Source organism: Oryctolagus cuniculus, chromosome 10 (assembly GCF_051225735.1).
Source record: "Oryctolagus cuniculus isolate XC-2025 breed Fujian yellow rabbit chromosome 10, ASM5122573v1, whole genome shotgun sequence".
Lineage (NCBI taxonomy): Eukaryota > Metazoa > Chordata > Mammalia > Lagomorpha > Leporidae > Oryctolagus > Oryctolagus cuniculus.
In genome coordinates, this window is record NC_142876.1 from 78,977,682 (window position 1) to 79,264,472 (window position 286,791).

Here is a 286,791-nt window from a genome sequence, read left to right on the forward strand (position 1 = left end):
TTTTTTTTTTTGATGGGCAGAGTGGACAGTGAGAGAGAGAGAAAGACAGAGAAAAAGGTCTTCCTTTTGCCGTTGGTTCACCCTCCAATGGCCGCTGCGGCTGGCGCATCACGCTGATCCGAAGGCAGGAGCCAGGTGCTTCTCCTGGTCTCCCATGTGGGTGCAGGGCCCAAGCACTTGGGCCATCCTCCACTGCACTCCCTGGCCATAGCAGAGAGCTGGCCTGGAAGAGGGGCAACCAGGACAGAATCTGCTGCCCCGACCGGGACAAGAACCCGGTGTGCCGGCACCGCAAGGCGGAGGATTAGCCTAGTGAGCCACGGCGCTGGCCACCTAATTGGTCTTTAAAACAGCAACAGCAGGCCGGGCTGTAAACATTGCTCAGAAGTCTTAGAGAGAGCGGGTAAGTTAGTATTGAGAAGGGGGTCTTGGTGAGAGAGGCTGACCCCTGTGTGGGATGACTCTCTCTGTCAGCTCTGGTGCTTCCTGTACCGGGCATGCAAAGGCCCTGGACCTCCCAGAAGAAAGGGAGCTTTACTGAGAACACCGAGATGCAATTTCTGCCTAATTGAAGTCCCACACATCCCTGTGAGATGCAATACCCTCAAGTGATGGTTCCATTCTTTGCCACCCTCTTCACTGTGCTTTGTTTTGAGGCCGATGACACTTCTGACCTTGTGTATGGAGTCCCGGGCTTCTAATAGAGTCTGCTTAATCATGACGGAACAAGCTGTGTCAGACTGAGAATGGGCTGGTGGCCACAGACCGAGCTCTGGGACCCGGCCTCAGGCCATCTTCAAGTCACAGAGAGTCTCGTCTTAGGCCACTCTGTTTTGGAAAGGAAATAGTTTGGTTTCTCAGTTGCAGAGAGAAATGAGACTGGTTTCTGATCTGACTGGTGGCAGGGAGGGGAGTGTTGGGGACCTCCGGGGACTTCTAGGGCAGTAGTTCTTGCCTGAGATCAGGTTTGGCCCACCTAGGGGACATTTCGTAAGATCTGGAGATGGTTTTGGTTGTCATGTCTTGGGACAGTTGTCACAACTCTAATGCCTAATGCCCAGCAATGCATGGGACAACCCCCAAAACGCTTACCTAGCCCAGCAGGTCAAATAATGCCACAGCTGAAAGTCTCATCTGGAGGAGCCTGCTTGGCTGCACAGAAGGCCCTGCCTTGGAAGGTGATTCTGCCTCCACTGTTTTCCACTTCTGACTTTATAAAAGTACAGTTGGCCCTTGGAATCCATGGCATCTATGTTCAGAGAGTCAGACCACCGTAGGTAGAAAATACCTGGGGTGGGGGGCATGTAGAGACCTGTTCTGCTTGTCATTGCTCCCTGTACAATGCAACATAACAGCTACTTGCGTAGTGTTTGTGTTAGGTGTGATAAGTAATTGCGCGATGATTTAGAGCACACAGGAGATATACAGAGGTTATATGCAAATACGAAGCCATTTTGTAGGAGGGGCTTGAGCATCTGAGGATTGTTTGTACCCTCAGGGGCCCTGGAGGATGCTGGAGGACAATTGTATCTCATCTGTTCTTGCATCAACAGTTGAACAGTACAGTGTCTCTCTGTGCCTGGCTACTTTCAATTCATATAATGCCCTTTAGGTTCATCCAGGTCATTGCAAACAACAGAATTTCCTGAGATGTTAAGGCTGAATAATATTACACTGTGTATGCCTCATTTTCAATCTGTTCATCCGCTGATGGACACAGGCTTTGTTCCATATCCATGCTGAAATGAAAATAGGAGTGCTGACATCTCAGCACATGGATTTGTGTTCCTTTGGATGTGTGCCTAATCAGAAGATTGCTGCATCACGTGATGACTCTAGTTTCGTGAGGAACCGCCATACCATGGTTTGACTTACATGTGGAATCTAAAAAATGTTGAACTCATTAAGGTGGAAAGAAAAATGGTGATTGCCAGGAGCTTTGTGTGTGTGTGTGTGTGTGTGTGTGTGGCGGGGGCCCTCCAGAGAGAGAGATGTTGGTCAACAAGGTATCATTTGAGGCCAGCACTGTGGCGTAGAAGGTTAAGCCTCCACCTGCAGTGCCAGCATCCCATATGGACGCTGGTTTGAGTCCTGGCTGCTCCACTTCTGATTCAGCTCCCTGCTAATGTGCCTGGGAAAGCAGCAGAGGATGGACCAAGTGTTTGGGCCACTGCATTCACATGGAAGATCCAGAAGAAGCTCCTGGCTCCAGCTTGGCCCAGCTCTGGTGGTTGTAGCCATCTGGGGAGTGAACCAGCAGATGGGAGATCTCTCTCTTTCTCTCTCTCTCTTTCAAATAAACAAATAAATCTTTTAAAAACTAAGTTATCATCTGATAGAGGAATAAATTCTGGTAGTTTACTGCACAGCAGGTTGACTACATAACTATAGCTCATAATGTAAGGGGGCCTCAAAAAGTTCATGGAAAATTCATATTATCTTTTTAAAAAGTATTAGGATTATTTAAGAGGCAGAGACCATGAAATTGAGTGAGAGAGAGAGAGAGAGATCTTTCATCCACTGGTTTACTCCCTAAATGCTTGCAACAGTTGGAACTGGGCTAGACTGAAGCCAAGAACTCAGAAACTCCACCCTGGTCTTCCCATGCAAGTGGCAGGAGTGGTACATGAGCTGTTATTTGCTGCCTCCCAGGGTGTACATTAGCAGGGAAGTGGAGTAGCCTGGACTTGAACCAAGCATTCTGATATAGGAGGTAGGTGTCTTAAGCTGTGCTTTTACTGCTGCACCAATGCCTGTCCCTCCATGAACTTTTTCAGAGCACTCATAATTTATCGTATTTCAAAAATAGCCAAAAGAGAGAACTTTGTATGTTCTCATTACAAAGAAATGATGACTAGCTGAGGTGCTGGATATGCTAATTATGCGGACCTAACTATTCTGCAAAGTAGACATGTATCCAAGCATCACGCTATAACCCATACATATTATTTGTCAATTAGAAAGAAAATTTAACCCCAACCTTCCTGCCCTTGGTGAGGCAAATGAATTAGCAGATGGGGGGCAGCCCTAATTCAGAAGCTGGTGGAGCTGGCAGCCTAAATGGAATTATTTGGATGGCACTGAGAGGATCGGATGTCAAAGCCTTCCCTCTGCATCTGGACTCCCAGGCCTAGGATCCCTTCAGCTGAAACCTGAGAAGCTCTTAACTGAGAGTCAGGATTCCTGTGTGTGTGTGTTTTTAATAAGATTTATTTTATTATTTTAAAGGCAGAGTGCCAAAGACAAGAGGGAGAGAGAGAGAGAAAGAGAGAGAGAGAGAGAGAGAGAGAGAGAGAGAGAGAGAGAGAATCTGCCACCTGCTGGCTTTACTCCTCAATACCTGCAACAGCTGGGGCTGGGCCACGCCAAAGCCGTGGACCCCAGAACTCCATCCGGGTCTCCCAAGTGAGTGGCAGGAGCTGAGCTACTGGAACCATCACCTCCCAGAGTACACACTAGCAGGAAGCTAGATGGGAAGCAGAGCCAGGACTGGAACCTAGGTACTCTGTTATGGGATGCAGGTGCCTGTTCCAAGTGGCATCTTAACTGCTGAGCCAAATGCCTGCTCCTATTTCTTGATTTTTATAAACTTCGCTTGTAAAGTGGAGACAGTCCCATGGTGGGTAGCAATTGGAAGGATTGCAAACCTCGTTGCCTATTATGGCCTGCTGGTGAGCTTTGTAAAAATGCCTATCTCCATGACCCCTCCCTAGCACTCTGGTGGAGTAGATTTGAAACAGGCCTCTTCCATCTAGGGGGTTCTAACCTGCAGGATCTTAAGGCCACACTGAAGAATACGTCTCCACCTCCTTCTGGGGAATCCATTTCACTGGTTGGTCCTTTCGAGGGAAGTATGGCGGCCACCGTTGAGGGATAGAGGGTTTGGGGTACGTTGGGGCCCCCAGGGGCCTCCCCTTAGCCCAGGGGACTGTTCCCTGCTGTCTTCAGACTCACCCACGGCAGCAGTTCCCTAACTTTGTGCATAGTTCTGTCAGCCAGGAAGCTCTGTGAGGTCCTGATGCTGTGGTCATGTTCTAGGTGGATGAACTCCGCATGGCTGGGCCTGGGAGCTGAGCCTGGTAAACACCTTCACCAGGCTCACCCCTGTCAGTGGGAATCACAGGGAGTGGCAGATTCCACTTGGTTGCTGTGGCTGTTTTCACTTGTAAGGCTCTGGTGCTGTCCTAGCTCTGCGTGCCGGGACGCATCCACAAGGACTCTCGGCTCCACCGTCTTGCCAGATGGCCCCCTCTCCCATGTGGCTGCTCATCCTTTAAAGTGTTCACTGCATGACCTTGCTGTGCTTCTAGCCCACCTTATAGCTAGACAGCAAGCTCCTCTCCAGAGCAGGGACTTGAACATATATGGCCCTGTGCCGATTTGAGCAGCAACAGCAGGCAATGGGGTGGGTGGGGAGACACAGAAGAGATAAGCCCAAGATGAACTGGACTCTTCCATGGCTCTCTCTAGATGCAGAATGACAGCCATGGTTGCAGGGGTTGGCCCTGGCACTAGGCTCCTCGAATGAACTATCCCAGTAGAACACTTGAATTCACTCTTCTGGGGAAGAACGAAAAGTTATTCTAAATATCAGCATCTCCTCAATATCAGCATCTCCTAGATGATGCTATTTGGGCCGCTTGTGGTTTTTGAGAAAGCAACTCTTTGCTGACATGATTCAGAGCGCAGACCAGTCTTCCTCACCAGCATGTGTGGGGCGACTTCTTCATACTTGGGAAGGAATTACAAGTGCACATACCCTCCATGCTTCTCTTCTTCTGGTTGTTTTCACCTTGCTCACTTAAGAAACAAATCCTATCAGGCCCAACTAATACCGTGACTTTGTTTCCCCAAAGTTAGCAGTCACAGATGGATAGCTTGTGGCTTTGATACACCCTTCAGCTCTGTTTGACCCATTTAGAATTTGGTTTTTTAAAATTTTTTCTAGAATTTTATTTTATTTTAAAGATTTATATTATTTATTTGAAAAGCAGAGTTAGAGAGAGAGAGAGAGATTAATCTTCCATCTGCTTGCTCATTTCCCTGATGGCTGCAACAACCAGGGCTGGGCCAAGTGGAACCCTGGAGCTTGGAACTCCATCCAGGTCTTCCATGTGGGTCCCTGCAGACCCAAACACTTGGGCCATCTTCCGTTGTTTTTCCCAGGCACATTAGCAGGGAGCTGGATTGAAAGTGGAGTAGCTGGGACTTGAACTGCTGCTCATATGGCATGCTGGTGTCACAAGTAGCAACTTAACCTGCTGTACCACAATGCCAGTCCCTGTAGAATTTTTTTAAAAGATTTTATTCATTTAGTTGAGAGGTAGAGTTACAGACAGAGAGAGGGAGAGACAGGGAGAAAGGTCTTCCATGCGCTGGTTTACTCCCCAAGTGGCTGCATTGGCCACAGCTGGGCAGATCCCAAGCCAGGAGCCAGGAGTTTCTTCCGGGTCTATCACATGGGTGCAGGGGCCCAAGCACTTGGACCATCTTCTACTGCTATCTCAGGCCATAGCAGAGAGCTGGATCGGAAGAGGAGCAGCTGGGACTCGAACCAGTGCTCATATGGGATGCTGGCGCTGCAGGCAGAGGCTTAGCCCACTATGCCACAGTGCCGGCAATGCCTCTGTAGAATTTTAAAAATGAGGAATATTTGGATAAAAATCTGTAGGATTTTTTCCCCCTCCCTTGAAAATTGAAAAGCTCCTCTTGCCCAGGGCTTGCTTGCTTTCTTGGTGACAGCAGTCAGCATCTCTTCCCTTTGGTTGAAGAAATGTGCTCAGATTTCCACTGCCTCTACTCTTCCCTACTACTCACATGCAAGCCCCTTCAACAGTTCCCATCACCTGATTCAGTTCTGTAGCCATGGCATCAGGATCATCTGTTCCAACTAGGAAAACACAGAGTGCTGGGCCCACTGGCTTTCTGTAAGGAGGAGGTGTCACTTCTCCATTTATTTCTGTATATGTGTGTATATAAGGGTACTTCAAAAACTTAGTGGGAAGTGGAATTCAAAGAGAGGTTTATTGTAGGGCAAAAAAAAAAATTGAAGTTCATGCATAGCTTTTTTTATGAACATTGTCCATGAACATGCTGAAGATCCTTCATATTCAAGGATTTCTATTTTTTTTTTGTACCAAGACAAGCTTATCTTTTAACTCCATTTTCCACTAGCTCTTTTAAGTACACTTTTATATACTAAATGCTCTTGTTATTTCTTCTCTCACTCAAAATGTCTCGACTTTGGGTTATTTCAGGCCGGCTCCTGTGCCCTTTCAGACCCTCGCTCCTCCTTTGTTTCTACTGCTTTCTTTAAGCACTTTCTGCCACCGTAAGATGCTGCAAACATATTTCCCTACTCCACACCTGAACGAATTAGTTCTCCAAGCAGCTCTTACTTCTCTTGTTGGAGAAAGGTCTTTAGAAACCAAAATCTGAGAGCTCAGTGTGTTCATCACTATTGGGGTGCTACTGCTTGTAGCCTCTCTCAGTGGACACAGCTAGGAAATATATATTTGCATGCTAGCTCACACATACATACACATACAGATGCATTTCTCTATCTTGTGAATGTATAGATAGATAGACAGATACATATATCATTAAAACTGTCCATATGGAAAACTTCAACTTCATTCTACCACCACAGAATCATACCAGAGTTTCAATCTTTGTATAGTTTAACATAATTGTTAGCGGTAGCTCAAGAACACTTGGATGTCTATTTTATAGTTATTACTAAAAACAAAAAACAAAGAAAAACAACAACAAATCTCAAACCAGTGCTCCTAAGGGATGCCGGTGTCACAGGTGGTGGCTTAACTCGCTGCACTCTGATGCCGGGCAAAACAACAAATCTCAACCTTATGCTGTGTCCCCATTGACAAAACTGTTGGCATACCACCATGCTCAGTCTCCTTCACTGCCTCCTCCAGGCTTCTCAGTTTGGAGCACACAGCCCCACTGTTCCTGAAGGTGGGCACACCTGCTCTGTCTCCCTTCTCACACAAACACGACTTGTCTCAGGCCCTCCAGAACAATGCCTATTGTAATGCTGAGCTGGCACTTGTGCCTTCTAAATATAAGCCAAGGCACTTCTCAGAGATTGCAATCAGAACTTTGCTTTACATGTGAAATCTTATTTTGAATTCAGGTACACAATTACTCACTCATAGACTTAATTGCACTGCCTTAGGATAGCGTTAAAACAATGGTTTTAATTATTTTGGGGGGTGGCTTATGAAAGTAACCTGTTGTCTTTTTCAGGAAGGTGAAGGGAAACCTGTAGTCTCTTGGGGAAACTTTAGGAATACACATTAACCATCAGTTGTGAGGCTTCCTTGGGGTTCCTTTGTATTTGATCCGGAAGGAACCATACTTGGTAGTGGATGGGGTCCCCCCCATATCCTCAATGTAAATCTAGTAGTGCTTGATTGTGACTTTGCAAACTGTTTCGAGAACTGCAAAGAGAATCTAACCAGGATGGCTCCTGGGCTGCTGGAGGTGTGGCCCCTCCGTGGTTTGGAAAACACTCTGGGTTTTAAACAGCAACACCTATAATTATGGAGGCGTCATCCCTTCCATAAAAAAGAAAACAAAACAAAGAAAGCAAAGCCCTTCTACTAACAAGGTGTAGTCATAGCATGCGTTCAGCTTTCCCAAAACCTGTCTGGCATTTGTTCCTGGCCCAGTGGGGGGGTGGGGGGGGAATATCTTCCATCTTTCTCTGAGCTCTCATAAAACAATACAAAGGTAAACAATTGGAGGGCAATTAGCAGTCTCTTTGGGGTAACAGCAGAGAGAAGTCACCCTGTTATTAATGTCAAAGGAATTAATCACGGTTTACATAGGTGATTGAGTGGCTTAACTTTGCAAGTGGCTGAAAAACAAGGAACCAACAAAGTTTACAAAAGATGCCAGTTTGGAGAAACAGGTACAGCTGAGGACTTGCAGGGCTACCTGACAGGCTGATGCTGCTGCTGCCTGCTAAGGGGCTGCAGGCGGTGCTTCTGAAATTTGAATGTGTGTGACACATGGCTGGGCGGGTTTTCAAATGCTGGTTTTGACTCTGCAAGTCTAGGGTAGGCCTGAGATTCTGCTTTTTTTTTTTTTTTTAAAGGTCTTCCTTCTGTTGGTTCACCCCTCACATGGCCACCACAGCCAGTGCGCTGCGCTGATCCAAAGCCAGGAGCCAGGTGCCTCCTCCTGGTCTCCCATGTGGGTGCAGGGCCCAAGCACTTGGGCCATCCTCCACTGCACTCCCAGGCCACAGCAGAGAGCTGGCCTGGAAGAGGAGCAACCGGGACAGAATCCGTCGCCCCGGACCGGGACTAGAACCCGGTGTGCCGGCGCCGCTAGGCGGAGGATTAGCCTAGTGAGCCACGGCGCCGGCCAAGTTTTTGCATTTTTAACACACTGTCAGATGGTGCCCAGCTGAGGGCCAAGCGTATCTCATGTTATGTAGCCAGACGAGATTATTCCAGCACCTGCAGTGGGTGAGGTGGAGTCACCTATACTCTTCGTGACTCCAAGGTACCAACGTGTTGCACTGTGATTGCTTAGGGTGTAGGGGTTAAGAGTGAAGGTATTTGAGCAACCAGTTGGTTGTGTGTGCAGCTCACAAGGATTGTCACACATTGGGACCCAGAAGCACTGTATCATGCGGTTACCAGCAACCTGTTTTCACAAGGACCACTTTAGAAAAACACAGAAATATTGGCAGACCATGTCCAGTTTATTTATTTATTTTTAAAAGATTTATTTATTTATTTGAAAGGCAGAAATATATATATATATATATATATATATAGAGAGAGAGAGAGAGAGAGAGAGAGAGAGAGAGACGGAAATCTTCCATTTGCTGGTTCACTCCTCAAATGGCTAAAACAGCCAGGGCAGGGTCAGGCCAAAGCCAGGAGCCAGGAGCCAGGAGCCAGGAGCCAGGAGCTGCTTCTTGGTTTCCCCTATGGGTGCAGGGGTCCACTGCTTTTCCCAGGCCATTAGCAGGGAGCTTGATGGGAAGTGGAACAGCCTTGCTGGTACTGCAGGTGGTGGCTTTATCAGCTACACCACAGCATCAGTTATCTTTACAGAACTGTGTCCTTGATAGAAAAAACAAAATGCAGGAAATGCAATCTTGGTAGCTAAGTCCCCACTCAATCATTTTTAAAAAGATTTATTTATTTATTTTGAAAGAGTTACACACAGAGAGGGGCAGACACAGAGAGAAATCTTCCATCCACTGGTTCACTCCCCAGATGGCCGTAACCGCCAGCACCGGGCCAGGCAGGCGCCAGGAGCCAGGAACTTTTAAAGTCTCCCATGTGAGTGCGGGGGCCCAAGCACTTGGGCCATCTTCTGCTACTTTCTCCAGTCCATTAGCAGAGAGCTGGATGGGGAAGTGGAGCAGCCAGGATGTGAAACAGCACCCATTTGGGATTCCAGCATTGCAGGTGGCGGCCCCCTACTCTCTGATCAGAACATGGGAAAATCTGCTGTCTCTAGATTTAAGGTTGAGCCTCTTAATGTTTTGTTCCGTTGTTCCTTAACTCTCAGTTACCACACGTGGTTGGTCTCTGAGTGCCTGTTACTAGGGTACCCTGTAAAACAACAGATCCCCGGCTGGTGTCCGAGGGGAACACACAGGGACCTGAGAACACAGACGGATGGGCTCTTGCCTGGTGTTCCGATGCCTGTGATCCTCATGAGCCATTTTCATCTTCTCCAAAGGAAACTAACTCAGCAGTGCAAGCTTTCCTCTGTGGGCCGCCCCTCCTCGGACTCCACTGCCCTCCTCCCCACAACCCAAGCCCTTCTACTGGGTTCACCCTAGCCAGGATATCTGCTACACCTGGGCAAGAGAAGCCGGTGAGGGAGGAGTTGAACTCGACCTTGACCCTGTGGCCTCAAGTCATACATAGGCTGGCTGTTTCTGAGAAGCCAGGCAAGCTGCATGGTCACCTTTGATGGAGAGGGCACCTGGATTTCCAACCTTGCCCAACCATCAGCCAATTATGTGGCCTGGGGGCTGGGGCGGGGGGCAACTGAAATCTGGGGCCTCAACTTCCTCGTGGGTAATTTGATCTACCCAATTATGCTCATGTTCCCGAAGACATAGAGACCGTGCTAGATAACACTGATTCACATTTTCAATCACTTTGGAATCTTCTGGATCAAAAAAAAAAAATTTTCCATTGATGCTCATGTCAATAACTTTTTTTTTTAAGTCACTTTTGAAAAAAATTATTTATTTATTTGAAAGTCAGAGTTACACAGAGAGAGAAGGAGAGGCAGAGAGAGAGAGAGAGAGAGAGAGAGATCTTCCATCCGAAGGTTCACTCCCCAATTGGCCGCAAAGGCCAGAGCTGCGCCAATCCAAAGCCAGGAGCCAGGAGCTTCTTCCGGGTCTCCCATGTGGGTGCAGGGCCCCAAGGACCTGGGCCATCTTCTACTGCTTTCCCAGGCCATAGCAGAGAGCTGCATCAGAAGTGGAGCAGCCGGGTCTATATGGGATGCCGATGCTTCAGGCCAGGGCGTTAACCCTCTGTGCCACAGCGCCAGCCCCAGTAACTCTTCTCAACACGTACCCCTCCCCCTCTGCAAAAAGTCATTTCTGATGTCAGTTTTGCCAGTGTCTATTCTCACTGTGCTTGTTTCTAATTTAGGGAGGGTGACACTGGTCTTGCATTTGAAGTAAAAATAGAAAAAGAAGTAAGTAGGTTCATTCAAATGAAAACATTTAGGACAAGCACCTTAACATGTACACTCTAATGAACACGGTATATTAATTCTTTAGGAATTACTGTGCCACAAAGAGCAGCAAGAATCTGGATGGTGAGGACTGTGGTTCAGGAAACACCGATTTGGTGCTGACCCTGTCTGTTCAGCTCTCAGTTCTCAAGGGCACTCAGGTATCTGGCTGGGTGGCACCCATCCACTCTGGCTTCCTGTCCCCCATAGAGTCACTGACACAGCACCTGGAGGATGAAGTCCAAGTGTGACATAGTTCACAGTATGGCACGGGGCACCAGCCCATTCTCACTGCTCAGGCCGAACTGTGGCTGCAGCTACCCGCAGTTTTCTAACCATGATTTATGCTGGTTCCCCTGCTCCCCTACAACCTGTTTCTTAAAATATAAGGAAATGGGGACAAGCACCTTTGCCTTGGTATAATTAAAAATAAGATTAGGTTGGGAACATCTGCTTTAAAAAAAAAAAAAAAAAAGAGATTTCTATTTAGTTTTGTCGCCAAAAGGTGGCGTCCTACCCCCATGCCCTTTATATTTCAAAACCCTTCTTGCTTTAATTTAACAAAAAGAAACTTCCAGTTGATTACTGATAAAGAAATTAAAATCTGCTCCCTACGAATGCGACGTGACAGTGTTGAAAATGAGCAATATGTTAAGCCACAGTTAAGTTTCCTTGTAACGTAAACCAAATGGACATGAAGTTCTTTAATAAGGCAGCACATGAGACACAAAAATCTGTACGAAATTGAGTACGCTGTATCATGGGATCCACAACCAGGATTCCCTTTTGTCTGCAAAACTTGTTGCCAACCTGCCTTTAGTCCCCACTTGCAAGTGGATGTAGAATTTCAGGCAGTTGTTAAAATGCAGAATAAGGTCAGCAGCCACGTAAAGCCCGTTTTGGTATGACCGCAAGAATAATTTTTAAAAAGCACACTGCTCAATCTGAAAAACAAGATCAGAACATGAATTATTCTTTAGAGACTGTGAATACATTTGTCACATTTAAATAAATTGCTATTCCTCTGTGTTATAATTCTACAACCGGGCACATACCATAAACATGTTGTATTTGGCATAAACATTTTAGAAATTAAAAACAATCCCCCCCCATAAACTGGCTACTTTATAGATTTCCACGGAAATCCATGTGAATTTGGCACATGGAACTCTCGGTGATGTCAAAGGGTTGTTGGGAGCATTAGCTGAGCAGACATACAGATTTTAGGTCGGTGCCTAGGTAAGCATTGGATAAATATCAGCTGTAGAGAGGGATTTTAGTTTTGCATTGCTCGGTGCCCCCCCCCCCGCCCCAGTGGTGTCATTTTAGTATCTTAGACTCTTAATGAAGACATTAACTAAAATGCACTGTATTTACTTAGCGTCTAGCCGAAAAGATCTGACGGTTGGTCTGGCTTGGAGAGCGTGGAACCCTGCACAGGAGGCGCATTCTTACTTGAAGCCAACTAGGCTGCAATTACCTTAGCCCAGCGTCTCTTTCTCGGGCTTTATCTTCTGCAGCAACCGTGAATGGCTGTGTTGTTTATTTATTTATCTTTGACTTGCAACGCAGGTGCAATGTTCAGGTGGCAATTTTATACTATCACTGAAATTGAGATCTAAGGTCGTCTGTTAATGTTTAACGATGTTTGTAAAAAGACATTATACACAAGAATCGTATACTCCCCTTTCCAGGAAATTTATTATCTACCACCGTGCTGGTCTCCAAACCAACGGGACAGTAAGCCTCCCCTGTGCCCACTCAGGGGCAGGCAGCGCTGTGCGGGAATCCAGGAGGGTGGCTTTTAATATACTGTGATAAATAACTGGCCTGCTGTACCGGCCAGTCGGTGGCTGGGAACGCTGGTTCCGGAGTTTGGTAGCATCTGGGATTGATGTATCTGGAAAAAAAAAATAATAATAATTTGTGTTAACAACAACAACAACAACACGCTGCAGAGATCCTCTAAGTCAGGTTTTGAATAACACAAAGTAGGCTTCGAAAAAAGTGGGAGAAACTGGAGTGTCTCCTTGCTTCTCGAACGCTGGATTTCCAAACATTTCAGTGAGGCTCCTGCTGGAGTTCTCTAACATTCCAAATTCAACCCAACTTCCAAACAGCAAAAAGGAGGGGGTGGGGGGGAGAAAAAAAAAAAAAACTCACCTTTTCAAAGACTCGGACAAAGCTTTCTGCACGTGACCGGTCTCCGGGCGAGCAGGTAATTTGTGTTAAACAACCGACCGACACGCCAGCCCCGGGCGCTTTCCTAAGCGGCGCCACACGCTTCCCCCGCAGCGGGTCCCGCCGCGCATTCCGGCAGCGACTCCGGCCCGGCCCGGCCCGACACCGCGGGCCAGGAAGCCCCTCGCCCGCGGGCTGTGTGCGCGCTCGGGGAGCGGGGGTTTGTCCTTCGGCTGAACTTTCACCTCGCGAACTCGCCTCCTTTCATTGGACGGAGCGCGGAGAGCGAGCGCCGGGCGGCGAGGGAGGGCCGCGGGCGCGGCGCGAGGGGGCCGCGGGCGCCCGGGCCGCCCCCGCCACTGTCACCGCGGCCAGCACTTTCACTTTTAACCCGAGGGGCCGCGCCTCCGCGCCGCGGCCGCCGGCGTGCGGAGCGCCGAGCCCGGCCCGCAGCTCCCGCGGCTCCGGCCCCGCCGCGCGTCCCTGGGGGTGGGGGGAGCCGAGTGCGCCCCCCGAGCCCCGTCTTCTCGGGAATCCCCCCCGCCCCCGGACCCCCTCTTTTTCCAGGTCTTTCCTGCCGGACTGCCCCGGCGGTCCCTTTCCTCTCGGGGCCCGGGGCTCCACCGCGCGCGGGCGCCCCCTGCTCCCCACCCAGCTCGGACCCCCGCCCCCACTCCCCACCCCCCCAGCTTTGGCAGTTGCTTTTTTTTTTTTTTGCTGCGAGCCCTGTTGTTTACCCAGCAGGTGGATGTGACGTCAGGGACGCACAACAGCAAAAAATAACAACATCTCCCTCCGCGACGTGTTGGCCTCTCGCGCGCGCCTTATTTATTTATTTGTTCCGGGATGCCGGGGGCGGGGGGTGGGGAGCTGGGGGCGGCCGCCAGCGCCCCGGGGTGGGGGGCCGGGAGCCGGGGTGCGGGCTCGCGCGCGGGACGCGGGGCGGAGCGGGGTCGGGTGGGGGGCGACACCCGGCGGCGAGCTGGCGGGGGGCGCCCCAGGCCCGGCGCTGGGCGCGCCGCAGCCGGCGCCGGCGCTGGCCGGGCTCCGGGAAGCTAGTCCGGAGCGGAGGAATCTATTGTTATTTATTGTGTGGCGGCCGCACGCTGTACTCGCGGCGGCCGCACGCTGTACTCGGCCCTCGCCCGGGAGTGCGTGTGTGTGTGTGTGCGCGCGGTGAGTGTGTGCGCGGGGCGCGCGCGCGGGCGGGAGTGGGCGCGCGCGGGGAAAAGGCCCGAAAACACCTTAGTTTGCACCGAGAGACCATTTGCAGCGGGTGAGTTTGTATTTTTCCATTTCTGCTCCACTTTTTCCCAAGCCGCCTTCTGCCTTGTTTCCGGCACTTTAAACAACAACAACAATCAGCACAAAAAAAAAAAAAAAAGGAAAATGAAAAAAAAAAAAAGAAAAAAACTACTTTTCACCTCCAGGCTCCACGTGTGTTTCCCCCAGTCCTCCCCTCTCTACCCGTCTCCCCCGGGTCCAGGCCCTGGCTCCGGAGTGGGTGGGGGCCTCGGGCCGGCCGGAGGGTGGAGGGAGCCCCGGCGGCGCCCGCACCCTGGGCCTATTTGCATAAGTCAACCGGGGGGGCGGGGGCGGCTGCGGGGAGGCGACATCGCTGCGCCCTCGGCCCCTCCACGCCTCTCTCCCTGCGCTCCCCCCACGAGCGCCCGGGGAGGCAGGAATCGGGCAGCCCAGGCCGCCTGTCGCAACTTTCAGTACCCAGCTTCGGGGTCCGGTGGCGGCCCGGGCGCGGGGCGAATGCGGGAGCCGGGGTCGCGGCCGCGGCGGGAGGGGGCGCGCGCCGGGTGCCTCCGGAGCCTCAAGTTGGAACTTGGAGCAAACTTTTGCCCTTGCTTCTCCGCGGGTGTGTGCCCCTTGGTTTGCCCCGCGGGTCCCGGCGGACGGAGTGGGGACGCTTGCGCCGTGGGCCCCGTGCGCCTAGGAACGTCCCCGGTGCCACGCGCGACTTGCTGCGTACCCCGCGGCGGGGGCATTTCTCGCACCCGGTACCCCAACCCTCGACAACACACACGCGCGCGCGCACCCCCCAGCCACACGCGCACCCCGCCGCGCACTTGCCCCCCGCGGCCTCGGCTTCCCCGAGAGACGCGCCCGCGACAGCCGTGGCCAGTTCTGCGGGTGGGCGCGGGAACCGGGTGCGCTGCGGGCGGTCTCCGCGCCCCCCACCCGTCTTCCCCCACCCCCAGCACGCACACACTTTCTGGTTTTACCCCCCTCTTCAGCTCGGGGGACCAGGAGGGGGGGATTTCCTAAGTCCTCCTGCTGCCCAGCGACGCGCGCGTGTCGCCGCGTCCCGGCGGCCGATGGCTCTCGGTCCCTTGCCTGCGCGCAGCCTTCCTCCCGGGCTCCCAGCTCCGCATCCCCGTCCCGCAGAGACGACTCTCCGGAGCCGGCGTGCGCTTCGGGTGGGGACCGCGGCGGTGCCGGCGGCGGCGGCGGGAGCCGAGGAGTCTGCCAGCTGCCGCGGGGTCGCGGTCATTTGCTGCCTCCGCCTCCCCTCGCCCCCGCCTCCCGCCCCCCTCCTCCCCAGACACCGCCGCGCTCGGAAACTTTGATTCTTTCTCCTTTTTGGCCCTCGGAGAGCCCCCCTCCCCACCTGTTGTGAGCTCCGCCCTGGTCCCCGGAGACTGGCGGTGACACACACACACACACACTCACGGGCGCCGGGGAGCTCCGCGCCCAGAAACAAAGTCGCATGCCCCCTCCCGAGTGTTTGCTTCGGAATCGCTGCCGGCGGCACCCCCCACCCCCCGTTCCCGCGCAGCTCCCGCCCCCCGTGAGAATAAAGACTAAATAAACAGTTGTAACTCCAAACCTCGCGCCTGCGATCGTGTCCCTATCCCACCCCCTTCCCCCGTTCCTCCCCCTCCTTTTTTGTTGTTGCAACTTTGTAAGATCCCGGGGAAGGTGCGGGCCGATTTCCCGGTCTCGGGCTCTGTGCCGGGATTCCCTTCCCTCCACGCGCACTGGCGGGTCCCGGGAGCCCGCCGCCCTCCCGGCCTCGGCCCCTGAGGCTACTCCTCCCGTCCCGTCCCCTTCAGTTCCCCTCCCCCGGCCCCCGCCCCCCAACCTGCGCGGGGAAGACTTGCTGAGGGTCGCCCCGGTTTCTTGTCGACCACAGAACCCGAAAGTTTGCAAGAGGAAGCGAGCGCGCGGCGAGCGAGCGGGCAAGGGGCAGCGGCAGCGGCGCCGGGGACCATGGTGCTGCCGGCGCCTCCTCCGCGGGCGTGAAGGCGGCGCCCCCTCTGCCTCCCCGGACTCGGCGGGTAAGTCGAGGCGGCTGCGGGCGCCGGGGCGCGTGGGCAAGGGACAGCCCAGGGCCCCGGGCGGCGCCGGGGGCTTCTCCGCGCCCCCCGAGAGCCAGCCTGGGCGGCGGGAGCGCAGCGGAAAGACGGGCGGAGCGAGGACCATGCCCATCCTCAAGCTGGTAGGTGCTTCGAAAGGCTGGGCTTACTCCCCCTTTCCCCCCGTTTTTCTTCCGTAAATCCGAAAATGTGGAGATCAAAGTTTAGCGTGGAGTAGAAAGTGTTTGGATAAAATATGGTGACATCCCTCGCTCGCCTTCTCACCCCACTCCCCCTTGGATCTATTAATTATTTCCAAGTCATTGTGTCCAAATACCCTAGCTGGGCTGATTAGAAAGGGTATTGATTTTACTCTGGGCTCATCCCACTTTCTCGTCTTAATTCATTTTCTTTTTGCTCGACCAGAAGACCCGAAATGAAACTTGCTTCTTCCTCTTCCCTCCGTCCCCAGCCGCCCCCCCACCCCAGCCCTCCTCGGCGAGGCTTGGGCAGAATTATGAAATTAATGCGGACCTTGCATTTGGTTGCTTTTGAGCTTCTCCAGGGCAGGGCTCAGGGCCTGGGGTAGCCCTCCTGGACAGGCGCAGGTATTCTCCAAGTTGGGATCGCCTTTTTGGCAAGAACGCCGGAGGAGCCCTCTGGATTCCCAGTGGAAGGAGTGCGTTCACCCCATCCACCTTCCCATCCGGCTTTCGGAGACCAACACCAGAGGGGCTTAGGACCGGCACAATAGCTGGGCTCAGGAAACCTCAAGGATGTTTAAGGAATTTTCCTACTACTGCAAACATTGGAGAATCTTTGCACAATTTGTGCCTTGCATCTCCTTCCCTCCCCCTACCCACCCACCCCAGTCCCGTTTTTTCCACAATGAGAATCCGTTGTGGGGGGAGGTGGGATGTCTTAGCCAGGATTTGAAGTGGAATAGTAGGACCTCAGGTGTTTTCCCCTCAGGGTAGCCTGCCTAACTGTGGAGTTCCTGCTATTTTCTGACCCAGAGAGAAATGTGGCCAGTCTTCTTTAGAATTCCACTAGAGTTTTGACTCTGAAAATGGAAATACTCATCTCTTTGAGTCCAGAAAAAGAAGACTGGGTTCAGGCTTTAACCATTGGGGAAATGGATTGTTTTTTCTTCTTCTTCGTGTCTCTATTTGGGAGAGGTCTCATAATTAAAAAGCATTCAAAATATAGAAAAGAACTCCACTAGTTACCATTCAAAAGGTGTCAGCTAGAATCTCCCTGCAAAGGGGAAAAAAAAGTCTAACTTCTTGCCACTGGCTGCATCCCTCTCCCACCCCCCTTAGCCTCTGGATTAGTCATTGTATGAGAAAGAGAGAGAGAAAAAAAAATCACTTTTTTTGGGGAGGGGGGAAAAGTAAAGTAAACAGCCTCCAACTGCTGAACCTTGACAACCCAAATTAAGGAAGCAGGAGAGATCAAACAGAACTGCTGCTGGGTGGTTGTCAGGAGCTGCCGCACAGAGAACCCTGGACTATTCGATCACGCAGCAAGGCTATATGTTCACTTATGCAGAAATGGACCATTGCAAATGCTGATCTTTGTTGTGCAAGGGAAGGCTCACTTGGAAGGAAATACTCAGCCCCTCTCCGGGCAGCATTTGAGTTCCTGATGGATGCTGAGTTGCTAAACAAGTTATTATTATTTTTTTAAATGCATCGTTTTTCACAAGGGGAATGCACCCAAAAAGGCATTAAAAGAATATTAAGCCATCCGGAGGCAGCCTTGCTACCCAGAACGGTGCAGTGGAATTCTTTTTACCAACATTAGACTCCTACACTAGAGTTAGATAACGTTTTCTCACATCCAGTTTAGAAGATCTGCCTTGTCAGAGAAGCCAAGGTTTTGTATGTGCGGGTTTTAAATCTGATGTGAAGCTCAAAAAAAAAAAAAAAAAAAAGTCCCTGGTGATGAAGTTTTGTGTCAGCCCACTCTTGGAATTTAAAAATGAGAGAGAGAGAGAGAGAGAGAGAGAGAGAAATTCTCCAGATTAGACATAACCCCTTTTTTCAGATTGACATTCAACATGACCAGGTTGCTTGCTTTTATTCAAGTTCTTTGTAACTTGTCCTTGCTTGTTGTCTAGGAAAATTTAACTGCTTTACATTTTTAAAGGCAGTAGTAACAGTAATTACTTTAGCATTTTGTTTTCACAGGTTTATCAAAGTATAATGAAAGAAACATCAGCTATTCAAATTAACTCTCTCAAATTAAGGGGTGTATATTGCTGTAGATGTCTGTAAGATTTTATGTTTATATTTAAATCCTGGAGTATAAATTGTGTAGCACTTTTTTTTTTTTTTGCTCTAAAGCTATCCCCCAAATTAAATGTTATTTTTAATTAAGTAAAACAAAGTAGGACCAGGACAAGTAAATACGTACAGCAGAACTGTCATTCGAAAATTGTATTTTTAATTAGCAAGTGTTGATCACATAGTAAGCACTTCATGTTTTTTTATAAGCCAGTTTCATAACCACAGTGCACGACGTGTTTCAGAGTCTGTAGGTTTTATTGAATATACCTTTATTGTATAATTATGCAATGTGAGTTAAACATACACAAGGATGCTGTTGGGCAATTTTCTGCAATCTGTAATGTTTTTAAAAAGCTATAAATATTTTCTAGTTAAATCATTTGAACCAACAATAGCAAAAGTTAACTGAGTTAATATTGAGCCCAGCCATGTTTTTTTTTTTTTTTTTCCTTCCCCTTGTTACTAAGTTTTTCCTTGGTTCTCTTAAGAATATAGCTTCGGCCTTGTGAATTGCCTGCCTAGGCGCTACCAAAGGGTATTTCGTTTTCAGCAGTAGTTTAAATTAACAGAAGAATTGTGATATTTCCCCAACAAATATATTTATACCACAGCATGGCCAATGCCAAAATTCAGAAAGGGAAAGGAGAATATAGCAGATGTGACAACTTCTTTTGAACTCAGCTTCCTCTTTGCAGCCAATCTTACTGGGCAAATTTATTTGGTTTTCATGTTTTTTCTTAAGGCTCCAACTCAGTCTGGAGACGTTATCTTGTAAGGTTCTGCATCACAAAAAAACGCACGTGTGTTCAGACAAGGTTAGGTGTTACAGTACCGATCACATTTCAGTGGCTATGCCAAGAATATTTGCAGGGCATACAAAGAGTTTTGTCTTTTAAAAATAATTTTAGGCACACGTTAATAAAATTTAAATAGATTGCAGGCTGTCAGAAAATAGTATAAATCTTGTTTATGATTCAGTTACTTTAAGGTACTTACATTAAAGCAACTCATTTAACCCCTGACTGAAGGGCGCTAAGTGGGGAGGGAGGCCCTCCCGAGAGCTCCCGCTGCCCTTTGCTCTCGCGATCATCTTAAATTACTACAATTTAATTGCAACTTCAAGACACTGGGTGCGAGCAGTTCCTGTACCACCAAGAAAAGCTTTCCAGAACATAGCCAGGTTTGCACAGGTGGTATTTCTGGTCTTTTTTTTTTTTTTTTTTTTTAAATTTTGCTAAGGGCTTTTTCCTTTCTTATCCTATTAGATGTCATACCTCTTTTCTAGATCTCAGTGATAGTAAATGTCATTTTTGCTAAGCCAGCAGTATTGGCCATTTTTATTTAAAGTGTGTTTTTTGAGCCTACAGTAGATAAAGTCCTCAAGCAGGTAGGGGTTTGTTTGCTAAAGAAAATAACCTCAAGAAAAGCATTTGTTGAATAGACAGGTGGACTTTATGCAAGAGCCAACATATACGTTTACTGTTTACAGGGTCTTTTTTTTTTCTTCTTTTAAGTTGATGCTGGTAAGTCCCCGCAGGTGATCAAACACTGAGTTTTTGAGAGAGGCCAGCAAGGCAGCTAAGTGTGCACGTGGGCCCGTGTGTTCTCCAAGTGATCTTTCTTGTGACTTGTTAACCCTAGATCAAGGCCACTTTGCTATACATGTGTTATCCAAAGAGCCATCTTAAACTGATTTTTAAAAGCATTTCTTTCCTGTGGGACTTGGATGAATTAAGTAAGAGGTGCTAAGAGCAGGAACAGCAGCAGGCCATAGAGGAGGTGAGTTCCTGAAACAGGGGTGAACCTGGCCAAATTTGGGGTGTCTTATGCATAATAGTTGTGTGTGTATGTGTGTGTGTGTGTTTTATATTTCTGGGACATGTTTAGTTTATTTCAGTGTGCATGTGACCATGTGGTTAATGGAAATTAAGCAGGTTTGGCTTGTGTCCCCAACCTCAAAATAAATGCTGTAAGGAACGTTTGATTTGAAGAAGTGCTTTGGTTTTTGCATCCCATAGATAATGCTTTTGCAATTAGGGCTACAAGGCTGGTATTCTGCAAAGAGGAAGTAAGCAGGGGTCAAGTGCGTGGCGGTCAGGAAAGACAGTTAGACAGCTTTCTTTGTTTCTTTAATAAATTATTCTTATTAATTACAGTCCGTTTGTGTGAAGGCATTTTTCAAGCCTTGTTTAGAAGTCAGCTCCCATTCAGGAGAAGGTGCTGCCAGAAGCCGGGTGCTTGTCTCTGCACTGGTGTTCTCCCCAGCCCTGAAATCTCTGGACCAGACTGGCTCGTGGATGTCTCTGCAAGGCTTGTTTTTCTTTCTGCAATCCCCTGACGCCAGTTTGTAATGTGCGCCCTGCCCTGTGCACAACAGGTGTTTGTTTGGCAGTTATTTTATGGGACTTAAAGCGAGACAAATGTTTCCGACCTTGCCAGCCACTGGGAGAGCGAGCTGCCTTGGAAGGAAGAATCTAGTACCTGAACAGGTGTAATTTTTTTTTTCTCATGACCCTCTCCAGGCCCCCCCCCCCGCACCCCCCCCCCCCACTCTGGCAAGGAAAAAGCGGAGCTCAATTTAGTGCCTTGAAATTCACAGTTAGGCTGTAATCATTTAAGATTATTGGGAAAATGCAAAGGGTAGTGGGGGCTTTTTAGAGGCTGGGTCTTGGTGTTTGAAGCCGGTCAGCAGTGGGGTTAACCTAGTTTCTTCAGTTAAAGTAACTAAATCGTAAACAAAATTTATATTAGATCCTGACAACTAATAATCTATTTAAATTACATTAAAGTATCTGGGCAAAAATTTAATTAAAGACAGACGTGCCGGGGAGCCCTGTAAATATCTTGACAGGTCTACTCAAATGGAACTGATATCACGAAATATTTACATATGTCTCGTGTGCTGGGGACCATCTCGCCAGTGCTGTGCAGGGCTAATTGCTCTTTCTTCCCAAATCACATTATTAATAAGAGTGTTGTTTTTGCACACGCACAGAAAGGATATGAATGCACACAGGGTCGTGTCCCCGGGTCCTGTTGACCGTGTTGTTCCTTAGACCCAGGGTCGTTCTGTGATAGGTTTATTCCCTCAAACAGCCGAAAGTGGGGATATCACGGAGCTGAAGTCGCATTCCCGTCACTCTGTTTGAGAGATAGGGAGGCTCGCATATCTGAGAGTGGCCTTGTTGGGTCCCTGTTTGTGTTTACGGAATAGGTTCTGTTGGGGTAGGGGAAAGTCTGTCCTGAATGATATAATTGGTTACCTATGTATTACTAGCTAGTCAGGCACCTTTTGCCAGGATCTCTGCTCATAGTTAATTTTGTGGTCTGCTTTATTGACTGGGACAATGATGAATATTTCTAACATCCAATTCAAAAGCTGGGTTTCCAAGGTGTCTTTGTTTGCTTCCCAGCTGTGTGGTGGAGTCATAATGTGACTTTCTCTGCTGCGGCGTCCCTGCCTGGGAACTGGGGCTAACATTTGAAGGCAAGTTCTTTAAGCTTAGTGATGCGACGATCCAGGGCTGTGCTGCTGTTACTCAAGTGTGTATGGCACTGCTGCTGCTCACAGGGCAGTGAGTCTGTGATGTGAGCTCTGCTGGAGTTTCTCCAAACCCAGTGCCTGCTCCCTGAGTGAGTGGTACCCGTGACTGCCGATCCTAGGGGCGCCGAGGGCGCCGAGCACAGAGATGGACGTGGGTGCTCATGCCTGTGGCAGAAGGAGCCCAAGTTCAATGTGTTTCAAATCAGGGCCCCTTGCTTATCTGCATGCAGACCGGGGAGTGAGTATGGGTGTGGTAGGGGCTGAGATGAAAATACAGGCTCTTAAATCCGAGTTTCTGCCGATGTTGAAATTGCATGTATGATGCACACCAAGTAGAGACCCGTGGACCAAGTGATTTATGCCGCTGGGGAGTCTAGGAACGAAACTTCTGTCTCCATTCAGATTTTACTGTTTTTAGTTTTGCTTCATTTTGTTTCACTTTGAGGGCTACCCTGTTATTTTTCATGTATCTGAATTTCTTTTAAGAATAAAAGCTGGATGCACGTGAGTGTAAGAATCACAGTGGAGCTCTCTGCTCCCAGCCATGCCGCATCGGGGGTGGGGCCAGCATTTGTGCTGTTTTGGTTTTTAAAGATGTATTGATTTTATTTGAACGGCAGAGTTAACAGAAGGAGAGACAGAGGTTGGGACCTTCGAGCCTGGAAGTCCATCTGGGTCTCCCGCATGGATGCAGGGAGCCAAGCACGTGGCTATCTCCCATTGCTTTTCTCAGGCGCCTTAGCAGGGAGCTGGATTGGAAGTGGAGCAGCTGGGACTTGAAGAGGGGGCCAGTATGAGATGCCAGTGTGACTGAGCCATAACATGGTCCCGCGTTGATTTTTTGTTTTTAAATTAGAGAGAGTGAGCGAGCTTACGAGAATGCTTCCACCTACTGCTTTACTCCCTGAATGCCCTCAATAGCTGGGGCCGGGCTGGGCCAAAGTTGGAAGCCAGGAACTCAATCTAGGTTTCCCACATGGGCTGCAGGCACCAGATTACTTGAGCCATCCCCACTGCCTCCCAAGGTGTGCATTAGCAGGAGGCTGTTAGGAGCCCAGTACTGAGCGCAAGTACTCCAGTGCGGGATGCAAAAGTCTTATTGTCTAAGCCAGCTGCCCTCCCTGCCCCCCACCCCCAGCATTTAAAAAAAATGCCCCACAGATGCTGATGCCCACCGAAGTGGCAAAGCTGGGCTCCCCAGTTACCATGGTTGTAGAAAAGCTGAGAGTCTTCAGGGTTTCGTTGTACTGCCGTATTGAAGCCCGAGACAGGAATTTGGGTTTCTCTTCAGAGTGAAGCACAGAAAAACATCAGATACTTAAGAGAAAGAGGCGAGACCAGAGCTGCGCCGTTCACAGGAGTGATCAGAGCTACCTGGAACAACAGTGGTTTGCATCCATGTTTGCCAAGGGGTGTTGTCATGTTGCTGCTACCAGTTAGGGGCCAGTGGCTTTCTGGAACATTTTCCTCTGAGATTTCCATCTTCAATGTAAAATCTGAACTGTTTGCTCACTGGATTAACCCTGCTGGCTTAAATTTTTCACTTTCCCTAAGCATCTTGGGAAATTCTCGATGGAAATTGCCCAGCAAGCCACACCAATAAGTACAGCAGAATCCTGAAAAGAAGGCATCCTGCAAGATTCTGAGATAAAGGAAGATAAAATGCTAAGGAGGCATGTTTAAATATTCAGGGCTTCAGCTAAGATCTAACCACTAAGATCAAAAGAGTTATTTAAATAAAAGTTGTACAGACATTTTCAGCCTGCGTAAGTAACTTGTCTTTTGAAGTTACCCTGCAGTAAACTGTTTGTCTAAAATGCTCTCACCTGAATTAAAAACAAAAACAAAAACAAAAAACATTTGTTTATTTTTACCTACTTGAGAAAGAGAGAGAGAGAGAGAGAAAGATAGAAAGATTGATCCGTCTTCCATCTGCTGGTTCACTCCCCAAAAGCCTGCAACAACCAGGACTGGGCCAGGCCAAAACCAGGAGCCCAGAACTCCATCTGGGTTTCCCACATGGGTGACAGGCCCAGTCCTCTCAGGATGCATCAGCAGGAAGCAGGGTCGGAAGTGGAGTACCTGGCCTTGAACCAGCACTCCTATATGGGATGTGGTTGTCCCGAGTGGCAGGAGCTTAATCCCCAGTGCTGCAACACCTGCCCATAACTTTTTTTTTTTTTAATTCTCATTTTGAATTTAGGTGTGGTTTGCTTTAATAGCTACCCCAAAGGCGGCACTTAGTTTTAGGGTTAGAAGTTCAGGTGGGTTTGGAATATTCCTGTAATACAAAGTTCTTTTAATTCTGTTCAGACCCTGAAGCTCTTTGTAAAAAACAAATAAACAGAATCTCTGATGGGCCACATTTTCAAACTAGAATGTCTCCCACTGCATAAAAGGTTTCTGTGAAAGGTGAAAGGTGGAAGTTATTGAAGAGATAGAAGGTGCGATGGTAGAAACACGCAGTGTGACTATTGTCTCTGTTTCATGGCATCTGCAGGTGGGCGCTAAGTCATTCCACCTTGTTTGTTAGTATGTTAATCATTTCATTAAGAGAGGCCAAATAATTAACTGATTCTTCGTTAGGGAATCAGTGACGGACTGTTCTTGGTGATGTCTTATAGACATTTCCCACTAGAAAGTTTGCCGTCACGTTTAGTTTTTTGGGGAGAGGTGCGTCGGACCCTGAGAGGGGACACTGGAGAGCATCCGTGTCCCCCGCCGGGGCAGACGATGTTGGAGAGAACCTGTCTGTCAGAAGAGACACTTGTCAGTCCTGGGTCTGCTTCTGTGGGCTTCTGTCAGGCGTGTCCTTGCAGACCTGGTGTCTTCGGGCACGCCGCCCCTGGGCTTAAGGAGGGTTCAGCTGCTTCAACGTGTTCTTCTCTTTTTCTAAATAATGGCTTTTGTTGCAGCGTGATGCTTGTTGACAGTAAACGCGCAGCCGTGACTGCGGTAAGTGCACAGCAAATTCTTACACTTGTGGAAGCAAGTCATCGTCCTGGCCAGCACTGGGGTGCCTCGCTCCTGTCTCCCGATGGCGGCCGCAGCACGCAGTTTTCAGTCTGCTGAATGGGGCTAGGGTGTATGTGTGTGTTGGGGTGGGCTCCCCACTGGGCAGAGGGTCACCTTTCTCTGACACCCCTTCGTCCTGAAGTCACACACAAGATACGCGTCCAGCCTGCTCTCCCTTGAACGCGCATTCAGATCTGCTCAAAATTGAAAAGATACTTATAGGCAGTTCTCATTTCTGTGTTTGTTTTTGTTTTGTTTCACTTAGGAAGCAGGACAGTCACTTTTTACTAAATATAGAGAGTATCCCTGTGTTAGAGACGATTTTCCCATAGCACAGTACTGAGGCTAAAGAATTCTTTAAGTATGAGGTAATAATACAGCAGTTTTGAAGACAGCGGAAATGGATTTTGTGTTGGGATGCAGGGCTCCAGTATCTGTAGCCAGTGGCCCAGTTGTAGAACAAAATGCGGTGCCTTGGCCTCCATCACTTTGATCTGTTAGAGCCGAGAAGAACTTTTGAGGAAAGAAGTCAGGTAGAGATTTACGAAGCTGCTGATCCTAAAACTGTGTGCTTGTACCTTTCAGTTTTCATTGTGAAATATTTAAGACACTAAAAAGGGACACAGAGTAATTCTGTGAGCAACCATGTACCTGTTGCGGAGCTTTGAAGAAGGAACACGTTGCTGGCCCTGGTTGAAGAGGCCTGGGTGTCCCTTCCTCCTCTGACCCCATCTGTCCCCCTGCAGGTGACCTAACCTCTTCTCACTGGCTGCATTTCGTCCCCTGAATTCTTTATGCTTCTGATACGGATGTATGTATTCTCCCAAATGCAGGATTTGTTGTACATGCACAAGATTTGCGTTCATAGTATCCTACTGTATGCATTCTTTTTAATAGCTTGCTTTTTTGTTGTTGTTGTTCAGTGGTATACTTTGTAAAATTCATCCCTCTGGCTACATGTAGCTGCAGCTTACTGAGTTTACATGTGAACCTTTTCAAACTCTATTAATTCAAACTCGTTACATTTGAGCCTAAACCACAGCCATATTCTGCATACCACAGGACGCACATGAAACCAATAGTCCTGACTTGCACCTCGTGATGTTTTTATTTGTAGGGAAAAATTAAAAAAAAATCAGGGAGTGATTAAAAAAATAATCATCAAATGGCTGATCTCTTAACATTGAAGGAAAAAAAAAAACCATGCAAAGCATTCATTTGAAGGAGCCTAGCCATTTTCTCATTCTTATTTAAAGACTTGGCTTAGAACTTAACCGTTACATATGCAGGGTAGCGAGTTAAAGAGGGATGTTTAATTAACAGGCGCTTTGTACTTCTGTATCCTTGTTATGATATAGCACCTTGTTCTTCAGTGTGGAAAGTGATTTCTGCATATCTTAAAGGGCTGGCATCTTTATGGTAAGAAAGCCATATAAATAAAGATATACTTAGATGAAAATCAGAACATGTTTTTAAAATAGTGTGTATCTACTTTCGTCTGTGTTATCAAACTTGCTGCCTAAGCCGGAGTGGCTGCACTGTGATTATGCTAATGACCAGGAGAATCGATGATGCGAGACTGGATGAAATCAGTAGTATAATCAGAGAAAGTTATCAGTTTTTTTTTTGTCATTAAGTATTAGAGATAAATAATACACTGTTCATTTTGAGTAGATGGAACATATTTAATTCTGATGTACAGAGTTTCAATTTAGCCAGGCTCATTGCTGAGTAAAATGATAATCTTTTGTAATTTAAGAGGAAAGAGAAAAGGCATTTGTGTCAGAGTGGCTGACTCCAGTCGTCTAGATGTGTTTACCTTGACTAGCTGGGGAAGGTTGGGAAAAATCTTTAGGATTTTTTTTTTTCTCCTGGACAACTCGGTTATTTGTACTGACATTTTATTAGGAATATCAGATACTCGGTAAACAACATAAATGACCAGGGATGTTAAACAAAATGAGTCTAAAGGTAGATAGTATTTCCCTGAAGAATGGAGAAAAATATAACAAAGGAAGGAGTGTTTGGACAATGCTCTTTTTAAATGACTAGTGTGGGTTCAACAGGACCCATTAGAGTCGTGTTACCCATTAAACAACGGTTTTAACTTAAAAAAAAAAAAAGTCAGGTTTCTTGTATGAAATATGGTCCTTCTTGGTAATGGTTTATTTAAAGAGAAATAATACTTGTAACTTAGTGTCTTTTTCTAGGTCGGTAAAACCTTATGGGACAACTCTGGCCCTACCTTGTTTGTCGTGAGCGCTTTCCTTTCTAATGCAGTTCCCTGTGGCACGCATTTCTCCGTGGACAGAGCTTGGCAGTTTTTACTGTTACACGGCAGCCCAAAGTGACAAGAGAAAGAAGAAAAGAATAATTAGCCATGTTTTATAGGACATAAAGAGTGATTGAAGTCTATAAAGAAGAGAATCAGATTGAAGTTTGCTGGGGTATTTATTTAGAAAAAATACATGATAAAAATGACTGTCTTCAAAGCAGAGACTCCCTCCTTGGCCGGGGCCAGTGTTCTGCCATCCTGCTGCTGCCGTCCGTCCATGCTGGCCAGGCCGGCGGGACCATCCGCTGGTCAGCAGTGCCCTTCTCTGCGGTGAGGCCGGCCAATTGGGTCAAATTTTGTGATCTGGCAGATGTCCACGGGGAGCTAAGATCAGGCCAGGCTCATTCCTATGTGTGTCCAAAGCCAAGGTTTCGACTTGGTGAAAGGCTATGGAATTTATTTCCCAAAGCATTGCCCAAACTCTGGTCTTCTTTTCTGCAACTGCCTCCTTGTGCTGGGATGATTGCTTAATGCTCTTAATGATGCTGGATCCCTCTGTATTTTCGAACACCTGTGCGTAATTCAGATCCTGGGTGGTCACAGAGCCTGGCTCGCCAAACAGCTTCTCTTTCAGAGTGGGAAAATCCCAAGCAGCCCCACCATACACCGCAGGAGGCAGGCTGAGTGGAGGCTGAGAGAGGATGGCATGTTTCCCTCGAACTTGAACGTCCATGGTCCCTGTGTCCTTAGCCCTTGGGTTGGGGAGAGCCTCTGCAATGAATAATTCAGAAATCATGTTTTTAAAATATTACTAGGTTGTACTATATCTATGTACATATGTTTAAGATAGTTGATTCCACTTTATCCCTGCCAACTGAGCATTAGGCTTGCTGTCGGAAGGAGGAGGCAGGTGGAGGCCAATTTGCTTTTGGGATTTGGAGTATTGATGGAGGAACTTCTTGGGCTGTACTGACCCCCAACAGTGGGGACCTGGCAGAGCTCCAGAGGACCCTAGCGATGGTCTGATGCAAGCCACGCCTTCGCTAGAAAGGAGACTCTGGTCTGCAGCAGGGATGTGGTTTTCGCTGTGTCCTGTAGCCATTGGGATCCCAGTGATAGGCACACCTACGTCTGTGGTTAGGTACGTGTGTGGATGTTGGTATTTACATTGGCAAATATGAGTCTGTACTTACTAAGTCTGTGTGGGATACACTCGTATGTATGCTGTACACGTATGGATGGGTGTACTATTTAAAAAAATACACAGATCATGTTCCATATGTTTTACATTTCTTTTTATCCCTCTTTCATTTCCTTATTTATTTGAGAGAGAGTGCCCCTACCTGCTGGTCCACTCCCTGAATGGCCACAGTGGTGAGCGTGAGCAGGGGCTGAAGCCAGGAGCTAGGAACTCAACCCAGGCCTCCCCCATGGGTGGCTGGGACCCGAGTACTTGAATCAACCTGCTACCGCCTCCCAGGATGTGCAGTAGCAGGAGACTGGCGTCAGGAGCTGGAGGTGGGACGTGAACCCAGGCACTCCTTTGTGAGACGCTGCATCTTAACCACCAGGCTACACACCTCCCTCCCTCCCACTACGTATACTTGCTGTCAGATGTTTTTTTCTTTACGATGTTAATGTATAGTCCTGTATTATGAAGCAGTAGTCTCCTATATAACTGTTAACAACTACTTGTTTTTCCATTATATATATATGTATTTGATTTTCTTCCTTTTCTGAGGCCAGCAGCAGAAGGAACAAAATAACCACTGACATGTATACTGTTTTGGGGACTGAGAATCTATTCATTTATTTATTTTTAAATATTTATTTATTTGAAAGTGAGAGTTACACAGAGAGGAGAGGCAGAGAGAGAGAGAGAGGTCTTCCATTCCCTGGTTCACTCCCAATTGGCTACAACGGCTGGAGCTGTGCCAATCCGAAGCCAGGAGCAGGAACTTCTTCTGAGTCTCCCACACGGGTGCAGGGCCCAAGAACTTGGGCCATCTTCTGCTACTTTTGCGGGCCATAGCAGAGAACTGGATCAGGAGTGGAGCAGCCGGGACTCGAACTGGCGCCCATACAGGATGCCAGCGCTTCAGGCCAGGGTGTTAACCTACTGCGTCACAGTGCTGGCCCCAGGGACTGAGAACTTAACAACCTTGGAGCTGTGAGTGTCTCCTGTCGGCTTGTTTGTTCCAGGTGAGTGTGCTTGGGCCTTTCTGCACACATGCACATGTGCATATGTGGGAGGAGTTTGCCTGTCTGTGGATAAGCAGCAGGTTGTTGGGTCCTGGCCACCCTGTGGGAGAGCTGGATCGAGCTCCAGGCTCCTGGCTTTGGACTGACGCAGCCCTGACTATTTGGGGAGTCAACCAGCGGATGGAAGATCTTTCTCTGTCGCCCAATCTCTGAGTGTGTGTCTTTATTTCCTTGGCTTTGGAATAAATGAGTACAGATAAATACAATTTAAAAGACAAAATAGGATGAGTTTGAAACCGAAAAACTGATTTTTAATGAGTAGTTCAGATTCTCGTAGCCCCTTGAGGTGAAAAATGCATCCTGCCCCACCAGCCCCTTTGCAGCCCGTTAGCGATGTCTGAGGCTTGCTCTTCCTTGGGCTCTGACAGTCATACCAGGCACATTTTGCTTGGCAGGTCGGAGCATGTATGAAGGGTGAGGTGAACAAACTGCTTGCTTCCTGCACTAAATATCAATTTTTGAGACTCTAGGACAGGCAAGCCAGGTTTCATAGAGTGTAAATAGCCCATGAAACAAGTTGTCTTGAAATGTAGAAGAAAAATCCAGGTCTTACGAGGCTTTTGAAAACTCAAGGAACAAACACAAAGCAGCGAGGACCAGCCGTGTTATCTGCTGACCCCATGCAGAATCAAAATGCAAGCCTGTTAAAAATTCCTAAAATTTCAAGATGGTGAACAAGGCCCAGGCCCTCTCAGTGTGGAGGTTTTCTGAGCAAGGGGGCTCTGAGTGACTGCTCAGGTCACATGCCCATGAAGTTGGCCTTGTCTGGAGTTCTTTCTTTGTGTGGTGGAAAGACAGACAGAGGTCCCCTCCGTGGTTCAGTCAGGAGCAGAGCTGAGATTCGAACCTGGGCACTCTGGTATGGGATGCAGTCATCCCAACTGCTAGGCCAAATGCCTGTTCCTTGCTTGGGTTCTTAAACTGTCTTGAAGGGCTTTGCTTTTCTGCCCCAGGGTTTCTTCCTCTGTAGAACGGGAGGACCTGGTTGGGACAGGCGTAACAAGTTGAGTTCCTATGTCACTCTCGTTATGGATCACAGCTCCGTCTCTTTTACTGAATCCAGATTGCCTGTAAAGCCCATACCTCCTCCTGAATTGCAAGTTGTGCGTTGAGTGCAGTGTCGTGGCCCTCTCCTGGACCCGGTATTATCTGCAGGCCTTTGGCAGGGTCCTGCGAGGGAGGCTAATCTGCTGCCAGATCTCACCACCCTGTACCTTCTGCCCCTGTTACCTGTATTGCCTTTCACTATCACCTGCCCTTGGCTTCATTCTTGAGAAGGCCTGGGACCTAAAACCCAAGAACACCCCTAGAAAAGCGTTTCCGCTCTCTTCTTTCTGTTATCCCAAAGTGCTGAGTATTCGACCTTCCCCTTCCTTCTGCGAGGACACCGCTTGTTTCATGTCCTGCAGGGGCTGCCAGCCAGCCAGGCCTCCTGTCATGGAGACTCATGCCATACAAAACACAGGAGTCATGCTATGGCCTTGTTGGACGGCTGCATTGGATCGGGGTGGCGGGAGGCACCCTCATTGACAAACAGCGAGCCTCCCTAAGATGGTTCAAGTCCAGCTGCGTTTGAAGTCAGGAGTGTTGAATTTTCAAATTCTGGAACCTCTCCCCTTGGGCCAGGTAGTCTTTGCCCTTGCCTGTTTGAGGTGCTCTTAGGAATGCCGCTTCATGGCTTTGGCGTTCTGAGCCAAGTGCCTGAGTCTTTGAGGTCCTGGTTATTGCGGTGCCTGGCGTTAGGGCTGACGGGAGGCATCTGAGAGCAGATGCATGGAAAGCCGTTAACAGAGCATCGGCCCCTGGCAAACGCTTGCTTTTTGGTGGCTGTTTATTGACAAGAAGGATGACTCCTGTCACTCGAGTGTGTGTTTTCGGAGAACAAGGTGTTGGCGAGCCACCCTCCCCTTTGTCTTCTTGAGTGCCGAGCCAGGGAGGGTAAAATCACTTCTCTCTCCTGCCTCCTTGCTTCCTTCCAGGTTCGCAGCTGCTTTTCCTCTCCTTCCCTTTTGGCACACGGCTCTGCTCCACATGGTGGTGTGTGATGGCATTGAGAGGACCTGGGGTGCTTTCTGAGGGGAGGGAGGGGCCGCCTCTGAGAGCCCAGGGAGAGAGGACGCGTGTGGGTTTTCCTGGGGAAGGGGTATGATGAGTATTTGAGGAGCACCCAGTAACCATACTGGAGGAGACACTTTTTGGGTATCCATGGCTTTTTTATTTTTCCTTTAATAGTCATTTTTTTAAAAAATTTATTTGACAGAGTTACAGACAGAAAGAGGGAAAGAGAAGGAGAGAGAGACAGAGAGAGAGATAGAGAGGTTTTCCATCTACTGGTTCACTCCCCCAATGGCTGTAGTGGCCATTTCCAGGCCGATCTGAAGCCAGGAGCTTCTTCTGGGTCTCCCACGCGGGTGCAGGGGCCCAAGGACCTGGGCCATCTTCTTCTGCTTTCCCAAACCATAGCAGAGAGCTGGATCGGAAGAGGAGCATCCAGGACTCGAACCAGCACTCATATGGGATGCCGGCACCACGGGCAGAACGTAACCTGCTGTATCACAGCATTGGTCCTATCCTTGAACAAATAATTTTTATTTGTTTCTTTTACTTACTTGAGAAGCTGAGACAGAAAGACAGAGGTCCCATCTGTTGGTTCACTGCCCCAGATGCTTGCAATGGTTAGGGCTGGGCCAGGCCAGAGCTGGGATCCTGGAACTCTGCCCGGGTCTCCCACATGGGTGGAGGAGACCCTGCTTCCCTAGCCATCACCGTTGCCTCCCAGGGAGGCAGGACTGGAATGAGGGCACTCTGACGTGGGATGTGGGCATCCTGAGCCACGACCCCTTCTGTGGCCTCTTGGGGACAGCAAGGATTGCCCCAGCAGGTTGGTGTCCCTGCCTGCTCCCCCTGCCTCCCCCCTCCCCCCAAGAGGAATCTTTTTCTGAGTCAGCTGAGGGCGTGGAGCTTTCTTGGCAGAACTAAGCACCGACTTCCCTGCCCTGGACCCGCTTGGTGATGAGCAGAAGAAGGGCAAGGGAGCTCAGCGAGCCGTCTGCCCTCAGCCGGCAGTGGACTTGGCCATCACAGCTGTGCACAAGATTGCCCATTGAGTTGCCTTTTTCACAATAGCATTCATTTTCTCACTACAGGCACCGGGAATGATACTGGGTCAGCCGTTAGACTGAACAGGGGTTTTATAGTCAGGTTTGGGGTTTGAATAAGTTTGCATAGTCTGTCTGTATTCTCCTTCCCTGGCAAGATGTCTGCTGTTCAGTTCCTAGGGGAAGAAGGGAGACTTGCTCAGGACAGCTTGTCATTTGCAAACCAGTTCTTAACTTGTAGTCTGTGTACGGTTTTCCCACCTCTGGGCAGTTGGGGGGTGGGCTCGCTAGGCTGTTCCCTGCAGCGACCCCCACCCACCGTAGGTGAGCTCTGTGGTCAGAATTTTTAGCTCTTCTTCTCGTGGTCAGTGAGAGTTGTGGAGTTTATAGATCGGTGCATTTCTTCCTGATCACGTGAAATAAGAGTTAGGTTATTTCATTGGCTGTGAAAGTAACACACGAATGTGCATTGATTTGTTCTTCACACGTTTCATCTGTTCATTGTTCATCTCTTCACTGATCTGCTTATTTATTGGCCTTACATTGCTCTTGGACCAGGAAGTGTTAGTTCCTAATTACCTGACATTCCGCCTGTCCAGCCCCAGCTTATTTTGGACATTCGCAGTTAGGCATTCTGATATAAACATCATTTAGACATCCAAATCCAATATTGCTCTTTGTAGGCATCTTTGTCAGCAGGCTTATGAGACTGATCTCCCTCAGTGCTTATTTGCTGAGTATATGATTGCCCAGAAGCAGATGAGTCATCTTGATGCAAAGTTACCATTTATGTAACAGATATGACTTTCAGAGTGACAGTGAGAGCCCACTTCCATCTACGGGTTCAGTCCCTGAATGACTGCAACAGCTGGGATTGGGCCAGGCTGAAGCCGGGAGCCTGGAACTCCATCCCAGTTTCCCACGTGGCTGGCAGAGACTCAGGTATTTGAGCCACATCCGCTGCCCTCCCCACGTGCATTAACAGGAAGCTGCTTCAGAAGTGGAGCAGCTGGGACTCGCTCCAGTATGGGGTGCAGGCATCCCTAACAGCGGCTTAACCTGCCCTGATGGAACGCCCACCTCAACTTGCAGTTGCATTTTGACTACGGGAAACATACAAGGTCCTGTATCAAGTATCAGCTGCTGCTTTTCCTTTCTAGCCTGAGCACTTAATTAAGACCTGACAGATTGGTTTTTTCATTAGGCCAGAAGGCAGGTGTCGTCTTGAGTAATTCTTGATTTGAATTTCTTATTAACAGTCTGTTTCAGCCCTCCCCCTCCCCCTGCCTGCCACCAAATAAGTGTATTTAGCAAAGACTCTCTGACACAGTGAATTTTGCACAGCAAATGGATGAACACCAAAATGCAATGTCCTAACGCTTCGTTGCCGCTTAAAAGGCACTGATAAGAAATTGCTGTCATGCCGCCCATGTTCCTGGCTGCCCAGAGTAACGCTGGCTGGTGCTGGGCACTCCATGGAGCTGTCCTTTCCCATCTCTTGACCTGTCGCCCTCCATCAGAGATAGAGTGCCAGAGGACATTTCTAACTCCTTGCTAGGTGATTTGATTTTTTTCTGTTCCCCTGTTCAGTGATCACCCTCCAAAGATGGCAAGAAATAACCTCGCACCAGTTCCAATCATGGACATACAAACTCCCCCTAATACATAACTTCCAGAAAAACAAAAGTCTGCAAAGGGAGACAGAAGACACCTTGTGAGCCCGTGGCATTGCTTCTGGGTGTAACCGGATCCTGACAGCAGAGTGGGAGGTGTCATTCATGCTGCAGAGTAGTAGTCAGTGGCCAGGACTCAAGTTCAATGAACATTGATCTAAGGAGGCTATTTTAGCACTTGTTGAGTGACTTAAAGCCTATTAACCGCTCTCATTTACCTTCATCTTCCATAAGTGCACGTGTGTGTACGTGTGTGTGTGTGTGTTTAAAAGTATGGAAAGAATAGCCCTTACCCCGTCAGTTTGTTCTGTGGATTAAATGAGCTAATCCGTGTGGAAAATGACGCATGCGGCCTGGTGTACGTAGGACCGGTATCCATTATACTCTTTCTGTCTTTATTGGCCAAAAGTCATGTTGAATAGCCAGGCCTGATACAGGATGAGGAGCTTTAAAGGAAGCATACCGCAGAGCCCTCGTGCGAGAACTGGAACCCCAGGCTTGTGGCCGTGTGTTCTTGTTGTTGTTGTTGTTGTTGTGTTTGGGGGTCTATGTTGCTTGGCTTTGGTTTCGCCTCTTCGCTTTTGAATAAGCTCTGAAAACATGGCCTTGTTGGGTGTTTTTATTTGCTTCGGAAATTGGTGCAGGTGCAGATAACAGGAAGCGAAACGAAACCTTAGGTGGCCCACGGGAACCTCATTCAAATGGTGCCAAGCAGGTATCACACACAGGCCTTATCACCTTACTGATAATCTGGCATGCTGTGGGTATTCACACGTGCCGTGCGGATTACACAGGGTGAAGTCATACGGCCGCTTGGCAGCGACTCGCCCTGCTTCTTAGGGTGTGAGAGAGGGAAGCCTGGGTTCTTCCAGCCGGTGTCAAAGCACACGCATCTCCACCTGTCACGAGGCCCAGGACGGCAGCTGCCGCTGAGCCCGTTGGCGTCTCTCAACGTCGCCTCCGAGCCTCTCTTTCCTGGTGCAAGGAAGGCGGCTTTCACCAGGAGTTCCCGTTGTGTGTCTGGGAGGAAGAAGGCCACTCTGAGTTGGAGTGTTTCCCCCATACCCTGAACTGTAGAAAAAATTTGAACGTTGAAGACCCATGGCTAGAATATCAAGATTTTCAAATGTTCAGATATTTGCATAGGGTAATGACTGTGTCCAAATAAAGGCCTTTGGCCTATAAGTTTAGGGCCTTGGCCATGGCTGCTTTGCCTGTGTGCCAGGTAAGGCCTCTCTCAGTCAGTGTTTGACCACGTGCTGATTTTTGTACATAAAGAACTCTCACACGTGCCCAGCTTGGCCTACCTTCTGGGAGGGGCCTTTTCCTCCGTACTTCTCTGTGGCACCCACAGGTGGGCTGTGAACACACAGCTGTAAGATGCCCCTCAGTTCCCTGCCTTTGGGAAGAAAGCGTCACAGACCCCTCACTGGCTCTGTCCCGAGCCAGATCCTCTCTGTCTCTCCCCCAGTTCGCCACTCGGCCTGGGCTGCCTCTCTCTACTTTCGCCCGCTTCTCGCCGGCCGCTCCCTGGCCACTCTTGTGCACGTGGCCCCGCCAGGGTTTGTTCCCACCTTGCCTCACACGGCCAGCCTGGCTCCTTCGTTCATCCCCTCACCTTAGGAGCTCACACTGCCACGTGCACAGTTCTCTTCCCATTGCTCCTAAAGGAAGGGATGGAGGCGGGGCAGGGTTGTCTGAGCAGGAGGAAACAGCAAATGAAATCAAGACAGTGGAACGGGCCCAGGAAGACCAAATCACTGACCTATGGGGCCCATAAGTCATCGCTCAGTTTCCTGTTTGAGGAAGACCCAAGAAAGATCCAATTCCACCAACAGAAAACCTGAATTATCTATTGCTGATACACGTGATCTCTGAACCAAACAGAACAGAATCTAGTATTTGTGTAACGCTGGGTAGATTTCTTTAGCCTCAGTCTGCTCATCTGTAAAATGGTTTGGTAACAATAATAATATGAACCTATTAGGGATGTTGTAAGGATAATTCACAAAATGCTCAGAATCTGGCACATCCTAAGCCTGCCATAAAAGCAAGATAATGTTGGCCCCTATGAGTCTAACGCCTAGAGGTGGTAGTTGCATTGTGTGCTAACATGCCTCTCTGATCTAGCTGTCTGTTGATGCATACCCTGGGAGGCAGTGATGATCACTCAAGTAGTTGGGTCCCTGCCACCCACCTGGGAGACCTACATTGAATTCCAGGCCTCCTGGTTCTGGCCTGGCCCAGCCCTGGCTATTGCAGGAATCTAGGGAGTGAGCCAGAAGATGGAAGACATCTTTCTCTCTCTCTCTCGCTCTCACTCTACCCTTCAGAGTAAATGAAAAAATAAGTAAAAATTAAAAGAATCCAGCCCAGTGCAAATCGTACAGGGTCTGGTTCAGAACCCCAGCCTTGGCCGCTTGCAAGCCTCATGACCTTGGACACATTACCAAACATTGCCCTGTGTCTGTTTTCTCATCTGCAGAACACCCTGAGAGCACCCACTGCGTAAGGCCAGTGGCGAGGCCCGGGGAAGTTCATGCATGTAATTGTGTTCGAGCAGGGCAGAAGGCCTAGAACACAGTGAGCCCTCCATAAATCCCAGGAGCGCCTGTGGTTGCCCTGGTCATGCCCATAGTGATTACCGTTACCCTCTCCCTATCCAAGCAGAAACAACCCTTGAGAGGAATTCTGTAGAACACTTTCAAATCCTTCCATTTCTTGACAGCTTGGGGGGCAGAAGCCCAAGACTGAGAGTCGGTTGGAGAGTCTTGGTTTCCAACCCAAACTCCTATCATCAGGCCTGAACACTTGGCCCCTTTCCCTCTCCGCCTAGGATGGAGACACATGGAAGTAGTTTGTAGCAGTCGGGTATCAGGCCTTGGCTTTGCAAGCAGAAGATGAAAAACGTTTACTTGCTAGTTGTCATAACTTATTTGCATTTTCTTTCTTTCTTCCCCCATCTCCCAGAAGAAAGGAAAACAAGAAACCAAAGTGGAAATGCATCTTTGTGATGTCCTGAGCTAGCGGGTTAGTGAAAGAAAGGACTGTAGGAGGGGACAGACTGGTGCTGGAGGCTGAAGATTTGCATGGAAGGGAATTTGATTGGCAGTGAGCGTGTCCTGGGCCACACAGCAGGGTCGAGGCAGTGGATTGCAGTTCAACAGCCGCAGCTTTCAGAAGGCTGCGTGTGTGCAGGCGTGGTTGTCGTTGTCTACATAGAATTCATTCTGTCCTCACAACCACCTTAGGAGGAAGATGCTTTCGTCTTCATTTTTAGAGATTAAAGAACTTGCCCAGCGACGCTGGCTACATGTTGCCAGTTTCATCTAAAATATCATAGAGGGTCATAGCAGGGCCTGGTGGCAAGGGACTGCAGCTTCCATCTGTTCCACTGGCACATGCGTCTTGCACCAGCTTTATTGAGATACAATTCCTATATGTAAATTGACCCCATTTAATGTGTACAGTTCAATACTTGTTTTTATTCTGCTTGCACAGTTGTATAGCTATCACCACAATTGGTTTTGGACGATTTTCATGTCCTGCAAAAGAAACCCCATACCTTAGCAGTTACTTCTCCCCAACCCACCCCCGCTCCCTCCCAAATCGCTCAGCTCTTGGCAACCAGCGATCTATGTTGTGTTTCTATAGATTTGCCTGTTCTGGACATTTCATATGAATAGAGTTATATAATATGTGGCTTTTTGTGTCTGGCTTCTTTCACTCAGCATAATGTTTTCAAGGTTCGTCTGTATTGTAGCGTGAATCGGTAATTCATTCTTTTTTTTAATGACTGAATAGTATTCCATTGTGTAGATACACCTCATTTTGCTCAGCCATTCACCTGTTGACGGACACTTGGCTGATTTCCACTTTTGGCTTTTGTGACTAAGGCTACTATGAACATTCATATGCAAGGTTTTGTGTTGACATATGTTTTCAGTTCTCTTGGATATATACCTAGAAGTGGAGTTGCTGGGCCATATGGTACCTTCTATGTTTAACCTTTTGAGGAACTGCCAAACTGTTTTCCAAAGCGGCTGAACTATTTTACATCCCCACCAGTGATACATGAGGGTTCCAATTTCTCCACATCCTCTTGTTATTATCTATCTTTGTGATTAACCATCTTGTTTTTAAAATTAGGAAGCTGAGCCTGGGAGAGGTTCAGCAGTTTGCTTCAATGACCACAGCTGGCCCAAGGAGCCAGGATTCTTTTCTAGGCAAGGAAGATAGAAGATGAAAAACATGGTATTTGTTGCAGGAGCTCACTGTCCATGGAGGAGTCAGACACACACTCTATGTTTAGGTGGTTGAGGCTATAATGTGGACAAGGTGTCATGGGAACCCTGGTGGCCGAAACCCATCTCACATCTTATGACATAGAAAATTATACACTGGCTCATGTCACTGAGAAGTATGGTGATGGTTAGTTTCAGGTACAGATGGATCCAGCTACCAAAACAGTTTTGTCAGGAGGTGGCTTTCTCTTCTATCTGGCCCTGCCTTCTTATTGTTTCCTGCATTTTTAAAAGAAAGATTTATTAATTTGAAAGATTTACAGAGAGGGGAGGAGGGGGGGAGAGGGTGAGGGAGAAAGAGAGAGAGAGAGGGAGAGAGAGAGGGAGGGAGGGAGGGAAGGAGGGAGGGAAAGGGAGAGAGATCAACCATCTGCTGCTTCACTCCCCTAATGGTCACAATGGCTGGGGCTCGGCCAGGTCTCAGCCAGGAGCCAGGAGCTAGGAGCTTCTTCCCAGTCTCCCACATCGGTGGCAGTGGCTCACACACTTGGCCATCCTCCATCGCTTTCCCAGGCCATAGCAGAGAGCTGGATCAGAAGAGGAGCAGCCAGGACTAGAACCAGCGCCCACGTGGGATGCTGGAGTTGGCAGGTGGTGGCTTTACCTGCTGCACTACCATGCTGGCCCCTGTTTCCCTCATTCTTAAATTCCCATTTCTTTTTGTGGGACATGGTTACAAGCAGGTTTTTTTTTTTTTTCCTACAGAAACATTTTTTTAGCAAAAGATGGGTTTTTCCTTCTTTCCCTAGAGCTCTAGTAGGAGGCTTACATGGGGCCTGATTGGCTTAGTAGGTTAAGGTTGCAGGCATCAAAGCAGTTCGAGCCGGGGTCCCAACGGGCCGTTCTTGCTTCTCTGGCTGGTCTGAAGTCTAGACTGCGGTGTCACTTACACCTTACGAGGGCAGCTGAGAATGCGTGAGGGCTGTGGTCTCTGGAGACCACAGTTCAGTCCTAAGAGGAATAGGATGGTGTTCATTCTTCTAGTGAGAAGACTTTGATGGTCACGTTACAGAAATGACTACTAAAACTTGCCGAGAGCGTAGCTCATTTCGCTGGAGTTGGAGGTGCGAAGGCCTTTCGGCACCCCAGAGTCCGTGGACTCAGTTCTCCCACCGCCACAGGATGCAGAGGAAGAGGCCGCCCAGTCCAGTTGCTTTGTTTTCAGAGCAAGAAACTTCCAGTAAATGTTACGTGTTTTCAGCTGGAATTGCTCCGCCCCCTCACTAGGTAGGTGCTGTTCTCTGATTGGCTTAGCCTCCATGACTGGGTGGGTGCTGTTCTCTGATTGGCGACATCTGTGTTTAGTAGCCAATGGTGTCAGACAGCCAGGCCCGCCTCTGGGGTGGGGTGGGGTGGGGCCGGTTGTCGTAGGAAGGGGCGGCTCTGAGTGAGCAGGAGGCAGGCTGCAGTGGAAGATGGAGGAGGAGGAGGCTGAGGGCAGGCCAGGGCCAGTCGTGAGGAGCACAGGACACACAGATTTCCAAGGAGACATGGGGGCTGCGGAAGCACACGGCTCAAGCCAGGGCAGCGGGATGGGGAGACGGTGTCTCACTGTGCTTGGCTCAGGCTAACAACCATCAGGGCAGTGAATGTTTTTTTTTTTTTTTTCTTTTTTTAAGATTTATTTTATTTATTTGAAAGGTAGAGTTAAAGCAGGGGAGGGTGTGTGTGTGTGTGTGTGTGGGGTCTTTCATCTTCTGGTTCCCTTCCCAAATGGCTGCAACAGCCAGGGCTGGGCCAGGCTGAAGCCAGGAGCCAGGAGGTTCACCCAGGTCTTCCCCGTGGGTGCAGGGATGCAAGCACTTAGACCATCTTCCACTGCTTTCCCAGGGCATAGCAGAGAGCTGCCAGGACTCGAACCAGCACCCATATGGGATGCTGGTGGTGCACACGGCAGCTTTACTCGCTATGCCACAGCGCTGGCCCCAGGGCAGTGAGTTTTTAAGGACACTCTCTCAGGTGGTCAGTAGTTTTTTGCTGCATGTCACAATTTAGGGACACAGTGGGCTTCTTTTTAAAACAAGCTGGTTTTTTTTTTCATGGAAAATTATTAATTGACCATTTGAGATGTAGAAGATAATCTGATAATATGCAAACTTAACTTTCCTCCAAAAGTACATTTTACTCTGAGGCCACCAGCTCTGTGGCATAGTGGGTAAAGCCGCTGCCTACAGTGCTGGCATCCCATATGGGCGCTGGTTCGAGTCCTGGCTGTGCCTCTGCCCATCCGGCTCTGCTATGGCCTGGGAAAGCAGAAGATGGCCCAAGTCCTTGGGCCCCTGCACCCATGTTGGAGACCCTGAGGGGGCTCCTGGCTCCTGGCTTCCAATCGGCGCAGCTCCGACTGTTGCGGCCATTTGGGAAATGAACCAGCAGACGGAAGACCTCTCTGTCTCTCTCTGCCTCTCCTCTCTCTGTGTAACTCTGATTTTCAAATAAAATAAAGAAATCTTTTTTAAAAAATCATTTTACTAATTTTAATATTTTCCCTGTCTCATCCATTTAGTGAGCTAATAACTTCCCAGTTATTTGATGAGAAAGATTTCTTTGCTGTCAGCCCGACTTTTAGAATTGTGATTCTGTTTCCTAGTCGAAATAAAATAGCTAGCTGTATGAATGTTTTTGTATATTTAAATCTAATTTTGAAGAAAACCTATTATGAACAAACACATATAAGTAAAAAACAATTTTTGTTTTTCTGTTTATTTTCAAATAACATTATAGTATGACCTTTTTTGTATTATTATTCTCTGTAAGCATGGTTTTTACAGATTGCTATAATCTGTTTACTATCTCCCATAATTTAACCCATCTCTTTTTGTTGGATGTTTACATTGTTTCTAATCTTTTGCTGATACAAGTAATGCTATGATGAACATTCTGATACATATTTTTCTGTGTATCTCCAGTTACCTCCTTAGGATGATTTATTTCTTTATAAAAAAAAATATGCATTAGAAAGGCAGAGTGACAGAGAGAAATAGAGAGAGAGAAAGAGAGAGAGAGATCTTTGCTGCTGGTTTACTCCCCAGTTGACTGCGGTGGCTGGGCTGGGCCAGGTGGAGCCAGGAGCCAGGAATTCCATCTTGGTCTCCTGTGTTGGTGGCAGGGGCCCGAGGACTTGGGCCATCCTCTGCTGCTTTCCCAGATGCGTTAGCAGGGAACAGGATTGGAAGTGGAGCAGCTGGGATTTGAACCAGTGCCCATATGGATGCCGGCATTATAGGCAGCAGCTTAACCTGTGCCAAAACGTCGGCCCCTAAGACAGACTTTTAATGAGCACATTTGTTTTCTTAGAATTGTATTATGGTGTTTTTCTTTCTTCTGTCTTTTCTGTCTTCTTCCATTCCTCCTTTTTCATTTCTTACTTTTTTAAGTATTTAACTCTCAATCTATCTTAATTTTTTAAAACTTTTTTTTTTTTTTTTAATTTCAAAGGCAGAGCTACAAAGAGAGAGGGAGAGACAGTTTCCATCTGCAGCTTTATGCCCCAAATGACCTCAACAGGTGGGTCTGGACCAGGCTGAAACCAACAGCCTGGAACCCCATGCATGTCTTCCACATGGGAGGCAGGGGCATCTTCCACTGCCGTCCCAGGTGCATTAACAGGAAGCTCCATCAGAAGTGGGGCTGTCGGGACTTGAACCAGCACTCTGACATATGATTCTGGCATCGGAAGCAGTGGCTTAACCTGCTGTGCCACAGTGCTGGCCGTCCCATCTCAATTTTATTTTGTGTATGTTGTGAGGCAAGGATTTGACCTGTTTGTGAAATAATTTCTAGTTATTCAGTTATTCAGTGAATAATACTTTTTCAAAATTTTAACATAAAATGGGGTTCACGTCTGTGCTGTCAGGTTTCTCAGAAAAAGCAATATCACACGGTGGCTACGTGCATATACTCTAGAGTTAGGTTCCACTCAGATAGGCCTTGTGGCCCTCAACAAGTTACCATACAGCCCTGAGCTAACAATTTTTTTATGGAAATAGGGATGATATAGGGCCGGTGTGCAGTGAGTTAAGACACCATTTGACTGGCGCCGCAGCTCACTAGGATAATCCTCTGCCTAGCGGCGCCGGCACACCAGGTTCTAGTCCGGGTCGGGGCACCGGATTCTTTCCCGGTTGCCCCTCTTCCAGGCCAGCTCTCTGCTGTGGCCAGGGAGTGCAGTGGAGGATGGCCCAAGTGCTTGGGCCCTGCACCCCATGGGAGACCAAGAGAAGCACCTGGCTCCTGCCATCGGATCAGCGCGGTGCGCTGGCCGCAGCACGCCAGCCACGGGGGCCATTGGAGGGTGAACCAATGGCAAAGGAAGACCTTTCTCTCTCTCTCTCTCTCTCTCACTGTCCACTCTGCCTGTCCAAAAAAAAAAAAAAAAAAAAACACCATTTACAGTGCTGGTGTCCCATATGGGCATTGGTTCATGTCCTGGCTGTTCCACTTCGTATCCAACACTCAACTAATGCACCTGGGAAGGCAGTGGAGGATGGCCCAAGTCCCTGGACCCCTGCACCCACATGGGAGATCAGGAAGAAGCTCCTAGCTCTCGGCTTTGGTCCGGCTCAACCCTAGTCATTGCAGCCATTTGGGAAATGAACCAGCAGATGGCAGGTCTCTCTGTCTCCTTCTCTCTCTGTAACTCTGCCTTTCAAATAGAAAATAATAGTAAAATAAAATTATATATAAAAAAGAAAATGGGGATGGTAAGGGTCCGCCTCACAGGAATGGAGCAGGAGTGTGAGGAGTGACTCTGTATGTCAGTTTGCCTGGGAAATCCTGGTTTTATAGACGTTGCCCAAGAATCCTGTCTGGTTTAACACTTGCCTCACTTACTTCGTTTTATACTATTATTTTATATTATTATAAGAGAACTGTTACTTTCTGTGTTACTCCCACGTCTGGCCTGTGGAGTGTGAGGTGCTCATTCAGAGACCTCTGAGAGATGAACAGCAGTGAACCCTTTGTCTCTTTGCCCAGCCTGGGGGTGCATTGGTAGCGCCTGTTTCTTCCTGTGCTCTCTGGCTGGGGGGGCCCTGGGCTGGGTTCCTGTGAAACGGGTGGGGAAAGGGCCCCAGGAGCCGCGCAGGCTCAGTGGGCCCACTGCAGTGAGGATGCGTTGCTCATTTTTGAATGCTGTAAACTTATAAATGTTTATTTCATCATTTGTGAAACTTTTCAAAAGTGCATTTTGTGATGAATCCTTTTGACAAACAACACAAGCTTTTAGAAGCCAGAGCTTATTTGATGAACTATTACCTGATTTTCTCCAGGGCATGGAGATACTGATTTCTATATGACGTTTTCCACATTTTTTCACTAATTTGGGGACATAGTGAAAGCACAGAACAAGTACAGGTCAGGAGGCCTGCACCATGTCTTTTCCAAATTAGTACTCACTTTAGGAAGATGAGACCCATAGGCAGTGGCAGAAAGTGTATTTATATTTCACTCTATGGAGCGTGACTTTTCATTTAGATCATATCATTGTTTTTGTAAATTTCACTCATGTTGGACTCCAAGATTTCTTTTTTTTTTTTTTTTAAGGTTTATTTTAGTTACTTGGTAAGGAGAGAGAGAGCGAGCGAGCAAGTGTGAGGTCTTCCCTCCACTGATTCCCTCCCCAAATGGCTGCAATAGCCGGGGCTTATTTCATCCAGGTCTTCCGCGTGAGTGCAGGGGCCCAAGCACTTGGGCCATCTCTGCTTCTTTCCCAGGCACGTCAGGAAGGAGTTGGTAGGAGGTGGAGCAGCCAGGACTGGCACCAGCACTCCTATGGATGCTGGGGTCACAGGTGGTGACCTCACCTGCTGCGCCATGATGTTGGCCCCAGACTCCAGGATCTCTGAAACACATTCCAAAAGTGAATTAAAAACAGTTACTGTGCTGCACTACTTATGGCACTTCTTTATAAACAGTGACGCCAGTGCCACAATGATGTCACAGGACACTTCAAACAGAAACTTAGTCCCAAAACAAGTTTGATTTTTTTCCCCACCCGAGATGGGATCAGATGAAAGCTCTTGGCATTCCAGTCTGTTGAAGATGAAATACCTGAGGTTACTGTGACTGATTATAAATTCTGTTAATAGGCTTAGCATTGCAAAGACATTTGTTGGTTTTGAATTATTTTGGAGATCGTATCTTGGTAAAAACCATTTTTATTAGATTAAGAAACCTGTGCAGTAACTATGCAATTGGAAGTGACTATAGTGACCATATATTTCACAAGTGCGTTGAAGTTGCCCTGTATTTCACTCGAATAGGAGCTGTCGTTAACTAGCAACATACATATAACCAAACTACCAGATTTCCCAGCTGACACCAAGGTGGAATCCAGTAAATCCTCCTGTTTGACTACCAGTAGAAGTGTTTGAGAGTTCTAGAGACTGTTTTGAAAATCAAAGTAGGTGTTCCCTGATGGTATTAAACTCTTGTGAGTACTGTAAATTTCGGTTGTATTTTTGTACAAAATTCTTGGAAATTTTAACAGCTTTGGGGGTGCATGCACACTGTGCCTTCTGAAACTGTCAGCAGATTGCACCTATTAGAAAAAATGGTCACCAAGAGAACAGTATTGGAGGTGTTGTCCTTGGGAAGACAAGGGAAGAGCTGTACAAGTTTAACAGTGAAATGAATTGTGACAGTCTGTAAGTGCTTGGAAGGCTCTCACCAGTGGGAGGAATCTATGATGGAGCTCCTGCCTTCAATCATGATGTGAATTCTGTGCAGAAATGAAGTGAAGGGAAGAAGGCCTGCGGTGCTGCGTGTCCAGGTTTGGGCAAACATCCTAAGGGTTCATAGAGCAAGTTCATTTGCTTAATGAGTTCCGTCTTGTAAAAAGATTCGTCAACTTAAAGAACTGAAAGTGAAGTTTAGAATATGAGCTGTAAAAATATTTAAGCAAAAATATTTATGTATTTCAACACAAAATAGTAAAATTGAGAATATTGCCAACATGGAGAAATTTGTGATTGCTCTCAGATATTTAGCACCTGAGGGCTAATATTATGGTTCAGGGAGGCTGACATTTGAAGGTGTCAGAAATTCATATTTATTAACCATCACATACAACTTGGAAGGCAGTTTTATTGAATAATGAAAATAATAAAAGCAATGCTTTACCCAAGATTTTTCACAAATGTTATTGGTAAAAGGGTAAAAGAGGCAGGTACAGCCAAAACAAGTAATGAAAGTGTAGCAGTGTATACTCAGAAAATTACTCTGCTTATGTTATTGTTATTTAAGTTAAAATAACCAACTTCAAAGGAATTTGAGTTACGGTCATAACTTATTTGGTAGCTGAATACAGAGCACCTGTCATATAGTAAGCGCTCAGATATATGCTATCATTGTGAAAGCTGTCAATATTATTTTTGCATTTTCACTGATTTGTTTACCTAGTTCTTTGTCAATTCCATCCTATTGGAATTATTGTGCTTATAATATGTTTAAGAGAAGATCTTTCATTAATGCCTCTTCTACTTTAAAAATTTTTGTTTTTATTGCTTTTTAGTTTTTCTAAACCACCTTCTGATTTTTTTTTTTGTGAAAATAATTTGCTTTTTCACTTTGATTAACACTTGAAATAGTGAGTTAACCTCAGAAGAATTTGATATTCTTCTGTACTCTGTCTTCTGATCTAGGAATATAGTTTAATTATCTTTTGATTCAGATATGTCTCTGTTTCTCCTGGTAATTTTGTACCTAGAAAAGAGTAGCTCATTGATATTTTTGGTATGTATAAAACTCTGTGTCTCTTGTATTTTATATTCCATCATCTTGTTGAATTCTCATGATAGCTTATGTTTTTATTTTTCTTACATTTCAAAGAAACCAGGAAACTTGACATCACATAGACAGCAGTTTTGTCTCCTCTTCTTTCACATTTGTTTTCCTGCTTTATTGCTTTGGTTCTGCCTAACAGAGCAGTTAGTTGTCAACAGTAGTGACTGTCATTATTTTTTTTTTAAGATCCATTTATTTATTTGAAAGGCAAAGCCACAGAGAGGTAGAGGCAGAGAGAGAGACAGATCTTCCATCCGCTGGTTCACTCCCCAAATAACCAGGATGGCTAGAGCCAGGCTGATCGGAAGCCAGGAGCCAGGATCTTCCTCCATGTTTCCCACGTGGGTGCAGGGGCCCAAGGACTTGGGCCATCTTCTGCTGCTCTCCCAGGCCATAGCAGAGAGCTGGATCGGACGGAAGTGCAGCAGCTGGGACTTGAGCTGGTATCCCTATGGGATTCCAGCACTGCAGACAGTGGCTTTACCTGCTGTGCCATAGCACCGTCTCCATCATTGGTTCTTTATATTACTATCTTTCAAGCAGACTTAATTTGGGGAAGATTTTGTCTTCCTTGTCTCAGTTTCTCCATAAATACACAAAGGTAGGTGATTACTAAATGTTGAATTACATGCATGTTAGAATATTGTTGCAGAAAGTTTGGATAAAATTAAGGTAATAATTGGTGAATATTTAAGCACTGCTTGGAGGGAATGGTTTGGAGATGGTTGATTTATTGGATGAAATTAAATGGGAAAACCTTAGGGGATTTGCTTTCATAGTACATCCACCCTTGGAATGCTCCTTGAGTTGCCATGGAAGCCCACTCACAGTGGGTGGGGATCAAAAGTTTCAGGCAGGTTCTGGCCATCACAGTATATAAGTCTGATCAGCCCCACATACGCAGCAGTGGTTCCTTCTCTACTTTGGCATATTTGCCTCCCAAAACAATTAAAATCAGCTTTTGAATGGAAATAGAAAATGCCCTTTAACCATCTAACTAAAGATTGAATGTTTCTTTTGTATGTTAGAAAATTAACTAAAGTGTAATTTGAGGGACCTGGAAACTCAATGCATGTGAATTGTAGCAAAAGAGCGTCTTCTGTCCAGGCCATTACTATGTTGATTACTTTTTTTTTTCCAAACTGCTCTGCTGGGAAGAGAACAGTTGTTGTTGTTTGTAATGTTGATTTATGTTCCTTTACTTCAGAGACAGAGTGAGTGTCACAGAGAGACAGAGAGAGAGAGATGGATCTTCCATTGGCTGACTTGCTCCCCAAATGCCTGCAACAGCCTGCGGGAGCGGGGGTGGGGGGTGAAGGTGGGGCGCGCACAAGCCCTAGCCTGCAGCCCAGAACTCCCTCTATTGCACAGGGTGGTCATCTGCTTCCTCCCAGGATGCATCAGCAGGGAGTTGGATCAGAAGTGGAGCAACCAGGACTTGAACTGGCGCTCCTATATGGGAAGTGGGCATCCCAGGTGACAGCCCAGACTGCTGCACCACCGTGCCTGCTCCGTTGCACTGGTTTTTGTTAGGCTTCCAAGGTTTCCATGTGACCAAGGAAATGCCACTCTCGAAAGAGCAAAACGGTTCTCCGTGGCTTGCCGTTGGATTTGAGGGATCCCCAGAGTATAGTGGGGGAAAGACAGTTCCATGTTGTTGTGTTCAGAATCAACAAATAGAAACGTCTTGTAATTTATGTCATTGTGTTTTATAGCGCACTTTACTCTTATAAATGTCTTGACATTTTATAGAACGCTTTTGTGGAGCCTTGATAGTTTTATGCTGTAGGAATTGTTTCCTGTGGAAAAATTTATGTTTACTCCTCTGGGAGTTGAAAGTAGAGCGAGCATACCCCATGCAAGGCTCAGGCTGCCCGTGTCCGACATGCTTCTCCCCAGAGCCTCCTTCTAAAGAGTGTAAATACTCAAGAACACGAGTTTCTGTGTCTCTTAGCTGTATAACCTGGCTCCCTGGGGTCCGGGGGTGGCTTCACTGTGGCCTGGCAGGAGCCTCCTCCTGTGTGCTGGGTCTTGCTACCGTGAGAGCCGAGCACCTTGGCTGCCTTTGACCTCCATTAGGTGCTGCAGGGTGAGACCAAGTAGACAAACCCAGACAGTTAGAAGAATTCACTTCTTCATGTGACACATTAGCAGGTACAGGGACTGGTCCCAGCTGTCCTGCTTTGGGTGCAGCTTCCTGGTAGTACGCCTGGGAAGCGGTGGGTGATGGTGCAATACCTGGGTTCCTGCCATCTATGTGGTCTGAGACCCAGATGGAGTTTCTGTCTCCTGGCCTTGGCCTGGCCCAGTCCTGGCTGTTGTGGGCATCTGGGGAGTGAACCAGCAGATGGAGGATCTGTCTTTTCTCTCTTTGCTTCTTTCTCTGTGTCACTCTGCCTTTCAAATAAATAAATAAATCTTTGAAAACTTAAACAAATAAAAATGAGTCTTTGTTCGCACAGTGGGATATGCGTACGTTTATAGAAATGGAATCTCTTTTCTTCTTCTCCTAGCTTCCTTTTTTCCACAAACGGAGCTCTCCATGCAGTTTCAAGTACATGCGTTCATGGTTTTGCTGTATTTCCACTGGATGTGAACTATTTAACAGACGCCTAAATAGAGCTTCAGTTGCTGGAATTCTAATGAGTTTCTGAGTATCACCTTGTAGACCTTAGCCGACCCTCAGTGTGACTGCGTTGGTACTGCTGTTGCTTTTACAGATGTAGAAACGGAGGCACCAAGAGGTGAAGTAACTGACTGGCTCAGGGTCGGTGAGCTAGTACTCCTGAGTTGAGTAGACAGGATTCAACCCTTGTCAAGGGTTTGTGCCCTGAACGACCTTTGCTGCATGATCTGTGTGTGTGGAGGGGGAGGGTGATGTTGAAGTCTACGGGGAGCTGAGGGACCGCAGCCCTGCCCCCCGCCATGCACCATCATTGCCTCCAGTGATATGGCTGCTTATTTATTATTATTATTATTATCACTTGAAGGACACAGAGAGAGAGACACATACAGAGAACGAAATCTCCCATTCACTGGTCCATTTCCCAAATGCCCGCAGTAGCTGGGACTGGGTCAGGCCAAAGCCAGGAGCCAGGAGCTCCATTCAGGGCTCCCAGATGGGTGTCAGGCCATCACCTGCTGCCTCTGAGGGCGCACATGAACAGGAATCTGCACTCAGGAGTGGAGCCGGACTGAAACCCAGGCCCCTGATGGTGGGGTGCAGGTGATTCAAGGGGCATCTCAACCACTACGCCAAACACCTGCGCCTGATGTGGCCGCTTCTCAGTAAGCTGTGTTAGGGCCGGGGCTGGTGGGTGCGCTCTTGCTTTTGATTTATTTATGCTATACTCTTTATAAAAGTTCCATACAATGAACATGTATTACATTTATAGTCACAGTTTTAAAAATAAAAATTGTCAGAAAAATGTTTTTGACATATGTTTAGCTTCAAATTTTAGAAAGACATTTCTCTAAATATAAAGAAATCTAAAAAAATGACAAATTTACCAGAGAGCATTTTTTTTCTAGGAGCAGCTTCTAGAATTGGTGTATTCTTTAATAAAGCTTACCATTTCTTCTCTCTTCAAGGATTTTCAACCAGGCTTACTTCAGATGAAGATCACAAGTTACAGTCCAAACTGAGCAATCACTATTCCCAGTTATTATATCTTATCTCTGAAATAAGCTACTGAAGGTATGCATTATTAAAATGCACTTGTTTTGTAACCTACCGAAGGAAAAAAATAAAAAGGATTTTTAGAGGCATGTGGTTTGGGAGGGGGAAAACCCTAGTGACTGAGTTGTCGCCATGGAAGAAACAATAGGTTGGAGAGAAGGACAGTGAATGTGTGACCGTTTCAGGTATGAGTTGTAAGTGCCTAGTGTGTTGCTAAGAGTTGAGTTGCATCATATATGAAATCAGTGCATGAATCTCATGAAGTTAAAATTAACCTCGAAAATCCAATATATCACCAACCTGTGGACCCTTAGCAGCTCAGAAGTCAAAAATTAACTTGTTTGGTTCATATCTTTGAGGTGGTACAGCCATCCCTTAGGATCTGAGCGGGCTTTGGTTGCAGGGTGCTCGTGGATACCCAAATCCATAGGTCAGGTGCCTTCTATAACACGGCATGGTATTGGCATAGACCCTGTGGTCCTTCCGCAGACTTTAAATCATGTCTAGATGACTTACAATGCTTAATACAATAGAAACGTTACATAAATCGATGTTTTACAGTATTGGGGTAGGGAACCTTTTTTCTTTGGAGGGCCATTTGGATACTTACGACATCATTCACAGCCACATCAGTTTACAAATCAGCCTGCTATAGATGTGTTGAATTTCAGGTCCCACCTGTAGTTGTTTCGGCGCATTCCCTACCCCTGCTTGAGAGTAATAATAAGAGGAAAAGCCTGTCCATGTTCGGTACTGATGCCGGTTTTCTGTCTGAAGTTGGTTGAGTCTGTGGATGTGGAACCTGTCAATCCAGAGGCCCGCCGTGTGGTGGGGTGGGGGGTTTGCAGAGGGTGTTACTAGCTGTGTGACCTAGGATACACGACTTAGACAGTCTGCCGCAGCTCTTCAGTAGGTAACATCGCAGCATCTGCCTCACTGTGTTCTCGCTTTGATTCGAGGAGTAAATACAGCAAAACCAAAATGCTTAGGACTTTGTACATAGCTAGTGCTCACTAAATGTTAGCAACCATCGTTAGTACTTGCTTCTTTTTGTTTTGACCTCGTCTCGTTTCCTGTGGGCAGTAAAGGCCCAGTAGAGTTTGAGGCGGGGAAGCATAGAGGCAGGAATAACCGAATTGGGAAGGAAGAAGCTTGCGGAGTGATGGATCCCAGCCTGCTATTTTGTGATGCGGTTGGAAGAGCAATGATTTTGTTTTCACAGTGAAAACTTAGGCTATACTTCCCAGAGTTCATGGAAAAATGTAATTAAAGGGAATTTGAAATCCGTACATAGGTTTCTTTAAAATATAGGGAGCTTTTTCAAGAAATTTTTGAAGATCTCTCATGGACGTGGCTTTTAATCTTTTTTTTCTTGCACCAAAATAAGCTTATCTTCTTTCTTCATTTATCCATCTGCCTGAGAGAGACAGAGGGAAAGCTCCTGGCTACTGGTTCACTCCCCGGATGTGCAGCACCACAGCGAAGGCTGGGCCAGATCTGGGCCAGGCCGAAACAGGGAGCCCAGAGCTCAGGCTCGGTCTCCTGTGTCAGTGGAAGAACCCAGTTTCTCGAACGATCAGTGCTGCCTTCCAGGGTCTACATTAGCAGAAAGGTGTAGTCAGGAGCCAGGGGTGGGCAGGGGTGGCCAGGCGTGTTTGATGTGAGGCGCAGGTGTCTTAACCAGCATTTTAACTGCTATGCTAAATGCTCTCTCCCAAATAAGCTTATCTTTTAATTTCGTTTTCCTTGCACCCTCATGTGACTGTGTGTGTATTTAGATTTAAACTAGGGGTGGCATCTTGTTCTCATGACTTTCTCAACTTCCATTCATCGCAACAACTTTTGAGAACGTCCGCACTGATGGCCATCTGTGGTTTTGAACAGCCGGCACGTCCCCCACGTTTTCAAACGTGGGCTTACACATGGGCGTGCCTTCCTTGCTGGGGTTTCTCCCTTCCAAAGAAAGAAGGAACAGGGCGCTTGCAGAGGCCCCAGCGAAGGGAAACTGCTGATTGCCTCATCCTGTCTCCACGCTCTCTTCTTTTCCACGCTGTCCTTTGGCCTCTTACGAAATTGAAATTGACTGTTTGTCCTGGCCCCACCCCTGGGACAGGGTAAGTCAGTTTGGTTTAAGGATCTTCTTCCAGTTTGAGGAAGATACCTTAGATCTTTCCATCTAATCAGTATGGATGTACACAACCAGGATTCTCACCTGTGCTGCCAGGGGCCACTCCAGTGGGGAGGGGGGGTGATGCTCCCCACAGCTGCAGAGAAGCCCACAGCTATCCTCTCCAGACCTAGCTGGAATGTTCTGGAAGACCAGAAGGGTTGCTGCTGATAAGCCAACCAGGTATTTGGTTGAAAAGGGTGTCAGGTCATTGTGTTGGAAGGACATTCCCGCAGTGACTTCTTGTGTCTTTAAATTATTCATTTTTATCTGAGGGGCAGAGAGCCAGCACGCTTTCCTGTCTGCTGGTTCACACCCTAACTGCTCATAACAACTGGGACTGGGCCAGACCCAGGAGCGAGGGAATTCAATCCAGATCTCCCGTGTGAGTGACGGAAACCAAGCCACTTGAGCCATCACCGCTGCCTCCCTGGGTCTGCGGTGGCAAAAGCTGGAGCCGGGAGCTGGGGCTGAGCGTCAGACCCCAGTGCTGGGGTGTGGGGAGTGGGTGTCCTGACTGCTAGGCCAGGTGCTCCTCCCTTCCGGGTCTTCAGTTCATAGTCACCTGTGCTCTCTGAGCCCCAGAAGCAGAGCTTTTTGCTCTGTGATGCCACAGAAGAAAGGAAACCCACGAGCTGTCCCTGAAGCATGGCTCAGGGCGTCCCTGGTTGGTAGCGTGAGTTCCTGGGTGGCATTCAGAGCCATGTGAAAAGATGTGACTTGGGACGCCAGGAACACAGCAGCCCAAGGAGGACGGCTGGGCCCTACCGCAGCTGTGCCCTGGAGGAGGCCCGGAGAGATTATCTGCCTGCCAAGCTCTGCTCCCTCCATGAAGAGTATCCACAAACCTGCGGCCTCCCCCTGCTGTCTGTTCCCTGACCTGGTGATCAGGGGCTGCTCCAGAGGGACTCCTCCCAGTGTCAGCCCGAGGTGGGGAGGGGTCACCTGCCCGGCTGCCCGAGAGGAGAGTGTGGCCTAATCCTCACTGTTTTAGAAACCTGTAATCTTTACTTTATGTAAAGCTCAGATAGATTGAATTCCCCTTGAACCTTTTTTTGTGTTTCATCAGTTTTATTTCCTAAAACTGACAGCAGTGACAGTTGTTGGAATTCAGCCCTGAGTATTTATTTCTAGATTTCGCAATTTGTTTTGTCTTAGCAGCAAGCAGTTTCCTTCCTTTCTCTTCCCCTCCCCTCTCCTCCCCTCCCCTCCCATCCTCTCCCCTCCCCTCCCCTTCCCTTCCTTTCCCTTCCCTTCCTTTTCTTCCTGTCCTCTCCCCTCCCCTCCTCTCCCCTCCCTTCCCCTCCCCCTTCCCCTCCCCTCCCCTCCCTTCCCCTCCCCTCCCGTCCCTTCCCCTCCCCTCTTCTCCCCTTCCCTCCCCTTCCCCTTCCATTCCTTCTTTTCTTGAGCACCTAATGAAAATGGGCCCTTACATTTTATTTTCAGCCCAGAAACTAAAGGAACAAACCCATGCTTGGTGCCATCAGTAACTGGGTGTTCCTTGTGGAATAAATTCCTATCTCACCATTGAATCATTGCCTTAAAAAAAAAAAAAAGAAAACTATTTATTGAGTTAGATGTAGCATCTCCCCTCCCAACCTAGTGGGGAGAGTTGCTGTGGAGCCCCCAAACCTGGGTGGGAAAGCCAATCCCTGATGTGGTGGTAGGAGAAAAAGTAGCTATTTATTTGCAAAGCACCAAGCAAGGAGCCCACAGCAGTTGCTTAATTCCCAGGCTCCCTGAGGGGTTAGGCGTAAAAGTTCTATAGATTGAAGTTGGGGTTGAGATATGCCTGTTCATCTCCTGTGCAGGTTCCTGGTTGGTCAGTGGCTCTCGTGATCTTCCTGTGATTGGTCAATGGTGCTGTGCTCTTCAGGGAATTTTTTTGATGGCCGAGTGGGCTTTCCCCCTGCCCAGACCTGGAATTCCCCTAAACAAAACCCCTTGAGATAATACAGGCCATGAAGGTATCATCTATTGGAGAAGCAAATGACTTCATGTGTCTCGTGATGAGAAATCTTGTGGGGCTGGCTGTGCCACTCCCTCAAGTCGCTGAGTTCATGTCGGTGCTGTCAAAACGCAGGGTGAGGACACCAGGAGCTAAGGGAGGGGAGTGGAGGAGACGGGCCTGATGGTATCTTGTGTTGGCATTCAAGGCACAGTTCAGGGCTCGGTTTCAATTTATTTAGTGAGGAGAGAGCGCACACTAGCACGCGTTGGTTCTCACCCCAAATGCCTTCAGTGGCTGGAAGAGACAGGGCCAGGCCTAAGCCAGGAGCCCCTAATCCAGTCCACATCTTCCCACATTGATGGCAGTAAACCCCAGGACTTGAGTCATTGCTGCCTCTGCCCCTTGGGGTCTGCTGTGAACTGGAAGCTGGAGTCAGGAGCCGGAGCTGGGTGTAAGAGCTACAGCCCTTTACAGAGTGGGCTGCAGAGGCTTGGCAGCTCCCTGGCTCCCTGGAAATGAGCAGGGAGAGTCGTTGGTGCCAGTGCCATTCCATGCAGACTTGGAGATGCACCTCACCTGATCAGCCGGTGAGCGGTCAGGAACCTAGCACCGAGACTAGAAGGTTCACTTCTGTTAGGCTTCATTTAGCACGTCATGAAGGTGGGGTGTGTGTGTGTAAGTGTAAGTGCTATGGCCAGAGGCCCAACTGTCCAGAATTGGAAAGTGCTAGAGACCTGATGATGAACCACGTGGAAATTCATAACTTGATCACAACGTTTGTACCATTAAGGACCTGAAAACAGCCTTCAAGTTTGTGGGTCACACCTTTCTAAGCTCAGTTAATGAGCAAATCTGTATTCTTTACAAGGTTAGCCAGGTGTGTTTGGCTAATGTTAACCTTAGTCTTGGCTGCCTACCCTGCTGCTAATGAGGCCAGCGTGGGAATTCCTGCCTGTAGTGGACCAGTTGCCTTCACTCTCTTTCCTGGCCGTCGACCACCAGCTCTTGCCAGCTGGCTTGGGAATGTCTGCAATGGGATGTTGGAGTGGGGGGAGGTGTTATGCAAGGTGCCTGTGTGGATTATAACAAGTCGGTGAGCCCCTTCTGGGGAAAACCCTCAGGCTCATACTCCACTGGGCAAAGGTCAAGTGCATTGTCCCTACTCAAAGACAATGGGGTAAGGTTAACTTGGAATCACTGATGGTAGCTCCACGTTTGGACTTTTGCCAGGACATATTTAATATTTAAAGCAATTTAGGGAAAACCAAGCCATGGTTCACTGGTAGAAGAGCTGAGGGTGCCTGAGACAGTGAAAACCAGTAAGGAGAAATGTGATTTCTTTTAAATAGGCAGCAGTGAGAAGAGATGTGGCAACAGCTTCAAAGTGTTTTCTAGGAATGCAGCCTTTGTCCAGAGTCTTAGGGTGAACTAAGCCATAATTGGATTGTAGGTTCTTTAACCTTTTAATTTTTAGTCCCTACTTATTGACAAAATGGGCTATACTCATATAAATTTTGTGTTTTAGTCAATTAATAAGAAATCTGATAAATGGGGCTAGCATTGTGGCGTAGTGGGTTAAGCCACTGCCTACAACACAGGCATCCCGTATGGGTGCCAGTTAGAGTCCCTGCTGTTCCACTTCCAATCCAGTTCCATGCTGATGTGCCTGGGAAGGCAGTGGAGGATGGCCCAAGTACTTGGGCCCCTGCACCCATATGAGATTCCTGGATAAAGCTCCTGGCTCCTGGCTTAAGCCTGGCCCAGCCTGGCCTTTGTAGCCATTTGGGGAGTGAACCAGCAGATGGAAGATCAACCTCTCTGCCTTTCTCTAACTCTGCCTTTCAAATAAAATAAATGAATCTTTTAAAAAGTAAAATGAAAATAATTTTGAAATCCTGAGTTAATTCTGATTCATTTATTTTCACAGTATGTGTTCACATTTTGTAATGATAAGTGTGCAGTAGTTACCAGGAAAATCATTATTTCACTCACATTTGGGAAATTCTAGTACTACCTTGTTATACACATTGCTGTTTCCCAGAGAGAGGAAGATGAGAGCTAGAGAAATTGTGACTTACTCAAGATCACTTGGCTTTCGTGGCAGGGTTTTGGTGAAAACCAGTTCTGCCCATTGGTCCGATGATTCTTCCCTGACAGCAGGCTTGTTTTATCAGGCACATGCAACGTGTGTGCGTGTGTGCATGTGTGTGCATGCTGGTGTGTGTGTGCGTGTGTGGTGTGAATAAAACACCAATTTTACTTCCTTTTAACCAACTGATTATAAGCTTGGCAATTAGGAAATACTATTCTTTTTTATCCTTGCAAGGAGCAAATTCAGCCCATGACTTTCTCGTCCTAGTATCTTTTGATATCTCTAGATAGAGAATTGACTTTTCCTTCTCTTTGCCTTGTAAGCTGTTTAGAGCAAGGTAAGATTACAATCGTAAGCTGAATCTGAAAAAAAGAACCCCGTTATCTTTCTTGAGCACTGACTTTGGCCTTGAAAATGACTCCCGGCTGAGTCTCAGTCCAACGGCCCTGCCGCCTTTTCCTCCCTTCCCTCTTCTGACTGTTTTAATGTGTGAACGGCTGACCGAGGTGTCTACACTTATCAGATGGGGTCTGTTTGGGGTGTGGAAAGGTCGTTCAGCCTTTGCTCTTCAAACGCAGAAGTAAGAAGAGCTCCGGGTTTGGATTTATGAACATAGAGTTTGCTGCCGTTACCATCACTGCACACACTCTCGTCTTCCCCTGTTACAAATGTGATCAAAGTTTGTTCTCTTGTAGTACTTTGCTGATCAATGCAGTGTCTTTCTTTGCTTTTTTCCTCGTTTTGAATTTTCCTTTTGTTTCTATTCACATTCCTTTGGTAAGACTGTAATATGTGTAACCGACTACAGCTATAGTATTTTTAAAAAGGTGATTATTAAGAGATATATAAAGGACATTGTATTATGTAAGAAGATCTATATCATATAAAATAATGTTTATATCTTATATGAAAAGATTTACATAAAAAGATTTTATGTGTTTATATATATCTTTTAATTACTTACAGCTTTTTAAAACTGCTATAACATTGATCACTTCTACATATCTCAGCCCTGATTTTTCTAAGAGATACAGAAAAGGAAAGTAATGTATGTGCATATGTATGTATGTGCATATGTAGACACATATACACAGTGGTATATAATAAATAAGAGAACTTGGTATCTTCACAAATATGCCCAAAAGAGAACTGTTTCACACACGGGGGTTTACTGAAGATCGCTTCAGCCCTCACGTGGGGGTCTGAGCTTTCTGTCACTGTCTTTGTTACTTTGGGCTGCTCTAGGCGCAGAGTTCGGGAGGCCGAGGCTGGGGGTGGTCAGATTTCTTGGTGCTCACCCAGCACTGGATGCTGAAGTGGAAGCTGGGCCATGTCAACCTCAGGACAAGCCTTGCTTGGGCACAGCTGCCTGTCCGACCAGCTGAGAGCTGCATTGATGTCGCTTGTCACTGCGCACCTTTAAGAGCCGAGCTGTAGTGGGGGCACTATAACCCAGCACTGCTTGGTGCTACGGCTTCTCGTGGTCAGGCAGCAAACCACAGGGCCTGGTGGCGACCACGCTGGGGTAGAAGGGGACGTGTGGAGGATTCAGAGCCACCATGCCGCTGGAGTCTCCGCTGTTCCCAGCCAGAGAGTGGGGTGCCCGTGTCGCCCGATCTTCCTCGGTCCCTTTTCAAGTGGAAATTTTGCAAGTCGACTTCTGCAGCGTGCGTAGTACAATTTGGCTGACAGCAGTTTCTGGCAAAAGAAATAACCAAATTATTATTCAGTCATGGGTTTTTAACAGCCGCAAAGCAAGTGGATGTTAACTAAATGATGCAATTTATTCCCTTCCCTCTTATTGCCAGCTTGCCTATTACAGAGCGACTGCCAGTTTTCAATAAGTGGTACCCAGATGGTATTCGCAGCCGCCCACTTGGTTACAGAGCCGAAGCGGGGAGTAACTCGGCAGACACTACAAGCTGTGGGTCAATTGAGGGGGAATGCCTGTTGCTTCACAGTTTTGCATATGTAAATCTGTTAATGTTATGTCAGTATTGTGCGGGCTAAACACAAGCATTGCCTTTCTCTGGGGGCCCAGCTGAACTTGGACCACAGCCCAGTTATGCCGAGGCTCGGAGAGCGAAGCTGTAGTTTGAGGATGCTGCACCGCCTGCTTCCCTCCACTCCTGCCTCCGTGCTCCTGCGCGCTCCCCGGCAGCCCGGCTCGGACGCAGGACGCAGGACGCAGGACACGGCTGCCATAGGCTGCCTCCATAATAGGACAGGCAGGCCCGCTTTTATGAGCTGGCTGAGGAGGGCGGGAGGAGGAGTTGCGAGTGGGTGTCTATTTTTAGGCCAGCCTTCAAGACAGTTCCTTTGGCCCAGCCTGCGCCTGCCTGCCTCGCTCGCACTCTCCTCTGTGTGTCTGCCACACTTCTGCTCTCCATTTCATCAACTGCAGATGTGGCACACAGCCGTCTTGGAGAAGTCATGAACTGTGTCGTCTGCGCGCCTTAACAGCCAACATCTGCTGCAGCAAGCTGAAGGGAGAGGCAGGGAAGTGATTTTCGGGAACGCGTTCAAGTACCTCAACTTCGCCTCGACTTTGGCCTGCGCGGACAATTATGTTACACTAATTGCATCAAGATAGCAGCCATAAAAACAGGATTCGAGTGGCCCGGGCCCCCACCCCTCTTGGGAAAGTTGCAGTCACAAAGGGTAGTCTTTTTTTTTTTTTGCCTTTTTTTATTGTGGTTTGTTTCTTGTTCTCAAAAGCTTATTACACCGGGTGCAAACAACAACAAAAATGCCATAAAAAGGCAAGACTCGTAATATGCTTAAGAGCTAAAAAGACCTATGGTGTTGCTTTGACCAATGAAAATATTCCTGCAGGTATTGTAAAATTTATGTGCCATGTGAAAATCATTAGGGGTGTTGTTTTTTCATGGAGGAAAATGTTCATTGTTGAGCCATTTTGTCAATTATTTTAATGCTGCGTTTCTGCTTGAACCTCATGATTTTGCTATATAAACCAGTTTAATGTCTTCTGCACAGAGCCTGGCTTTCTTAAATCTTACATGTTGGAAAGCTCGTGTTCTGTATCAGATCTGCTGGGTTCTTTCAGATTGAAAAATCTGTCTTGTGTGGCAAAGTGCCACGCGGCCTAGGAGCAGTCTGACCAGAGGCCAGCCTCCAGCATTGACTTTGGAGTCCTCAAAAGGCCAGGCAAGGTTGCATTAATAAACGGCTACAGGATTATTATTACCGTTCCTTGGGTTTTCACACCGGACTCACTGGACAGTGATCACAGGCGCGTTTCTCCCGCATGGAGTTTCTAGTCCGTTGCTCTGTTCTGAGCTCGTCACCCACTTGTGGCAGAAGCGACATTGTGTTCCGCGTCTGGGTCTGGACTCGAATTGTTCTGAGGGCTCGCAGGGCCCACTTTGGTCACTTACGCATTGCTGCCTCGCGGCTCCTCCGGAGAGGGAGAGGGTGGTTTCCGCTGCCATGCAGCCTGGGTAGCATGCTTCTGCTCACATTTCAAGTCTCTAGACTTTGTTCTGAGGAGCCAGATGGAAGCTTGCGGATTGTTTTTATCTTTTGTCCTTCACACGGTAACCTGATCTCCGGCATATCTAGACATCTAGCAGAAAATTTACTATGTGAACGCAAGGAAATGATTTAGAATAGGGACCTGCCAGGGCCGAGAGGGCTCAAGATGTACTTTATCAGCACAGATATTTCCACCCGTTCCCATGCCCCCACCTCTTTTTTTTTTTTTTTTTCCTCTTCTTTTCTTTTTTTGGTCTTTGTAAGAAATGGCTTGGTGATCAAGGGCATTTCCAAATATGCCCAAATACTCTTCTCTTTTAACCTGAGGTGAGCCGTGTAGTCGAGTAGGATGGATAAAGGTGTTAATCTGCACCCTGGGAAAGTTGATTGCCTATCATTCGGAAGCTTAGAAGAAGAGCGATTTGGTAGAACCACAGCCCTGACGAAGGCCTCACAACCTCACCTGTTAGAGCAGTGCGATTGGCTACAACGAGGACCTTGCCTGAAGCTACACATCAGGTGTGAGGCAGGCAGATGTGAGCCTGGATGCCAGCGCAGCCCCCAGCGACTTCCTGCTTTGTGGGCTTTTGGTGGCAACATATTTGCAAGTGTTTTGTTGTTGTGAAATGTCTATCCCCTTTAAGTCCTTCTAAAAGAGGGTAAGGACAGTTTCTTCCAAACTTTGATTTGTTTAGGATCAAGTTAGTAACTAAGTAGCATGTTCACTAGTATTGGATATTTGCTATGCTTGGGAGCAAGTGAGCTTGTATTTGTATTTCTATCTAGCATGGTATGCGCTTGGAGTCAGTGCCCTGGGTTTAAAGATAGTGGTGGCAATGGGGAGAGGTCTCTGCTGTCTGCTCTAGAACTGGGACAGCCACGGTAATTCTTGCTTTAGCGTTATTGTTAGTGAGGTTATGTACCTGACACACTGAGTGTGAACGTCTCTCATTTTAATTGATTGCTGGTTATCCTTGACAACAAAGGAAAGCGGTAGCAGTGACAAGGGCCATGTTTCACCTGAGTTTCTGCTTGTCTCTTCTGCAGAGTGGGTGGGTCTAGCTTCCAGCCCTCCTCCCCTCGCCCCGCTGTACTTGTCCAGCACCGTTTGCAGCATTTCTTGCTTTACCTTTGGGTGTGTATCTGCATTGTTTTCAAGAGGACCATGCTGTTTGCAAAATGCCCTAAATTCTTTCCTCTCCTGCTTGCCCTGATTCTCCTTGTGACATTTTCTTGAAGTTTTTAGCTGGAAAATCCAGCTTATCACCTGGTGGTGGGATTCTCTTCACACTTATTTTCCTTTATGACAATATTCTGTCTCATTATAGTCAAGAATATCTGCAGTCCACACCATTTGAACCAACCTCTGGCTTACAGAAATCAGTATTTAGGGGCATACTTCAATATTTTTTTTAGTGCCTAAAACAGAGAAATGCAGGTGAAACATTTTCTGCTAGGCATTTCATTGAAGAGGTGTTTCCTGAGCGACAGCTGCATGCTAGGTATTGGGATGAGCAGGACCCACACTATGCCTGCCCTCAGGAAGCTTAAAGTCTGACATTGTGTCTCCTTGAAATTCAGGCTCAGTTAAACCTTTAGTTTCTATTAGACTTCAGTTCTTGTTATTGCAAACCTACCTATTGACTTTTGACAATTCCAGGTTAAAATGTATACTGATGAAAAAGGTTTGAAGCAATTTCATTTACACTAGCATCAAACCTACGTGGGGATCCATATAATAAAAAGTATAAAACGTCTGTACTGAAAACTACAAATCATACCTGGAGAAAGTTAAAGAAAACCCAGTACATGGGAAGATAGCTTTAGTTCAGGGAGTGGAAGACACGCTGTTGTTACTACAGAGTTCTTCCCAAACTGGCCTACAGATTTAGTAAAGTCTCTATCAGAACTCCAGGTGTCTTTTTTTTTTTTTTCTTTTTTGCAGAGATTGACAGGGCATTCCTAAAATCATATGGAAATGATGCAAGAAATCCAGAATACCCAAAATACTTTGAAAAAGAACAAAGTGGAAAGACTCAATTGTATTTATTTATTTATTTATTTATGTGTGTATGTATGTATTTATGGCAGAAATACGGAGAAAGAAGGAGGGAGAAAAAGAAATCTTACATCCACTGGTTCACTCTCCAAGTGGCTGCAGCTGCCTGGGCTGGGCCAGGCTGAAGCCAGGAGCCAGGAGCTTCTTCTAGGGCTCCCACATAGGTGTAGGTACTCAAGGACTTGGGCCCTCTTCTTTCCCAAGTGCATTAGCAGGGAGCTGGATCAGAAGTGGAGCAGCTGGGACTAGAACCGGTGCCGATATGGGATGCTGGCACTGCAGGCAGAGTCTTAAGAATTTGGCGGCCGGCGCCGTGGCTCAATAGGCTAATCCTCCGCCTAGCGGCGCTGGCACACCGGGTTCTAGTCCCGGTCAGGGCGCCGGATTCTGTCCCGGTTGCCCCTCTTCCAGGCCAGCTCTCTGCTGTGGCCAGGCAGTGCAGTGGAGGATGGCCCAAGTGCTTGGGCCCTGTACCTGCATGGGAGACCAGGAAAAGCACCTGGCTCCTGGCTTAGGATCAGTGTGGTGCGCCAGCCGCGGCGGCCATTGGAGGGTGAACCAACGGCAAAGGAAGACCTTTCTCTCTGTCTCTCTCTCTCACTGTCCACTCTGCCTGTCAAAAAAAAAAAAAAAAAAAAAAAAAAAGAATACATACAAATGGCAAATAAGCACATGAAAAGTTGCTCATCAGTTAGTCATTAGGCAAATACAAACCAAATCCACCATGAGATGCCACTTTTCACCCACTTGGACAGCTGTGTTCAAAATGACAACAGCAAGTGTCAGTGAAAACGTGGAAAACTTGAGACTCTTTTACATTGCTGGTGGCAATGTAAAATGGTTCACCTGTTTTGCAGCTTCTCCAGTGGTTAAAGTTACCATGTGATCCAGCAATTCTCCTCCCAGATATGTACCCAAGAGACATGAAATTACACATTTACACAAAAACTTTCACATGAATGTTCAGAATTATTCATAATAGCCAAAAAAATAGTGACAACTCACATGTCCATCTGCTAATGAATAAACAAAAAGGTGACTTCCTACAAAAGACAGAAGTATGGATTCATGGTACTGCATGGAGGGATCTTCAAATGCTGTGCTCACAGAAAGAGGCCAGACACAAAAGGCCACGTATTAGATAAAGTTCCATGAGTATGGATTATCCAGAATTCATAAGTCTGTTGAGACAAAGTAGATCAGTGGTTGCTTGGAACTGTGGACAGGAGGGCACAGGGACCCAACGGTGAGTTGAGTGACTGCTGTTGGGTACAGGGTTCCTTTTGGGCATGGCGAAAATATCCTGGTATTTAGATTGTGGTCATGGTTTCACAATTCTTGAATATGCTAAAAACCATTCAACGATGCAGTTTCAACAGTTGGATTTTGCAGTATGTGAATTATATCTCAATAAAAAAAGATTTTGGTATCTGAATTTCTTGTAAAGTGAGGCACAGCTAGTTACGCTTGTTGTCAGCTTAGGCAGGGTGCAGCAGATGTTTCTGTCAAGGGCCAGACAGGAAGTATTTTAGGCATTTCAGGCTGTACCGTCTCTCTGCTCTCTCGATGTTGCTGCTGTAGTTTGCAGGCAGCTGTAGATGATCTGTAAATGAATCTGTGTGGCTGCATTCCTATAGCACCTTATTTACAGGCAGTGGAGTTTCAATTTCATATAATATTCATACATCACTGAAAAGCAGTGTTATTTTCCTTCCACCCCCCCCATGGAAGACTATAAAAATCAGTTTGCCAACCCCTGTGTTATCGAAAGCTTTTTAAAAAATGTACTTGATCGACAGAGAGATAATGAGAGATGGAAAGAGAGAGACAGAGATCTCTCACCCATTGGTGCACAGTGCCTAGGATGGCCAGGACTAGATTGGGGCTGGAGCCGAGAGGAGCCAGGAGTTCAGTCCATGTCTCCCATATCAGTGGCAGGGACCCAGCTACTCAAGCCAGCATCACTGCCTTCCAGTGTTTGCTTTAGCAGGAAACTGAAATCCAGAGCCAAGGGTGGACATCAGACCCAGGAAGTGTGATGTGGGATGTGGGCGTCACAACCACCTGCCCCCAGACACTGAAGGCTTAGATACATTTTACAGCCACAGGAGGGAGGGATTGTTCTTTTCCATGTTTCATAGATGAGGCTGTTGAGAATTCCAGAGGCTGAGCCAATCACCCCAATAGTAGTGGGCAGCACTGGGCGCTGACTCTGGTTCCAGAACCCATGCATCTGACCCAGCCATCTTCCTCTCATTCCATCAGGGTCAGGCCAGGCAGCCTGGACCCCTGTAGCTGTGCTGTGACCTCCTCCTTCTCTGCCTTAGACCTCTGTCCTCACCTGGACCTGTCACGGCTGTCTTGCCTCCCCCAGTCGCTCTGGAATGACCTCCTTTACCCTCTTGCACTCGCTCCATATTGCTAAGCCAACATGAAGCCACAGAGCCTGGGAGAAACAAATCCACCACCTTGCCTCCCTGTTCCGACTTTCCTCGTGACTCACTCCTGCTGGGAAGGCGATGCTTCAGCCACCTTTTGACCCTAAATCCAGCTGGAACCCGGGCCGCCTTGCTGGCCGTGGGACTCTCCTGCTCTTCGCTATCCGTCTTGGGGCTGGCGGGTTGGCTGGGCACCATTCAGCCCTCTGCAGGGAGTGGTTGTTAGAACCTCTTTGTTTCATTCAGTGCTCAGAACTTGGGTAGGGCCTTCGGGGAAGTTCAAACACCATTAGCGCCTTCCACCGAGAGATCTCTTGCCCGCTCAGCCTCTGCCTCTGTGCTGCTCCATTTCATATCCTTGGATGCCTGCCCGGCCTCCCTCCATGGCTCAAGGGGCAGGAGGCCAAGGCAGCAGGAGGGGTAAGTCTGTTTTGTGTCTCTGCACGACCAGTAGGGCTACTAGTCAGAACAGGGGCCGCTGCTGGGGACAGAGGGGCAGGGTGTAGAGGGTGCTTCCTCCCACCCTATTCTGTCCCATGTCACCGAGGCCTTGCATCACGGCCTGCATCAAGAATGGGTTCACTGGCACCGTTGAACCTTTCCCGGGGAGTGGCTGGACGCTTCGTGAGGCCTCTGCTGGAGTGCAGTTCGATCCTCCGCAGGCAATGGAATTTCAGTTTCATATAATATTCATTCATCACTGAAAAGCAGTGTCCCCCCCCCCCCATGAAGAATATAAATGGTGAGCACCGTTCATATGTGAGGCCCTTCCTCTGGAAGCTGGGTTTTATGTGTTCTTCTATGACAAAGCAACAGCTACTCCCCCACCCAAAAAAAAAAAAAAAAAAAAAAAAAAGGAAGAAGAACTTTAGAAGTGCTTAAGTGATTAATGTAAGCTCTTTATTTATGACTCATAGTGTGGTCGAGAAAAGAATCCTCTGACTTTTAGTACTGTTTTCATTCCATGTCGTTCGGACTGTGTTAAGGACTGAAGTGTGGAGTTCCTCCAAGATGGCCCCGCCAGTAGCCACCTAGCATGATTGACTGGTGCAGGGCAGGGGACACTGCCCACCTCTGCAGGTAGGGACGGCTGGGCGGGGTCGGGGAGTTGCTCTCTTCTGCAGTTCCTGGGTCACACATGAATTACTGAGAGTCCGGAAACTTTCCTTCTTAGACCTTAAAATAGTTTTTAAAATAATCCGTGGAGGGATTACTTGGTTGGAAGGGACAGAGGGAATTTGTTGGAATGATTTAGAGTTGTGTCCTGGAATATATGGGAAATTGAGAACTGGAATTCTAAAGGAAACAGGACACCTTCTCTGCCTGCATCACTCTTCTTGAATCTCGTTGTGTCTTCGTTGGGTTTTATTTTTCCTGCATCCCTGCAGACGGCCTTGACGATGAGTCCGCCCATGGTTCCTCATGACTGCCCCCAAAGGTTGCCCTTGGTCCTTGAGACTTTGAGGATGGGAATTCTGTCTTGGATGAGTATGACTGTGTGTGCTTCGAGTTCTTGCTGGAAGTCCAGGTATTGTAGGTGGCTCACAGCCATGCCAAGGAGGGGGCTGGGCAAGTAAGCCTGGTGGTTGTTTGAAAGCTTCTGGGCTGTCTTCAGTGCCCTGGCCTGAGCAGTCCCAGACGGGAGCTGGAATGGAAGCAGGAAGTGGAAAGACCAGGAACTGGGCAGAGTCCTCTTCATGCCTCAGTGTGGTTTCGCTGTGCCTTCCCCCCTGCACTGCTCGCTGCAGACTCACTCTTCTGCATTGCAGGCCACAACCTGCTGGCTTTGAATTCCCAGGGGACCTCTTAACCTCTCCAGTGAAATTGCTTTGTACCTGGAGGTGAGATGCTGGAGGCCGCATGTCAGGTGGAAATTGTTTATTGTTAAAGTGTCTTTGAACACCATGGAAAGCACCAGTAAGTGAAAGGAGGCCCTCACGGTCAGGGGGGGACATGGGAACAGAGACCCAGCCCCCCCAAGGGAGCATCACTTTTGCAGCTCTGTTTGCTCCAAGACATTTGCTTATAATTTGTGCTGTTAATAACCATGCCTGCCTTTGCTCCTGCCCCAAGCACAGGTAGGTGCCCTTGTATTAGTTAAGCCTGAAGAACAGTCTGCGATTGCATCAGATCTTATTCCCACTTCCAAGTTCATGGAAGAGTTTAAAGGCTCTGGTTGGCCCAGCTTGGGCCATGTGGGTGTGTCCTTCGTCCAGTCAGTTTTGGCTCCCAAGTTGTCAGCTACATTCAGGAACTGTCCAGGCTTTTAATTTAGAATTGGGATGAGGAGAGAGGTAGAGACAGACAGACAGACAAACTTGGAATACATACTGTGAATGAGACAAATAAAACCACATTGTAGAAAAGTTACGGCTGGGATAAGACCCTTGGCTCTGGTGGGACCGAAATACAGTGTCTTCCAGGGTCTGCGTGAGAATCACTTGTGTCAGGTTATTAACATGCAGGGTCTCTGACCCCAGCACCTGCTCTTGTTCTTGAGTGCTACAGCAAGGACCTGTTTTTTTTTTTTTTTTTTTAATCTGTCCACATTAAGTTTTTGAGAATCATTTCTTCTAAGGGAAAGATATTGGGCTGCTTTAACTACCTTTACAGTAAGCCTTTCTGGGCCGGCGTTGTGGAGTTGTGGGCAGAGCCACCCTCTGCAACATCAGCATCCCATTCCCATCCAGCTGCCTGCCATTGGCCTGGGAGAAGCAGCAGCTGAAGGCCCAAGTATGGGAGAAGCCGATGAAGCTGTGGCTCCTGGCTGCCTCCTGGCCATTGCAGGCATCTGGCATGGAAGATCAATCTCTCTCTCTCTCTCTTTCTCTAACTCTTTAAAAAAATATAAGCCATTCTAATCCCGGAGATAAATAGGATATTTCAAAAAAAAATTCATGGAAAATGGAATTTAAAAGGTTTGTTTTGGTGCAAAAAATCTTGAAATCCATGCATAGGAAAGTGTATTCAGAAAAGGTCATGGAAATGAATATGATGAAAAACTGCATTGGTTTTGGAATTTTTTTTGCACCAAAGAAACTTAGCTTCATTTTCCATGATCTTTCAGGAGTCTCTTTTTTTTTTTTTTTTTTTTTTTTGACAGGCAGAGTGGACAGTGAGAGAGAGAGACAGAGAGAAAGGTCTTCCTTTGCCGTTGGTTCACCCTCCAATGGCCGCCGCGGCCGGCGCATTGCGGCCGGCGCACCGCGCTGATCCGATGGCAGGAGCCAGGAGCCAGGTGCTTTTCCTGGTCTCCCATGGGGTGCAGGGCCCAAGCACCTGGGCCATCCTCCACTGCACTCCCTGGCCACAGCAGAGGGCTGGCCTGGAAGAGGGGCAACCGGGACAGAATCCGGCGCCCCGACCGGGACTAGAACCCGGTGTGCCGGATTAGCCTAGTGAGCCGCGGCGCCGGCCTTCAGGAGTCTCTTTTGAGCAGTTGGGCTTCCTGTGATAACGAGGGTTGCAACTTTTTCTGTTCCTTTTGTGTGATCATCACCCTCAGCCCATTGCTGAGAAAGCTGGGTTTAAACCAAAAGAAACTCCCCAGAGTATCCCTTATCAGCTGGAGACCTGCGTAAAGAGAGAGCGAGACAAAGTCTGGAGTTCGTCAGGAAGGAGTTTTGTGTATTTTCTCAATCTGTGCCTTTTGCCCCTGAAAAAACAGTACCCCCCCCCCAAAAAAAAAAAAAAAAACCATTCTGCAGAGTGAAAGAGTTGAGGGGAGGGTTTGAAATTGCTCGTCAGGTCCGGTGCCGCGGCTCACTAGGTTAATCCTCCGCCTTGCGGTGCCGGCACACCGGGTTCTAGTCCCGGTCGGGGCGCCGGATTCTGTCCCGGTTGCCCCTCTTCCAGGCCAGCTCTCTGCTGTGGCCAGGGAGTGCAGTGGAGGATGGCCCAGGTGCTTGGGCCCTGCACCCCATGGGAGACCCGGATAGGTACCTGGCTCCTGCCACCGGATCAGCGTGGTGCACCGGCCGCGGCGGCCATTGGAGGGTGAACCAACGGCAAAGGAAGAGCTTTCTCTCTGTCTCTCTCTCACTGTCCACTCTGCCTGTCAAAAAAAAAAAAAATTGCTCGTCAGTTGTACGTATCTGTTGCATAATTATCAGTTGTGAAATAATGAAGCTATGTTGTTTTTTAATGTCATTTTATAAACGGAACTTTTTTTTAAAAAAGATTTTATTTACTTAAGAGGTAGAATTATAAACAGAGAGAGGGAAAAACAGAGATTCTGAAAGGTCTTCATCTGTTGGTTCAGCCACAACAGCCAGAGCTGGGCTGATCCAAAGCCAGGAGCCAGGAGCTTCTTCTGGGTCTCCCACGTGGGTGCTAGAGCCCAAGCATTTGGGCCACCTTCTACTGCTATCCCAGGTCATAATAGAGAGCTGGATGGGAAGTGGAGCAGCCGGGACCTGAACTGGCACCCATATGGGATGCAGGTGCTGCAGGCGGAGGTATAGCCTACTACATCACAGCCCTGGCCCCAAAAGGTACTGTGTTTTTTTTTTTGTTTTGTTTTGTTTTGTTTTGTTTTGTTTTGTTTTGTTTTAATAGCAATCGAGTTCTCACTGGTTGCTGCTAACATGTTTGTTAAAACTGGTGTGGTGATTGTAACTTGCAGTCTGCTCCCTCCCTCTCTCTCTCTCAGGTTACAGGAGGAGACAGCCAGGCAGGGTCTCAGGCTTTGGTTTGAATTGTTTCACTGTGCCTCATGTTTGCGTCCTTTAGGAATGGAGTGTGTACACCACAGTAGCGCCTGCCCCACCCACCCCTCGCAGCCCGTCGAGAAGTTATTGCCAGACATGTACAATTGGAGTGGCCAGTGTAAACCTCTCTGTTGCTTAAGGCACTTTCTGTTCTCTGTGTGCAAGAGAAGGGTGGGGTGGGGCGAGTAGGAGAGCTGCTTCCCTTTGCTTTTTCTGCCAAATTCAAGAAAAAGAAAAAAAAAAAGTACTCTCCTTCTCCTCTCTCCTCCCTGCACGGGGAGGCTTGAGTTGGGAGGGGACTTTGGCAACACTGAGCATTTTCATAAGCAAGTTATTTTAAAAATTTCCTACTTTAAGGAAACTCAAACTGACACCAAATTAATTTTTTTTAATAAAATCGTTCAACGAGGCCCTGTCTTGCCAACAGTTTTGGGTGAACAGGGTGAAGGGAAGAAGCCAGCCATGCAGTGGGTAGATTTGGTTAAGTGAGACCATCTACTTTTTGGCATTGGATGCATGGTTTCTGTACTGTGCTGGGTGGAGGAAGAACTTTTGCAAGAGGGGAGGGTAAGAAAGCTGCCAGCAGGCCCTATGGAATCCTGTAGAACTTGAGACTTAATAAAAAAAAAAAAGCAAATGGAAGGGAAAGTAGGATTTCTTTTTTTTTTTTTTTTTTGAGTTATTTATTTATTTGAAAGAGTTACACACACACAGAGGGAGAGAGAGAGAGAGAGAGAGGTCTTCTATCCACTGGTTCACTCCCCAATTGGCTGCAATGGCTGGAGCTGCACCAATCCGAAGCCAGGAGCCGGGAGACTCTTCCAGGTCTCCCATGCGAGTGCAGGGGCCCAAAGACTTGGGCCATCCTCCACTGCTTTCCCAGGCCGCAGCAGAGAGCTGGTTCAGAAGCGGAGCAGCTGGGACTTGAACTGACGTCCCTATGGGATGCTGGCACTGCAGGTGGCAGCTTAACCCGCTGTTCCACAGTGCCAGCCCTGGAAAGTAGGATTTCTTTATGGTATTATGAAACACTAGAGCCTACAAAGCATGCAGTTGGGCTGTCAGTGTCAGCTGTATAAAACAGTGGGTCTGGGGGATGCTGAGCCACATCGGCCTTCCTGGTCAGGCCCTTCCCGTGCGGTTTTCAACTTGCTGGCCCTTGAAGATTGTTACCATTCCCCACTCATGGGTGATTGGTAATTTCTATCCTAGGTGGTCATGCCGGAGGTGATCCTGCAGGCAGAAAGGGGCCAGTGAAAGCTAAATGATAGTCCTGTTCTCCTGTCTGTCCTTACAAGGAAGGACTTTGTATTTCTTTATGTGTGTGTGTGTGTGTGTGTGTCTTGCTCTATCTTTTTTTTTTCTCCTTTTGACCTAGGTGTTCCCAAGCAGACCACCTCTGTTTAAACCAAGCTGAGGAGCTGGCACTGTGGTGTAGTAGGCTAAGCCGCCACCTGCAGTGCCGGCATCTCAAATGGGCGCGGATTCATGTCCCAACTGCTCCACTTCCAATCTAGCTCTCTGCAGATGGCCCAGGAAGCAGTAGAAGATGGCCCAAGTCCTTGGGCTGCTCTGCTGCACCCACGTGGGAGACCTGGAAGAAGCTTCTGGCTCCTGATCACCCCAGCTCCAGACGTTGCAGCCATTTGGGGAGTGAACCAGCATATGGAAGACCTCTGTCCCTGTTTCTCCTTCTTTCTGTCTGTAACTCTGCCTCTCCAATAAAAACAAACAAACAAATCAGGCTGGACTAAAAATGTCTGTAAGGTCTTCAGAAAGTTCATGCCAAGTGCATTTATGAGAAAAATAGCATGCATGGATTTCAGTAAGTTTTGCACCAAAATAAATTGATCTTCAAAAATGTATTTATTTTTATTGGAAAGACTAAGAGAGAAACAGACAGAGGTCTTCCAGTCTACTGGTTCTTTCCCCCAAGTGTTGCAACAGCTAGAGCTTGGCCTGCTTCAAGCCAAGGGCCAGGAACTCAATCTGCTGGTCTCCCACATAGCTGGTAGGTAGCTAAGTACTGGAGCCATCATCTCCTGCCTCCCAGGATGTGTGTTAGCAGGCAGCTGTATCAGAAGTGGAGTGGGTGCTTGAGCCCAGGCACTCCATTAGGGGATGCGGGCGTCCCACACAGCATCTTAACCACTTTGCCTAATGTAAGCCCCGGATGTATCTTCAGCTTCCGTTTTTCCATGAACACTTTGAAGTCCCTTTGTATTGCTCTGAGGTTTTTGTCCTATTGGGGGTTTCAGTAGTTTGTATCCAGGACCATGGCCAAGCTGCTAGCTGAGCGACTTCTGAGAGCTGCTCTCCAGGCCCAGCCTGGGCTCTGGAAGTGGCGGTGCCCTCCCAGGTGACCTTGGGCTGTGATACCTCTGTAAGACCCATCGCATCAGGGCTCAGGAACTGAGTCCTAAGCCATGATTGGCACTGATCTCTCCTACTTTGCCTGAGCATTGCACTGAGGTTTATTTACGTGTCTCCTCCTCAGAGGTGCAGAGTGGAAATAAGCAACAAAGACTTCATTCACATCTAAACCCGGATTTAAACCTCAGGAGGTGGGGAATACATTTAGCTGTGCTGTTCGGATGGTGCCCTAGGAAAACCCCCGGTGACAAAGTGGTGATTTCATTTCTACAGCGGGGGCCGGTTGGGGAGCAGGATGGGAAACCTTGTGCATGTGTGTGCTCAGCCCTTCTCCCCTTCCCCCATCCTGGCTGGTGGGGCTTTGTTGGGGGCTTCACGCACCCTTGTGTACAGCAGGGCCTAGGGCTGAATCCTGGTTCTGCTCATGTAATATTGGATTAACTAAACTCCTTGTCAGGTTGTCAGGATGTTAAATGAGATAGTGCCTACAAAGGGTTTAGCACCAAGTACTGATGGTGTGAGAAATTGCCCTCCAAGCAGTGCCGCTGGAGTGACTGTTCCCTTCAGAAAGGGCTGCATCACAGGAAAACTGGTTTCTCCTACCCTCTCCAACACCCAGCTTGCCAGGACATGCGGGATTGTTTCCCACAACAGCACCCAGCACCCACTGAGCGTCCCATGCAGGTAACTCTGCCTGGAGTCGGCGTCAGACCTCAGAGGTTCATGGCTCAGTCCTACCAAACACCAGTTATAGGACCTGTGCTAGTGATTCCCACGACCCCTCCTCGGGTTTGACCGTTAACTGGGATGGCTCACAGAACTCAGGGAAACGCTGGCTGATGCTTCCTGGTTTCCTATAATAGATATTAACAAGGACACAGCTGAGCAGCTGGATGAAGAGGTGCAGAGGGCCAGGAATGGGGAAGGGGCGTGGAGCTTCCATTCGCTCTCTGGGCCCACCGTCCTCTGGGTGCCTGCACGTGTTCAGCGCCCTGCAGCTGCCTGGATGCTGTCCTTTGGGTTTTATGGAGCCTTCATTACACAGGTGCGGTTGGTTAAATCATTGGACGTCATTGATGGATTCAGCCCTCAGCCCCTCTCCCTTCCCTGGGAGTCAGGGGTTAGGAGATGAGCTGAAAGATCTAATGTTGGGTGGTTTCCCCAGTGATGAGGCGGCGCAGCAGCCCGGGGTACTAGCACAAGGAAAGACGCTTAGCACTTCAGAGCATCCCTAGGGCTGTGTGCTAGTAGAAAACAGGCCCAGCCCTGGCTTCTGCAGGCGTTTAGGGAGTGAATCAGCTGATGGGAGATCTCTGTTTTTCTCTGTGTGTATCTTTTTACCATTAAAGTAAAGTAAAAATTGGAAAGAGGTTAAAAGAAAAAAGAAACCAAGACATTGCTCCCCATGTCACGATACCTTTGATGTGGTTTTTCTTTTTTTAATATTTTATTTATTTATTTGAGAGGCAGAGTTACAGACAGTGAGAGGAAGAGACAGAGAGAAAGGCCTTCCTTCCGTTGGTTCACTCCCCAGATGGCCACCACTGCCAAAGCTGGGCCGATCCAGAGCCAGGAGCCAGGAGCTTCCTTTGGGTCTCCCATGTGGGTGCAGGGGCCCAAGCACCTGGGCCATCCTCTCCTGCTTTCCCAGAGAGCAGAGAGCTGGATTGGAAGAGGAGCAGCCAGGACTAGAACTGGCATCCATATGGGATGCCAGCACTGCAGGTGGAGGATTAACCTGCTGCGCCATGGCACCAGCCCCAATGCAGTTTTTCTAAAGAGGGGAAGGGAGTGTTGGGTAGGACAGCAGCCGCCTTAGTACAGGTTGAAGATTCCCAAGTCAGAATCGGCATCGGAAGTGGTGCTGCATCCTTAATCCAGAAATCCCAAACCCGGCATGGTCCAGGATCTGAAACCTTCGATAGCCATGTCCGTACTCAAGAGATTTCGGATTTCAGAACATTTTGATTTCAGATTTTTGGATCAGGAATGCTCAACGTGGACTTTTTCCCAGACTTTGATTCCTTTAATACGAATGTGAAGAGAATATTCTCCCAGCTAAGGTGGAATGAATGGCACGTGCTAACAGACTGCAGTGGGTTCAAGATGAGACCCACCCTTTGATTCTCAGACTGTGGACTTTTTGGAAAGTCAGGTCAGCACACAGCCCAGATCACTGGGTCGACGGGCGGGTTTGTGTGGGTGTGGGTGTGAGTAGGTGATTCTTCACCCTGCCTGAGTCGCAGGATCTGAGGTTGGCGGGGTTCATTTCTGGTTTTCTTTCCATCTATCACAGGTGGACCTCCTATGTTGAAATCCAAATTACATCTTCCAGACACGGTGTGCCACTTGGGGCAGAGTTTCACCGTGTACGGCACTCCTTTTCACATCCAGAAACACTTACTGTAGGTAAGCGTTTCACAGCCTCTATTCATTGAAGGTAGTTAAGACTTTGAAAATAACAAAGAACAGCACTTTCTTTCCCATTTCCATACCTCATCCCCACTTCCAAGCTAAAGTTATGACTTTCTTTTTTACTTTTTTAAAGATTTTTTTTATTTATTTGAAGGAGAGAGAGAGAGAGAGGTGTCTTCCATCCCTTGGTTCACTCCCCAAATTGTCACAACAGCTGGCGGATCCACTGCCAGGAACCAGGAGCTTCTTCCAGGTCTCCCACACAGGTGCAGGGGCCCAAGCACATGGGCCATCTCCTGCTCTCCCAGGCCATCAGCAGGGAGCTGGATCAGAAGTGGAGCAGCCAAGACTTGAACCAGTGCCCAGATGGGATGCCGGCACTTCAGGCAGTGGCTTTACCTGCTATGCCACACTGCCGGCCCCTATAGTTGTGACTTTGTAAATTCTGTAAATTCGCCACTTCTGTTTCTTTTGGGTAATCCCTGCGAATACTATACCTGTCTTGTTCTGCTGCTTGCCATGTTGCTGTTTTTTTTTTTTTCCTTTCTTTTCCCCATGAATCAGGTCCTCAAACCCCGTTATTAACTGTCTGTCCAACTTCATCTTCATTGTTTCCCCAAATTGTATCCTACATAAAAATCAGGGCATATGCGCCAGAATCACTAACTATGAATGGATCTGTGGCCCTTGGGTTCCCTGGCAGTACTGGAGTGGCATGCCTGAGGTCGGCATGCTCGGGGCTCGTGAATAGCTTTTGAGGACATTGGAAGGTCACACAGTATTTCTCCAAGCTTGCTTGTTGGTGATCACAGCCCTGTAGAAGTCAATCAGAAGCCTCTTAATAATTCTGTTTAGGCAGGATATAATTAGGTGTTTAAAATTAGTGGAGTGCCTGGTTTGCTATGCGTTTCGCATTCTCATTGGGAAGGCGTGTTTACCAGGTGACTCTGGGGACATCTCACGCCTCGGTTTTTTCTTTTCCCCCTGAGCTGAGAGTTTGAAAGTCAGGGAATTCTTTCTACCTGTATTACCTGTTTGTCAGCAATTTACCGGAGTTGTTTTGATTTAACACTGAACCAGTGCCGGCAGGTGTTAGCACAAACATGTTTTTGTAAAAAGAACAAAAGGGAAGCCACGGTATCGTTGGGGACCAGCAGGTTTTGGCGTGTGAGTGTTTTACAAATAACGATGACCACAGCAAACTCTGCGCATGGACTCCCTTGGCTGCCTGGTTTCTCTGCATCCTGAAGACACCATGGGAGACACCCAGAGTTTGTATCCTTATTGCCAAATTGTCCTGCCAGTCGAACCATGGATACTCAGCACATACATATGGTGCGTGGTGATCCCCAAAGGAATTCATTTATTTGACATCAAAGTGTAGACACATGAATTGTTCAAAAGTCAAGGTGGTTTCTGTCTTTTTAAATTTTTTTGAAAGATTTATTTATTTGAAAGGCAGAACTACAGAAAGGCAGAGGTAGAAAGAGAAAGTGAAAGTCTTCCATCCGCTGGTTCACTCCACAAATGCAGCCACAGCCAGAGATGGGCTGATCCGAAGCCAGGAGCCAGGAGCCAGGAGCCAGGAGCCTCTTCTGGGTCTCCCACACGGGTGCAGGGGCCGAAGGACTTGCAGGTGGCAACTTTACCCACTACACCACAGTGCTGGCCCCGGTTGCTGAGTCTTGAGCAGGCTTTCTGTGGCATTCCATTTAGTAGCCTGGCTGGCAGTGTGGCATAGTGGTTAAGCTGCCCTCAGGCGCCGGAATCCCATATGGGTGTCAGTTTGAGTCCTGGCTCCCCCACTTCCGATCTAGCTCCCAGCTAAAGTGCCTGGGAAGGTAGTGGAGGATGGCCTGAATTCTTCAACCCCTGCACCCATGTAGGAGACCTGGAGGAAGCTCCTGGATCCTGGCTTTGGCCTGGCCCAGCCCTGGCTGTTGCAACCATTTGGGAAGTGAACCAACCAGCATATGGAAGATTCTCTCTCTCTCTCTTTCTCTCTCTCCCTCCCCTCCTTTCCCCTCCCTCTCCTCTCTTCTCCTCCCCCCCAACTCTCTCCCTCCTTCCCTCCCTCTCTGTAATTCTGACTTTCAAGTAAGTAAATCTTCAAGTACCCTTTGTTAAAGAGTGCCCTCTCTGGGGCCGGCATTGTGGTGTAGTAGGTAAAGCCTCCTCCTGCAGCACCAGCATTCCGCGTGGGCACCGATTTGTGTCAGGGCTGCTCCAATTCTGATCCAGCTCCCTGCTGGTATGCTTGGGAACGCAGTGGGTGGTGGCCCAAGTACTTAGGCCCCTGCACCCATGGGGCATATGGGGAAGAAGCTCCTGTCTTTGGCCTGGCCCAGCTCTGACTGTTGTGGCCATTACATCTCTGTAATTCAGACTTTCATATAAGCAAATAAGTCTTTTAAAAAAAATGTATTGAAGGAATGACCTCACCCAACACAAGTGTTTATATTTTGTTTGTTGTTGCAGACATTGTCTTCTCCGTGAAAATAAAGTCTTTATATTTAATTTTATTGAAGGACTTTTTTCCTCTCACCCACAAAGTGGATAAAAGTGAGTGACCTGATTCTGGTTACCCTGTGCCACTTTCCCTTTAGTCACAAATGGCGGTTGATGGGGTTGGACCGGAACCCAGCTCCTGTGCTGGGTAACTTGAGCTCTTGTACCTTTCTCCTGACCTGGGCATCTCAGTGCGAGATCATCTAGTCCAACCTCCAGCCTGGATGTAGACGCTGGAGTTTTCAGGGCATAAGGACTGGATGGCAGTCACGCAGTGTGGGGGCGGGGCTTCGCCCAGGGCTCCCTGAAGCCTGTTGGGTGACAGTGAACTCTTGGAGGTCAGGGCTGCATCTTCCTTAACTCCAGCCTGGTTGGAGCTGCTGGTGATGCTGGAGAGAATCATCTTGCCATGGTGAGCTGAGTAACTCTGCTGCTTCCTGCCTTAGAGCTGCCCAGTGCTTGTGAATCACCTGTTGCTGTTTCCAACCGGTGGCTCTGGTGTGAAAGTGGACTAGATCACTGCCCGAGGGTGAGGGAGGAGCTGAGGGCCTGGGCGCTGCCTGCACAAGTCTGGAGGCAGAGGAGCCTTTGGGAAAATGGCGCCAATAGTGCCTTCTGCTCACTGAGTGTTTTTGGTCAGCTCTCGCCAGAGGGGAGCTTTTTAGTACTCTACACAAATATGAGAGAAGTTCAGAATGTTTGTGGGAAATGGAATTGAAAGGCAAGTTAGGCCTAGCCTTTGAGGTGCCCGTGTCCTACATCAGCGTGCCTGGGTTTGATGCTTCACTCTGGCTCCTGGACTGCAGCTAATGTGGACCCTGGGAGACCCTGGGAGGCAGGAGTGATGCTCAGGTAGTCGGGTCCCTCCCACCCTGTGGAAGAGCTGGTTTGAGTTCCCAGCTCATGGCTTTAGCTGCTGTCCCTTGGCCATTTTGGGCATTTGGAGGTAAACCACAGGAAGGGAAGTCCGTCTTCATCCCTGTGATGCAGCGATTGAACTTTTTCTTTTTTTTTTAAGATACATGATAAATTTCAAAAAAGTTTTTGAAATTTGTGCATGCCAGGGTCTTCAGAAAGTTCATGGAATATGTGAATTATGAGAAAAACAGATGTGGAGTTCAAACTTTTTTTTTTTTTTTTGCACCACAATAAACTTACCTTTAATTCTATTTTCCATGAACTTTCTGAAGTTCTGTCGTGCTCGAGCGGGATGGCTGAGGCTTCACGGGAGACGCAGGACACTGCCACAGTGCCTGATTGAAAGAAGATTTGGGATACATACCGATGGAAACCGTCTGTGCGTTGCAGAGAATTCGTGTAGCATGTGCATGTCCGCTGCGGTTTCTCTTCCTTGCAGGTTTATGTGAGATGGGTCGTTTGTGTTGCGTGTCACTGCTGCCTCCAGCGGGGTGGCTTCTCTGTGTTGAAGTAGCTTCAGGATTTCCTGGCAGGGAATGTCCGTCCACCGCGTCAGCTGAGGGTCCCACGTGGGCCCCAGCTCTCTCTTTCTTCTTTCACGTGGGTCCTCCTGGGACTTCTGTGTGACCCGGAAGGAAGAGGTTGGCCCTGGAGTTCCTAGGTCATCCCTCATCAGCGTTGCCACAGTTCTGGTTATCTTGCTGACCTACCCCAAGTAGGTAAGTGAGTACTGACTGCGTTGTTAATGAATGGTTTCTTTATATTACCTGCTTTCCAAAAGCCTGAATCACGTTGCATCAAAAAGAAACTTTGCTTTGGTTATTGTAATTAGAAAATGAATCACTTACCGGAAGTAGATGGTGATGATAAAAATAAACACAGGGGCCTCAGCGAGATCACGGAATTGGGGGGACCAAGAAGAATGGAGACGATGAGGCCTTCCTCGCTCCCCTGCCCTTTCGTGCTTTGTGGGGCCTTGGTCCAGGGGTGCCCTGGAGCTCTCGAAGGCGAGGCCATTTGACATTCAACTTGGGGCTTTTAAAACAACTGGGCTTCCTAGGCCTCAAGTTCAGCTGATGTTCAAGGAGGATCTGAAACCTATTATGTACATTTTGAAGTTCCCTCAGTGACTGGATAGGTGGTAGAGCCGCTGCCTTTTTTGTTTTTATCTGACATTATTGAAAATTAGGGAATTAAAAAGAAAAATAGGCCACCATTGTTTTGTAGCATCCCATAGTGTGTTGCAGTGTCTGGTCCTGGAGGAGCTGGTGTCTCCTTCGACACCGATGTTTTCCTTTTATTCCTAAAGCTAATTTTTTTTTCCACCCCAGTTTTGGCGAAATTATGTATCACTTGCGATAATTCATTTTAAAAATTCCTGAGCTGTGTGGTGCACTTTCATGAAAATTCATTTAGATAAAATTAGATATTATTGTTTAATGAGGTGGCATTTCAATTTAGACCTTGCATCAGGCATATACCAAGAGTTTTTTATGGAAGAGTTAGGTTCATTTGAGTAATAAAGGCTGAATCATGGGGGCTTTCATTCTTAATCGCTGTGAGGATTGTTATCTGTGGGATGTGAGCTGTCTTAGTGGTATTCAATCAAGTGTCCACTTAGCCATGACTGGAAGTAATTGCTCCCAAGTGGGCCGCACGGTGACCTGTTCATACTCGTTCTGACCCTGTGACCTTGTCTGCCCCATTGTTTAGGATTTTATAGCAAGCGAGTCTGCATTTCTGTGGGGTCAAGTAGATATCTTGAGGTCAAACATTTTCTGATTACTGCCTGGTCCACACTGTAAGGCGACCAGGAGCCGTTGTGTTGTTAAATAGTCATTGCTTTGTGGCGTAGTGGGACACGAAGCGGTTTGGAAATTGCCTTCTGAGGCTGCATGTAAACAGTTTAATATTTTGCAGAAAGAAGTTCATCTTGTAAATTAGGTATGAATAATACATTTGTAATTACTCCTTGTGTCTTTAAACACTTGTGTCTTAATTGGCTTGCTTTTTTTTTCCTTTTTTGTTTTTAATGTATTTACATTTGCTCACAAGTTAAAAATAAGTCCCGTAGAAGCTTGGCAAAGTTGAGACAGGCATCTCCGGTTCTGTTGAGACCTAGAACTTGATTGAGATTTTGGGAGGTGCGTTCAATCTTTCTTTGAAATGTTTGCCTGCAGTTGGAGAGTGGGACCCTGGGTCTGCTGTGGCTTCCAGAAAACCTTCTATGCAGTCCCTCAGGGAGTTGTGGTTATTTCCTGTTCTGGGCGTTTTGCACTGTCTCGTTACTGCAAGTTGTGTGCTGCCGCCTGTTGATTGGTAACAGTCCATCTTTTCCAAAGGCAGCGTGGACACATCGCCCGTTATCCCTTATCGATGAGGAGTTAAACGTTCCAAGTCAGCTACATCTCCCTCTCGGCTTTGCGGGCCGCCCCTGCTCCCGTGCCCTTCCGTGAATGTAGCAGAATCGTGAGGGGGATGTTAAAGCTGAGAGGTGATCTTGTGCCGCCTGGACTCAGAGTCAGTCACATCTGAGTCATCTCAGGGCCTTCCGTCCCCGAATCCATGCCTTATCCCTTCATCTCGCTCTTGAGCCATTCATGCGATGAATTTGCTACAAATGCTGCGCGGAAAAATACAGCTAGAACAAACCAAAACAAAGCATAAGAAAATATGCAGAGGGGAGCGCTGGCCAATAGTGAATTCAGTATGTCGCCTGGAGTGGCTCGGGATATCAACCCCCCAGTGTAATGTGGCTCTTCCCACTGCTTTGAATACAATCCTCACAGCAATTTTTGGCATCTTGATTGCTCTTTTTTTAAAAAAGATTTTATTTATTTATTTGAAAGTCAGAGTTACACAGAGAGAGGAGAGAGAGAGAGAGAGAGAGAGAGGGAGGGAGGGGTCTTCCATCCACTGTGTACTCCTCAGTTGGCTGCAGTGGCTGGAGCTGCACTGATCTGAAGCCAGGAGCCAGGAGCTCCGTCCAGGTCTCCCACGCAGGTTCAGGGGCCCAAAGACTTGGGCCATCTTCTACTGCTTTCCCAGGCCACAGCAGAGAGCTGAATGGGAAGTAGAGCAGCCGGGTCTCGAACTGGCGCCCATATGGAATGCCGGCGCTTCAGGCCAGGGTGTTAACCCACCAAGCCACTGTGCCAGCCTCTTGATTGCTCTTTCTTAATCTAAGGGTCAAGCATTTATGCACAGTTTGTCTCAAGACATAAAGATTTAATAGACTAAAAACTTTAAAAGTTGTTATTTGTCTTAAAGGTAAGTCAACTGCTTGTCCCTGGCTTGTAGTCATCTTTCCTTCTGTGTTTAAACTTTCTTTTTAGGCCAGTTCTTTCCTAAAGTGAGGATCATGTCATCAGACTCCAGGTGGATAGGGTGGGTAGTATGTTCAAAAACATTGTGCCTTCCTTGGCTTGAGGTGAAAGCATTCATTTTGCTGACATGGAAAGGCCTAGTGAAAACCTAGCGATAGGTACACAGCCATTGAAGTGTGCAGAGAGGCAGTTGCCCGACTCTGAGGTGAGAAGCACAAGGTCTGCAACCTCACGGGGCTTGTTGAAGGCAAGTCCAGTACTGTGCAGCGTCTGTTGGACACTGCAGGCTACTAGATTATTCATAGATTTATTGCTAGATTGTGTTATCTTCCTATTGATAGTTTGACAATTTTGCTAAGCTGGGATTTTTGAAAAATCATGGAACAGAAAACAAGGATGACATTGTCCAGTCTGATTCAGAATTTGAGAAGTTGTGCAGTACACAACAGGTACATATGTCCCATCAGTGAGTATTGTGTTATTGTTTAACAATGAATAAAAGTAATTTTTTCTTTCCACCCCCCCCCCCCCCAAATAGCGACAAGTTGTTAGGACTCAATCCTTATTAACTTGCTTAGACATAATAAACAGGATTACTAGACATTTCTTTGGCAGGAGTAGGGGGAGGAATGTGTGAAAAAATTGCAAAAACAGTAGGAGTGGTATAAACTGAGAAGGTTTGGGAACTTCTGGTGTAGATTCAAGAAATATATCTGTGTTAAAAAACCGGGGGCTGGCACTGTGGTGTAGTAGGTTAAGCCTCTGTCTGTGGTGCTAGCGTCCCATATGGGTGCTGGTTCGAGTCCTGGCTGCCCCACTTCCTGTCCAGCTCCCTGTTAATGGCCCGGGAAAGCAGTGAAAGATGACTTGCCCACTTGGGAGACATGGAAGAAGCTCCTGGCTCCTGACTTTGGATCAGTGAATCAGCTCAGCTCAGGCTGTTGGCGGCCATTTGGGGAGCGAACCAGTGGATGGAAGACCTCTCTGTCTCTCCTCTCTGTAACTCTGCCTCTCAGATAAATAAATAAATAAATCTTTAAAAATAAAATAAGATCTAGGCATCATAGGCAATTTAGAAAATGTAAATAAGTCAAATGGAAAAAGTAAAAACTGTCCTGGAGCTATGTTTGTATTTTGGTGTTGTATGTGTGTGTTTTCATACAACATACATTATATTTTATAAAATATTTTATATGTTTATACCTGTATGTATGCATATATCTGTTTGCAAGTAATTTTTTGCAAGCCAATTTAAGAAAAAAGAGAGCATTTATTTGAAGAATAAAGGGTGTCTCATGGCACCCAACTACAGAATGGGATGAGAGCCCAGGTCTAGAACACCTTGCTCACTGCAGTTCCTCTTCCTTCCTGTGGAAATCAGTTAATTTTTATTTATTTATTTGAGTTAGAGAGCAAGATAGAGAGAGAGAGAGAGAATACTCCTATCCCCCATCTGCTTGTTCACTCGCCAAGGGCTCTCCGTGGCTGGGGCTGGGCTGGGCTGGGCTGAAACTGGGAGCTAGGAACTCAGTCTGGGGCTTCCATGTGTGTGGCAGGGACCCAGTTACTTGAGCCTTCACCTGCTGCCTCCCAGGTCCTGCGTTAGCAGGAAGCCAGAGTTGGGACCAAAATCCAGGCTCTGCTCTGTGTGCCACCTGTCCTGTTTGAGTCCCTTTATGTCATCCCAAGTGGCAGACGAAATGCTTGCCGCAGTAGTCGTTGTTTGTTCTGAGTTACACGTGCTCGGTGGAAAGCAGAACTGAGCTTGAGATGTTACCCTGAGCTCCTCTCTGGCATCTCAATTGCAGGACTTCTCTTGGTCTGGCTTCCCCATTCCCCATGCTGTTCAGGCCATGTGATGCCTTAGCAGGAACACCTGTGATCCCCATGCCCTGCCCACCTAAGGGCAGCTGGCTCCGGTCTTATGCCCTGGAGCGGAGACAGAGGATGGAGGATGCTCACTGATGTCTTCACAGGCCTCTCTTCTCCCTGGCCATGGCTGGGAGAGGGACGTGCATGGTCAGTGATGGGCTCATTCCATAGGGGAGAAAGCATTGCTCACCACACAGATTGTTTAAGTGATTAGCCTCCCCTCATATCTGGCTTAACCCCAGATGTTTACTGAAAGGTAGAAGTCGAAGGTCAAGGTCGTGGCAGGGGGTGGTCCTTTGCAGGGCTGTGAGGAAGGATCCGTCTCCTGCCTTTCTGGCTTTCGGAGGTTTGCTGCCCATCTCTGGTGTTCCTTGGCTTGTGCAAGTGCCGTCCAGTCTCTGCATCTTCAAGTGGTGCTCTGTTTGTGTGCGTGTGTCCATGCAGCTCTCTTTATGGGGACACCAGCCACCGTGGGTGAAGGCCCTGCCCGACTTCATGATGGCCTCATCTTAACTGATTCCATCTCAGTGGTCGTAGGCTGAGGACGGTCACGTCTGGACCCACCTTGTCTTTGTGCTCGGGTCACGAAAATGATACCTGTGAGTGCTCAGAATTCTGTGGAGCAGAATGCAGAGTCCATGGGACTCGGGAGGAAAACCAAAGGTCAGAGACCTGCCAGAGAGTCTGTGCACTTTGGGGTCGGCCCGTCCCCCCCCATGAGTCCCCCACAGCAAGCACCAGACACAGTGTCAGGTCAGGGTCTCCTTTCTTCCTTTCTGTGTGTGTGATTGGCAGAGGCTACCATTGGCCCATAGAGATTCTGGGTTGGGGTTATAGTCTTTTTTTTTAAAAGACTTATTTGTTTGAAAGGCAGAGTTACAGAGAGGTAGATGTAGAGAGAGAGAGGTCTTCCATCCAATGGTTCACTCCCGAGATGGCCACAACAGCTGGAGCTGCACTGATGTGAAGCCAGGAGCTTCTTCTGGGTCTCCTATGTGGGTGCATCTTCTGCTGCTTTCCCAGGCCATAGCAGAGAGCAGGATCAGAAGTGGAGCAGCTGGGACTCAAACCAGCACCCATAGGGGATGCCAGCACTGCAGGCGGCAGCTTTACCCGCTAAGCTACATCATGGGGTTACAGTCTTAAAGATGTCTAGTGCCACCTGTCCTGTTTGGGTCCCTTTATGTCAAAGTTGTTTAACCCTTACAAGCAGAGTAGGAGCCGGTGGGTGCTTCTCCCACCTTAGAGAATCAGGAAAGTCCCCTCCCTTGCTTAGGGGCACATAGATAATGGAGGCTGGAAACTCAAGCCTGCCGGAATCCAGAACCTGTTTTCTTTCTCTCTCTGTCTCTGACTTGCTAAGTACCCTTATTTCCTAGCTTCCAGTAGAAAACACCGTCACCGGAAAAGGAGTCTGGTGGTATTTCCTGTCTTTGGATCAGTCTGTCTCTTTTTTTGGGCAGAGCTGAGCTTACCCTGAGAAATATGAACAGTATGAAAAAATAAGCTTCCCTGGGTCGGGTGTGCCGGCACGGACAGACGAGCCCGGAGACCCTTGTTGGGCGTGCCCCTGGTGCCAGCGTCTCGTGGGCACGCTTGCCAGGTCCGGGGCTTGCTCACAGCTGCTGGTGCGTGGTGTTTGGGCTGTTTGTGGGCTGTTTTGTATTTTGCTCTTGTTGCCTACCCTCTCTAGCAGTCACTCTGGCGTCATTTCTTGCTGCTCATGCGTTCTGAGGCTTTCAAGCAAAGAGATTTGAAAATGTACCAAGTCAGAGGGCTTTATAGAGTTTGGAGTGTTGGAGCCAGGGCTGAGCTGCCCTGGGCCATGGGTGATGGGTTAAAGCATCCCCGGGAACTTTGCATGTGCAGCTCCTCCTTCCTAGAGCGGGAGATACACACTCGGAAGCCCGCAGGGGCAGGCAGACAGCCTAGTCCAGTGATCGTCGTGGGCGAAAGGTTAGTTTGATATGGCCAGCTCACCTTTCCTTTTATCTTCCAAAGAAATTAGAAAACTGAAATGAACAAAGTGTTCAGGCTTGATTCTCAAGTGTCGGAAACTGAAGAAAAACAGTGCTATCTAGTCTGGCCCAAGCAAAGCACATGCTAGGCCCTCGGGTTGCCCCGCCTTCTCCCACCTTCTTTCTGTCAGATGACTGTAAGTATCACGTATCCAGAGGTCCCCTTCCAGAACCTTCCTCCACTGCTGGCACGTCCCTGACAGTACTGTCCTAGCATGCTTTCCTGTGTTTTGATTCCGTACGTCTCTGTCCACTCCACACGACCCCCATGCCCTCTGCGGCCCCACCCTGGCACCGAGTGATTGCTGAGTGGGCGGGTGTTCAGTGGGGGTCGGGGCAGGGAATGGTCCTCATTTCTCTGCTGGCGTGTTTTGCTTTCTTCTCTTATTTGCGTATGTGCTGCTTAGCATGGATGCCAAAGAGTCAGGTCATCCCTTTGTTCTCAGATGGCAACTGTCACTGTTGATTATGACTTGCGACTTTACCTGAGTTGCTTTAGAGAAAAAAATGGCATAGAGATTTCCATTGAGCTGTCAGTGCCGAGGTGTTTTGGCCCCGGAGGCCGAGTGTGGAGACGGGAGCTCCAGGCTTCTGCCGCACACTGTGTCAGCATGGAGGAGTGCTGTCTTCCTCGCGGCCTCGCGAGAACATTGCGGGTCAGAGGCCATTTTCTCCAGGGCGGTTTCACACTGACACTTTTAGGGTTACTGGAATAGCCGTAGGCTGCTGTTTTGGGAAATGTGGGGGAAAGGCCCCCTTCTGTCCTTGTGAAGATGACCTCAGATGCAGCCCTAGTGACAGACGGGGACTCGTTCCGAGCCGCCAAGTGCCTCTCATCCGATACAGTTCTGCGAGGATTCCTGTGGTGTTACACGCCACGGGCTTCCCCGCTTAGCTGGAATGAGAACATTGAAAGGGGTCAGCCAGTTTCATGCTGGGAAGTCGTTCTGCACATATGCTGAGAAATGGATATATGTTTTTTAAAAATCTCCACTCTTTTCCATCATTGGAAAGGAATGTAAAATGATCTATTTTTCAAAAAGGTGTAGAAATTGATGAGGCAAACAGAAGGCTACGAGTGGTTCATTTGCCGGTTAGCAGAGAACATGTTCTGTGTTTCAGACACTTGTAATAAGATGAAGAAATGTCCCCAGGTAATTGGGGGCGATGTATGGAGTTAATAAGGAATGGGGCGTGTGTGCTGTGCCCTTTCTTTTCTTCTCCCCTCTGTTCACCCGTCTGCTTCCTTCTGCTGGTTTCCTGTACTTGACGATAGAAGTTCATCAGACTTTAGTGTGAAATCAAAGGGCTGTCCAGTCACTTCACTGTTTCTTTCTTAGAGAACTCTCTCAGGAGTGTGCTGACACGTGTCTGTCTCGTTAACCAAAGCCCTTGACCGAGGGCGTGGCAGTCACCAGGGTCTGGATGCCATACTGAGGACGGCCCATTTTGCACTCTGGAGAGAACAAAGTGTTTGCCTGCATCCCGCAGAGCTGGTGTGGGCCTTTTGGGGCAGTAAATAAGCACTTTTTAGTTTGTAGCATTTACTCCACAGCTTCGTTTTTGACTGCATAAGCTGGGGAGGAATTGAACTTTGGGTGGGTTCGTTGGTTTGAGGCATCCTAAAGACTTGGGTCTTCGATTTTTTTTTTTTAAGCCAAAGAGTAGAATTAAAGTTACTCCAGTTTAGATGAATAGATAGTACAGAGGTTTGTTGCATGGAGAAACCATGGGAAAGTGAGGGCAGGAGGGAAGATGAGTAGAGATGGAGCCTTCTGCGGAGGTCCACGACTTCCCAAGAATTCCGATTGTAGACAACTGGCACACACTTGGGTGGCCCTGTGCTTTGGTGTCTAGCACAGGAGGAGATTTAAAAAGATTGGATGCAGTTGATCTGCATGGCAGAGAATAAGGCCTCAAACATAACCTCCAAGCTGCAAGACGCTTGTGATGCTGTACTGTGGGAAGTCCCTTCGAGGAGCGAGTTTTACATCACACGGCGTCCTGGGGCTTCTAAGCAGTTCATGCATCTGTTGATCCTGTTATCCCACATACACAAACAACTTCACCTTCACATGGGCAGAAACCCTGCCAATTCTTGCTCCTCTTTGTGTCCTTTGATGCATTAGGAGAGTTTGGCACTGGGTAGAAGTTCATTAAATGTTTATAGAATTGAAGATAAGGCCACAGAAAGTGGAGCTATGGTAACGCTAGCTGCAGTAACAAATGAACCCATAAATGTTAAAAGCTCGCACTCGATAGATGTTGCTCTCCTAACTGATGGGGTCTCTCTTGCAAGCCTTGATTCAGGTACTTTCTCCTTCCATCTTCTCCAGGTGGCTCCCATGCCCACCAGCTTGCAAAAAGAGCAAGGAGGATCACATAAATGAAGTGGTGTGGACCATTCCCAGGAGTGGTGTGTTGTACTTCCACAAATGCTCCATTAAAAGTCTACAAAACAGGAAGCAAAGGGCCCTAGAGTCATTTTTCGGATTTATGTGTTCTTAAGAAACTAAATTAGCGTTTCTGAGAAGGCAGATGTAGTTCGTCCTTCCTTCCTTCCTTCCTTCCTTCCTTCCTTCCTTCCTTCCTTCCTTCCTTCCTTCCTTCCTTCCTTTCTTTCTTTCTTTCTTTTTTTTGCAAGCTTTCATGGCATTTCTTACTTTTTTGATAGGTTTATTTATTTATCTGAAGTGGGGGGTGGGGGGGAGAGAGAGAGAGATCTTCCCTCAGCTGGCTCACTCTCCAGATTGCTGCAACTGCTGGAGCTGGGCCCATTTGGAGCCAGGATCCGGGAGCATCATCTGAGTCTCCCATGTGGGTGGCAGGGCCCCAAGTACTTGGTTTGTCTTCCACTACTTTCCTAGGCACATTAGCAGGGAGCTAGCTCAGAATTGGAACAGCTAGGACACGAGTCGGTACCCCTAGGGGATGCCTGCATTGTAGCAGCAGGCAGTGGCCCAACCTGCTAGGCCAAAATGCTGGCCCCACATTTCTCACCTTAACAAGAGCAGAGAGGTTTCTAGTTGACCCTGAGCTTGAATTTTCCCAACTGTAGGAGAACCCTGTTTGCCTAAGAAGGGTAGAAATTCAGAATTGGGGGATCTTATTGCTGCTTACAATCTGATGAGATTATCTGGTCCAGCTAGCTGTTTATGTTAACTGCATTCCTTAGCATTCTTAGAAAGGTGTGTGTGTGCTCAGATAAAATACAAAAACCAAACCAAACAAAACCCCACTATCAAAGACCCAGCAGATTTCTCCAAATGGGTGTCCATTGAGAGGATAAGCTAAGAGTTTTTCCCTGGGGAGGGCTTAGTACTCTGCGGTACCATGACACCTTCATTGCTACTTACAGAGTGGACTTGAGAATTCGAGGTTCTATGCAGCATACCTGATGGCTGTCTTGGGGAGAGCTAATGCTGACAGGTGTATGTGAGAGGAGTGAGATTTAGGTAAGGTGCCTATGACATGCCGTGTCAGCAGTCTGGACACATTACCTAATTGTTTTTTCTTGGCAATAACCCAATGAATTTGTTTTCCCATCTTACAGTTGAGGAAGCTGAGGCCTTGAGAAGCTAAGTGGCTTGGTCAGTAGGGGAGCTGTAGGTTGAACCAGGCGACCTGCTGAGCCCGTGCTCCATCAGAGAGCTGCCTGCTCTTCTCTCTGTTGTGAATGTTATACTTAAGGTAGAGGAGACTTGATAGTGTCGGCTCGGTGTTCATGGAGTGCCAGCCATTCTCCGGGAACGATTGGACGAAACATCTTGATTTGATTGGCTACAGTGCTGTGGTGGTAGTAGCATTACCATCTTTTCCCCCTGACTATTATTATACTAGGCATTTCCCTGACAGTTAATAAAGTGGTATACTATGCTACTTGATAATGTAATCCCTGGTGCCAGTTTGGCTGCTCAACCCAAGAAACCCCTGGGCAATGGCAGACAAATACATTCTTGCATTGTTACTTATTTAACTCATGTCACACATGACTAGACAGCGTTTCCATCATTTGAAAGCATTTGGTTATAGCCTTCCATGGATGCTGTGAACATATATGGACTTGGACTTGAAGCTTTTCTTGTGATTGTTACCTGTTTTGCAGACTCGTGTCTCCTTTGGGTGGGGCGTGGTTGGAGGGAGCAAATCACCTTCACTGGAGCTTAATATTTTTAGCCAAAGTAAGACATAATATTTGGATCTTCCTTCCTGATTACCAAACACTGTATATTAAAGAATGGGTTGTTTTCTCTGGGCCAGCTAGCCTGGCTGACTTCATTTCCAAATTGGGAAGTCATGTTTTTCTTGTACCAATCCTGTGGCTCTTTAGCATTCACAGGGGAGCGAGACAGAAGCACACACAGTCAGCTCTGGCAGGCGAGATGGGCTTGGTACTGGATAGGTGCTGCAGATGGCTTTGCTGGGTGACTGCATGACTGCATGACCAGAAGAATGCATCTGTTTCGGGTTGGTTTATTTCATTTTCTAGAAAATGACCAAGACAGTAATACAGTTTAGGAGTGGGATTAGCAGGCCGTTTTTCAAATTCGCACACAAGTTGCAAGAATGTTGCGAGGAATTCCCTGTACCTTTTCTCCAGACTCTCCGGTTGTTTAGACTTGACCTCACTTGTTGATCATTCTCCCTAGCTCTCTGAGAGGTATTCTCAGATGTGTACACACAGACATGCCCACCCTCCTGTATGTTTGCATATCATTTTCATGAACCCTTGGAGAATAAGTCTGAAATCTCAGACACCCTTTCCGTGAGACATTTCAGCGTTCCCTAACAGGGCCATTTTGCTGCATGAATGCAGTACGGTGATCACATTGGGGGTGAGGGGTGGGGTGGGGGTAATGGGAGTGGGGTTATGGTGATCACATTGGGGGTGGGGGTGGGGTGAGAGTAATGGGGGTGGGGTATGGGGTGGAGGTAATGGGGGTGGGGTTATGGTAATCAAATTGGGGGTGGGAGTGGGATGGGGGTAATGGGGGTAGAGTTATGGTGATCACATTGGGGGTGAGGGGTGGAGTGGGGGTAATGGGAGTGGGGTTAAGGTGATCACATTGGGGGTGAGGGGTGGGGTGGGGTAATGGGGGTGGGGTTAAGGTGATCACATTGTGGGGGTGGGGTGGGGGTAATGGAGGTGGGGTTATGGTGATCACATGGGGGGGTGGAGTGGGGGTAATGGCGATGGGATTATGGTGATCACATTGGGGGTGGAGGTGGGATTTAAGTGTCTATACAAGACTGTCCTCTAATTTTCCCAATGGCTAGGTGAAGTCTTTTATAGCTGTTACTTTTGCCCATTCCTGAATTTGAGGCATTGCTTTCAGTTACCATATCCATTTTATAAATTTTTATTTAACAAACATTTGATTCAACAAAATCTTCTGTGGAAGCTCAGATGAACGACACTAGCCATTGTAATCCATTCTCCAGACAAAATAGTCTCTGCATATTAGAGACAGCGGGTATGGTCAACCCCCTTGTCACTTCTTTTAAAAGGTGAGAGTTTTTGGTTTCACTTTACTTTTGCAATTTTCCTTATTTATCTGTCCCTGGGACTCGCTGCCCTAGCAGCAGAAGTGTTTTTCTTCCTGTGGAACCCAGGAAGGTGAGCTCGATGAAACCTACGCTAAGTGCTGCTCCCTGCGCGGGGTTACATACTTGGGTGACTTTTTTTCTCTCTGTAGCCACACAGCACAACAGTCTGCCTCTCTCCTGCTCTCCTCCTCCTCCTCCCTCCCTGGACCTCTTTAATTTCACAATGGGACTTTGCAGAAATGTTAGATTGGCTCTGGCAAAGGCATTTTGATGACCCCTGTCTCCGATCATTATAGTAACTAATAAAAGCTTGAAAATGACTGTTACCCTGCAAGCATGATTCCAATGACTCGCGGCGAGCTCAGCTGTATAAATAGGCAGTTTTTTTTTTTTTCTGTGTAAATTTTGATCAAAGGGAAATGTGTACCATTTAGTTGGACATTTCTTTTAAATTTAATCACGTCTGAGTGTAAAACAACAAGCAGAAGTAACATGGCATTGGAAATGCGAGCTTACGATTCAGAAAGAACAGAGGGGTGCAGGTCCCCATGGACACTTCCCGTAGACGTTTCTGAGAGCGTTTTGGTTGGATGCAGGAGGTGTGTGGTCGATGGCATGCACGCTAACCACAAAGGCAGGACTCACAGGCTGATAGGATTACCAGAGGGTCTTGAGATGCCAGAATGGTACTGGGTCCCAAAATTCACAAACTAAACTTTCAGAGTTAAAATAAAACTTGAAAGCAGATAGCGTGATTATCTCCATGCTGTTGAATTAAAATTTTGACTTTTAAAAAATAGAGTAATCTGAAAATTTTCTTTTGAAGATGCCTGCCTGCTGTGAGTCTAATTAATTTTAATTCGCGAGCAGTTTTACACATTTGAACTGTGTTTTTCTCGTCTTTGGCCTGGTTATCTTTTTGGCAGGTGGAAAGGAATGTTGAATGAGGATGTCTCAGTCCCGTTTGTGCTGCTGTAACAAAGTGCCACACACTGGGCAACATGTAAACAGTAGAAATGTGTTCCTCGCTGTCTGGAAGCTAGGAACTCCAGGATCAAGGTGCTGGCAGGTTGGTTGTCTGGTCCCTGCTGTTGAGATGGTGCTGTGAGCATTGCATTGCTCAGAGGAGAGGCATGTGGGGTGTTCCCATGGCACAAGGTGGAGGACCCCTTTGTAAGGGCACCAGATCCCATTCATACAGGGAGAGCTCTCGGGGCCCAACCCCTTCTTCAGTGCCCCACCTCTTAACTGTCACATGGGCAATACCTGAGTTTTATCTTATTATGTTTTTTTAAAAAGATTTATTTATTTGAAACAGTTACACAGAGAGAGAAGGAGAGGCAGAGAGAAAGAGAAAGAGAGAGGTGTCTTCCATCTGCTGGTTCACTCCCCAATTGGCTGCAATGGCTGGAGCTGTGCCGATCTGAAGCCAGGAGCCAGAAGCTTCTTTTAGCTCTCCTATGTGGGTGCAGGAGCCCAAGAACTTGGGCCTTCTGCTGCTTTCCCAGGCCATAGCAGAGAGCTGGATTGGAAGTGGAGCAGCCGGGACTTGAACTGGTGCCCATATGGGATGCCAGCCTTGGAGGTGGCAGCTTCACCCACCACGCCACAGTGCCGGTCCCATTAACCTGATTTTTAGAGGGGACACATTGAAGTTGCACCAGAAGGTGGCATGGGGTGTTTCAGTTCCTTTCGTGCAGTTGTGAGGCTGTGACTGGGCCCAGTGTTCAAGAGTGTTGGAGCTGTGGTGTCTGTGCTGGGTATTTGGAAAGTATAGACTCTTCTTTTCTTCCTTGTGTCCAGGGAGGCTCAGATAACACAGAGGGCCTTCTCAGAAGGCACACATGTCTGGACGCATTCATCTGTTCAGTTGCTCACTCAGCAGCCACCTGCCCCATGTCTACTCTGTGCAAGGCACTGTGGGGTAATGCAGTGAACAAAACAGAGATGGGGCCTTCCACGCGATCCTGTGTGGAGAGAGAGAGCGGACAGAGAGAGGCATATAAGCAGGTTGTTTTGTAGATGTTCATAGTTGGTGTAGACAAGATGTGTTCAGGAGAAGAAGCAGCAGGGGGATGAGGCTGGCAGTGCTGTGGCATCAGAGCGGTCTCCTTCAACCTGCTGTTGGAGCAAAGCCATGAAGGGCGTGCGTCCTGTGTATCCCAGGCAGAGGGAACGGCTGATTCACAGCCCTTTGGGGGACAACGTGGCCTGCGCGATGTGAGAGGGTCATCAGGAAGCCACTGTGGCTGCGGGCAGTCAAGCGGAGGAGCGCGGTGGGAGAGGGATCGGGGCTCACCGGGGCTGTGCTGTTCAAGGGCCTGCCTTGCTCGGGCTTGCGGGTCCTGCTGCTGCTGAAGGCATCGGTCTGATTGGCATTGTGTCATGCTTCCTCTTCCGGCTACTTTGGGAACAGACCGGAGTAAGAGGAGAAACAGGGAGACCTGTTTGGAAGTGTCCTAGCCCATTTCTCTGTGGCCAAAATAAAAGGCCAGAGGCTGGGTGATTTGTGGAGTTCATTTGGCTGATGGCTGTGGGTGTGGTGGGGGGCTTACTGTGTCATAACTTGGGGGAGGGTATCATGCAGAAGGCAATAAGGCGTTAGCTTGGGTCTCATGTCCCTTTACTATAAAGCCAGCCAGTTCCATTGGGGAGTGCCACCCCCATGACCTCATCTAAGCCTGATTACCTCCCAAATCCCCACCTCCAAATACTACTAACATACGAATTTGGAGATTATGTTTCCGACACCTGAACTTCTGGAGGACACATTCAAACCACTGCAGAAAGCACACACAGTCCGGGAGGGAGGAGATAGTGGCATTGGTAATGACGGTGAGGACGACTGGTTATGTTTGAGATCTGTTTTGGAGGCAGATTCTATGGGATTTCCTAATGGGATTTCCTAATGGAATGGAAATAGGATTTGAGAGAGATGCTAGTCAGTATCCTCAAAGATTGCTGACCTGGGCTTGACCAGAAGGACGTAACTGACCTGGGCTAGGAGAGGGAAGGCTCCGGGGGAGCCTGACTTAGGGGAAGATCAAGTCCCCTGACTGGAGCTGAAGAAAGAGGCATGGACCAGTCTGGGGGCCTGAGGAGTTGAGGTTGCCTGGTAACTGTTGCCAGGCCCAATTGGTTGCACGTTGCTCTAGAACTGACCTCCTGGTTACTCCAGGATGCCCCTGTGCTACCCACCCCCAATGTGCCCTGCCAAGGAAATGCCCAGGGTAGCACTCGCAGGTGAGGCCTGCCTGGGGTGAGGCCTTAGCTCTGGAGCTTTGCAGGGCTGTGGGGCTGCTTCTGTACACTCCAAGGAGACTGGCAGAGTCAACACATGGTTTTGTGTCAACGCAGGTGTGGAGATTGGCCCCTCAGGATGGGGGCAGAAGACTGAGCACTGGGATCCGAGTCTGCCCCCGCTGGGTAGGAACCAGCTGCTGTTCGCAGAGGCCTTTGAAGTGGGTCATGCAAGGCCTGTGCTCTTTTATCCCTTCACCCATCTTTGTATCGCCCAGGAAAGGTTGGAGTGTCTTCCAGAAAGGAGCGACTCCCTTGCCTTTTCTGTCTTAAACATGTGCTCCTTGAGCGTGTGTCAGCAGAGGCAAATGACACTTCAGGAACATTCGTTCTTGGGGTGCTTTTGGTAGGAAAGCCATGAGGGAATAGTTGGGGAAGCCTGGGTGGGGATTTCTTCCCCTCTTTGGCAGGCACCCTGCTTCCAGGGTGTGTCTACTCTTGGGCCTTCTCCTGACCTGGGACCTAGGCTGTTCCGTCTCTTCCCTAAGCCAAAAGATGGGGCCGTGTAGGGACTGAGCATACGACCCAACCCTGAACTAGGCCCTGTATTTCACTTCTAAGACGCCACTGGGAGGCAATATAGCACAGTGTGAATTAGACTCAACTTGTGGTTCCTCCGCTCACTGGCTACATGACCTTGAACAGGTGAACTCACATTTCTGAGTCAGTTCCCTCGTTTGAATGAGATTTGCTCCTCTATCAGAACTTGGTGTGAGGAGCCAAATGAGAAATTGCATGTCAAAGGCTGAGCCCTGCACTTGGCACATAGTAAATGTTGAAAAAATGGCCGCTATTACTATCATCATTGTCGCTGGCAGTTCCTCTAACTCATACCTGAGGCTTGGGCCAGTTTTGTTAGGATTAATTTAGTTTCCAAAAAAGATGTGCTAATTGGATCATTACATTTTCATGTGTTTACATCTATATATACATGCATGGCTTTGAAATCTACACATGTATATATTTATCCATTTAAGTTCCTCTTAAAAAATCTGTAAGAATTATATTTTTGAGTCATTGAAACCACGATGAAATTGTTTTTCAAAAAAAGATTTGCTATAAGTGATCATTATGTAGGACATGAAAATGGAGAATAATGTAGAGATGGAAGTTAAAGGGAAAAAAAAAGAAAAAAAAAAAGGAACCCAATGTCAATACAAAGCCACCGATAGAGTTCCTATTTCTGTAGCCTGAGTATTCCAACATATTGGCACATTGTTTGGGGTTGGATGGCGCTGACCTAACTGTTTGGGAGTTGGGAGGAATGTATTTTTGGTTAACGCTACAAAGTGTGTACTTGTACCCAGGGGTGCTTATCAGCAGAATCTGACATTGCACGCAGAACGCCCCAGTGGAGGAAGCCGCGCGCTCGGAGAGTGCTTTTACAGTTGAATTCCACACACATGAATTATGACAAGTGAGGCTGACTACACTGTGGTTTGTTGTGTCTGGTCTGGTTCCTACTTTTAAAGTTGCAGTTGCATTTGGTCATTTGAAGCTTATTTTCACAGTCTGGCCAAGCCAGCAGGGGCTCGGGGCTCTGCAGGGGACATAAACCGCCTGCCTTTAAGTTGGAGTGCTCAGCAGATAAGCATTTCAAGACTTCGTTGCATCATACAAAAAGACTTATGGGCTTATTTAACATACACTATTTGACTTAATTTAGATATTTAATGGAAAGAAAAGCCTTTTATTATCACCGAAGGAAAGAACTGCCAAACATTGTGAAGCTCAGCTGAAATTCGGTAACGGATGTGCGGAGTGCAAATCCATTTCACTGCCTTACATAATGGGGTGTTTAATAATACTTGTTTCTTTAAATTTAGCACATGCATCTCAGACATTTGCACTTTGTAAATTATACGCTGTGGTTCAAGAAACTCCATTTTTAAGAAATTTGTTTTAATGAAGTATGTACTGATTTTTAAAAATGACCTTCAACTTTGATTTATGTTGATCTCAAGAGTGCAGATCAGGAAGCCTATGCCAGGAATGAACCTTTCCATCCTGGCTCTGGAAGACATAAACGTGAACACTAGCTGGGGCTGCTGGCCTGGTTGGTCAGACCTTCCTCAGACTCGTCACTTGGCAGACCTCGGCCCCTGCCGCTCTGTGGGTCTGGGGGCTGGGAGGACTAGGCGGGTCGCCTGCAGCTCTGGGGTTGAACAGCACGTGGTGTCCAGGAGGAGGCCCCTCTGTCCTGATGCTCCCAGGGGCCTCCATCTTCCACAGGAACTAGATAGGCTCAGGTCACCAAAGGCCAGCATCTCCTGACTCTTCTTTGTTTGTCGAGAGGCAGAGAGAGTGCATGCGCTTGAGTGAGCAAGAGACCTCCCATCCGCTGGTTCCCTCTCCAAATGCCTGTAATGGTGAGGCTGGCTAATGCTGGGAGCTAGGAACTCAGTTGTGTGGCAGGAAACCAACTGCTTGAGCTGTCACTGCCATCATCCCAGGGTGAATATTAGCAGGAAGCTAGAGTCAGGAGCCAGGGCCAGGGCTTGAACCCTGGCACTCCCATATGAGATACAGGAGTCCTAACTGGTGGGCCAAATGCCTGCCCCTCTAAGAGTCTTAATGACAGAGGGCCATTGCAAGCCTCAGGGAGCGTCCTCAGGCTGTTGACACCTTGATCTTGGGCTTGGGGCATCTAGAATCTTGAGAAAAAGTGCTTTCGGTTGTTGAAGCCATCCGGTTGGCAGTAGTTAGTTGGGGCAGTCCAAACACCCTCCCATAGGAGCAAATCAGAATCAATACAAGGGCGTGTCTGGTTTGGAAAAGTCTGTTCCGTATTATCATATGATGCTTACGTAGGGGAGAGGATGAGGACGAGAAAACCCAGACAGGGAAGGCAGCCTACGAAGACGGCAGGATCCGCATGGAGAGCCCAGCTGCTTGAGCAGGTGCCGAGAAAGTCATCACAGCCACGTTTGTTGAGAACTCACGGTGGGCTGGAGGCAGTGCCCAGGGGCTGGAGCTCATGTCCTCTCTTGCTCCTTGCCACAGTTCTTGAGGTTGGAACTCTTGGTATCTCCATCTTGCAAGTGAGGAGGCTGAGGCAAGGAGGTTGAGTGACACCCGTGTGACTTCAGGGTTGACTAGGGTAACAGGTGTCAGTACCAGCTCTGTGTTGTCAGCCCCCGGAGCTCAGGAGCCAGGGAGGGAGTGGAGGGTGGCCAGGCCTGTCATGATCGTTGGTTACAGGTATCAGGTCGTGTCCTCTGGGCACCACAGTTTGACGCATTTCCAGAGAGAGACTAGAAAGGGTACTCAGTATGGTAAAGACGGCGCTAGTAATAATAATAACCAACATGAGGTGTCTTCAAAAAGTTTATGAAAATGTGTATAACAAAGAATCTACACATGTGTTCAGAATTGTTTGACACCAAATATCTTCAGTTCGTTTTTTGATGAACTAATGGAAGTCCTCTCCTACCACAGAGAATCTGGGATGTGTGTGTCCTGATTGAAGCATTGCATATACCTGCCCAGTTATCTCTATAGCAACCCTGCACAGCCTCCCCGGAGCTCTGACTCCTGCACCGGGACCCCTCACCGCTGGGCAGCACACCCAGCACTCTCACAGGGCGGTGTGGGCGGGGAAAGGTGGGTGGTGTGTTTGGGTGTTTGTTTTAAGTGCTTATGTATTCATTTTTATTTATTTGAAAGAGTAACAGGGAGGGAGAGAGAGAGAGGGAGGGAGAAGGGGAGGAGAGGGGATTGAGAGAGAGAGAGAGAGAGAGAGAACTTTCATTTTTAGGTTCACTCCCCAGATGCCTCCAGCAGCAGCTGGGCATAGGGCAGGCCAAAACCAAGAGTCAGGAACTCCCATCCAGGGCTCTCATGTGGGTGGCAGGGACTCAGGTACTTGAGCCATCATCTCCTACCTCCTAGGCACTTCCACAGGAAGCTGGCTGGGAAGCAGAGGCAGAGGCGGGTCTTCATTCTAGGCATGGGAATGGGAGGCAGACATCTGAGACAGCAGCGTAACCCGTGTGCCGCATGATAGCCCTGTGATGTTTGAGTTTTTAAAATGAGACAGAACTTTGTCTTTTCCTCCCATGCTTAACAAAAGTAATTTCTTATAAATGTAAAGAATTTAAAAAACCAAAGTAAAAATTGCGTGAAGTTCCACCCCTTAGGAAAAATTTACTGCCAGGGTTTTTTTTTCTGTCTGCTTTTCTAGTCTTTTTTTTTTCTCTATAGAAATATACTTTCTGTAGCTATAAATATACTAATATGTTTATGAGCAGCAGCTTTGGTTGGAAAAAGTGCAGAGTCTTGGAACAAGGCTGGGATTTAAACCCCAGTTCTCCCTTTACTAGCTCTGTGACTTTGGACACGTTACTTCATTTCTCACTGTTGCCATTTTCTGCCTTTAAAATGGGGATAATAAAACTTACTTCATTGGATTTCGCAATCGGCCAGTGTATAGAATGTGCTCATTTGTAGCAGCTGGCATACAGTGAATACTCAGATCACGACTTTAGAAAGAATCAGTTTTTGTAAGACATTCCTGTTACTTAGCAACATACCACTCAACAAACATTTGGTGAACCGTTCTGATTTGGGGGTCATGTTTCCTTCTAGGTCCCCTTTTTTCTTGAAGCACTTGTTAATGGCCGCGTAGTATTTCACGGTCAGTATGAATCATGTATATAGTTGTTAATGGACATTTAGTTTTCTTAGTTTTTGTAGACTACAGCTAATACAGTGGAATATTTCTTTGCAAACTTGTAGCCAAATTTTCCCCAGTGACTGATTAGGATCCATTCCAAAGAGTGAGGGACCAACAGGATTATGAGGTTTTAAGTCTGATGAGGAAGTGCCAAATCATCCCCCAGAAAGGCCACGTTGGTGTGTCCGGGCCACGTAGGAGAGTGCCCGTGCCTATTTGTGCAACTTTGATGTAACATTAGATCAGCGGGCAGAAAAGCAAAATGGAGGCATGATTCACTGGGTGCTTAGGGGTTGTGAACTCAAATCTGATGCCAGGGCAGACAAACAGTCTGAGATTTAGGAGAGGAGAGAGCAGGCAGGGACTGTGAGGCTCTACTGGCTGTGTGGAGCAGAGAGGAGAGCAGCACCGTCAGATGTGGAGCCCTTGCTGTGGGTCAGGCTCTGTACCAGTGCAGTTTCACCTGCTCCGGACGCCGCAGGTGGCGGCTCTCACTAGCCCCATCTCCCGGATGCGGGCACGGAGGTGCAGAGACGCTGTGTTACCTGCTGCAGCCTGGCAGAGTTGGGAGCTGAAGCCAGGCATTCTGTCCTTGTCCCAGAGTGTTGGAAATGGAGACCTGGGTATAGGAGCAGCTGGGAGCAAAAGTCGCAGGTGCACGTGGTGGCTGGCTGGGATTGGAGGAAGGGCAGGGTGGAACCCCTGACAATTTCGTTTTTGCTCCCAGCTTCTTGGGAAAGAAGTCCTGGGGACTTTGGCAGATACAGGAAGGGGAGGAGGAGGAGCTGGTGTAGGGAGAGTAGAGGACTGGGGTGGTGGACGGGCCCATGGACACTGGGAAGGCAAAAACACCACTTAGAATGCCTGTTACCCGCGTCATCTTCATATCACTCATCATGCAGGAAGTTTTATTGCCCCCATTTTGCAGCTGAGAGAGCTGAGGCCAAGAGACCCTTAACATCTTGTCCCAGGAGTAGCATAGCCAGGATTGCACCCCAGGCAGCCAAACTCCAATGCCCTGTGCAGAAACAGCCAAGAAGTAGACTCAGAGGAGAGCTGGCAGTGTGGGATACACGTGTGGGAGGTGATGGCCCCCTCCAGTGTCGTCTGTAGAACTCACCTGGCAGCTGATCACCAGCTCCCCGAGATGTGTGACACGGCCCTCCTTGTTGTCTTCAAGCGCTTGTGTGGAGCATCGTCATTAAACTTCTGGAACTGCAAAGCTGGCTGTGCCAACGTGGGCCCCACCCTACCGCTCTCTGTGTGCCACAGTGGATCAGAGGGGGACTTCCCACATTGGGTGGGGAATGCCTGGCCTGTGGGCCATATAAGAACAGTGAAATCATCAGGTCTGGTCCTGCCAAGGCAACCATAGGTGGGACTCCATAAATTCAATACCAAGCTAATTTTTTTAAGGTTTATTTATTTATTAGAAAGACAGAATTATAGAGAGAGAGAGAGAGAGATCTTCTATCCACCAGGTGACTCCTCAAATGGCCGCAACAGACCAGAGCTGGGCCAATTTGAAGCCAGGGGCCAGGAGCTTCTTCTGGTTCTCCCACATGTGTGGCAGGGGCCCAAGGACCGGGCCTGCTTTCCCAGGTGCATTAGCGGTGAGCTGGCTTGGAAGTGGAGCAGCTAGGATTCGAACCGGCGCTCCTATGGTATTCCGGCATTGCAGGTGGCAGCTTTACCCACTATGCCACAGTGCTGGCCCTATTGTGATACTTCTAAATGACCTGTGAATGATGCTATAAATACCCAAACGGGCCTTGGCAGAAGCAAGGTCCCCCACCGCCGCCCTACGTGTTTGATTTCATTTCATTTGAGAAGCTTCCAGGTGGAAGCAGCAATCTTGCACTTCAGACTTTGGACAGGTGGCACTTGTGGAGGGGAGGGGGCAGCGCCCATGGAAAGGAGGGGGCTGAGAGGCTGGAAAGCGTCCTACTTGGAGAAGCTGATGGGAAGACAGGGCACCCCCTCTGCCGCGGTGAGCCCTGCGTCCGTCCCATGGCACTGTGGTGCTGCCTTGGCTCCCTCCTTTCCTGCTTCCTAGGATCTGCCTGACTTCATGCAAGGAGCCAAGGGATTTAGACTGTGGGAGGCAGCGTGGAGCTCCAAATAGAATTATAATCCTTGGGTTCCCAGTTTGGTTTTCTCCCGGGAGTCTTTCCAGACGTCCTCGCGTTTCCTGTGTGAGTGCTGGGAAAGCGCTCGTGTAGTACTCCTGTGGAGTACCGGGTGAGAGGGGGCTGCAGAGCGCTGTGGCTTCTGTCGCCCACTGCTACCCATGGCCTTGCCCGAGGGCCTGCCTCCCTCCAGCCTGCAAGACTCGAGCCACGGCTGAAAGGCTGAGCAGGAGGCCGGATGCACGTGCTGTGTGCAGAGCGCCCGGCAAGCTGGAGGCGGGCAGGCAGGGCTCTCCCACGTTAGGAGTTCCAGCATGAGCTGCCCTCGGGGCAGCGTGCACCAGAGGGCAAGGCCAGGGTCATCTTCCGTTTCTCCTACTCCCAGCAGCCATCTGACCCTTGACTCTCCGACACTTTGCACTCACGATGGTGTCGCCATCCTCACTCCTGTCTCTGCCTCCCGAGACGTTTCTGAACCCGACTGCTGTCATTCCACACCCTGCCGTGTGCATTCTTCCTTTCTCGGAAGGAAATGTGACTCCAAGACGTTGGGCAACACTGGCCTGGTTGTTTTCCTATCTACTGACTCCTGTGCTGCTTTTGTTGTTTTTTAGAATTGCCTGAAAGTTCTTCTTCAGTCATTTCATTAGTCATGTCCTTCTTGGGTTTTATGGATTGAAGAAACATGACTTTGGGGCCCTGGATCAGATAAGCGTAGCTGGTGGGTAACCCTTTGCCTGCTGAGTCACCTGTCTGCTCAGACAGCTACCGGCTGCAGAGTATGCTTCGTGACTAGACACTGGCCAACGTCACACAGCCCTGAGATCTTGTTTCTACCTCTTCTAAGTTGTGGGAACTTGGATTCCTTCATGGGCCACTCAGCAGCACTCTGAGCGTCGTATCGATGGAGGCTGGAATTCTCAGCCCCCCCCCCCAAGTGCTTTGGCTATAAGGCATGAAATTGTAGCATCGTAGTGCTTGAAGAGATGGCATTCGGTGCTGTCACTTCATAACAGAGGAAACCCAGGCTCCGAGAAGGGCACTGTTTTGCAGAATGTCTCAAAATGTTGTTGGAGGAACAGATGGGACAAAGCTGATCTTCCTGCTGATTGGTCGTGCGTGGCCACCTCCCTAGGCCTTGTTGCTGGACTGCTCTGGAGAGGCAGGTATTGACGGTACAGCTACTTAAGCTGCAGCCTGCAATGCCCACCTCTCATGTCCCAGTGCCTCGGATTGAGTCCTGCCTCTGCTTCCAATCCAGCTTCCTGTTAATGTGCCTGGGGAGTAGCAGATGGTGGCCCAAATACTTGCGTTCCTTTCACTCATGTACAAGTCCTGGTTGGAGTTCCTGGCTTGTGGCTTCTGCCTGGCCTAGCCCAAGTGTTCTAAGCATTTGGGGAGTGAAGTCATAGATGGAACATATCTCTCTCTGTCACTCTGCTTTTCAAGTAAATAAGTATGTATAGAGGGATACTGTTTATTTTGCTTTCCCTTCTTGATTGGATGGTGGCTGCTTCCAAGTGCCCTTGGCTCTTTCTCCTGATCCTACTGTCCCGTGTGTCCCTGAAGCATGTTATAACCTTGGAGAATGAGTCTGTTTGGTTTGTTTGTACTCTGATATCTGTGTGGTCTGTAATCTTTCCAGTTTGAATAATGGGTAGGACACCTGACAGGGTCACTGCGCCTTAGAATGTCATCCCCTTCTGCCAGGACCATACCACATCCGCTAATCGTGTTTGGTAACTGGTGATGTTTGTCACACAGTGGTACCGCAGCCTTAGTTTTATTTTTCATACGTGTGGTTTTGTTTTTGTTTTATTTTGGGGGCGTGAGCTCAGAAGACCATTTGGTGTTCAAGGCTGTTGGGGCTCTTCAAAAAGTTCATGGAAAATGCATATGATTTAGAAAACCTTTGACGTGAATCTCAATGTTTTCTACCCAAATTATCTTTGGATCCCATTTTCAATGGAATTTTTGAAGTATTAATGTGTTTTGACACAGATTTTGGTCTGTGCAGATACGCTTGACTTAGAGTAGTTGGACATATAACTTTGCCTTTATAATGGTGCGTAGGACAAACGCCTTCAGGTTGGCCTTTGCCAGGCTGGCCATGTTGGAACAGATCTCCCTTTTCTCTGGGCTGGGCAGCAGCTGTAGCCACAGCTTCCACTCAGTCCTGCAGGCATGCGGGGAAGCAGCTGACGTCTTACAGTGCCCTGTGTGTCTTACATTATGGTGTGTGTTAGGTGAGGTGGAGTGAATGCACGTTTTATTTGCAATAGTTTCAACTTATGATAGGTTTATCAGGATATATAGTCCATTCATAAGTCGAGAAGCAATGAAGTAACGGTGTTTTTTTTTGTTGTTGTTGTTGTTGTTGTTCCTTTAAGTCACTTGTAGTTAACTTCAGAGGCCAAGGTGGTAAGGTAGCTTTTGTTTCTAGTTGGAGTATTGGGACGCAGAGAACTTTCTAGAAGAGAGATTTGGTCCAGCTCCAATGGGACTTCTTGCTCCACAAGTAACTGTTCTGATGGCTTTCTATAAATAGCACATTTAAATCCTACTTCAAGGACCACGGATTATCTCCAAAGATAATGAAACAGTCAGCTTTTACTTAAGTAAAATACTTGAGAGAAGCTCCTTAGGAAGGAAGGTTTTTTTAAGCTTATGGTTTGGAGGTTCACAGTCCAAGATCAGTGGTCCTGTTAGCGTGGCATTTGATGAGGGTGGTGGGCAGTGAGCAGGTGTGGACAGACGGTCACATGGCCAGCCAGGCAGCAGGGTGACAGGAGCATGCTCTTCTTATGTAACCAACTGTCTGAAGAGGGCAAACACCCAGTGACCTAAAGACCTCTCACTGGGCCCACCTTCCATAATTAGATGCCATAATTAGAGCAAGTCTCCACCCTTAATCCACCAGCCATTAGCGTTAATCCATTAACTGCTAACATGAGACTTCGGAGTTCAACGTGTATACAAACTTGGGGAGCAAAATTGTGTTCAAACCATAACAGGTATTTTCCTTTTTCCCATTCCTTCTCTTAATTTCTAATTGTTCCCATTTTCCAGCGATGGAGGGGAGGGCTCTTTGGTTTTATGTTTGGGACGGCCACCTTTTTTCTAATTGAAAAGCTGGCAAAAATCTTCACAGAAAACAGGTCTCAAAGGAATTGCCATTAATGCTGGGTCCTACCTGGTTTCTGGAGTCTCTGAAACCTTGTTTTATTCTCCTCCCCCCCGTGTCAGCTCATGTGTGTGCTGGTTATGTAACCCTAAGTTTTTGCAGAAAAGGTAGACCCCATCAGCTAACAGGAGTACCTCTGGTGTCTTTGGGCCTGGCTTCTCACAGGATCCTCCCGCCGGGGAACCTGGGGTGTAGGTGTGATGTCACTTCCTGCAGGACCTGCCATTGCCATGTCAACCTCTTAGTATCATTGTCACTGAGTGTGGTTCTTGGTCTCATCCAGGAGTGCGCCTCGCTTCCCGCAGCCCAGCTCGAGCCTTGGAGCAGGTACACAGGGATCAGCTCTCCTGTGTGAAGATGAGACAATATAATTTGTTTATCACCTTGAGTTGTTTACCACAGGCAGTGAAAAATATGTTTTGAATTTAGGAGTGTGAAAAACAAGTGTGCTAGCTATCAAAAAAGCTCTCCCCTCAAAGTAAACATGTTTACAGAGCAACACTCAAAACAAAATACTTGATCCTGATAAACCCGGCCAATCCAAAGAAAGTAAACATGTTTACCACGAAAGCCTTGTAGAGAACCCAGATGGCAGCCAGCTATCTGTGCACTTGCCTGTCCTTTCAGGGAGCTATTGGGGCTCCCCTGGGTCTCAGGGACACAGCCACCACCTTCCCTGCCAGCGGGAGGCCAGCCTTGCTCAAGCCCTGTGTGATTAGCTCAGCCAGTTCTCTTAAGGGGAATGGCGGGTTCGCTTCTTGTGCCATTGAACCGCACCACGAGCGGAAGGCATTTGTGAAACAGAGCCCCGAGTCCCCATGATGCTTGAATAGCAGCTTATCGGAGCCCGGGTGTCAAGTAGGCTTATGGGAACCATTCCCGGTCCCAGAAGGGCCCTAACTTAGCGTCACACATAAAGACCTCCTGTGTCCCAGGCGCTGTAGTGTTGGTGTCTAGGAGATGCAATCCAACTCTCGCCCAGCCCCCGCCTCCCCAGTCCCAACTCTCGGGAAGGAGCTGGATGGATGTCTTAAAGGAGACATCAGAAGGGAAGGCAGGGGCATCCTGGGTGAAGTGGGGGTTCTCGGAGAAGTGAGACTCAGGTGACTCAAGGAGATGGAGTTCATGAATCACGGACTCTGGGTGGTGGTGAGGGGCTCTGTGTTGTTGCAGTCCAGGGCCAAATTCCCAGGAAGACCCAGCGAGAGGTGGCTGTGTGAGGACCATTATGAAATTCCAGGTCTTACACATGGGGCAGTTCTCAGAGGAAGGGAGACCATGTTTTGGCTGCGCCCACAGGTGTGGAGGCAGTAGTAGTAGTAGTAGTGATAAATTAGCAGGTAATAGGCCCTTAGCTATAAAAATAGCAAATATTTTCCCACTTCTCCTGGACACAGACACTTGGTCAAGGTCACAGCTAAGGCCATGCTCTCAGTGATGAGGCTGTGTTGCTACTTGAATAGAGGAGCTTTTTAAGATTAAGGAGTTAATGCCGGTGCCACGGCTCACTATGCTAATCCTCCACCTAGCGGCGCCGGCACACCGGGTTCTAGTCCCGGTCGGCGCGCCGGATTCTGTCCCGGTTGCCCCTCTTCCAGGCCAGCTCTCTGCTGTGGCCCGGGAGTGCAGTGGAGGATGGCCCAAATGCTTGGGCCCTGCACCCTATAGGAGACCAGGATAAGTGCCTGGCTCCTGCCTTTGGATCAGCGCAGTGCGCCGGCCGCGGCGGCCATTGGAGGGTGAACCAACAGCAAAGGAAGACCTTTCTCTCTGTCTCTCTGTCTCTCACTGTCCACTCTGCCTGTCAAAAAAAACAAAACAAAACAAAACAAGATTAAGGAGTTAAGGTAACCAGGCAGGTATTCAGTCCTTCAACAGATAGATTTTGTTGAGTGCCTTCTCCCTGCCAGGCCCTGCCCTGCCATAAACCTTGGCCAGGCTGTTGGAAGGACCTTGTTGGTGGCTACTGAGGTTGATAGAAGTGGCCACACTGAAAGAATCTGGACAGAAACTGAACCAGTTACCACAAAGCCTGGGAAAATGTCAAAGAGCCTCCTGTGGTTAGAAGGCTGGGAGGCTGGATTGGGAACACTCCTTCCCTCCTGGGTGCTCATGAGAAGTGTGGCTTTTTTTTTTTCTTCAAAATTTTGTATTTATTTATTTATTTATTTAAGATGTAGAGTCACAGACAATGAGAGGGAGAGACAGAGAGAGAGGTCTTCCATCTGCTGGTTCACTCCCCAACTGGCCGCAATGGCCAGAGCTGAGCCGATCTGAAACCAGGAGCCAGGAGCTTCTTCCATGTCTCCCACATGGGTGCAGGAGCCCCAAGGACTTGGGCCATCTTCTACTGCTTTCCCAGGCCATGGCAGAGAGCTGGATCAGAAGTGGAGCAGCTGAGACTAGAACCAGCAACCATATGGGATGCTGGTGCCTCAGGCGGAGGATTAACCTACTGTGCCATGGAGCTGGCCCCGAGGAGTGGGGTTTTGAAGGGTCTGGGGATGGCAGTGACTGAGCGCCATGGTGATTCCTGTGAGGGCAGGTGACAGCCGGGGGCGGGGGGAGGGCCCCAGGTGGGGCACTAACGGGGCTCTAACAGGAATTCAAGGGAGGTCAGTGCTTCCCTGATGACGCCCCTGAAGTTGCAGGTGGTTTCTGGGAGAGGGGCTTGGGGTATCTCTGAGGAAGGAGGAGGTCGTCTGATTGGTCAAGAAGTTGGTGATGGACAGAGGGCGCCAGGGAGAAGTGGTGTTGGTGGCAAGGTGAAGGAGCAGTGGCATTTCCTCAACACAGAAGAGGGAGTCTGCGATGTCCAGAAGGGGCCGGAAGGTAGAAGGCACAGTCCATCGTTGTCCATAACAGGGTTTGAACGTGGGTGGGCAGATAGATGCCACTGAGAAGGCTCTCTGGCCCTCATGTTTCAAGTGAAATGTTCTGAAGACTTTTTCTTTCTTTCTAAGATTTATTTATTTATTTATTTGAGAGAAGCAGAGTTAGAAACAGAGAGGGGGAGGGACAGAAGAGAGGTCTTCCATCTTCTGGTTCCCTCCCCAGATGGCCACAACAGCCAGAGCTGGGCCTATCAAAGCCAGGAGCCAGGAGCTTCTTCTGGGTCACCCACGAGGGTGCAGGGGCCTAAGGACTTGGGCCATCTTCTGCTGCTTTCCCAGGCCATAGCAGAGAGCTGGATTGGAAGTGGAGCAGCCAGGTCTCTAACCGGTTCCTGTATGGGATGCCGGCACTGCAGGCAGAGGCTTAACATACTAGCCACAGTGCCGGTTCCTGAAGATTTTTCGTGAAAGTGAGAATAATAAACAAACAAGCAGTGAGGGTTCTGGTTGAGCGTTAGTGAACTAGAAAAGTGATTACATGGGAGCCATATTCCCTTTACAATACTTGGTTTTGACCTTTGCTACCAGGAAGTCGCCTGTTGGGTTGAACGGTATGTTTCTGATGTAAGCTCAGTAAAAGTCGTGGTGATCAGCTCCAGGGGACTCAGCTGAAACCCAGCCCAGCGAGTTTGCCACAGCCACGGACCCCAGTGGCGAGACCCATTGGGATAAATCTGGCAGTAGTTTTTCCAGAACTTTAGAACTTGACTGTTTAGACAGATGCCTTTTTAGGGTGCATTTGGGGTTATTATTATTATTTTTAAAACAGAGATATTATTTGTTTTTCTCTTATTAATCGAGGCAGCTGACAACACACACTTTTTTTCTAACAGCCGAGGTGCTTTTCAGACCAGGTTCAGCGTTGTCAGAAAGTTATTCACAGGAGGTGGTGATGGAGCCTGCTCCGCCCACTTCTGTTCCCTGTCTATTTTGGTGCCATTTGCAACAAAAGAAACTAAGTTGGTAAATGAGAGAAGGATTGAAGCTCTCACCAATGCACTCCTTCCTATTAGCTTGTGTAACTGCTGAGACAAAGGCCCACTCTTCTGTGAAAGTCTGTGCACCCTGTGTGATCCGTGACCTTGGCCCTGAAGCTCCCAGGACTTGTGAGCAATCTAATTCAGCTGGACACTTGTATGCAGACTTCCGTGTATCTGTCTGCATGTTCATATGGACACATATATGTGCATGTATGGTGTGTTTATATTACGTGTGAATTTAGAATTGCAGCTTCAACATCCTCAATCCAAGACAGATCCACACTGAATCTGACTTCAGTGTCGGGGTCCCTGAGGGAAAGTAACGGGTAGCTTTACCTCCCTGATCCCTACGGGGACAGGGCAGTGGGTAGTGGTGACCGGAAGGAACCTGGGGAGAGAAGGGCTGGATGGAGATGGCCGCCCTGCTCCTGGCAAAGAGGGACTTGATTAACCTGCAGTGCTCCTTGGAGAGGGGAGCGAGGAGAATGGATGCCCCCAGTTCTCGGGCCTCTGACACATGGCACCCTCCGTTGGTTGAACCTAACCAGAAGCCGGAGGGCAGCCTTCCAGGACCCAGAGCAGGATAGGGGATGGAGGGAGCAGCAGGTGGAACCCTGCCCCCTGCATTTTGTTCTGGGAAGGCTCTGCACAATATACAGACATCCTCAGCCTGGTGAATCCTGGTAGAGGTCAGTTGGGACCTGCGAGGTGGTGAGCAGGCAGGCAGCTTTTTTTTTTTTTTTTAAGGTTTATTTATTTATTTGAGTTACACAGAGAGAGGAGAGGCAGAGAGAGAGAGAGAGAGAGAGAGAGAGGTCTTCCACTGGTTCACTCCCCATTTGGCCGCAATGGCTGGCTGGAGCTGTGCCGATCCGAAGCCAGGAGCCAGGAGCTTCTTCTGCTCTCCAATGCAGGTGCAAGGGCCATCTTCTACTGCTTTCCCAGGCCATAGTAGAGAGCTGGATCGGAAGTGGAGCAGCCAGGACTCGAACCAGCGCCCATATTGGATGCCGGCGCTTCAGGCCATCGCATTAACCCACTGCGCCACAGTGCCGGCCCCAGGCAGGCAGCTTTGATTCCCACGGTGTGGTACCTGGACCAGTAGCACCTGCATCCTGCTGGAAGTTCTCAGCTCCCCCAGGTCCTTTGCCCTTGGGCCTCCTGAAATTGGAAGGAGGGAGCCAGCCATCTGTTTCGTATGAAGCCCCTTGGAGACGCTGGTGCCCGCTCAAGATTGAGGACCACTGCTGAGTGTCTGCTGGGGACCAAGCAGATGATGTCATTTGCTCAGATGGCCCTGGTGAGCATGCTCGGAAGGGCCCCTCCGCAGCAGCCCGCCTGACAGTCTGCAGACCCCGAGCCTGCCTTCCTGGGCCAGGCATTCTGCCGCAGAAGTGGAAAAATGGCTCACGTTGAGGCGGAGGGGGCCCATCCTCTGTGCAGCTCATTCCTTTCATTTTCGAGTTCTTCTCAGCCACACAGGGCAGTTCCAGGGCAGGCAACACTTTTGGAGGCTGCTTTTGAAAAATAGATGCAAATACTGCCTGTGCTGTTGTTGTTTTCCCGGTGCCTGGCAGTGTTTGGTAAACAACTTGATTGCTAGGTCCTGGCCTCAGGGAACCACAGCTGCTCTTTCCAGCTCCCTGCAGACTTTTGTACCGAGCAGGGATTGCTTCAGGGAAAAATAAACAGGGGAGAACAAAACAAGAAAACATCGCTGTTGTGTTATTGCTGCCTCTACCTGTTTTCCCAGAGCTGTTTTGCAACCACAGGCCCTGGGCTTTTGGTTCCGTTGCTTACAAAACAAAGCAGGCCCCTGTGGCACCCAGACTTCTTTCTCCCGTGGCCAGACTGTGGCATTTGGAGCGGCTACAGGCCTTGGAAGGCCTTGGAAAGGACTTAGTAGCCACTGCCAGAATGTATGCATTTTTAAATATGTAAATTGAAAAAAGGAGAAAGGCTAATTCTTTCTAATGACCCCCAAGATGGTAATCTGGCTTTTCAGATCTCTAGGAAAACAGATTGAATATGGCACAATTAATGTTTGAGCACTTCTAGGCTTTTCTCTCAGATATTTTAATGGGCTTTTAATTTATTGCAGTTCCTGATTAGCAGGCTTGAGGCAGGGCTACTGCTGGCCTTCTGGGCCAAGGGGTTCTTGGGGCTATAGTGCAGTAGAAAAGAACAAAGGTTTGCCCGGGTTCTCTGCCAGATCTTCTCGGCGCTGGGCCCCCAGGGGCCTCATGGAATTCCTGGTCCTGAAGGGGTCTCCTCCTCAGGTCCTCGCCTGAGTGACCTGGGATCCTGGGTAGAGATGCACGTGTGAGGGCTCTGAAGACCTCCCAGCTATGGAGGGCAGGATTCTGCAGGAGGAGCTGGTGCCCAACTGGCACACTCAAGCGTGCAGTCCCAGCCTGGATGAGTGACGCTGCTCAGAGCGAGCAAGTGAGCTGGGGCAGGACGCCAGGGACGGTGCTTTTTAAAATTTCGAGACCTGTACTTTGTTTTGTTGTGTTTATGCATTTGTTTTCCATTTACTCACAAATTCTCTGTTACTTTGGCCCTGCCTCCCCAACTCTCTTAAATCAGAGAACTTTCTCTCTGAAATCATTTTCTTTGGGTCTGAAATAAATCTTTAGGAACACCCTTATTGAGAGGTGATAAACTTTTGGGGGGGGGTCTGGAAAGCTCTTATTTCACCCTCAATTTTGCAAGATAGTGTTTCTGGGTATACTATTTTTTTTAGGTAGACAGTTTCTGCCTCTGGGCTGTATTCTGGATAATTTATTTGGATGTCAGTCTTCTCATATGTTTCTTTACTTCAGTTGCTGGATTTTTCATTTCTAAAGCTCAGAGCAGTTAAATATTTCCGTTAGTTACAGAACTCCATGAAGGTGGAATTGGGTCTTGCATCTGTGGCTGCAAACCAAAATACTCCACAAACCACAGTGTTGGTTCTTCCCTGGTTTTTGGATGCACCTGATTATTCGAATGTACTGGAAGCCAAGCAAGGCAGCACTAATGATCCTGCTGTCAGGGCATTGTTTGGCCAGCTGATGTCTTAGCCAGACTCCCAAACAGAATGGAAATTGAGTTCCTGCATGACATCTCCCAGCTCTCTATCCTCACTGGCTTTTTTTTTTTTCTTTAAATTTATTTGAGAGGCAGGGACAGAGCATGCACGAGAGTGCGCACTCCTCCAAGCCTCTGGTTCACTCCCCAGATGCCTTCTTCAGTGGCTGGGGGCTGGGCTGAGACCAAAGCTGGGAGCCTGGAACCCTATCCAGCTCTCCCACGGAGGTGGCAGGGACCCAACTGCTTGAGCCGTCACTGCTACCTAGGATCTTCTGTGGGACCTCACAGCCAGAACTCACTTCCCAGCAAGGCTGAGTCACAAAGGTTCTGTCACAAGATAGCCACTCAACGTTTTTGAATTACTGCACCGGCTGGAAAAAAATGTAGGATTCTCACGGGTGTAAGCTTTGTAGAATCAGGCTACTAAAACTCTGTGTGTGTCAGTTTTTTATCTGCATATTGAGCTTATAATAGTAGTATCCACCGGGAACTTTGTTGTAAGAATATAATTAAATGAAATAACTTGTAAAGTACCTAAAACAATATCTATCACAAAATAGTGAGATTTTAATAAATGGCAATCACATTTTTACAAGATGCTGAAGAATTCTTTCGATTATTGATTCCATTTGTTGACTCAAAAGAATTTGTATGAGCTGCCTGGTATGTGCCAGGCATATTTCTGAAGTACTTTAGAATACTGTGATGGACAAAACAGTTCCGTTCTTTCATAGAGCTTATAACCTTGAGGGGAAGACAGGTGAATAGATGAAAAGTTCAGATTATAACTTAAACAAAACACAGATTATAACAAAATGGAATAAGCACATGGGATGATACAGTTGAGGGTAAGTGGGGCCCTAGCTTAAGTAGATGGGCAAGTTCTTAAAGGGGCTTATGTCTCTAAGACCCAAGGATAAGAAGCCACTAAGGAGTAGGCTCACAGGTTCTCGGTAGCTGGAATAGCAAAGGGGCTAACCCTGAGCCTGGACAAGCCCTGGCTTACTTGAAATAGAAAGGAGGGCGCTGCATCTGCATTGCCTGTAGTGAGTGAGTGGGTTGGTGGTTGGAGGTTCGCGTCAGAGTGACAGAATTACGTGCGCCTCTTCCCGTTTGCACTCAAACATCGACTCAACAGCTTTGGGAGCCTCTCGGAGCCTTGGGAATGCTGCTTGTGGACCTGGAGAATGGGGCTTTGTCATTTGTGCTCGAAGTGCAGTCCGTGATGGACAGTGTCACCATCCCCTGGCAGCTTGTCGCAAATACGGAATCTCAGGCCCCCTTCTGTCCTACTGCATCAGTGTCTCTGGGGTAGGCCCAGGAATCTGTGTTTGGAAAAGCTCTGCACGTGGTGCCCAGGCACATTAAAGTTTGAGAAGCATTGTTGTTGGATGCATTTGGACAGGTTATCCTCACGAGTTAAAACTGTGGCCCCTGCAGAGGAACGGAAGCCGGCTGTGGGGCGCCAAGGGGTGCCATCAGCCGCTGGGGGTGCCAGCTCGCCAGAGTTGGGTACTGGTATCCAGGTGAGACTTCCTCCAGGCACTTGGACAGTTCTGGGCCACAACACATCTTTTTCAAACAAATGTTTATTTACTTACTTGAGAAGCAGAGAAAGACAGACAGATCTCTCATTCACTGGTTCATTCCCCAAATGCCCACAGAAGCCAGGGCTGGGCCAGACTGAAACCTGGAGTTAGGAATTTAATCCAGGTCCCCCAGGGTCTAGGTCAGTAGGAGCTGAAATTGGGAGCAGAGCTGGGACTTGACAGGCATTTGAAACACAGGTGTCATAACTACTAGAACCAACACCTACCCTCACAACACATCTTGGATGGTAGTTGGCATGAGAGTGATTTGTGATAAAAATCCCTTCTTACACAAGAAGCTTGAAAGAAAATTCAATAGTCTAGGTTATGTAGAAGGCATATGGTTTCTCAAAAGACAGAGGAACTTCAAGGCAGAAGGGACTTGGCCTTGTACATGAAGAGCCTGGAATCCCGAGATGTTCATTGCATGGCTGATTGACCACGATGTGGAGTCCAGGGTTCAGGCCTCTTAGTCTTGAATCCTGGTGACTCCACCGGATATTCAATGTTGAGGCAAGTATCTCTTTGAGTGTTTCTCCTTGTGTCATTCACAACCATTTGTAGAATAACAGAATTATTTTGGAGAAAAAAAATAAATAATGATGGTTACCTCTTTCATTAGTTGTGTTCATCATCATCATCAATATTTTAAAATAGTTTTAATATAATTATTTAATATTTTCATCTGCTACAGAAGATCATTACTTCCTAGGAGTGTGCATATGTCTAAGTAAGATTGGAGTTAAGGGACCAGTGTTGTGGCGTAGCTGGTAAAGCTGCCACCTGTGATGCTGGCATCCCATATGGGCTCCAGTTCATGTCCTGGTGGCTCCACTTCTGATCCAACTCCCTACTAATGCACCTGGGAAAGCAGCAGCAGATGACCCCAGTGCTGTTTGAAACTGGGAAGAAGCTCCTGGCTCCTGGCTCAGCCCAGCCCCAGTCTCTGCAGCCGTTTGAGGAGTGAACCAGCAGAGAGAAGACCTTTCTGTCTTTCACGGTCTCTTTGTAACTCTGCCTTTCAAACAAATAAATAAAAAAAGGTTTGAGTTAAAACAGCTTGATGTTAACCTGAACACTTTCTAACAGGGCATAGTGTTTTTGTCATGCTAAAGTATTTAAAAAACTTGCTGCAAAGTCCATAAGAAATACAGAGCCTTTCCAGCGTAGAAGGTGAAGCAGTTGACAAGTGCATCTTTCAAAACACCGTTTCCGGTTTGTATCCGACAGCCTTGGGCTCGAGGCATCGGTATACCCTCGGCAGAGTGGTGATTTCCCCCACCTCCAGCGTGTGTGTGTGCCTTGCTGTTTTCAAGTGTAAGGAAGTGGTGGTTTTAGAAGTTACGTCTTAGTTATGTGTAAAAAATATTTTTGTGTTGTAGTGTCCCAGGAGCTTTGGCTGCCAATTCCAGTTTCCCAGCGCCGCGTTTCGGCAGTGGCGAGGGCTTCGGTCCCTTCCCTGATCTGCTGTCAACCATGAGTGGACGGTTGTGATGCCTGCTAGCTGGAAGGGTGAGTGCGTGTTTGTGACTATTCACCTTATTACTCACAAGACAAAAAGACCCGCAGGGCAGCTGCCCACTAAGAATGAGAGGTTCTCGTTTTGGAAGAAGAGACAAATTCTGCCATTGTTTTCCAGTGAGATCTACCTAGGTAATTCCTACAACAAGCTAAGGATGTACCAATGGCAGAGTGGGCTCAGGAGGGCCTTTGTGATTTGCTTATTTGTTTTGAACGGAGTCCGAGGCGTGGGCTATTGAAATTAGCACCACATGCACAACTGGATGAGTCCCAACTTTTGGTCCCATTACAACTTAGTGATCACATGAACTGCTGGAAGACCATAATTATTCCATCTTTGGGGAAATTTAAATCTGATTCGTGCAGTGAGTGAGTCCCATCCTGAGCTTTCCACGTGATAGTGCTCTTGAGAAAGCATTGGATACTTGGGGTTCTCAAAGAACTTCTGGGCATTTTTTAAAATCATAGTTTATTCATTGAATTTGTAGGGGTGGGCTAGCGGGAACTTGATATTTTTCTGTTCCGTGAGTTTTCCACGTTGGCTAGCATCCATCATTTTCCCCAGAAGTTGATGGTTTCCTTGTGGTAAAGCACAGTTGTGATTTGCCATTATCAGAGAGGATAATTGGTGGAGGCCATATGTTTTGGGTGAACACTGACAGCACTCAATAGTAGCTCTGTCATAGGATGAGGTCAATTTTATGAGGAATTATTTGGTTTCAGGTTTTGTATTGACTGGCATTTAGTGGTCAGAGGCATTGTTAGAAACTCACCTTGTTTGTCTTGGTAGAGTTGTGTTTGAAACAGATTTTATTTAACAGAGAGAAGTGTAGGGGGAAAACCCACTATTTTAGAATTTGAGAAACCTAATAGTTGCCTGATGTGTGAGAGATCACTCTGTCTCTTCTACGATTTCCTATGTTTACAACAAAGCAAGCAGGTTAGAGGAGCCCTGGAAATTGTCTGTTAAATCTCCTCCATCTACACATGGGACAGCTGAAGTCCATGTAATATCACCGGGGTGTCTTGAGTCCCTGAGTTTGGTCAGGAATGGATGCTAGTTATTTGTTCCCCAGTTAAGGCTCCTTTGCCCTTATCTCAGTTACATAGAGAGGTTAGCACAGCCCGTTGAGCTTAGTAAACCTCCTCTGGTAAGTGTCTGTTGACACATTGTTATACATTTAGCTATTTGGGCCAGATTTTCAAGGATTTTGTAGCCAGAGGTCATTTTGAAAAAAATTCCTCTGATTTTATAGATTTTTTTAAAGGCTTTATTGAAGCAACTGGCCCAAATATTAGAGACCAGATTATTCTCAGACAGCCTGTTGGCTTGTTTCTTGCCCGACTACTGGTGCTTTGCTTTCTATTTTCCTGAAGCCAGAGACAGAGAGAGAGAAAAAAAAAATTAAGTCTTCTATCTCCTTCACCCTTGTTACACTTTCAATACATTAGGTTGGATAGTAAAGAAATGGCTAAGGAAGTTGTGGAATTCGAGGGCGTTAGAGATCTTGGATCATTTTAATGGGTGGCCTTAGGCAAGCCCTCGGGTTCTCTGAGTTCTTCAGTTCTGCACAGTTCTGCAGCTGTGATAGACTTTCGTGAGCGCCTGTACGGTAGTGAGCCGGTGGCATATGTTTAGGAAAGCTTTGGAGGATCCAGGTAGAGTTAAGAGCAAAGTCTAAGGTCTGAGATACACGTGAGAACGCATACAGGGGTCCTGGGAATCAGCAGGTTCAGGTCTTAGGTTACCTGTCATCTCTGTCTTCAGCATTGAGAGTCTAACTCAACCTCACTAGCATAAAATTGATGTATGAAATTAACAAAACCACATGAATGGAATTATTGAGGATGAGGCTCATTTTATTCATTAATTTCAGTTGGGTAAGTCCCACTATCTGAAAAGTCAATCTGAAGAACTGTAATGAAAACGATCTCTTGTTGGAAAAAAACTGTATTGTTAGATTCAGTTGAATACTTTTTCTTTCTAAATGTGGAAGTGGTTTGTAACTTATTAGATGGTAATAAACTTCCTTTCGTTGTATTCTCAGTAGGAAGTAGAGGTATGCCAGCCCCCGTATCTGGAGCATGTGTTCTGACTTTTACCCTCCTCCCAGTTCCCCTCAAGGCACACTTCCAAGGTGTGCCCTAGGACTGCTTCTCACCCTCCATGATGCCGTAGCCTGTTCTTCCATGCATTGTGCATCTGATAGTTAGCGCCTCCATCGTCAAAAATTTATTCACAGTCCTATGCCTCTGAGAACTTTAGAGTTTATTGAGTGACCAGAAGAAACACCAGTTAATCATGACAGCTGATAATCTGATGCATTTGGGCTCAAAATAAACTCTTGGTTCTGAGTGAAACATTGATTTCTTGGTTAAGTGTTCTCGCGGTGGACTAGGTGAGAGCCACAGGTTTAGGCAGCAAGGACAACAGATTCCCTCACTCAAATGCAAGAAAATGAAACTATGAGAGACATGGCACACACACATAGATCCTGGTGGCAAAGTGTTTAAGGTCAAGCAGTAGGTATAGTCCTTGATTTATTGGTGATAGCTGTGCTGGTATCGTACATTAATTTAGGAGGCAGGAACAGAAAGAAGGCCTGCACAATTTGGGGCCCTTGGAGTGGGGTTCTTTAATGCCACTGAGTACCAGGAGGGCATCGCAATGGACTCCTGTTTCATGAGACTGAAGCTGTACCCTAGAGCTATCTCATGCACATCCCGGACCCCAGGAGTGAGCAGTGGCGGAGCCTGCTGCAGGTTTAACAGGCAGCTGGCCGCGGGGTTATTAATAAATGGGATGAGAGAAGTCTGCATTTGCACCGAGTTAGAAGAGTTGAGGAGACAGAGTGAAAATGCCGGCTGGTTTGTCAGCCTCTGCTGTGGCATCGCACTGCACTGTCCCTTCCAAGGCGTTCTTGCTCGTGGATGGGGTGTGAGAGTGTGAGCGTCACGTGATGTGCTTCCATCTTATTTGCCCACTGTTGTTTTCCCTTATTCGCCTGTAGTTCCTATTTTGATCTCTCTCATGATCAAGTTCCTAGTGTTCGACTTCCCAAGAGGAGGTAAAAACACGGGAAATTGCATCCTTCTCACTCCTGACTTGGTGAGGGGCTGCTGTGTGACCAGGAGTGCCTTGCACTTCTACATAAAACTGGAAGACATGGATTTTTTTTTTTTTTTTTTTTGTCATTGGTTTTGGGGTGGGGTGGTGGCTTTGTAGCTTCCGGGAGAAGGTGGGTGCAGCTGGCAGGTGCTTTGGGACAGGAAAGCCGGCTGGTGGGCCCCTCTGCGCTGCAGCCTGTCAGTGGCGAAGCTACTTTGTTGTGCTTAAATTTCCAGTCCCTGAAATTTTGACTCTGAAAAGTAATTTTAACAATTTAATAAACTATATAATAGGTTTTATAAGCCGGAGCGAATGATCTTAAGTATTTTGGTCTCTTTCATAACACAATGAACCTAATATTGGTAAAAAATACAGATCTTCGCTCGTGCCATAAAGAGAGGCTAGATTTAATAAGCTGTTATGAGTGCTGGCAGCTGCCTATCAGATTGTATAACGTGGGCCCCAGCGTGTGGAGACAGTGTCAACTTACATTTTATCTCTGAAGTATTTTCGAGGCGTTTATTTGGCCTTTCTCCCCAGTCCCTAACCTAATACAAGTAATGTAATTGGCTGAATATTTTCCACAAGGCTAATTGGCTCGGGGCCAGTGGTGGAAACCATTGTCTGGCTTGATGAAGATCAGAAATTAACGTGACATTCACATGAAGGTAATGGAATCGGTTGGGAAGGTAGTAATTCAGAGTGGTGAGAGGAAGTCCATCCTTTCCTGCCCATCAGCGGCCGTGCTGGTTCTGGAAGGTGGTGGAAGAGCTGCCACCCTCCTCACGAGCCCCCTGCTTCCTCCGAGCATGGCCAGCCCGTCACTGCCCTCCCCCGCCCCCCATGTCAAATGCACTTTTAAATTCTTCAGACAGGACTGTAAGACAAACTAATGAATTATTCCGTTTGTCAATTAAAAAAGAAAATCCACCAACTACTATTGTAAGATTAAATTCCAATTAGAAGATTGCATTTAATTCAGAAGCTATAACATTGTTTTAATGAATTCTGTTGGAGGTGGCAGTTTATGTGAGATAAATTTATATGGTGCAGGTAGATATAAATTCATTGGATAATGTTAAACATGTTACTTCATATATATTAGCTGCGAAATTTATTTCTTCTCTAGTTATATCCCCGAGGAGGGAGAGTCAGAGGGAAAAACATATCTTCAAAGAAAGAACCCTTTCTGTCCTGTCACATACTTGCTCTAAAACAGCCTTTTCTCACTTTTATTTTAAAAAATCTGCTAAATTTCTGCATTAGCTGAATTTATGATTCTTGGTGTATGCTATTTATAAAATTGAATATAGGTTTTATGATATAGGAAATTAGTTTAGGATTGAGAATATGATCCAAGTTTGTAATAAAGGTAATCTGCATTTATATTACAGATATTTCCCATTCCTCTCTAAACCCCTTATGGGATTATATACACATTTTTCTGGACATACGGATTCACTGTAGAGTAAATGCTTAATGTACCGGACAGACTTTTGTTCATGTAACAAGTACACAAAACATTGAACCTTTTGCCTAAACCAAGGGAGGCCAACACTCTTGACACACTACCTTTGTCCATTACTGTGCCTCAGGCAGACATCATTAATTGATCATATCCTCTTGGAATGTGGATGTAGTCTTAGAATTCTTTCACCTAAGTTCTTTCAGGAAAGCCTACACATTCACGATTTGTACAAGTAGAAGTAACGTCAGATGAGGCAAATGGCTGCTGAGCAGTCTGTGTCCTCTTGTGCCCAGCGCTAATGTAGCGCACAGTGGACAGGTAGCCTGTTTGCTATGTGCGTGCAAGACTCTTACCCACAAACAGTTTTGGCAGTGATGGGCTTGTGTAGTGATTACATTTTTGACACATGCATGTGCCGAATTTGTCTGATTCACTACATAGTTTATTTTCTGCCCTTCGTCTGGTTTTGGTATGGTGTGTGTGAAACATTATAGTTTTACAGTTTCTTTTATTTTTTAAGTTCTGTAACTTTGGAAGGGACAAAAAAGGGACTGTGCTTGTCCCCTTCACACATGTGCATCAAGTGAGGCTTCCTCGCATAGCAAGGAAGTGTGGTGTGAAAAACAGACCCCAACTTTCACTCTCTGAGTGCAGGTTGTTTTTTTTTTTTTTTTTTCTCAGAGGGAGGGGCACAGATGTGTGCCAGGTGCTGACGTGGGCAGGGCAAGTTCCTTGCAATCCCTTTTTGCATGTTAATCTTGGTGTTTATCAATACGCCGAAGCAAGATGTACTAGGGAAGGAAGGCACTTAGCTATTCCGTTTCACAGGATATCTTCCGTGATGTAAAATTCTAGGAACTTAGACTAGATTGCAAGAAGTTGTTGAAGATACTCGGTCTTCTCCTAACTTGGTTCGAGTAAAGACAGAGGCCAAGAAATGGAGATTTCCAGTCAGTGTATGTGTGAGCTGTTGAGAATTGCCATCATTTAAATTCCGTCTTGAAGCAGAACGAGCGATTAGCACATTTAATTAATGTACATTTTAATTTCACATCCCCGTGGTGTTTATTATTTGTCCTGGTCCTGGCAGCCTGAGTTTTGGAAAACAATTGGAGGTGAACGTGTGGGTTGTTGGCCTCTTAGTCCCTATCCCTAGGATGCTGCGATTGACCTTGTTCAAGAATGACCAGATGGGTCGGCCCTGGTCGTGGCCTGTTTAGGTGGTGGCTCTCAGGTTTGCCTCAGCATGGCCTTCTGTGTGGCTGCAAACAGTTGATTGATACAGGTTCATGAGAGAGGAGATGGAATCTTTTTATTTTTTTTTTTATCTTCCTAAGTCCTTTTAATAAAATTTTAACAAACGGTCATGGGCGGCCCTTCACAGGGCAATCGCTGGGCCAGTCCCTGGTTTGGCGATCACAGAGCTGTCTCGTTAAATTCTGACAGCGACTCTGTGTTCCGGGGGTTACTGTTCTGGGTTCCTTGTTGAAAAGACAGAAACTCAGTGCTTAAGTCACATGCTCAGGACCACAGAGCAAGAAGCAGAAGCAGAATGTACCCCAAGTTGGGCCAGCTTCAAAGTCTTCGACTTAACCACAAGGGCATCCTACCTCCTCGTCGTTGTCTTTTGAGTTGATACCATGTTTAGTTTTGTTCTGTTTTGTTTTTTTTTCCCCTAAAGATTTATTGTATTTATTTGAAAGGCAGAGTGATAGGGAGAGAGAAAAAGAAAGAGATCGTCTATCCACTGGTTCCCTCCCCAAATGGCCACAACAGCTGGGGATCAGCCAGGCCAAAGCCTGGAGCAGGAGCCAGGAGCCAAGAACTCCATCCAGGTCTCCCACCTGGGTAGTAGGGACCATCACCTGCTGCTTCCTAGGCTCATTAGCAGGGAGCTTGGTGGTAAGTGGAGCCAGGACTTGAACCGGCACTCCACCATGGGAATGCTGGTGTTGCAACAGGTGGCTTCACTATAGCCCTGGCTGCAGAGTATGTGGTCCTTTAAGGGCTCATCACGTGATGCCGGCAGGGCCGGGGTTGTAGTTTCTACTCATCTTGTCGAAAGAGATGGAATCCAGCTCTCTGAAAGCAGGCTTTATCTAGAGACAAGACGTTTACAGAGTCAGTGATACAGTCAGCGTCCCCCCCAGATCTTCCTCACCTGCTGGCCTCTTCCTCCCGTCTGAACGCCTCCCCAGAGTTGTGACGTCGGGCTCGGCAGTGCGTGCTTTCTTCAGTTCCCTTCTGAAACGCAGCCGCTCTGGCCGCTGGCAGCTCCCGGAGTCCCTCACCCCCGAGCAGGTGACCTGATCTCAGGACTTCTCTCTCCCAGTTTTTAAAAGTCGCATATTAAATTACTTTAGGAGGAAGCGACACGTCATTTGATATTTCCTTTGCAAATAGAAGGAAAGAAAAAGTGGGGCAGAGCCTTGATACTTGGAGAATCTGTGTAGTGGGTTTAAGTGTGCTCCTTGTACTCTACACTCTACCTTTTAATATTTTTGACCTCTTGTATCATGAAAAAGGTGCTTGCAGGTGTGTGTATGTGGGGGTGAGATAAGGGCCCCATCTAGCTTTCTGTCCAGTCTCTGGCTTAACACATCAGTCACAGGGTAGGACTGGCTCTGTATCCCTGTCCTTGTCCCCACACCAGCCAGCCCTGAGCTGCTGGGGTGGTGCAATTGAGCGGTACTGAGGGTGGGGAGAAGCTCCCCTCCTTAGGCCAGGAGTGGAAGTGGAAGGAAGGCTGAGGACACGGAGCAGATAGCTTCGCCTGACAGCAGAACATTCCCTGACCAACCCGTAGGATGATGGGAGTTTGGGAGCTTGTCACAGGCAAGCCTGTGTGATGTGGCAGGGGCTGTCATGTATGTGCCCTAACTTTGCTCAGGGCTCCTCCCCTGGGCGGTGTTTGCCGGGGAGCAGAGAAGACTTGAACCCAAGCCAGTGTGATTTTCTTCTCCTCTCCTGCCAAGGCTCTGATCCCAGGACTGCCTGGGCAAGCGTGTGAAAGCCAGGTTCCCAGGCCCCCAGCCTGCGTAGGGAGAGCTTGAGCTCTGATGCTTGAGCGGATAACTTCATCTCCTGGCTCCAGGTCCATTCACGGTGAAACCTCGGCTGCGCGTCATCTCTCTCCAAGTCTCCCTCTCCTCCTCCGCCGAGCAGGGGCATGGAGAGCGGGGCTGGCTGTGAAAAGTCCTGCAGGCGGCACGTGGCACCTTGCAAGGCACCAGACCAGACACATGCTCCGCGCATCTGCCTTTCAGCCTTGTGCAGACGTCTGTACACACCTCCACGTGACCGAGAAGACTCAGGCTGCAACGGCGAATGCTGCAGGTGGCACTATGTGGTGGATCAGACTTAAACCTTATCCTTGTATAGTGGAGAAGCATGTCTTTTGTCATAAAAACATTTTAAAAATCAGTATTAGGTTTTATCCATGGATGTTTGAAAAGGAATTCTGTCTTCAGCGTGTACGAAAGTTGACAAGTGTAAATATGCAGTTAGACAGTTTCGAGAAACGTGTATTATTTACTGATCAATGTAGTGTCTCCTTTGGAGCCATTACACTCAGTCATTTCCTGTCAATCTCGCCACACTGTTATAATCAGACTATGGATATGCATATTAAAATATAAGAAAGTTATTGTGCATGTGGAATGGCAACTGCTTTTTAATTGTTAATAATGTTGCTGCTTTAAAAAGGTATCAGGATAGTTTACCCTTATGATGGTGAGCAGTCTGCAGCACTGCATGAGAAATCAGGGGAGCCACAACCTGGGCTGGCAGAAGCAGAGGCCTGGCTGGCACCAGTCGCTGGGTGTCGATGCTTCCAGTCAGTGCTCAGTTACCAAAATAGAGCTTTTTACCTGGCTCTGGTGCCGAGTACCTGGGGGCTACCTACCGATACCCTTTTTTTTTCGACTACTGAGTTTTTGGGAAAACTTTTGTAATTTAAAAAAAGAGAGGCAGGCACTTGACAAAGTGGTGAAGATGCTGCTTCTAGGCCCAAATCCTGTGCTGGACTGACTGGACTTCCGACTCCAGCTTCTTGCTGGTGCATATCCTGGGGATGACTCAAGTCATTGGGTTTCTTTTTATTAAGATTTATTTATTTATTTGAGAGGTAGTTACAGAGAGAGGGAGAGACAGAGAGAGAAAGTTCTTCCACCCACTGGGTCTACCCTAAATGACTGCAACAGCCGGAGCTGAGCTGATCTGAAGCCAGAAGCCAGGAGCTTCTTCCAGGTCCCCCATGTGGGTGCCCGGGCCCAAGCGCCTGGGCCATCCTCTACTGCTTTCCCAGGCCAACAGCAGAGAGCTGGATCAGAAGTACAACAGCTGGGACATGCACCAGCGCCCATATGGGGTGCTGGCGTCACAGGTGGAGGCTTAGCCCACTACACCACAGTGCTGGCCCCGAGAAGCTGGGTCCTAACACCTGTGGACTGGGTTCCCGGCTCCCGGCTTCAGCCTGATCCAATCCCAGCCATTGTTGCGGGTGTTTGGGGAGTGAACCAGCACATGGGAAATTTCTCTCTGTCTCTCTGAATCCCTCTTTGTACCTTTCAAAATAAATAAATAAATATTTTTTTTAGAGTTTGTGTATGTCTGAGTATTATAACTTCTCTGTCTGTATCTGAGCCCAGCAAAGCTTTTCTGTAAAGAAGCTAATAGCAAATATTTTAGGCTTTGTGAGCTGCCTGGTCCCCTGCGTCGTGTTAATGCGCCGTGCAGAACGCATGGCAGCCATGGGCGATATGTAAATGAATGGGCATGGCTATGTTCCAGTAAAATTTATTTACAGACACTGAAATTTGAATTTCACATACTTTTCACTTGTCACTAAGTAGTAGTATTATTTTCATTTCCACCCAATCCTTTAGGAGTGAAGACTATTCTTAGCTCAATGGTTGCAAATTGGATGTGGCCCACGGGCCCGCAGTTTGCCAGACTGTAGTCTCGAAGCCGTCAGAGCCTGAAGCGATGGAGAGGGCTCGGCTCTCTGCGCTCAGTCACGGGCATCCAGCGTCAGTCTTTGTCTTCCGTTTCGGATGAAATAAGAACGTCATCAGCTCTTCGAGATGGGCTGTCCCATTTGTCCTGTTTGTTGGATCACTCTGCAGTTGCCGGCAACAGCTGGGGCCAGGCCGGGGTGGAAGCCAGACGCCCGGAGCTGGGGGATTCAGTTTGGTATCCGGCCTCTGGGGGTGGCAGGAACCCAATTAACTGAGTAATCGCCTGCTGCCTCCTGGGGTCTGCGTTAGCAGGAGACTCGAGTCAGGAGCCAGAGGTGGAGCTCGAATCCAGGTTCTCCGATGTGGGCATCTTAATCACAAGGCCAGATGCCTGCTTCCGCAGCCCCCCTATTCAGTATAAGAAAAATAGAGAACTAGAAGTAAAAGTGAGGCTGGTGAGAGATGAAGTGAAAGGCAGGATGAGTCCCCGAGTCAGAGTGGGCTTCAAAAAGAGACTCAGGATCTACATTCCCTGCATACCCTGTGTTTCCTAAAATGTGTTGCACTCTTATGTCTTACCAGTTGAAATCAAGGTGAATTTTCTAGAAGACACATATCAACATTTTTTAAAAAACATTTAAGACTGGTTTTAAGAATATATGTGTGTGTATATATATATATATATATATATATATTTTTTTTTTTTTTTGACAGGCAGAGTTAGTGAGAAAGAGAGAGAAAGAAAGGTCTTCCTTCCATTGGTTCACTCCCCTAATGGCCACCACGGCCGGTGCTGCGCCGATCCGAAGCTAGGAGCCGGGTGCTTCCTCCTGGTCTCCCATGCGGGTGCAGGGACCCAAGCACTTGGGCCATCCTCCACTGCCCTCCCGGGTCACAGCTGAGAGCTGGACTGGAAGAGGAGCAACTGGGACTAGAACCCGGCACCCCAACCGGGACTAGAACCCAGGGTGCTGGTGCCGCAGGCGGAGGATTAGCCAAGTGAGCCATGGTGCCAGCCCCAAGAATATATGTTATATATTAAATAGTGCAAAAATCTAATGAGCACACGAAGGCAATATTAATAACCACTTGAGAAGTTTAAGGAAACAGAGAAGCATTTTCATAAAGCAGAGACCAAGGTAGGAAAGAGCACGGGAGAGAAAAGGTGTGTGGAGGAGGTGTGGTTCACAGTTCTCTGTAGTTAGGGATGGGGGGAGGCTGGCCAAGGAAGAGACATGAAAGGGAGGCTTTCCAAGAAATCTTCCTGGGAAAATGACCTAGAGGGACATGTCTTTATCTGGCATACTGGTGAAAGGGACTTGGATGACCCAGGGCATGAACATCCAGGAAAGGTGAGCCCCTCATATCACAAGTCCATTGTGATGAAACAGGTAGGAGAATATGACAAAGGTACAGTTAGGGTGAAAGCTTTGCAAATTCCTTTTTAAGTTGCTAAGTGAAAAATAAATGCATTGCAGGATCTGGGGCTAAGAAACAGACCCTTTAGCATGCAGTTGACATCCTGGGGATGGCAGTGAAGGGCAGGATGCTGGCCAGACACCTTGGGTGTGCATCCTGGCTCTGCCACCTGTCAGCAGACAGTCCTGGGCAAGCCACACCTCCTCGTTTCTTAGTTTCCTCCCATTTGAAATGGAAATAATAACAAGGCCTAACTCACAGGTGATTGTGGGATGTCATGAATTAATACACATAGAGCATTAGCAAAGAGATGGCGTGTAGTCAGATTTCAGTAAATAATAGCTAGTTGTTAGCCCTGAAGCTCGCTGTCAATAAAGAAATGTGGTTTGTGATCATTAGGGTGAGTGTGCCTGTCTCAGGCGTGTGGGATGTGAATGTGGTGTGGACAGGTGGCTGTGTATCTGTGTCTCTCGGTCTTGTGTATCATGGACATTCATAAGGCTCCTAGATGTGAACCAGGAGCTTATGCTTGGCCCTCCATGAACCCTGCGCCCCAGAGGAGGAGAGTGAATTGCTTCTTTGTGAGCATCCAGACTGTATTTGAGTAACTCTGGGGATGGCGATAGTCTTGCCCTTGAGGAAGCTGATTATCTATTTGACCAACCCCGAGGGCTAGGGAGCTCCTTCTCAAGTTGGACTCAGATTTGCTGCTCCCGGGCTTTCTACCTAATAACTGGGTTTGACCCCTTGGGATTCTGCAAGCCCATCTCTTCTACAAGACAACCTGGTAAAGATGTGAGGACAGTTCCAGATCCTTCCTGAGTCTTCTCCAGGCTCTAGAAACCTTGCTTCTCTAGCTCTCGTCTTCCTCTCTTAGTTCTGAGTGACTTGTGGCCAGCGTGGTGGTTTTGCCCAGCACCAGGAGCCACAAGAGGCATCCTTTGTGTAGGTGTCTGCATTAACATAGAGTTCTCTTTTCCACAAAATCCTCCTTATCATTCGGAAGTGAAAATGTTTTGACTTTTCTTAACCTACTTCCTAAATTGCAGATTTGGGAAGCTGGCACTTAAGGCAGCTGTCGGGGAAGAGATGGTTCACCCTGCCCTGAAACTCCGTGTGCTGGAATGGGCTTCTCTTTCTCCCCAGCCAGGTGACCGTAGGAGCAGTGTTCTCCCCGTGGGTCCGGGACCTGCAGCAGCAGGCACTGTGTACCCGGGACTCTGCTCATCGTTCAGTCCTCACCACTGTGAGTCTGCTGCTGTTTTCATTCTGCTTTTCAGATCCTGAGAGCAGTGCAGGGGGAAAGGTGAGGCTTCAGGTTAGAAAGCCTAAGAAGGTGATTTTTTTTTTTTTTTTGGTCAGCTTATCCAAGATGGTTCATTCGTATGTCCTTAATCCATATCAGTTTCCTGTTCTGCCTAAGAAACCGTGTAGCTGATGGTCTCATTTGCTTTCCTCTTTGTTTTACCGCACAGGAATTCTACAAGTCACGTAAACATCACTCCTTCTACTTTTCGCATAGTCTACTTTTGTTCCATTGGAACGAATCGGAAGCGATTGCCATCCGCTCTGAATGCTGGAGCCCGCGTGCCTAGACACTGGGGCTGGTAGACTTCATTTTTCTCTAGGCTTTCGCCAAGTGACTTTCTTCCCCACCCCCGCCGTTCTCCTTAACAAGCTTCTCAGAGATGAAGCCAATCACAATGTTATCGGCAGTAGAAAGATTTCAAGATACGTTCATGGGCATGGGGATCTTGAGGGATGGCTGGGTGCCTTCTATGAGACTTAACACATTTCCTGAACATGGAGCCTCACCATGGCAACAGCCATGCCACATGACACACTGGTGACACATGCAAGGTGCTGCCACAACTCATCCCAGGTTGAACGTCTGTGACTCATTGTTTCCACTGACACCGTGACTACTGTAACTTGCAGTTGGAAGGTTTTCTGGTTTTCAGTGCCATTAATGCATGCTGCCGCCCATGGCGCATGGAGGGCTCAGGGAAGGGAAGCGTAAATAAATAAGTGTGCGCCGTAAACATTGCCTTCATTAGCTTTGCAGAGAAATATTTGTTCATCAGTCAACCTCCTTGCCACTTGCATTCTTTTTTTTTTTTTAAGCATATTTTGTTGGTAACACCTTGGAAGCTTGAAAGTGATTTTTATTTTTAATCATCGTTGTACCCATTTCCACTTGGCAAACCGCTCGAGAGAGAGTTCACGGTGGCCCCTTTTTAGTATTTGTTTATATTCTTTACAAGTAGCAGATTTCCTGATGAAGGCATGGTTCTGGGAATATTATTTTTTATCTCATTGTGAAATGCAGTGAGTACTTTCTACAAATCGGAAGGCGGTACTATGGGCCCGTTGCTCATTTAGGGGCCTGAAGGTTGTATTTTATCAGACGACTTTTCCAGAAGTCCAAGATGGGTAGTATTTTTAACATATTTTAATTTCTGAGTGATTCAGTGAGTAATTAAAAAAGTAGATGTGGAATCTGGAAGGCATTAAAGAGATGTCAAGGACAGAAGGATTTTGATTTGTAGCCTAATGAAATGTTTTGCCAACTTTTAAAGATTTTTTTGAGAGTAGAACTTTAATCATTTGCTTGTGTTTCTGGCATGGTGAGGTTACTCCTGTTTCTGTTACATGATGAATCCAAAGTGAAAATGGGATAATTTTTAATTAGCAAAATTATAAAACCATTTGCAGCCAAATGTTTCTTGTCTTGTATAAACTGTGAGGTTTCACATTTTTACTTTAATCATCGTAGGAAATTTCATTCTGGAGATCTATTTTCAGTTGGTTCTTTATGTATGGATACAAATTCTCAATATTAGGAATTATCCAGTAATATTCTTTTCCAGTGTCACTTGAACAGTTTGATGCATTGTGCATTGCTGGTGCCTATTCTAGAGGTGTCACGTTTACCTCAGTTGGATGTAGCACTAAATAATCTCTCCCACATTATGAATGCAAGGCTAAATATGCAAGAGGAATAGTTATTAGGGAGTTAGAAATGTTTCCTTAACTTTGTGTTTCGTATGATTTTGTGCAGTTCAAAGTTGCTTTTGTTGAGGCTACCTATTTAGTGATTTGAAAGAAAATGTTCTGTATTTCCTTTAAGTACATGAATGGAGAGTTATTGTAAAATATGTTTTATTAAGGAAATGAGAACAGTGAGCCAAGTCATGGCAGCCTCCACACAACTCTCAGACTTCAGTTGGTGCTGCTTCCATTGCATTTGATTAGGGGACTTCTGCGTTTTCTGGGCGCTCAGAACCGTACGTGGAAATGAAAGAATTCTGTAGAAATGAGAAGGGGGCTCAGCGTGCGGAGTTTGAGGATCTGCCTTGACTGGGGCGCTTTTCAAATACTTGCTGGGATGGAGGTGTTGGGAGGAGTGCTGTTTCCGTTGGGCCCTCTGGAGGGCGCTGCGCCACACCCCCACAGTGCACCCAGTGCTGCCAGATGAGGAAGCAGTTTCTGCAGCACGTGTTCAAGGCTCTGGAGATGCAGGGACGCCTCATCTGTAGACATGCGTCTTTGAAAACCGTAGGTGTCTCTCGCCGAGAGCAGGAGGGAAAATGAGATAAGTGTCAATAAATTTCTTTCAGACAGAGCAATTTCTTAATGAAACAGATTCTTAAGGCTCAGGATTCCTGGGGCATGTCAGAGACCTAATCATTTATTACAAAAGGTGAAGAAGACCAAACCTCAATTTAAATAGATAGGAACCTTAATTTAAAAACAAATACATAAAATAACCCAATTAATGAGAGCTCATTTTTTTCCCTGTGCTCTAAGGAGGTCATTGCAGTTCTGGAGGTGCAAGGCATGAAGTTACCCAGGCGTTCCTTAGAGGCTCTGTCTAGGTCCGGTGGAGATCTTGCTGGTGGAAATAGAGCCAGTCCGGAGAGTTCCGCTAGGTTTCTAAAGCAGCATCACAGGACAGTCTCTTCAGGAATTTTCTGCAGGGCATGGCTGTGTGATCTTCCAGAACTGGACTTCCAGGGCTCACTGCCTTCCATGTGTGCTGTCATGGCGAGGGAGTGTGCCTGTGGCCAGTAGGGGTGAGAAGGGCTGCGTGTAAAACACACACTACTTCTCAAAGACTTGGAGTACATGCTGAAGTGATAAGAGTCCTGATATCTTGGGTTAAATGAAACATATCCTTCAGTTTAGTTTTATTTCTTTTTCATTTGACGACTAGAAGTTTTAAATTACCTATGTGGCTCACTTTCTATTATTGTTGATGGCCCTGTTAATAGAACATTTATCTCCCGGGTTTCTAAAATCAGGAATTCTCTTCCTTCAAACAAGCGTTCACATGTTGCTCGCACTGAGCAACCACTTGATGAATTTATTTGAAACCAAAGACAGAACATTTTCTGAATTAATTCATTTCATGTGCTGTATGTGCAGTGCAACAATGAACACTCCATCTCGGCTTATGGTCCGATTGGGAGAAGACCCCATTGAGTTGTCTCAGTACTTCACCCGACACATAAGTCAAGCACTTAATACCCTAGCGATGCTGGACGTCCACTGCTCTCGCTTATCTACTTTTTGCAGACATTGTCTTCTGTTTTGTCGTGTCACCCTGTGACTCCTGACCTGGGATGCCACTCCATTAGGTCTTCCTTGGGGTACCTCCAGGAAGAATTTCACTTCGGTACCTCCATAAAGGAGAAGTTTCTTCCTGGAAGATTTTGCAAGGAAAAGACATCATTTTTTAAAAAATATTTGTTTATTTATTTGAAAGTCAGAGTTACACACTGAGAGAAGAAGAGGCAGAGAGAGGTCTTCTGTCCGATGGTTCACTCCCCAGTTGGCCGCAGTGGCTGGAGCTGCACTGATCTGAAGCCAGGAGCCAGGAGCTTCTTCCAGGTCTGCCACGTAGGTGCAGGGTGCTTTCCCAGGCCATAGCAGAGAGCTGGATGGGAAATGGAGCAGCCAGGACTTGAACCAGCTCCCATGTGGGATGCTGACACTGCAGGTGGTGACTTTACCTGCTACGCCATAGCCTCCGCACCAAGACATCATTTTTATGTACAAATGGCCAAACATAGGCTGCAACAAAATGCACGGGCTTGAATGTTTACGCTGTGCTTCTGGCTTCCTTAGTTCCTCTTTGATTTGTGCTTCCAGCCTCTTCCTTCCCTGTCAGTTGGCACGGGCTGCGCTTTCCTTCCTCCTATTGCCGTTAAGGTATATATCGGTAGAAGTGTTTAAGACAAAAGTTGATATTCATACTAGTCACCTTTAGGGAGATCATAGCTGTTCCTTCTGTTGGAAATTGTAGTGCGGTTTCATCACCACAGCCAGTTTCATAAGAATGCTGGGCGTTCCTTACCCATGGTGGGCAGCTGCGCGGTGGGCAGGTGGAAGGCAGCTTCAGGAGAGGGGCAGGTCAGCACAGGAGGCGGCGCTGGGAAGGGGTGTGGGGGAGGTTGCAGCAAAGGCTTGGGAGAGTGTGGGCAGTGTCTGCAGGTGGGAGGTGTGGGGTGGAGAAGGGAAAAGACTGGCCTCACAAACCGAGCTTGTATGACTCCCAGGGCCAGCTGCTGAGTGCTTACCAGAGATGGGAGCCTCGGTGCTGAAGACTGTGGAAGGCAGGGGCTGTCCACTGTTGACCTTTGTTTGGAGCGCTCTGAAATTAAAGGTGACAGTGAGAGATCTATTTACAGATATCCAGATAACAGTCATCATTTAATGTATCTCGCTTTTGGCTAATTAAGTAAGATTTAGGGGTTTTTTTTTTTTTTTTGGTTGCACAATAAATGCTATCATAATTTAGAAATAGAAAAATCGCTACCTTACTCACTGTTGTGAAGCAATGAAAGTGAAATTTTAGTGTATTTCCTGTTAGCCATTTCTGAATTCAGAATATATAGTTGAAATGATCTTGGGCTCACAGCTTTGTAATCCAGTTTCTTTCCCTAATGTAGCTGTTTTAAGGCTATCACATTGCCTGTGTAATAGAGCATCCAGTGTTCGCACAGGTATTGATTAGGAGCCTACTGTGTGCATGACCTGTTCAGTGACTTTGAGGTGACGTTTCCTGCTGTTGTAAGGCTTACTGATTAGTTAGTGTTTTTTTTCAATGAGGGCATCAGTACTGCTGGAGACGTAACAGTTCTTTTTGTATACACCACATTCCTCTCCTAGGGTAATGGCATTCTTGGTTGTACCCAGTCCTGGTGACAAGCAGAGGCACACTCCTCCCCTAACCCAGGTCCTAGTATCAAGCAGCTCCCCAGTGGTGATCACTGGTTTAAACCATAATGTGGTTAACTGCTTCTCTTCTGCTGGGTAGTGAGGTTGTTTCCCTTTGTTCCTTCTCATTCATTCATTTGGAGGTAAGGGAGACGTGGGGGGCCAATTATACGTCAGTTGTATTGGCGACTGCCATTTAATCATAGGATGAGTCTTTGGGTTTTTAGTGACACTCCATGCTGCTGTGTTACTTTGAGAGATTCGTACTCATGGTGTGGGGACAGTATTTTTTTTTAAAAGATTTACTTTTTATTTATTTGAAAAACAGAGTTACAGAGAGGTAGAGACAGAAAGAGAGGTCTTCCATCTGCTGGTTCACTCCCCAGATGGCTGCAATGGCCAGAGCTGCGCCAATCTGAAGCAGGAGCCAGGAGCTTCCTCTGGGTCTCCCATGTGGGTGCAGGGACCCAAGGACTTGGGCCATCTTCCACTGCTTTCCTGTGGGGAGCAACCCGGACTAGACTAAGTTACTGGAATTAAGACTTATTCTATGCATCTGCTCTCCCACAATATGGCGCTGAGAAGGGAGAAACAGCTTCTACACAGCTGCCTCCAGTTCAACCAATAAACTGTAGGACCTACTCCTGATTGGAGGAGAGCAGCGTACTCGGCGTGTGGGTAGCAGAGTTGGGATTGGTGGAAGGGGACTATAAAGGAGGAGAGAGACAACATGCACCAGGAACATCTATCTGAAGGAACACCTGTGCAGCCCCCGAGAGAGCCGGCCGGCGGTGTGCCGCTCCCCCGCGGAAGTGGGGAAAGTGGCCAGGGGGAACCGCCCTTCCACGGAGGTGGAAGGGACGGCAGCCAACCCGGGAAGAACCAGCAGCAAACCCGGGAGGGCTGAGCAGACAAAAGAACAGTGCAGGGTCCTGTGTCGTTCCTCCACAAAGACGGGGAGCGACACTTTCCCAGGCCGTAGCAGAGAGCTGGATGGGAAGAGGAGCAGCTGGACTAGAACCGGTGCCTAGACGGGATGCTGGTGCTTCAGGCCAGGGCGTTAACCCACTGCACCACAGCACTGGCCCTGGGGACAGTATTTGGCAATTGTTTCATTCAGTTGCATTTCTTCTTCTTTTTCTATTACATAGCTCAGAAAGATCTTGTGAGATTGAATGAGCTGTGCATATGAAGTTGCTTTGTTCCCTCAGATGGAGACCAACATTTATGTGATGCTGTACCAGGCTCCATGTTCATATCTGGACTCATTTATTAGCTGCCCAACCCCCTTTAAAAAAAAGATTTATTTATAACAGGTAGAGAGAGAGGTCTTCCACCCAGTGGCTTACTCCCCAGATGGCCGCAGCAGCCAGAGCTGCGCCGATCCAGAGCCAGGAGCCAGGAGCCAGGAGCCAGGAGCCAGGAGCTTCCTCCAAGTCTCCCATGTGGGTGCAGGGGCCCAAGCACTTGAGCCATCCTCCACTGCTTTCCCAGGCCGTAGCAGAGAGCTGGATGGGAAGAGAAACAGCTGGGACTCCAACCGGCACCCATATGGAATGCTGGCACTGCAGGCGGCAGCTTTTACCCGCTATGCCACAATGCTGGCCCCTGCTCAACCCTTTTGTAAGTTATTTTGCTACCCTGAACCTAGATTTCCCCATCTGAGAAGTACAATAAAAAGCAAAGTCTATTTATTTATTTATTTGCATAGCAAAGAGATCGAGATAGGAGACCCAGAGAGTGAGTGAGTGAGTGAGTGAGAGTGCTCTCATCCACTGGTTCACTCACCAAGTGAGTATATGGTCACATGCATACACAAGCAGGGCTGGGCCAGGCCAGAGCCAGAAGCCTGGGTCTCCTATGTGGGTGACAGGAGTCCGATTGTGTGAGCCATCGTCACTGCCACCCATGGTGTAAGCAGGAAACTTGAGCCAGAGCTGGGACTTGACCTCAGACACTCCAACACGGCATGCCAGTGTCCCAACTGGCACTCCTAACTGCTAGGCCAAATCCCACCCAGACAGGCTTTTAAGGAATCTTCCTGACTGTGTCATTAGGGGGACTGGCTGAAGGTGCCCTATAGTACGATGCCTATGAGGGGAGTACTCCCTAAATGGCCGCTGTGGAGATGGGCCTGGCGTGGAGAGTTAGATTAAATGGGGTTATGTTAACTGGACCTCTCTTTTCTCTTCTCACTTTCAGGGTAAAGAAAATAAGTAGAATTTCTGCCTACAGATCTTTCTAACACATTTTTTATCTACTAAAATAATTAATACTGTGTCTTATGATGAGTGGAAGAGTGAACCCTTGTGCCTTTCTTGTTTGTCCTTTAGATTTGGGCTTTTTACTGAAGTTCTAGGCCCCTTTCAAGTGCTACAGACAACAGGAAGATGCTTGGGCCCAAGTTTGGCATCTTTTACTTCCAAAGATAGAAATAGTGTATATTAAAGCAGGTGGAGCCAACACCCGAGCTCCCACTGGAGAATATGACTTAAAACAAGGCAGGGAGCAGGTGTTGGGCCTAGTGGTTAACATGCCTGCATCCCGCATGAGAGTTCCTGGGCCTCACTCCTGGCTGCAGCTCCCGACTTCTGTTTCCTGCTGGTACTTGGGGTGCATGGATTCAGTATCCTGATTCTGCCCCTGGCTCTTTGGGGCATTTGAGGGAGCGAACCAGTGGATGAGAGTTGTTTTTTCTTCTGTTCCTCTCTTTCTCAAATTAATTTTAAAACATAATAAATGAGGCATATATAAATGGGAAAACACTTAATTTCAGATGTTTTTCAAACTCTCCTAAGTCCTCTTAGACCACCTGGATTTTTCATTTATTTCCTCAGTCACCTTTGTGTGGTTTGTATCAGGTATCAGTTGATGATGAGTAGTTCTGCACCTACTCTCTCAAAAGTCCAAATCTTTACTCCTTATCAAGAATAAGGCACCCCTCTTACGTGATGGGGTTCAGATAATCCAGTGTGAGAGTTATCGTGTTGCGATAAACACCAAAACCCTGTCCAAAAAGTATGTTGTCCACCGAAATAAGTATTCCATACTTGTACCTCCTCCCCCAGCAAAAATACAGCCCTAAAGGCAACGAAGCACATAATACATAATGAAAAACAATAAAATGTACTCACTAGCATGGACTTCCAGTGACTCACTGACTTCATAATAAAATGTAAATGTAATTACATTTGTGCATCTTCTACCATTAGGCAAGCTGTAGGAAGAAGTAAAGGGAAACTCTCTTAATAGGGTTGCAGAACAGATTCAGATAAATCTTTGCACTTGGGAGTCGCCCGGGGTTGTGCTGGGGTGCCGCTCTTGGCCTGGTCAGATGGAACCACTTTGAGTCATCTGAGTGTGGTTCCTTTTATTTTGTTCACCCGGCAGTTTTGTGGAGCTGCAGCTGTGGGCTGTGCTTTTAGGATTCTTGTGATGTTGATGATTCATAACGTGGCCCAGGAGCAAAGCGTGTTGGGGTCTTTGAAGGCATGGCTGCCAGTGTAGACGTTCTCATTTTTACCTTTTTTCTTCTCTTATCACTGGAATATTTCAACTTGTATGTCTGCTGTAACCATACACTTAGCCTGCTTTTCATCTGGGTTTAAAAGAAGGAATCGTATTTCTGTAGCTCTTGCTAAATGCAGTGCCTTGCAGTAGTGTTGAACCCCACATGGAAAAGGCTTGAAGTTGTATCCTTAAAACTTCCATAAATCTGCTCTGTTTATTGGCGGGATATGACGTTTCTGTGTTATATTGGGTACAGGAGAAAAACCTTAAAGATGGGAGTTAATATTGTCTTTGATAAACCTCAAGCATTCCCTCCTGTCTCTTCCTTCAGAATGCTTGTCAAGGTTTGTAACTATCTATATATTTTTGTGTATGTTCATTCAATGGAAGCACTCCCCTTTGGGCTGTAAACTCCATCAGAGCACAAACATGTCAATTTCTTTAAACCACACTTCACCTGGTGCCCAGTTGTATGCAGTTTAGTTGTGGATTCTGTTTTGTCTGAACAAATAAATCTAATTAAAATAATGGCTGACAGTTTTACTATTTAAATGTACCAGATTCTTCATGAGATGAATTTTCCTCTTGTCCTGGAGACCATGCTTCAGTTGGTCACTCTGAACTGCTCCCCTTGCAGGCGTTAGAAGAAACGTTCAGCCGTGTGCCAGGTTCAGGCTCACCTGGTGGTACGTACCTTTCAATCCCCGAAACAGAACCCCTGAAGCTTATGGCATTCAGGACCGGCTGGTGTGCTGAGCAGTGGTGGGTTTGACAATGGAACTGTCCTGAAATATTTCTTCAGTATCTCTCTCTGCAATATTGTTGAGTTGCTTCCTAAGGAAACCCTGTCAGAATTCGAGTATATGCTCTAAGAAAGAATTATAAATAATAATAGTAGTAGTCGTACCATCCATTCTTTTTGTTGTGTTCTGCTAAGCCCTGTGTGTGCATTGTTTTATCTTTGTATGAACTCCATAGATACTGTTATTAGTTCTGCTTTACAGTTGAGGAAACTGACACTGAAGAAGGTTAGAGGGCAGTTAGATAGCCCACCCAAGGCCCCAGGGCTAGAAGATGGGAGAGAGGGCAGATTACTAGGTAACTTTGGAACTTCTTTCTAAGGGGGAGTAGGAGCCAAGGACTCAAAATAACCTCCTTTGCCTTGTAGGAGTATTTCTTGTTCTTGACCTCTCACATTGTGAAGTTGTGGGGGGGAAAGCAGGAAAGAGAGAGCGAGGCTACTTGCCAGGCCTGTGAGTTCACAGAGCTCCCCTCGCGCTGCCCGACCCACTTCTGGCCTGCACACGACCCTGCCCCAAGGTGTTGCTTTAGGATTTTGTCTGCAGGCAGAAGACCCCAGAACTTTCAGGGATGTGGAGAAGACTACCACACCCGGGCCACGTGCAGGATCCGCTTGGGGGAATGGAGACGGGAGCAAGTTCTAGTGAAAAGCCTGGCTCTGAGTAGATGCTGCTGGGCGGCTTTTATGGTTGTTGGCTCTCTGGCTCTCAGGTTTGGCTTTCGCTTCTCTTCCCTCCTCATTACAGTCAGCCAGAGAATAGCTACTCTGACATGATACGCAGCGCCGAGTTAAGAGTTCATAATTACCAGCTGATAATTAATCTGACTTTCAGTGTGTGCTAAATTGTGTAGTAGATGGTTATTTTCTTCATCCTACTCCCATTTGAATCCCAGGAATGACTCAAGAAATTTGCCCGGTTCCTCAATTAAAAGGGAAGCAATTTTGCAGTTGTTTCTTGAGAGAGGGCCTGCTTTCCTAGAAGGTGGTGCAGAGTGAGTCGTTTTCTGGGAAGGAGATTAGACTATAGGATGGTCCTGACTGCGTGTTTTAAGGAATGCTGACATGTTTTGTTGATGCTGGCTGTTTTATTTGATTGCTATCCGTTCTGAAGTCTTCCCTTCCTTTTTCCTTCTTTGAAATCTGTTGGTTACTATGGAAACAGTGTTGTTTTGGGTTTGGGTGGAGCTGGATCCACAAATGCAGTATAAAGTCATTTATAAAAATGGGTTAATATTTATTCTGGCTGGGCATATATGGAACTTGATGTAATGATAATCATGATCACACATGCAGAATAAATTTGCACTTTTATTGTTATTTTCTTAGTCTGTCTAAATGTGTGCAGTTTTGCTTGGAATGCACTGTCATTTCCTCTCTGATTTGGATATTGCCATTTAAAAGCCAACACCCAACACTGGTGGAATTGCAAGCATTGCACGGGCCTCAGATAGCCCTGTGACCAAACTGGCCTTCTGGGGAGAGTGATTCCTGGGAGATCTTTCTGCTTCCTGTTCAAGTACTTGCCTGCTGGCTTGGTCCTGCTCCCCACTGGTCTTCAGCTCTCTGGTGATGTGGGATGATCTGGCACTTCCCCTTCCACTCTTACGCTTGTGTCAGCAGCAAAGTGCTGGCATTAAAACCTCACATGCAGGGTGGAAGATGAAGGACCCCTGACTTCTGGGCCCCAGGTGGAGGAGGACAAGGACAAGGTTGGGGTCTGGAAAGGCACCGGAAGTGATCCCTGGAAACAAGGAGAGAGAGAGCCATCTTTGTAGGAAGGGCCCAGGGATCAGAACTATTTAATACTCAGAGAAGTCCAGGATGTGTGTGTGTGTGTGTGTGCGCGTGTGCGTGCATGTATGTGTGTGTGCGCGTGTGTGCCTGCGTGTGTGTGTTTTTAGGGAGAGTTTGTAAGTTTTTGTGATTTTAAAGAGACTGTTCTCACCTTCGGTGCTCTATAACGACCCATCACTAGGAAGGCATCAACTATGGAAGAGCAGGTGGGGCCCTTGTGTGATGTGAGGATAAGAGCCTGTCACGGTGGCCGGCCTCTGGAAGAGGATGGTCCCTCCCGAGAGACAGGTGGGGCCCTCACCTGCGTCACATCAGTTAGGCTTCTGTAACTCACGCATCTAGTGGCCAGTGTGCACATCCTGTTTGAAAATGAACAAAAGAATTTAAATAATTGTTCCTACGGGCTCAGAAATCTGACCTCATGAGGACTTGGCATGTTCCAGCCTCACCACAGGGCCCCTTGCAATGCAGTCCCCCGTTATGGGGCCTCGAGTGGTGTTGGGACTTCAGAGGAGTTTGGGTAGCTCAGGAATAGACTTACAGCCTGTTAGAGTCCAAGGAAACCTAGCGATGATCAGGACTGTGGTTCTCGAAGCATGGTCCATGTTTCCCGCATCACCTTGAAATTGGTAGAAAAGTGAATTCTTGGCTCCTGCCCCAGACCTACTGAATCAGAAACTTTGAGGTCCGGCAGTCCTATTTGAACAGTTTTCTCAGTGTGGGGATCACTGGTCTTTACCGTCCCTCGTTTACATGAACTAGAGCATGGTGATGTGAAGTTTGAGGACACTGGCAGTCTGTGTCACCATTGCCATGCTGACCAGTCAACCTGGTACAGGAAAAACAGACTGCCCCCAAGGCTCAGAAGAAACCTTGACCAAGAGTGAGAAAGGTCTCTGTGAAAATAGGCAACCGTTTCTCAGGATAATACATTAAAATCACTTTTATCAGTCATTCCTTTTTTTGGGGGGGGGTTTCCATGTACTCAAATATCCTCTTCACCTATTTATCCATCTACCCTCCCACCCCATCCATCCATCTGTCCATCTACCCACTCATCCCACTCTCCATCTGTCTGTCCATCCATCCACCGGTCTATCTATCTATCCATCCATCCAACCAAGCAGCCAGCAGTTCTTTGTTGACGTCCCACTGTGTTCTAGGGTTTGTGTAGTGAAAGTAGAGGAAAGATGAGCATGGTCATCACCCTCTATAAACATGCTCTTCTCCCCTTTTCCTCAAACTCACACCATCTGTGGTGCCTAAAGCCCAGGTACCCACACTCCTCTTTACCCTTTTTTCCTTTTGATGTTTTTGGCCTTGGGCCTCCTATCTCTCCAACCCATTAAACTCTCCTGCAGTAACAAGGTTTTCTTATTGAAGGTAATTGTTCATTAAATTATGAAGATAAACAAAAATGTGTCCGAGGAGAAGTATCACTTGGGAAACACAGATGTCTTCGTTCCTTGCATGTGAGTTGCTACCTGTCTCTCCTGTGGCGTGTGCTGTCACATGGCGAGGAAGGGGAAGACACGGCCCGAGCCCAGCAGTGCCCCTAACGACTCTCCAGATGGTCGGCTGTATCCTTTTGCTTTCTCCCAGTAGACGCGGGAGGGTGGGGCTCAGGCACTACACTCAGCGCTGACTCAGCAGCGGGCTCCACCTCCATTGTCTCTTGTTGCTTTCTGCCTGCACACTCCTCCCCCCCCCCCCCAAGCTATTTTCTCAATGGAAGAGGAAGGGGGAAAAATTCTCACTGAAAACAATCCAATCCTGATCAGATTCGCATTGCATAATAAATGCTTGTTTGGACATTGCTTGGACTGTCATTTTAGCAAAAATCTTCTGTTTGATTAAATAGCTTCTCTGTTATGTATTGAACAAAATGAAATGTATGTCATAACAGATATAACTAGATGATGACAACTTTTCCTGACTGTGAATTTCATTAAAGATATACATTTGTGTTGTATCCTTTGAATGACAGAAGTTGACAAATAGCTGGGGAAAGTTGTTTGCTAGAGAAAAGTTAGCAGCTCGCCTCAGTTCACATTTTCCCAACCCCAAGACAAAAACACAGAGGCCAGCAAAGCAGGAGAGCTTGAGGGCTGTGTAGTGGGTGTCAGGAGTGGAGAGAACGCAGCGTCACCGCTCATCAAAGGTCTAGGGCAGGTTTAGGATGAGCTGGCCTCTGTTTTCGACAGGTGACTGTGCAAACTTGTCCACAGCTGTCAGCTTCCTAAATGTGTAGTTTTACCTGCTCAGCATGCTGCCAAGATGGGTGAAGGGCAGGCTTGGGGTGTTTGTTCATTCACGCCTTTAGCACCATAGTGGGTGAAAAACCAGACGAAGCCAGGGTACAGCCCCTGCCCTCCCGAAATGCTATGTACATGAACACAGGAGTCCCATGCCTGATGGCATCACATGGGTTTGTGGGAGCCGCATGGGGGAGCATGGCTTAGTTTCAGGGAGCAGGCTGTGCAGTTGGACCACTTACCAGCTGTCCTATGTTGCACAAATTCCTTAATCATGCTAGGCCTCAGTTTTCTCATCTGCCAAGTGGATGTGTTAGAAGCCTGCATGTCACACCACTATCAGGAGGAAGATAATTCTAGCCAGGCCTTCTTTCCCATTCATCCGATCCTGCAACAGCACGAAACCCTGTGAGGCTGGCACTGTTATTCCCACTTTGCAGAGGAGGAAGCTAAGGTTTAGAGGTGGAGTTAGCCCTACAGGGTTTGGTAAGGAAGGGTGGAGAGGTGGGAGGGTGGAGATGGGGCCTGAGGCTGTCTGGCTCTCACAGCCCCTGCCTGGCTGGCGGTCAGCTCTCTGTAAGTGCAGGCAGCGGGCAGGCTTCCTGCAAAGTGAGTGCTGAGCAGAGGTCAGCCTTATTCATCCCCGACCTGGGTGGAAAGGCTGGAGCAGAAGCACGCGTGATCTCTGGCCCTGCCCTCGGAGAAGGGCGTTTTAGGTGGCGGCAGCTGGCGGCGGCGGGGAGGGTGTGTGTGTAGCATTGTCTGGCGTCTCATTTGCCCAGCTCTTGGGAGCCAAAGGCACCCTGGTTCTGTTCAGTTCGCTGAAGAGGGCAGGCACAGAGTGGTTGTACCTTGGCCTCCCATCCATCTTTCCCAGCCCAGAACACCTGCCTTGCGAGGGCTCTTGCGGGAGGCATCGCAACAGCCCACTCTGTGGAGGTGGCTGACTTCGGCAGTCAGCTACGTGCCCCTTGCTGGGGTGAGCAGGGATACTGACCACCTGCTCCCAGCTCTTAGAGCTGTGGGCAATCCTCTTTCTTGAATAATGCATCCCCTTTGCAGGTTGGTTATTGGGCATCTCTGTCTTTGGAGAAAAGTGCGCATGATGCCACCTCTAAATACCACCCAGGCTAGTTTCCCTGTTGCCAGTGCCTTCGATGTTTCAAAATCTGTGCCTCTGTTGGTCCTCGCTGTGGTTCTAGACTTTTCTCCACCCCTCTCAGGCACAGCCAGACAGAGCCTCAAGAAGATGATTAATTGAGCAGAGTTGTGTTCAGGGGTCGAGACGCAGTAAATACAGTAATAACAGTCACCCTCGTGACTGTCTCCAAGCCTTCATCCAGCAGTGCCTTTCATCCAGGGATCACAAAGCATTTTACAGGCATTAATTGAAAGTACAACACCCCCGTGAGGTACAGGTTATTATCCTCGTTTCTCATGGGGAGAGAGCCCAGCCCAGAGAAGCTCCATGTCACTGCTGGTGTCTTGCCATTGGAAAGAGGCTCCTGGGGGTGGCATATGTTCCTGGCCCCAGCCTGGCTGAGCAGGGCCCTGCAAGGTTCTAAACCTGCAGCATGTGTTAGGTGTGAGCTGGCTCTTCTCACTCTCTTTTCTAAAGATTTATTTCATTTATTTGAAAGGCAGAATGACACACAGGGAAAAGGAAAGACAGAGAGAGAGAGACCTTTTATCTACTGGTTCACTCCCTAAATGTCCACAGTACCTGGGGCTGGGCCAGGCTGAAGTCAGGAGCCTGGAACTCCATCCAGATCTCCCACATGGGTGCCAGGGTCCTAAGCACCCTACTTTCTCCAGGTGTATTAGCAGTGAGCTGGAGCGGAATCAGAGCAGCAAGGACTTGAACCATTGCTCTGATATGAGATACTGATGTTGCAGGGGGCAGCTTAACTCACTGTACTACAATGCTGGACCCTGGTTCTTTGGTTAAAAGGAGAACTGTTGGTAGCTCCCCCCCCCACCACCACCCATGGTGGATTTTGAGATCTGAAAGTGGCCAAGGCGCAGAGAGAGGACACACGGGCCATTGGAAGCCACTGGGGGTTAAGTCAGGTGCTGGCGTTCAAAGGCAGGCATGCTTCGAAGGAAAATGCACAATGAGCCACTTTATTTGGGAAATGGAAACAGAGCTAGAAGCACAGCCCTGCAGTTGGAGAGGAAGAGACCATCAGTGATGGTTGGTGGAGCCAGCTGGTACACATCTGAAGCTCCCTCACTGGGGGCAGGTGTAGCGGTGTCACAGGCACGTGGCAAACGCATGGCAGGTGGTGGCTGCCTTGTCTGCCTTTGGTGGATGCCTATGGGATACCCTGGACTTGAACACAGGACCTATCTTGAGTGCAGTGCAGATCCCAACACAGGTGAAGTGATTTCCCACCCTAACTGAAGCTTAAATCCTTTGGAGAACTTGGCCCAAGACCCTGTAGCTGTGTGTGCACTGGTTTTCGCCTCCGTACTGCATTTCAGAGTGTGAGGTGGAGACAGGTGCTCAGCGGGCGGAGAACCGGAGCCTTGCGGTGGGCCTCTGTGGTGATGACGTGACTCCAGGAGGCCGGTGCCCCTCTGAGAAGCTGCGCGCCCTGGCAGGCAGGTGGAAGGTGTTGTTTGAAGTGAACCATATTTTATTTCTCTCAAGAAATTCTTGAGCTGACTCCGTGACATGAACCTCTACACAGAGTAACCAGATTCCGACTCTGCGCCTGAAGGAGGTTTATGCATTCTTCTCCTTTCAAACAAGAGTGCATCATTTCATCGCCAGGCCAATAGCATCCCCATTTTTCACCCCTATGAGTTGCCTTTTAATGAGCAGTCTGCGAAGTGTTGGCTGATTTTCCGCAGTGTTACCTTTCATCCTGCAGGGTCTCCGCCGTGGCTGTCTCCCCTCTCCCAGTGGACCACGGAAGGCAGACATTGTAAGCTGCAGGTGGACACGGTCCAGTTTGCTGGGATGGCCTCGGTGGCATTCAGGCAGGCTTGCTGACACCCTCTGCCTGAAGTGGGGGTCAGTCACTTTAAGGAGCTGGATGAGCTCAGCTAAAGCCGCTGTCTGTGAGAATGGCACGCCCTGCCACGCTCCCGTGGATGGGACGGCTTTGACGTTGTGGTGCCGGAGACCTGTGGGCCCCTGTTTTCAAGATCGGTGTCCTAACCCCACAGAATCTACCATGTGTGCACTGCGTTGCATGTGCTGTCCGCAAGCCCTTGGTGCTGTGTAATTCGTTGACTTAATGTTTTCAGATGTGCTGTTAGTTTGACTTTTTACACGGAATGAAAATAAGATCATCAACCCACTTTATTCTAATATGAAACAAAAGCCATTGTGACTGAAATAGAGAGTTCTGTGTGACTCACACCACCATAAACTATGCTTTGTACACAGAGTTCCAAAGAGATTTATAACTTTGCGGCACCATCTTATTATAGCTAGTACTGATTCAACTCAAGAGTGGACAAAGTCATTGTAGCCTTCACCAGATAAAAGTAGCAGTGACCCCCCCCTCCCAATGCAGACCACGTCCAAGCGTTTAAAGTCCCAAGTTCTTAGATGAAGCTGTTTTGTCCATCTCTTTCTGGTGGACGTGCCAGCTGTTGCTGCCCACCCTGACTCAGCCTGTTAGAGGGGCTCCCCCACCGTTCCAGGTGCCGGCATGAAACTATTGCTGGGCGAGAATGTGATTTAATTCTCTATAGCGTCTTTTAATGAGAGACGGTATCAAATCGAATTTGGCAAAGCATACTTGGGTGCCATTTAGAATGATGGATTCTCCCAAATGCCGGCGAGCAGTGTAGAACTTGTGGTTTCCTTTTCCGTATTCCAGGTTACACATGTCTACTGGAATGACTGTACTGTTGCCTGCATGTGTTTCAGCGCAGGCTAGCGTTCCCTCCGCTGTGATAGAACCTTCCAAAAAGAAGCTGTACTTCAGCTTTCAAGATATTATTTATGACCTCCAAGCCTTTACTCGTCTAGACTAGCTAGATGGTTTGCTACCATTAAGCAGATTGGGCCCGATTTATTAATTAATGTAGGATCCAGTAGCACGTTACCTTGCTTCTTAAGTTCTAATGGCCTGTTTAAAAAAAAAAAAAAAGAAGAAAGAAAAGAAAAGCAAATCAACTTTCATTGCTTAGGAAAATTGAAATCAGTTTAACATAGAGATTAATTATCTTATTCCTCTGAAATCATCTGAATCTGTGGTCTTTGTGTGTGTGTGTGTGTGTGTGTGTGTGTGTTCTTAAAAACATTGGAAAGCAGCTGTTTTCTTTTCAGCAGTGCCTGCATTTGGGGGCTCACATTTAAAATTCCATTTTGAATGGAGTATTTATTTGCAAATATATATGAGGGACACAGGATGAAGAGGTATGTTGCCGTTTGACATTCGGTTTGTGACAATTACACAATTCTTTATTAGCTGGGACTAAGAGAAAGCTGTGTTAAGGGGAAGAACTAGTGGGAGCCCTTCAGTCTGTTCCTGTAATAGGTAATTGTCACACCTTGTGCAGTATTTAAATACTTTGTAACTGCTAGATGTCCATCTGCATACCCCGCCTCGGGTCTCTAAACTAGTGGGTGAAGCATGACCTTGTAACTTCTTTGTTTATACATCTGTCAGGACAGTATGTTATCTTCCCTTAAAAATGCAAATGTGCTCCTTGCAATACAGAGCTCTTCAGTCAATAAATAAATTGAGGTAAAGACTGTACCTAATACCCATTTAATTTAAATTCATTTTATAAACATAAAGACGCCTTTTAAGAGAAGCTTTAATTCCTACTAGCACCTTGATTTGTGGTTGCCATGGAGAATCAAATCTGTCATTTGACAAGAAAAGTCACCCATTTATGACAGCACTTTATCTTGTCTCTCCAGGGGAAGAAAATGTCAAAAGTGAGAGCAGAAAAAAAATAAAGCCTTGAAACACCAGAATTTCTTGATTTCATTTTTATTATTCAGCTATCATATCCTTTCTGATAATAGCAACTTGGTGAAAATAAATAATGTTCCTACAGTAAAATCAAATATTTCCTATTGGAATGGACAAGGTTCTTTGTGACTGTCAGTGCTGTGAAGTCTGGCAAGAAATAGTGTTATTAGATAAACCTACGGTGCCCAAATCCCATTTTCTTTTCATTATAGTGTCAAAATAATTATACCTGTGTAATTTGGGTAAGAAATTGCAGAATAAGTAAAATGGTCCATTGCAAGAGATTGCTTTCCGCTTGTGTTCCTTGCAGGGTGGGGTTCCTACCAGCTAAAGAAATAAATGCTGGGGGAAAGTATTTTCATTTGAATAAAGATGTGGAGCAGGTCTTCCATATTATTTGCTAAATGGCTAGGTAAATGCTATATTCTGTTACTTTCTCCACATAACCTATTTTGCAAATCAGAGTAAAAAGGCAGACTATTTCACCTTGGCATGAACTGGGATATTACATTTTCCTGAAGATTTTTTGAAAAATACCTTCATTTGATATGATGTTTGTTCAGGCTTTTGAAAATGGGGTTTACACCTTGAGAGACCGAAATAAAAGTTCTGATCCAGGCTGGTTCGTTTAGAACTCGACGTGTGTCATGAGGCTGCCGCGTTTGTGGATATGTCCATGGTGGACATGTATCCGCCTGGCTGCTGCCTTCATGGTTCAGCTCTCTCTGTGAGATTTGCCTTGCGTTAAACAAAAATGTTGGTGCTCTGCTTCGATCAGCACGTTGAGGGGCGACGCTTGTGAGTGTTGGAGTATTATATAGCTTGGTGTGGGTCAGGCGTGCAGTCATCCTGTACCGATGAGATAGCAGGGTAATAGCAAGCCCTTTAGTAAAGATTCAGTGTAAATATCTGACTGGTAGGGGAGCTGGTTTCTAGAACACTTGTGCCTCCACGTGATTACAAAAAATGGGGAGGAAAAAAGGGGCTGAGCTCTCATTTTCCTGAAATTGGCGCACAGTGCCAGAGTCCTAGCCAATACTGGTCAGGCTGTACTGTGAGGAAGCCTGCAGCACACAAATCCCTGTCCTGTGTGCCCATGGCCGGAGCTGGGAAGCAGGGTGTGTTTTGGGAGAAGGAACAGATAAGACTGTGGCAAACAGACCTGCCAATAAATCCCAACAGAAACATATTTCACGGGCATATCTTTGGCTTGCCTCAACTGTGCATGTCAGACAAACTGCATGTGTTTTTACCCAGTGGTTGAGCCATTTCCCCTACTATTTGTGTGCATGGGAGCTCTCAATTGCTGAAATATGAGACAGAGTACACAAAAATATGCTTTAAAGGGGTGTGGCAGAAGCACTGTAACTCTGAAGGCACATTCCCTTGTGATTCAACTCGTGGCACTCTGCTTGGTCTTCCTGGGTCAAGTTGCTTTGATTTCCTGGGTGTGGAAGTGGAGGTGTGGGTCCCTCCCCGCTCAGGACTTGGGTCTCTTTTGTGATCCCAGAGGATATTTGATGTATGTACTTGGCAGAAGGGGAGGGCAGGTGTGACTTTGGGTGAAGAATGGGAACACTATTGGATAATAGAGTTGCATTGTGGCACAATAATCATAATTTTCATGGAGTTCCGGGATCGATTGTGTGTAGCGCTCATGTGGATTTGCCTGAACCCAATGTGTATAAAAAATAGTAGCTCGGCTTTTTTGGCCTTTATTGGACTTTCAGATATTAAAATTGAGTCAATATACAAATATATGTTAATGCTCAATATAATGGTTGTTAACACATTCGCTCTGATTTCTGTGGATTTCTGGATTTTTTTTTCCTTTTCCTTTGTTTCCTTGTTCTGAAGTTTTGTGGGGAGGATGAGCAAAGGCATTTCAGAACACAGCAGAGATGTGCGAATGAGTCCGCTGTGCCTTCAGCAGCCCCGTGTCCTGTCAGTGTGTGCAAGTACCCATCTTTCTGTCCTAGTGCGGGAACCCATGTGCATGTGTTGTGCCTTCCTTGAGGGTAATTGGCACAGCTCTGAGATAAATTGCCAGGGCAAATCCCATTTATTTGGAGCATTTTCTCTAGCAATAACCTGCAAACACTCTCTCTTTAAAGATAAAGCCACTGGTGCTAGCTGACACGGATTTATCCCAGGAAAGAAAAACACCAAGAACGGCCTCTTTCTTATTCCATGGGTTGATTTGGAGAAGATGACGATGACCCTGTCACCATTAATAAAACTCCCTCGCCTATTCAGCCCTGACTGCACAGCAGTCACTGTGTGATCTGGACTCCCCAGCATCTCCATGAAGGAGGAGAAGTCCCCAGTCCCACATTTCTGGGTAGAAAGTGCTGAGTCTCAGGAGGTGCACGTGGAGGACTCCAGCTGCCTCCTTCTGAGTCCCCTGGTGAAAAACAGGGGGGGTGTGTGCTTCTGAGGGTCAAGGGGTAACCCATCCAAGAAAGTGTGGGTCAGGCCATTGATGTGAGCAGCCTGGATGTACAATTCCTACCTGGGCATTGCCAGCCCACTTGGCACGACTCACAGGTGCTGAGAGCAGAGTTGTCTACAAGGAACACCTCTCACCTCGAAGGGACTGCAGCTTCTTTGCCTTGGCAATAATGAAAGTAACAGCAAAACCATATTTACATTTCAAAAATAGTTATCTTAAATTTCCTGTTTCACCAGACTTCGGTGTGTTCGTCTCCCCACCCTGCCCCATCTGTCTGGTGCCTGCTGCCCACGGGGCCTGAGCTCCTGGAACAGGGCGGACTCCCGTGGGGGTCAGTGGCAAGGGGCGGGCCTCATGCTTCTGCTGGGGGAGGACCATTGCTGCCCCCTCCCCCCAACACCCCCATCATCAAAGCCAGGGCGACTGTTGCACTTCCCACAGACGTTAACTCCTTTCCCTCTGCTTGGCAGGACTTTTTGGCCATGCTTTTGGGAAACCCTTTTGTCCGCCTTGAGTTACTTTACCCAAAGGCTTACTTCATTGTGTTATTAATGTAGTCAAATTATAGTCATGTTTTAATAACTTAATTGAATGGAAAAGAACACTTTGAACTGGAAACTGAAATGGTGGTGTTTATTATATTAACGGTTCTTGCATAGCCCTGCAGATCTGTAGACGCAGATAAAGAACGTCCCCACGTGCGACCCTTACAAGTTGCCCTTTGTAGGGAACCTGTGTCAGCAAATATGGGAAATGTTGGAAGTGTTGTCCTCCGAAGTATTTTGATCCTTTGTATGTGGGAAGCCACGTGGGTCCTTACTGCAAACTTTTCGCCAAGCCAGAGGCACCCAGGAGCACATGTGTCTTGTTTTTGTCTCACCTTGCAATTAGTTCATTCTTTGAAGCACCGCCCTGTCCAGCATTTAAGCATTTTCATCATTCGTTTTATCCAGATTGCATCAAACACAGAGTTTTCTTAAACTTAATTTAAGTGAGATTTTACTTGGGACCCCTTTGAGAGCTGGTTTTCTTTCTTTCTTTTTTTTAAAGGAGAACACACAAGCAACACTGCACTTTTGAGGGCTCTTTTTTTCTTTTTTTAAAGATTTATTTTATTTGAAAGTCAGAGTTACACAAAGAGAGAAACAGAGAGAGAGAGAGAGAGAGAGAGAGAGAGATTCCACCCTATGGTTCACTCCCCACTTGGCCACAATGGCCGGAGCTGCACCAATCTGAAGCCAGGAACCAGGAGCTTCTTCCAGGTCTCCCACCAGGGTGCAGGGGCCCAAAGACTTGGGCCATCTTACACTGCTTTCCCAGGCCATAGCAGAGAGCTAGATCAGAAGTGGAGCAGCCAGGTCTCGAACCGCCACCCAAATGGGATGTTGGCGCTTCAGGCTAGGGCTTTTACCCGCTGAGCTACAGCACAGGCCTGAGAGCTGGTTTTCAGCTTGTCTTTGATTAACAGGGAGAGGTGTTTAAGGACTGAAAGCTAACCTGTGACGGGTTGTTGACTGCTGCCTGTTGAAGTCCTTGATTTGGTCCTAGACAAAGGGAATGTTGGAGTTGAGGAGGGTGTTTTCCTACTTTTGTGTGCTGGGGTCCTGGCATGGGGGACACACTCTGGGGTGTGTGCCTGCATGTCTCACATGAGGGAGTGGGAGCGAGGTGTGTCCGTGCACTTATCCATGTCTGCCTGTCATTTTCTACTGAGCGCTTTTAGCACTGAGACACACACACATGCGCCTATGTCATGGAAAACATGCACAGTTCCTCCAGACATGATGACTGTGAAGAGATGTGTATCCCTTTAAGAATTCCAGAAGCACCCCTGCCCCGTGCTCCTTGGGACATACACAAAGCCAGGTCCTGCTTTTTGAAGACTTGTGAATGATGGAGTCCTAGTGTGTTGCTCAGGTTAGCAGTGTGCTGATTCTAGCCCCCAAACACAGCATGGAGGACATGCACATTTGAAGCTGTCAGCGGTTCTTAAACAACCTCTTCTGATGATTCGACCCATGTTCCGTGGACTTTCCCATATGCACTAGATGTTAGGGAATGGTCCTTGTCATCCACTCTGAGAAGCAGGGCATCAAAACTGTTGAAGAGCAGAACTCCTCAAACTTGGTGTGCACAGGGTCCCACTTTTGGATCTTGTTAGAATATAGATTCTCATCCAGGGAGCCCTCGGTGGTGGCTTTAACAAACTCCCCATAATGTCAAGGGTGTTTACTGAGGGCCACACTCTCAACATCGAAGTTCGGGGCTGGCACTGTGGCATAGTGGGTAAAGCTGCTGCCTGCAGTGCCGGCATCCCATATGGGCACTGGCTGGAGTCCTGGCTGCTCCACTTCCAATCCAGCTCTCTGCTGTGGCCTCGGGAAACAGTACAGGATGGCCCAAATGCTTGGACACCTTCACCCATGAGAGACCCAGAAGAAACTCCTGGCTTCTGGCTTCGGAACCAGCAGATGGAAGACACCCCCCCCCCCGCCTCTGTAACTCCACCTCTTTGTAACTCCACCTTTCAAATAAATAAATAAATTTTTTTTTTTAAAATCAAGGTTCAATCATTTATGTGGCAGGGATTTTTGAAAATAAAGGAAAAATTTAAAGCAGTTCTCGGAGAGTTTTTTCTGACTCTCTGCCTTAGCTCCTGCTTCAGCATAGACCCACACCTGTGAACGTGAGCGTGTGTCATCCCAGAGGTGAGCCTGCACCTGGCACCCACGCCCCTCGTGTGGCAGTCGCAGTTGCCCCGGCACCCAACCCTGTGAGAGTATAGCTGTCTCACCTTTCAGGCTTTACACACCAGCTCTCTCCTCTTTGATTGCTGCTGTTCCGCCCCCAGCGAGAGCACGTGTGCTCATAAGGTCCCGGGACACTGGGAGAGGGTGGGAGCAGTGACAGTGTAGCCAAAAAGCACATGGTTGCTTTGCACAGCACCCAATAGCAGCAGGTGGTTTGGTAGGAATCCCTGCAGTTAGGCAGCTGTGGCCCGGAGCCGCAGCCCCTGGGAGCCTGCTCTGTTCATTGTCTTAAGCAGCTGCCTGGGTCATAGTGAGTGTTTAGCACGTTATCTCCTTGCATAAAAAGGAGTAGGGAGACGCTTTCTTTGAAGACTTCACGTTTTCTTCCACAGAAGACAGAGGCTATTAGGATTTTGGTTTCTGAACGTGATACATAAAAGGGTACTTCAAAGCGGCAGTGGAAAATGCACCTTATCTTTTAATTCCACTTTCCCATGAACTTTTGGAAGTACCCCGGCATTTGTGAACTCCCTGTATGCTTGGGGCTCTTTGGAAGCACACTGTATGACCAGTGCACTCCACCGTCGAGGGGAGGATGTTTCTTTCTTCAGCAACAAGAATAGGATTTGAGGTCCTGAAGATGACACTGGTCATCTCAGTGATTTTTGGACCAGACCTTGGGTGCAGGGTGCAGGTTGGCTTCATTCATTAAGAAGCAGGAATTAAACTCAGATGAGCGTGGTGAGCCCGCCAGCGCAGACCTCTTTGCTCCCGGCTTGAAATCCTGTTACAGCCTAGCCTTTGATTCAGCCGGTCGGGCTGGCTGACTCACACTGTGAATCTGCTCTGGCTGCGAGGATAACCAAGGTAACCAGGTTTCAGAATCTCCACATGCGTGTGCCATTCAGCTGAGAGAGTGAAGCTTATGATCCCTGTTGTGGACCACTCACTCCTTCGCCTGGTGGATGTTGTGAGATGGGTTTGCTAGGAATAGTGTTTGGGGAAGGGGCCCTGTCTTATTCTGGGTGTCTGTTTTGTTCACTAGGCTGGATGTTTGTTATGAAGGCTCTTTACCCCTCTGCCCCCTTTCTTAGGAAGTAGGCAGTGTGGGAACATTCGCTGATGCTAGACCAAGCACCACTGAGTGCAATAGGATTGTGGAATTTCAGCCATAGAGGTAAGTTGAGGTGGCCTGTATTCCAGGGGGCTGAAACTCAAATTGTTATTTAAAGGGAATTGGCACAGGGCCTGCCATTGTGGCACAGCAGGTTAAGCCGCTGCCTGAAATGCTGAAATCCCTCTTTGGAGTGCTGGTTTGAGTCCTGGCTGCTCTGCCTCTGATCCAGCTCCCTGCTACTGGTGCCTGGGACAGCAGTGGAAGATGGCCCAAGTGCTTGGGCTCCTGCTACCCGTGCAGGAGACAAGGATGGAGGTTCTTGCTCCTGACTTTGACCTGGCCTTGCCCCAGATATTGCAAGCATTTGGGGAGTGAACCAGCGGATGGGAGATCTTTTTCTGTCTTTCCTTCTCTTCTCTCTCTCTGCATTTCAAATAAATAAATTAATTAAATCTTTTTTTTTTTTTAAAGGAATATGCCAGTTGGGTGGGGAGGAGAAAGAATTAGACAGCAGACAGCTACAGGGAGCTTCTACTGTTCTCCGCTAGATGGTGGTTGTCAGGACTTTGGACCAGATTGTCAAATTTTCTCGTTTTTCCAGAGGGGCTGAAAAGCAGAGTGGGCTCGGAGGTTTGATCACTATCCATTGGGACTCCAGTGAGTGAAAGGGGAACGGAGGGAGGGAGGCCGGTACGTGGAATTCATTTTCATTTCCAGCTGATTTTCTCAGCAATTGGAAGGCTAACAAATAATCACATTGCACTGCAGTTGACTTGGGAGGGAGGCAGGCAGGCCCTCCTGCTCTGTGACAGCTCTTGACCAAAGCAGTGTCCACCTGCCGAACTGTGTGCCTTGTCCCTCTGAGTTCAGCCCTCTCCGATATTAAATTAGAACGGGAGCTTCCTGGGGATAGCCAACCCGAACCTCATAATTTAGCCCAGAGAATTCCATCTGATCTGGAAATTTAGAGACTACCGGGCCGACTCCACACTGTTCCTCTCTTGCCTCACTGGGTTCTTCGGACCCGCCATGGCAGTCAAAACCAACGTGTCCTTGCAGGGTACTCCCCTGGCTTTCTGAGTTGTTACCTGTGAATGTAGCTACACTGGAATAAATACCTTGACATCAGCTCCCTCTGCTTATGAGTTAGCTCAGCACTTAGGCCTTGCCACTTTTAGTCTTGAGACTAATTTCTGTGGTGCATAAGGGGTATCTGTCCCATAGGAGAGCTTTTCATGTTCCCTGGAGAGTTCCTTTTGATGACATTGTTTCAAAAGATGCAGGGTGGCAGATACTAGGTATTAGAAATGGATATCAATTCACTTCTCAGGGGCTCCAGGGGCGTCTAATTTGAGGGACTTCACAGGTAAACCTTTCGCAAAAGCACGCACGTCTTACCCTCTAGGCAGTGACTTTCGCCACAGAGAGGCGCGCGGCCACCCGCACAGGGGATGCACGCCTTCATAAATGCATGCCTTCGTTCCTTTTCGTTGGAACACGGGGCCCTAGGAGGCCATTGTTTTACCTGTAGAATTGCCAAGCCAAAGGTGGCCTGGGGTTAGCACACACATTTTTATTTGGGGTTTTGACAATTCTTCTGTAGTGAGATCTTTTGTCGCCTTGTTTTACAGCGACCGGGTAATTTCAACAGCTACACAGCTAAAGCCTACTTTGCCTGTCTTTGTGGTTCCAGCATGCTCTTCTCATTTTTAAAAAATAGTGGACCAGCACTCAATGTGTTGGCCCTAGCGTGGAAAAAAATGCGCTGAGCTCCCAGTGCGTTTCATCACCACCCCACCTGCAACCCCAGCTTATCAGGAGCATTTCGAAACTACTGGTGTGTTAATTACTGCATTGTTCATCAGGTTAAATTGTATTTAATTGGCTTTGTGTTTTATCTTTTTGTTTCCATGAAAGGATTATTGGGGGTATTTAAAAAAAAAAGCCGTTTAAAGGAAGCTTCATCATCTAAAACACATATAAAAATTCTTTAAGATGGCTTTTATTCCAGATGCCTTTATCTTCCTTCACAAGCTTTCTGAGAATAAGTCGTGCATGTTGAGGTTTATCTTTGCTTTCATGTGCTCTAGCCAATGCTTAACTTGGAGCACATTTGAGTTGCATTTCATTGGGCTTTCACAATCCTTTTATAAAGGGACTGATCTGTTAACATCACCCTCTTTAGATCCAGCAGACAGGATGTTCTTCCATACAAAGAAGCGCTCACGGTCTTTCTGGCCGGCCAGTAAGTGAATGATTTCAGGCCTGGTGGGCAATACTTGTGTCCATGCGTAACACAGCCCGACCACAGTAGTAGGCAGCTGCATGTAATTTTGAACTCCACTCATTGAACTGTAATAAAACAATATAAGCACTGCTTGGGGGGAAGATTGGATGCAGTTATCCTTACACAAGGCTCAGGCATATGAAAGCAGTGCTGGCTGACAAGAGGATTTTGAGATTTGATTTTGATTGAATTGCAGAATTGAACAGGCCAGGAATGTCAGTGGAAGGCTAAACGCCTGTAGTGCCGTAAAGTTTTATTCATGTGAGGCTTTCCAATATCAAGTAGATGGATTATTGGAAAAGGTGTCAAGGGACATGAAATGGAAGTGCCCAAAACATAAAATGTAGGCAGGAGGGAAAAATTACTTCTTGCTTAGTATATAATTAGGTCTTCAAAAAATAATATTCCATAAAATTGTTTATTCTTCTCTCTCTTTAAAGAAAAAAAAAAGATGACCAACTCATCATATCACTCACTGTCTTCCTTCAGGAGAAATTGAATTTCGCAGTATTTAGACAGGGGCTTCTCTTAAGCCATTCTTCGGTTCTGTTGGAAATTAACATGGGGCGGTAGGCTTTTCTCTAGAGAGAGAGGAGGCTGAAACAGGAGTGTCAGAGCCCGTAACACTAAGCACCGTTACGTTCAGAGAGGAGAGCGAGCCGCGTGTTCACGCGTCCCAACACCCTGACTTGTTTCAGACTCGCTTAATGCAGACAAGAGTCTTTGGCGAATTTGCATTGGACGGCTGATAGCAGAATTCCGGTGGCCCTTGTTGGCTGTGAGTTAGTAGTTCCATAGTACAGTCAGGCAGAAGGCCGAGCCAGGAGGGCAACTGTGTTTCTCACGTTGTCTGCCCTGGCTCTTAATCCACCCGCAAGTGTTTCTGCTTGGGTCGTCAGCGAGGCCCATCTAAACACAGCCCGCGTGGAGGCCAAGAAACACCTGTAATTTTGCAGTTTTGGGTCTATTTGTTTAGCATGTCTAACCAGAGTGGTTTCGGTTAAATAATCAAAATTAGGAACCAGTACACACTGACTGCAAAGTGCAGGTGTGGTTTTTCTTTATCCACCACCTACCTCTTGTTCTAATGTATTATGCATTTAGTAACTTGTTTATTTGTAAATGGTGCTTTGTGATGTTAAAGCAGAACCCTTCACAAAGGACTTTCCAAACATGGCAGGGCTCAGGTCTGAAAACCCCCTTTCCTTTTTTTTAAGTTTATTTATTTATTTGAAAAGCAGAGGCAGAGAGAGAGGTCTTCCATCCACTGCTTCACTCCCCAGATGGCCATATGGCCGGAGCTGCACTGATCAGAAGCCAGGCTCGAACTGGAGTCCATATGGGATGCCGGCACTGCAGGAGGCGCCGGCCCCACCTCCTTTTCTTTTAATGCTCAACTTGTAGACGTGTTGGGAGAGATGTGCCATGCTCCGAGGTGGAAGTGATGCGAGATTTGTTGAGCTCTCATTCCCGTCATATTTTATAGATCTCCGTTAGAGTGTATTGAGGTCAGCTTTATTATGGTGTCATTTTCTTTTTCTAAAAATAAAACCTCTATGAATATTTACTGGTCAAACAATGATTCCTTTACAAACAGCCCTTGGAAAAGTGTGACAGAAGTGACCCCTCTTTATGGTCTCATTGCGTCCCACTCTCTTGTAGGGTTTAGGCCACAAAAATGATATCTGAGAATGGAATTTTCTGCTGCTTGTGGAATTAATCCTAATTTGTGTGGGAGAGGACGGGGTGAGGGGTGGGGTGGTTGTTGAGAACTGATGAAAGAAAAGGCTGGCAAAGTTACCAAGTGCTGCCTGGGATATCCTGTCTCCCCTGGGGAGGAATGCCAGTCTTTAAGGGAGAGGCTTGTCCTGTGTTACCTATCAGTATACATCTTGCAGGATCTTTGCAAGTTACTGCCTCAGCACCCAAATGTGTGATAATTACATTTCTCTATCTCCCTGTAACACTGGATTAAGATAGAGTGTGCAAGATACGCAGGAAGGAAAATTTAAGGAGATCCTGGCTCTGAGGTGCTGACTTTTGAATCCGGATGCCCCATGCGAGTGAGTACCTCCTTAAATTTTGCATCCACCCCCAGTTTGGACCTTGCTACATTCTTACTGTGGGCCCAAGTGCAGCACCTTTGCCATTCTGCTCTTCTGTGTGCCCTGTTTTTCTTACCAAGATTTAAAGATGTCACTGGATGTGATCGCACAGTGTTGTTGGCTGACTGTCTCCATGCAGCTCCCCTGAATTGGCAGGCATTTGCATTCTCTTTCTGCACTGGAAAACCATTTTGCGTTCGGTCTGGTCACAACATGCACTGTGTTCTTTGATCCCACTGGAGCTGGGGCTCGATATTAGCTAACAAACTTTGCGTGCCACATACCTTATTAAGTTGTAAGATGCAAAGCGCCCTCTGTGAGAAGGACATGTGCCGGCATCACAGGCTGCAGTTGGCTAAGCAGGTTTCGAAGGATTAATACTTGGCAATGATTCGGCCCTGAAATTATGGCGATGGTAATTTGGTGTTCAAAGCAGGGAGGTTTGTAAAAGGCATCCCAGCTCCGGATGGAGCAGCAGTCGATAAGGACCATCTCAGTGGCTGACAACGCAGCCGTCATCTGCTAGTTGGTTTGAGGTGCCTTATGGGGTGCTCGCCTTAAGTTCCTCCTGTCTCATCCACAGGAAAACTGGCTTTATCAGGTACCCTTATATTATCCACTGGCTTTAATATGAAGGAATCACTGCTTGGAGAAATTAAATCATTTGCCCAAGTTCACAGGTCAAAAGCAAGCAAGCCTAACCCTTGAACCAATGGTCTTGATAGCAGAACTCCTAACACTGCCTACCCCTGGCTGGGTTCCGTCCGTTGTGCAGGGATCGCCTAGGTACAGTGTGCTTTTTGGGAGAGGGACAGGAATTTTCTTCGTAAGCATCGCTTAGACCTTACAAGCCAGTAACCTTTCTTTGCAGAATCACTAAAGCATAACATGCCCCTACTAAGCTTTTGCCGACCTACTTAGGCAGCATTCTGTATGTTTTTTGGTGGAGGTCTTGCAAGAGGAGTGTGAAAGCAGAAGGGAGGCAGCGGGAATCACTAACTCTGATCAGGAGGTAAACATCACTTGCTAGACTGAGAGCACCTGTTCATCACTAAGATTGACGTCTTAGAAGGAGCCTGTTTCTGTGCCTGGGGTTCCCTCCCCGGGGCTGGCACCATTCCCACACCTCAGCGGGGAAGCGTTGTTTGGAGCCATCCACCCATGAAGGTTCCATGAGGTCTGGCACTGTCTGATGTGCGGTGCGTATGAATGGAGCCTCTTTCCTAAAAGCTGAGATCACTTTGGGAAAACTGGAAGAATGAGTCGTGGGAGGTTCTTCTCTCAGAGCGTGTCTGCACTTGTCTCTGGCGCACTCCAAAGTGTTGAAATCTCTCTGTGATCTTGAGTGGGACGAAAGGGGAGAGAAATGGTATCCGGGTCCTTCCCCCTTGGGTGAGTATGCAAGTTTACTAAAAAGATGTTAGAAAGACTGGATTTTTTTTTTTTAGAAGGGCTCTGCTTCTATCTGCTGGAATCTTCGTCTTAACAGGCAAAACACGTTGAGCACGGGCAAGCTTCCTTTGAATGCTGTTGCTGTCAGCACGGGGCCTTGTCCGCACTCTCCTGGAGTCAGTTCTCCCAGTCCTTTGTGGCAGCTGGATTCAGGCCTTGTTGAGCCCCGGAAGTGACCATGAGTGGTGGAACAGGGCAGGTTGGCCTCGGGACATGGAGGACCCAGGCCATCATGCACCTGTCTTTTATCAGCCACAGTGATTCCCACACGGATCCAAGTATAACCAATGTGGCATCTGCTTGACAGTCACCACCCTGGTGAGCGGGTGGCTCGCTGACTCAGGTTACTCATCTGTTGAATGGGTATTGCCCTGTTTGTAGGCTTGGGGTACCTCATGTACTGACTTGGAGAGGGCCCGGTCAGACAGCGGCTCAACAGAAGCTCTCATTGTTGGTGTCTGCGTAGATGGAGCCGTTCAGGCCACAGGTAGGTTTTGACTCGTGGTGTTCTAAGTCAAAATATTGGAATATCACTGATATTCACTGAGATCTGCTATGTACAAACTAGATTTCTGGCTGCTTGTCCCAAATCCAAAGATGTGGTTGCCACCAGCTGGGGCCAAGGTGCCCACTTGGATGGCGCTTGTCTCAGCTGTCCTGCTGGGCATGCGTGTTAGCTTCGTGTGTGTAAACGACTGCCTGGCACCCGTGGGCATTTGAATTCGCTGCTGGGATGGAAAGTGTGTCCAGCAGGACGTAGTCAGGATCGACGGTCGCTCCTGTGCAGGAATGTGCAGCCGGGTTTCTGGAAAGTGTCAGCCTCTTAATCCCGTCAGTGATTTGAACTCTCTGGGAGCTGGGCATCCCATCTAAACAATGGGACGCGCAGGAAAAATAGACTCCCTGGAGAATTACGAGGCATGTAATTTTGTCTTTAAATTCTTACGAGTGAATTGTAAGAACATGACTTCATAGGAACCTCTGAGACATTACAGCGTTTTAATAACACTTTGCTGCTACATGTAATGCTTCATTTTTACTTTTATTAATTTAATTTTTTTTCCCCTGTATGTGGCAGCGGCTGCCCTGGGCACCTCAGCCCTGTCTCCAGCCTGGCTCTCCTCTGCCTGAGGGAAGCCGCCTGGCTCCCTCCCTGCTCTGGGCAGAGGCTCAGGGGCACGTCCTGTCCGCACGGAGGTTACGAGGCTTCACCCACCCCTTCGTTCTCCAACATGCTTTTCCCCTGCTCATTACTCTTCCTGCTTCCTCCTGGGCTGCCAGCAACGCATTCTATTACCTCCATCTGCAGCTAGAGCTACTACCACTGCTTCACCAGAACCTCCGATTTCCACAGTGATTCTCAAAAGAGAAAAACGAAATCAAGGGTGTTCCCAGTGACAGCAGCTCTTATGGAAGCCAGGGTGGGCAGGAGTGGGAGAGTCCCCGTTTCCCTACCAGGCCCAGGCTTCTCAGAGACAGGCGGAGCTTACTGTCTACTCTGCTCCCTGTCGTAGGTATTGCACCTGGACTACCCGAGTCATTCATTCATTCATTCATTCACCCCCTCTTTGCAATAGAGATTTGTCACGTGCTCATGATGTGTCAGGCACTGGGCTTTCGAAAGACCATGCTGGGGCTTAACTTCATAATGCAGAGAAAAATGGGAAACTAGCACTACAGGGAAGCCAGGAAGGCCCTAACAGAAGTATCTTAGAGCCTTAGGAATTCTTGAGAAGCTGTTAGATGGTGCCTATTTTTACTTTTTGGAAACTTTGGAGGCAGCGTGCTCCGTAGTTTAGACATGGGCTTCTGCACCAGCCCTGTTCCGGCTCCAAGCAAGATACCAGGGGCTGCCACTGCCAGTGTGTGTGATTGTGCGGCACCTCCTGGAATTGTGCAGTGCTCAGCCTTCCCAGCTGTTCGTTCGCAGCAGCCCTGGTGCAGGCAAAGCTTTGAATGTCTGCCGCTTCCTTTTTGTGAACCAGCACTGTCCCAGACTTGGTTTCCTTATCTGTCAGGTGGGGCTCCAGGTCCCAGAGGAGGGGAGAGGAGGGGAGGAGGCACCAGGCACGTTCAGGTTCTTTGTGTCCCGCCTGCTGCAGGGGCCCGGCCTGCGCTGGAGGAATTGTCGCCATGGCCGCCGCGGAGGCGAAAGCCCTGCCTTGCTTCTCTTTCCCCACCCAGCCGCATTGTGCACTCTGAAAAGGATATCCTTCACAGTCGTTTTCCAGAAAATTGAGGTCACCGGCTTATTTCCTTCTGGAGCCCTCCACCCTGCAGCGCCTCCAGCCAGCCCCCGTCCCCGGGGCTCGGTCACCCCTCTCTCTGCTGACGCCCTTGCCCGTTCTGCCTGCGAGGGGCCTGTTTGCTCTGGGCTGCTTATCTGATCCGGGAAGAAGCCACACTCCTCTGAGCCCTGGGCAGGCCCGTTGCAGGTCAGCCTGTAATAATACAATTATGAAGGTTAACAGGAAAAAGTGGGGTCCCGCAGCCGTTCCAGGCAGCTGGCAGGCCTGTTGAATTGGAAGCGCCCCACCAATGAAAACTGCAGCAAGCAGCAAATTAAACCTCCTATCTGCCATCTCACTCTCTTTTCTCCCCTTTCCTGTTTGGACTTGAAAGGCGATTGGAGCCAGGGCCCTGACAGTTGACGGAAGTGCTGCAAGGAGAGAGTATTTATTTACAGTGAGTCGTGGTGATGCTTGTTCAGGATGCGGTTTCTTGCAGGAAGTTCTGTCCCCACCCCCGGGTTTGATCATTTCTCCAAAAAAAAAAAAAAAAAAAAAAAAAAGCCTTGATTGTTTGAGGCCTGCGCTCTGGCTTGGAGCAACATTGAGTAACCTGTCTGTACTTGGAGGGAGTGCTGAGTGCGCCCTTGGAGGAGGGCCTGCAGGGGGGCGAGCGGCGGGCCCAGCTCTTTCCAGATGTGTTCGGGCGCAGCAATAATCATTAGGCACTTAAAAGAGGGAAGTAGGCCGAGGACACGTGCTGTAAGCTGTGGTTGGCGCGGGCCATTCTGTTCGTTAACAGAAACTAGTGCCAATTGAAGTTGTTGTACTGGGTGTTTGCAAGAGCAACCACTTTGGGGCCGAGTCGGGAACAGCGGTGCTTAGGTGGCCAGGATTTAGTTAGAAGCCAGTTGGCCTGGCACCGGCTGGGGAAGGCCCTCTCTGAAGCAGGTGGAGAGCCGGGTTGTGGTCCAAAATTGGGAAGGGCCTCTAGCCTTCGGGAGCCCTGTGGGATGGGAGGGTAGGAGGGCCAAAGGAAGCCAGTGTCCCACTGAAGAAGTCGTGTTGGTACTTTCTGGAGTCATCCTAAGACCATGCAGTGCCAGAGAATTGTCTCATTCATTGCGAGACAGTTGCCATTCTTTATTTAAAAATATGCACAGAAGGTAAAAAAAAAAAAAAACCCACAAAAGTATATAAAATGAAACCTAAAATCTTCTACCCGCAGGTTCTCAGCTGTCTTCTCCGATCTCTCAAATCCCCAGGCCAGCACCATCAGCCTCACCTGGCACCTTGTTAGAGATGCACATTGAGGCCGCCGTACCCCCCAACCCCGACCCCTCAGCTCAGGGTCCGACTGAATCACAAAAGCTGGTGGAGGGGTCCTGGCAGTCTGTGAACAGGTCCTACAGGTGATTGATTGATTGATTGATTAAAACAATCAATCATTAAGACAAGAGACAGAGAGTTAGCTCACATCTCCTGGCTTCCCTTCTCAAACGCCCACAATAGCTGGGGCTGGGCTGCTTGCATCTAGGTGCTGGGAACTCAGTCCTGGTCTCCCACATGAATGGCAGGCACCCAGTTCCTTGAGCCTTTGCCACAGTCTCCCAGGGTCTGCATTATGACGAAGCTGGAACCGGGAGTAGAGTTGGGGCTCAGCTCAGACCTGATGTGGAATGTGGGCATCCTAACTGGTATCCTCACCGCCAGGCAAACACCTGCCCCGTCCTGATGATCCACTCCAGACTCCAGACTTCAGGCAGTGAATTTCCAAGCAGAGTATGCATCAGGGCCCCAGGAGGGCTGGTTAAATCTATGGGTGGGGCTGGCGTTTGTGTCCCATACTGGGTTCGAGGCCTGCCTGCTCCTTATTCTAGTTTCTTGCTGATGCACACACCCTGGGAAGCAGCAGTGGTGGCGCTAGCATTTAGGTCCCTGCTTCCCACGGGGGAAACCGAGGTTGAATTGAGCTTCTGGCACCTGAGCGTTTGTGGAGTGAACTGGTAAATAGAAGCTTGTGTCCCTCTCTGCTCCCCACTCCCACCTCTCAAGTAAAACTGGGAACATATCCACAGGTGTAGGAACCCCGCTTCCAGAGATTCTGATTCGCCAGGTCGTAAGCGGAGCCCCACGATTACATTGTTTCATTTTTTTAGCCAAGCATCTCCAACCCCCTCCTTGCAGTGATTTGGAAGCAGTGACCTTGGATCTGTAATCAGTCCAGGCTTCAGGAACAGCTCTGCTTGTTTTTTGTTTTTTGGTTTTTTTTTTAAGCAAAAGCGAAACAAACCCAAACCATGCAGTGGGGGAAGCATCTGTGTTGTGTAGTTTCTTGAGGCCACAGCTAATTTGGTGTGTGATGATAGTGTTGATAAAAAAGGAACTTGATTGCTATGGGGTCCTCTCCAGATGCCCCAGTGCCCAGCCTACTGCAAGGGGCCATGTGGGTCACGCCTGCCACTGCGGAATTCATCCCACTTTTGCAGAGTTCTGTAAGTGTGCCAGAAACAAGGGGACATCCTCTCTGTTTTCAGTTTATTTTTTAGTCTTTTTTGTTGGAGAGAGAAAGAGAGATCTTCCAACCACTGGTGCACTCCTCAGATGTCCCTACAATTGCCAGACCTGGGAGAAGCCGGGAGCCAGGAACTCAGTCCCTGTCTACCACATTAGACTGCAAGAACCCAAGTACAGAGGGAACTGCCAGTGCCTTCTTTATTATCTTTAAAGGATTTTATTTATTTATTTGACAGGTAGAGTTACAGACAGTGAGAGGGAGAGACAGAGAGAAAGGTCTTCCATCCACTGGTTCACTCCTCTTCTGGTTCTCCCATGCGGGTGCACGTGCCCAAGCACTTGGCTATCTTCCACTGCTTTCCCAGGCCATCAGCAGAGAGCTGGATCAGAAGAGGAGCAGCCAGGACTAGAACCAGCGCCCATATGGGATGCCGGCACTGCAGGCCGAGGATTAACCTACTGCACCACAGCGCTGGCACCTGCCAATGCCTTCTTAGCACGTCTCCTCCAGTGTTTGGCTTGGTCTTTTTTGTTTTGTTTGTTCCTGTTTTTGGCTTCTAAAGGCCGTGAGCCACTTGTGAAAGGTGCTAACGGCTGGGTCTGGTTCTCAGCTGGTGGATTTCATTTGCAGACTATGGCTCACAAAGGTGACAGGCTTCACTTCACGTCCCTTTGGCTGTCTGTTGTAACACGCAAAGTGTATAAAGAGATGTGTAACGTGTATACTGTTCCTGTGTTGAACAGCTCTCAGGTGCTGGGTATGTTAATATGGAGAAGTATCGGGAATCCTCAAAAAGGTCATAGAAAATGGAATTAAAAGTATGCAGGGTGTTGTGGAACAGTGGGTTAAGCCACCGCTCGGGACTCTGGCATCCCATATTGGACTGCTGGTTCTAGTCCTGGGTGCTCCACTTCCATCCAGCTTCCTGCTACTGAGCCTGGGAAGGAAGGGAAAGATGGTCCAGGTAGTTGGGCCCCTGCCCCCATGTAGGAGATGCAGATCTATTTCCTATTCCCTGACTTCAGTCTGTTGCAGCCCTGGCTGTTGCATGCATTTGGGGAATGAGCCAGTGGATGGAAGATCTCTGTCTCATTTTCTTTGTCCCTGTCACTCTGCTTTTCAAATAAACAAATCATTTTTTAAAAAGAAGATAAGTTTATTTTGGCACTTAAAATTTTGAAAATCATGCACATTTTTTTCATAAAGTACATTTCGATATACTTTTTGAAGATCCCTCATTGGCATGGAGTTCAAATTTTTTTTTGTACCAAAATAACCATATCTTAATCCCTTTTTCTGTGAACTTTGTGAAGTTCATTCATGTGTAGAATAGAAGAATGTTATAGTGTGAAACTGGTGCAGAAGGAATGACAAACTGGGGGACATGTGACATCTATGGGAAGGCTTCACAGAAGTGGGGCACCAAGCCTGAGTAGGGTTCTAAAGCATGAGTATGAGTTCTCTGCATGGTTCAAGGGGAGCAGTAGAACTATAGGCACAGTGAGCAGCTAGAGATTTTCCCAGCTTCCCAAATTCCTTGATTCTTGGGACTTATTCCGGGTAGGTTAGGCATAATTTTTTTTTTCCTTGAACAAAATGAGATTTAAAAAATTTTTTTTTAGTTTAAATTATAGTGTATTTGAGGAGCAGCAGGAGAGAGACCTCCACCTGTGATGCCGGCATCCCATATAGATGCTGGTTCATGTCCTGGCTGCTCCTCTTATGATCCAGCTCTCTGCTATGGCCTGGGAAAGCAGTGGAAGATGGCCCAAGTGCTTGGTCCCCTGCACCCACGTGGGAGACCCAGAAGAAGCTCCAAGGAGCTCCTGGCTCCTCGTTTCAGATTGGCCCAGCTCCGGCCATTGCAGCCATTGGTGAGTGAACAGCAGATGGAAGACCTTTCTCTCTCTGTAACTCTGCCTCTTAAATAAATAAAATCTTTATGAGAGAGAGAGAGAGAGAGAGAGAGAGAGAGAGAGAGAGAGGGAGGACACACCCCCACCTGCTGCTTCACTTCCCAAATGCCCACAATGTCTGGGAGACCAAAACCAGGAGCCAGGACCTCAATTCATGCCTCGTTTGTGGGTGACTGGGACCCAAGTACTTGAGCCATCACTGTGGCCTCCCAGGGATGCCCATTAGCAGGGAGCTGAAGTCTGGAGTCAGGAGCTGGAGCGGGTATCGAACCCAGCTACTCTGAGCCCTAACTGGCCTCTTAGCTGCGTGGCCAAACACCTGCCCCAGGCAGCCCTTATGCACTGGAAGCTTCTGGTGACGAGATCAGTAGGAACTTAGTTGTTGAGGTCTCCTTCATGCAAATAACATGGGTCAGAATAGGAGAGTTTCATTATTACGGGAGACTGAGCCTTAATAAAATTCAGAAAATGATCTGTCCCCCCAGTTTCCTCCCTGAACCCAGAAATTCCTCCCTGATCCGAGTGGAATTGATGGGCTGCCAAGGGACTTCATGTGGTAAGGGGTTGGCTGATGGGTCGCGGTGCCCCTGGTCTGCTTGCCATGCCTTGGGGACCACTAGCCCAGTGGCTCATTTCTCACCAGCCATGCACAAGGCATGGGTTTGAGATGTTGAGGTGGGAACGCTGCCCTGCAGTTCTGCAGAGTTGATTTTAATTTTTATAGAAATTATTTGAGAGACCCAAGAGTGAGCTCCCATCCACCAGGTTACTTGCTGCATGCCCATAATGGCCATGGCAGGGCTGAGACCAAACCTGGGAATTGGGACCTCCATCCAGTTCTTCCACGTGGCGAGTGGCAGGCCCCATCACCACTGCCTGCCAGGATCTGGATTAGCAGTAAGCTTGAGTCAGGATCTGCAACTGGGTCTTGAACCCAGGGGGACAGCAGTGTCTGAACTGTTGGCCAGATGCTCACCCCAACCAATGACACTTTGGACACATTTCTTAACTTCTCCAGATGTGGTTCCCTAACAGTTACCCCAGGGTCATAGTAAGAGAAGTGAGTGATGAAATACACACAGAGTGTTTAAACAGCACAGGGTCTATTAGTGATTGCTCACTCTCCTGGTTGCTCAAAGGCGTACATGAAAAGAACAAAGCAGAACCTTGGTCTCTGAACTCCTAGGCCAATCTAGGACAAAGCGTGTTAACCTGGGTACTCTTTACAGTTAGGGCCAGGAAGTTCTTGGTTGTAGGGTCTCGTACTCTATGCCTCATGCAATGTGGTGCAGCTTTCCTGGCCTCTAGACCCTAGATGCTGCCACCATGCCCTCTCTTTTTCTCCCAGTTGACAACCAAAATTGTCTCCACACAGTTCCACCTGTCCCCGGGCAGGGAAAGCCACCTTGGTGGGAGTGACTGAGCTGGATCTCAGTCCACAGGGAGTTGTGCCATGACTGGCCAAGTGACTTACCTTGGCTAAGGCACAGCCAGCCAAGGTCTCTGGTTTGGAACATGGAGCGAGAAGCACACAACAGGCATCTGAACAGAGTTTTATGCTGTTGACAGCAGGAAGGCAGTTACCGTTCCTATTACATCTCCTGGGATATGCTTTTCAGTTAATAAGTTTCACTTTCATATGGGAGGACCACGGTCTTGACTCTGCGTCTTTTTCCATTTTTTTTCTTCTTTTAAGTATATTTTTCATTGTAAAAATGCATTCAGTTCAATGGTTTAGGTGCATTCACACTGCTGTAGAACCAGTCTCTGTAGCATTTCCATTTGGCATAACTGAAACTATGCACCTGTCCTATCACAGCTCTCTAGAGTCCCTGGCCCTCATCATTCTACTTTCTGTCCCATGAGCTTGGCTCCTGTAGTCCCTCATTGTGTTTGTCTTTTTGTGACTGGATTATTTTTTTTTTAAGATTTATTTTTTATTTATTTGAAAGTCTGAGTTACACAGAGAGTGAAGGAGAGGCAGAGAGAGAAAGAGAGAGAGAGAGGTCTTCCATCCGCTGGTTCACTCCCCCATTAGCCGCAATGGCTGGAGCTGCACCAATCTGAAGCCAGGAGCCAGGAGCCAGGAGCTTCTTCAGGGTCCTCCCATATGAGTGCAGGGGCCCAAGGGCTTAGGCCATCTTCTGCTGCTTTCCCAGGCCATAGTAGAGAGCTGGATCAGAAGTGGAGCAGCTGGGTCTCAAACTGGCGCCCATATGGGATGCTGGCACTGCAGGCAGTGGCTTTACCTGCTATGCCACAGTGCCAGCCCCTGAATTATTTCACTTAACCTGATGTCCTGGAGATTCATCCATGGCATAGCATGATGTATAATTTTGTTCTTTTTTGAGGCTGACTTAACAAATACTCTGGGGTGTGTGTGTGTGTGTGTGTGTGTGTGTGTTTTGCCTGTCCATTCATCAGTGGACACCTGGGTTACTGCCACCTTTTGACTCTTGTGAACCATGTTGCTATGTACATGGGTGTAACAATACCTCCTTGGGTCCTTGGTTTCAGTTCTTTGGGCTATGATATAGAAGGGGAATTCTATTTCTGTTCTCTTTCTTCATCTTTTAAAATCTTCTCCCTGGGGCCCAGTGCTGTGGTGTAGTGGGTAAAGTTGCTGCCTGCAATGGTGGCATCTCATATGGGCAACGGTTCCAGTCCTGGCTGCTCCACTTCTGACCCAGCTTCCTGCTAATGTGCCTTGGAAAGCAGATGATAGCCCAGATGCTTGGGCCCCTGACTGATGTGAGAGACCTAGAAGAAGCTCCTGGATCCTGGCTTCTGCATGGCCCAGCCCCAGCTGTTGTGGCTATTTGGGGAGTGAACCAGCAGTTGGAAGATCTTGCTCTCTGTCTCTGTAGAACTATACCTTTCGAATAAATAAATAAGTAAATAAATCTCTAAAAATCAAATCAAATCCTCTCTCCCTTTCTTAACTGAGGGAAACAGATTTGGCGGCCCCTCAGACCCCACTGTACCCTTTCTTGAAGGTTTCTAGGACACAGTTGATGCCCCAGAGTCCCTGTTTCCCTCCCCTTCTTTATGACACAAGACAGTGGCGTCAGCAGGTGGTCATTGGCGTCCGTGGTCCCAGGAGTTCTGAGCAGTGTTCAGGCAGCCATAGCCACACTTGCCCTCATTGTCACTGGAACCCACGCTGCTGTGGCCTGGAGAAGTTTGCCCAAGCTCTGCGTCTATAGAAACGAGAGGCCCGGCCCCCTCTTGGCTTCTGTGCCACCCGCACACACAGTCCCTCCTTACACAATGTCATGCGGCTGCTGTGAGCATGAAGTTTTGTGAGATGTAAGCTGGTGCCTTCCTTCCACCGGCGCTCTGGGTAGCCAGTGGTAGCCTCAGCCTCCAGGCTCCATCACACACCTCAGAGGGCCCCAGTATTTCTGCTCCACCCTCCTGCCCCAGGGACTTGAACAGTGGGGGTGTGGAAGGGGTAGGTGGGGCGCTTGGTTGTCCAGTCTGTGTAATTTACTTAGAAATTTTCCAGCTCTGCATTGACATTCTCAGTGTAAGAAAACAGGCGAGCAGAAAAGCAATATGTTGTCAAGCTTGTATCTATGGAGACTGCTTTTTTCCCTTTTCCAAATTAGACTGAAACCTCCTGAAATCCATGTAGTTCTGTTTGCATCGTGGGCCTCCCAAGCCTTGTGATCAGGACTAGATCTTGACCACAGACATCCAGGGTGTGCAAGTGAGGTGCACGAGACCCAGGGAAGCGAGTGTCTCAATATTCGGAGCTGAGCATTGTGGGAGTGGAGGGGAACGTGGTGTCCAAGTCCCTACTGTGCTCGGAGGCTTAATCCTTTTCTGAGCCAGAGGCTCCTCGGCTGTCAGCCTGGACCATGGAGAGTCGACTGAGATAATGGAATGCACAGGGACTGATGCCACAGCAGGTCACTCGCAAAGGTGGAGAAATAAGTGGAAATAGGACTGGTCTTGCTGTTTCACATTTTAAAAGTAATCCAAAGACACCAGTTTGTTCAGCCAGTGTAGCTCATATTAAACGAGCTTGTCGGAAAATGAAGATGGGACAACCATTCATTCATTCATTCATTCACACTTAGATTTTTTTTTTTCTTGAGACCTGAGAATGCAATGCTTAGCAACACCAGGCAGACTATCCTTGAGGTGTCTACCTGTTCCTACATTTTCCTCTCCTTCCTCCGCATAGCAAAACATGTTGGATGCCTGCATTTTCCTGGAGGTAGTACACTGTTCTATTGTTTCAGTTGCCTTTATCCCACCGTTTTCATAGATTCCCTGAGTTGGGTTCACACAGAATCACATCTTTTCTGAAAAGAAGGCCCTGCCATTGTTTTCATTCATCTTTGTTTTCTGTTCCTTCCATCAAAGGATCACAGGGCTTCTCCTCGTATTCTCTTTCACTCTGTCTCCTCTGGGTGGCCTTTCACCTCTTGGGACCAAGGATCTTTCTTTTCTTAAAAATTTTTTGTTTGTTTATTTGAGAGAGAGGCGGAGACAGAGACAAGAGCTCCAAACCACTGATCTACTCCCCAAATGCCCATGACAGCTGGGGCCAGGCCGAAGCCCAGAGCCATCACATCTGCCATGAGAGTGATAGGGACCCAAGTACTGGACCGGTGACCTGCTGCCCGCTGGGGTGTGCATTAGTAGGAAGCTGGAGTTAGGAACTGGAGGAGGTGTCCAAGCCAGGCATTTCAGTGAGGGGCACAGGTGCCCTAACCACCACCTTAACTGCTGGGCCAGACTCCTGCCCCCAAGCATGATGTCTGCAGGGATGTCCTTCCCTCTTGAACTTCGTTACTTCTTTGGTTTGGGTCTCCAGTGCCCCCGGCAGAGGAACAGACTCTGATTCCAGCAGCATTTCTTCTTCTTCCCAGCCGCGTCACAGAGATGCTGCTGTGAGTGGATGATGATCCCAGATGGAGGTTCCTGCTCCTCCACTCTTTGGGCTTGAGCGCTCTGTGTGTGTGTGTGTGTGTGTGTGTGTGTTTAGGAAAAGGTGGAGGAACCATTGCTGAGGGTCCTTTGGGGAACCCTCCAAGGTCCTGGCTTCCCGACTCCGCCCTGACCCCATGACTCTGCTTGCCTGTGAGTTGGGCAAGCCCAGTGGAGAATTGCTCTTGGCTTCTGCTACCCCCAAACTCTGTGCGTGTTCACAGCCTGTGTTCCTTTTCGTACATCAGAAATGGGATTGTTTGGTCACAGACACTGAGAAATTTTAATGCCAGCATTTTGTTTTTCAAAATGGTGATACTGCGTGTGTGCTCTATCAGCTTTGTACATGAAAGTCATTTCCCTAAACTCCAGTGACCTAGGGTATTATGGGTGAAGACAGTCCCTAATTTGATAGGTGGGAAAATGGTATTGCCTTAATTTGCATTGCTTTGGTTGGCAGTGGGGCTTAAATTTTTGTTTCCTGTGTTTCGGGTAGATGTCCAAGTTCTGTAAAATGAGGTTATTAGAAGAGACATTTTGCAGATTTCCCCTTGGACTGGTCATGACTCTGAAGCAGAATTTGATTTCCTGGGTGTTTTGGTGTAGTCTTGCCATCGCCATTTGAGAATGCGTTCTAGACTTGGTTTACAAATTCACTTGGCTCAACCCTACTGGGTTGATGAAGGGAGTGCATGAAAATTTTCTCTTCTTAGCATTGGAAGGGGTTGTGCGAGTCAGTTCATAAGGGGTTTGTGGAAATACATGACATTATAATAGAGACCATATTTTATGAATCTAAAACTAGGATTTCTGATTTTACGAGGATGAGTCATGTTTATGGGGACAATGGGAGAGGACTGTTGGAATGTGGACAGCAGTGTGAAATGCAGAGGTATTACCCTCACAAAGCCAGCATGTCTCACACTGTGTTCCTCAGACCACAAGTTCCTCAACATATTAATTTGCTCCACCCCGAAACTGTTCTAGGGGTAAAATGACTTTGGAGATATTGGCTTCTACAAAGCCAGATCTTGGTTTTGTTTTCATTTTAACTGTGGGGATTCCAAGACTTTACTATTGCAATGTACATTTTCGCTCTTAGAGGAAACTTCTTTATTGAAAGAAGGAATTTCTGAAAGGCAGTGCAGTAGATGTGAGCACAACCAGATGTCACCAGTGTTTCTTCCTGGAATCAGGAAAATGGACAGTTGTTTTGTACACACCAGTGCACATGTACACACTCAGAGAAGGACTAAGATTTTTCAGATTTGCTAGGATGCCCATGACCTCCAAACAGTACAAAACCCTTAATGTATATGTCCTTCTCTGTTTCTTGACCTAGATACAGATGTTAGGTGACCAGTGCACAGGCTGTCCTGCCCACTTTTATGATATTCTTTCAATTGGTAATTAAACCAATCAATTTTATGTTTTTCACTATTTTTCCTCTCTCCTCACCAACTCAAGGATACATTTTTTTGAACCCAGGAAACCTAACTTCTATTTATCCTTCCTCAGTTCCCCAAAACTGTCAACAAACCAGTGCCATTAAGCTGTAAGGAAGACGAAGAAAATGGGTCTGGTGCTGTGGTGCAGTAGACTAAGCCTCCATCCACGGCGCCAGCATCCATATATATGGGTGCCAGTTTGAGTCCTGGCTGCTCCTCTTCTGATCCAGCTCTCTGCTATAGCCTGGGAAAGCAGTAGAAGATGGCCTGAGTGCTTGGGCCCCTGCACCTACATGGGGGACCCAGAAGAAGCTCCTGGCTCCTGGCTTCAGATCGGCCCAACTCTGGCCATCTGGCCTTTTGGGCAATGAACCACCAGATGGAAGACCCCTTTCTCTGTCTATAACTCTGCTGCTCAAATAAATTAATAAAAGAGAAAAAAAAAGAAAAATGTAAGCTAAAATGGAGCATGGAGATTGGCCTGGCTGGTTTTCATCCTGGGAAAGAGCTCCTGTTGAAAGCAGTAGCCACTCTCTTCCCCAGCAAGGGTTACCCCCAGTGTGCATGTGTGGAAGTCACCCCGAGTGTGCATGTGCAGGATGTACCCTGAAATTACATTGCAAGAGATATCCCAAGTGTGCGTGTGTGCAAGTCACCCTGAGTGTGTGTGTGCAAGAGATACCCCGAGTGTGCGTGTGTGCAAGTCACCCTGAGTGTGTGTGCAAGAGATATCCCAAGTGTGCACGTGTGCAAGTCACCTTGAGTGTGCATGCATAAGAGATACACCAAGTGTGTGTGTGAAAGTCACCATGAGTGCCCGTGTGTAGAAGGCACCCAAGTGTGTGTGCATACAAATCACTCCAAGTGTAAGTGCACAAGTCACCCTGAGTGTGTGCGTGCAGGAGGTACCCCAAGTGTGTATGCATAAGTCACCCTGAGTGTGTGCAAATCACCTTGAGTGTGTGTGTGCAAGAGGTACCCCGAGTGTGTGGATACAAATCACCCTGAGTGTGTGTGTGCAGGAGGTATTCCAAGTGTGTGTGTAAAAGTCACCCTGAGTGCGTGTGTATAAGAGACAGACCTTTTGGGTATATCACTTTCCTTAAGAGCTTAAAGTAATTGACTTTATAATCACTGTGAATCCCACCCCTCCCAACCTGCCAAAAAAGAAGGAAACTTTTTATATTTATTTATTTTCCTTTATTCTACAATTTAGAAACCATCTCTGTATCTTCATCCCAGGGATATGGGTTCATGCCATATAAAGCTTCAATGTTATTCAGAGAAACCATTCCCGGATGGCATTCCTGGTATGGGTTCCTCATAAGTCAAAAGGCATTGTCTCTCTCTCCCAACAACCCCACTCCCAGTGAAGAAAATTTTATCTGGAAGGCTCTGCATAGGGTTCAGAGGTCTATACAAGTCTAACCTTTTCCAAGCCCCCTACCCCAGACACAAAGCATCTCTCTCATGTGGTTCATCCATATGCTAGTTCTGGTTTTCCTATTTGATTTATATACATGAATGTCCACCAACGAAACAGAGTGCTTTTGTGTATACTTCTTTAATTTGCATAAATGCTGTCATCCGTGCATGTGCACAGAAAATGTAAAAGGTAGGGCCTCTGGCACTTCCTGGACCCTGCAGGCCATTTCTAGATTCCTGGTTTGGGGAAGTTGGGACTTGAGCCAGGAAGGTTCTAGAAAGGCACATTGCGAGGTGTGGCATGCAGGTGGCACCCCAGGAACACGGAGGAGTCCTCTGAAGGTGTTTCCCTGCTGGTGCACAGAGTTCTCTGGCATCTGCTTCCCGTCATCACCACTGCTCCATTCGGCAGGTAGCACACACTTCAGAGCCACTTGCCTGTGCAGAGGCCACTGTCCTGGGTCATCAACTGGGCTGTAAGGGGGGCAGCACTGTGGCGTAGAAGGTTCAGCCTCTGCATACAGTGCCGGCATCCCATGTGTGCCACGGTTCAAGTCCTGGCTGCTCCAGTTCTGATCCAGCTCCCTGTGGGATGGGCCTGGAAATCAGTAGAAGATGACCTAAGTCCTTGGGCCCCTGCATCCATGTTGGAGACATGGAAGAGGCTCCTGGCTCCTGGCTCCTGGCTTCAGCCTGGCCCAGTCCCAGCTATTGCTACCATTTGGGGAGTGAACCAGTGGATGGAAGATCTCTCTCCTTCTCTCTCTGTATCTCTGCCTTTCCAATAAATAAATAAATAAATAAATAACTTTTAAAAAAAATAAAAAAGCAAGGACTGGAAACTCCTTACAAGTCCTGACTGATTCTGGTTTTCTTTGCCATCTCTTGGTGGTGCCTTACCTAAAAATATTTTGTGATTTTTTTTTTTAAGTACTGTATAGTAGAAGCATTCATGATGCTTGGTCTTTAAATAGTCCTCAAAATTTAAGGCATATGAAGATAAACCAGGGCAGTGTAAGCCAGCCAGGAAGCCGTAACATGTGCTTGGGTTTTCATTTGGCTTGGGTCTTGCCATTGATGGTAGCCAAGTTTCCATGTGACGTCAAGGGGAGCAGACAGTACAGGTGAGTGCTCACACACCTTTGCTTACCTGCGTGGCCCACGCAGCCACACACATCCAGCCAGCCAGTCAGGGAAGAGCAAACTCAGAGAGGCTTGGATGGGCTTGGCTCTGTTCTTCCCACACAGAAAAAGGCTAGCAGAGTTCAGAACACACAGTGAGCCTGGGAGAACTTATCTCACCCAGGAGAAAAACAGAACCCCTGTTAACCTGTTTTATATTCTATTTGTACAGCATGCCTGCTTTTAATGTGTGCTTTTATTTTAGTTGACAGACCTTTCCCTTGCACGATCAGAGATTATTCAGAGTCTCCCCTGCTTGGCCCCTCTGTGATGTGGGGTGTCGGATACCAAATGTGTTGGAAGGCTTCGAATGTTTGTATTTCTCGTGGTTGAGCCCATAAAATTGTTTCCCTGATTGACTGTGTGTGTATTAAGGAACAAACACAAGCCCTTGCTCCATCCTGATGGACGCATGGAGTGTTTGTATAGCTGGAGAAAAAAGGATCTATCAAAAGTCTGGCACCAACTATTTGATTTTATAGTTTTACAAACAATGCCTAAAGTGGCTGGGCTAATTTAGGTTGACTTGCTATATTTTCTTCAGGGTCCTTGTGTGTCACCAGTTTAGGACTTCACTTGCACCCTTTGACGGCTGACGTCTTAGATATAAACCTGCTGTCAGTGCTGATTGGCTGTGTTTTCATAGAGGGAGGAAGAGGGGAGAAGGACTCAGCAACTCATTGATGTCACCCAAGTTTTCTTTAAAGACCTGGAGACCCCAGAAGAGTCCAGCAGGTAGAAGGTGATCGGGGCCTGTTTACCCTTAAAATCCTTGTGTCACGGCTGGTGCCACGGCTCAATAGGCTAATCCTCCGCCTGAGGCACCGGCACATCGGGTTCTAGTCCCGGTCAGGGCGCCGGATTCTGTCCCGGTTGCTCCTCTTCCAGGCCAGCTCTCTGCTGTGGCCAGGGAGTGCAGTGGAGAATGGCCCAAGTCCTTGGGCCCCTGCACCTGCATGGGAGACCAGGAGAGGCACCTGGCTCCTGCCATCGGATCAGCGTGGTGCGCCGGCCGCGGTAGCCATTGGGGGGTGAACCAACGGAAAAGGAAGACCTTTCTCCTTGTCTCTCTCTCTCTCTCACTGTCCACTCTGCCTGTCCAAAAAAAAAAAAATCCTTGTCTCATGGTGATTTTACCCATCTTAAAGCTCAGACTGTGGTCGTCCTTGGAAACATTGCACAGAATGGCTCCTCAGCCACATCATGTTGGTGTGCATGTATGCGTGTGTGTGTGTGTGTGGTTTTTTTTTTTTTTTTACATGTTCACATTTCCTGTCAGAGTAAATTGTCACGCTGCTTTGAGGGGTAGAGTTAGGAGCACTGCACACATCAATGTTGAGAGCTCCGATTTGGGGAGGGGTGCTTGAGGCTGGGTGCGGCTGCCATGCTAGGTTCTGTGCTGCTGGGTACAGCTTTCTGATGTGGCACGGCCCATTTGTATCCGGCCCAAACCACCAGGAACTACAGCTGAGATGCCAGCAGGCCCTGCCCTGTGAGGTGGGGAGTCAGCCCAGGGGACCCCATGGAATCCACAGAGCAGATTATTAGACTGGGAGGGACAGGAAAAGGAAGCTTCCGAAGGGAGAGAAGAATGGGGGTCATTGGGCCCCTGCCCGGGAGGGGCGCGTTGATTGTGCTTTGAATGCAGGGAGGGGTCCAAGGTCAATGGCTGGTTCAGGGGTGGCCGGGCAGGGCAAAGGAAGGGAAAAGGCTCTGTGCCGGGCTTGGGAGGAGATGGAAAAATCTACGGGAGAGATGCAGGGACGTGGCAAAAGGGAAAATTCTGAATCTGAACTGGGCCACGCCGAGGCCTGCGCCCACCCGGAGGTCTGTGCACATGGGGTTGGCGGAGGTGGATCTCCTGCAGACCCCAGTTCGGTCCTGTTTTGCTTAGTGCTCGGTGGTAATCAGAGGTCCCTGTGGACAGCGGTGTCAGCGCCAGCTCTTCCTGGGGCGTCCCCTGGTACACGGGCTGGAACTAAGGAGATACCCGCTGCGGGTCTCAGAAAACCAGAGGTCCAAGGCCGGCGCCGTGGCTCACTAGGCTAATCCTGCACCTAGCGGCGCCGGCACACTGGGTTCTAGTCCCGGTCGGGGCGCCGGATTCTGTCCCGGTTGCCCCTCTTCCAGGCCAGCCCTCTGCTGTGGCCAGAGAGTGCAGTGGAGGATGGCCCAGGTGCTTGGGCCCTGCACCCCATGGGAGACCAGGAAAAGCACCTGGCTCCTGGCTCCTGCCATCGGATCAGCACGGTGTGCCGGCCGCGGCGGCCATTGGAGGGTGAACCAACGGCAAAGGAAGACCTTTCTCTCTGTCTCTCTCTCTCTCACTGTCCACTCTGCCTGTCAAAAAAAATAAAAAAGAAAAGAAAAGAAAACCAGAGGTCCTGTGAGTGTGTCCCGGGCTTTCTGCACTTCTTGGTGGGCTCAAGGTATGGACAGAGAGCAAGAATTGCTTCTCCAGTGCTGAACTGCGGCCTTTTTGCTTGTTGGTCTATTTATTTAGTGGCGCATTCAGCCTTTGACCATAATGTAATATGAAAAATATATTATATCAAAAATAGAAAAAAAAATGAGAAAAAAAAGAATTGCTAGGGCAGGCATTGTGGCATGGTGGGTTAATCTGCCTGCCATGTGACACCAGCACCCTATATAGGCACTGGTTCAAGTCCTGGCTGATCCACTTTCCACCCAGCTCCCTGGTAATGGCCTAGAAAAGGAGCAGAAGATGGCCCAAGTGCTTGGGACCCTAGCACTCAGATGAAGCTCCTGGCTTCTGCCTGGCCTAGCCTCACCCATTGTGGCCATTTGGGGAGTGAACCAGCAGATAGAACATTGTCTGTTCCTTTCTGTCTTTAACTTAATCATTTTTTTGTTTGTTTAAAGATTTATCCATCCAAAAGTCAAGCTACACAGAGAAAGAGAGAGTGAGAGAGAGAGAGGGAGAGAGAGGTCTTCCATCCACTGGCTCACTCCCCAATTGGCTGCAAAGGCTGGAGCCATGCTGATCCAAAGCCAGGAGCCAGGAGGCTCCTCCAGGTCAAAGGCACTGCAGGCGGCAGCACCACCCGCTATGTATGCCACAGCACTGTCCCCCCCTTTTTTTTTCTTAAAAGAGAGAATTGCCTGCATGGTGGGGTTTATGTATAGTCTTTATTTTTCACTGAATAGCTTTGGTTTCCCATATAACATACACAAGGAAGTCAGTGTAAACACCTAGAACGGAAAACACAGGGAAAGTCCAGAAAGTTTGGGTTCTGAATTTGACCCATGGTGCTAGGCTAGCTTGGTGGGAAAGTTGATCTCCATTCCTCTTTGGATATGATTGTAACCTTGAAAATTAGGAGTTTGCAATTAGGATCTCCCAAATTTCTATTCACTTTAGCAAAGAACTCTGAAAAATGTGTTTTGTTGACATAACCACTCCAACAGTGTGGGATCAGTTGCACCAGGCTTCAAATCCCTACCTCTCAACTCACCTAGCTTAGCGTGGTGACCCCAGCAAGTTGCCTAATCTCTCACTAGTTTGGTTTTTCTTTCTGTAAAATGGGCAGGAGTCGTGGCAGTGTTTGAGTATAGGAAGCCCGTAGCGTAGCTTGGCGGCTAACGTGGTGTGAGCAGAGTCACACATCGTCAGCGAGGAGTGCTCACTGGCATAAATGTGAGTCCCAGAGAACAGTAACCATGCAGGTACTTCCTGGGCGGGCCTCTCCTAGCACTTTAGTTCCTCCTCTTCACGGCAGCCTTTTTTGTGAAGCCCGCCAGCCAGGAGGTTTGTTACGTTTCTCCAGAGCTGGTTTCCATCTGCCTGCTGTTGCCTTTGTGTGGCTCACTTGCACGTCCGCTTTCCTCCCTGGTTAACCTGAGCCCCTTGCAGGCCCGGGCTGTGTCCACTGGAGTCTCCTCTAGCACTGGGTCTCTTTTCCCTGCGTGGTTCTCTCCCAGGCACTTCTCAGAGGTTGTGTCGAAGCTGAGGTGAATGTTCCAGGGAGAATGTCTAGGAAAAGGTTTCAGATGGCAGGAGGGACCCATTGGCACAAGTACCTATGCCAGGCAGTTCTGGCCACTCCGTTGCTCCAAAGGCAGCTGAGCCAGTGACCTGTAAGGCATTCCCCAGCATGGCTACTCTTGCCCTGGGAACATGTGGCTCCCTCCCCCGCAGCCCCAGAGCGTGGTGACAGACAGACACCATACGGCACAGTTCTGAGCCTCTCTTCCAAGGTGACAGAATGCAGGGCTTTCTGTTTACTTCCCTGGAATCTGAGCAGGTAGGTTCATCATTGGGAGAGAAGGCTGGGGGCTTGAACAAGGGTGGAATTTTAAACTTTAATGTTGTTTTAAATAAAGGTGGATCAAAAAAGGAACGGAACAATTTCTGGGATAAATGGCATAGGATAGACCCTGCTGTAAGTGAAGTAGCATGCAGATGACTTCTGTGTGTGTGTGTGTTTTTTTTTTTTCTCCTTGAACTTGGGATCCCTGCATATCTCAGACAAGCATCAAAGCCCAAGATTCAAATCTGTTACTGAATCCATTCCAGAAAAGCGGGGAAAAGCTACCAATTTGTCATCTGTTATGAAATTTCATAACCTTTCCTTTTCTGATATTTTTGTACTATTATTCACTCGGCTTGCAATACTGCACCAGATTTGCGCCTGCTCATTTTACTACGTGTGCATGGCTGTGGTCTGTATTTTACGAGTAAGGACTGTCGGGTTGAGTTAGCAATGCCAAAACCGCTCACGTTGCAAAGTCCTGGAGTCAGGCTTTCCACAGCGTGGGCTGGCTATTCTGGGGTATGGTCAGAGGGAGCAGGCAGGAGACCCAAGTTGCCTTATTCCCAGGGTGGTCTTTCCCTGCCCGATTGTGGTCAGTGTCGCCGGGCAATCTGAGCAAACCTTTCGTGTCACTTCCTGTGTGAGCGTGGAGGGAGGAGAAAGAGGAATCTTGGTTTCCCTGACTTGCCAGTTTTTATAGCTTCCCAGTAGAGCAGAAGTAGCTTGGAAAGATTGTGAATTTTGTTTTTCACTGGATATGCAAATATGTTTGAGGAATGCTGGTAATGGGCTCCTCTCGGGGTTTTGGAGTGCGGCATTCAGTGCATAGGATTTCTGACTATTTAATAAAGCGAAAGGAAAGGCCATCAGCCAGGTGAGGGAGCGGAGACACCTGGGGCATCGGAGCTCTCTCTCCCTGATGATGATTTCTTGAAGACGACGCCTTCCTTGGGAAGTCGTATTTTGAGGGTTTCACCAAATTTCAGCTCAATATTTAGTGAACACAGACGAATCATTATGGAACATGTTAATTCTGTTTTTCCATTTTTATACAGTCAGTCTAACATTTCCTTTTCAAATACAATACTCTTTCAGGTTTTTGCTCCTAAGCATTTTTCTAACTTTCTATTTCTATTTCAATATTTTCTGCCGCCCAGACACCAACAGATGGACAGGGACGTTTCGGTACCCCCCCTCCCTCCTCCCGCCCCCCACCCCCACCCCCAAGTTCTCACGAGCAACGCACACAAGTGTCGAGTTCCGCCTCGCTGCCTGCTTTTGGCACGGGCCTTTGATTCCTGAAATGCTCAGAGCAGACCAGAAAAAAAAGTCTTTCTCAGGTAGGCCTGTCCAAGATTTTTTTTTTTCCTTAAAAAGTAGTTTCCTCCTGCTCCTTTTCCCCTCCTCCCCCACTGAAAACGGGGGCCCAAAGCAGATAAAATTCAGACTCCCCCAGGTTTGTCCTGGAGGTCCCCTAAGAAATGATGACACCTTGGTTTTGTGGCCGCCACCCGTGGGTGCGGTTGGCAGTTCCTGGGTGGGTGATAGAAAGCCCTGGGCTGCCCATGGAAAGCCAAACCTCGGTTACTTTCTTCCTAGTGTGCGCTGTCTTCTCCCCCTTTTGCCGGCTGTCATAACGGAAACAGTCCAAAATGTGAGCCGACTACTGTGTGCGTGTCGGCACTAGTCCAGGGAGTTTCAAAGGGATGTTTTATTGATTCTGTAATTGCACGGTGGAAGGGACAGGCAGAGAGCAACCTCAGGGCCAGGAAAGCCCCTGCTCCAGCTGCAGCTCCTGCAGGAGCCAAGGGGCTGCGCAGGCCCATGGAGCAGCTGCAGCCCCAGGTGAAGTGTGCGTTGCACTCCTTCTCCAAAGGTGCCCCTCGGAGTTCCTGGCCTGAGTCTGTGGGGCTGGGCCACCTCACGCCGGGGAGGTCTCGGATGGGTCGTTGCCTTTGGATCTCACGACGTGCCGTAACTCTTCTGGTTTTGTGACTCTGCCTGTTGAGGGGGGCTCTGCTTCAAAGCCGGGGCATGAAAGACGTTTCGGCTGGGAGCCTCTTCAGAGCGGGGCTCCCAGTAGGAGCTTCTCGTGACACGAGGATCGGGAAGCCGGCCTGGAGCAAGACGCGTGCAGAGACAGCAGCCCGTTCTCTGCTAATAAGCTGACTGCTTTCCAAACCCGAAGGGGTGGACCAAGCTGTTTTGCCAAAACAATTGAAAATTAGCTCTGTCAACTTTTACTGCTGCCATATTTTGCACTGGCATGCGTATCTGTACTGTTCGATGGATTTGGTTAGAGCAGGAAGTGGTTGGGACATGGACATTTTTAAAACCGACAACCAGAGGGCCTGACGGAGTGTCCCAGTCGGAGAGTAGGCCGGCAGGAGGCACCTGGCAACTTGCAGAATTGCTTGTAAGCTGTCCCTGAGAGCCACAGTCCTATTAGGTGGAATGGGGCCAGCCAGTCTGTTCACCAAAAGCAGGAGAGAGGCTGTATCCCCATCGCGGTCTCTGCCAGTTTGATCAAAAGCTGTGATTCTGATGCCTGAGAGTGGGCGTTCTTCTGACTTGACTTGCCCTTTCTGCACTCTCCTCTTCCTCCTTCTACTGTAAAGCTCATCTCCAGGACTCTGGGACATCCCTGCTTCACACCGGTCTCTCGTGCTTCCAGGCTTGCGTTCAGCCTCCTGGAAGGTATCTTCACAAAGAATCCCCCTTGCCCTCGGATGTCTGCATAGGCATATCTGGGGTAGAATCTGCCATCCCTTCTCCTGTATCTGCTCGTCTTCCGTATTGCCTGCTTCTGTTCATTCCATCACCACTGTCTCATCAGTCATTCCTGGAACCTGGAGGTCTTCTTTCTTACCCTTCCACCCCTCGCTCCTCATGCACCTGCAGTTGCTAAAGTCTGTGACGTCTGTCTCCCCTATGCTTGCCTTCTCCTTGCTGGGCTCCTCACATCCAGGCCGTTGTTGTGCTTTGTCTCTATTACAGCGGTAGCCTGTGGCTGGCAACTCTGTTCTCACGTGCTCCTGCTGGGGCAACCCAAATCACATTACACATGTTTGCTCAGAACCTTCAAGAGCTCCTTTTGTTTAACAGAGAGTCCAGGCTCCTTCACTTGGCTGGCATTCATTCCGGGCCTTCTGTGAGCTCCCGCCTGCTTCCTCTGCAGCGTGGTTTCTGGTTCTCGCTGATCTTACTCCTGTTGTTCCCTTTGCTCCCACCAGATCCTCTCCGTCACCTCCTTCCACCATCACCAGCACTTCCCTGGCCACGTGTCTGTCTGTGCGATGCTTCCTCCTCCTGCTCCGTGTTCTTCCCGTTTATGAATTCATGTATCCCACATCCATGGATTCCACAGGAGATATATGGCGGTGACCCAAACAGCTGTGGTTTCTGCCTTTATGACGATTAAGGGAAGAGTCATAATAAGTAAGCCAAGAAACACATAAGCAGAAATGGGGGTGATTACATAAAAATGCATCTGATGTTTTACCAGACACAGAAAGAAGGAAGGCTATTTTAGAATGTGTAGTCAGAGAAGGACTTCTGAGGCCTTGCAAGGGAGGCCTTGTAAGAGGAGGAGGAGAACACCATGCATAGAACTGTGAAAGAGCATTTTAGAGCAAAGAGATAGCATGTGCAAAGGGCCTGCAGTGGGATGAGCGTGTCTTGGAGGAACGGAAAGATTCTGACACTCGACCCGAAGTTTTCACTTTTCTTTCCTATATACACACAATTTCTCTTCTCAGCAGAACCGTCCTTAGTTGGCTCAGCCGGTCTGCATTTACCCTGTGGATGGATTTTACTTTGGTCCTCCCAGATAACGCTTTCCCACTTTGCCTCATACAGAATTTATCAAATGCATCTCTGAATTCTTGGAGGATAATGACTATACGCCTCGCCATTTCCACTTTCCTTCCTGACGTCTCCCGCGGGAGAGAGGCTGCCGTCTGACGAAGCCGTGGAGATTAGTTAGTGAGTTACGTATTGATGCGGCAAACCTAAGTAGGAAAACAGCTTACCTGCAGTCGAGAGTTGAGCTTGCGTTGGGAACTCCCTCCCACGACCCCTCGCAGGAGTCCTCAGTGTTTGTAGAAGCTTTTCAGTCTTCAGACCTTCCTTCCCCGTTTCCTAGCTCTCGGGTCAAGAGGCGCTGATGTTAGTCTCCCATGGGATCAGCGAGCTGGCGTGATCCGAGGCTTAGGTGTCGAGTTCAGCCCTGGGCAGAGACCTGGACAAGCCAGGTGTGGGTCATACCCAGCTGGCCTCTGGCTATGGTCATGAGCGGGCCACACTACTGACTGATGTGGCCGAGCACTACGTGGATGGTTGTATGTGGTTGGGATCCTGGAACTTGGCTAGGGTTTGAGCAGGACTGGTTTAATGCCTCTCATGTTGGATGGATGTCATGGTAGAGGAAGAAATGAGGGAAAATGTAGAGATATTCATAAATCTGATGTTCTTTTTTTGGTTCTTTTTTTCTTAAGTGGTTTTGCTGCCTTGCCCAAATGAAACCTTACTTAGAGCCCCCCCACGTTTAAAATAAACAACAGCTGAGTTCTTGTGGTTGCCTAAGGACGTGAGTTGAAGGCTGCTGCTCCCTGTTTTCTCATTCAGCAGATACTTATTAAGCACTTATTTTGCCAGAGCCCCTGCTCGGAGCCCAGGACGCGGCTTGCTGTCAGGTGACTTCCAGCTCAGCACGGTTGGCCTCTCCTCCCCACCTCCCACACCGCAGTGGCCCCTTGGAATGAAGTTTGAAAACCGCAATCTGTGCTCAGCACGGTAAAATGAGGACACCTTGTAAGTCATTATCTGACATTTGCAAGTTAGGATATTCCTAGTGTATTAATAAAAATTCAGAATAGTGCTTTTTATCTTTTGCTCCGTAAACACTTGGAGCCTAGCAGCTGCCATATGCATTTCCCTCTGCCTAGAAAAACTTTTCCCTTTCTTCTCAGCCACTCCTCACCTCTTAGGCTGGGCTTGCAACCTCTTCCCACACCAGGTGGGGGTTGTGTGCTGGCAGTGTTTGGTTTCTCCCATTGGTGAGTTGAAGGCAAGGGCTGTGTCCTCTGCCTCTGTCTGCCAGTAGCCAGCTCCGTGAAGGTGGGGTGCTGGAACCCCCCGGGACCAGTTCTCCAGCACAGTGGTGACACCAGCTGCCTTGGTCGGCCCTTGGAATGTGGCCGCTGTTTATGGTGCGTAGGCATAATGGCCTTCGCTACTGTTGTAGAAGCGTTCGCTACCTGTGTGTGGTGTGGTGTGGTGTGTGGTGTGGTGGAAATATACTGGATTTGGGGTCAAGGGAACCAGACACGAATCCTCTTCTGCTGGGGTGTGTGTGTGTGTGTGTGTGTGTGTGCGCGCGCGCTCTGGGCCTGTATATACTGTGAACGCTGCTGGGTTGTGATGAGTACTGTGCCACCCAGCACCTGCCACATACCCGGAGCATGCAAAAGGTGGCTGTAACCCTACTTAGAACTGGAGAGGCCAAGTGGGACTTGGGTTCCACTGCTGAGGAGGTGGCCGTGCTTCCAGCCGCTAGCTTCCAAGACCGGCGTCTTCAGCCCTGAATACTGCTACCCCTGGAAAAAAAGGTCGTGTCCTGGCCGAAATGATAGCAACAGAAATCCGTCTCTGCAGTGCGACTATAGAGACGGGTGGATATCTTTTGGGCCACAGAGTGGAATCGTAGATTTCGCAGTTCAGCAGGACTGAAGATGTCTGGGGCTCAGTTCAGCGGCAGGTAGAAGGGGGCAGGGTAGCTCTTTCTTGCCAGGGTTGCAAGAGGGCTCCGTGAGGTAAGAGACAGGGCACTAGCACCTGTGTACTACACACACGCAGGCCAGCCGGGGCTGCCCCGCGTTGGCCGGGTTCCGTTGTGGCTGCTGCCTCGGCTTTGGGCTCTTCCTCAGGCCTGCTTTGTGCCTGTTCTAGAAGCATGCGGTAGCACGCACCTGGCAGGAGGCTGCTGTTGGTGTTAGCAGACGCTGGCTTAGTCCCGGATGTGTGTTGCGTGGAGCTGCTCGTGAGGGGAGACACAGGGCACAGCTTTAGGGCTGATGTGTTTGTGCTTGGCAGGCGTCCAGGCTGAGGATCCCAGGGGCCGCATCCGTCCCGGGAGTGGGAGCCTGCAGACTCCTCCTCACCGCTGGGTGCGCGCCTGAACTTGCACCATGATGAGTTCGGCAAAGCTGCCAAATCTCTTTGCTTCCTCATCTGTAAAATGGGCTTAATAACACCTGGGGAAGGAAGCGCTCACAGGTGTTGTGTGGATTCAGAAGTTCACCCTGGGAAAGAGCTTTGAAGATGTGACAGTGTCTCTCCCGGCTTGGAAGTGTTGCAGACACTGGATCAGAGGCGCTGACATCTGACCTGGCTGGCTCGCTCACCTGCAGCCCCAGGGGAGGCAGCCGCCTCAGCTTCCGGGGCTGGCTCCTGGGCCTGGGGTGGCTCCTTTCTCAATCCTGAACAACTTTTAGTTTTCTCCGAGGAAATTATGAGTTTGTGACTTAACCTAGACACTGTGATTTTACTGGGTTTCTGGTTTACTTTTTCCTCTTTTCTGAAAGGAGAGAGAGAGAGAGAGAGTGTGTGTGTGTGTGTGTGTGTGTGAGAACCGGCCCTAATTTGTAAGTGACTCCTACTCCAAGAGGCATGAAAGCATTTCCAACAGTTGCACGGCCCAGGGAGAGGGCAGTCGCCTGCTCTTCCTGCTAATGGTTTTGTTTGGCCAGTAGATCCGTCCCAGAGGCGTGGGAGCTCAACAGCAATATCAATTAGTGACTTCCATGTTTAATTGGAAGGACTTGTTGCAACTTGGATGATGGTTCTTCTTGGCTTTCTTTTCCATTATTTTTCCATGCTTCGCATTCATGTGAAACAGGTCGTGAGCCTTGCTCACGTGGAAACCTGTTGGCAACTGTGGGGTCTCCTGACCTCTCCCGCAGGGTGAGAAGGGCAGTGAATGGGTTGGTGGGGGAGGGACCCCAACCTGTGCTCTACCCAAAGCATGGCTGCCCCTCCCTGCCATCCCTGCCATCCCTGCCAGCAGAGCCACATCCGGCAAGCGCTTGTTGAAATGCAGACGCCGGGGCCCTCACCAGAGCCACTGAATCAGGTCCGTCTGGCCTGCAGCCACCAGGTGATTCTCATACGTGAAGGTTTGAGGAGAACGAGAACATTTTAGATGGGCTGTGTTTTGCTAGAAGCAAAAAGGGAGGTGGGGTAGAGTGGCCGCTGGTCGAGAAGTTCAGCTTTAGGCCAATGCTACTCCGTGCTTCTCTGTGCCAGGGCCCTTACATCTTCCCCTCCCCCCAACACCTCGACTGCTCTGATTTCCTTTTTGCGTCGTCTTTGACTTGTGTTAGAAAGCTGTGGAGCGTGACCGAAATGAGCAGGTTTCCTGTGCCCACATGGCGCCCGGAGATGTGCAAACGTGTGAGCGCAGAAGTCGCTCGGGGTCCAGGTCATGGCTCAGAGGCCGCAGGCTGCCTTCCAAAGTGGGCCTGAGTTACTTGCACATTGCAAAAGGGAGCATTGCATGTGGTGATGAAATAGGAAACCAGGGCGCCCCAGTGAAGACTCTTCTCCGTCTCCGGGGCTTCTGGCAGGATGAGCCGGGCCCTGGCTCTGTTTCAGAGAAGCAGCACAGGTGGTGATGGTTTGAAGACTAAGTCTGTCGTTCTGAGAGTGGGCTCTGGGCAGTGGCTAGGTGACATCATACCACTCGGATGCAGGATGAGTGGAGCTCGCCTCTCTAAGGGCAGGAGGTCCTGAGACCAGCAGCCTCTATTTCTAGTGTGAACCCTTCATTCTGCAGGTGTCTCTGTCCTGAGTTGGCTGGCGACCGCCGTTTGCATATTGCGGTTCTCTTAAAATAGGACAGACTGCAGTTTATTGTCCTGCCTTGGAGAGATGGCCCTCTCACTACTTATGCTTCTTTGAAAAACTGTCAGATTGTATCAATTCCAGAGTCGTTGGGAAACACATGCAATTTTGGTTGCCTTATTGAATAAAAAGATAACTACATTGCCCTAGCCCAGAAAAAATATTGAAACTATGTGGAGCTTTGTTCTGTTTCCTGAAATTATGAGCAGGACGTAAATTTACCTGAGGGTAGAGGATGGTCTCGCCTAGCTAAATTCACCTTGAATTTGTTTAAAAAAATTTTTTTTTATCCTGATGTCAGAATTCAGGGAGGAGATTCTTTCTGCTGCTGCTCCATTCTCCCTTTGCTTGTTCTCAGTGGGTTTTTCCCAAAGGTTGCATTGCTCAGGTCTCTGCTAATGTTGAGAGTGACGGTGACAAGTTTTCCTCTGGTGTATCTGACCTTTGCACACCGGTAGCATCCTTTGAGACATAGGTGTCCCCAGTCTCCTCTGGAGGAGGCTTCGTGGGAAAGTAACGTCGTTGTACTCCAGGGGGAATAAAGGAACTCAAAGACCTGTGAGTTCACCTGCTGATGCTGGTCAGGATGGCAGGTGGAGGCTCAGGGGTCTGGGGGCAGCTGCTTTATTCCCGGTAGCTCTTGCTCATTTTCCTTTTCAACCCACCACCATCCTGGGTGCATTCTGGTTCTGCCCACTACATATATGAAAAATACCTGTGCATGTGCATGCGTGTGTGTACTTATGTTTTGACAGTGTTTACACGTATGCATATGTATATATATTTATCATTTTAAGGAGTTCTATGGTAGACGTGATTCAGCCACTCCCAAAGAGGAGCGCTGTGCAGCTCAGAGCGGTGACATGGCCCCTGCAGCCTCCTGGAGGAATTAGCGCCAGGATTTGCTCTGACAGTAGCTTCATCGTCTTCCACATCACCTCTTTAAACACCTAAACAATTGCTTGTCAGACTCCACACCTTCATTTTTGCCACATCTTGATAAAAGATTTGGGATGCTTAATGTTTGTTCTTTGAATTTCTTTTTAAGTTTCTGTTTATTTTTATTTAGCAGCATTCTTCATAAAAGGAAACTTTAAAATTTTGGCCATTAAATAGTATACTAGTATCAATGGAAAGAACACTGTAAAAATAAATGCCTAGTTATTGACAGTGTGTGTGTGTGTGCATGTGTGTGTATGTGTGTATGTGTGTTCGTGTTCTCATCCATTTGCCAGCTAAAGCCATCACACACACCATCCAGGGTATTTGCAGCGCACTTTGGTAAATGCTGACTTAGACCAAAAACCTCTGAGTCAGTTTGCAAATGATGTGGCAAATTAAGAGACCGGTCTCTAAAGGTCATTGCCCTTATCTCACTGCTGGTTGAGACTAAAAATGTTCTTGGAGAACCAGTTTCTGTCCTACCTGTCAAGGGCAGGTGTTAGATCACCTTAAGGAAGACCAGCCTGGTTTTACAGGGCCTGCAACCTCCGTGAGCATCTCTGGGTTATTTTCTTTACGCTTCTGTCTCCGAGGCCAGAAGCTGTAGCGCTGATGCTGGTTCCCTTTCACTGTCCTTTCCCTTTGAATGGATTTTTACATTCTTAAGCCACATAATGTTTTGGAAAATATATAAGTTATTGAGTAGATGCTTTATTTAAATTTTATTTTTTATTCATGCAAGAGGGAGGGAGGGAAGGAGGGCAGAGAGAGAGAGAGAGAGAGAGAGAGAGAGATAACTTTCATCCATTTTATTCACCCCCCTCCATGCCCACAACACTGGGGCTGTGCCAGGCTGATGCCAGGAGCCTGGGATTCTTTCTGTGTATCCCACATGGGTTTCAGAGACCTGAGTACTTGGATAGCATCTGTTGCCCCTCAGGATGCACATTAGCAGGAAGTTGGGGTCTGAAGCTGAGCCAGGACTTGAACAAGGTGCTCCAGGATAGGCTGCAGGTATCTTCATCACTGCACCCGGGTAGATGTTTTCTTAACTCTTCACAATGAGCTGACACTTACTACCAGCGAACCTCTTGCTTCAGAGTTTATATATCCTACATTGGGGTTTTTAGTAGTGAACAGTAGTGTTTGGATCTGAGGTGGCCATAAGAAAATACGCTAATGTCTTCCTCTCTTAGCTCTTTTGACCGGATGATAAAATCCACTACTAAACAATAATGGAAAAAGAACCAGCCTTGAATTAGTATATTCTAGAAAGTTCAAAAAGAAAACCGGTTGACATTTTTTCTTTTTTCTTTTTTCTTTTTTCTTTTTTTTTTTTTTTTGACAGGCAGAGTGGACAGTGAGAGAGAGAGTCAGAGAGAGAAAGGTCTTCCTTTTTGCCGCTGGTTCACCCTCCAATGGCCGCCGCTGCAGCCGGCGCACCGCGCTGATCCTGGCAGGAGCCAGGAGCCAGGTGCTTTTCCTGGTCTCCCATGGGGTGCAGGGCCCAAGCACCTGGGCCATCCTCCACTGCACTCCCTGGCTATAGCAGAGAGCTGGCCTGGAAGAGGGGCAACCGGGACAGAATCCGGCGCCCCAACCGGGACTAGAACCCGGTTTGCCGGCGCCGCAAGGTGGAGGATTAGCCTATTGAGCCACGGCGCCGGCTCGACATTTTTTCTTTGCCCTTGCTTTCTGACCCCAGCTCTCATAAATGAAGGTATATTTATGTTATAAAGCCCATGAGGAAGAATTCCAGAAAATTCTGCCGGACCTCTTGTCCTGTTTTCCTGTGCAGGAGAGTGTACAAATGGCCTTTCTGTGGCTGCACTGACACACCCTCACAAAGCTGCTGTGGGCACCCGCACGCACGCCTTGCTGAGTGGAACCTTGTGCCAGCTCAGAGGGTTTGATTATTTTTGCTAATAGAGACAGATTTTGTCATTGGAGATACCCAAGTCATTGGAGATGTCCAAGTGTGATACTGCCCACATTCTTCTCGTGTCTGTGGTCATAGAAATCTCTCTGGCTGCAGGTGCAATTCAGTAGAAATGCATCCGCACATACATGCATGCATGCCCGTACACACACACACACACACACACACACACCACCAGCACACAGAATTTGACTGTGGAATTGGCAAGGAATGAGTGAGCCAAATTTGGCCTGTAGAAATTAACACTGGCAACTTCGTGAGTAAAAATTACATGAAAAGCGCTCATGAGGGAAGGAAGAAGGGGGAAAAAAATGAGGATAACAGTGCAACAGACCACATTTCCTATCCACAGTCTGCCTTCTCGGGGCTGTTTGTCTAAACAGCATTGCCAGTTTTTCTAAACAGTACTGCTGGTGTCCTCAATCTGCAAGAGGAAGAGAATCGGCTCTGCCGACCAAATGCTCACTGGGTTGAGAGTTCCTTTATTTGGCCAAATTAAACCCAACAGCCTCAGCTCTGTCCAAACTTGCGCTAGTCCAGGGCCAGCCGAGATGCCCGGCCCCATTTGTAGATCTGCAGAGAGAAATGAAATGATGCCTTAACCATTTCCTGTCCTTTGAAGGAAAAGAATTGAGCTCCATAAGAAATGCAGTCAATTTTTTGTCTCCTGAAAGCTGGGAACGTAATACTTCAAGATTGTCTCAGATGTGAAAAAAAAAAAAAAAAATCACAGGAGCTCCATGTGGTCTTTAGAAAGCTCCGTAGTGGTATTAAAATCTTGTGTGGATGGTCTATTATTTCTCTCTGCCATCCTTAGCATCTGTTGAAGAAGATAGTCCAGAAGCACTGTGCTCATTTTTAGGAGGACAACTTGGAATGGTTTCCGGTTTGGGTTTTGGTGCCGGGTCTTACACGTCTTAGCCCACAAGCTCAAATACAGAGATAATTGGGAGTCTGAAATCAATAACGGTGGCACAGTGCCAACAAGAAACAGATGCCGGAATAAACCATCTGTAAATTCCATGGTGGGTGAGGTTGGGGCTCCCACTGTTGATTTGCATCCTGTGGACCACAGAGCTGAGCCCCAAGGCTGCTGCAGTCTGTGCCACTTGACTCGCGAGCACGCTCTCCCCCGCCTCGGCTCCACCTGTTGTCTGACGTGGGTTTGCAGAGCTGCTCCAAGCAGTCTGCCAGGGCCTCCTTTCATTTTATGCATGTACCAGGGATCCAGTGAATACGGTTGGACTGACTGATCTTACTCATATCTGCTCTCCATTCATCAGCCTGAGTGATGTTTTCAACATGCAAATGAGATCGTGTCCTACTTATTTGTTCACAGGTGCAAGTCCCTTCGCTGGCCTCCCACTACCCTTATGATAGCGAGAGTTCTGTGACGGGATTGGCACATCCTTCATGGTGGGAATTCTATCTCTTCTTCTTTGCCACCCTCTCCTTCTATGCCACCCATATCTCTGCTGTAGCCATCCCGTTATATCTTACTCTGCTTTCTGGTGGTGCCACGGGGTCTTGGCACATGCCGTTCCTTCTGCCTTTCCTGTCCTTCAGTTTGTAACTCAACCATTCCATCCTTAGGGAAGTCTTCCCTGGCCTGCCTGCCTGTGTCAGCATCCCTCTTACATTTTCCTCCTGGTGCCTTTGAATTCACTTTTGTGGCATCCTTGTTTTACTGGTATCTTTGTTTCTATTTTAATTGATGCCTGTCTGCTCCCAGGCTCTGAAAGGCAAGAATGTAACTCTCTCAGTGCAGGTGTTTTCTGGTTTCCAAGCACAAAGTAGACACTTTGTAAATACTTCTTCAGCAAGTAGCCATGGTAGTTGCTCTCTAGCTCCTGTGATGAAAGATGCTGAAGTCTTCCCTTTCTATTATTGAGAGCCTTTGAAGTCCTATTTTAAAACCAAAGCAAATGGTTTAGTTACCAACCAAGTGGTTACTCTTTAAGTGGTTTGCTTTATCAGTTTTTTAAAGTCCTCTTTATGCTACAGTACTGAGGCTCTCTTTGAGGGGATGATGATGTGTTTTGTGGTGTTAAGGGCAGTTTGTGGTCATGTCTGTTTTATAGCCAAAGACCCAAACACCAGATCCTAAAGGCTGTAATAGGAAAAAAAAAAAAAACTCAGTTTTTCAGTTCTGTTCTGCTTATACATAGACTTCCTAATAATATGTCTGTCAGTCCGTCTGTCTGTGTTTCTCTGTTCTGTTTGCATGTGTTACAGGGCCATTCCTGCCCCTATGATTGTGTAAGAGGTACTTAAATCTCTCAGCTTCAGTGTCCTCTGTGAAACAAGAGAGCTGGATTTCTTGGTATCTAAGTTCATTCTGGGTCTGACATTCTAGTTTTATTCGTATAAATATTGGCTCTCACATCAAAGACCTGAGTTCAAAAACATGTTTATATGTCTGCATCTTATAAAGCTTACATGGCTTTATGGGTACTTGAAACATCTTTTGTTATCAATAGGAGTGAAAGTTCTAATTTATAAATTATTTTGTATTGAAAGATATTGAGCATGCTTTATTCTTTCAGATCACTGAGATCATAATTTCCCAGTTTTTCCCCCCACCATGGAACTTTAAAGAGATAATCAATCTGTGAAAAAAATCAAAGATTCTCTGGGCAAACCTGTTTGGGCTGTTTTTTTTTAATTATTATTGAGACCATCTCACAGCCTCTGATACAGACATGTGGCTTGTGAATTTCCAAGAGGTGGTCTATGGTACATGTATTTAGGCCAATATTGACCCCTTTGGACCCATGTGGGGGGGTAGGAGGGACAGCTCTGAAAGAGGTAACTTCTAAGGTACCTGCATTTCTCATGGAGTGTGATTATAATCTACTTTGAGTGTACCTTTTGATTGATACTTTAAACAAACAACAGTAACAAACTGCCTGGAAAACATAGTGTTTCGAGTGAGAACATGGCTGTGGATTATTAAAGGGAAGTCAGGCGCAAGATTTGAAAACCAACCTTTGGAGCTATGAGATTCCACTGATGTATTTAAATGCTATTTTAAAATGTTGGGGCCTGACCAAAGTTAGCATTTTTATTTAGCTTGCTCTGTACCCCCGACATTATCAGTGCACCCAGTCTTTCTAGGCAAAGCTTGAAACAGGTGCCTAAGAGTCTCTGGGCTGCAGGTCCTCTAGCTTGCTCTGTCAGCTTCCTGCCCTCCAACAAGGGCTGGGGCTTGTCCACAGGGTTCTGAGGACTGCTGTCAGAGTATTCCTGGCAACAGAGGCAGTTTCTCCCATTGATTCCCCATTTTTTACTCTAAATCGTACCCAGCTAGTCCTCAATTGGGCAGACAAGTGTGCTGATGGGAAGAGAGAAGACTAGGGACCACGTCAACGAAGTGTGGGCTGCGGAAAGTGCTCCCCACCTGGGCAGCCCATCCATGGCTAGGGTTTCCTTGCATTCCCACGCCGGAGGCTGGGGCCCAGGTGGACGCTGACCAAGTGCATTGTGATGAGAAGGCGCTGAGCTGGGTGTGGAGGCAAAGGACTGTGGCCCTGTCGAACTTGTGCATTGGAAACCTGACGTGGTGGATTGTTTATGACAGCTGGCCAAAATAGAGCGTCTGGAAACAGGAAACCCCCGGCACGTTTGGCCGACAGTCTCCGGGAGGCGATTGGAAATTGTTTTCCAACTCCATCTGAAAAGTAGTTAATCTGACGCTAAATGACTTGGATGGCTGCAGGACAGGCCGCCAGCCATCCCATAGGTGCCTTTAACCTGCAGCTGAGTTCGCACAGCCTAGGCCAGGGGTGGCCCAGGGGTCTTCGGGAAGTTCACGGAAAAACAATGCATGGGTTTCAAAATGTTTGGCACCAAAATAAACTTGTCCTTTAATTTCATTTTTGCACACTTTTAAAAAGTCCCATCGTTTCGATGGCTATGGCTATTTCCTTTTGTGTCCTGTACCCACCCCCACCCCCAGCCCCGACCTGGCGTCACTCCTGGTACCCTTGTCTGCTTCCCTTAATTCCATTTCTGTTGATTTCACAAGGAATAGATGCCGATTGCCCAAAAAGATGACAGAGAGAAGAAATATACATATATGTATCATATGTATATTGAATGAGGAAAAAAGATGTAAAAGTGGTTTCTAGTAACATTTTGTGGTATTTCCTTCCATTGTTTGGTCTAGGCATGTGAGCGTACCCACCCATCTATATTTTTATAAGTGAGGTCATACTGTACATGCTGTTTGGTAGCTGGTCTTTTTCCTTTACAATATACTGTGGAACTTCCTCTGATATTTGTCAAAAACCAAAATAGATGCAGAGAGGTAAGGCACGGGAATCAATGTTGAATGGTAACAACTCTTGAGAGTTTGCCGCGTGAACATTCCCCCTGTAGTCTTTTCAGTTTGTCTCATCGTCTTGATATTTTTGTTGTAAAGTGTTGTGGGGGGGACCCATAGGAGGACCCAAAGATGGAAATCAAACAAGCAGTGAAAGTCCAATGTGTGTGTGTGTGTGTGTGTGTGTGGGCGCGGTGCCTGGGAGTTTGTATCTATGTGTGCCTGCACACATACTTACAACATCTTGCTATATTGTTTCCTTTAAAACATTGATATTTGAAAAGCAGAGTGACAAAGAAAGAGATCTCCCGTCGTCTGGTTCACTCCCCAGAAGGCCACAGTGGCCAGGTCTGGGCCAGGCTGAAACCAGGAACCTGGAACTCCGTCTGGGTCTCCCATATGGGTGGCAGGGACCCAAACACTTGAGCCATATTCTGTTGCTTTCCTAGGTGCATGAGCAGGAAGATGGATCAGAATTGGGAGAGCCAGGGCTTGAACTGGTGCTCATGTGGGATGCTGGCATTGCAGGTGGAGGTGTAACCCACTGCACCACAATACAGGGCCTTATCTTGCTGTATGGTTGTATATGTACATACACTAACAGCAGCACAGCATGTGTCATATGGGTGTACTGTCAGATCATTGTTGGTTGAGTATTGTTTGTATGTGTCGAAGTAGCTAATTGGTTGGTTTGTTTGATTGACTCTTCCCTCTGTCTCCACGTGTTTTCAAAGAAATGGAGTCCTGTGTATGAATTTGGACAGTTGTTCCTATACATCACAAGACAAAGCACCTACTGAAAATCCTACCTTCATTTCCTACCCTTACTAAGTGTGTGCACAGGTGGCGCATTATCCTATATGAAGCAGGTTATCCTATATGAAGCAGGACAATATTCTTAATTAGATCAACATAATCAACCTCAAATATGTTTATTTTACCTTGTCCTTTTTTTTTTTAAATTTATGCAGACTTTTGAGTTGTGGTGGTGCCTGGGCACCCAGTGGGCAGGGACGCAGAAATGGGGGTTGGTCCCATGGAGTTCACTGGAGGTAAAGGATGGGCCCCATCTTGCTTGGGGTATGAAGGACCATTCTTTTTCCTGGTGCCTTTTGTTTCTGCTTGTGCAAAGAGAGCATGCAGTTGCATCATTTTGAAGTTTTCAGCATGCTGTAGCCCTCTTGGTCAACATTCACTTCAAAGGGTAGCTGGGCTTGCTTGTGCCCTGTTTGTGGTTGTCTTTGGCTTTATGTTCCAGTCCTTGGTCCAGCCCACCTTGGCCAGAATACTGTGTTGTTTTTACCTCCTTAACAGACTCATAGCATCAAGATCAAGGCAGAAAAGGCCTGGGGGCCCACTTTGATCAGGAAGTGCCCCTGAATACAAAAGGCTCTTCAGTCCCATAAACCTGTCTTAGCCCCACCCTAGGGCAGAAGGCGGTTTGAGAGAGAGTTCTCTGGAGCCCTGGTGGCATTCCCAGCAAGGCTGCTGAGACACGAGGGACAGTGAATGACTTGCTGCAGGTGCAAGGCCAGGTCTAGGTGCTCCAGGTCCCCTGCTTTGTGCAGCCTACCCCTTGGGAATGAAGATCCCATGGAGTTTGAATAGACTGCCAGACAGAAGAAGCAATGATTTGTCCAGAAGACAGGTCGTTACAAAGACTGTAGGAGGGAGACAAGTGCCACAGAGCAAGGCAGTAACTGCTCTACTTGGCAATAGTGAGAAAATTAGCCCGTAATTTTCTGCAACTTTGGGGCATTTACATACAAGGGCACTTCAGAAAGTTCATGGAAAAATGGAATTAAAAGAGAAGTTTATTTTCATGCAGAAAAGCCCACTTTGAAATCCATCTGCAGCTTCTTCATAGTGCCCATTTTCCATGCAGACCCTGTGTATCAGTCACAGTGTTGGGCATTTCAGTGTTTGTTTTCTCACTTACTCTGTCTGTAAATTGGTGGGATGGAAAGCGCTATTTCCTGCTGCCAGAACCTCAGGTTTTTGACGAAGAAATTAAGGCTGTTAGAGATTCAGTAACTTTGCTAGGATCACAGCTCAAAGTGACAGAGGCAGAATGGGCACTGAGGGTCCCCTCATTCAAAAGTTGGTTCTCTCTGCCACACAGGAGGAGGACTTCATTGCTGCTGCTTCTGGGGGGCCAGTCCCTGTCACAGGCTCTGCCTGCCGCCTGACAGCGTCTCGTGGGCCTGAGAAAACAGGGCAGAGATCAGGCCTCTGCTGCAAATCCTCAACAGCTTGGTCTCTTCTGGAGGGGGAGATGGAACAAAAGCATGAAAAAGAAACGGTGGAGCAAGGGGCTACAAATTTGCAGATGTCTCATGTACAAAGTATAATCATGGATGCTTTGTGTGTATCTTGTTGAACCCCTCAAAGTGGGTTAATTGTCTTGTCTTTGAACACGGTCTACTGCAAGCGCTGATCAGCTGCGTCCTTGCAATAAGTGGCTGGCCTGTTTGTGTGCCGCGTGCGTGTGAAGCCGCACGTGATGAGGCATTCGGCGCTGAGTGGTAGGTGAGAAAATAGACAAACACCAGCCTTTCTTAAGAAAAGCCCTATAAAAATGTTTATTCTGGGGAAGAAGACATTTGTTGCTTTCTTCACGCAAAGGACAAAAATGGGACGGTTCTTTCCACTTTGACAAGTGAAAGGGTCACTGCACAAAGCGTGTTCCAGTTGCATTGCTGATGCTCCCACCGGAGATCCTACCTCAGCGCGGCGTCAGACACACAGAGATCTCCGAGGACCGTCGTGGCTATGTGTGTCAGCAGTGACGTTTGGTTCATAATTTCTTTGGGAGGACACACAAGACAGTGGGTAGATGGGGGCAGGCCATTTTAAGAACCTATGGCTGCCTCTTTGGCTACGCAGGCACAAGGATGCACCACTTGGCAAGGAAAGTGAATACAATTGCATCAGAAAGTGCCTGTTCCAGCCAGAGCGTCTCTGGGCTTCCCATCTAGCTGGTCCCACCATGCCTGGGAAGCAGCATGAGATGGTCCAAGTACTCGAGCCCCTGCCACCCATGCGGGAGACCTGGCTACTCGAGTCCATTGGGGAGTGACTCAGTAGACAGAAGATTGCCCTTTGCCTCTTTTCATTCTGCCTTTCAAATACATAAATCTTAGAGAAATGAAGATAAGCTGCAACTTGAAGTACACCATAATTTCTTGGAGTTGAACAAAATCGAAATTTAAAGAATAACCCACTGGCAATTTACAAATATTGTAAATGGCTGAGATATTGAAACAAACTTTCTCATTTAAAAAAATGTGCACAATTGATTCAGAGAAAATATCTAAAGATCAACAGTGACTTAAAATCCTCTTTCAGGCTCTTAGCTGTTTGCTTTTCTGTAATGGGAAATAACTTGCAAGCCCAATAGTGAGCATCATGTTGTGCCAGGCACTGCGCTTATTTTAAGGGCCTCTGTGTGCCCTCCCCATGACTCGGAGGAGTAAGTTGTGTTGTGGGCTGGGTTTTAAAGGCAAGGGCACTGGGCTGAGAGATGAAGTAACCTGCCAGGCCACGTGGCTTTTCAGGAGAGGAAGTGAGACTCAACCAGGTGGTCTGACCCCAGAGTTAATATATAACTACTGGGCCATATTGCTTTTCCTTCAAAAGCTTTTGTTTGAACTTCTCATTGTTAGCCTCAAAATAGCCTGAGGTCTCTTGATTTTCATGCATGGTTCTTTGATAATAGGCATCTTTGAACTTTTTGGCAACCCCTCATATGCGTGGATTTCAAAATTCTTTGCACCAAAGTAAACTTACTTTATCTTGGTAGTTTAGACTAAGACTTCTGTCTTCATTGAAAAGATTTGGTGAGGCTCAGTGTAGTTGTACAGCAATGAGCAGATTAACTTCTTCTGGCCTGCTGCTTGCCGAGGAGGACCCAAAGCTGTGATAGGAAAGCACTCACTGCTCACTCACCAAGTATCTCAGTGCTGGTTACTTCCCAGACACCATTTCTTACATTGGGCACCCAGCAGGGGGACACAGTCACTTCCCGATCTTACGGTGCTCACCTCCTAGAAGGAGCTAGGAAATCAGCATACATATGATGTGTCTCAGGATGGCAAATGGTATGGAGAAAAGAGATCAGAGTGCAAGTGAGAAGTGGGCTGCCTCTAACTAGAAAGGCTAAGGAAGAAGAGGAGAGTATGTCCCCAGGGGCCATGTGGGTTCCTGAGACAAAGAGCGAGTTCTGGGAGGGGAGGGGCACAGCAGGTGCAGAGGCCCTGCCTTGAGAGTCTGCAGGTCGCCTAGAGGCCCCACTGCCCATATTACTGTGCAGTAGCAGGTCCCCTCCGGATTGGCCCATCACAGGTTTCTCTGGGGAATGTCACTGTTCACCTGTATTAGGGATGAGTGCCAGATAACCCAGTGATGGCATTTCTGGCTCAAAAGATGTAGTAAACACAGTGCCTCTCCCCTTACCCACCCACCCACCCAGTTGTTCTGCAATTCTGCCTCTAAGTTAAATATTTTTCTAGCCAACTTGGTGATTTATTTTTAATGGACCACACAGTCTCAGTCCTGGGAATGGGTGGGGGGACCACAGTCTAAGCCCAGGGAATGGGTAGGGTAGGCTGAGACTCTGACTCTCTGCACCTGCACCCAGCCCCCTTCCGCCCACCTCTAGTTACCCATCTACAGCAATGGGAAGAATTGCCTTTAGGATCTGAAGATGAGTGACTCTGGTCTCATGCCACCCCAAAACATCCTTGAACTGCTTTACTATCTCATCTAAAAGCTCCCACTTTGGTCAATAAAGTGGTATCAGATGCTTTTTTTTATTTAAAGATTTATTCATTTATTTGAAAGGCTGGGTTACAGAGAGTCATAGGCAGAAAGAGGGAGGGAGGGAGAGAGGGAGAGATAAATCTTGCATCTGCTGGTTCACTCCCCAGATGGTTGCAATGGCTGGAGCTGGGCCAATCTGAAGCCAGGAACCAGGCCCGCATGGGAAACCCAGATGCTCTGTTCTTAAAATTTGCTTTGCAGCACCCTGGCAAATTGTTGGTACTGACCCATGGGGAGCTCTATTTTCTTGTGAAAAATTGTCTGCAGTGCATGATTTCCCGCTGGACAGCCACAGCACAAGGTGTATTTAAGAAGCCTCTGACCTTGTGCTCGTGGTGACGGCCCTGTGCAAGCCTGATTAGCTGGTTTTCAACCTGTTCGCTCTTAATGACTTTAAATGCACCCCTTCGAGCTAAGGGGAGCATGAAGGCATCGGCACACACTCACACGCTCCATTTCTGATACCCCTGAATGCGCAATAAACAATTAGACCGGTTCGAGTTTGAATTGTCTCTGAACTAGTTCCTTTATGCTTGGCAGCGCCATGCGCACATTTCCGCCTGTGGTGGATTAAACGTCTTCAAGTTGCAAACACTCCTTGAAGAAAGGTTTCGATGACAGGGACGCTGTCAGCCCCTTCACTGCTGGGAACTTGCAGAGTACCTGGCACCACAGTGGCTGCCTGACCGCTCTCTTCTGAGTGGGAGGAGGAGGCCAGGGACTGGCAGGAGCATCTCAAAGGAGGTCCTACCCACTGGGCCCCACCAAGAGTGAGTGGCATGTCCACGGCTGTCCGGGCAGCCGGCACAGGGCTCCTGAGTGACAGTCCTTGTGGGAACACCCGGATAGTTGCAAGCTTGTCCATCGGGATTAACAGGACCCAAGTGCACTAAGCTAATAGGAAATGGAGAATTTTTTTTTTTGGATCCCTATTTTTGTGCTGTTTATCATCTGCCAACAGGAATATTTCATGGCATCGGAGATATGGCCAGAAAGCAAAAAGATGTACACACACACACACACACACATGCACCTCCTGTATCTCACAACCCTGATACCGCATATGGCCTTTCCGAAGGGAGTATTGTGTGTTGTTTAGTCTTGGAACTTCTTTTAAAGATAGGGTGTCATTTACAATCCTCAGGCCATATGTTTACTCAGACTTAAGAAACATGGGCTAATCTTTTTCTATTTTGAGGAGTAATAAATTGAAAAGATAATTACATAATATGGTGCATAATGTAACTCTGGCTTGAGCCATATGTGTTTAATTTTAGAGAAACATGCGTGATGACAGGTTATGAAAGGATGAAACTATTTTAGTCTTTTTGAGGATTAGAAGCTTGATTTTTTTTTTTAAATAAGTGCCCCCTCCCAAAGAACAACCCAGTGCACGAACCCAGTGAAGCACAGCCTGCTGAAAGCAGTTTGCTTGTGCAGTGGCCACTGGCAATGACAGTGGAAGCTAAGGACATGCTCCTTCCAAGCCCTTGTGGAATTAGAGGCAGGCTTCTGTGTGCTAGGGAAGTGGGGTGCCTTGTCGCTCCCCATGTGAGAGCAGAGCGAGTCCTCTCACGTGACAATCCAATTAGAAGCAACACTGGCTGTGTCTTCCCTTATTGAACATGATAGCATTTCCAGTGTGAAATGTTGTGCAGGGACAAGGGCAAGTTTGTTTCCCTCCCTCCCTCAATCTCTCCTTCCTTCCTCCCTCCCTGCCTGTCTCCCTCTCTCCCTCCCTGCCTCCCTTCCTTCCTTCCTTCCTTCCCGAACACCTATGGGGCACCTTCCGGGTTTCAAGCACTGCACTTGGTACCTAAATACAGGGTGGAATGGAATACTCCCTGTAAGACTTTGAAGCAAGCAGGAGGCTTGTACGCGGAGACGCACACTTTCAGGTCACCCCCGGAACGTGTCACCTCAGCCTTGATCCGGAGCTGAAGGCCGGATAGTCAGGTGTGGGAGACAGAACAGTGCCCCTCAACAAAGTCGCCGTCTGAGTTCCTGGAAGCCGGGAGTCTGAGAAGTGGCACAGCACAGGAGAAGGCTTGCGATGAGGAGATTGGCCTGGACCGTGGTGGGGTGGGGAGAGAGGGAGCCAATGGAACCGTAAGGGATTGAAGGAGGAGAGCCCGGAGAAGGACTGAGCTCAACACTGCAGACGTTGGGAGTGGAGGAAGTGCTGTGGGTGGAGGACACACGTGGCCTCTAGGAGCTGGGAAAGTGCGGGAAGCAGATCTTGCCCTAGAAGGAATGCAGGCCTGGGGACACGAGGGCTTCCGCCCCCTCGCACCCACTGCAGACTTAGGAGCCCCGGACGTGTACAGTAACGCACCTGTGTGTTTTGAAACTGTTAGGTAATTAGTTACAACAACGAGACACAAAACACAATACATCAGGGAAGGGCTGCCTGCCTGGTGGTGTATGGATGGTGACTGCGGCAGCTGCAGGTCGGAATGCTTTAAAAAATGATGTGCTGTTGGCCTGTCAATGCAGACATCAGCTGGGACGCCTGCGTGCTGCCCCGGGGTGCCTGGGGTTCAGTCTCTGCTGTGCTGCTGATTCCAGCTTCCCGCCAGTGCACACCCCGGGAGGCAGCAGTGATGGCTGAAGGGGTTGGGTTCCTGGCTTCAGCCCTGGCCCAGTCCCAGCCACTGTGGGCATTTGGAGAGTGGACCAGCAGATGGCAGCTCGCTCTGGTTCTCTGTTAGTCACATGAATGCATGAATAAGTACATGAATGAATGATTGTTAAAAATGACGTACGGACCCCCAACCCCCAGAAATGACAGTTTAATTGGCCTGGAATATATCCTGGACTAGGACAGTCCCCCACGTGACTGTGGTAGCCGCTGGGGATGTGGGACAGTGGCTTAGAGTCTAAACTTTGACATCAGATAAACCCGGCCTCCTATCCATCTTCTGCCTCATGTCAGCTCCTGATAGTAGGCAAGGTGTTCTTTTAGCCTCAGTTTTCCTGTCTGTAAAATGGGGATGCTGTGAACATCTACATAAGGCTTTACCATCCCAGATCATGAAAGGGCATGTGTGTGTTTCACACGGTAATTGCTCGGTAAGTGGCAGTTACTGCTTTTACTCTTCTTCCAAAGATGATTGGATACACAGATCGCAGGATGAGATATGAGAAGCAGAGAGCCTCGCTGGTGTATAGACTTTGTATATGCCTTGAGCTGGCTTCTCTCATCATAAGTGTTCCATGGTGGAAGGTGGCACGCACGCATCAGCCACGTTCAGTCAGTCATCCACCATTGCCCAGGCAGTCGGCACCAGAGCCTGGACTTGAACCTGCATCTCACTCTGAGGTTGGGACCACAGCTGGTTGCCCGCTGTGCTGGGCTGTGTGTGTGTGTGGTGGGGAGGGCAGCCTCCCCCTAGGGCTGGCAAAGCAGATGTGTGGGAATGCAGCTTTTGGAGGTAGTTCACAGACTGTTCCCCGCATCAGTCCCGGGCCTGGGGGTGGCATTTCCTCCCGGATTCAGTCTCTGCACGATAAGCCATATTGCCCTGTTGCCTGCCGTCAGGGAAAAGGAGGTTGAAAGCCATAGGAATGATGGTTCTTAACAGTTATAGGCTGTGGGCCTCTGTCTGCCATTTAATCTAATCTCAGGTTCAGTTGATACTATTGATTAGCTTCTTTTCAAAACCCTATGCAGTCTATGGGGCGTCCCCGCGTGGGGCAAAATGTTATTCTTCTCATACATGAGTTGAGAAGAGAAGGTGAAAGTATACAATTAATTTGCCTGCACTTTCGCACAAATTGTATGCTGGATTTCTGTGAAATGCTGTATGGAACAATATTCCAAGCAAATTATTGTTATTTACTGTGACTTTTGCCTGCATATTTAAAGTCAACAATTATGTTTCTTTTTTATACTTAATGGCCTTTGTACAACATTTTTAGAAGCCTGGTCAAGTGTCACTAAGAAAACCTGCGCCTTCGCCCTGCCGCTCTTGGGAAACAAGTTAACAGTGTCAGAAGTCACCACCAAGTCTTGTTTCCAGCAGAAAGAACCTGGGACCTGGGCGTCCTCCCTTCCCCCGCCCCTCCTTTAAGATACTTGTCTGTAGACCATTGCTTTAAGGCTCCTTAGTTTTAGAAATACATTTTTTTTTTTTTTGTCATCACGGGTGTTACTATTATTGAAAGCAAATAATATAATTAAATTAGTATTAGAAATACTTTTCACACAGCATCTATCATCTTTGGAATTATACCTTTTGAGGGCCTATCCCTTTAGCAAAGTGAGAATAAACTCATGCCATGAAGATGGGGCATATATAAGGAAAAGTCTTATAAAGTTCATGGCAAATGCATACTACAAAAAAAAAAAAAAACACCTGCATGCATCCTGAAAATGTTTGCACCAAGATAAACATATCTTTTTATTCTGCTTTGCATGTACTTGTTGAAGGCCTCTCACCAGTGACCTCAATAGGAGCCTTCGGTGACACCAGACCCAGTCTCATATTCTGTGGCCCTGATTGCCGTAGCAGTTTAGCAGTCAGCAACCCGAGGGTTTTCAAGGAGGAGCCACAGTGGTTGAGAGCACCGTCTCCAGCTCTCAGGGCCTGTCCAGTGTTTGGTTGTGCATCAGGGGCTGGTCCTCCGCTTCCCAGCTGGTACTGAGAACAGCTTGTGGTCATTTTGTCAGGCAGGGAGACGTGCACGGGCCACATGTGAACATGCTGGGGTTTTGTGAATTGGAAGGGTTCCAACTTGGGCTATTTCAACCAGAAACAAAAACAAAAACTAAACTTCCTCTTTGGAGAAACTAATTTGGCTTTGTTGATAGCATCTCTTATCTAATGAAGAGGATGCATGGCTAAGTGTATGTTGAAGACAACCTAATTTAAAAAAAAAAAAAGGCAACCCAATTGAGCGGGTTTTCTTTTTTGAAGTTTATATTCGTTTATTTATTTATTTATTTCAGAGGTGGAGAGAGGGTGAGCACGCCCATCTTCTGGTGTACTCCCTAAATGCCTGCGATGGCTGGGACTAGGCTGGGCCAAAACTGGGAGGCCAGAACTTAGTCCAGGTCTCCCACATGGGTGCTGGGGACCACACTACTTGGGCCGTCGCCTCCACCTTCAGGATCTGCATTAGCAACTAGATTCAGGAGCTGCAGCCAGGCCTCTGCCCCTAGTGCTCTGATGTGGGGCGTAGGCGTCTTAACTGACATCTTAATCACAGGGCTAAGTGCCTGCCTTTGAGTGGTTTTCAAGCCATCTTCAGGAGGAAAATCGGCAGGGAAGAGGGTGGGTGGGGAGCCCAAGGCGTGTGTAAGTTAAAGGAGAGTACAAGGATGAGCTGTCATCATCTGTATCCCCTGCACCCCCAATGAGCAGGGGTGAACATGTTGTCCTGTTTTGTTTCCAGGTGTATTTAGGAGAAGTCAAATGTGGCAACTACTGCTGAGATCTCCTTTACCTTTTCATCTTCCGATATCTCAGAAGCGTGGTCCATTAGGAATCCGGGGTGCCTCATTGCATCGCATTTTTACACATCCCTTTATGTGGACAGCGTTCTTTGCAAGTCAGTTTACAAGTTTAGGATGAACGTGGATTGTTTCCTAACTCCTTCATGCTCTCCTTTGTTCAGCCGTGACTTTGAAAAGGGCGTCGTGTTGACACGCACAGATCTGGCTCACCCTCCTACAAGTCTGCACAGCGCAAGTCTGTCATCCGACAGTGATTTGTGCTTATTCATTCCCCTGTTGATGGACATTTTTAATTTTATTTTTTTAACCACAGTAAACATCTTTGGCATGCAAAAGAATTTCTTTAGAATAAACACCATGAAAATGAGTTGTTAGGACAGAGCGGCCCTTGGGAAGGTTCTCTGAGCCCCAGTTCAGGGGCCGCTGCCACGCCAGGTGAGAAAGGTGTGTCCGTGTCCCTTCTTCCCTTAAGGAGTTTACAGCTGCTAAGGAGGTGGGAGTGAGGGAGCTGCCTGTGCCACCTGGCCTGCAGCATGCCGGCGGGGGGGAAGTAATGGTCTGTTAGGTCCTGGGTTCATCCAACGGACAGGTTCACGTTTGTGTCCTGTGCACTCGGTCATTCATCTGACTCGAGGTGTCCCTCTGTGTGGATTGGCAAGAGCCTTGTGTGTTGTCGCACCTGGCAAGAAATTAAGAGAGGGGAGGCTTCAGCCCGTTAGGCTGCGTGCGAGCAGACACCCCAGAGCCCCAGCCAAGGGTGTCCCGCGCGCAGGCTTGTTTTTGTACTCTTACTGCCCACTTTCAAGAAGCTAAGTGAAACTCGGAGAGGAGCGTTCAGAGCAACAGCAAATATAAATAGAATAAGAGACGAGAAAAATATGAGAAGAAACGGGAGGAAGGGCTTCTGGGTGAACGAGCCTCTGAGCTTCTGCGCCTCTTCCTCCCGAGGTGTGACATGTGCGTCTCCCAGGCGCAGACCTGACAGCTGCCGGGGACACCAGGGTTTCTCAGGCAGTGGGAGAAAGGCCGTCCCCACTGACTGATCCTCTCCCCCTGCTGCTGCTGCTGCTGCTGCACACCCCACCTTTTATCATCCCTCTTGATCCATCGTCTGGAGAATGCTGGGAGGCACGAGAGTGTAAGTTCCAAACAGGAATCGGTGCCTGTTTTCTTTCTTGGTTTATTTTCAAAAACCTTTTTGAACTTTTGAACTGTAAGTACCCAAGGGGCAGTGTGCAGCAGGGGAGTTGATAACTAAAGATAATGTGGATGTGAGTGGAGCTTCTTTTATGTGTAACCAGAGAAGCATGTGAGGTCTAGGTAAGCTTTTCTAAGAAAAAGTAAAATTCTAAATGTCAGAGTTTTTTGAGTAAGGGAGACTCCAGGACCAAAGGGCACATCCTTACACCTGAGACGGGCAGAGACCCCAGCTGATGACCTGTAGGTAAAATTGCTACAGACCCTTCTGTGTTTATGCCATTTGCACTTCTCTCGTCCCCTTCTTTTTGCTGCTGTAGCCTCTGGTCATTATTGTGACTTTCTAGTTTTATCTGTAATAACCATAGTCTGATTCCTTCCCAAATGTATTGGAAAACAGGAGTGTTTGTGTGTCTATGTTGAACACAAGGTGTATCACTGATATGGGAGAGTTTGTTCTCTTTTTAATATTTAAAAACAGATAGAAATTGAGAGACTGATCTTCCATCTGCTGGTTTTACTCCCCAAGTGGCTGCAACAGCCAGGGCTGGGCCAGGTCGAAGCCAGGATCCCAGGAGCTTCTTACAGGTCTCCCTTGCGGGTGCAGGGGCCCAAAGACTTGGGCCAACTTCCACTGCTTTCCTAGGCTAGAAGCAGGGAGCTGAATAGGAAGTGGAGCAGCCAGTTCTCGAAGCAGCGCCCATATGGGATGCCAGCATTACAAGTGGATGCTTAACCTACTATGCCACCTTGCTGGCTCCTGTTTTCATTTGAAACAAAACTTCTGGGAAAGAAGATTTAGCTTCTTTTACTTCCCAAGCCTCTTTTGAGAATCTGAGATTTTAGGTTCATATTAAAAATAAACATGAAGCAATAATTATCCATTAAATAATAAAACAGAGATGTGTGCTTTTGTAAACTCCAGATCGAGTTAACTACTTGGTTTTTAAATGAAGTTCATGAAAAATTTGGAGTAAATGGCCTCATTGTCTTCATGGCAGCCCCAGATTGAATGGAACACGTAATGATGTCAATCAAGATTTGCCTCAATATTAGTGACATAAGCATGATACTTCACTTATTACTTGCAAATAATTAAAAAAAAAATTCAGCTCCAGAATTTTTCAGGAAAACATTCATTGTCACGTGCCAGGTGAAAAACAGAAGTTCATCCCATAGAGAAAAAGCTTCTATGTCTGAACATAACAACCTTCCGGTTAGCCTTGCATTGATTAGACTTGGCATCAGTGTTCCCAGTTTCAACTTGTGGTCACTGCGTTTGCATGTTAATTATCTTCAGGCAAACACATCAGTATGGGACATAACTGGCATTTGCTAGACATTGTCAGATTCACAAACGGAAAAAGTTTGAAATGACTTGGAGAGGCATGGGCGGCATCTCCCGTGGAGATTTCACAGGGAAGTGAAGGTTTGTGGCAAGTGCCGAAGCTGACCTGGCCCACTGGAGCCACGCAGAGAATGACGCTGCCCTCGGCCGAGGTGGCCCACGGTGCCCTCTGAGTCACTCTGCTTCTCTAGGTTAGGAGTGTGCGTTTCAAAGGCAGAGATGTGGTCAGCAGAAATGTCAGCCCATGCATCTCAGAAGGTCGTGGGCTCTCAGACCGTTTCAGTCCCTTTCCTTCCTCCTGGTTGCCGTGGTCTGATGGAGCGAGGCATTTGACGTGTGTTGACTTTGGAGAAACGTATAGGCTTGTAGGACTTCAGCAACACGCCGTTTCTTATTTTAAGCCGCCCTGCTTGTGATTCTGATTTCGAAACTGCCTGTTAGGAAGGGAGGGGATCGAGCATATTTTACCCTTTCCTTAGACACCCTCGTATTTCTTAGATCTCTTGTTTTGTAGTGTTTTTTTCTGCCTCACTTGATCCATAGAGGAAAATATCATATTGTGAAGTTTCTTGAATCCTTTTGGGATATGTAGGTGTGTGTGTGTACGCGTGCAGTTACATACGCCCACGTGCACCCACATGTGTCACGTGTGCATTTGTGTGTGTGCACTCACACACACATACCCAAATAACTCAAGTTTCTTGCCTTACACAGAAACTCACTTCTCCGACCAGTTGAAAAATAAATATTGTAATCAGCGAGGCATCACAAATAACTTTTATGTCTAAATCAAGCTATTAAATGCTTTTTTATTTTTAAGTAGATAGGGGAATAAAATAGCTGTATAGTTCATAAAGTGGTGTGCCATTACTGCCTGCTGGGCCTGAGAATTATGCCAGCTTTTTACACTCATGAAGTAAAAGCGGATTAGAACTGTGATCAATGTATTATCCTATATTTCTTATTGTGCATTCTGTTTCCTTTCTGAGCACCTTTGTAGACTAAATGGCTACTAATGACATAATTACAATTGTTTGTCACCACCATAATGCGTGATTTCCTATCTCATCATGAAGATGTAAGTTAGATAAAGGAGGAGTTTTGGCAGGAAGACAAAGTGCGGTGATTTATCAGAGGCCAGATGTGGTTGTTAAAAGCTTTCCTAGAGAAGGCTCAATTGAGTGATGTGAAATGGGAGCGAAATCGCTCCGCACACCCAGCCCGGGGTTCTTGGTGTGAGTGACATAGCTGCTCGTGGAAGCATGACAAATGAGCCACATGTTTTATTGTTGTGTACAAATTTTATGTTGGAATTTAAACAGGGTGAGAAGGGTTCACATTAGCTTATACCAGCAAAGTAGGTGTTTAAAGGAAACTAATGAGACTAAAGTGCTGGCAGTATTTTCAATTTGCTTCGTGCTTCATAGCAAGAACTGAAATATCTTATGTTTCTGTCTAGTTTCAAAGAGGGAAAATCCCAGCATGATTTTTTTCAAAAAATGAGAGAGGTTAATATGAGAATTCGAAGAAATCAGAAGCAAGTGGAGACAGATATCACTTAAGTGCTGTTGACACACACACTGCACATACAGACTTGACATATATACAATCAGATTAGAGAGATGCTTCTAAGGAAAGAGGCGCAGTTTCTGGTTTTAGTATTATTTGTGCACACAAAGCGCTGTTAAAATAATATTAAGATCCTGGAGCGGAGGGAAGATTTGAGTGGTTCGAAGAGCGTTTTGAGCTTTTGCAGAAGGAGGAAAAAAATAAGAAAAAAGAGTTCTATGTTAAGCTTCCTCCGTGCTCTGAAGGTAGTGAGCTCTCTGCTTCTCTTCTTTCTTTCTGCCTTGTTCTCTCGCCCCCTTTCTTCTTCCTTCCCCCGTTTTCTAGCTCCCTGCTCCCCATACAATTTTACATGGAGGAGAGTTCCGCCGAAGGATCAAATCTGTGTAGTATGGGACCTGATACTGGACTAGACATAGGGACTTTCCCGTCTCTGCCAGTGTGAATAGAAAATGATTTTAAATAGTCGAAGTCAAAGACATGGAATTCTTTAGGTTCACTCTGTGAGCCACTGAAAGCTCTGGCAGGGCCACCACACTGGGACGTTCCTGTCCTCTTAGCAGAAAGCACAAGGCCCTCCTGTTTGCTCATGCAGGCTTGGTAGCTTCTGTTTGATTTACCCTACTTTCTGATTGTGTCTTTGTGATGTTCCTTGTTTGTTGTTGATCTCCCTGTCTCCAATCTGCAAGTTCTGTAGACACAGAGAAAGAAAGAGAGATCTTCCGTCTGTTGGTTCACTTCCCAAATGCTTACAACAGCCAGGGCCGGCCCAGGCCAAAGCCAGGAGTTAGAACTCCATCGGCGTCTCCCACACGGGTGGCAGGCACTCAAGAGCAGGCGCCCTCGCCTGCTGTCTCCAGAGGGACACATTAGCAGGAAGCTGGAATCAGAAAAGGTTCTGGGACCTGGACCCAGGTATTCCAGAAACTTTCTGGAATTATAAGCTTGTGCACAGGCAATTTAGAAGGCTCTTCTAAGAGCCCTGGGGGTGGGTGTTCAGCGTGGTAAGCCGCCCACCTCCCACATCGGAGTACCCGGGTTTGATTCTCTGCTCTGCTCCTGATTCCAGCCTCCTGCTCATGCAGTTCTGGGAGGCAGCAGTGGATTCCTGCCACCCATGTGCTACCTTAAGTTCCTGGCTCTAAGCTTCAGCAACCCCTGCCTTTGTGGTTGTTTGTGGAGTGAACCAGTGGATGAGGTCTCTCACTTTGTCCGTTTGTCTGTCTACTTCTGTTTCTGTTGCTCTCTGCTCTCAAATACATAATAAATACAAAAGTTTATTCAAAGTTTGGAGCCACAGAATCCAGTTCACTTGCGTCCCCTCCACATGGGTTTTGCCTCCCAGGCATTCATCTTGCAGTTCCAGGAGCTGCCACTTGATGGCTTGTACCCGCCCCTTAGCTGAAAGTACACAGTCAGGTGGCTCCCAGCCCTCTGCAACTTGGTCTCTTCCATTTAAAAATGCATATATTCTTTATGACTCATGCCTCAAACCTTATAAAGACATGAGGAAAATAGGGAGTAAACTTTCAAAGAAATAAAACCCTTAGAATAAGGCTGGGTTCGTGGGTGTGAGACCTGCTCAGGCTCACAAGCCCCCGTACTCAGAAGGGAACCACACTTGGTTTAGTGCTCTGCTGCTGCTGTCTCGAAACTCTCACACTTTTGAACAAGGGGTCCAGATTGCAGCGTGTGTGGGGGCCTCACAAGTTGGGTAGCTGGGCCTGCCCATCAGTTATGTGTGTTCCTACTGTCTTTGCACCCAGCTGGAGTATGTGTCACCTGAAGGCAGGTGCCTTTGGGCCTGATCTTACCTGGCCGTGGCTCCTGAAGGCTTTACTTGGTGCTTGGTAGGAAGGGACACGAGCCTGCGTGTTCAGAAGGGCTCTGGCTCGGGCTCTGGCTTCCTGGTCAAATTGCAGCTCCACAGCAGGGCAGCTCACTCACTGCCACTTTCCTCCTTTACAAAATAGAGATGCTGAGAGTGCATCTACCTCCTGGGCTTGAGGTGAGGCTTACCCAGGGACACTGGGTAGCATAGGCCTGCCAGGTACCTGGCTCAGGGGTGGCTGCCCAGTCCCTGGGAAGGTATAGCCACAGCATGTGGCTGCCCGAGTTTGCTTCCACTTGACCCTCTCAGAGCCTCCTGCACTCTGTGATGGTTGCTGCATGGAGGTGTAGGAATTTGGCTATGATTCGCTGCTCTCACATGCCAGCACACACACTTCCATGGAGCCTGGAGCCAGAGTGCAAGGGAGACAGAACTTTAAGACCTGACTCAGCTCTGCTCTCTCCTGTTCCTAACGGAAACGCTAGCTGTTCCCGGCCCTCTACACTTCCTCCTTGATGTTGGATGATTAATTAACACAGAAAGGATTTTTGTTGCTAAACTCTGTGTGTTATAACCCATTTCTACTTCCCAGCGGCTCAGAGATGCCTCTTACTCAACGTATCGCCAAGCGACCCAACCTCCTTTGGGTAGAACATTGACAACACGTTTTAACTCAGCCAAATCACTCATAATGAGCCCTACCCCCACCCCATTCTCACAGGAAATTCATGGAACATTGACTGTTTGAAAGGACTCCACATTCTTGGGGAGGAAGGATACATTATTAGACACTTGATAGAATGGGGGATATGATTCATTTATTCACCTACCAATTATTTATTAGACTTCTGTGTGCCAGGCTGTGTTATAAGTACAGGGAGTATAATTGTTAACAAGATTGCCAAAGAGCCTTGCTGTGTGTCACTGGCACGCTAGCCGGGCACAGATACTTAGACAGACATGACAAACAGTATCAGAGAAACATGCTGTGTGGGAAAATAAAAGAATGCAATGGAGCAGGAGGGCTCTGGGTCACTTTAGATGAGGTAATCATGGAAGACCTCATGGAGGAGGAGGCATTTAAATAGCAAGCTGGAGAGTAGCATTCCAGACTCTTAGGGAACAGGTAGTGTTCAAAACCCCAGCTGTCATGAGCATGCTGGTTTTGAGGCGCAGAAGGAAGACCAGTGTGGCTAGAATGGTGTTCACAAGGCACGGAGCAGAAAGGGCAAATGCAGGAGAATTAGCCAGGGCTTGATCTTGGGCACTCTGTGGGCCAGAGCCATGCAGGCCTTCAGATGTACTGTTCTAGCTATTATTTCCTTTTTCTTTCTTTGTTTTTAAAGACTGATTTATGTATTTGAAAGGCAGAGTTACAGAGAGAAGAGGAGAGACAGAGAGGAAGCTAGAGAGAGAGATCTTCTGTCTGCTGGTTCACTCCTCAAATGGCTACAACAGTCCAGGCTGGGACAGGCCAAAACCAGGAGTCAGCAACTCCATCTGGGTCTCCCACATGGTTGGAAGGGCCCCAAGTACTCAGGCCATCTGCTGTTGCTCTCCCAGGCAAACTAGCGGGAACTCGATCAGAAGCAGAGCAGCCAGGAGAGGAACCACTGTTCATATGGGATGCTGGCATCCCAGGTGGTGGCATAGCCTGTATTATAATGCAGGCCCCTCTAGCTACTATTTTCAATCTGAAAAAGAATTAAGAACCTGTTCCTCCATAAGCCAAAAACTTCAACCAGTACAACCAGTACAATAGTCTCCTGCTATCAATGAAGAGGGAATAGAATGCTTTTGCCTCTGTTACCCAGTTCCCTTCCCTAATCAGGAGATAATACTACTGCAAGGAGCCCTGAAGTTCAAGTCCTACAACAAATCCCGACACTCTGGTCCACATAGTTTCTCCACCAACTCATTTTATCTAATAATGCCTTTGACACAAGTTAGTGTGGTAATGACTTAGGACAAGTGATAACTCTTTAACAAATGCAAAATCATATACAAATATGAGGTAGTTATTATGGTTAATAATCCTTCAGTCATTCATCTTATTAAAATATAAATTATAAAAATGCATCTTTTAAAAAATAATTTATTTGAAAGAGAAAGATCTCCCATCTACTGGTTCACTCCCCAGAGGCTTGCAATGGCCAAAGAGTCAGACAAGACTGAAGCTAAGAACTCAGTTTGGGTCTCCCACGTGGTTGGCATGGACCCAAATACTTGAACTATCGCCTGCTGCCTCCCAAGGTGCATATCTAGCAAGAAACTGGAATTGGGAGTGGGTCTGAGGTGCTGTAATACAGGATGCAAGCTGTGTCAACCATTGCACCAAATGCCCATTGTCACCCCCCCCCCCACCTCTACCACCATGAAAGTTTTTCTCCATTAAAGTTTTTTTAAAACTTTTTAAAAATTTGACAGATAGAGTTAGTGAGAGAAAGACAGAGAGAAAGGTCTTCCTTCCATTGGTTCACCCCCCAAATGGCCGTTATGGCTGGAGCTATGCCAGTCCGAAGCCAGGAGCCAGGTGCTTCTTCCTGGTCTCCCATGCGAGTGCAGGGCCCAAGCACTACCCTCCCGGGCCACAGCAGAAGCTGGACTGGAAGAGGAGCAACCGAGACTAGAACCAGCGCCCATATGGGATGCCGGCGCCACAGGCAGAGGATTAATCAAGTGAGCCACGGCGCCGGCTCCATTAAAGTTTTTTGATCACTTTTGGAGAAATTGAGTAGACAGATTCAGGATGGATATAGTCACTGGTTCATCCTAATGGATAACCTGCTTGACCTTTTCTTGTCTTTCCAAGATTCATTCATTCATTCATTCATTCGAAAGGCAGCATTAGAGAAAAGGAAAGAGAAGGAGAGAGAGAGAGAGAGATCGATCGATCGATCGATCTTCCATCTGCTGGTTCACTCCCCAAATGGCTGTAACGGCCAGGCCAGGCTGAAGCCAGGAGATTCTCTGGTCTCTCATGTGGGTGACAGGGGCCCAAGCACTTGGGCCAGCTTCCACTGCTTGCACAGGTGCATTAGCAGGGAGCTGGGTCGAAGGTGGACATGAACCAGTGCCCAAGTCGGATTCTGGCACCACAGACAGCAGCCTAACACATTGTGTCATAAGGTTTATTTTATTTATTTGAAAGACAGTGACAGAGAGGGAGGGAGAAACAGAGAGAAAGAGCTTCCATCTGCTGGTTCACTTCCCAATTGACAGCGATGGCCAGGGCTGGGCGGAAGGCAGAGCCAGGAACTCTGTCCATGTCCCCTGCATGGGTGCAGGGGCCCGAGCTCTTGGGCCAACATCCACTGCCTTCCCAGGTACAGCAACAGAGAGCTGTATCAGAGGCAGAGCATCCAGACTTGGATCAGGGCTCTGATGTGGGATGCTGGCATCTCAAGAGGTAGCTGTGAATTCACTGCGCCACAGTGCCAGCCTCTAGCCATCTTTTCTGAGGTCTGGGATGTTAGGACCAATGACCACTGCTTATAGAATTCTCCCTTCTAGATTTCTTGTGTCTCAGCTGCACTGGATTTTAAATAGGAGGAGGCACCAAAAGGAGGGTTGACTGTTAGTTTGAAAAATCTGTCTCTAAAGAGGACTTAAAATTCTTAGGAAACAACAATCCCATGCCTCCAAACGTCACTGCAGACTGCCTTGGAGTCGGGCTGGTGGGTGTGAGTAATGCACATGCTGTTCCCGGGGAGCTGGTGACTCTTGCGGGAGCTTGGGCCTTGGGGTTGGCGCGTCTGACGCGGGACCCAGCTTCTTGCCTCTCTCCTTGTTGCAGAATCTACTGCTGAGCTCAACAGGACGTTTATGGGTGTCAGGGAATCGGAGAGGGTACCAGAGGCAGAGCTTTTGGAGCCATGTAAGTGGCTCCAGGGAATCTGAACTTCAGAATCTTGGTACTACTTTGATTTCATAGATAACCTTTGGAAAGATTATCTGAGAATACTGGAAGACTTTATTGTTAAGTTTTAGATAATTCTGCATTCTGCTTAGGAATCAATTTTTAGTTTTATTAGAACATTTACTAGCAGTGGCACTAATTATTTTAAATATGACCCTGAAAATGGGTTATGTCAGCTTGAAAAGACTATTTTTAACAGAATTTGGTTTTAAAGGCAGGTTTTATAGATATTACAGTCATACTATTGTTATCTAATTAGCATCTACTGTGTAAATGTACATGATACTAGTAAGGTGAGTATACTTAAAATTATAAATTGTGACACTTTATGAGTTATTTTTTGTCATGAGTTTTATACAGTCATTATGACTTAACAATGGGAAATGTGGCCTTAGACGTTACATCATATAAAGACCAGGAGACTAAAAATAAAAAAAGTCTGAGGATCAATTTTTGATTATCATAAAGTTTTAGTGTGAGGCATTTCTGAATACGTTTCGTGACTGTGAGTCATGATTTTCACACCAAACTTGACCTATTATGATTGTGTTTCAACTTCAAGGGGTTTTCAGTATTTAAATTCTAGACCTAATTCTAAGGTTTCAAAATGATTCACATTCAAATCTACTTTTATGTTGTATAATTAAATAAGAAAATATTGCTTATACCTACATTTTTACTATTCTTGGAGATATTATAATTATTTCTTTAATTTCACCAATAAAATACCCCATTTCTTCATTAGTAAATTACAAGGCTATCTCAATAAAAAAAAATTAGTTTGAATGTGGCTTGGCATCTCAGACAGTCATTTCAGTTTGAAATTTCCTCACTTCTTTCTTTAGTTCTTTTGTAAAAGGTGAAGATACTTTCTAGGTAAATTAATCCCTTCCAAGCGGTGAAATAACTTCCTTTTTGGAAAGAGTTATTAGGGTCTTATTCTTTATAATCTTAAATACCACTTATGTTAGAGTGAACAATACATGAAAAAATTACACTAGTTGAAAAAAAAAAGAAAGATTACGACCTAGGCCAAGAACGTTGCAATTAAATGTTCACAGAAAAGTGAGCTTTCTACTGGGAAAAGCAAGATATGGATGCCCGTGAAATTTCCAAAGTTTAAGTATTTTTGTAAATTAGGTTGTTCCTAGTTAAACAGGTGGCTTTAAAGGCTGGTTTCACTGTTGTTTTAATCATAGTTTAGTTACCATGGAGAAATATGCAAGTTAGCATTTATACACAGAAGTGAAATTTATGCTGCATAGATAATAGCCTAAATTTAGCTTGACTTAAGTTTACCACTTCCTTTTTTTTAACAAAAAAGAATAATAATATATCACATATATCCATTAACAAGTTAATTTCTTTAAACAGTACTGTTGTATTTTTAGAGAATTTCTTTCCTTAAGCATCGCCAGACACCTCTGTCAGTGTGCCTTCTCCCAGTGATGAATGCAGTATCACATATTACATCTGATTTACCCTAACTGTGTTACCTTTAGGTCTCACAAAAGACTTTGCTGAGTTTAGTATTAGTTATGTTGTTTTAAAAAAATAAAAGGTAATGTTTGCACACAATGCATTTGGAGAGATTTTAAAAAGGACTATGGATCTACAGAAAATGCCTAATGCCAAAAGGACCAACCTGATTTCAAAACGCAGTAGTAGTTCAGATTACCATTCGGATGTATTTTCTAAGGGAAATCCTGAGACAGGTCTTCCTAATAAACTGTTTTGGTCTTAAGTGGGCTCGTAGCTGGGTAGTGAATTTTTCACCCTGAATTAAGATGGTCTTCCGTGTGAAATCCAGCAGCCATGGGCTGTCTCTCCTGCCATTTGCTTGAGCCAGCACCTTCGAGCGAAGGCTAAGTTTTCAAGGACAAATGGAGTAGAAGTGTCCTGATCCAACATGAGGTCCCCTAGCACAGAGAGAGAGCAGCAGATCCCTTTCAGCACCAGCTGTTCTCACAGATATAGATTGCTGCAGTGAAATTTTCTTAATATAATTCAGGAAGCTCTAGAGAATTCTCCAAAACAACTGTGCCAACAAGGAAAATGTTGAATTTTTCATCAGCTGCCCAATGCTGAGAGTTAGTGGGCAATCCGTTCATTCATGACCAGATGTTCAGTGTAGTAACGCTCCACAGTTAACTTGAACCTTGTGGCCTGTTTACCATTGGCTGCAAGGACATTGGCAGCAACCTGGCATTGGAGAATTGAGGCCCGCACAAGCAAAAAGACCGAAGTGTGTGTCTGTGGCTTCCTGGTTTTCACCAGCGACCAGACAAGGTAGGGAGTGATGAAAGAAAACAGCGACATCACATCAATCATTTTGGAAGCCGGGAGAATTTACTGTCTGATTGTGTCTTGGGGGACCAGTAGGCAAATTTCTTATACTCCTTTTTATTTGGGAAGAAAGGCGGTCTTTGTTTAGTTGGACAGACTTTTCAACCTGCGCCTAAACCATAAAACTTTTTGTGGTGGGGGCAATAGGCGTGCGTGGTTAAGACCATAAGGAAAAGGTTTCTAATTTTATACTAGAGGAAATCAATAAAGTCTACTTTTAATATTGAAAGTCTACTGGGTCCAACCTACAATTGGAAATATGTGATATTTTTGCTTTAAGGAAACTGTATTATTATAGGAGGAGAAAATGTAGATCTTCCATTCATATAAATTTCCTTCGTGTGTGTGTGTCTTGAGTCTATGACATTTTTGTGAGCTGTTTTCTGTGAGTAAGTAGTAAGTGTTCAGGGGTAGGGCGGAACATGGAGCAGGGATTTTTTTTTTTTTTTTGAATAAACAGTGCGATTTTCTACTTTGACACAAAGATTCCTCCTTGAAATAACTGACGGTGCTGGGTTTGAGATGTGCAGCAGGCGAGGCATGGGGAGGCAGGGTTTGCTACACGTGAGGCTTGTCTCCGACCGAGCGCTCTTCCCACCTAGATGGCACTGCACGCTGATTCTCACTGTTTATCTCCGTGTAGCCTGGGCAAAGGAAATTTAAAAAATCGTTCTCACTTGACCATTTTTGGCTGGTGGCTAACATGGTGGCATCCCAGCACAAAGTCAGCCTCTGCTTGCTTGAAGCCAGACTAGGACGTCATCAGGGAGTCCACCTCTTGCTGTGGGAGACCTGGGCTGTTTTCTCCTGCTTTTGAATTCTTGACCCCACCCTGGCACATCCGCACAGATGCCCATCCCCCAGGCGCAAGGGCAATTTGGAAGGTCTCTCGAGCAGAACCCTTGCAGCCCTGGTATTTGCCTTGGCTGGAGGGTTCTGCCTTTGGGCGAGTTGCAGGCTCCGCGTCCTTTGCATTTCCTGCTTGCAGGGAAAGAGGCTTGCATGTGGTATGGAGACATGGAAGCTGCTCGTGACTCCATTTAAGCCTGACCCTCGCTGGACCTGAGACTCAGAGCCAAGGGAGTATGCATGTCACTGGTCTTCTTCGTTGACTAGGATAAAGGCGGTCTTGACTTAGAGCGGGTGCTGGTCAGGCCTGCTGGGGACGCAAGGTGAAGGCATGGGATTGTTTTTGCAGATGCTTACTTGCCGATGGAAGAGCGAGAGGCAGTTTACAGTAGCTCTGACACGACTGTTACCTTTCTGCAGCCCTCTCCAGCTGCTCCGAGCCCTTCCATGCCTTTGCCATGCACACAGTTTGTTCTTGGGTGTGAAAGCAAACAGTATTTGAGTTGGCAGTGACTTCTCTTTCAGTGTGGAGTTTGCTGCCTCGGCAAGAAACCACAGCAGGAGCGCTGTGCTGCAGGAGGCTGCCCCTGGCAGGATGGGCCTTTCCCACATTTCCTTGGTTTAAGGAAACAGATTTTTGAACTTTTTTTTTTTTTTGAAGACAAAATGCCAACGTTGAACAGCTGGAGTTAGTATATAATTTATGGTTTTCACTTTATGTTCTTGTGGATGTATAAAAATTAAAAATCCGTAATTATTGTTTAATTATGCAAGTTGCTACCAAAAAAAGAGGATTAAAAGTAGACCCTCTGTTATGAGGAATTCAAGAATGCCATTGTTACCCAAACAGGTATTCTCAATTATTGTATCCTTATGGTTTTTAATTGTTTTAATTTACTCATACGGCATTCTATCTCCTTGAGGAGATGTTTCTGAAAGCCCATGGTTTTTCTTTTGAGGAACAAGCAAGAGTTTGTTCATTTGAACCTCCTAGGTTTTTTTTTAAAAATTGAATTTTAGGTTTTTATTTTAGGTTTTTTTATGTGTGTGTGTGTGTGTGTGTGTGTGTCTGTGTTTGTGTGTGTGTGTGTTTAAATCAGCGTGTTCATTGTCAGTGGAGATAACCTTTCCTGTCACAGCCTTTCTGGGAGCAAAGCAGTCTTACACCTGCCGTGGAGGTGATGGCCTTTCAAGGGGACCCCTCTGCCTTTTCTGGACGAATTCCAGGCCTTTGTCAGTCCCTGAACTTGCCTCCCAGGCTGACCTCGGCTTCCCCGCCTTTCCCTTAGGTGAAACTTACATCCCACACCCTGCAGAGTGGGCGTCTACGTTCCTTACCGGCTGGAGTTCACACTACACCGGCATCCGGAGAAGGAATTGGTCAGCCAGTACGAAGCAGCTGCACATTGGGCAGGGAGTGTTGTTGTCCTGTCGACACACAGGGCAGGACTTTTGTTGCTGTGACTTGGGAAGTGTCTATCGACAGAGGTAGAGATTGTGTGAGCCATTACAGCCCATGCGCACACACATACACACACACACACCCCACAAGCCACACTTTTCATTAAAAAAATAAAAATAAAAAAGTAGCTCTCATGCAGTTGTTTTCCTGATTTCTCAGAAAATAAAATGGGAAGTGAGAAGGCCCGCGTGCTTGGCAGAGTGCGTGACTGTGAAGATGGTTCGCTCTGCATGTGAGATCCAGGGTCAGAGCGTCGGCCGTGGTGATTAACAGGGGACAGGATTTTCCTTTTCTTTTCGAGGATGGTGGCAGTTAATCATTTTTATCTGCCCGCCTTGTAGACTTGATGAGATTTATTATGTATGCTGCATGTTTATGGCATTTTTATTATATGTTGTTAATTTGCTGTAACTGCCACCACATTTTTTTCTTCTTCCTTTTTTCTCCCATGAGGACCCTTGAAAGCAACTAAGCCTCAACTGTGACTTTTTGCTTTAGGAAACTTCATTTAATTTTTAGTTTTGATAACAACGAGCATAGTGCACAGGTTGAAACACTAGTGTTACCAAGTGAATCTTAACATCACGTGCCAAGAGAGCTTGTGGTTGTGTTCTTTCGAATTCTTATGTTTTCTGGCCTTGATGAAGTGGTGTGTATTTGGGTGGACTTACAGGATACACATTTATAAAAACACATCACCTGAAACCTCGAAGGGCGAGCTGCTGAGCGCGCACTAAACTATAATTTTCTTCATTAGTGGAAAGTCATTTATGGAGTTTCTGAATCACTGCTAGGTAAGACAATTGGACCGTTTAACATTTAAGCTGCTTAAAAAGTCACACAGTGGAATGATGCCTTTTAGAACAACATCTTCTTTTTTAGCTTACTAGTTCTCAAAATGGATATGAAATCTGTTAAATATAGAGGCCATTCTTTAAATAAGGCCGACAGTTAAAATTGGGAAGCCGGAGAATTAGATTGGAAATGATTTACGATGAGTCTGTAGGACATTAAAAAAAAAATAAAGTTAGAAAAGGAAACCCAGTGACTGCACTGGCTCCATTACAGCCGAGAATTTTGACTTCCCAGCCCTCCTGAATTGGCTGGATATAGGGGTGATGCATAGACACAGCCTTGCCGGGAAAACCGACAGAGCTTTGCTTTTTATTGTATGTTCTGGCGTTGGCTTGGCCTTGGCACCGCATGCCTCTGGCTCTACCCAAGGCAGTTTCTTGTTTTGACAGTGACAAACTTTTTCAGTAACCGAGAACCACCCATTCTCTCCGGAGCATTAGACGTGGAAATAAATAGAAGCCGGATGGAACACCGGCTCTGTTGTTGTCCAGCGTGAACACACGGGTCCCTAATCAATACCAGTTGAGGATGCCACAAGGGTGTGGTTATTGAGCCTGACATGTGTCATATTCACAGATGTGTACATCCCTTTGAAGAACTGTTAGGCGTTTGTTCACACCATGCCCTTAAGAAGTTTCTTGGCTTTTGTAGAATAAACAGTATGAACCCACTGAGACGGTTGATAGGCACCATGAAGTCACTGAGGTGCAAGGTGGTTTCACTGAGAGCTAAAACTCGTCCTAAGGTTGGCTCATTAATGCATCTGGAATCCTTACTTAGAATGGGAAAAGAAAAGGAAAATATAATTTTTGATATCTTAGGTGGAAAATCGCTAATTTGATTTGATAATGTCAGTGATAACAAAGAAAGGCGGTAATGTTTCCTAACAAGTGGCAGGGATAAAGGAGGTGAAGTTGTGCCCCAGGTTGTAGACTTTGGGTGTCCTGACAGAGGCCTTGCACCCCCTGGCTGCGGAATACCATCCATCCGACCCCACTCAGCTCTTACACAGCTGTTCTTTCTGTACACAGCTCGGAGAAAATAAAAATTCGTACTTAAATCCCGTCCTTAGGAATACAGTGTGGAGAGAAGAGAGATACTTCTTCACTTCCATGGAGAATTTAAGCGGGAGTTTGCAGAAATGTAAATGTTAGATATTTGAGTTAGGGGAGGGGAGACAGTTTTCTGGCTCATGGCAACACAGTGCATAAGCAACAAAGACCATGAAGCTTGGTCGTGGAGAGGAACAATGAATAGTTCCCTCTGGCTGGTACACAGAATTCCTGAAAAGGAGCTGACACCCGGCCATGGAGGACCTCGGGGTCAGGTTAGGAAGTACGGGATTTATCCAGCAACGTGAATTATTGATAATAAAGCAGACAGCACTTGCTGTGGACAAGGCATCAAACTTAGTGGCCGAATATTCGTCATTTGTATTTTCACTCCTACTGGCATGCAATTGGGTACTATTTTTAGCCGGAGACAATAATACAGATGAGGTAAGTGAGACTTTGGAAGGTTCTCTGGGCTTACCATGGGCATCCCGTAGTGAGATGGAGCCAAGATTTCTGATCAGACACTGAGATTCAGGAGCCAGCCCGTCGCTGCCAGAGGACACCACCCCCAGGGTTCTTTGAGCACAGGAGTCCCCTGGTCAGAGCCGCCCTGGGTGAGTTCCATCACTCATCTTCCTCCAGAAATACAGTGGGAAGCACACATCGGAGGGAGTTAGGCTGGTTCTAAGGGCTGCAAACTTCTGCAAATGGGTGCTCCAAGAGAGGTAATGGTGGAGGGGTCTAAAAATCCTTAAGGTCTCAGGCCGGACTTGGTGTGAAGACACAGACAATTGGGAAGAGTGGATCAGTGCTCTTAGCATTTCCCGCCTGAAGAGGAAAGAGGGCAGGCTGGGAGACGATGCGGTGCAAGCACTCATTTCAAGCGGTCTTTCTGGAAAGCGAGGAAATGCACATTAGATTTGAAGGGGGTGAGGATGGTCATCAGGACTGGAGATGTCAAGGTAACAGCACAGAAGCCAGTAGAGTGGGGTGAGACCAGAACACTTAGGAAGGGGAGAAGACAGAATGGCTGGAGAAGGAGACCAGGATATAAATCAGCCTTCCAGATCCAGAAAAATCTTTGTGCACATTGAAGACAGATTTGTAGGCCATGCTTCAGACACATACCTATACATATTCATATTTGTATACATATTCATGTACATATTTATATATGTTTCCCTATATACATTCATATGTATAACTGTGTGTATTTGTATATGGATCTTATTCATGAGCATGCGCTGTCCTCTTAAGCTCACATATGTATTCTTGGGAGCCTTTCCCACCTCGGGGAACGAATGGGGAGAGCAGGGTAGGGTGGGCGTCAGTATCTCCTGCAGGCAGCCCAACCAGGGAGGATTCGAGAGCCCTGCATTGCTGCAGCTCTCGAAGGCAGTAGAGGGGAGACGGGGTTTACATGTAGTGTATGTGAGGTTCAGGCCAACACATAGAATTTTATCCCCCCCCCCCCAGTGCGTTCCAAAACATAAGCCTGGCAGCTTTAAATGCTCTCGGAAATGTTCAATGATTTATAAGAGGATTTTACAGAATTCAGCAAGATTACCATTATGTGGTGAAAGGAGGGCTGAGAGTGTGGTTGATAAACGTGTTCACTTTTCACTCAGGGTGGGGTTTTCTCCCTTGAACATTCAGTCATCTACTGAAACGCGCACGCGCAGCTCACGGCATTCGTGGTTTTTGCCAATGAAGAACTGCTGCAGATTTTTTTTTTAACTTTCCTCCCCTGTGCACCTACTTAATTGCTAGTAAGGTTAACGATGGAGATATCAGGATCTTTGATGTTTTGTTCTGTTTCTCCTACAGCCAGAGGAATGCTGTATTATTGCTCAAGTCTGTTTTGTAGTATCGATTGAAGACATGAGCTAGCGCCCTTTTCCTTTTGATTTCAAGAGACCGCTAAGAGATTTCCTATTAGGGTCATAGGAGATGCTCTGCTTCTACTGCTTGGTTCTTTACATGGCCTTTCCCTTAAGCAGGTGGTGGTGTTTGGACACTTGAAATTAAAAAGCCTCAGTGCCACCCACCATGCACACCAGTAATGTGGAGTGCAGGTGGACCTTTGGCAGTTGGTGATACTCATTTAACCAGATTCTGCAGGTCTTCTCACCAACGTCAACCCAAGCTCTAGCTCATGTTTCTCCCGGGAATCCCCAATTGGCCTTAGTACTGATTACTTTGTCATAATGATCTGCAAAGTCATTTGTCAGTTGAGGTCACCTTGACTTTTGAGATTCTAGTGAAATTGGCTTGAACCATTATCCTATATCCTGTGGGAATTCCACATTTCCATGGTTGATTTCAGTTAAAGAGCCCTTGGTATTCCTTCCTCCCATTGCTGTTGTCTGTTCTCTCAGAGTTGGCAGTTGGCTCCTTTCCATGGCTCTCTCCCACATATCTCAAACAGGGCATTTGAAGTTTCGGAATCCGGGGGACGTTTCCACCAAAGGAATTCAGAATCAAGCGTTCAACCGTCTTGCCCTTATAATATGTATTCACCCTTTGAGAATGGTCCTTGAGAGCTTTTTCTGTGGATTGTGACCTCAAATCGCCAGACTTATCCTCTCTAATCACATCTGTCTTCTCATTTCTTGTTGTCTGCTTTCTGCTGTTGACTCATGTTTCTTAAAAACAGCAACTTGGCTTTCTTTTTCTGTCTCACCATCCCCTTCCTCGCCAGAGCCGAGGGGACCTTCTCTTCCGCGTGTCGAGCGGCAGCCGACTGGTCAGGTGTACATCTTTTTACCTAAGTACACCTGCAAGACACCATTCCCTTCTCCTCCCCTTCCCTCTCCACTAAGTGTAGCAGAACCTGAGGCTGAACCTACCACACACTTTTCTGCTACTTCCCTTTAATCCATTAGGTCGATTCAAAGTGCCGGCTCTGAAATCCTAGTCTTTTCTTATGGATACTCATTTTCTTTTACCAGGCCAACAATCTCCTAAATGTTGGGAAAAAGAAATGAAAATCTCAGCCTCACAGCATTTTACTTGTCTCTTTGCTCACCTGGTGTTCCTTGTGAAGTTCGACACTTCTGTATAATCATTCTTTAATCAAGACTAGTAAGAATTTTTTTCCCTTCCCTCAGAAATTAAGGATATTGATGAAGTGGTTAAATGGTGTGTTCCATGCAGAGCTGGCTGCAAGGATTTGCTGTGATAGCCACCTGGAGCAGACCCACCTCGTACTGCTTTACCATAGCACTGGTCATCTCCAGCCTGCACAACTGTCTCACAGTTAGATGAATGTCAATTTCTTGACTTTGCCATCTTTGATGGCTTTCACAGCAATGTGCCTGACCTGGGATTACAGAAACTGGAAAACATCCACCAAGCTTGAAATGTCCACCTGTTACTTATTGTATAAAATCTTAAATTTTCACTGTGGCAAGGGCTCCCAATGCCTGGGGGGTGGGGGAGTCTCCAAATCCCAGGAGATGAATCTGGAGTTTTCCAGTATTTAGGTTACAATGATTTTGGTTGTAGGCAACAGAAAGTCCAGGTTTCAATCGTCCAGCTGGCAAGTTCTGAGTAAGCATGCGCCAGGGGAGACTGGATCCAGCTCTCCTCTACTTTCTTCCTTCGAGCTGGGTTAGCTTTAGACTCGTGGTGGATGCTGGACTGAGTTCTGCCTTGACTATGTCAAGCAGGAGTGGGGAAGAAGGATTCTTGGAACTCCGAGAGGACTGGTTTCCAGCACGTACCATCTCCCTATGGCTGAGGAGGTGGGATTTGTTACTTGGTATATCCTAAAAAATGTGCTGCTACCATGGAGCTAGGGTGAAATCAACTTTCCCATAATCCCATGACTCCCCCACTGTTAAGGATGCTGTTTGGAAGAGGCTTTGAAGAAACCATGTTGGAGACACAACCTCGAATATGCATTGTGTTGAGCTCTTTGTATTATTTCAAAAGGCCTACAGGTATTTCAGCCATTTGCATGACTTTTGTAGTTAACCAGATGACAAGTTCATCGGTTTTTGGCCATAAATATTTGATTCTATGTGTTGTATTGGCCAGTTAGTGGATATTTCGTATTAATTGATTATGGATACTTAACTAAGTAATTATTAGGTAGATTCTTTGGAAACTTAGCGTCTGTATGGATGGGAGTGTTTAGGATATAATAGAAAGAGTTCTTTGTGATTTAAAAAAATTGGGAAGCTTTTGTCTCAGGCTTTTGTGTTAGTAGTGGATGAAGGAGCCCTTGCTGTGGCTCACTTGGTTAATCCTCCGCCTGCGGCGCCGGCATCCCATATGGGCGCTGGTTCTAGTCCCAGCTGCTCCTCTTCCAGTCCAGCTCTCTGCTGTGGCCCAAGAGGGCAGTGGAGGATGGCCCAAGTGCTTGGGCCCTGCACCCGCATGGGAGACCAGGAAGAAGCACCTGGCTCCTGGCTTCAGATCAGCGCAGCATCGGCCATAGCGGCCATTTGGAGGGGGTGGTGAACCAACGGAAGGAAGACCTTTCTCACTGTCTATAACTCTACCTGTCAAATAAAAAAAAAAAAAATAGTGGATGAAGCTAACTGTAATTCACCCAAGAAGTGACGACCAGTTGAAATAGGGTGCACTGGTGGAAAAACTGACATTGAGTCGTAGTAGTCTTATTTCCAAAGTCTAGAATTCAGCATTTTAAGTCCTTTTCTTCAGCTACGGTTAAGTTTTTAAGTCTTACTAGCATGTTTTAAAAACATTAATCATATGGAAAGAAAAAGATGATGAATTTTAGCACTACTGCGATAGCGTCTATGACTCAACAACAGAAAGTGGTGTTGTTGGAACCATCAAAAACAACAATTCTGTCTCAGGGAGAAAATGTTTGGTTGAAAGGCCGCAGAAGAGATGCATATTCAGTTACAGAGAGGCAACACCACCATGTGAGATTGTTTCACAAAAAGAAATTTCTAAAACGAGTACAGTCAAACTGTTGAGGAAACTTCATTGTTAGGGAATAAACATTGTGCAGCTCAAACCGTGCAGAGTGTAAAGTGTTGTCAATGGTAATGTGAACTCACTCGAAGCTGCAGAACGTGTTGCCTGCTCAGTGCATTTTGGAAACAACATTTCCATCAGAGTGAAAGCAGGCACCTGGAACCTTCCCTGAGTCCCACTGGAGATCGTACCAGTGCAGAGCAGCATGGGCTGGGAAGTGAGTCCAGCCTGGACTCACGCTGAGCAGCTTGGCCTTTTGCTATTGTTTTACCTGCCTTGCACAATGGTGGTTGTTTTGGACTGAAGGCCTTCCCAGTTGCCAGAATAGGAATTCTTGGCCAGTGTGTCAGGCTCCTGTGGATGTAAGAGCAGAACCTGCTGCTCCCTGTGACGGGGCTGGCCAGCTTGATGTTCTTGGGTAGCCTCCCTGACTTCTGTCCACTAGGGGTCCACATTTCAGACTCCATGGTGACCTTAGGAGACAGATTGCTACATCTGGATGTCTTATTTACATAGTCTTCAGTTTTCTCTTCCAACCTCTCCTTGCCTGCCCACTTATTCTTGGCTTATTAGTTTTCTAAGTTCAGCATGCTTGGGTTACTCTTCATTTTTTACTTATATTTTTCTATAATTCTGACCTAAATACTTCCCATGCTTTATTTATTTCTGTAGCTCCTTAAGTCACTTGTTACAGCACAAATCAGTCTATTTAGAAAAGAGATTTTATAGTGTGTCTTAACAGCAGAAGTATCCTCCATGGCCACAACCAGATAGTAACCTAAAATAAATACTGTGAAGGCAGAACAGCGACATAAACAGCAAATGGCAAATGATTTTTGTAGAGGGCAAGTGATAAGTGATTTTTGTCTTTACAGGCCATGAAGTCTGCATTGTAGCTACTGAATCTCACCATTGTGCCCCCAAGTTGGTAAGAGAAACTATGGGAAGGCTTCAAATAGCTTTTAGACAATGAAATTAAAAGCTAAGTTAATTTTGGTACAAAAAGTTTTGAAATCTAGGCATGAGTTTTTTCACAATACACATTTCCATGCACTTTTTAAGATTAGTTGATTTATTTGAAAGGCAAAATGACAGAGAGAGGGAGAGAAAAAGAAAAATCATCTATCTAATGGTTCATTCCTCAGATGGCTACAATAGCCAGGTCTGGGCCAGGCCAAAGTCAAGAGTCTGGAAGTCCATTTTGGTGTCCCACATGGGTGCAGGGGTCCAAGTACTTGGGCCATCTTCTGCTGCTTTCCCAGGCACATTAGCAGGAAGCTAGATCAGAAGCAGAGCAGATAAAACTGAAACCAGTGTGGCAAACGGGCATGCCAAACAGCAGCCTACTCCACCAGAGCTCGACGCCTGCCCCCTCCCTGAACTTCATTAAGATCTCTCATATATAAATGAATAGGGATGGCTGTGTCTCATGAAAACTATATGTATGGACACAGAAACTTGATTTCCACGTAGTTTTTTTCATGGCATAGGAATACTTTTCTTTTGCTTTCTTCCTCCGGCTGTTTAAATACATCCGTTCTTAGCTCTAATGAGCCCTATAAAAACTGGCAGCTAGCTTTTGCCCGACTGGCTGTGATTTGCTGGCCCCTTGAATTAACTGCTCCCTGTGTATCATTGCCTACATACTTCTACCTAAAGTGCCCATTTGGAGAGGCATAGGCATCGGCATGTGTTAAAGTGTCAGATGAACACCCAGATGAGTCTTTGTTCTTGACATAATTTGAAGGGTTGAAATGGAATTGGAGAGAAGAGCACTTCCTAAATATGAGATTCCATGAAATTGGTTGCTTTGTCTATACGCCCAGAGTCACCTGGAAGGTTCGAGTCTCGAACTTGAGCAGAGTCACCTCCGTCATTTCTGCTGACCATCAGTCAAGAATGTGAAGATGCAGGCACAGTAGCACATCAGTAAAGTGAGCAGCTGAGAAAGGAAGAGTTTTCTAGAAACCACCAAGATCAGTGATGGGGGGAGAGGAGAGATGAAGGAACAGCTGCAAAGATCTGAAAGAGAAAAAAGAAGTTTGGAGACTGGACGTTGGTAGAAACTTGAATGTTTTGTCAACAAGTCCGAGTCCCTCTCTGATAGCATCGTACAGTGTCATGGTACATGACACCATGTGTTACCAGTCCTTCTCCCCAGAGGTAAACATCTTTGCATTTGTGGGTCATATCATTCAACTCCGGAAGTTTCTGTTGATAGGCATCTCTTTTCCCTTGGCAGGAGATATAAGGAAATTAAATGATCTAGAATAGTATCTTCCTGGCCAGTGACTTTTGTCCTGCTTTGAGGAGGATAATCTAATACTGAATCTCAAATACAGGTGCCTCCCCATCCCCTTGGCCTGTATCGATCCCATTTTGCTTGTCTTTGGGACCGGGATCCTTGAGTTATTTCAAAATGCTGTATAACAATACCAGAGCCTGTGGCTTCCTCTCGGGGCTTGAGAAAGATTTTGGGGAGGGGGGGATGCAAGAATTTAGATGTTCGCAATTTGCTTTGTCCTCTGACTGACAAAACCACCGAATTCAGAGGAGAAGGTGATCTTCAGTAGCAGGGAAGCATTTGTACAAAGCATTCAAAGAGTAACAATTATTACTATAACCTGAAAAATAATCAGTCCTCATGTTACCAGCTCAGAAAATGTTTCTTATTTCAAAACAGCTTCTTAAAACAAAGTTGTTTCTTCAAGTTGCATTACTTTCCAGCATCAACATGAACCAAGAAACCTTATCCCAGGCATATTAGTGGACAGGTTCTAAAGTATGGTGTGTTAGTTATTAAATAATTACCCAAGTTGGGGAAAAGGTGCTGGTTTCAGATCCTGACTCAGCTACATATTGACTTTGTGAACTTGAAAAACATTATTTAATATTTTAAGTCTTAGTTTTCTCATCTAAAGATGAGAGTGAAAAAGTGCCTACATCATTATAGCATCTGAAAATATTACAATTTCTCGGGTACCTTTGGGTTCAATGAGACTATGAAAACCAGCTCATAGTTCCTAAAAATAAATAGTTCTTGGAGTTGTCACTGTGGCATAGTGAGTAAAGCTACTGCCTGCAGCTCCGGTATTCCATATGGGCACCGATTCAAGTCCCAGCTGCTCCCAGCCATGCCTGGGAAAGCCATGGAAGATGGCCCGAGTCCTTGGGCCCCTGCATCTAAGTGGGAGACTCGGATCAAGCTCCTGGCTCCTTGCTTTGACCTGGCCTAATACTGACTGTTTTGGCCATTTGGGGAGTAAACCAGTGGCTGGAAGATTCATTCATTCGTTCTCACTCTCTCTCTTTCTCCCCCCCCCTTCCTCTCTTCCTCTCTCTTTCTGCCTCTCCTTCTCCATAACTCTGACTTTTAAATGAATAAATAAACTTTTAAAAATAAATAAATGATTCCTATAAAATAATTCCTTTGTGTGATAATTCTATGCCTAATTCATTAATAATATTTTAATTATTATTTTGCCAGATATTTAAGCTGGAGTTAAATGTTAGAGGCTGTTTAACTCCAGGAGTCAATAGAGCTTTCAGTATCCAACTCACCTTTCTGTATTTTTGATGTCAGGTTTAAAATACTCTTTCCTTATGTAAACAGGCATTGGGCATGAAGGTAAGATAAGAATTTGGACAGCTTCGCATGAGTGACTGTTACCCTTGAATTCTCTTAAAGTTGCTTAACCCCAGGAAACATTGACTCACGTTTTCACACCTTAATGTCGACTCAGTTGCACTTGCTCACCCTGCCCCCGTTCAGTTTTTTCTCTGGTTTGTATTAATTTTGAGACTGAAAAAGGATGAAGAATCTATTCTGCATTTTGCTCACTTTCAAGTTTCTGTAGGTGACAGATGAGTCAGCCTGACAGGTAGCATCATGGTCACGGGCGTCGTCCCTTCCTTCCCTCCCCTACACCTTGTTCCAGTTTCTACATCTGGAGAATGGACATGACCTGCAGAAGTCAGCCTCTGACTCCGTGGTTCTCAGATTCTGTCTACACGATGCAAGAGGGCCACGCTGCGATGCCAGGGGAAGGTCAGGGGGTAGGTGGAGAGAAAGTGGAACCACGAGCCGAGTTCTCTAAAGCTGGAAACCAAGGGTGGTGGTGGTGTTTCACTTGAGCCCTCTTCCGGGCTCATTGCGGGCATAAACTGGATACTTAACTATGTTGGACCCATAGACCTCAGGTTCCTGTTTGGTGTTCGTTCTGCCTAATGGCAGTAGCAGAATTCGAAACCAGCTCTGTTTTCCCTACTTGGGTGTTACTTCACAACTTCCACTGCCATTGCTTTTGAACATATGAATCAGTGTGCCTGGTGACTCTGAGGCGTAGTCAGAGCTGTGAGTACTAAGGCAGACATCATTGAAGTAATCTCTAAATGTACTCAGTGGGACCACGAGGAACATTTTATCCCATGGCAAGGAGAGTAGAACTTTTTTTAAAGATTTTATTCTATTTATTTAAGAGGTAGAATTATGGCGGCGGCGGTGGGGTGAGGGGGTAGATAGAGAGGTCTTCCATCTGCTGGTTAACTCCCCAAATGATCACAGCAGCCAGGGCCTGGCCAGGCTGAAGCCAGGAGCTTCGTCGAGGTCTCTCACCGTGGGTGCAGGGACCCAAGGATCCAGACCATCCTCTGCTGCTTTCCCAGGCCCTTAGCAGGGAGCTGGATTGGAATTGGAGCAGCTGGGACTCGAACCAGCACCAGCCGGTGCTGCACACCCCACCCCTTAACAGATTGTTTCAGAACAGTAGCTTGTGGGGAACTCAGCCACAAAGTCTGGCAGCTGCTGGGTCTTAGTTTACATGTCCATAAGATGGGATTAATTTTAACTTAATGGCTTGTGAGGACCACATGAGAGACTCAATATGAAATATCACCATAACCCATTAGATGTGGTCCAGTGTGGTTTGTGAGATACATGCTGTGGGCATTTCAACTCTAATAAATTCACCCAAAAAACAGTATTGATTTTCCTCTGATCATGGCGAGTGCTTCAGCATTAGAGCATCAGAAACTTTTATTTTTGGTCCATGAATCTTGCAGCAGAACCTGTCCCCCAATTGTATCTTGTTATTCTAATGGTGTTTCTATTATAATTAGATTAGCCTCCTTTGAAATATGATTTTTAAAAATTTTCATTTTAAAAGGTAGCACTCCAGGGCTGTCATGGAATGAAATAAGGCTGCTTGTACAAAATTATCTTCTCAGTTTGGATCTGTGGCTTTCTTTATTTATTTCAACAGCTAGAAAAGTGATTTCTTCATCCTGCTCTCCTAATGAGGTTGTTATTATTTCCAAGTGTGAAATTGGAGTATTTTCCTTGGAAAAACCATTTCGTTTCCTCAACGTGTTTCCGTCTAGAATTTCTCCTTGTACTCCTTATTCTTTACTTGGGGATACATCCAACTTCTCAGATGCGGAGCATTTAGGACTGGATTTTGGTGAAGGTACCTTGCCATTCGTTTTCCCTAGGTTTCTACATCTCCCAAGGTAAGAGACGCTGAACAGAATGAAAAGAGCAAAAGCAAAACACAAGTGTGGACATCATTAAATGTCACCAAAATCCTATACTGTTTCTTTCTCATATCATGCTATGCAGTATGTCGGAATTCCAGCTGTTTCTTTACTCAGGGCAACTTTTGTCTTCCTCTGAATTTATCTGCATAGAACAATTCAGAGAATAAAACTGGAAGAACTTCCTTCTCAGTGTGAGATGCGAGACGCCCTGACCAGTTCCTCCCACACCGTGTGGGTACCAGAACTCAAAAGCTCTGCCTGCCTCCCTTTCTGCCTCCTCCTTCAAGGTAGCTGCTGTTCTGCTGATCTGCCCACAGACTCCTTTTCTCTTCCTGCAGCTCTGGTCTAATGTCTTTGAGCAGTTAGCTCGTCGCATGGCTAGGCATTTTCTACTGCAGTTTAGGCAGGGGATGATTTTTGCTAGACAGGAAGGGGCCAGGTAGCCTTCTTATTCAAGATGTCAGCCTTTGGGTCTGAAAATGGCCAGGAGACACGAGGAGAAACTGGAGTGACGAAATGCCCACGCTGACTCTATGGTGCTCCCAGAGGACCAGGGACATTGTAGCTCTTATTGGCTCATGGTTTGTTGAGTGTCTCCTGCTCTTCCAAATTGCTGAGTAGTAATGAGACATTCAGGTGATATTCTTTGAGGGTCAGCCCTGTGGCTTGGATCCTGCACAATAACATTTCAGCTCTTCACCACCTGTAATAGTTCTGAGGTTCAGATTACTCCTTGAATGTTTTTGTAGAATGAGAATTCTAAATAAAATACTTGTACAAGAGACTCTTGCCTTAATGTTGCATTCACAAAAAATACTTCTGTGTTTTAGTGGGAGTCACTCCATTATATATCCGTTATGCGTGCTTCCTGCTGTGAAAGCATTCTGGAAATGGATGTCAACCAAGGGAGAGTCATTCATTCCATACGTTTTCTAATTTCAAAAAATGTACACCGTCAATATTTTTTCTTAATTGAACAGTTTGTTGAACAGACGGGTGCTTTAATTATGGTGGTCTAAATTTACACACATTGCAGTGGTATTTTGCTACATTAATTACCTTACTTGTCAAGAGTAACAGGTAATTACTACATCAACTCACCCTCCTGCAGTATAGGGAAATACAACTTTATTTGCACAGATACAACAAACCGGAGGATAGCCACCGACACCTTGGTCTTTGCAAAGGGATGCCTGTTCTTCCCGTGTTTCCTTTCTAATGAGCAGGCTGGAGGTGAGCTCACCCTTCCTCTGTGTCTGTCCACCTCGGATGCATCTGCAGAAGCATGCATAGGCCCCAGGAGAGTGTGGACTGGAAGGCACCTTTGAGATCATTGAATCCGTCAAACCATCTCTGTACCATGTTTCCAGGAGGATTCTTGACTTTTCCAAGGCCACCCAAGACTTGGCACCACTTTCACCCCACCGTGCTGTTTTTTGGGTGAGGCTGAGTGCATTTTAATGATTTTTTTTATAATTATAGAAAAATCATTTAGTGTAGTACACTTTGAATATTCATTCATGTCATCTTCCTCATTTGAACTTCTAACCAAGGCTTTGGCTGCCTTACAGAGAGTATTTATCCTATATTCTGTTGAACTGCCAGGTACAACTCGTGTCATTGGATTTCCTCTCCAGTGTACTAGTGTCAGCTTTTATGACAAGTTGTGTTAAAATTCTACTTTAACATGTGTTTGTAAAGGCGTGAACATTCTGGAGCGTATAGGTTTGCCCTCAGCAAAATCTCGCAGCATTAACTCTCCTGGTTGCTATGGCACAGAAAGAAAGGATTTTGTCAGCTCCGAGGTGTGGTGTGGAATAGACACAATGACATAATATGGGTGTGCTATCTTAAAAGGCTCTGTCCGCTTTTTAGTCAAACACCTGTGACAAAATTACAAACTGTGGTTAGCGTAGAACACTTACAAGTGGTTTTGCAGAGCCCTCCACGTGGAGGAGCTGAGCTTGCAAAGAGGTGAGGCACCCACTTTTCTTCTTGCACCTGCCAGCAGGGGTGGGTGGCACTAGAAGGAAGTTCCAGAAGTCGGGGGTTGAGGATAGCACCTTGCAGATGTTAGGTGAGCCGGCTTGTGCAGCACAGGGCGGCCTTTGCCAGGCTGACGGACCAGGACGAGTCTGTTCCAGCCCTCAGCACGCTGGTATCTCCGATGCCTGTCGCACCAGCAGAGAGGCATCATTGCTGTTACTTTAGCTGGAAATCATTCTGTTTTTTTTTTTTTTTAACCTGTTAGATTATAGTTTTGAGCAACTGAGATTTCTCCTGGCTTTTTTGTTTTTTCACTAGAAAGAAAATATAGGGATAGTTCAGTAACTAGTGCAGCCACTCAGCAAGTAGCTGTTGGAGCCGCCTGTGTGACAGTCATCATGCTGTAGACGATTGGAGAGAGTGCAGATGCAGGCCCTGCTCTGGTGGAGTTGGCCTCTTGGTCGAGGGAAGCAGAGAGAGTGAGCAAAAGTCCGACAAAGAAGAACATAAGCAGTGTACAGAATGTACCTGGGAAAGCCTCTTGGGAGAGAAGCCTTTTGATTTAAGATCTAAAGGTTAAGACGGAGCCCCACCTACGAAGGGGGTCAGAGGAAGAGCCTTGTAGGCAGGGGGACTGACGAGGCCCAAACCTCAGAGGTGGGCACGTGAGAGTGTGTATGAGTAACAGAAAGACCCCAGGGCTCCAGGTGTGACTGGGGTGGGGCTGGGGGAAGTTGGGTCGTCAGCAGGGCCCTGAGCCCCTTGGCACGGGCTGGGTTTTCTTCTGAGACTGGTATAAAGCAGTCAAGGCGGGACCTGTCCAGGACTTAGAATGACTGCTGCAGGGGAGTGGCTCTCTGCCTGGCTGCTGTTGTCTCGATAGCAGGGCCTCCCTGGGAGAGAGGTCAAGGGCCTGGTCCCCTGAGGTTGGGCGAAGAAGCCTGGACGATGCCACCCCTGGGACAGGCTCCACCCAGCCTGCATGGAGAAGACGACCCTCTGCTGGGGTAGGGGCTGAGCTGCTGGGCTCAGGGGCCCTGGACTGGAAGCAGCGGGCTGAGGATGGGGCAGCAGCAGCATCGCCTGGCAGCTGGTTAGGAATTCACATCTTCTGGGCTCTGCATACCCTTGGGGAATCAGAAGAGCTGAAGTTGGGGCCCACTCTGTGTTAGAAGGTGCCCACCAGGTGGTTGTGATGAGATGGGAATTGGGGAACCCTGCTGTCGGCTCCCAGCACCAGCAAGGATGCAGGAGTTGAGTTCTCCAAGTTCACTGGTGTTGCAGGCGATGAAAGGTTAGGACCATGCCTGACCCAGCACTGGTGCTGTTTCCTTATGGGTTTATACGAGAGAATAGACAAGAATGACTGTGATTTTTTTTTTTTTTTTGCAGGATTACCACAGTGTTTATGAAGGCAGAGGGGGCTGGGTGTGTGAGAAGGGCTGGTGCCTTGTGTCTCTTGCTACTATTTTCCCAGATAATTTGGAAGAATGATTTTTGGTGTGAATAACTCCCTGCTTTCTCTCTGTCAGTGGTAGAAAAACAAGTGTTTTGTTTTAAGTTACACCATTGAGACGCTTTATGGGATGTAATAGCATTCTTTTATTTTTGTATTACTCAATATATTTGGCCGCCTTTTCCATTTGGAAGTCCTTACACTCCCAAGCTCTGTTTTTCAAGTCATCATAGCAGGCAGAAGATTGATTGTGTCAAGGCTTGGTATTTGTGCTGGCTCGTGTCTGTTTGGACCAACAGTGCCATTGGGAAAGCCCAAGACTGTTCCCTTCTCCAGCCAGCCAGCCCCATCTACCTGGTATACTCCTTTTCACCTTTGGTTTAATGGCTTCAAGGTCATTTCTTCCATGACCTCTGTGCTTAGGTCAGATCTCTGTGTTGATCATTCCCAGGTGCTTTAGTTGGTGTTTCCTGGTAGGCAGTGGCTTCATGAGGCCAGAGACCTCGCTTGCTTCAACTTCAGGCTCTCCTTTGCCTCAACCATGGTGGCTGGCACGTGGTAAGGACAGAGTAAGTCACTGTTCCATGAATGTGTTCCCGATGAATTGATTTCCAGCCACTCTGTTTAATAACAAGTGGTTCGTGGAAGACAAAGAGGATGCTAAGGCATGGTCCTATGGAGTGAAGGTGGGAGAAGGGGAGGCAAAGCCAGGAATAAGTATTGATTAAGGTGGGTCCTGATGCGGTATAAACCATCATAGCCAGCACGTGCTGCACTCGCTGCTGTGGCAAACCCGCACTTTTCAGTAGCTTCACATGTCAGAGACATGTGCTGTGTTCCCTTCATGTCAGAGCACAGCTGTTCACTCATGGATCCTGTACTGGGGTCTCCGGGATCGCTGGGAAGAGGCACAGGGAGCACTGTCGTCTTTGCATCAGGCTTGGAAGTGGTGCCTATTGCTTCTGCCCACATCCCATTGTCCTGACGTCAGTCACACGGTCATGGCTGTCGGGAAAATGGGGCAGTATAGCCTTCCTGTGTACCCAGGAAGAAGACCATGAGATGGGATCAGTTCCCTTGTGTTTAGGCTCAGCTGCTGAGGTGTGATCAAAACGAAGCACAGCACCTGCCGTGTCGGTAGCCTGCTCCCCAGTAAGCACCCTCTTTCCGCTAGAGTCCTGCAAGAACGCTCGCCCACAAGGACACTTAATTTTGGCATGTCAGGAGGAGAATGTCTTTCATTTAAATCCCAACAAAGAGCTCGTCTTCCTCTTCCTCTTCCTCTGCGCGATTCAGCGGGCTGGATTGAGGAGGAGCAGCTGTAGCGTGCAGTGCGTCCACATCAGATCACGTGCTCCCCCCGGGCGGTGACTCCGCGTCCATGCATTCTCCTGGTCCATGCATTCTGGCTCGAGTCTCGCAGGGTCTGTGTGTGTGCTGCAGCTGGCACCGTTGCTCTCGTCTTCTCCTGGGAAAGAGGTCCACGGTGATGCTGAGGACGAACTGGAGCTGTCTTGCTTCTCACTGTCTGGGCTCAGAGAGGACTGTGGGCCAATGTGGACGTCTTCAGGAGAGGAGTGAAGTTGCTTTGCAGACAAGTTTTTGGTTTCCTAATCTCAGTTTATTTTCATGCAGAAAAATGATATGAGGAATTGTTTGGAACACATGAAGTATGTTTACCTTATAACGCACTTCCAAAACAACAAAAAGGAAAAGAAGGAAAGATACCCTGGTTTTCTCGCTGTGTCCTTCAGCGTGGTGGCCCTCAGGAGAGGAGCTGAAACCTTCACCTGTCTTGAGTCTTGCTCCCCGCCAACGTTAGGGCCCTGCACAAAGAAGGCGCGGTGGGAAGCTCGGCGGGGCCGGTGGAGTTCTGCTGTTAAGCCTGAGGCCAGGAAGGCTGTCGGCGCCAGACCACGCAGGGGCCTGTAGGTCACGGGACAGCTTTTGGTTTCTTGAGTGCTGGGGAGCCATTGAGAGAATGCAGGCAGGGGGTGAATTCAGGATGAGAGGGAGGATCAGTGATGAAGGAGGATCGCGTGTATCGTGTGTCTTTCGGCTGTTGGGGAAGAGCCGCCAGGGAGAGCGTGAGTGCGAAGGCAGCATGGCGCCCTTCTCCCAGCTGACAGTGAGGGCTCCTCCCTCCTGCACAGAAGCTGCCTGTCAATCAGGAGCTTACCAGCCCAGCTTCAAAGCAGGCAGTGCATTTGGGGTAAATATTTATGAAATGCCAAGCTTCGTGATCAAGATGTATTTTGTTTTTAATGAGCAAATGACTCAGAATTGTTTGAAGTTATTAAAAGATAAATTATTGTGTGCCATCATGGAAAAAGGAAAGAGAAGAAAGTGTAATTTTGCATCCAGCAATTTATTTACTGCTATAATCCGCAAGCAATCAACCTCTTTAAACAAAATTATTTAATTCCTTTTAAAGGCTGGAAATATAAAAATTTAATTTATTTATGGAATCTCATTAAGAGGACTTCTAAAAAGTAAGGTGGTCACCTCAGTTGCTTCAAGGAATGTTAATTGAGAGCACAGGATGCCATAAACACTATGGGTAGTCAGAAACCATTAATACCTGAGTATAAATGAGCAACAAGTCACTTCTAGATTGTATACCTAATACTTTAGAAGTTACTTTGTTTTAGAACATCTAGAAAGTGCAAACATTATAAATCTCATCCCTCTAGGGCAAACACTGAATTTCATGTTTTCTGTTATTGCCTGGCACATAGTTTTATGGATTTTTAAAATACATTTATTGGATAAGCAGAGGGAGGGAGGGAGGGAAAGAGAGGGGGGGTGAGAGAGAGCTTGATCTCCCATCTGCTGGTTCACTCCCCGCAAATGCCTACAACAGACAGGACTGAGCCAAGCCAAAGTCGGGCAGTCCACGTCTTCCACCTGGGTGGCAGGGGCTCAACTACTTGAGCCTTCACCACTGGCTCCTAGGGGTCTGCATTTGCAAGAAGCTTGGAGTTGGGTTTCAGGGCCCGGATTTGCGCTTAGGTACTCTGATGGGGACGTATGACTAGACTGAACACCCACTCTGCACATATTTTTATATAGTTTAGAAGTACTAAAGATACAGTTTTCTGTGTTATTTATTTCATGGCACATCACAACAAGCATTTGCATGTATTTCCCCATCCCCGGTTTCAGTTTTAGTGACTGCATTTTCCTGTGTCAGACAGGACTCAAATTTTCTTGCATTTGTTCTGTTTTGATTGACATTTTAGGTAAAACAAGATTCTGAAAATTTAACCGTTGTAAGTCTGAAATCATCTTGTACATCAGCTGTTAAAATAAAACATTACTGGGGAACTGAGACTTTAAAAAAATCCATGTGTGTGTGTCTCAGAGCTCTGCCACCACCCCCGCCCCAAAAGAAGAAAACCAGATTTTTCTTACAATAACTTAACATTCTTGAGGAATAGTGGGGAATGGATTTGATACCTTACTTCTGACATATTCAGTCACTGGACACACAGCTCCTACCCTGAAACTGGTTAACAAAGAACATCCTCCAAATCTAAGAGAGCTGTTTAGCTCTAACTTAGGGAGACTTCATGCCTGATTTTAAAACTTATGGTGGATGTCATTTCTGACTTCCTGGCATTCACTCTTCTATGGCATTTAACATACCTATTGCTTTCAAAAAAAAAAAAAAAAAAGTCCATAATGGAAAGTCACTTTAAGTCCTTAAGGTAACCATTACCTATGTTAACCTTAACGCAGGACCTTGCTCTACTGACAGGAAAAGCTTCAGATTTTTCTTCTCTTGCAAATATGACTTGGATTTTGCCCAGAAATGCACAGGAAGCCTGGAAGCTGTTTCTGTGGGGGCATGGGCCCGTGGAAAGGTGGCAGGACTTAGCGGAAGAAATGACCTTGGGGGAAGCTGGGTGCTGCCAGCTGTTGTCATTTGAATCTTTGGCAAATGAAAGCTCCTCCCCCTTAATATCAGTTACCCATTCGTGGTGGTCCTGAGTGCAAATCCTCCCCAGGGCCCATTTCACCTTACTTCATGCAGGAAAACTCTTAAGGTGCTAAGATTCTGCAAACCCTCCCAATCAATTTTCCAAAGCCCACACTGGCAAACAATGGCCCCCAGGCCACATGTGGCCCAGTGCCTTTCTTTGTAAATAAAGTTTTATTGCAATGCAACCACATGCATTTGTTTATGCATTGTGTGTGGCTGTTTTTTCCTACTACAATGGCAGAGTTGAGTAGTTAAATAGAAAGCTTATGGCTGCAAAGCCTGAAATGTTCACTTGGTTTTCCTTTATGGGAACAGCTGATCAATCTCTGTTCTAAATTATAACTAAAATATAGTAAAATGCCTCATGTGTGTTAGCCACTATCCCATTCTATAAAAATGTGTACAACATTGATTACCCAACAGTTAATATAGGTTTAGCATACATTTTGTTTTCTTTGAAATGTGACCTTTTTGTTTTTGCCACCAAGAACATCTGAAACACATTCCCTTTGGTCCTTGCTGGCTTTTCAAAACCTCTGTGGAAGTTCCCAACATTCTACCCATTGTATTGCAATTTGACACTTTGCCCTCACACTGTTTTTTGTTGCAAATGTTGTGTTAAATTTGGAGGATGTTAGATTTTTCACCTTTAAGCAGCATCGAAAAATGTTTTAACTTAGAAATATCTATTTTCCATAAATTTTGGATATTAAAAACCAATTAGGGGCTGGCGCTGTGGCTCCTCTTCCGATCCAGCTCTCTGCTATGAGGTGGGAAAGCAGTGGAAGATGGCCCAAGTCCTTGAACCTCTGCACCCATGTGGGAGACCTGGAAGAAAGCTCCTGGCACCTGGCTTTGGATCGGCGCAGCTCTGTCCGTTGAGGCCATTTGTAGAGTGAACCAGCGGATGGAAGACCTCTCTCTCTGCCTCTGCCTCTCCTTCTCTGTAACTTCACCCACCTTTCAAGTAAAATAAATAATTCTTTAAAAACCAATTAGGCAGTTAGCAAGGGAAATGTCAGCTGGATCAATGTGCTTTGGTACTTGCTTGTACTTCACTTCTTAGAGGGTCAGTAGTATCATCTGTAAAATGGGAGTCAGATTTACTCACTGGGCTACATGAAGATGAAATAAGGAAAGACTTGCCTGACACACTCAGGAAAATCCTCAGCTGTTCCTTTCCCCTTTTCCACCCTGAGCATACTTAAAGGAACGGATGGTCACCAGAAGGAAATACCTTCTGGAATATTTCCAATTCCACAGCACTTTTACTGACCCAGGTATGCCCAGAGACTATCAGAAAGTCCCACACGTTTGAGAGTACTAGAAGCTGTAACAACAACAACAAAACCACAGAGGCTTAGCCCAGTGCAGGTGTACCCACTGCAGGTGTATCTTAGGCAGTTCAAAGCTGGCACTGGTTTATGGGGACAGGAATGGTAGTGGTTCCGTGCCGTACATGCTCTTCCCAGAACTGGACTTCCCTGGCCCAGTGGGTCCTGTATCTTAGAAACCAGGAATTGTCCTCTCGGTGTACAATCAAAGGGGGAGAGAGGGTGTTAGGGTGGTGCCAGAGGACTCAGGATCCCAGTAGAAGAAGCAGTACCCACTTCCGACTATTTGACCAGAACTCAGCCACACAAGGCCCCACCCAGCCACACAGGATGCTGGGAGATGCAGTCTAACCAGGTGCCCAGGAAGAAGAAATGCACGTGGTGGGCATCCCCCCAGTCTCTGCCACAGACAGAACGTACTTTGTAGAGAGATTGTGGGGGCGGGTGCTTAGCACACACCAGCTGCCCAAGGTGCCGATTATCTAAGAACCTATCTCCAACAGGTGCCCGTCAAGTAGCAGTGCTCAGAGGTGCTCATGATGGCCAGGCACCATTTATCTGGTACTTGGTGAAGTATATTTTAAAAATTAGCCTGCAGTCTGAATCTGCCTCCCACGTGTTGTGTGCCATTTAGGCATTTTGGCATTCTAAAATTACAGATCTATCTCTAGCGAGTAAGTTTAGAAATACATACTTAAGAAACATTGCATGCGGCATGCAATGACATTTTCATTCCCAAAGTGATCTGCATGGACTCGTATTTATTTTGCTTTCTTTATAAAATCAGAACTCACACACAGTATTGAGGAGAATTCTTCATCCGGATGGCAGATCGAGCGTTTGTTGAAATAGTAGCACTGTTATTTAATTCAAATTGAACCTCTTATAATGAACCACACTGGGAGTATTTTTCTTTTTCCAACACCTCTAATAGATCTGAGCACACTTTTTTAAAAAAAAAAAAAAAGTTATTTAGTTCGAATTATGATTATATGAATATTTTAGGATTATAATCACCATTAAACGAAGGACAAAATTTATCATACCAAATTAGGAAATTAATTTAAAGTAGAAAGAACTTGATCACAAGGTTTAGTAAGACTTGAAACAAAATGTATAAGAGCATGCTAAGGAACCCTTTAAAGAAACAACAGTACAGTTTTACATTCAGTTTGAAAGGATACACCTGCATTTATTAATGTTTATGAGGATCATATTTGAGACAGTTTAATCAAAGATCAGTCTTTTCTAAGGCTGAAAGAGCACATGAAAGCAGACTGGTCCTTCCATGGAAAAATTCACTTAAAGTCTAACCTTGCTCTCGCAAAGTTAATGAAGTTTATTTGAAATAGAAGTTGCTCTTGACCATGTTGACCCAGGGCTCTCAGTTCAGAAGTCAAGCCCGTCCCTGGACATGTGTGATTCAAAATATTCCTTGCCTGGTACTCGTGGCATTTCCTGCCGCCTGTCACTTCGTCCTTGACCGCGTTGGAGGCAGAAAACGAGTTGACCAGGTTGGTTTTTCCAAGCAGCCGTGCCTTATTTTCGTGCGGTGCTTCTTTGTTATGTGCGAGTTCACATTTGCTATTCATGAAACACATTTTAATCAGTGACCATATCAGACAAATGGAAGCTAAGCGCTGGTTAGTATGTTGAAAATAAACATGAGGGTTCTCATTAATGTCGCTGTCTGAATAATTAGTTGAGCATCGAGTCCTGAGCCGCAGTGAGAGCAGGTTGGCTTCTCCCTGGAACGACAGGCTGACAGCCCTGTCTTGGAGCGCGGTCATTAGTGTGGCCCACCGTCAATGTCACGTTACTGTGTCACATTAGTGTCCCCTTAGCCGAGAAGCCAGACCTACAAATTATCCTCCCACATCCCTGCAAACTGTATTTGTGAAACCTGCGATCAAGTGTGAGCAAATTATTAGCACGGCTCATAAATTAACTAGTTTACAGGCTTATAACATTTTACAAGTAGATAATAAAGGGCCGAAAAGTTTTCCATTTGCTTTGCCCTGATGTGAAGGCTGGGAAGTGCTGACTTCCACGCGAGGAGTCCACCACGAGCAGTGTTTGTGAAGAGCAGCACACACAGGCCGGGATGTTGGAAGCAGTGTTCGCAAATGTAGACCGAGCGGGAGGAAGTGGAAGTCCACTGCAGACAATATCATTAACTTTGTTATCTCATTACTCTGATGAGCCGATGACAGTGGTCCCCTCTCCCGGGGTGGCAGTTGTTCATTAATGAGTTCACCAATTAACTTTGAACAATTACAGCCTTTGCTGCCTGAAATTATCCTAAAAAGTATATTTGATGCATTCTTATCAGAGTCCTAAGCTGCCTTGTTTCAGAGGAATAATGCCAACACAGCACATCATAAGTGAATGAAGATTTTTAAGCCATGATACATAAGCACACAGGTTAGGGACACGAGACAACCAATACCTAGAAAGCACACCGTGGACAAACATGGCCTGAATTTATCTCGGATCTATGGGAGACACCCTCTGGAAGTACCATCTCTTAACTCTCTCCTGAGCTCTGGTGGACAGATGGACAGCGCACGGAGTTTCTGGAGAGATGTGACTATTCGAATCAGAAAACTTCGTGGAGCTCCTTCTCAGTTTCAGCTGCTCCGTGTGACTGGGTTTGGAGGCATGCACACTCACAGCGTAGTGACTGGGTTTGCTGTTGAAAGAGAACCACACACATCCTGCACTGCATGCTGTCACCTCTTTCTGTGGTTGCGTTTTCTGATGTGAGAGAGTCCCTTCTGTAATCCCAAGGGCCTTCTGGGTGGCATTATCTTCTCAAGGATCTGTACAGAAAAGAGCTGGCCTGGGAAACCTTGCTACTGACAGCGTCGCGCAAAACCTTTCTGAAAGTGCTTGGGGGATGAGTTGACTTGTTTACCAGCAACTTGAACTTCCTTGGAATTAGATTTGGTAAATGGTCTACTAATAACCCAACTCGGGCAGGAAGGCGTGCAGTCCTAGCACGTGCAGTGCTGCAACCATGAGGAGGCCGTGGTACATCTTCTGCATCTCACAGGCAGCTACAGGGGGGCGGGGCTGACAGGAGAGAGCTTGTCCATTTATTGATTTGGGGTTGGGGAGAGGCGTGCGTGCGTGTCCCCTGCTGCTTCTATGGGATGCACTGGGAGAGGCTAAAAGACCAAAACTTAAAGTCATCATCTGGCCTCATGGGGCTTCACACCCTTATTTCTCACAGTGTGTTCATATTATGAGAACTTAGCCTAAGAAATAGGACATTTTGCCAAGTTCAAGGACACTAAGTGAGTGGTAGTGCCGTCAAGACTGGGAGTTTCTATCCTTCTACTGTAATTCTGTACTGAACTCAGGTTATAACGCACTAGGCCGAATGCTGGGTCTTGAAGGGAGGGAACAAGATCGCACTTGGACTCACGACTCTGTGCTGAGGTTCAGAGTGGCGTGCAGCCGGGAAGGCCGAGGCTTGTGCGTCTGTATCTTCTGTGTAGCATCACAGCCTGCACATTCTCTTAACCTCGCCTTTTCTTTTTGCTTTCAGTGTCTCTCGGTGTGTTGCGGTCCTGTGGCGTTATGCATGCCCCCTACCTGTGACTCCAGGTTTTTTATGGCTCTGAGACACGTTACAAGTTCAGGGTAAGTGGCAACCACCACCGACACCATATTCGGCCAAAGAATTGCCCTCCTCCTGGGCAGGCGATGCAGTAGTTGGTGATCCCATAGCGAACAGTGGCTGATCTCATTAACAGGCAGCACTGCCAGAAGCTCTTGGGCATCTCGTGTATATGTTGCTCCCCGCCCCCCACTGGCTTTGTTGTTTTATGAAGAGTCCATAACTTGATCTTGTTGGTAGGAAGGTGACCTAGGCAGGGTTGGTAGACTCTCGGTATGCTCACCTTCTTGGCTGTGCAGTCTCTCTAGCGACTAGCCAGCTCTGCTCTCGTAGCACAGAAGTAGCCATGTCCAGTGCACACACCAACAGGTGTGACTGTGCTCCTGGGAGCCCTTGTTCACAAACAGGGGCCATGAGCCATATTCAACGTGAAGGCCGCCTGTAACCTGTTGCATCAAAGCAGGGGGAGGAACCTGTAACCCGGACACCTCTCTGGGTTGCTAGTGGCTCTGTCTCCGAGCAGTCCATCTCTCTGGAAAAAACAGCCATAAAATACACTCCTGCCTCGCATACCTTGCAGGGCATAGCTGCAAAGTTGAAACCAGATAAAATGTATTTGAAAACGCTTTGAACGTTTCCACGCTGCGCACGCACGGCTCCGTATAGTCATTCTGGCTCACTTCGAGGAGTGTGCCTTCTTCACCTTTTTAATCACATTGGGCTTTCATGAGCTAAATGAGTGTGGGGAAAAGCGCGTTTATTTTCTGAGTAATGTGGTTTGTCTGTCGGTTCCTTTTCTTTTACAGTTGATGGACAAGCTGTTGAAATGTCTTTTTAGTATCAAATATGGATGAAGGGATATACGGGGTAGATTATGGCAGGCTAAAGATCAAATGCCAATGAAGAGCGATTAAATTTCCTTTAATCATCAGAATCTGAGCGTGCTTTAAGATCTTCCACCTTTAATACAGGCCTTAATAAATAATAATGCTTTGGATGTCTACAAGTATGTTTGAATTTCACAAGTCGTGCATGTCAAAACATAGAGACAGGTTAGGCAAACACGCTGCCTCAGACCAGCAGTGCTCATTAAGGGAAAAAGTCAGACCCAAACAAACAGCTTTGGGAATAGAGGAGGAATAAAATCCCGATCCACGAATTTTCTAGGTTTTTTATTTTTCTTCCTGAAAGTCATCGTGTAGACATGTTTTCCTATCATTCTATCAGATAAGAATGATTTTCTAGTAACAGATAACGACTGCCCAAAAAAGTTGCTTGAACATCTCTCTCATGAAGACATCTGGCGAGAGTGGTGTGCCTTCCTCCTCTTTCACATGTTCAGTGGTGTTGCTGCATTCTCAAGGTCACGGCGTGGCTGCTGGCTCTCTGGCCATCGCCTCTGCATCCTGAAGGAAACAGCCTGACATTCCAGCAACACAAGAGTAGTCCTACCCGTTGAGGCAGACCTCTTGAAAGAGCTCTCCCGGTAACTTTCCCCCGGGTCTTCTGCCGCCGTCCCGTTAGCGACCCCTCCCTGTAAGGGCGTCTAGAAAACGAAGCCTTTAACTTGAGCAGGTGGGTGTCCCGGGTACATGCTGGACGCTAATACTAAGGAGGAAAAGGGGGCTGGTTACTGAGTGTCAGTTGTGGTTCCTTACGCAAAATCATGACGGTGATTTTTCTTACGTGTTTTTAAATTTTCAGTGACTCCCTAGTGCGTTCTGTTGACGCACGTGTTGTTTGTTTTACACATGTTAGAGCTTCAGCCTGTGTGATTCCCGGCAGAGATACACATCTCAGTAAATACCGTAGGACCACAGCATCCTTACTAAAAGTGCCGTGGCAAACCTAAGCAATACGTCCCCCCCCCCCAAGAGCACTATACATTAAATTTCAGAGCTGTACATACACCACAGTGTTTTCTTCCCATGGATACATGCTCGTGTCAGGCCTGAGGACCAGTGTGAGCTTCCTGGCTATGTGCACACTTGTACCCGCGGCTGTTAGCCCCAGTAAGTGCACAGCACGTCGCTGATGGCTTCTCACTGTTCCTCTGTTCTTAGGACAGCTCCAAGACCTGGGCTGAACCATTCCCCTGTGCTTTAGAATGTATTCTCTGCCTCTGCTGGCCTGTGATGATGTCCATGAAATGTGTGAACACGTTCTCAAGCACAGAGTGCATTCCTGCTGTGGGTGCCGCGAAGTAGCTTGCTGAAGAGTGCCTGCTCTGCCCTGCAGGCCTTAGATTCAAGTCCCACCTCTTCCACCTGCTGCCTGAGCCACCCTGGGCTGGTTACTCAACCTTTCTGGCCCGCAGCCACCTCAGATGGGAAATAGGGACAATCATAGGAGCAGGCTGACTGTGAGGAGTGAGTGAGACGTTGTAAGAACTTCCCAAAGGCCCTGGCATGCGGTGAATGCGCATGGGCATGTTGCCCTGGGCACCCCAGGTGAGGTGGTTGAGGTCCCTGTCGTCCAGGCCCCTTTAGCATCCTCTGGCTGTTGCGTTGGTGGATGTCTTCCTGGTGGACGATGTCTGTTTCCCAGCCCAGGGCTTCTCCCCTGGCGTTCCCTTGTGAACTCTAGCAGAGGCTTGGGGAGGTGGCCCTCCTGTCCATGTTCCAAGATGGCCGCAGCCCTGTGTACGAGTGGCCACCTCCGCTGCCGGAGCTCAGATCTCTGGGTCCCGTGTTGACGCCTTCTCCCAGAGATGTGCAGTTCTTTGTCTGTTCCGTTTTTGACTTACGCAGACCGTGGGCTTGCCTCGCAAGCAGAATCCACTAACTGCTTTCAAGTTGGCACCGCTGATGATGATCTGACACCGTAGGGTTTCGCTTGTGCAGGCTGTTGCTGCATGATGTCAGTCTTCTGCCTCGTGCCCTTTCTCTGCTTCTGTGCTGACTGTGCACAGCAGGCCCTGGGTGCCCACACATTTTCTTAGGATTGGCCCTCAAAGGACAGTGTCCCCCACGTACAGAAGCTGCTGCATCACTGTGGCAAAGATCGTGGATGGGGTGGTTGACAGCGTGTCCCAAAGATTGGGTCGCAGTGGTGGCTTTGGGACCGTGCCTGTCTCTTGAGTTCTCCAGCACTGTTGAGTGACACGGGTGGGAGTCTTACCCACCTGTAGTGAGGATCCTGCAGCGATCACTTCGTGAACAGTGACTCCGCCTCAGGGAGGCTGCGCCGAGCCTTCCTTGGGCCGGGTCCTGGGTCTGCATCCCACTGACACTGCTTTGACCGGGCCCGCTCTGTAGCGATAGTGGCCTGAAGAGCCTGCCTGTTCAAAAGACTCTTGAAAATTGTGCTTCTGCCACTTAGTTTGCAATATTTTCCATAAACACCCTCGCTGTGCGCTGATGGCACACCCCGTCCTTGCCCCTGGACCATCGAGGAGTCAGCATGGACTGAGCTCAGTGTGTTCCAGCACTCCTGTTCACAACCCATCAGTGCCCAGTTCCAACCCCATCTCCTTGGGGAGCTCTTTGCCGACTGCTGATGTTAAAGGAATGGCCCTACCCCATTCTCAGTATTCTTGCTCTTGTTTGTTTCATTGATTACCGCTTCTGTCACTTGGTGAACACACCTCTTGACCAGATAAGTAGCAAGTAGCAGGTCTGTTTCATTCTTTGTGGCTTTCCTGGTGCTCACAGTGCCTGGGATGCGACAGGCACACGCACAGTCAGGCTTTGTTGAATCAGTCCGTGTACAGTTGGGGGTGTCCCTGTGAATTTCTCTGTTTGCAGGGCTGTACCTGGGTGAGGGAGTCATCACCTTTACTGTAGGAATGGGGGACCACCCTTGGGTTTTCTCCGGAGCGTTCCACTGCTTCCGCTTGGGAGGGGCTGTGCATCATCTTCCCCATGAAGACAGAATCATTTGCATTTGGTCCTAAATCATATTGGGGCTGGAGGTGGAGGTTGATTAACAACGTTGGCTTCCAAGCTCAAATCCTAGTGCTCTCATTCACTAGCTGGTTGTCCTTGGTTGGATTATTTTGTTTCTCTGGGTCTCAGTTTCATAGCAGTATTACCCATCTCAGAGTGTTCTTACAAGGGTTAAATGATACCTGTAGAATGCTTTGCCCAGGACCCTGAATAGAATAACTGTGCTGTTGATTTAGAAAAAATCAGTAAACACTCTCAAGAGCTGTGCTGGTGTATCTGTCAACCTGCCCACATTATAATACGCAAGGCAGGCCGGCGCCGCGGCTCACTAGGCTAATCCTCCGCCTAGCGGCGCCGGCACACCGGGTTCTAGTCCCGGTCGGGGTGCCGGATTCTGTCCCGGTTGCCCCTCTTCCAGGCCAGCCCTCTGCTGTGGCCAGGGAGTGCAGTGGAGGATGGCCCAGGTGCTTGGGCCCTGCACCCCATGGGAGACCAGGAAAAGCACCTGGCTCCTGGCTCCTGCCATTGGATCAGCGCGGTGTGCCGGCCGCAGCGCGCTGGCCGCGGCGGCCATTGGAGGGTGAACCAACGGCAAAAGGAAGACCTTTCTCTCTGTCTCTCTCTCACTGTCCACTCTGCCTGTCCAAAAAAAAAAAAAAAAAAAAAAAAAAAAACACCTCAATATAATACGCAAGGCAGGCTCACTTTATAAAGAAAAGGGGCTTGTTTTAGTTCATGATTCTGGATTTTCACCATCTAAGGTCAGGTGGCTCTGTTGGTTCAGCCTCTGATGATGACGTTCTTGCTTCCAGAGTCCTGAGGTAGCACAGGACGTTCCCAGGCAAGAGACAGTGTGTTTCTGTCTACACCTGTCTCCGTGTGGATGCTTCCTCATTGCAAAACCACCAGGATTCAGTTTTGGGGGCTCCATCCTAATGATCTATTACAATCTAATCACTTCTCAAGAGTCTTACCTCTAAACACCATAATGGGATTAAATTTCTACCCTCTTAGGATTGTTAACGTGAGATTTTGAGAACCAAATTCCTGCATGAGTTCAGGTGCCCAAATCATATTCACACCATAGCAGCCAATGAAATTCCTCTTGAGTTTTCTTGCCATCTCCACATTAGAGGTGGCAGAGATAGCAAAGAATGTTGATTCCTCACTGTAGGTGCTCATGCGTCAGGTGCTGCATTGACCTGAAAACTAGAAAGTAAAAACTGAGCCAACACTGGGGTAGTTTGTTTTCTGAGTGTTGGCTTGTTGGCTGTTGGATACTTAATGCCCTGTCTCAGATAATACAAGCTGTGTACCTCACCCACTGGGATGCCTTAGAGTTTGAAGCCTGACCCACATCCGCAAAACCTTGGAAATGTGGAGTTTAAGGTGCTGCCCTGTCAGTAAGCCATCTTGTTGGGGATTTGGTTCACCTTTAAGTTAATCAGAGCTGGTTTGATATCTGCCTTGCAGTGGAAAGTGTTTTAAATTTCTATAAGTTCTCTCCATTATTTTTTAAAAGTACACTAGATATATCTGTCCTGAAAATTCACACACTCCTCTTTTGATTGAAAATCCAAGCCTATATAGGTGGAAAGGAATGAGATATAAATATCTTTCATTGTGAACACCAATTTCTTTCACCTGCTTAAAGACGATGGTCTATTATTTGTGCTGTATTGTTCCAGCATGTCAGTGGTTGACATGTGTTATTCATTGTGATTTTGTGATGTAAAAGTTAAAGCACGGGAAGAAGCAGGCATTTAGCCTGGCAGTTAAGGTGCCCATGTCCCACATCCCTTACTCCACACTGGAGTACTTAGGTTCAAGCCCCATCTCTACTCAAGACTCCAGCTTCCTGCCAATGCGAGTCTGGGATGCACCAGTGATGACTGACACCCCGGTGGGAAACCTGCTCAGCATGCCCAGCTCCCAGCTTTGGCAGCCAGCTGTTGTAGGCCTCTGGGGGAGTGAAACAGTAATCGGGGCTCTGTCTCTATGCCTCTCAACAGAAAGAAAAAGAAAAAGGCTAAAGCACAGACAAGGGCCCAACTCTCTTTGTATCACATAACTTTTTATTTTCGGTGGAAAAGGTTGAAATATATCAAGCCACATATTCTTATGAAATGACTTGTTGAATAAAAGGTGTTACCTAAGACATTAAAGTGATCATTTATGTTATTAATTATACCCTTTCAACTTATAAACATAGCGGGGCTGGAGCCATGGCTCACTTGGTTAATCCTCCGCCTGTGCTGCCGGCATCCCATATGGGCGCCAGGTTCTAGTCCCGGTTGCTCCTCTTCCAGTCCAGCTCTCTGCTGTGCCCCTGGAGGGCAGTGGAGGATGGCCCAAGTGCTTGGACCCTGCACCCGTATGGGAGACCAGGAGGAAGCACCTGGCTCCTGGCTTCGGATTGGCGCAGTTCCAGCTGTAGTGGCCAGTGGGGGGTGAACCAATGGAAGGAAGATATTTCTCTGTGTCTCTCTCTCACTAACTCTGTCAAATAAAAAAAAAAATAACAATACATGCTTAAGATAGGGTTGAAGCCATCAACTTTGATTCTCTGTGTCATTTTTAGTAAAGAAAGAGATAAAATCTAACACATGTCAGGCAAGGTGAGTGACCAAATGAAGAAGAGCTTTTGCTGGACTCCAAGGAAGCTTCTGGGTAGCTAACATCCAAGTTTTCTGCATCTCCAAAAATACATAACACCTGTCTCCAGTATTATTTCAGAAATTGAAATAATAATCCCCGAAAAGGGAAGCAGATCCATGCGATCGGAGACTTGGGAGGGCTGCGTGCATGGGACCCTGGCAGGCTCCTGGACCTTACCCTGCCGTCTCCCCAGTGTCCTGGTGCCTGAGGATCTGCAGGAAGCCCTGGGAGCTTGCTGGGACACCTCCCCTGCAGTGTATTGATCTTTTGTTATATCCTCATGGTCTGGTTTGGGGCAGTGGCCTCCTGGGGCCGGTGACACTGGTCCAGGTGTGCTGGGTTGCGTCTCTTAGTGCCAGTGGCCTGTACCCCTGGTGTGCTGGGAGCCTGTGCCTCATCTTCATCCATATCTGTCCCAAGTCATTTAATCCTCCCAACTTCATGTCCCCTCCCTAACCACGGCAGTCTCTGCATTTACTCTAGAATAAGTCGCACTCAGGCCTTCTTGGGTTCATTTAGATATGTGTACCTAGAATAATTTGCATTTCATACTCTTACTAATACCCCGCATATATGATTTCCTCTTTCTCCCTTAAAATTGAGTGAGAAGAAGGGGAGTTGTCTAAGCTCATGCAAAAGCTAAACCTGAGAATTCCAGCCGAGAGCAGTCATTCAGAGAAACACTCTGGCTTCTGAAGCATCTGCTGTCTCATCTCTGTATTTACTGAGAATTAGGTATCCGCCAGACCTGATTCTAAGCACTGGGTGTTTGTTAACTCAAAATAACTCTGTGAGGTAATTATATCCTAAAGGCCCATTTTACAGATGAGGAAACCGAGGTGGGGAGTTAAATGACTCACAAAGATTCCTCTGTGTGGAAGGCCCAGAGCTGTGATTTGAACCGGAAACTTCCTTGCTCTGGTGACCTGGCTGTACCGCTGTGCCACTGGGTCTTCCCCACGCGAATGTTTTGTCGGGGTGTGGACAGGTAGGCATTGTCTTGCTGCAACATAGGGTCTCCACCCTGGGGCTGCCCGTCTGCTGCATGTTGAGCCTTGGGACCTCAGTGATCCTACTCGGCTGTTGCAAATCCTGTTAATGCAAGAGCTCTGGGAACCGCCAAGACTGCGCCAGTGTGAGGAACAAGGACAACCGCTGCATTGGCATCCTTCCACCTCCAGTTGGATGTGCCTGTTAAGACATTTCCTCTAGGTCTTTGAGTCATTTTTCTCTGGTCCATTATTCTAATTAACCTCATCTCTGTAGCCCGCATTTGATCTCAGATTAGCCTCTGACCACCCAACAATTGATTTGTTCCACTCAATCACCTGTGTGAAAAAGTGCGGCTGGCGAGAGGGTCTCCTTCCCAAAGCATCCGTTCGCTACCTGGGGCTTTTCCCAGCCAGAAGGTGCAGAATGCCCCTTTAGATTTGGGGAGCACTCGGCCGGCGCTGTGGCTCACTAGGCTAATCTTCTGCCTTGCGGTGCCAGCACACTGGGTTCTGATCCCGATCGGGGCGCCGGATTCTGTCCCAGTTGCCCCTCTTCCAGGCCAGCTCTCTCCTGTGGCCAGGGAGTGCAGTGGAGGATGGCCCAAGTGCTTGGGCCCTGCACCCCATGGAAGACCAGGAGAAGCACCTGGCTCCTGCCATCAGATCAGCGCAGTGAGCCAGCCGCGGCAGCCATTGGAGGGTGAACCAACGGCAAAGTAAGACCTTTCTCTCTGTGTCTCTCTCTCACTGTCCACTCTGCCTGTCAAAAAAAAAAAAAAAAAGATTTGGGGAGCACTCACCTGGAGCCTTTCTATTTACCCACCTGGGTAAAGGATCTGAGGTACTGAGTGGTGGCCCTGGCTAAGAGAGTCAGAGACCTTCAGTTTCTCGGGCAGTAGAATTACAGATTGACGTGCAGTAGGCCAAGGATTTCGAACTTCAGGCGTTACTAAAATATTCAGCTTGAAACAATACAGGAAAGCCAGTTCCAAGGGACCACAAATGAGTGATTTTTACGTAAGGGGTTTGAAGTATCAAAATCTGTAGTTAATGCAGAGAATAGGCTACTTTGAACACTGCCTGCAAAACTTGGGAGATCTCTTTGGTTCTAAGGGATGCTGGAAAGTCGGATGGTAGGACCAGCTTCGGGACATCCGGAGCAGAAGGTCCACCTCTCCCCACGGAGCTTCAGTCTCCATCTCTCGGCTGTGCTGTGCTCCATGTTGGATTCTTTCATGAAAGTGTTTCCCAGATAAGCATTCATGAATCTGTTTTCATCTCATCCCCAGCAGCAGACTCTTTCCTTCCTCAGTGATTGGTCTGCTGTGTGCCCTGTGCCTGTCGCTGAAGCTTTTCTCTGGGACTGGGGCAGGACTGGGTGGCAGGAGGTGTGATGGCACACTTGGCCTGTCTCCATAGCCAGCGGGTGGTGTGTGGTCTACACAGAACAGTGAAAAGTAGGTGAGAGGGGTGCTGGTTTCAGAGGAAAGGGGCAGAATTCTGGGAATGGGACTGTGTGTGTCTGCTGTGTAAGACAACATCCTTGATGCACGGCAAATACATGGAACTTGCAGGGTGGATAGAACCCACTCCGGCTAGCCTACAACTAAAAGCCATCTAGGAGGGTTTTTCTCACAACATTGTCTTCCTAACACTGGGACATCTCCAGTGGCTTCGCTACCTCGAATGTGGGCTCTGATTGAGAAATACTGCCATACCTTACACTAGAGGAGCCTGGAGTTCACTCACTACCTGCTTTCCTCTTCTTTATCCTCCTATCCACCCATCCACCTGCCGTCTGTCACTGGCGTCCTAAGGCAAGGTATTTGGTTTCAGCATCCTTCTATCTCTAGCTAGACAGAAAGGTCAGTTATAATTAGGTGACAGAGAAGCTACAAGAACGCTGCTGGGGTTGAGGAGGGGTTGCTGGAGGGACATTGGAAGACTTCCCAGGAATGAGACAACAAGTGTAGTGTCCACACATAAACAGGAATGTGGTCAGGCAGCCAAGGGGAGAAAGGTGGGATTGATGGACTTAAACGTCGTTAGTCTACCGATAAATTCTCTGTTACATCCAGACTTTGAATTACCTAGGGAAACTGGCTTGTAAAGTATGTCAGCCCAGTGGAAGCGACGTGTCTTCCAGGTCCCATCAGCAGTGTAAGTGATGGGAGTGATGAGCTGCTGGTGGAAGGTGTCTGTACAGGTGAGCCCTTGGCATCTTTCAGTTAGCCCTTGTCTTCTGCCTCCTAATCAGTTCATAATAAATTGATAGAGAAATCTGGACAAGTTAAATAGTGGAATTGCTAAAATCACTTCCCCCAATATTTGGAAGGTTGTTTATTCATAGATTCTTAGGGGCAAAGAAATATTCTGAGCCTTGATTTTGTTATCTGGTTCTGGAGAATAAAAACGGTACCTTATTTTTAGGTTATTTATTTAGGTTAGCACTGAGGCGGTGACCAAACATCTCCAGCCACGTGCAGCAGGGACGGTGGTCCTGGCCCCACAGCCCTTCACAGATGTTACTTGTAGCTGTCGGGAAGCAGCTATGGTTTTTACCTCTTCGGTTGTCACAAGCTTAAAAATGAATTTAGTTATGTCGGTTTAACTAGTTGATGTAAGAAATATTTTTCTGTGTGCCCTGAGTAGAATGTAATTTGTTTTGTTCATTTTCACATATTAGTTATATTGTAAAAGTGGAAGACACTAAAGATGGTGAGATTTAGTAAGGAACTTTAACTACACATGCTTTTAATGCTTCCCTGAATTAATAATTTTCATGTCCATCATATTTTCTCCTTGGCCCACAATTCATCCCATATTTGGATCTTGGCACATGACGACTTGGTTAATTAGGCAGTCTGTTAACTCTGATTACTAAGTTATAACAGATCAGTGTGGAAGCATCACTGTGCAATTTGGATTAAAAGCCTCTTCATTTTATCAAAACAAATTTACATTTATGGATAAGTACATTGAAATGGATTACGTTAAAATGATGCGTTTCATAAGGAAAATTTAAAAAGCATAAAGAATTATTTCCTCCTCCTAAGTTATTTTTTATTATGACATTCATCACACTATCTTTCACTGGGAATAGACCGAAAAGCTTGGAATTTTCTTTTGAGGCTTGAAAATTATAGCTGCTTTAATCTGTCTATTATACATATATGATGGAGGTCTCGCATTTGTACTTAGGCGTAATTTAGTGTAGTGGTACGTGTTGTGTTCTAGTTCTTACCATTGTGGCCTCTGATAGCGAAGTCTGTCGAAATGTCTGTTGATTGTGGTGGGGGATTGGTGGGTGATATTCAGGCTGGCTTTGTTGACAGCTGCAGACATTGATGGTTATTAAATACCGATGGGCCTCTGTGGTCCCAACTCTTTCTTCCCTAATGGCTCCTCCTATGCTAAGGGCAGTTGAGGTATCAAGAACGTGTCTGCTGGCTGCAGCTCCACCTCTGCTTCCCTTCTCTCCTTTCCCAGCACTAACACGTAGCCTTGTGGAAAGTGAACAGACAAGTCAACACAAGCAACATGCACCAGACCCAGTGTGCCCTGGGATCTGTGTGAGTGACCCCCCACGATTCTGTCAGGGATGGGTGACATTCGTAAGATGCCACCTCACCCCACACACTTAGCTACATGTGGGCACACACACACACTCAACTAGCCACTTACCATATCCTGTAATGCTGGTGTCACCTTCAATACAGGGGTGCTTTCAAAAATTCATGGAAAGTGGAAGTGAGAGGTAAGTTGATTTTGATGCAAATTTTTTCAAATCTATGCATAATTTTTCATAATGTACTTTTTCCATGAGCTTTTTGAAGACTCCTGATACGCATCAATTTCAAAGCTCCTTTGAGCCCGAATTTAACTTCTCTTTTAACTCCATTTTCCACAAACTTTTTGAAGTGCTTTCACACAAGTAAGTGTACGTAAATGGCTATGTAACAAGTAGATAATTTACTTTTAAATAATTACTAGATACAGCAATACTCTATTATCTGAGGAGGATACATTCCAGTACCCCAGTGGACGCCCAAAACTGTGACTACTACCATCTACAGCATCTCCCCTCTGTGGATAGTACGGGTGTATCCTCTGCTTTGTTCCTGCACATCTATACCTGTGATAGCTTACTTTATATAAATCAGCACACTAAGAGACGAACAACAATAATAAAACAGTACAAGCATAACAATATAACTTTTTACAACTTTAAGTAATAAAAGTTAACTCGAAGCTTATGAATTGTTTATTTCTGCACTTAAGACTTTTGTCTCACAGTTGACCACAGATTACCAGAATCAAGGAAAGTGAAACTGCAGATAAGGAGGGGAACTAAATCCAATCCAGGGCCTCATTGGAACATATTTTTAGGAGGTGATGAATAGATTTTTGTTAAAGACTGTTGGGTAGAGAAGTTTAAGCACCCCCAGAGGCCTACTCCCAGGCTCCTAGGTTGCTCTTAGAACTGTTCCAACAACTAAGATCCTGTCTAATCTTGCAACCATTGGAATATCTGTAGTTGGTAAATTTAATGTTTATTCTTTGAATGCACGTGTTGAAGTCTGGCCGTCAGGAATTTCATGTGCTAGTACCATGGGAATTAGAGAAACCAAACAGAGAAAAATCTGTAACTTTTAGTGATCCTTGGATCTTGTCGATGGTTCATATTGGCATGACCAGAGGCTGGAGATAGGAGACCTAGTTGTTTACTTTCATTCATCAGTAGCACCTAGTTTATTTAATACTGGCTTTTCTGAATCTAGAAAACTTTTTTTTTTAGATTTTTATTTATTTATTTGGCAGGTAGAGTTTAGACAGTGAGAGAAAGAGAGAAAGGTCTTCCTTCTGTTGGTTCACTCCCCAAATGGCCACAACGGCCGGTGCTGTGCCAATCCGAAGCCAGGAGCCAGGTGCTTCTTCCTGGTCTCCCATGCAGTTAGGCCATCCTCCACTGCCCTCCAGGGCCACAGCAGAGAGCTGAACTGGAAGAGGAGCAATTGGGACTAGAACCCGGCGCCCATATGGGATGCCAGTGCTGCAGGCGGAGGATTAATCAAGTGAGCCACGGCGCTGGCCCCAACAAGACTCTTCTAATATTGTAGGCAGATGCAGAGGTTTGCTTAACTCAGAATGGAAGTTGGGACTTTATGAATCATTCTTTTTTAATTAACTGGAAGCAGTATGCAATAATTGCAGGTGACTCCTGTTTTGGAGGGCTTTATGGCCAGTTGTTGAAAGGTAAAGGGACATTCTGGGCTCTCACTGAATGGATCTGAGTGACAGTCAGCATGAATAATTTGGTTTCCTGCTCACTTCCCTACTATCCCGTGCCTTCATAAAAGAAGAACCAAATAAGGAATTGTTAAAAATCCAAACTGTTCTGGATCATATTAATTTTTATAGCCATTTTCAAAGAGGCTGTTTGACACAGAGATGTACTCTGCGACGTTTATATGTGAGGTCAAGATTTCAACCCATTCGAACATTAATTTCTATCTTTTTTAAATGGGGCTTTCATTACATAAATAATATATGAATTATAATAAAGTCTTACTAATAGAGCAAGAGACCCTGTGGGAAACAGCCGCCTACAGAACGAGATAAGAAGTGTTATCTGCTTGGATTTTCAGGCATCCCTCCATGGGAAAGAGTTACCCCACATCTGAGGTCCCCAAGAAATCTTAATGGCAACGTTGGGAGACTTTCTCGATTAAGTGCTTCCTTATTGAATAGGTCTGTGGATAGAAGTGAGCACTCTCATTGGAAGGTTGGCTCCCATGGCTGTGTGATTTTATTAATTAAATGTATTCCTTTAAGATGACCTTGCATGAAAACAACCACCTCTTCTGTGGTCATGGTGAGCAGATGTTTACCGTAATTCTTCGCTCGGTGAAAAAAAAAAAAACCGCCTCCTCCACCCAACAAAAACAGCCCCGGTCGCTTGGCTAAATCAAAACTTTGGCACTTGGGTCTTACTTTATATATCATGGCTGCCGTCACACAGCCCGTCCAAGTGTGAGGCTTAGATCACCATCGCCGGCATCTGCAGACAGCGCCGCTCACAGAGATCTATTATGTGAGGGCTTCATTCTTACACTGCTTTTGGCATTCACCTTTCCTCATTGAAACCAATATCCCAAATGCAAGCCTTTCTGTTTTTCTTGCACAGCCCCTCCTTAGATTTTCAAGGTCTCCCCCAGGCCCGTCCAGGTTTGCCTTCCCGGTCTGAGTTTGGCTCTTCCTGGGCGCTCTTGGAATTAAAAAGCTCCTCCTCCTTTCCTCATGGTTTGTTTTTGAAAAACACTTTTTTTTTTTTTTCTGGCATAGTGGGCCTCCCTAACTGCCTCACTCCTCATGGTTTTTTTTTTTTTTTTTTTTTTGCGCCAGTTCCTGTTTTTTACAGGCACTAAGTGATCATGAACCGATAGACAGTGCCTGCCCACACCTGCCATTCACGGTTCCAGTGGGTATTTTAGCACCAGCTCCCTCGTCTGCACTGTACTGGATTTCCGCACCAAAGGACGCCGCCTGCTCCTTGGCAGTGCTGAAAAGAAATACAACAGCAAAACTTTGCTTTTCTTGGGAAGCTCCTCCCTTTGGAATGGAGAACTCTGGGTGGCTCTTCTTATTTTGTTTCCATCGCCAAAATAAGCAGGGATCTTGCATAACACCCGGGGTAGGAAAAAAGAAGTCATTTTAAGGGAAGCATATGTTCATGTTGAGAAAAGGGGAGAACCGGACAAGGATTGTGCCCACAAAGCTGACAGCATCTTCCTGGTATTCCAGTAGGAAATCAAGGTTTGATCTGTTTGGCATAGCTTAGTTTTCATTTATTGTTTATTTATTTATTTGACGGAAAGAGAGACAGACAGACAGAAAGATCTCCCATCCACTGGTTTATTCCTTAAATGCCCTAAACAGCCAAGGCTGGGCCGGGATGAAGCTGGAACCCAGGAGTCAATCCAGATCTCCCACATGGCTGGCAGGGACCCAAGTACTAGAGCCCTTACCCGCCTGTCTTCCAGGTGTGCGAGTCAGCAGGACGCTGCCATCAGAAGCAGAGCCGGAATTTGAACCAGGCACCTAAACTCCATTGTGGGCCAGGAGTGTCTTAAAACACCAGGCCAAACACACCTGTCCCATTTTGGTATATTTTTATAAATTAAAAAATATTTTTCCATATTCCCAAGTCCTTTCTCGGATCGAGTTAGGAAGCTCAGGCTTATAGGTTGCTTAGTTGATACATGTGGCGTGGAAGGGATCAGGTCTTATGCTTGTGAAATTATTTCCTGATGATCCTTAGCACCAAGTCGTGTTCCTGTAGATCACCTGATTGGAGGTGCCTGCCAGAATCTGAAGTCAAAGTTGAAGCTATCCAGATAGAACTCCTGGTTGGTCTGTCAGAGAATAGGAGAGAGAGCTGCGTGTTCTAATGAACCAAAGATGTCCCCTCTGTTTGCCTGATTAGTGGTTATATTATTCGTCCTTTTAAGCGATTCCAAATAATGGCTGTTGATGGAAACAGAGCAGACACTTAAGTGTTTCAGACAGTTTGTGGGTGGCAGGTTTTGAAAATGCAGCTAATTTGCAAAAAAGAAAGAAAGGAAATCTCTTAAAGTATGGTTTCTCATTCACCCATTCTCAAGGTGTGAATATTTCAGAGCAAGGGGAAACCCAGTGAAATTCTTCTCTCTTTATTATAAATTAAACATTCATATCCTTAAAATGCGGCTGTGAAGGAGGTAAGGCCCAAGAGCACGCTGGGTCCTGGTATAAGTCCCAGTGTCAGGGCCAAAGCCAGAGAGATCTTGCCTGAACTCAAACAATGGGTACAAAGGCCACCGCAGTGAGACGGTCCCCCAGTGGGGAACGTACGCCAGGAACTGGCTACGTGGAAGTGCAGTTCTTTCTCACGTGTAGGAAAGTACATCTACAGAGACCTATTTAAGAACCTATTAAAAATAGCTCTGCTCTTAAAGAGCCCTACTTTCCTTGAGTTTTGACACAAGTAGGTTTGAACTCCCCAGTCTCTATCCAGGCTTGCATTCAGTATGTTCAACTTAAAAAACATCTAAGTATGATTTTAAAACTCAGGGCCAGCGCTGTGACATGGTAGGTTATGCCTCCGTCTGTGGCGCTTGCATCCTACATGGGTACCGGTTCAAGTCCAGGTTGCTCTGCTTCTGATCCAGCTCCCTTTTGATGGCCTGCAAAAGCAGGGGAAGATGGCCCAAGGACTTGGACCCCTGCAACCGTGTGGGGGACCCCAAAGAAACTCTTGGCTTCAGATCAGCCCAGCTCTGGCCATTGCGGCCATTTGGAGAGTGAACCCGCGGATGGAAGACCTCTCTCACGCATGCTCTCTCGCGCTCTCCCTCTGTCTCTCTACTTAGCCTCTCAAATAAATAAATCAATGAATCTTTTTTTCTTTTTTTTTTTCTTTTTTTTTTTTGACAGGCAGAGTGGACAGTGAGAGAGAGAGAGAAAGGTCTTCCTTTGCCGTTGGTTCACCCTCCGATGGCCGCTGCGGCCGGCGCGCTGCAACCAGTGCACCGCGCCGATCCGATGGCAGGAGCCAGGTACTTATCCTGGTCTCCCATGGGGTGCAGGGCCCAAGCACTTGGGCCATCCTCCACTGCACTCCCTGGCCACAGCAGAGAGCTGGCCTGGAAGAGGGGCAACCGGGACAGAATCTGGTGCCCCGACCGGAACTAGAACCCGGTGTGCTGGCGCCGCAGGTGGAGGATTAGCCTAGTGAGCCGCAGCGCCGGCCTGAATAAATCTTTTTTAAAAAACTCACTGCAAAACAAAAACAAAAAAAAACCTAAATCCCCTCCCCCCATCTCCATCCCAAAAAAGAGAAGCGAATCCATTTATGGTATAAGATGGTTCTTAGATATTGATTTCAGGTTTGTCTATTTTAGTTAATGATCCACTTCCTTTTGCCCCAAAGGCTTCAGAAGGCATTGTCAGTTGCACCACCCCAGTCATTTCACTGTTGGAAATGCTAAGTTTTTTAAAACAAAATCACTGTGTGTACACAAGAAAAGGAATTTTGAGTTATATTTGCTTCCAGTGCTCAGAGTAGGACACATTCTGTTATGTTTGCAGTGTTCTTGCCCTTTGTGGGTAGGCAGACTCTTCATGGTGGTAGATGCCATCTCTGTTAGTGAGAAGTAGGAAGGACCACAGGGAAAGTATGAGAGTAAAACTGGAAATCCCAAAAGTTTTCTATGATAATAATGAGCACGTATTAAGTTCTTACTGTTTGACGGCTATTGTTGTAGGCATTATACTTGTGCTATCTTATCAAATCATTGTACGTTCTGTGAACTGAACTGGTGATGATCCTTAATACCTTGTTACTACAGATGCGTAAACTGAGGTTCAGAGAGGTTAGCTACATTAAATTGCCCAGGGCACAGGAAAAGGCAATGAAACTGAGCAAGGTCTGTCATTTAGTTAACAGTAAGTATCAATATCCATTTCCTGGCTTGTGTGTTCTGTATAGCTGTATAAGAAAGCACCAGCAGAGGAAGCTGTGTGATGGGTATATGGGTCTCTGTACTATTTTTGCAATGTCTTTTAGTCTTAATTATTTCAAATTTAAAATAATTTAAAGGCAGATATTTAAAATTTGTGTTAATATAAAGGGATTACATTTCATGTATTTCATAGGTACAGTTTTTTTTTTTTTTTTTTTTTTTTTTTTGAGAGGCAGAGTGGACAGTGAGAGAGAGAGAGACAGAGATAAGGGTCTTCCTTTGCCGTTGGTTTACCCTCCAATGGCCGCTGTGGCTGGCGCGCTGCGGCCAGCGCACAGCACTGATCTGAAGGCAGGAGCCAGGTGCTTCTCCTGGTCTCCCCATGGGGTGCAGAGCCCAAGCACTTGGGCCATCCTCCACTGCACTCCCTGGCCACAGCAGAGAGCTGGCCTGGAAGAGGGGCAACCGGGACAGAATCCGGCGCCCCGACAGGGACTAGAACCCGGTGTGCCGGCGCCACAAGGCGGAGGATTAGCCTAGTGAGCCGCGGCAGCGTCCCATAGGTACAGTTCTAAGACGACAACCATACTTCCCTCCCCATTCCCCTTCTTCCTTCCCCTGTCGCTCCCCCTCTTCGCGGAGGAACAACACAGGACCCTGCACTGTTCTTTTGTCTGCTCGGCCCTCCCCGGGTTGGCTGCCGATCCCTTCCACCTCCGTGGAAGGGCGGTTCCCCCTGCCACTTTCCCCACTTCCACGGGGGAGCGGCACACCACCGGCCGGCTCTCTCGGGGGCTGCTCAGATGTTCCTCAGGTGTTCCTGGTGCATGTTGTCTCTCTCCTCCTTTATAGTCCTCTTCCACCAATCCCAACTCTGCTACCCACACGCCGAGCACGCTGCTCTCCTCCAATCAGGAGCAGCTCCTGCAGCTTGTCAAGTTGGTGAGAGGCAGCTGTGTAGAAGCTGTTTACTCCTCTCCCAGTGCCATATTGTGGGAGAGCAGATGCATAGAATAAGTCTTAATTCCAGTAACTCAGTCCAGTCCGAGTTGCTCCCCACATTCCCCTTTTTTTTCTTTAGATTTTGTGAAGACATAATTTCAATCCACTCTATAATAATGGGTTTTTATATTTTGATCAAAATCTGTTTTTTATTTTATTTTATTTTTTATTTATTTATTTTTTAGTTTGAGAGGTAGAGAGAGAGCGAGCGAGCGAGCTCCCATCCCCTGATTCACTCCCCACATGTCCGCAGTGGCCAGGACCGACTGATGAGAAGCTGGGAGCCAGTCACTCGATCGATCCAGGTCTCCCACATGAATGGCTGGGCCCAGCAACTGCAGTCGTCACCTGCTTGTCTCCAAGGGTCTTCTTGGCGGGAGGCTGGAAGCGGGAACCAGAGCTGGGAGCTGAACCCAGGTACTCTGAAATGGGATATGGGCATCTCAACCAGTGTTGTAACTGCTGTGCTAAACACCTGTCCCTGGTTCCTTCGCAAATCTAAATTTTTCACTGCTTTGACTTCTTACATCACTTGGCCAGCCAGGAAATGCGCTTTGTTCCCCCTGTCTTTCCAGGGTCAGAGTTTCAGGTCTCTCAGACGATAGCCCATGGTTTTCCATACTCCCTGAGGTTTTAGGAACCAGAATTATCCTTGCTGCTTTTCACTTCTTTGTGCCCCGCCCCACTCTGATCTAGGTTGAAAGGCAATGGTGATCATTTGTCTTGTCATTGGAGTCCTTAATACATGCTTTATCGAGAAGAGAGGGTCTGACACTATGAATGACTTTCTGAATGGATTTGTGTTTTTGGTATGTACGTGGAAATGGCGTGTGGACATCTAGAAAGGAGAGCGACGATCGTAAGCCAAAGGTTTGTTGCCTGCATCATGTAAATATGTATATCATAAGCTACGAAAACCTGACCATCACAAAACTAGTTATCTGTGTAGCAGAGAGACGCTAGATTTAAATTGAGAACCGCAGTGTTTTCAGACTGTCTTCTGCTAGCTTGCTACATGGTCTCAGTGCCCTCACTTAGGAAGTCATTGGGAAGAGAATCATGTTCTGAAAGCTGCCATGAATAATTTTGGGAATTTTCTAGATAACACAGCTGCAAATCTGCATCTTTACTGGGTAAAAATGAGTGCTGCGGATATTACTCAGTCCTGTGACTGGAGAATGAAGGCCTGGGATACATTGGTGGATTTGTTGATTGATGGCAAGTAAGACTTCATTTGAGGCCGGTGCCGCAGCTCACTAGGCTAATCCTCCGCCTAGCAGCGCCGGCACACCGGGTTCTAGTCCCGGTCAGGGCGCCGGATTCTGTCCCGGTTGCCCCTCTTCCAGGCCAGCTCTCTGCTGTGGCCAGGGAGCGCAGTGGAGGACGGCCCAAGTGCTTGGGCCCTGCACCCCATGGGAGACCAGGAGAAGCACCTGGCTCCTGCCTTCGGATCAGTGCGGTGCTCCGGCCGCAGCGCGCCGACTGCGGTGGCCATCGGAGGGTGAACCAATGGCAAAGGAAGACCTTTCTCTCTGTCTCTCTCTCACTGTCCACTCTGCCTGTCAAAAAAAAGAAAAAGAAAAAAAAAAAAGACTTCATTTGAGAGCTTTCTCCTTTTTTAGTATTGGTGCTTACAGCTATCAGTTTCCCTCTGAGCACTGCTTTACCTGTGTCTCAGATGTTTTGGTATTCCTTCTCATTCATCTAAACACATGTTCTCTTTTCCTTTTTGATTTCTTCTTGGACCCTTTTGTTATTTAAGACTGGTATTTCATCCTGTTGTTCTTTGAAGAATGTGCTTCTGAATTTATGGAGGCAGTTTTATGGCCCAGCTCATGGCTCATGCTGGAGAGTGTCCTTGAGAGGAGTGTAGATCCCATTGTGAGCAGGTGGAGTTTTCTGTGGAGATCTGTTGCGTCTAGAAGGTTCATGTCTTCTGTTTCTGTATTGATCTTCTGCCTAGTTTTATCCACTAGTGGTAGTGAGATATTGAAGTCTCCAGCTGTTATTGTCGAATTGCCGATTTCTTGAGTCTGTGAGTTTTGGCTTCACATATTTTGGCAAGCCTGTTTTGAAGTGAAGACCTTTTCAAGGAGACCAAAAGAAAGTACTCTTGCTGCGTCATCTGCTCTCAGGACTTCACTCAATTTTTATGATTTAAAAATTAAATCATACTGGTGAAAAGATTTAGGTTCATGATGAGACAGCTCTGTGACACTGGCGAAGGCACTCAGGCCATATTTACACAGGTAAAGGAAAATGAAAGATTGATGGTTTATTTAGCCAGTGTATTATTATTTTTATTGTAGGCAGCTGGTAGGGTCCAATTGAGGCCAAACCAGTATTATCTTCAGTAGCAGACGACTGGGGGCTTTGATTTACTCAGATCAGTGTATCATCTCCACTATTCACTTACTCTTTGTAGGCATGGACTAACTCAATACAAACATGTTCCATGGGAAAAATATGCTTTTTATTTTTCTTAGCAAATAAGAATAAAATGCAATTTCCTCGTTGCTAAATCTGTGACTCCACAGCCCTGCATGTAGGCCACGTGGCAAACTCCAGGTGCATCTGTCATACAGAAATTGCTTTTCCCCAAAAATACAGAAATGTGAAATAAACCAATTTGGGCACAAGTAGTGTGTGCTAGATTTACTTAGTATCTATCGGAGATCTCCTTACACTCCTTGCTTCAGGACTAATCGAAGAGTTTGAACAGCCCGGTTTCCACAAAAATGCACGGCTGTCTTCAACTTAGATAATGATGCCACTCACTGATTATTTTTGCTAGCAATAAATTTGTTTGAGACATATGTCAGTGGGCAGATGGGGGGCAGAGGTTACGCACGCTTGAATGCATTGCGTGCCTGTGTATATATAATGTACCTCTACACGAAAAGATGATTTCTTGGTGGAGGATTTTTACAAAGTCATTTTGCTTTGATACAAAATATTTCTTTAGCCATGTTATTATCCTTAACCGTATGTCAGTGTTTATCAGTGAGTGATAGAAGACTCAGCCGTGATTTTAAATTCTCTGTGAACAAAGCGTGATTTTTTTTCCAGAAGAGATTTTCGCATATATGTTAAAGCCATCGTCTTTCTTTGTCATCAGTGTGAGTGGCCCGTGGAGTTGATTGTCGGTGGAGGAAGCCATGTGGTTCTGTCTGTGAGCCTTCTTCAAGAAAGGAATTAGCCGTCTTTGTCATTTTGTTTTAATGTGTGACCTCCCTACTTGCTGAGTTTCCCATCAGCCATCAGCTAACTACTCTAGCACCATACTGCTCCCAGCATTCCTGGCTCACAAATAGGAAGTAAACAGAAAATCTTGCTAATTTGAGCCCAGTAGGAACCTTAACACTGTAATGAAGGACTAATTTTGAAAGCCGAGAGACATCTCTCACAAAATTAGAGCTGGATTTTTAAATGATCTTAAATAACCAATTGAGAGTAAGAACGGTACTTAAGGAAGAGGGAGATACTGACACATTGAGGAATTAGACCAGGGAGAGAAGAATCCTCAAGGAGTCTTGGTAATTATGCAGTCTTCCTTGGGTTGCCACCGATGCTAATCTAAGCTTGCGAATGATAATGCACCTTATCGGACAGGTTTGCGGTTGAAATGCTCTTGATAGATTTTGACAAATTAAACAGTGGTAAAGATGTTTGGAAGTTATCCAGGTCCTTACCATTATTTATGTCAGCGAGCTAGAAATCAGTGGTTAATTTGCAGTTCTTATAATTTTTATGATACTTGTGTTGTTGTAAATTTAGCCGTGTGCGGCATCAACTCAGCGGGATACATTTTATGTTGTCAGCTACCTTTTGACATCATAATAGATTTCAGTTGCCAAATCTTTCTCGATGGAATAAAATGTAAAAGAGCTGAACAGAATATTTGGATCATGTCCAGACACAAGTAAACACACGATGGACTTTCTGAGATGGAAAGGTTTGGGTTGGAGTGGAGGAGGGGCCAATTGGACCCTGTTGTTCATTTTTTTTTCATTTTTTCATTCTTATGCCCTTAACCCATTCTAGCCTCCTTCTCTAGATAGGAGTCTTTTATCCTGACTCAATGCTGGTGTGGTCTTTGGTGTGTGGGACCATGCATGATAACCAAAGTGTGATTGAGATTTATTGATTTCCCTTGCTTTTTAAAACTTGTAATGCACGTTCGTTAACTCCCTCTATTGCTCTGGATCATGGCGTCTGTAGTCTGTTTTTTTTTTTTTTTCTTGCCCATTGTGTTTTAATACCCATTACATTATTTTAAAGAAAATACTGACTTTCTCGCTGCATGATGAAGAACTCAGTTGGAAGGCTATTTCATAGTGAACATGTTTCTTTCCTCCACGCCTTTCAAGTGTCCCTTTTGTAATGATCCACTTCCATACCACTGACCCTTGCCCTGCTGACAGCTGAGGAGCGGACATCTCTGCCTTCGTATTTGTTCCTTCTCTCCTATTCTCTGCTTTCCCCTCACAGTAGTTCTGTGTGGGACCTCTGCTCCTCATGCAACACATATGTTTGTAGATCTCACTTTGATCCCCGTGGATGTCACACCTCCCATTTCTCTGATGCCATTGACCCTGCTCAGAGATGCCTTGTGACCCAATGGCCAGGCTTTCATCTTTCCTTTTCAGGCAGCTCCTAACCTCTTCAGAGGAAATTCCTCCTTAGTACTGACCAGGAACTCAGCAAGAGAACAGAGGTGTGAGTCTGACCTACAGCCGCCCACGCCGGGGAGGGAGTCTTCCTTGGGCGTAACTGGACTGCGAATCGCAAATACCTTGTTTGGAATGTCCAGTTGGCTGGGATTCTGCTGCTCTATTTTGCCATAGCCTTGTGTGCTGCCAATGTCCAATAAACGTTTAATGATAATTGAAATGATCAGTTATCAGTCCGTAATGGAGAAGGGCTTGTTAACCTTGTCTGAGCACAGCTACTTTTGTCCTTGAGATGAACGCTTCTGGTACCATGTACCAGCAAACTTGACACCACATCCTTTGCGCTTGGGGTTCCTTGCTGTGTGATGACATAAAACAGTTCTGCATCTTCTGGGAGGGATGTGCCCTTTGCCATCATGTCAAAGAAAAGCCAATATTTATGTATTTGAGATAAATTAAAGTAAGTATAGCTACATAGTATATTTTGTGAGCATGCACATTAATTTTTCTGAACACTCTTTGAGAAAGCTGCCCACCCATTTCGCCACTGCACACGCAGCTCCTACGAATCAGCCACGTACTCCTGTACTGCCGGCTCAAAGTCATTGTTATCTAATGAGCACTTCAATGTGGCTGCCACCACTGAAGCACTGAGTTGTAAATTTTACTTAATTTTAAATTGGCATCCTTCTAGATACTGGTGGTACTGGTGTGGAACAGCATTCACGGATATGTGCCTACATTGTTGTGTAAACTGTTAAGGCAGAAACCCTTGTCCCAACCCCACTCCCATTCAATTCAAGAATTTGAACTCTGCCAGCGAGGCAGACACCTGTCAGTTGCCCTGTTTCTCTTACAGCCCCTCCTAAAGGTAACCAGGGTTTCTTGGGGGAAGTCATCACTTTCTCTTGTTTACTATCCTGTCACTCACATGTGCGTCCTCAGACAACATGGTTTAGTATTGTCTGCCTTTTGAATGCTTGATAATCTTTTAAGTTCCTTAACCTACAGACTGTGTACAGATGCCCTTCTTCTCTCTGCACTTAACCTTCTGTGGCCCTCTGGCCATTTGAGCTGTGGAAATTACCCCCTGTCCTAGGTTTTGCTGATTGTACCTTCCATTCTGCCTGTTCCCCTGCCCTCTCTGGTTCAGCTGGACCTGGAGGCTTGTGTTTTATCCAGGCCCGAGGGGAGGTGATGGTGTGTTCTCTCCCTGGGGAGGGAAATGGTAGTATTTTACCTTATTGTCTTTCCTTTTATGATGTTAACAGCCACTAATGCTCACTGCCTGCATCCATCATTGGGAGATGCAGAAGGGTGATGTTCTAATTCTGTTTATAAGGAGTAGTGCTTTTCTTTTTTTTTTTTTTTTCTTTTTTTTTTGACAGGCAGAGTGGACAGTGAGAGAAAGAGACAGAGAAAGGTCTTCCTTTTCCGTTGGTTCACCCCGCAATGGCCACTGTGGCTGGTGCGCTGTGGCCGGCGCACCACACTGATCCAAAGCCAGGAGCCAGGTGTTTCTTCTGGTCTCCCATGCAGTTGTAGGGCCCAAGCACTTGCGCCATCCTCCACTGCACTCCCAGGCCATAGCAAAGGGCTGACCTGGAAGAGGGGCAACTGGGACAGAATCTGGCGCCCTGACCAGGACTAGAACCCAGTGTGCTGGCGCCTCAGGTGGAGGATTAGCCTATTGAGCTGTGGCGCCGGCTAGCAGTAGTGCTTTTATCATTTGGTTCCCAGTTGATCCTTGGTTACCCAGCCACGCTGATCATCTGCCAAGGGTGGGAAACGTCCAGCCCACTGGTTGTATAAGACCCACAGAATCATCTGGTTTGGTCCTGCCAAGGCAGCTGCAGGTGGGATTTGAAATTCAGTACGCCTGTAGCAGGCTGATTTTTCAGCTGTTAATTTTGCATGGTGAATGATTGATGTGGTAAATATCCACATGGCTCCTGGAAGAAAACGTTCCCCACCCCTGTTCTAGGACATACAGGGAATTCTTTCTCTGTTTACCACTTGTGAAAATAATAAATTGGTTCGTTGTCATCCTCCGAAAGGAACCCCTCAATTTACATATCTTAGTGAACCATGAGCTTAAACACGTTGGTATGTGTTGATCTGAGTTTCTTGTCTCTTGTTGAAGATCAGCTGGTCCAGCTGTGATGAGTGGAACGGGCTCCTGTGGGCTCTGTGCTTCTGACCTGACCCCGCTGCTCTTTGATAGCTTCTGTGCTAACAGCTGGGACAGGATGATTCCGCCTCACTCATGCTTTTTTTTACCTGAGAGCTGGAATCAGCCATTTATCTTAGAAGCTCTGCTTTCGTTTACTGGAAATTTGTGTTTTAAGCTGATTATCTTTGTGCTAATAATTCTCATTGTTGCTGGCATGGTCCTCGTGTCTAGGAGTTCATCCTGATATTTCTGTTTCATATGCAGGATTACAGGGCTTGTGTTTAACCTCTTCTCTGTTGCAGCTTTATCTTCTTTCTTCCGTGATGACAAGTCTGGTTCTCCAGAAGCACGAGGGGCGGTAGAGTTGGAATATCTCATAATTACCCTCTGCTTACCTATCCACCTTACACATGCAATATTGCATAATAACAGTGCTGGCTCTAGTGACACCAGTTAGGATTGCAAGAAGAAGTAATTCTTCTAGATACCGTCCCCAGTCTCTCCAGTTTTCAGTGGTTGCATTATATCTGCTCTTTCAGGGCATGTAGCTGTTTTTATTATGTTTTCCCCTTTTAACCTCATTCTTTTAATTTTAATAGTATAGATAAACATATCCACTGCTTAACACCAGGCCTTACGTTGATGCCTCTATTTTTTTCTGAAGCTTATTTTCTATTAGATTTTCAGGAAGGGATCATAAAACCCGTTTTCCCTAAGCTCTTGTGTGTCGACAAGTTTGCTGTGCCTTTGGTACATAAGCCACCTTTTTTGCTGGATGATAATTGCTGGTTCACATTTTTTTATTGAATATCTTAAATATGTTGCTCGATTTTCTTCTGGCATAAATTTCAGCCAGCTCTAATAATTTCACTGAAATGTGGCTTCATTTTCATACTGGTTGTTTTAGGCAGTCACTTGTCTTCTTTGAATATGTAGCTTTGAGGCTTTTTTATTTTTAATTTCAGAGAAGTTTTTCTGAATTATGTTTTTTTGTTATTTTTATTCAGTTTCCTTCTTCTGTTGGGATTCCTATTTTCTATGTGTTGGATCTTCTTTACCTGTTTCCAATAGTTGACGGTCTCCCTTAAATTCTTTTTATCTTTGTCTTCATTTCTTTTTGACTTTTGAATTTTTTTCTCATTTTAACTTTCTAGTTCTTTTAAGGCATATTTGTCATCTCTGTTTTCTGTCTGTTCTTGTGTTTTCCTCACTTCTAAAGTGAATTTTTCTGTTTTCAGATTCAGTCTCCCCTCATTGATCAGTTAATCTAATTCTGTGCTATTCTCTCAGGCCTTATTTCATTTTCTTCATGTAACTCATTTCCAAATATAATTCATTTTGATATAATAGGTTACAGACATGTAGGATGTTATTCTGTTATATTTTTTTAAAAGATTTATTTATTTACTTGAAAGAGTTACACAGATCAAGGAGAGGCAGAGAGAGAGAGAGAGAGAGAGAGAGAGAGAGATCTTCTATCCGCTGGTTCACTCCCCAGTTGGCTGCAACAACTGGAGCCAGGAGCTTCTTCCGGGTCTCCCATGCAGGTGCAGGGGCCCAAGGACTTGGCCCATCTTCTGCTTTCCCAGGCCATAGCAGAGAGCAGGATTGGAAGTGGAGGATCCGGGGCTGGAACTGGCGCCCACATGGGATGCCGGCACTGCAGGTGGCGGCTTTACCTGCTATGCCACAGCACCAGCCCCTCTGTTATATTTTTTCTTGCAACTTTGTGTAGCATTTGACCTCAGAGTTTTTCTCTCTTGCCTATTTTTGTGTGAAAGTAATTCTTCTGTATTTTTAGAATGAAGTTTTGATTTAGACAGCATTTCTAATCTCCCGGCACTCCCCTGGACTGCTTTATGTTCTTCTGCGACTGGCCTCTTGCTGAAGTATCTTGGCTATGCTCTGTGTATTTGTTGGGGGACCTTCCTTTTCTTTCCTCTTGGTTTTGCTCTGTCCTGTTCGATTTTGGCTCTATTTCTAGCTCCAGTGTAGAGCCAGCAGATTGGCTTATGAACTTTGAATCATGAACATTCAAAGATGATTCACGGCCCTCCAGGCTCTTCATAATACAAGCCTTTAGCAGTTACCCTTTCAAGGAGTGGGGAGTCCTGCACCCCGTTTGCTCACCATACCTTGCATTGAGTACTTACTGGCAGTTTGGGGGCTTCTCTTCCTTGGACCCTTCCTCTGCCTGTTGTTTCTCTTTACTTCTTCCCACTTAGGTATGGCTCCTCCATAGGACTTTGCAGCTGGCATGAGCCTTCCCACATCCGTCCGTGCTGTCATGTTGATGTGATACCAGATCACCTGATTTTGTTGTCAATTCATCCCTTGAGTTTCTGGATTTGCTCTCTCGTTCTCTGTTGTTTTTCAGATGGATTTATGTACCTGAAAGGCAGAGTTACAGAGAGAGAGGGAGAGACAGAGGTCCTGCATCTGCTTCTCTACTCCACAAGTGGCTGCAGTGGAGCCCGGAATTCCGTCTGGGTCTCCCACTCGGGTAGCTGGGGCCCAGGCACTTGGGCCATCCTCTGCTGCTTTCCCAGGCGCATTAGCAGGGAGCTGGATCAGGAGCCGAGCAGCTTAGACTTCAGCTGGCATTCACATGGGATGCCATTGTCGTAGACAGCAGCTTTACCCACTGCACCTCAGATCCTTTGCTATTTTCCCCTCCTTTCTTAGGTTTTGTGGATTCAAGTAAACAGTAAAATCAGGGACTTCGGTTGCACCTGTAATGTTCGCTTCTTTCTTCTGTGCTTTGACGCGGTCAGTAGCCGTGCTTTTCAAACTAAGCATGCATAGACCCTCACCTCACAGGATTTTTCCCCCATCTTGAGACTTCATATAAAAATTTCTATAAAAGCACAAAAATGATTTACTTAACCATAGTGCATGTTTAGTGCTTGTTTGTATTGATAATTTGAAAACTGCAGGGAAGGGAAAATGCCTCAGGAGAAAAAAAAAAAAAACCTATGATATTTTCATGTCCTTGGAGCCTGTATAACCTGTGTCCAAGGAAGAGAGCACAGGAAGTCAAGGAAGGTGTTTACATGCAGGTCACGCAGCTGTGGAGGTGGGCTCACCTTGGCCTGAGAAGTGACACTCTGTGTGTCGGTTTTGACACCTAGGAGGAAGGGAAGTTTTATCTTTCTTCCTCTTAGGAGAGTAGGTGTAACTTTGAAAGGACTATATCTTGTCAAAGGATACTTACATGTTAAGTTTAAGAAACCACCTTATTCCAGTGTCAAATATTAAAGTCTTCATTTGAATCTGTACTCCTCTGGAGCACGCATGCTGGCTCTTGGTCTAGTGGTCCATGTTATTAAAATAATGCCGTCACAATTCCCTCTGCCTCAGTGCTGTGATATATGAATGGCAGTATTCGGCCTCACACCACGATCCGATTCTCATAATCGTTAGGCTCATCTCACCACCTGCAGATGTGTTCTTTATTCAGCGCTTGGGGGAATGTCCTTTTTTTTTTTTTTTTTTTTTGTCCCTCCCTCTGCTGTCTGACGGATACCCTGGAGCAACCCTGTACTGTGCAGTTCAGGAGGTGTAGACTTTGTGACAGGTGATCCTGGCGTGCGGCAGGATCGTGCGTTCCAGCCGCTCACAGCCGATCAGTCAGGTCACATGCAACCTTCCAGACATCACCAGGCTGGGACTCAGGTCTGAGAAGCCCATGGCATCCTCCAGTGGCGCTGAAGCCAATGCATCCATTCTAGAACTGTCAGATCCTTGCAGCCAGTGTTGGTGCCACCATGTTTAGCAGCAGGCTAGACACTCTCACACCGTGTGCTGGGTGGCACTGAAGGCAAGTCTCAGCCAGGATTCTACCTAATAGGCAGACATGTGGTGGGAAGCAAGCCCTCAAAAGTCATCTGATGCCTTCCTCTGAGGCTTGAAGCCCCTCTGTGCTGCCCCTCAATGCTGCGACAGGTGTCTTACATGAAAGATGTCTGGGAGGAGCACGCAGTGATTTTTTGGGTGGCAGGATCCTTGTGGAAGGAGACAGCGTTCTCTCGTGGCACCAAATGGTATCTCGAAGCCCAAGATATCCTCAGTCTATAGATAGGAGGCTGTTGGGTTTGCTAGATGCAAGGGTGCGAGGCCTCATGGTTTGTTCAGCCACACTACTTAGCTCGCCAGTGGAAAATAATTTCAGACATCTCTAATGCTAGTGAGTGGTGAACCTACCAGTGTAGTTTCAGGTGACGATATTTGAGGTTCTTTCTGTAGCCTACTGTCATGAATGGAGAGGTTGGAGGACTCTCCTGGGTGGGTATTTCTTTTATTATTTCTTTCTGTAGGTATGTCACACAAATACATAAAGAGAGGCAGACACATTCCGAGGGAGAAAGAGCTCTTGTGCACTGATTCACTCCCCTAAAGGCCTACAAGTATCTGGGGAGCCAAAGACAGGAAGCAGGGGCACTTCCAGGTCCCCCACATGGTGGGCAGAGACCCAACCACTCGAGCCACCACGACTGCTTCCCAGGGTCTGCGTTAGCAGGAGGCTGGAGTGAGGAGCTGGAGCCTGTAATCAAACCCAGTGCTGTGATGTGGGACATGGGCATCCTAGCCAGCATAGCCATCAGTTCATAAATGCCTGTCCCAGGGAAGGGTATTTCTGATTTGGAAAAGTGTTCCTGCGTCTTGATAATACAAATATAGACGTATATGTGCACGTGACTTTGAAAGAGCAAATTATAATTAGCCAAAGGGTGAGAGTAATTAGATTAGAGATACTTGGAGATTCAGCTGTAATTTATTGCTAGCACACACGTGCACAGATACACAGTCACACGTGATAGAATTGAAGTGCCCTCTTCAACAGGTCAGTTGCTGTGTTTGTAACTTGCTCTGAGAGACAGACTGGTGCTCTCAATGTTTGTGATTTGCGGGTGCATATTTAAGCACAGTTCAGTTCCGTTGCAGTGGCTAGCGGAGAAGACAAGCAAGTGATGTTTCTGCTGGAGTTGGGAAGCCTGTTCCGGGACCGCGGGTCAGTGTCACTCCACAGAGGGCACCTCGGCCCTCTCCACCATTCCCTTCTTGGTCCATCCGGATCAGCCTTACAGGATCACCCTCACCAGCCTTTATCAAACCAGCCTTTCCCTTCTCACCTCTGTTTGTGTCTTTACTCACTTTTCTTTCATATTGGCTCGTGCTCTCTAACGTGGTGCCGGAGACACTGGGTTCTGGGATAGGAAGCTTTGGCGTTGGTTAGCTGTGTGATTTGGAACTAGCTGCCTTGCTGAACCTTAGTTTCCTCGTCTGTTAAATGGGATAAGAACAGTGTAACCCGGTGCCTGGTGCACATTCAGGTTTGCTGTCCAGTGGCCTCCTCTTCTCCTGTTGCTTCTGCTGTAACCTGGTTCACGGTCTCTCCTGCCTCCTCCTGTGGGTGCTGTAGTTCTGAGTTCACCTTGACCCTCATACCAAGCAGTCTATCACAGCCCGTGGCTCCCAGCTCCTTCAGCCTTAATTTCCTTGTCTTCTCACAGCTACTGGTGGGGCTTAGGGATTTGCCTGGAGACGTATTTATCCAGTGAAAACCTCCAGCCTGGGAGCGTGACAAGAAAGCCTTTCTCCAGGCAAATCGTTCAGGTGAGGATGCTGGTTTTGCATTCACCTTGGACAAGCCATTCTCCTGTGCAAAAGCACCTGGCTGCAGCCTCTCCCCGCCGTCCTTCCTTCCGTTCTGTACAAACCCCCTCTCTCCTCTCGAAGAACCCATTGGCGGTTGCAGGTGGAGAGCCAGGACGCTGGCAGCGCCGCCATCACCCACGTCCCAGGAAGAGCGCCAAGTCCACAGTGCCACCAGGAATGCTTTTGACATCACCAAGAGCTTCACTGTCGTCATTATGAGCTGTTGTTTTTCACATGGGCTGCTTTTTATTTTTATTTTTTTCCTCTTGGATTTCTCGCTGGGCGAGTCCCTTTGGGTCTGTGAAGGAGCTCGCTTGTGAACGCGGACTCTTTGGCCTGCGCAGTGCCTATGCTTTGCGCTGCGGTGCTGCTGTTGGCGTGTCTTGGTTGTGGGAGATGGCATTTCATTACGCCTTGAAGGAGAGGCTAACGGCCCAGTGCATGTGTGTGTGGCCTCTTCCTACTGGTGTGTGCCATGTTGCCCAGTACTTCACGCAAAAACAAAGCAGCATAATGAGACAAGCTTTAGACTTCTGTTTCGTCTTTAAAGGCATGAAATAGAGTGATACCAGTGCTAAATAAATACGTACAAATGCTGCTCTGCATACATGAGGAAGCACGCTGTGTTCAGCGGGATGCAGAGCATCGCCTGTCTGTGATACGGAGTGCTAGCGTCCACCGAGCTTCCGTACACGGAGGCACCATGGATCCGGTGTTCTCCAGGGAGGCCGTTTGTCAAATGTTTCCTTGTAGGTGCTGCATGGCAAGTGAGCCACAATGCACTGGTGTTGCTGGCCAGACGACTTCGCAAGAAAAAAAAAAAAAACAACAGTGGTCAGAACAGCCACAGGAATGGAAGAGGCCTTGGTTCTCACTGCATGCACGTCTTAGTTTTTAAAAGATTTATTTGTTTATTTACTTGAAAGGCAGAGTGATAGAGAAGAAGGGAGGGAGGGAAGTAGGGGAGAGGAAGAGACAAAGCCAGACACAGAGACCTACATCTTCCATCCACTTGTTCACTCCCGAAATGGCCACCACAGCCAGAGCTGGGTCAGGCCAAAGCCAGCAACGTTAAACTCCATCCTGATCTCCGCACAGATGACAAGGGCCCAAGCACTCGGGGATCCTCCTTTGCTCTCCCAGGTGCATTAGCTGGAAGTGGGGTTTGGAAACTGAGCAGCTGGAACTTGACCCCAGTGCTTCCATACGGGATGCCGGCTGAACTCACTGTGCCACAATGGGCGCCCCTGTCGTTAAGGTTTAAAAGCCACAGAAGGATGGTGTGTTTTAGGGCACTGTACAGACTGCCAGCTTCAGACCTGTTATGTTTGGTCTGCGTAGCATTTCAGAATCATTTGAGTTGCATACCATGCATGTCAACATCAAGAGTTACACCTAAACCAAATCTGGATTTCCAGCTTTGGTGAGAGAAGTGGAGTGACCCTGGGCCCACTCTCCCGGATGGCAGTGGTGGCCTGGGACTGGGACACAGCTGCCTTGTTGGCTGTGGCATGGCCTAGTGTTTGCCATTCCCCTCTGTATTGCTTTACTCATTAATGTGACCTTCTTAACAGGTGTTAGAGATTGCAGCCTCTTACTTTAGCATTGCAAAGAAAAAACAAAGCAAAATTGTTGCTCGGCATTAATATGTTAAGTGTGGGGGCCAGCACTGTGGCATAGCAGGTAAAGCTGCTGCCTGCAGTGCCGGCATCCCATATGGGCGCTGGTTCGAGTCTCGGCTGCTCCTCTTCCAGTCTAGTTCTCTGCTATGGCCTGGGAAAGCAGTAAAGGATGGCCCAAGTCCTTGGGCCCCTGCACCTGCATGGGAGACCCAGAAGAAGCTCCTGGCTTCGGATCAGTGCAGCTCCAGCCATTTGTGGCGAATTGAGGAGTGAACCAGTGGATAGAAAACCTCTCCTTCTCTCTGTAATCTGCCTTTCAAATAAATAAATAAGCCTTTAAAAAATATGTTAAGTGTGATGGCTAACTTTAAGATAGGGAATATATGTATAGTTTTTGAAATTTGTTATAATTTCTAAAACGTATATATACTTCTGATATAATTAAATGTAGTCTTATATAATACGTTGTATGTTTAATTGGTAGAAATGATTATAAAATAGATACATAATTTCTCCTCTTCAGAATGTGTCATCAAGTCTTGTACCAGAGCCACCTCTGGGTAGTGACTGATTCTCTTCAGTCCTCTCCTGTCACTGTGAAGACATTGAAGCCCATAGAGTCCAGTGATGGATTCAGGGCCACACAGCCAGTAAGCAGTAGTGTGGGACAGGATGCCTGTGTCCTGTTGGTGACCCAGACAGACCAGGGCCATTAATGCCTGGTGTGCAATAGAAGGAAGTAGAGCAGACCTTGAAAGTGCGTGCCTTTGCTGTTGTTCCCATAGGTTGCAATTTTAAGGAAAATATCTTAATTTTAAGGATTCTTCAAGCGCTCCTGAAAACTGCTGTGGCCCCCTTTGGGCCCTGACTTCACTAACAGAATCCAGCCCAGAACAGGTTGAGCAACTCTAATCCAAAAATCAAAAATCTGAAAGTTTTTGAGCTCTGTCTTGGTGCCACTTGCGGAAGGTTCCAGAACTGACCTCGTGTGACAAGTTGCAGCCAAAATGCAGGCCCACTAAAAATACTGTATAAAAGTACCCTTCAGGCTCTGTGTAGTAAGGTGTATAGGGAACATAGGTGAATTTTGTGTTTAGACTTGGATCCCTTTCGAGGATACCAGTGTATATACATGTATTGGAAAATCTGAGTAAGTTTGAAACTCGACATGAGCATTTCAGATGCAGATCTCAACCAGTTTCCCTCCAGCCTCCTGGACCTCTCCACAGATGCTCTGAGGACTGCAACAGGCAGTGCATCTACAGCTGAGCTGGTTGTCCGTTCTCCCTTCGGATCCAGTACTACTCACTCTCGCTCTAGAATGGAAGATGTCGGATTGTGTTCTGTTTTTGGCTGGTCTCATCTCCTTGTACCCTTGGCTTCTAGATCATGTTGATTCTGTCTTGGGAACACCCACCCAGGTCAGCCTTCCATGTCCACCCTGCCCGTTTCTGTGTTAAGGGAGGGCCTCGTTATCTTGTGGTAGGACTGGTGCAATAGGCTCTTCTTTGTACTTCTTCGTTCTAGCTTGACTTCAATCCCAGTTCTTTGTCATCTCTGCTGGTTTTCAACCCTGAACCTGTATTAGTCACTTTGGGATTTTAAAACTTACTGAAGTCTGGGCCTCATGCCCAGAAATGGATTTAATTCCACTGGGGTAAGGGCTCTGGCATCAGCATTTTCTAAGAGGCTTCGCGAGGAGTTCTCGTGTGTATCTCCAGAGTTGACAGCCCTGCACTACTTGGTCAGCATGGTCCAATTCCGGTCACGCATAAATGACGGTCACCCTCCTGCTTCAGTGTCTGTTTTCTGAATTGCGTCCGCACCACTGCCTTGGCTTGTGAGGCCTTCCTGGTGGGACCCTGACTGCCGGCCCCCATCCCCAGGCTTGTCTTGGCCACTGCTTCCCCCATACACTTGAGTGTCAGTCACCAAGAGTAGTTGACCCCTGAGGCAGCACAGAACACCCCTTGATGATTCTGTGCCTTTGTTTGTGTGGTTCCCTTCACCTTTGTGTTGTCAAAGGGTCCTTCGAGGCTCTCACTTTGTTAGAAGGCTCTTCTGCTGGCCGTTTATCACACCGCTGTAGCATGGTGAGACAGACCTACTGCTGATTCGCTTTCTGGCTCTTCTGGGCCAGAGCTGCTCAGGAAACTTCCTGTAGGGATCAAAATGTTCTAGGTCTGTCCGACTGAGTGTGACAGCACACTGCCATATGTGACTCTTGGGTGCTGGCAATGTGACTGCTACAGCCAATAAGCTGAATTTTTAGTTTTATGTACTTTGTTTCATTTATTTATTTATGAGGTAGAGAGAGAGAGAGGGAGACAGAAAGAACTGGTTTTCTTCCTAGATGCCTGCAACTCAATCCAGGTCTCCCACCTGGGTTGCAGGAACTCAACAACTTGAGCCATCCCCATTGCCTCCCGGAGTCTGCACCAGCAGGAAGCTGGAGTCAGGACCCAAAGTCAGAAATGGAAACCAGGTGCTCTGATGTGAAATGTGGGCATCTTAACCCACATCTTCTCCGCTAGGCTAACCACCTGCCTCTTCAGTTGTTTTAGTTTTAGTTTAAATATAAATAGCCATGTGTGGTTACTGACTGCTATTTGGAACACTCCAGATCTTGTCTCTGAGCTCCTTGAGGGCAAGGGTCAAGTTTAATTCATATTTATATTCCATGTGGCACAGAGTGTTACTCACCAAATGATGAATGATGTAGGAATTGTTTTAGAAATCAGTACTACCTCTAGTTCACACACCTCCACAAACACGAATGAGAGGCCGGCGCCGCGGCTCAATAGGCTAATCCTCCGCCTTGCGGCACCAGCACAGCGGGTTCTAGTCCCGGTCGGGGCGCCAGATTCTGTCCCGGTTGCCCCTCTTCCAGGCCAGCTCTCTGCTGTGGCCAGGGAGTGCAGTGGAGGATATCCCAAGTGCTTGGGCCCTGTACCCCATGGGAGACCAGGAGGAAGCACCTGGTTCCTGCCATCGGATCAGCGTGGCGGTCATTGGAGGGTGAACCAACAGCTAAAGGAAGATCTTTCTTTCTGTCTCTCTCTCTCTCACTGCCCACTCTGCTTGTCAAAACAAAAACAAACAAACAAACAAAAACACGAATGAGAGACCTACCTGTGTGTGCTAGGCAGAGATCACAGTTGACTCTCATGGATAGTTAGTACCCCATTGCACCAATACAGAGATAAAGGATCAGAGAGTTTAGTGGCTCATAGTCAAAGAAAAGTAAGTCTGGATTATTTCTGCTAGTTACTTTGAATTCCACAGTAAACAACAAACTTCTGTTACTTTGGGTTCTGGGTCTCTGGAAAATCCGCCTCTCCCCCGGCCTCCGAAGAATATTCTGTGGTCTCGTGCGAGGTGTATGGATCATGCGTCTTTGCCTCTTGGTGGCTTCAGTGATGCCACTTCTTGAGGCTGGAGTTATTGCTGGCTGACCCCAGGTTTCTCACTTTCATACCATTCCCAAATCTGCCAGAGACTAGAGGTGACCGGTTTGACCCACAGCAGCTCTTTTTCCTACACCATTGTGCGCAGCGCCTGTAACGTGTGAGTTGCTTGAGGTGGGTGCCTGATGGTATTATTAAGGCTGAAGTAAAGCAGACCACGGTCCCAGAGAGGGAATGGTATTAAGGCTCATCTAAGACCTTAATGCAAAGTTGTCTTAAACCTGAAAGCTTTTGTGTGTGTGCAGAGACTAAATTAGGGCACCGTTTGCAGGGGGAGGGTAATTACATTTTGGGTGCACAGTGAATCTCAATTCTTATTTATAAAAAGTTGATTAGATTAAATTCTTATAGCCTCCTCGCTCATTCTCTTTCCTTTGCAGTGTGTTATGAACAATAAGGTGATTTTGCTTCAAGGAAATGTAAGAGTTTTTCTGCTCAAATTATATCTCAGTCATTCACATAAATATCAGCCGTGATACATTTCTTCTGTCTTGAGAGGTGTGAACAAATACTATGCAGACGCGATCTGCCTGACGGTGCTTTGCTGAGCGCGTGTAGTTGGAAAGAGGAATCAGACTAAGAAGAGTTGATTTTTGTGAAGGAACCGAAGAAGAGAAAATTGTTGTGAATCTTGTTTACCAAATTTCATCCATTTTATCCCTTCAAGATTTGTGAAGTGCCCTTTATAAATTGGGCATGCAGGTTAGCAGGAGAAGCTATTGGTTAAATAAACCATTAAAATAAAATGGAATCACTCCTATATTAGAACAAGACTGTGGCAAATGAACAAATAAAGGGGCCATGGATCCCAGTAGAGGTTAGGGAAGGCTTCTTGGAGGAAGTGGCGTTTATGCCCAAGCTCCATGGGACCGGCAAGGCTTCTCTGGGGGAAATGAAGTGGGCTGGATCTGTGCAAAGGCTAGGAGATGAGAGTGGGCAGGCTGTAGCTAAGTGTCTGTGGACAACGGAGTGAATGCTGAGGAGCCACGGAAGGGGCAACCAGAAGACCCGGCAGCAGTTGATGGCAAGAAGGACGTTGTGAGTACCTCTGGAATGCTCCACCCAACATCCAGGGCTTGGGAAGCCAAGAAATGGCGCGGCCAGGGTGTGACGTGCCACTGGGAAGCATGCTGCAGTAAGCAGCACGTGCGTTCGAGATGCATCCTAGGGTCAGAAATACTCAGGGCCGGCGCCGCGGCTCTCTAGGCTAATCCTCCACCTTGCGGCGCCGGCACACTGGGTTCTAGTCCCGGTCGGGGCGCCGGATTCTGTCCCAGTTGCCCCTCTTCCAGTCCAGCTCTCTGCTGTGGCCCGGGAGTGCAGTGGAGGATGGCCCAAGTGCTTGGGCCCTGCACCCCATGGGAGACCAGGATAAGTACCTGGCTCCTGCCATTGGATCAGCGCGGTGCACCAGCTGCGGCGGCCATTGGAGGGTGAACCAACAGCAAAAGGAAGACCTTTCTCTCTGTCTCTCTCTCTCACTGTCCACTCTGCCTGTCAAAAAAAAAAAAAAAAAAAATACTCAGGTGTGCCGAGGACGGCTCTCTGGGCCTTGGTGGAATTGTGTCAATTTGCATTTTATAGGATGCATTTTATAAGATTCCTTAAACCGGTGGGTTTAAGGAATGCAGAGTCAGCAGAGAACTGGCAGAAGGTAATGAATGGTCCACGTGAGGCTGCCTTATGCGGAACAGACGGTGACGCTGGCTGTGGTGGTGCCGGAGTCAGAGGCGCCTCCGTGTGTTTGGCCTCCTAAGCCGGGTGGATGGTGGTGGCGTTCTGAGGGAAGCCTTTGGAAGGAGAATGATGTTGGACAAGAAGAGGATGGTGAAGAAGGTAGCAGATGACGCAGAGCCAAAGTCACAGGCAGCCTGAGTCCTTGGACACAAGAATTATTTGAGAAGACAGGAGGGTCGGCCTGGCCAGATGAGGCCCCTGGACCAGATCAAAAGGCACTGAAAACCCAGTGACCCTGGCCACAGAGGTTTTGGTGGCCTGGTAAGGGCTGGCATAGGAGCTAAGCAGAGACAAATCTGTGTAGACAACTCTATCCAGAAGTTTCTGAAAGGGAGGAGAGGGAAGGGATCATGGGAATGAGAGAATTTGTATACTTTTTTTGGTTAAGATAGAGAGAGAGGGAGGGAGGGAGAGAGGTCTTCCATCTGCTCATTGTCTCCCCAAATGGCCTCAATGACCAGAACTGAGCCAATCCAAAGCCAAGAGCCAGGGGCCAAGAGTTTCTCCAGCTCTCCCACACAGGGGCCCAAGGGCTAAGGCCACTCTCTGCTGCTTTCCCAGGTACATTAGCAGGGAGCTGGATCAGAAGTGGGGCAGCCAGGACTCGAACCAGTGCGCATATGGGATGCCGGCGCTGCAGGCTGGGGCTTTAACCCACTGTGCCACAGCACCGGCCTCTGTAGACTTTATTTTACAACTAAGCAGAGGTAGCCAAAGTTACACCAGAATATTACTTAAGCCTGTTAAAATTCTTAAGTTTTAGAACTTTAAATGCCTTTCTTTTCATTTTATTTAGTTATTTGCTTATATTTTATTTTATTTGAGAGGAAGGGAGACAGAGATCTTCTGTCTGCTGGCTCACTCCCCAAATGCCTGCAAGAGCCAGGGCTGGGCCAGGCTGAGGGTGGGAGCTGAGACTCAGTCTGGGTCTCCCAAAGTGGATGGCAGGCGCCCTAGTACTCAGCCACCATCTGTTGCTTCCCAGGATGGCATTAGCAGGAAGTTGGAACTGGAAACAGAAGAGCCAGGACTCGAACCTGGTATTCTGATATGAGGTGTGGATGACTCAAGTGGCAACCCAAAGCCAGGGCACCAAATACCTCCCCCCAGATGCCTTTCTACCTTAGCAGTTAGTCCCAGGTTAAAGGCTTTTGGGAGGTGAGCATAGAAACTTCTAGAAGGAGGCAAGTGGAAGCATAGCAAGCTAGATTGTTCATGACAGAAATCTTTTAGACCCACAAATAACAACAGCAAAATAACCCCGGTTGTGGTGTTCAGGGGCTTTTGATGTAGAGAGAGTCCACCCCCAGTAGCTCAGGAAACTGAGGGCGCTGTGGGTGTGAAGCAGGCAGTGGCTGTCTGCAGGTGTGTGTGTTTGACAAAGATTTCTGTGAAAACGTGAAGGCGAGACCAGTTGTGATGCCCAGGCACATTAGAGTGGCCGGAGTGGCTTTCTGGAAAATTCTCCTGACGGTGATATTATGGCCCCAATGCAACCTCAGGAATGAGGTCAGTTTGGAAGGTGCCCTCTTTTTGGGTACTGTGTAATCCTATCCCTTTTATGAGTGTCCTCTTCACCCTCACATTCATGCGGCCTCCCTAATGGAACACATCTTTACACTCAGTAACCATCTGAATTTATGGTGTATTTTGGGATTCCCAGAAGTGAAAAATGGCACGCCGATCTGACTTCTCTTTGTTTTACCCCGAAGAGGTTTTTACTACTGCATCCTTGACATCGTCCACCTCTGTTTATCTTTCGGTTATCTTCCCTGGAAACATTCTGTCCATTAGCCCTATTCTAATCACCTCTCAGAAGGGTCAGGCTTCCCAGCAACGCAGGATAGAGAAAACACAGAAAACCCGCCCGCCTCTCCTGGCGCTCACCAGCGGCCACCATCTAGATCGGGGAAAGTTTATTTGCCTTTTCTGAGGATGTGCTAAGTGATTTTGCAGTCTGAGTGCTGCGGCCTTCTAGCACTTAAGCTTGCATTTATTAAATAAATTTGTTCTCTAACTCAAGTGTTAAGTGTGTATTCTGAAACCTCCAAGCCAATTTCGGTGATTGCAATGTGCAAATATTTTTTAAATTATGTAATTAAATAGGACTTGGCCTGCAAGGTCCACCGAAGTAATTTATTAATTGAATAGTCTGATTTAATTGTATGTTATTTTCGTTGATTCAGGGAAGTGTGCGCGTCTGTTGCAGAGAGGGGAGCCTCTTGTGTGCCTGTCACTTGGAGGTATAGGGTCTTCTCCAAGAAAGCTTTGAGCACCCAGTTAAATATTAACCAAGAAGAGGGAACTTGTTCCTTCTGTCCTGAAACTCTGTTGTGATGTCAGAGTGTGGTGATTTATAAAACAAAGCAAAACAAAATCGTGCTGGGTAGAATTTTTTTGTTGTTGTTGGTAATTCACTCTGTTTATCACTATGATGTTTTAAAACGAATCCCTCTTTTCTTCTTAATGGTGCCAGCATAGGGCATTATGTAAAGTGTGTGTATGAAAAGAAAAGTCGCTTGAATGCAGTGTTAGCTGCATCTAGCTCTGGCTAAAGCCACGCCGTATCTGTTTCCTTAAAATGTCATTTTAAAGGTATTGTGGTTTGGGAGCAGCAGCTGTGACTGAAAAGTATGTAAACTAAGCTGTTCTTGCTCATATCATTTTTATATTCTTATGTCAGACCAGAAGGCTGCTTTAAATTTATTTTTCATTGTGTATTAGTTCTAGAGCTTTTTTTTTTTTTGCTTCCTTAGGAACATATGTTCTTTGGGGTACGTGTTATACTCAAGTGCTGAAGAAAATAACAATTGTTGGGAAGGGCAGGGGGGAAGAAAAGTACCAACATAGTTTCTTATTTGGGTATTGTATCAGAGAAAGTAGTTACCAAAAATTCAAAATCAGCTCTCACCAGGTAGAACTCTGGGGCCCAGCATCTGTGTTGGAGGGATTGAAAGAATTCAAGCTGACTACCCGGAGAGTCACGTGAGAGGCAGTAACTTTTCGAAGCCCAAATTGCTTTCCCAAAAGGAAAATATTTTTTGTTGCTATTAAATATAGTTTATATTGCTACTTCAGAACTTTCTCTTTTTTTCCAGTGGGGCCATTTACTTAAAATCTTAGTTAATATTTCGGTATAGAAACGTCTTTGTCTGTAGAGCCTGCCCTTGCGAATTCCCATTTAATATGCGGTTGTGGGTAAGTATTTATTCATACCATGTGGTCCCCCACACCTGATCGAGTGACAGCCCGGCGTCGTGGCAGCCAGCTGGACGTTTGAGCGACTCTAGACTGACGGTGGCACGGAAGGTCCAGAGAGCCGGTGGAAACCAGAGGAGCGGGAATTGGTTTTCTCGTTCCTGTCCACTGCGGCGCGTAGAATGCCTCCACTCCGCTTCGGAAACTTGGACCGAGGCTTGAGAAAGAATTCCTTTTCCTAAAGGGTTGTAAAAGTGGAGCAGAAAGCATGAGCTGTTAGGCTTGCCGTGGTAAATATAATTTGATTACACGTGTCCGTCACTTCCCTCTGCGCGCCGGCTCTCGCTGGGAGAGTCGTTTCTCGGGGTTTTGTTTCTTTCCAGCTTTTGGAAACAAGCTTAGCCTTAAGAAATTGCCCTGAGACCGTCCCACTGATCTGCTTCATTGCTACGGGGCCCACATCCGCACACCCCAAGCGAGGGAAGTGGCTGGGGGAGGAAGGCCGCTCTCTGCTGGGTGTCACAGGGCCCTGAGTGGGCCGTAAGCGTGACCTGGCTCTCCTTGTCCTGGTTACGTGGCCTTGGAAAACGAGCTGTCAGAGCATCTGGGGCGTTGGTCCGAGTGCCACAGGTACAGGGCACAGTGGCCACCAGCTGTCTCAGGGGTGGGGGTGGGGGCTCTGAAGGGGCCCTGGTGTGCTTTGGAAGATCCTGGCAAGTTCAGAGTCATGCAGAAGGCCTGGGGGCAATGGCTGCTTCCCACCCAGCACACAGCTCAGTGCTTGAATATGACGTCCAGGTGACCAGTGTGTACCCGTGGGACACGGTCCCTAGCAACGCTCCCTGCAATGAGCAGCCTGGTTCTGCCGAGGAAGGGATTCCAGCTGGCACTAGGGCATTGAGGAACCTCTTGCCCCAGTGAACTGTTCTTCCCCTGACACATTGCTGCCTCCTAACAAAGGCGTGGAAATATCTCCATTTCTACTTACTCCAGCCTGGAGTCGACTGAAAGGAGTTTCTCTGGGAGCCTAAGTTGCCTGGAGCGCAGAAGTACCAGGTCTCACAGAGGTTAAGCCTGTTTCCGTTCTCGCTTCAGGTGCACCGGGCCGGCCCCACCTGTGGGACACTCGTGACTCGCTCTTCTGCTCTCTGACATCTTTGTTCAAAGGTCATGGATCCAAAATCTGTTTCTGCTTTGATGTTGCCAACAGCTGCATTTTATCTTCTTCTTTTCTTTCCAAGATTTATTTATTTATTTATTTGAAAGTCAAAATAGAGGAGGTAGGGAGAAAGAAGGAGAGAGAGAGAGAAAGCGAGAGAAGAGAAAGAGAATCTTCCATCCGCTGGTTTACTCCCCAGATGGCTGCAACAGGCCAAAACCAGGAGCCAGGAGCTTCATCCGGGTCTCCCACATGGGTGCAGCCACTGCTTTTCCAAGCCATTAGCAGAGAGGGAGCTGGATTGGAAGTGGAGCAACCAGGACGTGAACCAGTGCCCATATGGGATGCCAGCATCACAGGTAGCTGCTTTACCTGCTCTGCCACAACACCAGCCCCAACAGCTACATTTTTTAGCTGTTTCTCTTCCATGGTTTGTAGAAATTTTTATTTATTTATTTGGGAGATTGGGAGAGAGCAAGAGGGAGACAGACATTCGTATCCACAGTGAACTCCTCAGATGCCCACCATGGCCTGGACAAGGCTGGGGCCAAAGTTGGGAGCTGGGAACTCAGGCCAGGTCTCCCATGTGGGTGGCAGGAACCCCGTTCCTTGAGCCATCACTGCTCTCTCCCAGGGTCTGCACTGGCAGGAAGCTGGAGTCGGATCCAGAGCTGGATGCCAGCCCCAGGTACTCTAATGTGAGGGTGTGGGTGTTTTAACCACGAAGGTAAGTGCCCACCCCTGCTTTTCTGGGAGTCAGCCATGTGTCTTCAATGTCACCTCCCTCACCTGTGTGGCCTAGTTACACACAGGGTCCACTGGAGCGAGGGAGTGGCTGAGCGAGTCCCCTCACCGGCACAGCTCAGCTGTAACCTGTTTTCCATTCTCCTCTTTCATCTGAGAGTGTCTCCATCTAAGTCTGACTCCTTCCTGTTGAGTGGGCCACACAGCCGAGGCAGAAGGAATCTGAGCTGTGGTCTGGGAAGATACAAGACGCCTCCAGAGCTGGTCCCCACTCTCCTCTTAGGGAACATGCCAGTCTGCTGTCCCCGGCCGCATGTGGCCAGCGCGTGTCTGGTAAAATGAGTCCACTACTTCCCATTTTGAATGAGGTTTGTGCTTTTCACTCATTATTATTTCTGTCAATGATAAAGCTCCTTGGTGTGACTCAGAGGTGGTTTTGTGGCCTTTTCCCACCCAAGAGCAGAAGCACATGAAAGGTTGTGTGGTGTGGAAAGAGCCTTAGCAATGAAAGAAAAGACTGGTTCATATAAAGAGACTTGTTTCTATATGGAAAATATGAAGCACTTTTTTTTCTTACACGGCCCAGGTGTGGATTAGTTCCTGAACCTTTTACCCAGCCGTTTTCGCGCTTGTAATTCTTCTGAGCATAGTTCAGCCAAGGCAAAGAAGCATGTTATTAAAGGTGAGCTGAAAGGCATTTACAGAATAAACAAACTGTTTAAGATCCTAAATCAGTAACAGAATCTATACGCACAGACTTGAAAAGTGCAAGAAAAATGTGTTCCAGGACTTTGGGGTTCCAGACCGGATTCTCCGCTTGCCTTCTTTGAAGTCTTCCCGAAGTCCTTTTCATTTGCTGAAGGCACAGGCAGCTGACGCGCGCTCTTCTTTGTGCCCGCTGACCTGGCTCCCCCGAGGCGGGTGAGGACACCACCCCCCTTGATCTGAAATCTGTGATTCTCCAGCTGATACAGAACTGGGGGAAAAAATCAGTACTTTGATTCTGTTTGAGCAGTATGTTCTTAAGAAGTTTAAAATTTGATAGACTTTCTGCCCCCTTTTTCCCCCTCCCTGGCCATATAGCATGGCAGAAAACCAGATCCTGTATTATTACCAATTTGTAGACGGCAGAAATGAGGTGCAGGAAGTTTTAGACCCACGTAAGTCATATTATCCTTGGTCATAGCAGTAGGGGCTGTCATTTCTTTTAGCTTTCACCACGTGCCAGGCACTCTGCTGAGAACTTTTTCTTGTTAACGCCTGTATTCCTCAAAATTACTTCCATAATTAAGCCCATTTAATGGATAAGCACACTGTGGGACAGAGAACTTAAGTAACCTGCCTGAGTTCCCAGGACCAGTAAGTAGCAGAGCTGAGTCTTGAACTTTGGTCCTTGAATCTATGCTTGTTAGTTCTGTTAGCCTCGCCTAAGCCATACTTGTGCAGTACTATGTATATTTCATAATACTTCAGTTTAAGTGAGGCATCCCAAAGATACATTAAGAAATACAAATATTCCTCCTGTATACATTTTTTATAGATTTTATTTATTTATTTGAGAAGTAGAGTTCCAGATAGAGAGAGGGAGAGGGAGAGAGAGTAGTCTTCCATCTGCTGGTTCACTCCCCAAATGTCCACAATAGCCAGAGCTGGGCCGATCCAAAGCCAGGAGCTTCCTCCGGTTCTTCCACGCAGGTGCAGGGGCCCAAACACTCGGGCCATCTTCTACTGCTTTCCCAGGCCACAGCAGAGAGCTGGATTGGAAGTGGAGCACCGGGACACAAGCAGGCTGCCCATGTGGGATGCTGGTGCCGCAGATTGAGGCTTAGCCTACTACGCCACAGTGCCGGCCTGTACATTTTTTTTTTTTTAATTCTTTAACTTTCGATGATTGTTCTGTGTTCTGTTGTTTTTATTTGGTGACCTGTTTTCAGCCAAGTATTGGATCCAATCATTGCATCCGAGTCTACTGCTTTCCCTTTGATTATCTTAAACTTGCATTGTGATTGTGGGACTGTGGAAAGGCATCCTCCCACTTTTATAGTAATTTCAAGTGAGCTGGAGCAAGAGAGGAAACGCATTTCTGGGGTCTTCCTGGCCCCCCCTGATTCAGGAAGCAGTTCTTCCCAAGGGGAGGTCACTGTCGGACCTCTCTAGGTGGCCACCGTACTCCTTCCAGATAAGCACATGTAGCTTACAAGGCTTGCTTCAACCCCCAGCCCTGCTGCCTTCCAGGACAGAAAGGGGGCGGGTTCAGCAACAGCTTCATCTGGCACATTTTTGAGTAGCTTTGTTTTCCAGAAAACCGTATGCTGAGCTTGTCAAAGTCGTCTTCCCCTTTCAGCCCTTCTTGTTGTAGGAACACTGGCTTTTCTGTAACGGGGAACAGCATCAGATGCAACAGCTGTGCTGAGCTTCTGTCACAGGTCCCGTCTCCTCTGTCAAGTTCACGGGGGACTAATAATATCTCTGAGAACTTTGGGGCCAGAAAGATGAAAAGTTCTGTGACGTCATGATTAACATAGCATCCTGTAAGTGTTGGCTCTCTCCTAGCCAAGAAATCAGGAGGCAGCCTCCAGCCTGGTCCTGAATGTGTTTCTAGTGTGAATTAGGGAGGTGGTGCGCTTTGGGGAAGTCCTGGGTTGGGTCAAAGTTGAGTGTGGGGGGAGCTGAGATCTGCAAACATCAGAGAAATCAGGAAGAGAGGCATGGGAAAGGAAATAGGATGAAGAGGTGCCAGGAAAAGTTGCCTCATCGTTTAGCGTTTCTCTGGTAGCCAGAAGGTACGTTTTCTACGTCCAGGTCACTTGCAGGCACTTTGGGCGCCGAGCTACCAACTTTCTCGGCTCGAGGACTTAATGAAGTAAAGATGCGGTTAACACTGGGGGGACCATTGTTTTCGGGAGATGCATGGCTTCATTCTTGAGTGTCGGCATGCCCACAGTAACATTTAGCTTAGAGCCGTTTGGAGGCTGCTGTGTGTGAGCGCAGTGACAGCCATGGTACAGACCCCAAGGAGAAGCGGTGGCGCTGGAACAAGAAACAAGAGTGTTTGTGTTCAAGGCTGCTTAACAGTATTCACTCAATTCTGTATTATTCATTCCCCGTGGAGCCGCTCTTCTGTACTGGGGCAGGTTAAGCAAGTCCAGTCGAGTCCCTGCCTTCATGGAGTTTGTATTCTGATATTTCTGTCCCAGATTGAAATGGGCTCAGTCAAGATGAATGTAAGTTGCCTAATCTGATGCCCACGTTTCCTCAAAAAAAAAAAAAAAAACAGAATCAGTGTGGCTGCTGATTGGAGCTGCCAGCAGCCAGATGTGGCCCTGGGAAGAATATCTATGAGAGTTTGTCATCTGGCTCCAGCTGTGCTAACCTAGGCCTGGTAGGCAGCCATGAGTTATGTATGCCAACTGGTGGCCAGACGCTACTGCAGGCTTAAACAATCAGCAGAATCCCTCATCCGGTGGCTGGATTCGCTGTGTGTGTCCCACAGATGACCGCCACTGTCCAGGCCAGAGACCTCTGTGGGCAGAAACGCCCAGCAGGGAACTGAGCGTCAGCCCCTAGAAAAGCCAGGCAAAGCCTCCTTGTCTCAGAACTGGACGGGATGCAGGAACTATGGAAAACCAATGTCAGCGAGAGCACAGAAGAAACCA

The 286,791-nt window shown here is 47.4% G+C and overlaps 2 protein-coding genes across 12 annotated transcripts in view; both read left to right on the top strand.

Moving 5' to 3' along the window:
* The first annotated feature begins 9,952 nt into the window (after positions 1–9,952).
* On the top strand, positions 9,953–175,202 carry LOC149124302 (uncharacterized). Its single transcript, XM_089304919.1, has 5 exons — positions 9,953–10,073; positions 13,021–14,206; positions 16,076–16,220; positions 113,261–113,390; positions 169,164–175,202. The coding sequence occupies exons 1-4, from the start codon at positions 9,953–9,955 to the stop codon at positions 113,339–113,341; spliced, it is 1,533 nt and encodes a 510-aa protein (XP_089161045.1). The 3' UTR covers positions 113,342–113,390; positions 169,164–175,202.
* A 5,429-nt stretch (positions 175,203–180,631) lies between these two features.
* Positions 180,632–286,791, top strand: part of FOXP1 (forkhead box P1) — a 465,689-nt gene continuing 359,529 nt past the window's right edge. For 5 of the 11 annotated variants that reach the window (XM_070050597.2, XM_070050583.2, XM_070050590.2 and 2 more), the window contains exon 1: positions 240,585–240,685. The gene's annotated coding sequence lies outside the window, so the exon portion shown is untranslated. Of the gene's footprint in view, positions 180,787–180,937; positions 181,185–202,317; positions 202,499–240,584; positions 240,686–258,962; positions 259,122–286,791 lie in introns of those variants that run through there. The other 6 variants (XM_070050577.2, XM_051852212.3, XM_089305427.1 and 3 more) reach the window with 4 other exon arrangements.

Excerpts from the sequence above, each read along its gene's own strand:
- LOC149124302 (XM_089304919.1), top strand. The coding sequence starts at position 9,953 with ATGGTCACCTTTGATGGAGAGGGCACCTGGATTTCCAACCTTGCCCAA. Across the intron at positions 10,074-13,020 it reads GGGCCTCAACTTCCTCGTGG|CGGCGCCACACGCTTCCCCC; the intron begins GTAATTTGATCT and ends CGCTTTCCTAAG. Across the intron at positions 16,221-113,260 it reads TGCCTCCCCGGACTCGGCGG|TGTCCCAGGAGCTTTGGCTG; the intron begins GTAAGTCGAGGC and ends TTTGTGTTGTAG.